Here is a 288,358-nt window from a genome sequence, read left to right on the forward strand (position 1 = left end):
TAGTGTAAGAAATTACTGCAATAATCATGTGACTTGAGGTAAAGGTTTGGGCACAAAGCATGCTGATGGTGACAACTCTTGTCGCAGTTTAAATAACAAACAGAGAGGCTTTTTAAAAGAAAAAGATATTTATATGGGACTAGAGTTGTAATAGTAATACATTATAGTATAACTATAAGACACTGTATTGTGTGAAGCCATGTGTATATTTATGGAGGTAAAGGAAGACAAAAATTTTTAAAGAAAAAAATGAGGATTTGTACAATTGTTTTGAAATAATTATCTTTGGCTATAAAGATAAATAACAAGAGTGACACCATTTGCAGTTGTTGGGCAAGTGTCCATGGAGAAGTATTGTTTTTGTGTGTATAAAATTGTGAGTCTGTGTAAGGTTGTAGTTTTTGTAGTGTTTTGTGATAGTTTCTGTTATTAGGCATGCAAGTATGAGAACTCTCACTTTATCACTTAAGTCTTATGGGTTGTTTTCTTTTTTTTGAGTGTCTTGCTCTGTCACCCAGGTTGGAGTGTGGTGGTATGAACCTAGTTCACTGCAGCCTCAACTTTCTGGGCTCAAGTGATCCTCCCACCTCAGCCTCCCAACTGGTTGGGACTACAGGTGCACACCACCACACCTGGCTACTTTTAAAATTTTTTGTAGAGACAAGGTCTTGCCATTTTGCCCAAGCTGGTCTTGAACTCCTCAGCTCAAGCAACCTGCCCACCTCAGCCTCCCAAAGTGCTGGAATTAAGGCTGGAGCCACCGCACCCAGTCAATTTGTTATCATTTTTAAAATATTCCTGATTTTATTATGATTTTGACAACTTTTATGTATTTTGATTAAAAATTTTTTTAAATAATTAATTTTTTAAAAAAGGACAAAAAGACAGAGGTCTTGACATGTCGCCCAGACTGGTCTCGAACTCCTGGGCTCAAGCGAGCCACCTGCCTTGGTCTCCCAAAGTACTGGGATTACAGACATGAGCCACTGCGCCTGGCCCACATCTTTTTTTGAAAGTATTACTAATCAATTACTTTGTAGTTAGGCTCTGATGTCCTTCGGTGTCAGGATTAACCTGTCTTGGTTGTTGGTCTCATCTCTTGTTGCGGGGAATAATTTGCCATTGAGAGTCAGCGTCAAAACGATTTTAGTCACATTTGAGTAACAATGGAGTTTGAAGAAAATGGCCCTTAGGCTGTTTATTTAGTGTGTATTATTTAGTTTGATTTTGTTTGTTTTTCAGTCTTTTGTTCTTATTTTAAAGTTTTGGGGCAGCATTATTTTGTTTTTTTTGTTTGTTTGTTTTGTTTTTTGTTGTTGTTTTTTTTTTTTTTTTGAGACGGAGTCTCGCTCTGTCGCCCAGGCTGGAGTGCAGTGGCCGGATCTCAGCTCACTGCAAGCTCCGCCTCCCGGGTTCACGCCATTCTCCGGCCTCAGCCTCCCGAGTAGCTGGGACTACAGGCGCCCGCCACCTCGCCCGGCTAGTTTTTTTTTGTATTTCTTAATAGAGACGGGGTTTCACCGTGTTAGCCAGGATGGTCTCGATCTCCTGACCTCGTGATCCGCCCGTCTCGGCCTCCCAAAGTGCTGGGATTACAGGCTTGAGCCACCGCGCCCGGCCCATTATTTTGTTAAGAGCTGTATTTTTGTGAAAATTTAACAAGCAGTAGTTACAAAGTTTTAAAAGCGAAAATTAGAATAAATTATTAGCAATATGACAATTTTAGTTTGTATAATGGTTTTGGGCCATGAACTGAGACTTAAAGACTACCAACTGAATAAATTAAATGACCATAGGGAATTCAGTTACACTTGTTGTAATTATATGACCTGTTTTGTTAATTTTCTATGAGTGGATCTTAACTTTTTTAGAATAATTTATTTAGGTATAGCATGTAATATTAGTAATAGTATAGACTTTTAAAATTTATTTATTTTAAATTTAAATTAAATTAAATTAAATTTTGAAACAGGATCTTTCTCTGTCACTCAGGCTGGGTCATGCTAACTACGGCCTTGATCTCCCAGGTTCAAGCCATCTTCCCACCTCAACCTTGCGAGTAGCTGGGACTACAGGTGCGTGCCACCACACCTACCTTTTTTGTTCGTTTGTTTGTTTGTTTGTTTGTAGAAATGGAGTCTTCCTATGTTGCCCTGGCTGGTCTTGAGCTGTTAGGCTCAAGCAACCCTCCCAGCTCATCCTTCCAAAGTGCTGGGATTACAGGTGTCAGTCACTGCACCTACCACTCTAGCCTTTTACAATTTTAACTAATGGATATTAAAGGATTCTTTAAAGTTCTTCTTTTTTTTCTTTTCCTTTTTTTTGGTCAAGAGACAGGGTCTTGCTCTGTCATCCAGGCTGGGGTCTAGTGGTGCCATCATAGCTCACTGTAGCCTTGAACTCCTGAGCTCCAGGGATCTTCCCGCCTCAGCCTCCTGAGTAGCTGGAACTACAGGCCTGCACCACGAAGCCTGGCTCATTTTTTTTCTTTTTTGTAGAGACAAGGTTTCATTATGTTGACCAGGCTGGTCTCAAACTCCTGGCCTCAAGTGATCCTCTTACTTTGACCTCCCAAAGCACTAGGATTACTGGCATGAGCCACCACGCCTGGCCTATGTTAGCTTTTATGTTGCTAGTAGAAGTTATTGATTGTGAAATTTTAATTATATCTTTTTGTTCAATGAAAAAGGTAGGCATTAAGAGGGATAAAAGTTTTATTATGATATAGACTCTTGCTTTGATATCTTGGAAAAAGTTGTCTATAACATGAAAACATTAACTTTTTTTTTTTTTTTTTTCCAAGACTTTCTTCCACAAGTAAAAACCATTAATTTTTTCTGGGGGTTGCAGTTTTAATGTCATGACATTGGGTGGTTTGGTGAATGTTTTGTGTGGCATGAGACTTGGTTTTTAAAAGTTATTTCGTTTTCGTTTAGAAACAGAGTATTTTTTGTTTTTCATTGGGGAGTTGTAGCCAAATTTTGGAGGAAATTGGAAAAATTTAAGATTTAGTATAGTGTACAGGTAGAGAAAAGGAATTTGAAAATAATGTAAGGGGTTATAGTCTAACAATAGGTGTTTTACAGATTTTTTAGAAACATAATTTTTTAAAAAGTTGATTACATAGAAATCTCAGATTTGTAAACTTTTTTGAGGCTGGGAAACCAAATCAAAGCAGATTTTAGATTTTTTTTATAGTCTTATGGTTTTTGAGCCTGTAAGAAAGTAACCATTTTTAGCCGGGCGCGGTGGCTCAAGCCTGTAATCCCAGCACTTTGGGAGGCCGAGACGGGCGGATCACGAGGTCAGGAGATCGAGACCATCCTGGCTAACACGGTGAAACCCCGTCTCTACTAAAAAAATACAAAAAACCAGCCGGGCGAGGTGGCGGGCGCCTGTAGTCCCAGCTACTCGGGAGGCCGAGGCAGGAGAATGGCGTAAACCCGGGAGGCGGAGCTTGCAGTGAGCTGAGATCTGGCCACTGCACTCCAGCCTGGGCAAGAGAGTGAGACTCTGCCTCAAAAAAAAAAAAAAAAAAAGAAAGTAACCATTTTTATTTATTTATTGTAAGATTGAGAACTCTTGAAGTTAAACATTTTATGTGCATTTAAAAATATGACAGTTTAGTCAAAATCTTAGCAATATAACTAATATTTTAATTGTATTTTTTATAGAGTAGATTTTAATTGAATTTGTGTAAATAATTATGTTGTTATAAAAATAATACAAATAGTTTTTGAATTTTTTTTTTTTTTTTTTGAGATGGAGTCTTGCTCTGTCGCCCAAGCTGGAGTGCAGTGGCGCGATCCTGGCTCACTGCAAGCTCTGCCTCCTGGGTTCACGCCATTCTCCTTCCCCAGCCTCCTGAGTAGCTGGGACTACAGGCGCCCGCCACTGCGCCCGGCTCATTTTTTGTATTTTTAGTAGAGACGGGGTTTCACCGTGGTCTCGATCTCCTGACCTTGTGATCCGCCCGCCTCGGCCTCCCAAAGTGCTGGGATTACAGGCGTGAGCCACTGCGCCCGGCCAGTTTTTGAATTTTTTAAGAAATTAAGTAGGAAGAAAAAGCAAATGTTTTTTATCTTTGTTTATAAAAGTATATTTTATTAAATTATTAACATTATTATTTTCGAGACAGGGTCTCACTCTGTCACCAAGGCTGGAGTACAGTGGCACTATCAAGCTCACTGCAGCCTCAATCTCCCAGGCTCAAGCGATCCATCCACCTTAGCCTCCTGAGTAGCTGGGACCACAGGGCACGTGCCACCATGCCTGGCTAGTTTTTTTTTAATTTTTAGTGGAGACGAGGTCTCGCTATTTTGCTCAGGCTATTACTGTAAACTATAGATAGCATATGAGAGAAAATTTTCTTTATTTTTATTTTTTATTTTATAGAAATGGGGTCTTACTTTGCTGCCCAGGCTGGAGTGCAGTGATGCATTCATAGCTCCATTGCAGCCTCTGAACTCCTAAATTCAAGCAATCCTCCTGCCTCAGCCTCCCAAGTGGGGACTACAGGCATACGCCACCACACTTGACACATTTAAAAAAATTTGTTGTAGACATGGGGGTCTCACTTTGTCACCTAGGCTGGTGGTCTTGAACACCTGGCTTCAAGTGACACTCCTGCCTTGACCTCCCAAAATGTTGGGATTACAGGTGTGAGCCACCATGTCCAGTTGAAAATTGTTTAATGGAAAAGGAAACAGTACTTAAAGCACTACTTAAAGAAGTAACAGTATTTTATTTTATAATTGTTTAAAAAGTGATAGAGACAAGGTCTCATTATGTTGCCCAGGCAGGTCTCCAACTCCCAGGCTCAAGCAGTTCTCCCACCTTGGCTTTCCAAAGTGCTAGAATTATAGGGATGGGCCACCATGCTCAGTCAGAACTAACAGTATCTTAAATAACAGTTATAAAACATTGCTTTTATTTTTTAAATTAGTTAACCTTTTGTTTTGTTTGATCTTGTTTAGTAGTTTTTATGAACCTATTAGTTTTTTGTGTTTTTTTTTGTTTTTTTGGTTTTTTTTTTTTTGAGATGGAGTCTCGCTCTGTCGCCCAGGCTGGAGTGCAGTGGCCGGATCTCAGCTCACTGCAAGCTCCGCCTCCCGGGTTTACGCCATTCTCCTGCCTCAGCCTCCCAAGTAGCTGGGACTACAGGCGCCCGCCACCTCACCCGGCTAGTTTTTTGTATGTTTTAGTAGAGACGGGGTTTCACCATGTTAGCCAGGATGGTCTCGATCTCCTGACCTCGTGATCCGCCCGTCTCGGCCTCCCAAAGTGCTGGGATTACAGGCTTGAGCCACCGCGCCCGGCCATGAACCTATTAGTTTTTTATTAGAGTTTTAATAATTTTCATTTAGTTGATTGATTTTAAAGTTATCAGAAATGTGTGTCTAAGAGTATCTGCTAGAGGCCTTTTTAGTGAAAAGTAATCTTATAGCTGATGGCAAATGTTTTTAGGAAAGAATTTAAAATAATATCTGTGGATTAAAAAAAGTCTTATAATAGCCATGGTTAAAATTTGATGAGAGTTTTTTTTTGCCCGAAACCATACAATTGCAGGAAAATTAAACAACCTGCTCCTGAATGGTTTTTGGGTAAACAATGACATTATCACAGAAATCAAGAAATTCTTTGAAACTAATGAGAACAAGGATACAACAAAGCAGAATTTCTGGGGCACAGCTAAAGCAATGTTAAAAGGAAAGCTTATAGTTCTAAATGCCCAGATCAAAAAGTTATAAAGATCTCAAATTACCAACCTAACATTACACACAGAGGAACTAGAAAAATAGGAGCAAACCAACCCCAAAGTCAGCAGAAGACAAGAAATAACCAAAATCAGAGCTGGACTGAATGAAATTGAGATGCAAAAAATAAAATAAAATAAAAATAAATGAATCCAGAAGTTTGTTATTGGAAAGAATAGTAAGATTAATAGATCATGAGCTAGACTAATAAAGAGAAAAAGAGAGAAGACCCAAATAAACATAATTAGAAATGACAAAGGGGACATTGCTACTGACCTCACAAAAATACAAAAAACTATCAGACACTATTATGGACACCTCTATTCACACAAACTAGAAAACCTACAAGAAATAAAAAAATTCCTGGAAACATACAACCTCCCAGGATTGAACTAGGAAGAAACAGAAACCCTGAACATGCCAGTAATGAGTTCTGAAATTAAGTAATAAAAAGCCTACCAAGTGGAAAAAGTCCAGGACCAGATATATTCATGACTGAATTCTACTGGATGTATAAAGAAGAACTGGTACCATTCCTATCAAAAGTTTCCCAAAAAATTGAGGAGACGGGACTTCTCCCTAACTCATTCTATGAGACCAACATCATTCTTTTTTTTTTTTTTTTTCTTTTTTGAGAAAGAGTTGCTCTTGTAGCCCAGGCTGGAGTATGGTGGCACAATTTTGGCTCATTGCAACCTCCGCCTCCTGGGTTCAAGCAATTCTCCTGCATTAGCCTCCTGAGTAACTGGGATTACAGGTGTGCACCACCACACCTGGTTAATTTTTGTATTTTTACAGAGTTGGGGGGTTTCACAACGTTGGTCAGGCTGGTCTCGAACTCCTGACCTCAGGCGATCCACCTACCTCGCTCTCCCAAAGTACTGGGATTACAGGCATGAGTCACCTCACCTGGCCACTGGTAGTAATTTTATTAAGTGTAAATTAATATTTTAAGAAAATCTTATTGTTTTAACATAGGGGACCAATTTTTTTTTGTTTTGTATTAATGTAGTTTTAGCATTGAAGTTTAATTTTTAGAGAGATAAATAATTTTTTTAATTAGTCAATTTGATTATGCACAAACTTTTAAAATAAAATTTTAAAATGAACCTTATTGTGACTTTCTTAGATCATTGATGACATGTTTGGACTTTTTGTCTTGCTTTATTTATGGTTGATCGTTGAACAACAGAGGTTTGAACTGTGCAAATCTACTTACATATTAATTTTTTTCAACCAAACATGGATCAAAACTGCAGTATTAATGGGATATGAACCCCTTGTATATGGAGAGCCAACTTATTGTATATGCAGGTTCTGCAGGGCAGACTGAGGGACTTGAATATGCATCGATTTTGGTATACGTGGGGGTCCTAGAACCAATCTCCCTGTGTACACCAAGGGATGACTCTGTGTGTGTGTGTATTTTCATTATTATTATTTTTTTTATTTTTTTGAGATGGAGTCTCGCTCTGTCGCCCAGCCCGGAGTGCAATGGCACTATCTCTGCTCACTGCAACCTCTGCCTCCCGGGTTCAAGCAATTCTCCTGCCTCAGCTTCCCGAGTAGCTGGGATTACAGGCGCCTGCCACCATCCCTGGCTAATTTTTGTATTTTTAGTGGAGACGGGGTTTCACCATGCTGACCAGGCTGGTCTAGAGCTCCCAACCTCAGGTGATCTGCCCACCTAGGTCTCCCAAAGTGCTGGGATTACAGGCGTGAGCCACCATGCCCGGTCTTTTTTTTTTTTTTGAGACAGGCTGGAGTGCAGTGGTGTGATGATCTTGGCTCACCACAATCTCTGCCTCCTGGATTCAAGCGATTCTCCTGCCTTAGCCATATAATTTTTTGTATTTTTAGTAGAGATGGGGTTTCACCATGTTGGCCAGGCTGGTCTGGAACACCTGGCCTCAAGTGATTTGCCTACCTTGGCCTCCCAAAGTGCTGGGATTACAGGTGTGAGCCACGGTGCCCGGCCACCTGTATATATATATATATTTTAATAACTAGTTATTTTAGGACAAAAATATAGTGTATACAATTTTTTTTTCCTTTTTATTCAGAGACAGGGTTTCGCTCTATTGCTCAGGCTGGAGTGCAGTGGCATAATCATAGCTCATTGCAGTGTCAATGGCTCAAATAATCCTCCTGCCTCAGCCTCCTGTGTGTCTAGGACTGCAGGTGTGCCCCACCATGCCTGGCTAATTTATTTTTTACTTTTTATTTTTTATGAAGGCAGGGTCTTGCTATGTTGCCTGGGTTGGTCTTGATCTTTTGGCCTCAGGTGATCCTCCTGTCTCAGCCTCCCAAGGTGCTGGGATTGCAAGCATGAGCCACCATGTCAGGCTGAGTTTTTTTAATATAAAATACTTTTTTCACTTTTTTTTTTTTTTTTTTTTTGAGATGGAGTCTTGCTCTGTCGCCCAGGCTGGAGTGCAGTGGTGCGATCTCCGCTCACTGCAAGCTCCGCCTCCTGGGTTCATGCCATTCTCATGCCTCAGCCTCCCAAGTAGCTGGGACTACAGGCACCTGCCACCACACCAGGCTAATTTTTGTATTTTTAGTAGAGACGAGGTTTCACTGTGTCAGCCAAAATGGTCTCGATCTCCTGACCTCGTGATCCACCTGCCTTGGCCTCCCAAAGTGCTGGGATTACAGGTGTGAGCCACCACACCTGGCCAATATAAAATACTTTTAATCTTTTTTAATTAAAAATATATTTTCAAAAATATGTATTTTTTCATATTTACAACTTTTAATATATATTTTCCATTTATTGTTTTTTTAATTTTGCTTCCCATTTTGAAATAACCATTAAGTTAGATTAAAAACATTTTTTAAAATAAAGAGCATATTTTAAAAGTCTTTTTATAATTTTTAAATTAAAAACATTTTATTTGGAAATAAGCTATATATTTAATGAGTACTTATTATTTAATTTAACATAAGGAATTACTTTCTTCCTCTGCTGATGTCAATTTGAATGTTGGCAGTTTCCAAGGACGAAGTTGAGGGTTTTGGTGAAGACTGTCATCCATCTCCAACGCTAAGCCTAAAATAACTATTTAGGATAGCATCGCAAAAGGAATGCAGGTTGGAGAGAGATTCCAGATGTTCTTGTAACTGAGCTTTAGGAAAGTGCACTTTATGCAGAGGTGCAAGGAAACCAAACACATAGGTAACCACAGTAGAACGCGTATCTCCAAGGAAAAGCTGAGATGTTTACCATCTATCTGCCAGAAGATTTAGGCACGTCTTAGCATCTCTATATCCATGATTCCACTTCTCACAGGCGGTAAAGGAGAGGCTCTCCTCTGGTCAGGAGAATCCGATTAGTGCTCTTGCAGACATTTTTCCAGACAGGATCAAACCCAAGGGAAAAGGAATCAATGAAGCAAATCAACACCATGGCTTTGTCACAGCAAAGTAATTGTTGCTTTCCACCCAGAATGCGTGAAGCGCTAGAGGAGGCAGCTTCTATTCAAAGAGAGCAGTGAAAGCCAGTGTGTCTGCCTTTTGTTTGGCTGGAAATTCACAATAAACATTATATTTCTGTTTTCCTTAAAAGTTGAATATTTTTGCCAGCTAAGAAACAATGTTGTCTTCAGTTGTCAAAATTGATATATCTTCCCTTCAACCTCTCCAGTGGCTATCTATGACATTAACTTTCTTTTCTTTTCTTTTCTTTTTCTTTCTTTCTTTCTTTCTTTTTTTTTTTTTTTTTTTTGAGGTAGAGTCTCCCTCTTTCACACAGGCTGAAGTGCAGTGTCACGATCGCTGCTCACTGCAACCTCCGCCTCCTGGGCTCAAGGGATCCTCCCACTTCAGCCTCCAGAATAGCTGGGACCATTGGCACACGCCACCACACCTGGCAATTTTTTTGTATTTTTAGTAGAGATGGGGTTTTGCCATATTGCCCAAGCTAGTTTCAAACTCCTGAGCTCAAGTGATCCACCGTCTGGGCTTCCCAAAGTGCTGGGAGCCACCACGCCTGGCCCAACATTAACTTTCAAGCGTGCACCAGATAATTTGGCATAAGCCATCACCACCACATGCTCGCTGTGTACTGATAGGAGCACCTAGCCGCCTCCCAGCCACTGAGCTCCAAGGAGCCACCATCTTGACAGGGCTGATGGTTGCTGCTCTTAAGTCTCTTTTAATCAACAGAATGGCTTTTTTTTTTTCATTCCTTGTGTCACTTAGTTTGTTTTATGCCATTCATTCATTGAAGAAACTGGGTAATTTGTCACTTGTGATTTCCCACATCCTGGACTTGAATTTGTAACCTTGGGATGTCATTTAATATATTTCTCTATCCTCCGTGTAAACTGATACTATATTTCTCAGAGTTCTCCAAAGAAACAGAAACAATAGAATACATGGAAATATAAGAGGGAATTTATTATGGGAATTGGCTCATGTGATTATGGAGGACAAAAAGTCCCACAATATGTCATCTGCAAGCTGGAGAACCAGGAACGCTGGTGGGTGGTAATTCAGTTTCAGTCTGAATGTCAGAGAACCGGGAGTGGGGAGGTAAGGGGAATGGGGGAGGATGAGTGTCACAGATCACACACATTTCTTTTTCTTATAAATTACCCAGTCTGTGGTATTCTGTTATAGCAACACAAATGGACTAAAATATACTGAAGATCTTGGTTCTTGGTGGCATTTGCTTTATCCCTTTATATAAATATAATACTTTTGAGATACCAATCCCAGTATTATTACCAGCAATAGGTCTACTGAATACTGCTTAAGATTTCTTTTTTTTTTTCTTTTGAGACGGAGTCTCGCTCTGTCACCCAGGCTGGAGTGCAGTGGCGCGATCTCGACTCACTGCAAGCTCCGCCTCCCAGATTCATGTCATTCTCCCGCCTCAGCCTCCTGAGTAACTGGGACTACAGGCGCCCGGCACCGCGCCCGGCTAATTTTTTTGTGTTTTTAGTAGAGACAGGGTTTCACCGTGTTAGCCAGGATAGTCTCGATCTCCAGACCTCGTGATCCACCCGCCTCGGCCTCCCAAAGTGCTGGGATTACAGGCGTGAGCCACCGTGCCTGGCAAGATTTCTTTATATTTGTTTTGTTCAGATATATCTCACTATATATTGTACAGCCTATATACACTGTCCCACTGTATGCTGTACACAATTATACTGTTTCAAAATTAGGTGAAAGAATTCTCTGTGTGGTTATGACACAGCTTGATAGACCAATGGGTTTTCATTCAGTTTTTTGTAAAATTTATTTTTAATTTTGTATATATTTTTATCAAAACTATAAAACAAGGCACGTTAGAAAGTTATAGCTTACATCCCTATCCTTTTTCCAATAGGTAATTATTTCTATTAGTTTTTATTTTAATACCTTTAAATTTTGAAACTGGAAGACAATATATATGCATATGCTTTTATTTTTATTCCATTCATACACCAAAAAATGCAATACTGTTAATACTCTTCTGTATGTTACTTTTTCTCATTTTCATTCTCTAACAATTTATACAGATATTCTTTTTTTTTTTTTTTTTTTGAGATGGAGTCTCGCTCTGTTGCCCAGGCTGGAGTGCAAAGGCACTATCTCTACTCACTGCAACCTCCGCCTCCCAGGCTCAAGCAATTCTCCTGCCTCAGCCTCCCAAATAGCTGGAATTACAGGTGCCCATTGTGATGCCTGGCTAATGTTTGTATTTTTAGTAGAGACAGGGTTTCACCATGTTGGCCAGGCTGGTCTCGAACTCCTGACCTCAAATGATCCGCCCACCTCAGCCTCCCAAAGTGCTGGGATTACAGGCGTGAGCCACCGTGCCTGGCCTTATAAAGATATTCTTAATTTTTTTTTTTTTTAGCAGCTGAATAGTAGTTCAGTGCATGTATGTACCATTCATTGTCTATTCACCCGTTCTCTGCAGATAGAGATGTGGACTGCTTATAGTCTTTCATGATTACAAAATGTGCTGTAATAAATAGCCTTGAGCAGTCATCCTTTTGTGGTTTTGGCATTGTATTCTCAGATGCAGATACTTGGAAGAAGGGTTGCTTGGGCAGAGTAAATACATATGTAATGTTGCTAGATGTTGTCAAATCCCCCGCATAGTTGTACCATTTACATCTCCATCAGCAATACAGGAAAGTACCTATTTCTCCACTGTCCCACCAACTCAGAGTGTCAAGTTTGGGATTTTTGCAAAACTGATAGATGAGCAGTGGTATCTCCGTTTAGTTTTAATGTGCATCTCTTTTGCTATTTCTCTTAATATGAGCAAAGTGAACATCTTTTCATATATTTAAGAGCCATTTTCATTTGTTTTTCTGTAATTTCCCCATTTTTCTAACAGGTTGTCAGAATAGGATTTTACATATTAGGGATGTTGGTATTTTGTGATATAAGTTACAAGTATTTGGTCTCAATTGTTTATTTAACTTTTGACTTTCCATACAGTATTTTGCACATACAATTTTTTTTTTTTTTTTTGTAAAGCGCTGATCCTGTTTATTTGGCAGGAAAACTAGACAATCCAGCAGCCCAGGAGGGAAAGGTGGGCTTAATCCTCCTCCTCGTCGTCTCCAGCCCCGGCCCCACCCTGGCCCTTCTTGGCGTTCTTCCTCTTCACGCGGCCCGGGCGGCCACCCCCATAGGGAGAGCGCAGGGAGAAGTCGATGTGCTTCTGGGAATCCAGGCGGACAATGAAGGATGGGATATTCACCACCTGCTTGCGGACCCTGATATGGCGCTGGCGGATCAGCACGCGAGCATGGTGGATGGACTTGGCCAAGCCCAGCTTGAAGACCTGGGTCTGCAGGCGTCTCTCTAAGAAATCCTCGATCTTCAGGCCCAGGATGTAATCCAGCTTCATCTTGCCCTCATCCGGCACCCCAATGCGGACCAGCCGCCGCAGCAGGGCGTTGCCTTCGAACAGACGCCGTGGGTCCTTCTCATCAAGCGTCAGCAGTTCCCGGGCGGCCTTGCGGATCTTGGCCAGGGTAAATTTGACCCTCCAGACCTCACGTTTGTTCCGGAGCCCATACTCGCCGATCAGCTTCAGCTCTTGGTCGAGACGAGATTTCTCAAAGGGCCTCCGCGGGGTCACGTAAGTTTTGCGACAAACCCAGCTCCGGGCCACCGGCATGTTGGCTCCGCTTACCCGTCTGCCGCACATACAATTTTAAGAATATTTAAGTAGACAAAGTTACCCATTTTTCCTTTATTAAATCTGAATATGGAATCACAGTTAGGAAAGTCCTCGTCATTTCCAGATTGTGAAAAAATTAACCTATAGTTTTCTCTAATTTTTAAATTATATATATTTTTTCACAATGAATACCTAAGAAGTTTTTCTCTAATATTTTATGACTTTACTATTTTTATGTTTAGATATTGACCGATTTGGAATTTATCCTAATATAAAGAACGAAGAATTAATCCAGTTTTACCTTTATCCACATGATTATCGGTCATCCCAACACCATTTGTGTTAGGTCATTCTTGGATTGCTATAAAGCAATATCTGAGACTGCGTAATTTATTCTTATTTTTATTATTTTTGAGATGGGGTCTTGCTCTATCACCCAGGCTGGAGTGCAGTGGCACGATCTTGGCTCACTGCAACCTCTGCCTCCTGTGCTCAAGCAAATCCTCCCACCTCAGCCTCCCAAGTAGCTGGGATTACAGGCGCCCGCCACCGCACCTAGATAATTTTTGTATTTTTTGTAGATAGAGATGGGGTTTCACCATGTTACCCAGGCTGGTCCCGAACTCCTGAGCTTAAGTGATCCACCTGCCTCAGCCTCCCAAAGTGCTGGAATTGCAGGCGTGAGCCACAGCGCCTGGCCGCTCATCTGCTAGTTTCTGATGGTTTTTTCACTTCATCCCACGGAGACCAGGAAATAGTCCTGCCGGTCTCCTCCATCGTAGTGCTAGTCAAACTGTGGTTACAGACTGGTGCCAGTCCATGAACTGTGGCTACCAGATGCAACAAGGTGGATGCTTGCTCCAAAATATAAATCAATGCATTATTTCTTTCACAGAGAAAATCATGCTTTAAAAAAAAAAAAAAAAAAAAAAGGCAGTGGAGTCTAAATATGCACTCAGTGACACAGGAGAATGGCTACTTTGAGTAGCACTGACCTAAGCATCACAGTCAATATGGAAACTTACAAATATATATAAAACTTGGAATTTCAATACTGGAAAATACACTTTTTGAAGTGCACATGGAATGTGCATAAAAGTAGATATTTTAGGCCAAAAGAAAAAACCTCAATCAAATACAAATAACACAAATAGCATTTTCTGACTACAATGCAATAAAGCTAGAAACTGATAATAATAATAAAGTTTCTACCACTGGGAAGTTTTTAAAAATGCACATATTTTAAAATAATTCCCACAATAAATGGAAAATAAAAAGTTTAGAACTACTGAAAATGGTAAGCCGGGCGAGGTGCCTCACGCCTGTAATCCCAGCACTTTGGGAGGCTGAGGCAGGCGGATCACCTGAGGTCAGGATTTTGAGACAGGCCTGGCCAACATGGGAAAACCCCGTCTCTACTGAAAATACAAAAATTAGGGCGGGCGCGGTGGCTCACATCTGTAATCCCAGCACTTTGGAAGGCCAAGGCGGGCGGATCATGAGGTCAGGAAATCAAGACCATCCTGGCTAACACTGTGAAACCCCGTCTCTATTAAAAAATACAAAAAAAGTTAGCCGAGCGTGATGGTGGGCGCCTGTAGTCCCAGCTACGTGGGAGGCTGAGGCCGGAGAATGGCGTGAACCCGGGAAACGGAGCTTGCAGTGAGCCGAGATTGCGCCACTGCACTCCAGCCTGGGTGACAGCGAGACTCAGTCTCAAAAAAAAAAAAAAACAAAACCATAAATAAAAAGATGATTTAATATCAGGAAGATACCAATCTACCAATCCAATTCTAAGTTAAAATTTACAAACTAAATGTGATTTCTATTTACAGTTCCAGGTTTTAAAATTTTCTGGAACCAGAGAAATTGATTATAAAATTCTTTTGGAAAATAAATAGGGCCCAGGTGCAGGGTGGGTCATGCCTGTAATCCCTGCTTTTTGGGAGGCCAAGGAGGGTGGATTGCTTGAGCCCCGGAGTTCAAAATCAGCCTAGGCAAAAGGGCACAACCCCAATGTCACCAAAAATACAAAAAATTAGCTGGGAGTGGTGGCGGACGCCTGTATTCCCAGCTACTAGGGAGGCTGAGGCAAGAAAATTTCTTTTTTTTTTTTTTTTTGAGACGGAGTCTTGGTCTCGATCTCCTGACCTCGTGATCCGCCCGTCTCGGCCTCCCAAAGTGCTGGGATTACAGGCTTGAGCTACCGTGCCCGGCCGAAAATTTCTTGAACCTGGGAGGTGGAGGCTGCAGTGAGCTCAGATGGCGCCACTGCACTCCAGCCTGGGTGACAGAGTGAGACCCTGTCTCGAAAGAGAAAAGAAAAGAAAAGAAAAGAAAAGAGAAAAGGAAGAAAAGGAAGGAAAGGAAGGAAAGGAAGGAAAGGAAGAAAGAAAGGAAAGAAAGGAAACAAGCAGATGAGGACTAAAACGATCCCTAGCTGCCCTCATTTCTCATTAGCATAAGACATTCATACTAGTGCCATGACAGCTTACAAATGCCATGAAAATGACCTGGAAGTTACCTCCCCTTTCCTAGAAAGTTCTAAATAACCTGCCCCATCAATTGGCATGAGTCCACCCCTTAATTTGCATGTAATCAAAAGTGGGTATAAGTGAGTATAAATACAACTGCCAACAACCCATAAGTTGCTGACTTTGGGCACACTGCCTATGAATTAGCTTTGCTCCAAGAGGAGCAGTACCATTCAATAAAAAATTGCTGTCTAAGACTACCTTCTTGTCCTTGAATTTTTTCCCGGGGAAAGCCAAGAACCCTCCTGGGCTAAGCACCAATTTTGGGGCTCGCCTATACGGCATCAAAGAGATGTGATTTTCTAAATTCTTATTCACTTTTTTGTCCACTTGATTTGTCTTGGAATGAGTGTGTATTAAAATTTTCCCTTGCTAATGTGCTTCTACTTTGTCTATAGCTCTTGTAGTTTTTATGAAAGTTAATTGTTGTTATTGAGTATGTATATACATTATATATGTGTACTATATATATATGTAGTATCTCCATTGTTCATTTATCCATTAACATTATGAAAAGGACCTCCTGGCCGGGCGGGGTGGCTCACGCCTATAATCCCAGCACTTTGGGATGCTAAGTGGGGGCAGATTACCTGAGGTCAGGAGTTCAAGACCATGTTTACTAAAAATACCAAAAATTAGCTGGGAGTAGTGGTGGGCGCCTGTTATCCCAGGAGGCTGAGACAGGGGAATCACTTAAACCTTGCACTCCAGCCTGGGCAACAAGAGCGAAACTCTGTCTCAAAAAAAAAAAAAAGGTCCTCCTTTTTCTTTTTAATGCCCTTTGGTCACAATTCTATATTGACAGGTATCAGCATCATAACTTCTGCCTGTATTTTACATTTTGCCTAGTATGTGTTTGTCCTTCCTTTTATTTTTAAATGTTCTTAATTTCTTTGTTTAATTTTTTTGTTTTAGGTGTATCTTATACATAGCATAGAGCTAGACTTTGCTTTGTCTGACAACTTGAAAATACTTTTATATAATATGTGAGTTAGCCTCATTTACAGTATAGATACAAATCAATCCACGTGCTTGTTTTTTCAGTCATGGAGTATTTTACTACATGGTCATCTATCTTCTCTCTCTCATTCTCTACCCCTTTAAAAAATATTGCTCTTGGGATTTAGGGAGTTTAATATTTTGTTCCGTTACATTTAAAATAATACATTTGCAGGCTGGGCACAGTGGCTCATGCCTGTAATCCCAGTACTTTGGGAGGCTGAGGTAGGTGGCTCACCAGAGGTCAGGAGTTCAAGATCAGCCTGGCCAACATGGTGAAACTCTGTCTCTACAAAAATACAAAAATTAGCTGGGCATGATGGTGGGTTCCTGTAATCCCAGCTACTCCAGAGGCTGAGGCAGGAGAATCACTTGAACTTGGGAGGCAGAGTTTGCAGTGAGCCAAGATTGAGCCATTGCACTCCAGTCTGGGTGACAGAGCAATTCTCCATCTCAATAAATAAATAAATAAATAAAATAATACATTTGCAAAATACTATTTTCCATCTTCTTAAAGATAATGGTCTGTTAGTTCCCTGATTTGAGAAATATTAAAATTCTTAACTAGTGACAACTTCCTCATCTTCCCTTCCCTCTCCCTGACATCTATGTCAAGTAATATATTATTACTTCCTCTTTATAACCACAAAGCAATTGACGAGTTTATCCTATTTTTCATATATTCTCCCTTCTTCCCTCCCTCCCTTTTTTTTTTTTTTTTTCCCAGAAACAGAGTCTCACTCTGTTGCCCAAGCTAGAGTATAGTGGCAGAATCAGCTCACTGCAGCCTTGAACCCCTGGGCTCAAACGATCCTCCTGCCTCAGTCTCCCAAGTAGCTGGGACTACAGGTGTGTGCCATCACATTTGACTATTTGTTTTTATACACATTTATTTTTGTAGAGATGGAGTCTTGCTATGTTGCCCAGGCTGTTTTTGAACTCCTAGCCTCCAGTGATCCTCCCACCTCGGCTTCCCAAAGTGCTGGGATTACAGGCGTGAGCCGCTGTGCCCAGCCCTCCCCCATTTGTCACAGATGCACTTTATCTACATTGTCAGCGCATATAACAATTATACACCATTCTGTCACCTTTCTCCTCAATATTTACTTTCAGTGTTACAATTAAATATATTCAATGTTTACCACTAATCCTCATTTTGAAGCGTATCCAGGTTTTCCTGATGTCTGAAGCTTGTTCTCTGGTAGATTCCTCAGAAATAATCTCATGGGAACAATATTTCCTGAGTTCTTACATGTTCGTCACAGTTTATCCATGGCCTTTGTACTGTATGGTCAGCTCAGCTGGATAAAAATGCTTGGCTTACATTTTATTGAATATTTTAAGCATGTCACCTTATTGTCTCCTGACATAAAGTGTTTCCATTGAAAACTCTGATGAAAATCTGTTTTTTTTTTTTTTTTTGAGATGGTGCCTCACTCTGTCGGCCAGGCTGGAGTGCAGTGGTGCGATCTCGGCTCAGTGAAACCTCGGCCTCCTGGGTTCAAGCGATTCTCCTGCCTCAGCCTCCTGAGTAGCTGGGATTACAGGTGCCCACCATGATACCTAGCTAATTTTTTGTATTTTTAGTAGAGACGGGTTTTCACCATGTTGGCCAGGCTGGTCTCAAACTCCTGACATCAAGTGATCCGCCCACTTGGCCTCCCAAAGTGCTGGGATTACAGGTGTGAGCCACCATGCCCGGCCTCTTTTCTTTTTTCTTTTTTTTTAAGTTCCTGCCCAAAGATCAAAAAGTTCAGTAATTTTTTTCTTCCTGTGATTAAGAGCAATGGAGAAAAATTCAATGCTTTTATTAGTATATGTCTCAGTGTTAATCATTCCAGGCTAATTTTATCAGTTATGTGGTATGCCCTTTCAATATATCTTCTTACATGGCAGGAATGTTTTCTTGAATTACAGTTCTTAGCAGTTGCTTTGTTTTATTGCTTTGACTTTCTTTTTCAAGTTCTCCTGTTATAGACATTCTGAATCATGTTTGCCTGCCCTCTATATCACTTTCTCTCAAACCTTTTCTTATTTCTTCATTAATTTTCATTTGATTCTTTTTTCTTTTCTTTACTTTTTTTTTTTTTTTTTTGAGACAGAGTCTTGCTGAGTCACCCAGGCTGGAGTGCAGTGGTGTGATCTTGGCTCACTGCAACCTCTGCCTCCTGGGTGTTTGGGTGAAGGAGAAAGGACAAGATGGAGGAAGGTGAACAAGAAGGCATAATCCATGTTGCTTCCGGGTTCTTCCTCACCAACTTTCCCGTGCGCGGGAAGATGCAGATCAACCGAGTATGCTCCAGGTGATGTCAATCCGAAGAGATCAAAACTTACCCGGCCACGCCTATGGAGACGCCCCTATCACGCCCTTATCCTGCCCACTGCCCTCCCCCTTCCAGTACCAATGCATAAAAGTCTGCCACTGGCAGGAGCCAGCGTGACTTCTTCGGCCCCCGCATTTGTGGACCGGAGAACATCACCCGAGAGCGCCGGCGCGACTTCCCTGGCCCCCCCACACCTGAGGACCAGAGAACCTCGTCCGAGAGTGTATGCATATTTGCAATAAAAGACTGCCACTTTCTTATGTACTTTGGCCTCATGTTTAATTACTTAGCTCTCCTAAATTAAGTTACATTAAATTAAATCAAAACAGTTGGTGCTAAATTAATTTAAATCAAAACACTGGGTTCAAGTGATTCTTCTGCCTCAGACTCCCGAGTAGCTGAGATTACAGGTGTGCGCCACCATGCCCAGCTAATTTTTTTTTTTTTTGTATTTTTAGTAGAGATAGGGTTTCACTATGTTGGTTAGGCTGGTCTCGAATTCCTGGCCTCAAGTGATCTGCCAGCCTTGGCCTCCCAAAGTGCTGGGATTACAGGCACAAGCCACTGGGACAGGCCTTGATTCCTTTCTTTTCTCTCGTTTCCATCCTCTGTTTACTGTGTGTAATTTTTAGTGCTATTTATTATTCTCTCTTTTGTTCCTTCCAGTTTAGTCTTTATTTCTGAAACATTTTTCTGTTATTTCTAATTCTTTTCTTTCTTTTCTAAGCTCTGTTTTCTCTTTATGTCTTCTTACTGCTGACCCACTCTGAGTGAGCTTTAAAATGTTAACTCTGTATCACTCTTTCATAGCTTCTATTATTTTCTTTTTTTTTTTTTTTTTTGAGACGGAGTCTCGCTCTGTCGCCCAGGCTGGAGTGCAGTGGCCGGATCTCAGCTCACTGCAAGCTCCGCCTCCCGGGTTCACGCCATTCTCCTGTCTCAGCCTCCCGAGTAGCTGGGATTACAGGCGCCCGCCACGTCGCCCGGCTAGTTTTTTTGTATTTTGTAGTAGAGACGGGGTTTCACCGTGTTAGCCAGGATGGTCTCGATCTCCTGACCTCATGATCCGCCCGTCTCGGCCTCCCAAAGTGCTGGGATTACAGGCTTGAGCCACTGCGCCCGGCCCTATTATTTTCTTAATTTCCTTTGTTCATTTAAAAATATTACATTACAGGCCAGTGTAGAGGTTCATGTCTGTAATCTCAGCACTTTGGGAGGCTGAGGCGGGCAGATCACCTGAGATCAGGAGTTTGAAACCAGTCTGACCAACATGGTGAAACCCTGTCTCTACTAAAAATACAAAAATTAGCTAGTGTGGTGGCACGCACCTGTAATCCCAGCTACTCAGGAGGCTGAGGCAGGAGAATTGTTTGAACCCAGGAGATGGAGGTTGCAGTGAGCCAAGATCATGCCACTGCACTCCAGTCTGGGGCATGGAGCGAGACTCTGTCTCCAAAAAAAAAAAAAAAAAGAAATATATTTGCCCAGTGTAGCCACCTTGCCAATAGTCTTGGATATGTATCCCTCCTGTTCTGTTGCCAACAGGTATCTACACTTTCTTTCTCCTTCATCTCCAAGCTATCTGTTCAGGTCTATTTGTACACTATTCACTTAGATTTTCCTCAGTGAGTGAGGGCTTCAGGTTTCTCTCTGGAGATTTTCTGGAGCATTGAGGACCCGGGCTGCCCTGCTTCCCTCAAGCCTTCCAGTACTCCCACTGTACTCACCTGAAAACCAGAACATGCATAGCCGCCTCCAGCTGTGACTGTTCCGTTTCACCAGCCAAGGTCTCCAGTCTGAGTGGGCTCCTTCCTTTCACAGGTGAGTACTTGCTGGTGATTTCTAAATTCAGCCTTTGGCTTCTCTGTGCCTCCTCCTTCACTGTTGATGATACTGCACAGGTCCTTCTGCAGTTTGGTTGCACCAGCTCATATTCTAAGGTTTGTGGGGGATATTTTGTCCCCTGGTTTGTTGAAAAAATCACATGCATCTTTTTTTTTTTTTTTCCTTTTCTGTCCTTGTTACTTTGCTTGGTGGGTTCTATGCCACATGGATCTGTCTCCCCAGCAGCTGAAAGCTAAAATTGTTTCACCGAATAGAGTTACCTTACTCAAGAATAGCCTCCTTCTCAGGACTGCTCACAACTGATGGCTGGTTGACATGGGAAGATAAGGGCCTGGGCTCTTCACCCCATCTGGGGACAGACAATTCTGAAGGGTCATTCTACCCATGGGATCAAGGAAGGCCTCATTGGGACTTCAGTCACTGTCACACTTCCCCCTTTGCCCAGTCATGCTTTTCTTTTTCCCTCCACAGGTGCTGATACTGAGAGTACGCCCTAATAAACTTCCACTGCACTGCTCTGTTTCAGAGTCTGCTTCCAAGGAACTCAACTGGCGGCACTCTCCTTTTTTCCTTTTTTAATTTAGAATCTCATCCCCACAACGATTTTCTTTAAAGATCTCAATTGGTTTTATTTGTCATTCTAGAATCAGGTAACACTTCATTTATAAAATAGAAAAAGTGTTTCCGGTACTCGGTTTTCATGAGGGGATATGGAGGGATACAAACAACTCCCCTGTTCTCTCCAGCGTACTCGGGTCTTTCGCTCTGGAGTAAGGTGTGTGTGCTCTTGCCTAGAGACGGGAGGCAAACATGTAACTCCAGGTCACCCCCTGCTAGAAAGACCCCCAGATAACTTTGTTTAGAACCCATCTCAGTGTTTTTTGTTTTGTTTTGTTTTTTTTAAAGAATAAGCTGGCCGGGTGTGGTGGCTCATGTCTAAATCCCAGCACTTTGGGAGGCTGAGGTGGGAGGATCACTTGAGGCCGGGAGTTTAAGACCGGCCTGGGCAGCATAGTGAGACTCTGTTTCTATAAAAAATAATTAAATTAGCTGAGTGTGGTGGTGCACACCTGTAGTCCTAGCTACTCAGGAGGCTGAGGCAGGAGGATTTGGGCTTGAGCCCAAATATTCAAAATTGCAATGAGCTATGATTACCCCACTCCATGCACCCTGGGCAACAGAACTAGACCCTTTCTCAAAAAGAAAAAGAAAAAAGAACAAGCCTAGCTCATAGTATACAGAACAAGGTAAGAGGGACAGGATTTCAAAACATGCCTACACTTTCTGAGCGTGAGAAAGTAATCACAACCTCATCTCCATTTTTTTGGCAGCTGTTTGTGTCCACAGATTCTTTTTTTTTTTTTTTTTTTTTGAGAAGGAGTTTTGCTCTTGTTGCCCAGGCTGGAGTGCAATGGCGTGATCTCGGCTCACCGCAACCTATACCTCCCAGGTTCAAGCAATTCTCGTGCCTCAGCCTCCCAAGTAGCTGGGATTACAGGTGCGTGCCACCACGCCCAGCTAATTTTGTATTTTTAGTAGAGACGGGGTTTCTCCATGTTGGTCAAGCTGGTCTTGAACTCCCGACCTCAGGTGATCCACGCACCTCGGCCTCCCAAAGTGCTGAGATTACAGGCGTGAGCCACCGCACCTGGCCTATGCCCACAGGTTCTTAGCAGCATTTCAGGCACCCATCTCCGGTCTAACCCCACTGCTACAGAAGCAAAAGCAGCTCTGGGTCTTAGGACTTCTTGGACAATTAAACATTCTTTCCTTCAATCAGAGGACAAGAGCAGTGTGAGTGCTCGGCAATGGCTTTGATAGGGAAAAGGAGGAAAGACCTTTTGATCAGCCTGTGTCTCTGGGTGAAATTTCAATTTCCATCCTATGTGGAATATAAAATCAAAGTAGTCTTGTTTATAGAAGACACATGGCAAACCCTGAAAAGGGTCTATTATATGAAGCTTTTATTCCCCCTGTCAAATCCTCTGTTTCATTTTAACACAAAACAGTTTTGAGGGATGGTGATGGTCCCTGCATTGTTTTTGTCTTTAATGGCAATGCCTTTAATATTTAGCCAATTAATACGTTTGCTCTTAGTGTCTGAAAACAAAACCACACACACACAACTCTTTATCATGATTAGGAAATGTTCTTTTTCTCCTGTTTTACTTAGTGTTTTTACTAGAAATGGTTCTTGAATTTTCACCACTGCCGTAAAATATAATTGTGTGGTTTTCAATTTTTTTTTTTTTTTTTTTGGAGACAGGGGCTGGTTCTGTCACCCAGGCTGGAGTATAATGGCAAAATCTCAGCTCACTGCAGCCTCTGCCTCCTGGGCTCAAGTCATCCTCCCATCTCCACCTCCCAATTAGCTGGGACTACAGGTGTATACCACCATGCCTGACTAATCTTTGTGTTTTTTGTAGAGATGGATTTTCATCACGTTGCCCAGGCTGGTCTTGAACTCCTGGGCTCAGGAACTCCTCCCACCTCGGCTTCCCAAAGTGCTGGGATTAGAGGCGTGAGCCACCACACCCGGCCTGTGGTTTTCTATTTTATTTTATTGATGTGATTAATTAGATTGTTGGGTTTTCCTAATGTTGAACTATTCCCAAGGGCTTCAAATAAATTCTATTTTCAGGTTTTTTCTTAGGTGCTTAATAGTTTTTGTTGCTATGGTGAATGGGATCTTACTTTCGATTACATTTTCTAATTGGTTATTGCTGTTATATAGGAAAGCTATTGATTTTGTACATTGATCTTGTATGTGGTCACCTTGCTGAATCCTCTTACTAGTTCTAATGGTTTGTCAATTGATTTTTTTAGGTTTCTCTATATAAGCGATAGTGTCATCTGCAAATAATCACAATTTGTCTCTTTTTTTCTAATGTTTATGATTCTTAGTGCCTTCTTTCTCTTCTTGAATTAGAGAGAACATCTGGTGCCATTCTGAACAGTAGTGGTAAAGGACATTCTCATCTTACTTTCTAACTCCAGTTGGAAAGCTTCTATTGTTTCACCATTACCTAACATTTGCTGTAGGTTTTTATCATTGTTTTATTAAAAACAAAACATGTATCAATTAAGCATTTTTCCCTAGTTTGCTAGGAGAGTTTTTCTTCTTTTATATTATTAATGTGCATTTAATTTATTCAGATAATTGTGTTTTTTATGTTTACATCATTAATAAATACATATATTCTAATGCTGAACCATTTTAGAAAGCTGGGATAAATCCTCCTTACACTTGATGCATTGTTCTTTTTTTTTTTTTTTTTTTTTTTTTTTTGAGACGGAGTCTCGCGCTGTGTCACCCAGGCTGGAGTGCAGTGGCGCGATCTCGGCTCACTGCAAGCTCCGCCTCCCAGGTTCACGCCATTCTCCTGCCTCAGCCTCCGAGTAGCTGGGACTACAGGCGCCTGCCACCACGCCCGGCTAGTTTTTTGTATTTTTAGTAGAGACGGGGTTTCACCATGTTAGCCAGGATGGTCTCGATCTCCTGACCTCGTGATCCACCCGCCTCGGCCTCCCAAAGTGCTGGGATTACAGGCTTGAGCCACCGCGCCCGGCCTGTTCTTTTTTTTTTTTAGACAGAGTCTCGCTTTGTCACCCAGGTTGGAGTGCAGTGGTGCGATCTCAGCTCACTGCAACCTCTGCCTCCCAGGTTTGAGTGATTCTTCTGCCTTAGCCTCCTGAGTAGCTACGATTACAGGCACACACCACCATACCCAGCCAATTTTTGTATTTTTAGTAGAGATGAGTTTTCACCATGTTGGCCAGGCTGGTCTCCAACTCCTGACCTCAACTGATCCACCTGCCTCAGCCTCCCAAAGTGCTGGGATTACAGACATGAGCCATCATGCCTGGCTGAATTGTTCTTTTAATACACTGTTATATTTAATTTGTTGTTGTTGCTTTTTGGGACAGGGTCTTGCTCTGTCACCCAGGCTGAGTGCAGTGGCACAATCACAGTGCACTGCAGCCTCCAATTCCTAGGCTGAAGAGATCCTCCTGCTTCAGTCTCCCAAGCAGCTGGGACTACAGATGCGTGCCACCATACCAGGCTAAGTTTAAAAAAAAAGTTTTGTAGAGATGGGGTCCTGCTTATGCTGCCCAGGCTGGTTTCAAATGCCTGGCCTCAAGCAATCCTCCCTCCTCCCAAAGTGCTGGCCATACAGGTGTGAGCCACTGTGCCCGGCCATGCTACATGTAATTTATTAACATTTTATTCAGGACTTTTGTTTTATTGTTCATAAATGAGATTTTTTTTTTTTTTTTTCCTGTTGTCTGGCTTTGGTTTCATGATATACTAGTCAGGAAATTGTGCTGGGTGGCATTCCATCTTTTCTTACATTCTTTTTTTCTTTCTCTTTTTTTTTTTTTTTTTTTTTTGACAGGGTCTTACTTTGTTGCCCTGGAGTGCAGTGTCCATGTCCTGGGCTCAGGCAATCCTCCTGCCTCAGCCTTTTGAGTAGCTAGGACTACAGGTGCATATCACCATGCCTGGCTAATTTTTACTTTTTTTACTCTTTTTTTTTTTTTGAGACGGAGTCTCGCTCTGTCGCCCAGGCTGGAGTGCAGTGGCCGGATCTCAGCTCACTGCAAGCTCCACCTCCTGGGTTTACGCCATTCTCCTGCCTCAGCCTCCCGAGTAGCTGGGACTACAGGCGCCCGCCACCTCGCCCGGCTAAGTTTTTGTATTTTTTAGTAGAGACGGGGTTTCACCGTGTCAGCCAGGATGGTCTCGATCTCCTGACCTCGTGATCCGCCCGTCTCGGCCTCCCAAAGTGCTGGGATTACAGGCTTGAGCCACCGCGCCTGGCCTACTCTTTTTTTTTTTTGTAGAGACAGGGTCTTGCCATGTTGCCCAGGTTGGTCTTGAACCCCTGGCCTCAAATGATTCTCCTGCCTTGGCCTCCCAAAGTGCTGGCAATCCATGTGTGAGCCACTGTGCCCGGCCCTTACTTTCTTAAATAGTTTACATAAGATGAGAATTACATATTCTTCAAAGGCCCTCTTGATAGGCTCTGGTATTTATATTATGCTATTTTCATAAGCTGAGAAAAACTTTAACTAATATGCTCTAAAGCTGGGGTCCCTAACCCTCAGGCCATGGACTGGTACCGGCAGACGGGCGAGCATTATCGCCTGAGCTCCACCTCCTGTCAGATCAGCAGTGGCATCACATTCTCAAAGGAGCACGAACCCTGTTGTGAACTGCGCATGCGAGGGATCTAGGTTGCGTGTTCCTTAAGATAATCTAATGCCTGATGATGATCTGAGGTGGAACAGTTTCATTCTGAAACCATCCCCACCCCGTCCTTCCATCCATCTGTAGAAAAATTGTCTTCCACGAAACCGGTCCCTGGTGCCAAAAAGGTTGGGGACTGCTGCTCTAAAGTTAACTTTAATAGGCTGGGCACGGTGGCTCACGGCTATAATCCCAGAACTTTGGGAGGCTGAGGTGGGCAGATCACTTGAGGTCAGGAGTTCAAGACCAACCTGGCCAACATGATGAAGCTCCGTCTCTACTAAAAATACAAAAATTAGCTGAGCGTGGTGGCAGGCATCTATAATCCCAGCTACTCGGGAAGCTGAGGCAGGAGAACCTCTTGAACCCGGGAGGCAGAGGTTGCAGTGAACCAAGATTGTACCACTGGGCTCCAGCCTGGGCAATAGAGCGAGACTCCATCGAAAAGAAAAGAAAAGAGAAGAAAAGAAAAGAAAGTTGACTTGAATTAACAATAATCTGTTACTTGAAGGTCAACTAGAACTCACCCATTTATAATTTTCAGTCGGTTACCTTTCAAAATTGTAACTCATTCTTGTTTTTCTGTGGTTGTTGCTCTATCTGGTTCTCCAACTCTTTTTGGAACAATTTTGGCTGCTTGTACTTCCTGGAAAATATAACTAAGAACTATGACTTGTAGCTGACACAGGAATTGGTATCAGAAAGGCATGAATTTGGTATTTAGGTTTGGGCAGTAAAAATCTAGCTAAACTTAAAGATAGCATTTGGCTTGCAGAGAATAGACTACCACCTTCAATGGATTATTACCCTGAATGATAGATTCCTTGAAGGCAAAACTTTGGGGAACCAAGTAATTTTTCTCACAGAATTTGATGGGAGGCGGGGGCAGAGGGAATTTGTGAACTGTGCAGTGAAGAGGGGTTTCTGTTAACTATTCTGGTCAGACTGAAAAAAAAAGACTGATAGGCTCAATACCCTAAAATTTGGCTCAAGATAAGTCTCAAATCATTGATTTGCTATGTGTATGATAAAAATAATTTATCTCTTGCAGTCGTGGAGCTGATTATAGCTGGAACTGAAATTCGAAATGTGATACTGATAATTGCTGGAGCACAATATGAGTGAAATTCACACACTGCCAGGTCTCTCATGTGAATGCTGGGGTTCTGATCAGAAAAGAAGGCATTTAGATAACTCAGGCCATCCCAGATTCTACCCTCTTGAGCCTCTCTCCTGCCAGCAGAAATGGCTCCTCTTCCCCTGATGTGGCTAATGCATGACTTCTTAAAATCACTGTCAGCAGGAGGAAATACAAGTGATAGTTCCGACACCTTCTGGCAAATCAAGAATGCACTAGGGTCAAAGCAACTTAGATTCACTGAAATAAAGTACGGTGGACCCTTGAATACACGGGTTTGAACTGCAGGTGTCTACTTATGCATGGGTTCTTTTGTTTTTTGTTTGTTTGTTTTTTTGAGATGCAGTCTCACTCTACTGCCACGCTAGAGTGCAGTGGCGTGATCTCGGCTCACTGCTACCTCTGCTTCCCGGGTTCAAGCAATTCTCCTGCCTCAGCCTCCCAAGTAGCTGGGACTACAGGTACATGTAACCAAAAAAGTTAAAAATTTTTTGAATTTTTAGTAGAGATGGGGTTTCACCATGTTGGCCAGGATGGTCTCGATCCCTTGACCTCGTGATCCGCCCACCTTGGCCCCCAAAGTGCTGGGATTACAGGCATGAGCCACCGTGCCCGGCCTGCACGGGTTCTGCAGGCCCAACTGCAGGACTTGAGTATGCATGGATTTGTGTATACACAGGGGTCCCGGAGACAATCCCCCAGGTACACTGAAGAACAAACTACAAATCCCATGAAAACACATCTCAGTGATATTTCTGGAGGTCCAGTGTTCTAGGATATGTCACAATGTTCCCTTAGAACAAGTTGCTTCACCTTATACCCTGCAAACATACAAAGAGGAATAATACTATATGTTAGAGTTTCTAAGATGCATATTTTTTCACATTAAAAAATAATTTATTGACATGAAATCTACCTAAAGTAAAATTAAGATGAACAATTCAGTGGCATTTAGTCCAGTTGCAAGGTTGTTGTCATACCCTGTCCCCCATTTTAACATCTCTGAAATGGTAATGCATGCTTATAATTAATGGTAATCATGGCTTAATTGATGGTGGGTTTTTTTTCTCTTTCTTTTCTTTTTCGTTTTTCTTTTTTTTTTTTTTGAGACAGGGTCTCACTCAGTCACCCAGGCTGGAGTGCAGTGACATGAACATGGCTCACTGCAGCCTTGACATCCTGGGCTCAAGAGATCTCCCTGCCTCAGCCTCCCATGTAGCTGGGGCCACAGGTGCACACCACTGAGCCTGGCTAATTTTTTTATTTTTATTTTTTTGTAGAGATGGGGTCTCACCGTGTTGTTGCCCAGCTGGTCTCAAACTCTTGGCCTTAAGTGATCCTCCTGCCTCAGCCTTCTAGGGTGTTGGGATTATAGGCATGAGCCACCATGCCTGACCTGATGGTGTTTTTAAAAACGTTCTTTCATAGTGGAACATAAATGAAGATGCGCCTTACAGCTCATGGCATCTTTTTTTTTTTTTTTAAGACAGAGTCTCGCTCTACCGCCCAGGCTAGAGTGCAGTGGCGCGATCTCCGCTCACTGCAAGCTCCACCTCCCGGGTTCACGCCATTCTCCTGCCTCAGCCTCCCAAGTAGCTGGGACTACAGGCGCCCGCCACTACGCCCAGCTAATTTTTTTGTATTTTTAGTAGAGACGGGGTTTCACTGTGTTAGCCAGGATGGTCTCAATCTCCTGACCTCGTGAACCGCCTGCCTCAGCCTCCCAAAGTGCTGGGATTACAGGCGTGAGCCACCGCGCCCGGCTGATGGCATCTTAGATGAGTTGAAATATGGTACTTGGTGCCTTTCTCGGAATTTGGGGGCAACATACATCATCTTTAAGTGTCGTGCACTCATCCATTTACTCAGTAACCTGAAAGGCTGTCAGCATTCAGAGGAAATCTGAGTAAGGGAAATTCTTGAATTGGTCTAGGCTGCAAGGTAAGTCAATATGCCCCCTGGCCTGCATGACCCACCAGATCCAATCATGCTTAGATCACCATGCTGATAGAGTCTATTGCAAGCCCAGGAGGAACACTGCAGAAGCCTCTGAGATTTGTGAAGAAAGCCATGCCCTCTGGAAAATAACTGATCTTCCTTTGAGAAAGAGCTTTGACTCGCTCCTGGGCCCTGACAGACACTGAATGCTTGTCCATGGGACAACTAGGCTGCCTTGCAAACTGAACTGACCTCACAGCCTGCAAACAATTTTTTTTTTTGAGACAGAGTCTCACTCTGTTGCCCAGGCTGGAGTGCAATGGCACAATCTCGGCTCACTGCAACCTCCGCCTCCCGATTTCAAGCGATTCTCCTGCCTCAGCCTCCTGAGTAGCTGGGATTACAGGTGCTCACCACCACACCCAGATGTTTTTTGTTGTTGTTGTGTTTTTTTGTATTTTTAGTAGAGACAGGGTTTCACCATGTTGGTCAGGCTGGTCTCGAACTTCTGACCTTGTGATCTGCCCGCCTCAGCCTCCCAAAGTGCTGGGATTACAGGCGTGAGCTACCGTGCCCAGATTGCCTGAAAACTATTTTGATCCACTAGGAAATCTGTAAACAGCACTCCATCATCAAGTAGAAAGGATACAAATGAGACCCAGCCCAAGCATTTCCTCCTTTGCCATCCATTCCTCAACCAACACTGTGGGCTCAAGAGGCAGAGATTGTGCAAATTGTTTTTTTGTTTGTTTGTTTGTTTCTTTTTAAAGCAAAACTCAAATATCTGTACTTTAAATGTAACATATAAGTTGAAAGAAAATGGAAGAAGACGACATACCATGCAAACAATAAGCTTACAAAGGCTAGAGTAGTTATTGATAAAGTACACTTCAAGACAAAGCCAGAGATAAAGATGAATATTTCATAAAGAGGTCAGTTCACCAGGAAGATAATAACAATTATAAATGTGCATGTGCCCAATAACAGAGTTTCAAAATATACGGAGCAACAATAGAATTAAAGAAATAGACAAGCCGGGCATGGTGGCTCCTGCCTGTAATCCCAGCACTTTGGGAGGCTGAAGTGAGCGGATCGTTTGAGCCCAGGAGTTCGAGACCAGCCTGGGCAACACAGTGAACCCAATATCTAAAGCTGTGTGTGGTGGTGCATGCCTGCAGTCCCAGCTACTTGAGAGGCTGAGGTGGGAGGATCACCTGAGCCCAGGGAGTTGGAGAATGCAATGAGCCAAGATCACGCCACTGCACTCCAACCTGGGCGACAGAGACCCTGTCTCAGAAAAAAGAGAAGGAAGGAAGAAAGGAAGGAGGGAGGGAGGGAGGGAGGAAGGAAGGAAGGAAGGAAGGAAGGAAGGAAGGAAAGAAGGGAGGGACAATTCCACGATCATAGTTGGAGACTTTAACTCCCCTCAGCAAATGACAGAAAAATAGCCAAAAAAACAAAACAAAACAAAAAAAACTGCCCTCTAGTCTCCTAAACTCTGGCCTGGTCCACCTTCCACAGCGCACAGTCTGCCTGTCTTTCCTTCTTCCTTTCCTCCTTCCCTTCGTTCTTTCCTTTTATTATAGAAGAGGTACACATTCATTATAGAAAGTATAGAAAATATAAATTGCCAGATAAAAATAACTGACGGAATCATTTTGGTTTAGTCCTTTCCAGAATTTTTTCTATGCATATGCACATTTATAAAAAGAGAGAGACCACTAACTTTCCCTGACCAGACTATGGAAAGCAGTTCTCCATCCCATCGCTCTATTTCATTTCCTTCCTAGCTCTTGTTGCCATCAAAACTTATATTATCAATTTTATTGTCTATTTGCTTAGGGTTTCTCCGTCTCCACTAAATATAAGCTCCACCAGTAGCTATTTGTATCTCGTTCACCCACTGCATGCCCAAAGTCTAGAACAGTGCCTGGCACATACATTCATTTATGTACTGTGATCCCTGTCTTCACAGAAATGAGTCTATTAGAGATATATATTAAACAAATAATTACACAATTAATTAACTACAACTAGGGTCAAGTGTTTCAGGCAGCCAATTGCTCTGTCCCCTTCTGGCTCTAAGGACCATTTCCTTACCCTGTGGACAATTTCTGCTGTAAGACTGTGGCCTTCTCTGGAAACTGGAGCTCAGTGGATCCATCCAGGAATGAAGCCCAGGTACAGGTATGTACCTCCAGGCCTGGTTCTCCAAAGTTTTGGGGCCTAGTCAGGCTTGTGGCTACAGTTGTTGCATCCCCTTGTCTTCTCCAGGCCAGAACAGGCTACAACACTTAGAGCTAACTTGTGCAAACTGTCTGCTCCTCTAGTCCCTGCTGGGATCTTTGGCAGGTCTTGACTTGGGGTCTGGCCTTCTTAATGCCTTAACAAGCCCCACCCTATCCCCCAGGCTATGTGTCCTTCAAATTGAGAGGCTGGTTTGCAGACTGCTGAAGCTGGGAGCTGCTTTCCTTGTCCCTTCTGCCCTTCCTCAGGACCTCCTGTCTGTCTCTCTCTTTCCAGGAAGATCCCCAGGTTTATTCCCTTGAAGGATACTTCTAAGCTGCTTCCTGCTTGAAGCTGTGTTTTGGGCTTCTTTGTAACCCAAAGAGTGCAGCTAGCTCCTGTACTAGTGAAGTTCCAAGAAGCTGGCCTCCAGGAAAGCCCCACGAGACCACAACCCACAGATATTTCCATCAGAGGAGGTTCAAATGAGGGCCCACACCTTACTCCATTTTGGCAGCCGCCTTAGGAAGCTCTGCCTTTATTTCTTCACCCTTAAGCTTATCACAGTTTGAAGTTCACCTCCTTCATCTCTTCACCTCCAAGCTTAGCACAGTGCGGAGTACATAGTAGCACTAAATGAAGGGGGTCAATTCAAATCATTAACTCATTTAATAAAAAAATAGTAAATGTCCCAGGCACTGTGCTAATGTTTTACACGAATTCTTGGTTTTTCATTCACACAGGTGCCAATACAATTTCCATTCTGCAAATGAAGAAAAAGGCCCAGAGAAATTAAGTTACTTCCCAAAGTCACAAAGTTCTGGTATCTCTTTTCATTGCCTGAGATGCAACGGAGCATCGTAGACGGAAAATGCCAGAAAGCAGGCAGTGCACCAATGAGAACGGGCTCGCGGGAGAACCAAACGGTGGCAAGCTCAGCACGGCCAGTAGCTTTCGCCCTCGGTTGCCAGTCGGCTCCGTTTCCTACAACACCGACCGGAAGCGTTTCTGTCGACCGCGTTTCGAATGAGCACCGCCGGAAGTTTCTGCCGCGGCTTTGCGGGGACGGGGGAGTGGTAGTGGGGGCTGCAGCCGCTGGACACGGGTGCGGAGGTTCGAGGGCCCAGGTGGCTGAAGGGGCCGTTAGGAACATCCAAGCGGTGGGACACAGGCAGAACCCTGACCTGACCTGGACCACCCTCGTCCTCTTGGCCCCCCTCTTCACCTCGCCTCCGCTTGACTCTGGATTGGCCCCGCCCCCTGACCTGAGCCTGGTCCTCCCTCAGGCAGTGACCCTTGACCTCCGGTGGCTCCCCCCTCTCTCAGGCGCGATGGCTACGGGCGCGGATGTACGGGACATTCTAGAACTCGGGGGTCCAGAAGGGGATGCAGCCTCTGGGACCATCAGCAAGAAGGACATCATCAACCCAGACAAGGTAACAGGGGCACCTGAAAGCATTGGCTAGGGGAGAGTAGGGGAGTGAAGATGGGGAGGAGTGACAACAGAAGAGAGATGGGGCAAGGGATGGGTGCTACACTTATAGTGAGTTGGGCGATAAAAGGGGTGACATAACAGGACACAGAATGTATGTCATCCTTGATGGGAGGGAGGAGGTGGGACATCGTGGGAGACGGTGGGACCAAGAGGGTATGACACCTCTGAGAGACGAGAGGACCAGGCAAGTGTGATTTTTGCTGCAAGATATTGTTGGGGAGAAATCAAGACATTGTAACAGTCTGAGAGTTGGTGGAATGGGCAGGGGACTGCTCTGATTTCGGGGTAGGGTGGTGTCCCTGGGAGTGGGGTTTCTGTGCCTTTACAGTGTGTCAGTTTGCCTGTCATTGACCTTGTAGGTGCTGGTTTTTTCAGGGATTGAGCTGGACTAAATAATTGTCAGGAAAGGGAGTCTAGGCTGTGGTTCCTTTCTGTGGTTTCCTTCCTCAGAAAAAATCCAAGAAGTCCTCAGAGACATTGACTTTCAAGAGGCCGGAGGGCATGCACCGGGAAGTCTATGCCTTGCTCTACTCTGACAAGAAGCAAGTATTGGAATCCCAAGTCCCCCAGGTTTTGGCCCCTGATTCACCTGCCATGCCCCTAACTCCTAGTTTTCTCTTCCAATTCTCTCCTTCCCAGCCAGGGCTCCTGCTTGCTTAGCAGGATGCAGGAGGACCAGAAATCTCTTGCTCCAGGTCATGACTTTCTTGCTATAGGGCAGGGTAGATCAGCTCCCTGGGACAAAAATCTCTTTAACACACCTTCTGATTCTAACCTGCCATCTCCCTAAACCTCACTGCCAGGGATGCACCCCCACTGCTACCCAGTGACACTGGTCAGGGATACCGTACAGTGAAGGCCAAGTTGGGCTCCAAGAAGGTGCGGCCTTGGAAGTGGATGCCATTCACCAATCCAGCCCGCAAGGACGGAGCAATGTTCTTCCACTGGCGACGTGCAGCGGAGGAGGGCAAGGACTATCCTTTTGCTAGGTTCAATAAGGTGAGCTACCTTCATTCGGACACAGGCCAAGATTGCCCTCCCACTTTGAGCCATTTGTGCAAGCTCTCCAGTCTCCTAGGGTTGGCTTCGGGGGCCTGCTCATGCCCAACTGTGATTACCCACCCAGTCCTCATGGCAAATGCATGCAGAGTAGGACTCCATGGGTCTTTTCTGCCCAAGGGATCCTGTTCTTTCCCAGACCTGCTCTGGTTTTTCATGGCTTTTCTTGGTCTTTCAAATGTTGCTGTTCCTCAGAGCTATATCCTAGGTACTCTACTCTTCTTACTCTGTACTTTCTTAGTATGAACCCTGTGGCTTCAGTTACCCTCTCTACACGTCACCAATCCAGAGCAGTGGTTCCTTCGCATCCAGTCATTTACTATCTCTTTCTGAATGCCCCACAGGTACCTTACATCAGGTAGGTACCCTGAACAGAACTCATCATGTTCCCTCTGTCAGTCCCAAATCTGTTCCCCATCTTAGTGAATGGCACCATCTTCCACCCAGTTGCCCAAACCAGAAACTTGGGGGATCGTCCTTGACTTAGTCTTCTCCCTTAGTGCTCACAATATTTAAATCAACAGCAGGACAAAGAAGATCGGGAAAACCAACATGTAAGGAAATGGATTGAAGTCTTTCAAATAAGAGCCATCAATAACATGAACCAGGATTTGAATGGATATGAAGTGAGATAAAGAGTGAAGTTGTAGGTGTGTGGCGGGGGTCCTACCTTAGGATGGTCAGGGAGGGCCTCTCAGAATGCGCACAGTATTTGAGCTAGATGCCAGTGACACATCTATTTATTGAGTCCTGTTGATTCTTTTTCCATAATAAATCACATCTCTGACTATATTCTTCATCCCCTATGCCAGCCCCCTAGTCCAAGCTGAGTTATCTCTGGTCTAGATTACTGTAGCTCAGCAGAGCAGGACCTTCCCAGACTCACCCAGCCAGTGAGAGGCAGAGCTAGATTGGGCTAGGTTTCCTAGTCCATTACTTAAGTCATTGTACAGTGTGGCCTCACAGCTGCTGCAGCCTGGAATAGCCTAGACTTAGAGCCTGAAAGCCTCATTTACGTCTTCTCTAACCAATCTTTGTCCCCAGGCTGGAGTGTCACTTGTTATATCCTATGTATCAAACTTCCCACATGGTACCAAAATTATTTTTTCAGCAGCAGTATGAGCTCTGAGAGGCTAAGACCCCTGCCTGTCATATGCAGCACTGTGTCTCCAGCATAGGTATTGCAGGCCCATGGTAAATATTTGTTGAATGAATGAAAAAATGTCTTCCTCACTTGACTAAGAGCTACTTGAGAGGACTGGCTGCACAGTTCCTGAGGGTTTTTTTTTTTTTTCCCTTCTTCTTCTTTGAGACAAGGTCTCTTTTTGTCGGCCAGGCTGGAGTACAGTGGTGTGATCTCGGCTCATTGCATCCTCCACCTCCAGGGCTCAAGCGATCCTCCCACCTCAGCCTCCCGAGTAGCTGGGACCACTGGCATGTACCAAAATGCCTGGCTAATTTTTGTGGTTTTTTTAGAGACCGGGTTTCACCGTGTTTCCCAGGCTGGTCTCAAACTCTTGGGCTCAAGCGATCTGCCCACCTCAGCCTCCCAAAGTGTGGGGATTACAGGCATGAGCCACCGTAGCTGGTCCTGAGTTGTTGGTTTGTTTTTTAGTTAAATTGAATTAAAATGCATAGGAGAAATACGTAATCAAACCTGGCAAACCAGAGAGACTTCCCAGAGGAGATGATGCCTGAGAGCTCGAAAGGTTGAGAAAGTTATCTAGGTAGAAGGAATGTAGAAGTGGAAGGCATTTCAGGCAAGAGCAAAGATCAAGGGGGAAGTCTGCTATGTTCTAGAAACTGCTAGTCATTTGGCTGCAATTTAGGGTTCATGAGGGACAGTGGCTGCGGGAGGAGGCCAGGTCATTTATTTGCGTGTTCATTAATTGATTTGGTGGACACTGATACCTACAGTGTGCTGAGTCCTAAAGGTGGGAGATGAACTGGACACCCTTGCGCTTGAGGAGTTTGTGAATTATCTAGAAGATGCTTTATCTTAGATGGAGAGCCTCTGAGGATTTTAATAAGGGATAGTTGGTAATGGTAAGATATATATTCTGAAACACTAGGACAGTGTGTCTCAAATCATCTGTGGCGAAGGACATTTTTCTATTTTTACTTCCAATCCATCAGAGACTGATAAAGATAATAAAATTATAAAGGCAAAATACAAGGCCATGTTTCCTCATATTAGATTCAACAGCATACAATTACTGTAAAATTGTTATGTAAGTTTTTTAGTGTCTACTTTCAGTTTCCATTCTCATCATAGACCGGGGTAAGTGTAAACAGCACTTGGTTTGCAGACTATCCTTTAAGTAGCACTGTTCAAAGAGATCACCTTAGCTGCAGATGGAGAATTGATTGGAGGAGGATTGAATGAGGGCAGAGATCAGCAGGGAGGCTATTTCTCTGATCCAGCCAAGTGACAGCGGGTAGGCTGGACTGGGAAGTGGCAACAGAGACAGAAATTTTGGAGGTAAAAGCCACAGATTTGGTCAAGGGGAGTTGGGAGTCAAGGGGAAAGATAGGAATTAAGATGCCTCCCAGGTTTCTGGCTTGAGCAGCTGGGTTGGGTGATGGTGATATTGACTGAAATCTGGACTGGAGAAGATAATGTTTGAGGGAGGGCCAAGAGTTCAGTACTGAGGTAAGTTTGAGGTACATGGGGGACCTCCAGTAGGAGATGTCCAAAAGGCGACCAGTTTTGGAGCTGGTTGTGGTCTTTTTTTTTTTTTTTTTTTGAGACGGAGTCTCGCTCTGTAGCCCAGGCTGGAGTGCAGTGGCCGGATCTCAGCTCACTGCAAGCTCCGCCTCCCGGGTTCATGCCATTCTCCTGCCTCAGCCTCCCGAGTAGCTGGGACTACAGGCGCCCGCCATCTCGCCCGGCTATTTTTTGTATTTCTTAGTAGAGACGGGGTTTCACTGTGTTCGCCAGGATGGTCTCGATCTCCTGACCTCGTGATCCGCCCATCTCGGCCTCCCAAAGTGCTGGGATTACAGGCTTGAGCCACCGCGCCCGGCCGGTTGTGGTCTTTAACTGAGAAGAGAGACTTTCCTGATCTAGTCTAGCATTGACTCCTTCCTTGGGTCTCTGACAGACCCAGCTGGTGGTAGTGCTGTTTGTCTCTGGGGCAGGTCTGTAGGATTGGGGGTATGGGAGAAGGGAGGAAGGGGCATTGGCAGGGCTGCCTATGTTGGGAGTAGGATTCAGGCCCAGCTTCTGTAGAGATGCCTGACCTTGGCAAACTCTGGGGGAGCAGCAAGTCCCATTGTCCCCACTGGGTGGCAGTAGTGCTTCAGACAAGAGTTATATGGACTAGGGGCTGCTGGGCCTTTCTCCAGGTAATTAGCCATCTGTCCTACTCCAGAGTTGACCTTTGGACCCCACAGAAGCACTTACATGTGGGCCCCTCACCTTAACCATGGGGGCAGGAGTGTGTGTCCCATGACTGAGGCTCTGGAACTGGAGACAGTGCAGTTGCTCCTGGAATGAATCAGGGGGAGGCTACAGTCCCAAACCCTGCTAGGACCTCTAGTCAAGCAGACAGGTTCTTTCCTCACTCCATGCTGCAGGGGCACAGGCCCAGGGGCTGGCAACAAACAGGAGGAGCTGTGGTCACTGGGGGCTGGAACCTGCTAGACATGACATGATGTGGGCATGCCCCTACTGTGTCCCTCTGTGCCAGCAGACTGTGCAGGTGCCTGTGTACTCAGAGCAGGAGTACCAGCTTTATCTCCACGATGATGCTTGGACTAAGGCAGAAACTGACCACCTCTTTGACCTCAGCCGCCGCTTTGACCTGCGTTTCGTTGTTATCCATGACCGGTATGACCACCAGCAGTTCAAGGTGAGCCACTGTGCATTTGCATGTGTGCCCAGCTTCTCTAGCAGGCCCTTTTATGCCATCTCTTCCACATGCCCCTGAATGTTCATTCCTCTACCCTGTCTTGCTTCTCAGAAGCGTTCTGTGGAAGACCTGAAGGAGCGGTACTACCACATCTGTGCTAAGCTTGCTAACGTGCGGGCTGTGCCAGGCACAGACCTGAAGATACCAGTATTTGATGCTGGGCACGAACGACGGCGGAAGGAACAGCTTGAGCGTCTCTACAACCGGACCCCAGAGCAGGTTAGCCCAAGGCCACATACCTGTCCTCCATGCCCCAAACCCCTTGCCCATTGCCTCCATCCTCTGTACCCCTCAACTCCCACTCCAGGTCCCCCTGCCTCTCACTGATACCCTATTAACTGCCCCAGGCCCATTCCTACCTCTCATGGGCCATCCCCCCTGCTTTTCATAGCCCTTCACCTCCCTCATGATCCCTTACTTCTCAGATTCCCTCACAGACACCCCAGCACCCCATCACCTCCGTGTCTACCCTCACTCCTAGAAGTGCCCTCACACACTTTGCATCCCTCACTTTTCCAGGTGGCAGAGGAGGAGTACCTGCTACAGGAGCTGCGCAAGATCGAGGCCCGGAAGAAGGAGCGGGAGAAACGCAGCCAGGACCTGCAGAAGCTGATCACAGCGGCAGACACCACTGCAGAGCAGCGGCGCACGGAACGCAAGGCCCCCAAGAAGAAGCTACCCCAGAAAAAGGAGGCTGAGAAGCCGGTGCGGAGGCTCAGCCAGCCCAGCTCAGGGTGGAAGGGTTACCTGGCACAAGGCCCCACCCCAAGTGGAGGGTTCTGAGAGCACCCAGTGCTGATGGGGTGCTGGGACTAACCCTGGGCTCTCTCCCTGTGACACCTTGATCTCCATAATGCCTTCTCCCCTAGGCTGTTCCTGAGACTGCAGGCATCAAGTTTCCAGACTTCAAGTCTGCAGGTGTCACGCTGCGGAGCCAACGGGTACGTGAGTCACCTCCTTTAGCATGTTTGGGCCCTGGGTTCTGCTCTGGGCTCCATGTGGCCCAAACGCTGAAAGCAGGTGGGGATGGAGCGGTAGGAGAGATTGCTGCAGACAGAGGTGGCCTTGCCAGGATCTTAGTGATGTGGCCAGGCTAAGGTCACAGCTTTCACTATATTCAGCTTCCTGGCTATTTCCTTTTCTGGCCCATAGTTAACCTCCATGTGTTACCGTCTCTTCCACACCTCTTTCCCACTGCCTTTTGTCCCCTTCATCCCAAGTCTCTTGTGGCTGGGAGGCTCAGCTTGCCAGCTTTCATTGCAGATGAAGCTGCCCAGCTCTGTGGGACAGAAGAAGATCAAGGCCCTGGAACAGATGCTGCTGGAGCTTGGTGTGGGTGAGTGTGGGGACTGGGCCCCACAGGGTGTACCCACCCGAGGCTGTGGATAAAGGCTGGGCACGGGGAGGGGAGTTCACGTGGCTGGCCCTCTACCACACCTGAGCTCTGGCCCTGTGCTGCCCGCCACCTGCCTGCAGAGCTGAGTCCGACACCTACGGAGGAGCTGGTGCACATGTTCAATGAGCTGCGAAGCGACCTGGTGCTGCTGTACGAGCTCAAGCAGGCCTGTGCCAACTGCGAGTATGAGCTGCAGATGCTGCGGCACCGTCACGAGGCACTGGCCCGGGCAGGTGTGCTGGGGGGCCCTGCCACACCAGCATCAGGCCCAGGCCCGGCCTCTGCTGAGCCAGCAGTGACTGAACCAGGACTTGGCCCTGACCCCAAGGACACCATCATTGATGTGGTGGGCGCACCCCTCACACCCAATTCGGTAAGTCTGGACAGGCTGGGAGGCATGCCTTGGCCCTGCGAGTGAGCACATGCACATGGGTGTAGGGGCTCCTCTCCCTCTAGTACCTGCAGCAGGGATGATCATCACTTCTGTGTGGGTCTGAGACTGAGGGGTAGGAGTGGGTTGACCAGTGGGTGTCCTTGTCCCTGAGCACGTGAAACACATGCACTAAGCCTGACTCAGGCCTTGGGGGTTACTGACCTCAGTGCCTTCTGTGTGTCCTCAGAGAAAGCGACGGGAGTCGGCCTCCAGCTCATCTTCTGTGAAGAAAGCCAAGAAGCCATGAGAGACCCCACAGGGTGTGGGCGACGCTGTTATGTAAATAGAGCTGCTGAATTGGACCAGGCTGCTTCCTTTCCCTTTCCTTCACTTCTGATGCCCCTAGTGGGAAGGGTGGGCCAGGAGGGGATTGTCACAGCCACTCCACAGGGTGGCAGGTAGGTTTGCCTGTGTTCAGGCCCTTCGCAGCTCTCTGACCACTAACCACTATGAGTTTCACCCAAACTCCTGCACCTCAGAGCACCTGTGGTTTACACTCAAGATGGCTTTGCACACAGCCTGTACTGATAGTCCCCGCACTGCCACAGTTGTGTGCATATTGAGTGAGGGTGTCACAGGTGCTGCAGTGACGGCCAGTCACACACGGATGGCCTTGTGCACAGAGGCAGTCTGGAGCATGCTCTACCTACCTTCACATCCTGACAGCTTTGGCGCAGCAGCAGCCTCACATACACAGACGGCTTTGCACACACACCCACTGCCTCGTTTCCCCGACTTTATTCAGTGGCACGTTCACAGCGGGGATGGGGGTAGACACAAGGTGGGGCCTGATCTGTCCTGGAGCCCTGGGGGCACCACACACCATGCACTATGGATGGGAGGGGGCACAGGGGGGGCTTGGTGGCCCCACAGAAGCCTGTGTACCAGGGAGGAGGCGGTGAGTGCCTGGGTTCCCCTAGCCCAGGCCCGCAATGGGAGGGGCTAATACTGGGCTGAGATTGAGGGGTGGGGATGGGGGGCACAAAGTGTCTGCTCCAGAAGGGCCAAGTGGCCAAGCCCTTGCAAGGGCACAAGCCCACAGGGCAGCTGGGGGACACTCTGGATGCAGAGCTATGCCACTCTCCCTCTTCCCCTCTGGTGAGGGAGAGGAGGATTCTGGGCTGGGCCAAACAGCTACCCTGTCCTGCCCCATCCTGTCCTCGGCCAATCAGAACGGCTTCGATGTCTGCTTGAAGATGAAGCCTCGATAGGCGAGTGTCTTCATGATGTTGGCAATGTTCTTGCAGTCGTCTAAAAAGGAGAGAAGACATTTAGATCGGCCCCAGATCCTTCCCCTCCATGCCCACAGGTGCTCTTACAAGGGCGGGGGTGGGAAGCAGGGTCAGATTCAGGAGCCACAGGCTTTAGAGAGGGTGGTCCCATCCCCTGGTGGCAGCATCCCTGGCTTCAGGTTGGGCTGGGTGATGCTGGGCCAGCAGGAAGCCTGGTCTCGATGCTTCTCAGTTCCATAATTCATGCTGGAAATTGGCCGGCATGTCCCGCCCCAGCCCCAGCGGTGATGTATGGGCGCCGTCGCAGTAAGAAAAAGGCAGAGTAAATGTGTAATTTCTCCCTTGACGGCCCCCGGCCGCTGGGCGATCCTTCTTGTTGCCGCCGCGTGGGGACGGCCCGTCCGCCACACTCCGTCTTCCCGCCACCCGCCTTGATGTCTCCATTTCATTACTGGGCAGCCATTCATCACACCCACGGCCAGGGTGACTTTGCCGGCACTTTCGTGTGTGTGGAAGATGTGACCCAGGCCATAATCACTAGTGACAAGGCACAAGGCTCGGCACTGCTGGGCCAGGGCCCTGGGAAACACACCTGCCCTGTGTCCTGGGCTTGTGTACTCAAACAGCAACTTGCCTGGGCACCTGTTCCTGTGCAGCTCCGATAGGACGGGGAGGGTCCAGATTTGTGGTCCTCCTCATAGCCTTGGCCATCAGCCCTCTACCAGACACTCCTGTATACGTCAGCGGAAGCCCTGCCTCTGTCCTAGTAGGCTCAAAGTGGGTGCTAGTCCCTTTTTGGGCCCTGTTTCTGCCCATACCTTGTGGAATGTCTGCCTGTATTAGACTATCACAAACAGTTTCTCCGGTATTGGATGCTTTCAACTGTCCTAGAACCCTGGAGGCTGCAGGATCAGGCCTCTGGGGCCTCGGTATCATGGACATGGGCCAGGATTTGTTTCACCACTGCCACCACCAGCAGGAGGTGCACCTGCCCAGAGCTTATTCAACTAGAGGAAGCCTAGGAGAGAAGCAGCCTGAGTGCCTTGAGTTTTTCTGTTCAGCTGCCCACGCAGCCACCAACTCATTATCCCCTCACCTGCCTCTTCTCCCATCTCCCTTAGATGCTCCTGGGCCATAATCAGGGCCTCAGCCACCACCAGCCTTCATAGGATCCATGCTGTGATTGTAGAAATATTGTACATCAATGTCATAATCAAGTGTGGGGGGTAGTAAGCTCAAGGTGGGGTCAGGAGTTCTCTGCCTGTCAAGGCCCACCTTTGCCAGGACCTTAGCCTAGGAAGGGGACCCTCCAGCACTAGACAAGGGCAGTAGGAGGCACAGTCTCTGGTCGGCCCACACCCTGCATCACTAGCCAGATCCTAGCTCTGCGGAGCCTGCTTTGGGCAGGCAAGTCAGACAGGGTCCTGTCTCGCAGAGCTCAGTGTGGATGTACCTGCAGTGGATGTGGGCATGGAGAGGTGACACCTTCCCCCAGGGACTCAGGAAGCCGTACGGGCTGGTCTGAGGCAGAACAGTGGGAAGACAGATGGGTGGGTAGTGGCGGCCATGGCAACTCCAGACGTGACCCATCCCCGTGGTTTATGGGCCGGACACGCACCCCGCTCAGCTGAGGCCCCATCATTTGTCTCTCTTAGTGTGTGCGCCTGTGCTGTGGGGGTAGAGGGTGAAGGAGGGAGGGGCTGTGCTAGGCAGTTGACAGGAAGGGGAATGGGACAGGAAGGGGCCTAAGAGGGGGAGGGGTTAGGATGGGGCCCATGGGCTGTGGTGGTGCCAATAGAGGGACTATGATAGGGTGATTTTCTTGCCAAACAAGTCTGGCCCTATCAGGGCACCTCCAATCCTTCCTGTCTCCTGTACCCTAGGGACCATGGCCGCTGTGCATATTAAGAATAAGTCCCCTCGTTATCTGCAATTACCCAGCGGCCACACACCTCATTTCTTCCAGCAGAAAAGAAAATTAGTTTTCTATTGACTTCATCTGGCTCCTCCCTCATTGCTGGACAAATCATTCAATTTGCTTCCCCTGGCCCAAGTGAATGTCCCAGCCCCAACCGCCGGGCCACCAGCCATCCAGTGAGCAAGCACTGATCCCCCACCTGTGCCTGGCCCTGTGCTGGGAGAGGGTCCCCATGTCCCAGTCTCTGTCCTTGACCTCTCCCCACTCTACACACTGGATGACTTCATCTAAATCGTGAGTTTCAGCTACCCCCTGAAGATCACTGTCTCCAGCCTGGACAGCTCCTGGGCTCCACACCACATATTCCTGAACATCTCTTTCTAGATAAACCCTAAACGTCCAGTCATGAGCTAATTTTCTCTCCAAGCTGCTTCTTACCCCTCAACCTGCTATGTTCTCTGTCCCAGTGAACGGCACCATAATCCACCCAAAATGCTCAAAGAAGAAATCTGAGAGTCATGTTGCCACTTTGCCCTCTCCCTCACTCTCCAAATCTAATCAAGTATGAACTTCTGCAGATTTTCTCTTCTTAGTCTCTGCCTAATCATCTTGGATTATAACAGCTGTCCTCTTTCTCCCCCGAATTCATTCTCTTACAGCCAAAGTGATTTTTCTGACGTAAATCTGATCATGTTCTTCTTCCTTAAAGCCATTCAATGGCTCTCCTTGCCCTCAGTTTAAAGTCTACACTCCGTAATGTGTCTTAAAGACTCCACAAAAATTGATCCCTGCTATTTCTGGTCTCTGCCATACTCAACCCTCAATCCCCGGACTCCAATCTAAAGGACCCCCACTCACTGTTTTCTGAAAATGACAAAGTGGGTTTTGGAGCCAGAAAGACATGTTTCCAATCTAAACTTCACCCACTGGCTGCATAACACGCAGCAAGGGCTTAGCGTCTCTAATACTTAGGTTCCTCTACTAGGGTGATAATGGCCTTGCTGTTATTGTGAGGACTGAACAAGGTGTTGCACCCGTATCTTTGTACATGCTGTTCTTTATGCTTGGAATACCTCCTCTTTCTGAAGAAAAGGCAAGGAAGCTAGTTTTCTGGAGGAACTAGTGGTGAGAAAGTGTATACAACTGATAGCACAGATGACTGATAGGGGCTGGCAGACTTGGTGAAACCAAATTGGCATTCACTCCAAATTCTGACTTCGGATCCTGTTTACTGGGTATTTCTGGAGTCTAACTTGTTGCAGTTGGCCCACTACAATAAAGAGAGACCAGGGAGAGGAAGAAATTTGCTCCAGTTCACCTAGCAAGTCAGTGGAATGGCAGCCATGGACTTCCAGCTCCAGGCTCTTCTTCCAGTCCTTGAAGCCTTGATTTTTTTTTTTTTTTTTTAAGTCTATGGCCCTACTAAGTGAGGAAGCTTGGCAGAAGCACTAGAGACAGATCTGGGGCTTTTAATAGGCCAAAAATTCAGAGAGAGCGAGCAGCAGGGTGAGTCGGGTGGCAACATAGTCTCTTGGAAAGTTTTCTGCTTGAAGCTCTGGGGGCCACCTGGGTTAGCAGGCTTGCCTTCCAGGACCTCTCATTGAGCTACGGAGGCCAGCATGAAGCTGCTGTAGGGTGAGAGTGGGGTGGCAGGGAGCACAGCCTTGCACCCACAATAGAGGCCTCCAAGAGTAGGTCTACCTCACCTTCAAATTCTAGAAGGCTAACCTTTGGTTTTGTTTCCTTTTGTTTTGTTTTGAGACAGTCTCGCTCTGTCACCCAGGCTGGAGTGCAGTGGCGTGACCTCAGCTCACTGCAACCTCTGCCTCCAATTCTTGTACCTCGGCCTCCCAAAGGGCTGGGATTACAGGCGTGAGCACCTTGCCTGGCCAGGCTAACCTGTTTTTATGTTTCTGCAGGATCGTCAATTTGTGACAAGATGACCCTCTCCTCTTTTTTGGGGCATTAATATTCTCAGTGTTGGAAATATTTTTATATTGCCAGGACCATAATGTGAGGAGTGCAGCTGCATAAATCCCTGAGAGAAGATTAGTGGGGCTAGCACCTAACAAGGAAGGATAAGCTTGTTGGCTGGGCCCAAGGACAGTCAAATGTCTGCCTGACAAAGAATCTGCACACAAAAGAGTTGCTCAGATCACTTAGGACACCCAGAAAGAGCTCACAAAGGGCAAACAACCTGAGGCTGATATTCTCCATTAGTGGTACTTACCTGGGAACTGAGTGGTAGTGGACAGGAAGCAGGGCCTGGACTAGGGAGACCCTCAGGAGGAAGGGGACCCAAGAAGTGAGAAGTCCATTCATTCATGTACTCATTCATTCAGCAAACATGCACTGACACCTTCTGTATGTTCAGTGATCTTGTACCATAATGCTTCTGAGGGATGTGCAAGACTCTGTAGCTCCCTGCCCTCAAGGAACTCAAAGACAGCCCTGTCAGGTGTGCAGTGCTATGAGAAAAGGATGCATGGAAAAGTAATCTAGTTCTGTTTGAGGATTAGGAAAAGACTCCAGAGTTAAGCAGAGGTCTCAGGGGATGGGAGAGGGAGCTAGCCCACCCAGTTAGGGTTGGGGTGAGGAAGGTGTTCTCAGCATAGGCACATTTACGGAGGTGAAATGTGGAGTGTCCAAAAAAAATTTATCAGATGGGTGGGGGTGATGAAGAATCAGAAGGGAGTGTCAAGAGATGAAGCTGGTGGTCAGTGACTGACTAAAGGGAATCCTAAAGAACCCAAATGCTAAACTAAGGAGCTTAAGATGTTAATATTCTGAGAATGATGGACATTAACATGTTTAAGGAGGGGAATGACAGTACCAGATCTGTGTTTCAGAATTACCATCCTAGATGTGAGGACTGGATTAGAAGGATTAACCCTGAAGGCAGGCAGATCAATTAGCAGATTGTACTGTGGTCCAGACCAGAAATAATGGCCCAGAACTAGGCCAGTGGCAGTGGAAATGGAGAAGATCTATTGATGATGTGAGGGAAGTGGATGGAGGTAAGAGAATTTTTAGGAAATAGAACGAGCAAGCCTTAATGGGGGGATTAGGATGGCAGAGGGAAAGCATCTAGGATCTCAGTGCCACTCACTGAGATACGGCATACCAGGGAAGATGCAAATTTGGGGCAGTGATGAACTTAGCTTTGGATAAGTTAAGTCATACTCCTATGGGACATCTAAATTTGTCAGGCATTTCTTTATGGTTTCTAGGCTAATGTCTTCTCTATCTCAGCATTAAACACACACACACACACACACAACTGTCCTATGTTTTCTTCTAATACTTTCAGTTTTTTTATATTAACTTTTTAATCTGTCTGGAATTTATTTTTGTGTGTGGTAAGAAATAAAAACTCTAACTTTTTTCCCCCGATAGCCAATTGTCCTACCACCATTGATTGAACTGTCTACACTTTCCCCATCCTTTTGAAATGACACCTCTATCATATATATAATTCCCATACATGTGTCTGTTGGAGGCAGGAGAGAATGTATGTGAAATGATCAAAGAAGCCGATCAAACTGGGGGAACAGGAGGGACAGTAGGCAAGCTGCTGATCTTATGGGACTAAGAGGCAGTGTGGCCTAAAGGAACATGCAGACACATCCTGAGGTCTGCTGGAGTCTCCACAGGCCTCCTGCCTGCGGAATGCTTAGCTTGGTAACGCACTTTATTAGCGATCTTCAGGACATGGTGAGGAATGAGGCGAGAGTCCATGGAACAGGGACCAGCAGAGATAGGGTAGGGTAGTTGGGAGGTGGTATGGAAAACAGTGCAAGGAGCAGGAACCACGCATGGTAAGGGTGACACAGCAGGATCCCTGGGTGTGTCCACATTCTAGAACCTCAACTATTGCCACATCTGTCTGTCTAGACATCCTGGCAGCAGTAATGCCCTGAGAGCAAAGTGCCAGTGCCTAGGTCTGCTTGACACAGGACTGCCAGATTAAATGCAGCCCCAGCTCCATACAGGACATACTTTTTTTTTTTAGTACTAAAAATTATTTATCTGAAATTCAAATTTAGTGTCCTGTATTATTTGTAACCCTGTATTATCTGGCAACTCTGTGATGGGGACCCAACAGCTGGGTGCAGTTTAAGGTTTAGCATCAAATGTTAGCTTAGAAGGATGATGGAGGCCAAGACAGTGAGTTTAGGACTGACACAGCAGACAGCCCCAGTATATCCTGCTTCTGGGTTTGAATCCAAACTCCACCATTCAGTAACCATGTGAACTTGAGCAAGTTCCTGAATTCTATTTAATTTCTCTTTGTTTTGGTTTCTTCTTCTCTAAAATGGGAATAATAATAATTATAGCAATAACTTCCCTCAAAGTGTTGTTAAAAAGATGAAATGAGTTATTTGTGAAGTGCCTAAAACAGTAGCTCGGTTAGTTATTATTTTTGTAATTCCAATAACATCTAAAAATAATATTATTCCAACAATAATATCCTGATATCCCCACCCCCCTTGTCTCAGACATGGCCTACACAGTCCCGAGCCCTCATTCACGGCCACCTTGGCCCACCTGACACACTTCCTAGACACACACTCCCTTCTCTCCACAGCCATGGCTCCCATAGCTTCCTCCCCCTCCCCCAGACGGGGTCCTTACAGCCTCCACTCCAAAGTGACCCCTTTCAGCCCCTCCCCTCAGCCCCCTCCACCCCACCGAGGTGCCTGGAGGTGCCACAGGCTGATGGTGAAGGATGACGATGGTTCCACAATAAGGGGAAAAGGCAATTTCATCTTGATTAGCAGGCGATTTCTCTCACCGTAATAAGCGCGCTCCAAATAATTAGCGTGTTTTACGTAATAATGAAATTACAGAAATGCAGTCCACTTATTCAAACAACTCACCATTACCATATTTTTAAATATTAGACTTAATTAGAGTTTATCACTTCAGAGAAGTATGCGGACCGAAGATGTTTTTAAAAAAATCCTCATAAAGTGTTTATTAAGCGCTGGTAAAGCTGGGATAATGATGTGTTTGGAAATTAAGGCAATCAAACACTTACCGCCGCTCCTGGAGGCCAGGCATGGAAATGAGGCCATTACACGCCCATTACCCGCCAGCTCACAGCCACTTGGGGGCAGTGGGGTTGGGGGGGATGTGCCTGGCCGGGAGGGCATGGTGCCCGGAAACCCCTTTGCTAGCATCCCAGAACTGCCTGACCAGTAAGCACAGCATCAAACCCCTTATGTCACTTACAGTGCATTTGGCCACCAGGAACTCAACTCAGATTTGGCCAATGGACAGGATTGGTCCCAAATGCCAAAGATGATACCCAAGACCAACCCTTATCCAGACTCCCAGGCTTGGCAGGACATGTCAACTTCATTCAAACCCCAATACAGAATGAGGACAGAAACCACACTGGGTAGCCAGGGAGGTCCACAAGAAGAGGTGGAGGGAGGATCCCACCTGCTGGCTCCAGCCCTGCAGAGGAAGCTACAGGCCCAGACCAGGTGACCACTCCCAAGTCTCGGCCACACAGGAGGAGGTAGCTGGAGTGGTGGGAAGAAACTGAGGAATTGTGCTGTGAGCCAAAGAGACAGAAGAGTCAGGCGCCAGGCTCAAGACAGACATGGGGCCAGAACCTGGATCAGGAAAAGCAGGCAAGAACGGTGGCAGGGACAGTGGCTGGTGGCTCCGGGCCCCATTTATCCCGGTGAATAACTAATTCTAGAATTTATAGTGCTGGGTTTTTGTTCTGTGGCCATTTATATCTGCGAGGGAAGGAAATGAAGAGGCAGCACGGACGCCACATCTTTCTGTGTTATTGCTTGTCTGCCATTTGCAAATCATTATTAATTGTGGGCCCTGGTGGCAGGCTGGGTGGGGGCCGGGCTGGGTACATCCACATAGCTCTTCATCAAGGACCCCAGCCGCTGCCCCAGAGAGCCAATTACCCCGCCCTGATTGGGATCAGATAAAGAGGGAATTTTTACAAATTAGGGAATAAATAGAATTTCCACACAGGGCGCGGGCAGGACCTGAGAGGCTATAATGAAAAACCATCCGTCACCATCAGTGCGGCCTGGGCACGCAGCCCCGGCACTCCCTCCCTTGTGGGCTCGCCCTAATGCTCAGGGGCCTGGGCGTACAGGTCTAAGGACACCCCCAACCCTTAGGCCTGGAAGCGGGAGCGAAGTTCTCAGGGGGTGCATACACCCTTTGGGCTGAAGATGCTTGGGCCCTAGCTCTGGCCTGGCCCTAATGCTGCCTCTTCCTTTCCCTACCGCTTCCTTCCTCAGGCTCTTGGGAAGGAGACTGAGGCAGTCCTGAGAAAGACCAGAGTTGGGGACCATAGGGCAAAGACCACATCCATGTCCCCACAGCCATGGCAACCCTAGGGCAGAGCCCCAGCCCCATGGACCACTCACTCGACTCCCATTAGCGCTCCTCCCCTTGGATCATTAAATATGTATATCTTATTACACGCCTTGTTAGAGTATCGAGCTCTATTGACTGATGATAAATCCTGAGCCTCGTCCTGGCCATAAATTTATCTGGAGATGATGAAGACTCAATAATCTAGTCAGGCAGATAATATCATCGGGCCTTAAAAAAGATCATTACATTATATGTCAGAATTAAAAGTGAAATACGCCGTAGTAACAGGGCGGCTGCTCTGGCCATTACAGAGGATGCCCGCCTCCCCCAACTCAATCCCAGCCAAGGCCCCATCCAGGTAGAGGGGCCAGGAAGCCTCACCTTCCTCCTGGTCTGGGATGCCACAACTAGAAGTGCCAGGTTATAGCCAGATCACCTATGGCCAAGTAAAGGGAACCCAGCCAGGGAGGGGTTGGCTACTGAGAACAGCTGAGCTGATCTGCCATACCTGGCAGCCTCATCAGTCTTCTGGGCCCTGTAGTGGTTCCAATAGGAACATGTCAGGGCCTTACCCTCTTCCAGAATGGCCTGAACTACCAGGACAGATTCCTTGTAAAATGAGGATACTGAGATACAGAGAGGTTATGCCACTTGCCTGTGCTGCCCCAGGTAGCTGGAAAGTACCAGGACCTGTGACCCGGCCCCAGACCCATGTACCAGCAGACTATCTGGAGACTTTCTTGTGAGCACGTGCTATCAATCCAGACCATGGCCACCTCCCTCCTGAGAGACCTGCCTGCCATAACCTCTATATCCTGACCTTTTGAGAAATCTTGTTGCCAGCCTCTTCATTCTTTGACTTTAGCACTAATAGCCTTCTCCATTGTATCTAATTTCCACCCATATTCACAGTAACACACTCAACCTTTTAAACATCCTACTACTCTTCCTTTGAAATATTAAATCCAAATATCCCTGGTTTCTGACAATAACAAGGTGCTTGACAATCCAAGTGCTTGGAGACCAGGAGTGTTTTGAATTTTGGATTTTTTTCAGATTGTGCAATATTTGCATATACATGAGATATCTTGGGGATGGGGACCCAAGTCTAAACACAGAATTCATTTATGTTTCTTCTATACTTTATGCACATACCCCGAAGGTAATTTTATATAATTGTTTATATAATTTTGTGCATAAAACAAAGTTTTGATGGCGACCCATCACATGAGGTCAGGTGTGGAATTTTCCACTTGTGGTGTTATGCTGGCAGTCAAAAAGTTTCGAATTTTGGAGCATTCTGGATTTGGGATTTTCAGATTAGGGATGCCTAACCTATCTGTATACTTTTTTTTTTTTCACTCACTGAAACCTTAAAATTTATACCCTTACTCTCTCCATATGTATCGTCTCTCCTATATTCACATTTTTCCTTGCCCACTTCTTTTTCTTTGAATTAGAATGTTACTCTGTCACCCAGGCAGAAGTGCAGTGGCTTGGTCATAGCTCACCGCAGTCTCGGCCTCCTGGGGTCAAGCAATCCTCCTGCATCAGCCTCCCGAGCAGCTGGAACTACAAGTATGCCACCATGCCTGGCTAATTTTTTTTTTTTTTTTTTGGGTAGATATGGAGTCTTGCTATGTTACCAAGGCTGGTTCCACCTTCCCCAGCCTCCCAAAGTGCTGGGATTATAGACATGAGCCATTGGGCCCGGCCCTTGTTCACTTTTGATGATGTTCCCAAGTGCCACCACCTTCTGCCCTGTTGGCAGAGCCCACTACTCCTTCAAGTAATCAGAATTAATCCTCTGTTGTCTGAGCCATTTTTGGTGACCCGTTCTCCCTTGCCAGTCATTGACATAGGGATAGGCATGTGTTCTGGCTACTGAGACGTGAGGGTAAGTTTGCTGAAAGGCCTTCAAGGAAAATTTCTTCTCTCTTACGAAGACAAGCATGAGGGAAAAATAGTCCTTTATATTCTGCTGGATGTTTTCGTACCTGCACATAATGTCTGGGACTGCAGAAGCCATCTTCCAACCTTGAGGGGAGTTAGCCTATGAAGACCATGCTGAAGATGAAAGAAAACTGGAAACAAATCTGGGTCCCTGATAACATTGCTGAGATGCTGAATTAACCAACCTTAGGATCACCTTACTGCCGAATTTCTTTTGTGAGATAATAAATCCCCTTATTGTTTAAGATATTTAAAATTGGGGTTTCTTTTTCTTGCAGCTGAAAGTATACTAACTGATACAGAACGTAAAGGCAGGAAGGAGAATGACATAAGGAATGGACCTTACAACATAGAACTCACTGAATAAAGGAGGCAGGCCGAAGGACAAAGAGGACGCTGCTATTTCAGGCTGGGAAGTTGGTAACCCTTTTTTTCTTTTGCTCTCTTGAAACATTTGATCAAATTGTTTCTAGCTGTATCTCAGGACACAGGCTATGTTAGGAAAAATGCTAAAAGAATCAAGTTTAAACTAAAACCCCAGTGAAAACAGAGAGGGAAGAAATATAGCTTTACTAAGAAAGGCATTCTACGAGTATGGCTTGCAATATAAGTTGACTAAACGCCCCTCAGTTCCACAAAGTCATCAGACTCTTCAGACTTCTTCTTTCTTTCTGCCCTGCCATTCTCGGCATGTGGTTTCCAATCCTCAGACTATTTCATAGTCCAAAACAGCTGCTGGAGCTCCAACCATCAAATCCACATTCCAGGAAAAAGAAAGAGGGAAGGTGGGAAAAGGCAAGAATAGCGTATTTCCCAGCTGAGTTGTTTCCCTTTAAACATCATCCCTGGAAGTCCCAGACAATACACTTCCTTTTGTTTCACCAGCCAGAGCTCAGAGACATGGCTGTACCTAGCTGTGTGGAAAACTAAAAAAGTAGTCTTTTAACTAGGTACACACTGATTATTACACAGGGGTTCTATAATTATACAGGGGTTCTATTTAGTGAAAAAGAAGGGAAAAGTCATAGTTTCTGTCCTAGCAACATAACTGACATGTCTGCCTTTGGAGCCTGGATTGCACAGTCCATTACTTTTCAGTCTTTTTCTTGCCAATCCTCAACTCTCTTATTCCCTTTTCCTTATCACCCTTGCCTGGAAAAACCCAAAATCTGCCTTCTCTGTGCCTGCCACCTGGAGCGTGTGACTAGAGAAAATCCCAACCATATAGACTAGTGCCACTAGTGCCACTTACAAAATCAGAGTCATCAGCCTCAGTTGGGTATATAAAATTGCCCAGCCAATCTCCAGTGTTCCTGATCAGTGTGCACTCTCTCTCCCTTCAGCCCCAGTGACAATTTCAAGTTTCTCTCCTTTCCACAAATCTCAAATCCCCCGCCCTCAATATCACCACAAACCCCTCACCGATGCAAACAATCTTATCTTCTACTTCACAGGAGCCACATAGAAGCCACTCTTCTGAGTCTGCCCCAGTCCTCTTATCCTGTCACAAGAGAGGGCCAAGCCTGATGTCAATTTTTTTTTTTTTTTGAGATGGAGTCTCGCTCTATCACACAGGCTGGAGTGCAATGGTGTGGTCTCGGCCCACTGCAACCTCTGCCTCCCGGGTTCAAGTGATTCTCCTGCCTCAGCCTCCAGAGTAGCTGGGATTATAGGCTCTTAACACCACGCACCGCTAATTGCCTGATGTCACTTTCTAAGCCCATCCCTCCGCTCCACCTGGGTAGGGTCCAACCCAGAATCCAGGCCTTTTCAGGGTCCTTACATTATTGAGTACTCCTATTTCCACTGATTCAGCTTCACTTTTTTCTTCTGCATTGGCTCCTTCACATAAGCATGTAAATATATTAATTCTCTCCCATCTTGGGAGTAAACAAGTCTCCCTTTAACTCCCTTTTCCATTTGGCTAGTACCCAATCTCTCCTCCCTTTTAGAGGCAAACTTCAGAGTTGTTTATACTCAGTATCTTATTTCTTCATCTCCCGCCTTGCAATCTGATCACTGCTTTACCAACACTGCTTTCTCTAATGATCCCTATGACTCATGAGGACGAAGCTTTTCAGGTTTTGATTGATAGACAATTGGTGAACAGTTCACTCCTTAAAGCTCTCTTCCCTGGGCTTCAGTGGCCCACCCTCACTTTCCATGCAATTCTCCTTGGTTCCTTTGAACACTCCCTTTCTTTTGATCACCTCTTAGATATGGGTGTTGCTCAGAACTGTCATTGGTCCTCTTCCCTTCTCACTCTCCTTCCCTGGGCAAACTTTCCCCTCCTGGAGCTTTAATTACCATATATTTTCCAATAATTTCTAGGAGCTTTAATTACCATATATTTTCCAATAATTTCTAAGTCCATATTCCCATTACCACCATCCTGGTCCAGCCCACCATCATCTCTCAACTAGGTAATGGCAGTGCCCCTGCCAATCTTTCTTCTATGGTGTCCTATTAAACCACCAATCTGGTCATTTCATTCCCTGTCTTAAAACCCAGGCTGGGCGTGGTGGCTCAACGCCTGTAATCCCAGCACTTTGGGAGGCCAAGGTGGGCGAATCACGAGGTTAGGAGTTCGAGACCAGCCTGGCCAACATGGCAAAACCCCGTCCCTACTAAAAATACAAAAAATTAGCTGGGCATAGTGGCACCTGTAATCCCAGCTACTCAGGAGGCTGAGGCAGGAGAATCGCTTGAACCCAGGAGGCGGAGATTGCAGTGAGCCGAGATGGCACTACTGCATTCCATCCCGGGCAACAGAGTGAGACGCTGCCTCAAAAAACAACAGCAGCAACAACAACAACAACAAACCCTTCAATGAACCTGGAGCAGAAAAAGGACATTAATGGAAACACTGGTGAAATTAAAATAAGGCTTTTTTTTTTTTGAGACAGGGTTTCTCTCTGTTGCCCAGGCTGGAGTGTAGTGGCATGATCTCGGCTCACTGCATCTCCGCCTCCCAGGTTCAGGCAAGTCCCGTGCCTCAGCCTCCCAAGTAGCTGGGATTACAGGCGTGTGCCACCACACCCGGCCTAATAAGCCCTTTAATGTAGCATAGCACCAATGTTAATTTTCTGGTACTGATAACTGTATTGTGATTATGTAAGATGTTAACATGAGGGAAAGCTGGGTAAGGGATACATAGAAACTTTCCTACAAATATAAAATTAATTCAAAGTAAAAAGTTTAAGAGTCAAAAATTAAAACCACCACCACCAGCACCACCTCCAGTGGCTCCTCACCCCTCTCAGGACTGCTCAGCTAATCCCTATTAAGTTCAATATTGCCACCTTGCCTGACTCAGCTCCCAATGCATCCAAACCCCTTTATAAAAGTCTGAGTTCTGGACCTGTTTACATCTCTAGTCTCATCATTCCCACTCCCCTGTTGTACAGCCAATTTCAGGCTCATTTGCCCCTTGAGTTTTCAAATCCTCTGCCTTCTGCCTAGAAAACTCCCCACTTCTCACCTGGCTCATTGCCCTCACCTCTCAGGACCCAGGATTGCTAGTGCTTCCTCTAGGTGCCTTCCCTCCATCCTGCCTTCACGTTAGGAACCTCTTCTGTGTGCTCCCACAGCAGCCAATTTGCGTATCGTAACTGCCTCTCCTTCACCTCCTGCTAGACTATGAACTCTCTGAGGGCACAGATGTTATCCACAGAGACACGCAAGAAATACATACTGAAAAGAAGAAAGGAAGGACCAGAGGAAAAGAAAGAGGGGCAAGATTACAGGCAAACCAGCTCCAGCCCTGACATTTGCCACCCAAAGCCTTGACATGCCCAGGACCTGAAACCCTGTCATGGTCTTTGTCTCCAGCTTCCAAAGCCCTGAAGGTTTCAGACCCTTCCCCACCTCCATTCCCTTCTAGCATCTTGGTTTCCCCAGGACTTTGCTGTGCAAGGAGACTGGCTGGGACCTGAGCTCTCATCTGTCTGGCCAGCCTGTCCTGCAAACCCAGGCAGCCAGGGGTGGCAGTGGTGGTGCTGGGGTGCCCCAGTCCTAGCCAATGATGCCCTGGAGAAAGGCCTAGCTATGCCTATGGTCTCCGGGAAGGGGGGATGCCCTCCCTAAGCCCTGTCCCACCTGGTAAATATTTCATCCTCAAGCTGCTCAGCTAATCCCTATTAATTTCAATACCGCCGCCTTGGCTGGCTCAGCTCCCAATGCATTATTTATCCCCTTTGTTTGTTTGTCGCTAACAGGTGGGCCCCAGCGGAGGCGCTGACTGGGGACAAGCCCACTCTATCACAGTGTGGCTGTGAATTAATCATGAGGACTAATGGGAACCACCTCAGCTCCAGGCACTTCCCTAGCTGCCTCCCCTGCCCTGGCACCCAGGGGTGGGCGAGGGCCATCTCAACTCAATTTAACTCAATTCAATACAGCACATTTTATTTACTATCTGCCTACACGTGTCAGACACTGTGCTATGCTTTGGGGATATAAGCCGAATGAAACAGACATTTCTTGCCCTCAGGGAACTTACAGTCTAGTGAGGGAGACAGGCATTAAACAACTTTCAAACAGATAATTTCTTAATTACAACTGTGATTAAATGCTATAAATGGGGAGAGCAGGGTGCTGAGAAAAAGTACATGGGGAGACGGGGACTTGATCAAGTCTAGGAGTCAGGGAAAGCATCCCCGAGGAAGCAAACTTTAAGCTGAGCTCTGAGGGATGAGGAGGAGTTAATTAGGTTGCGGGGTGGGAATATGGGGCTCTGGGGGAAAATAAAGCCACATGGGAAGGCAATGAGGTAAAAGAAGGTATGACAGGTTCCAAGAGATGAGGGAGGGGCGTGGAGTGTGGGGAGCAGGAGGAGACTGGCTTAAGGGGGACAGGAGAGGCCAGCAGAGGACAGAGGCTGAGTCTGTGCCCAAGTAGACAGGGGACTTCCCCTAAGCCAACAAGGCTCAGAGTGGGGACTCTCTTCTGCCAAAATGATCAAGCTGTCCTGATGGATCACCATGGAGCCCTCCTGAACACAGGATTTTCACTCACCACCTCCCAAACACACACTCCCACTACTTCTGCCGACTTGAGCAACTGCTGATTTCTTGACTTTGTGCTTGTGGCCTTCTGAGGCTGTCCCTCGTGCTAGGCCCACCTCCTCCAGGGACTCCTGGAGTCCTACTTGCTCTTCTTGCCCACCCTTGAGGTGGTCAAGAGCATTAACCCTCAACTGTGCTGGTCAGGGGACTCAGGGGAGCGCCTGGCCCGAGGACTTGTGAGGAGACCTGCATGAGCCTCTCAGCACCCTGAAGGCTTAGGTGCTTCCATGGAAAAACAGGGCTGGATCTGGCACCTCAACCCTGTGGTGAAACCAGGAACACAGCTGGGAACATTGACCTGCCTCAGCCAAAAGTGCTCACTTCACCTCCCACGAAGGAGCATCTCTCACCTCTGAAGCCCTGGTACTGGCCTGGGCACCCAGAAGACCTCAGCAAACATTTTCTGAATGAATGACTGAACACAGGGAAGGCTCCATCATCTCCCACAATGATCCCTTTCCCAGACACTTCCCTCAGAAACTTTTCTGGAAATTTAAATAGATGAAGGAGCAAATATGGGCCAAGGATTTTACAGTTCTTGCTTCCAGTGAGCCTGACGGTTAGGGGCCAGCATCAACCCCATTTTAAAGAGGAAGAAATAGAGACCCCGGATGGGGAACGACTTACCTAGTAACACTCAACCTTGAAGGCATGAGCCTTAAACAGAATGAGGTCAGCCCGGCTCCAGGCTCCAGCATATCCAGAGATATGCTCCCTCTGTGGGCATTTCCCCAGGCACCCTAGCTCTCTAGAACAATCCTAAAAGGCACCTGGTTTATGAACTAGGTGTAGCTCTGCCAGGGCAGAGGCCTCACCGTGCACATGCTCAGGGTTTGTAATTCTATTCAAAGTGGCCACTTTGAAAATCCATATGTCTCCAGGCTCCCTGTACATCATGGTGTCAAGTCTTGGAGCAGAGGCATCCATCAGGGACTCCCGAAGGCCACGGTCTGCATGCCCACATGCCTGATCCCACCCACGTGCCTGGCCTTGGCTCCCGGCGGCCGGCAGCACTACCTTGTCCTGTGCACAGGCTCACTGTAGCCCTAGCCCGTCTGCTTGGCCCTGTCTTACACTGGCCTTAGACTCCTCTGGTTGCCCTGCCCCACCCCCGCCCCAGAATACCTCCTTGGCCCTACCCCGCCTCTGCTCTTCTCTCTTGGAGCCAGGCAGCCAGCACGGAGGCAGCCTCGATAACTCGCTAACGTGCTGCCCATGCTGTTCTTAAAAATTTATGACTGTGCAACATGAAAAATCCGGCTGAGGAGCCATCATTAGCGGTGCTGCCTCCCTCCCCCACCAGAGCCACCCTCGTAAATTGAGATTTATGGCTGCGGCAGGCGGGGCGGGGGCGTGTGCAGGCAATGAGGATGTTGGAGGGGAGACAGGGAAAGACCAATGAGGCAGCCGCGGGGCCAGGGGCTCCCCCCTGCGGCAGCTCCGGTTTATCGCAGGCCACAGTGATAATCCCTACAGAGAATAAGGGCCGGCCTGGGTGTCAGCACAGCGCAGCGCTAGATCCCGCCTAGCAGTGGGACTGGACAGGTCCGGAGGGGCCTAAACCAATCACCGGCTCCTTTCGGTGTATAGGGCCAGATTTTGAGGTGCCAGGTTCCAAGCAAAGGCCTCTGGGGAGGAAGCATCATCGCTGGGGAGATCACAAGGCCTGGCCACCAGAGTCAGCTTCTCCCACTGGAGTCAGCTTCTCCCACCAGAAGCATCTGGGTTGGGCTGACTGTTCTATCCCAACCCAAGAGTGATGGGGAGGCAGGAAGGATGCCTGAGAGCCTCCTCTCCCCTTCCTCTGGTAAGATGGGTCCGTGGAAGGGATATTCAGAGCAAGAGTATAGGCCTGAACCCCATCACACAGCCTCCCCTGACAGAGGCCAGGCTGGGGCTGAAAGGAAAAGGAGGTGATCCCACAGCCTGCATCCACCCTGCAGGAGGAGGGGAGGAAGAGTCCCCTCCTCCTCCTCCCCTGCTCACTTAGCCCTGTCAGCCAGGCCATTATGAAATTGGGGTTTCATTTACAGACTAATTAAACATTACAGCTTGTTCACAATTACAACGCGGGGATGAGGGAGTAACTAATTACGGAAGAAATGAGCTAACATTTATCTCTGCTCCCACCCTCCCTCTCCCCACTGCTGCCCCCTCCCCCCGCAATCTAGCTTCTTCCCACTCCCTGGTCACTACCAACTCTCTAAGCTTATTTCCTAGGGTGGGAGACTGGAAGAGGCCTAGTAACCCCCAGCCCTAGACATAAGATCTAACTGCTATTCTTAGCTATTCTGGGAGAGGGGCTGAGAACTCAGGGCCCTGTGGCAGGGGACAGTAGGTGCTTTTGTGCAAGACCCTGTGGGTATGGCCTGTGATGGTATGTGTGGCTATGATATCTGGTGTGGGGGTCTGCTCTGGGGTGTGTGACAGTGCTGTGGGGCTGCGAGGCTCTACATTATCTCCATCTTGTGGCAAAAGGTCTTGATGCGACTGCTGCAGATCACTGTGTGATGGGATATGAGCGTGAATGAATCATGCCCTCAACCCTCAGCTCCAAGCCAGGACAGAAAAGAACTAAGCGGCTGCAGGAGGTGATGGTTAATGCAGGCCTGGGATATGGCCCTGAGAGCCCAGAGCCCAAATTCCCGCTGGGCAGCCCCATTCACTCTCCTGCCCCAGAAGCAAGAGGGGCAGGGTAACCCTGCCCAGGGGCTCAGCTGGCCTGGCCTTGGCCTCTGGCCAGATGCCCACTCTGGGGCCCAAGGAACCTCCTGGGGGCCTGGGGTGCCCCCTGTGGGCAGGAGTCCTGGGGTCTGGCTGGCCTGCTGCAGGGTTTAATAATAGTAACAGTGAGTGTAAGCGTTTCCATCCTTCCTGCCTTTGGGCAGAAGAAGAAAGGAAAGAGGAGGGAGAGGAGGGAGAGGAGGGAGCCGGCTGAAGGGAGGCTTTGAGGCCTCAGAACTCACATCAAACGGCAGGATCTGGGCCTAATTGTCTGACCCCTGCCCCTGCCTTCAATCAGCTCTGCGGCTCCCCGCCCGCCCCTTGCCTAACTAGCAGCCATGTTCTCCTCATTAGGACAAGCTCCCCTTGCACACGTGTCCCCGGACATGTCCCCAGCACTCCCAGCTCCCAGCCCTGCCTGGTGGGAGGGTACAGCAGGGACCCAGTTTTGGAGGGGCCTCTGGGACAGCTATACCCTCAGCCACCACAGCAGGCTGGCTTGGGCAACCCCAGCCCCTCTCCTTGAGATACACGGGCCTGGAGGCCATATGCTGGGACACACTCCTGGGCTGGCTCAGCTGCTGGGTACATTCTGTCCTCTGTGTGTCCTTCTTGCTACAGCCCAACTGTCTCAGACACACAGCTTCTGAAAGCAGGGCCTGTTTGATTCCAGTCCCCTTTGGCCTGGTTCAGCCTGGCTTGGGCTGGTTTAGCCTAGTAGGAGGTCTGAGTCAGGGTCTGTGTTCACAGGCTAGTAGCTGAATGAACTTCTCTGCCTACGGTACAAGGATGGCTCTTTTAAATGGATCCAGGCGTGGTGACATGTTGCGTGTCTACAGCTGGTGGAATGGCAGGAAAGCAGTACTCATGGTGGTGAAGAACTCCAACCCTAGACTAGGAGAGATCTGTGTTCCAATTCCTGCTCTCTCACTTCCTTGCTGAGCAGCTCTCAGTCATGACAACCTTCTGGAGCCTCAGTTTCCTCATATCCAGTAGAGATGACAGCCCTTATCACGGGGTTTGAGAATTCAGTGACAGAACAGATATAAAGCCCTCTGTACTAATACCTGGCACTCAGCAAACATAGAATGACACTGGTGTGATTCAGACCAGGCCAAATTCCCCTCTCCGCAGGCCACAGGCCCCACTTTGCCCAGTGGGGCCTATGCCTGGTCAGTAATGTCCAGGATGGGAGAAACTACGAGGAAGGGTCCAGAACCCTGCAGAAGGAGAGGGGCAGCCCCAGGGGGCACAGCTAATGCCGAGGACACAGCACCTATGCTGGAGCCAAAGCATAGGGAGGGATGTCCCACAGTAGTTGCAGGTGGAGGGGCAGGGCCAAGCTTAAGGAATGTCAGCTGGCATGAGGTCAGATGGGGTGGGCCAGCAGGGCTGGTCCATGAGGTGTGGACTGCTCCATGAGTACTGTGGGCCTGAAAGGAGGGGCTGCTGTGAATGCCACTGGAGTGAAGGCTGGCTGTGCTGCTCTAGGGACTGATTCTCAGGGTACCAGGGACTGGGGGAGGGGCTGGCCTGGTCTGGGCCCTGACATTGTCTCTCACCTTAAACCAGTGGTAATGACTTGCAAATATTGATGAAAACACAAACTACAGAGATTGTGTTTTTCGGGGAGTGAAGGTGGGGAGAGGGGATAAGGAGGAAAATAAACTGAAATGAAGTCCGGTTATCTCCCATCTGTGGCTGCTCCTAATCCCCCAACCCAAAGGAATCCAATGCAGTCCCTTATCTGCCCTGTCAATCACTCAATCACCGCCCAGTGCTTGGTGGGCACCGCACGCCCTCACACACACTCAAACACATGCTCACACATGCACACACACGCACACACTCCAGTGACTCTTGCTCTAACACTCCCGCCCACCCCCAGCCCATTACTCCTCTGAGTAGGAGCAGCCAGCACGCGGGTCCTGCCAGATGGATGCAATTTGCATAATATCAGCAGCGGAGGCTGCAAGATCACCAGGGGTCAGGGCGCTGACATCCCCACACAGTCTATCTGCAAGTGCTAATTTGGCCGGCATTGATCTGTCTTTCTGATTTCTTTGTCATTTAAGTCTGCGATGGTTTGACAGGAGATACAGAGAGAGACAAGGGAAGATGAGGCCGGGGCCTGGGGCTAGGAAGGTGGGGAAACAAAGATTGTACTTCCTGAAGAATCAAACACACAGAACACATACATACATACATACATACATACATACAGGAGAACCTTCCTCCATCCATCTGTCCATCAACTCACCCATCCATCTAGTCATTCTTCCATCTATGGTTGCTAGTGAAGAGTAGTCTGGTGTCTGTTAAGAACCAATTCCTCAGATGTCTCTGGGGCTCCAAGGGGGTCAGCTCAGGGAGGAAGGAGCCAGCACCCTCTCCCAAGGCACTATCCAGGCAGGCCAGTGTAGACCCTGTCAATGACGGGGGAGTTAACCCTTCTCATGACCATCCACCTCCCTGGCTTCTCACATTCTTAGGTCCACACCAGAAAGAACTGGATGGGAGGGGGCAGTAGTGTTGGGGAAGCAAACACTCCACTGTGCTCTGCCCTTCCCCATAAGGCAGCTGGGCTGACTCCTCCCCTCCCAGCCCTGAAGGTGGCCAAAGCTAGGGGAAGTGGGCAAGGTACCTCTCTGGGACAAATGGGGAGAAGGACATCAAGGTCTGTAGAGGTCTCACATCGACGCATCACCACTCAGATCATCTGAAGCCCAGAAGACTCCACGAATCTCGCTGATTCTGAGGCTCTCTAGCTGAGCCAGAAAGTCCCACATCCTATCAGATCTAAATGCTACCTCCTGAACCCTCAGCCAAGGTCCTCACATTCTTCCTTGCCTTGGGTGGGGGGTCCCCCACAGGAATGGGGACACTGCCAGGCTAGATGTCATGGAGAAAGGGGATGGGAGGAGAAGACTGCAGCTCTGGGAAGCAAGAACCCTTTGCAGAGAGGTGGACATGGTCATTCTGTCAAGGGATGCAGAGGGGCTTGAGGCTTCCCAGAGGTGCAAGGCCCCCTCCCCCAGGCCACAGTGGCTCTATCTTGGTACCACCCCCTTTCCTTGCCTATGGCAGCAGGAATAGGGTGATCAGAAGGAACTCCCTGCTGGGCAAGAGGGGGGCTGGCGTTTGGTGTGTGCTAATCCCGGGCCCGAGGTCTTCAGAGGGACCCGGGAAACTTCAAGGAGGCAAGGCAAAGCTGTACTGCAGACGAGCTCATTAGCCAGCACCCCCCCGCCCCCCCCAACGAGGAGGAGGGCGGGCAGCCCAGTGAGCGTGGCGGCAGAGGCGGCAGAGAAAAGGCTGTCACTGTCCTTTCTTCCTTTTGGTACAAGCGTCTCCCTGAGCCGACGATTCTCCCGCAGTGACACCTCTCACGGGCACTAATGAGATCCATGTCACAGAGCTAATGCGTTCTGACTGGACTCTTGATAGACACCCCACTCCTTCAGGGGAGACCACAGGCCAGCCCACTGCCCCCCTGGGGGCCAGGCCCCCACCCTGCCACCTTCCAGCCCAGCTCTCTTGCCAAACAGTTCTGGGTAGCAAGCTCTTGAGAGTCCACTTGGTTTCTGGCCATGCCACCTGTACCACAAGCCTCACTGGGATCCTTCTCCATCCCAGAGCAGAGGGGCCAAGCTCCTAGGCAGGACCACCCAGCCAGGCATCAGGGAAGGTTCCAGTTACTCTCCTAGCCAGCTGAAACCAGCAGTAGTCTGTGGGGCCTCCAAGTTACAACAGCAGGTGAGATTTTACTGACATTTCCTGTGCAGATTTCCAAAAAAGAAGGGAAGGAGGCCCAGGCCCTGCCCTTAGAGAACCCAAGTACGTAGGGCCAGATCATTACCTCTGACAAATTATAATAGGGCCCAAGTGTGTGTTTTGAACACTCATACTGGGAGGGCCAGGGATTCCCAGAGGAGGTGGCCCCTGGAAGATTAGCAGAATTTTCCTGGGCCGTGAGGTAGAGAGAGAACTGAAATCACAAAGAACCGTCAGGGCCAGAAGGAGGTCAGATGCCAACAGTTGCAGGTCCCTGGCTCAGGGTGACTGTAGCAGCAGAGAGGGAGTGGTGATGCTGCCTTTGCTTTCTTCCTCAGCTGCTGCTACTAAAGCTCTGCTCAGGCCTGCATGTTTCACTTGACACTGAGGGAAATGAGGGAAGCGAGCTTGTTTTCTTCCACATCGTCTCCATTGGTAGCGCATAGCCCAATACCAAAAGGGTGCTTCATAGTTCCGCAGTGATAACACAGGCTCTGCACTCAGATGGGCTTGGGTTTGAATCCTGGCTCCTCCATCAACTGGCTGTGTGACCTTAGGCAGTTCACTTCACTGAGCCTCAGTTTCTTCATCTATAAAATGGGAATGATGATGCCTGCCTTCATAAGACTGTTGTGAAAACTGAATTAGTTAATAGAAAGTGCTTCCAACTAATGTGAGTGCTTACTGCCCCTTTGCTGAAATGAATGAAGGACCACTCAGCAGTCCCCTGTGGAGGCTGCCCTCCCTCAGAGCCTGTGGTCCAAACCAAGGATGCTGACAGAGACCATCGGCAGCCCTGGAGTCGGCAGTTCTAGATGCATGCAGGCCCTACTCACCACAACCTGCTCTGGCACCAGGCTGTTCACCAGGCTCCCAAGGCAAAATCTGCTACCGCAGAAGGAAGTGCCCTCCCCTGACTATGACGTCACGCTGACAAGCCTCCAGCAGCCTTTCTGCCCAGTGCTGCACCACCTCCGGACCCTCCTTGGCCATCCCTAAACCCAACTTCACCTTCAGTCCCCAGGGCCAAGCCCACAACTCCACTTGTGAGCTCTGTGGGGGCAGAGCACTGTGTCTGCCATTGTTACCAATATATTTCTAGCACCTACCATGGTTCCTGATGTATGGTAGGTCCAAGATAGTGTGTACGGAATGAAAGAAAGTTTTACCTGGTGTCCTACCTCTATTTCCAGGGCCGATGCACTCTTGCTTACCTTGCTGCCCCTCCCCTTCAGCCTCCCTATCTGCAGTCTCTCCTCACTAGTCCTTCCCCTACAAACTATGAGCATCCTCTGACTGAAGCCAACACTGACCATGTAACTCCCCTGGCCAAAACACTCCTACAGCATGCACAACCATCCTAGTAGCCCTCTCCCCTATGGCCTGAGCCCCTTCCCCACACCCATCACCCCAAGCCTGCCTCTGTGCTCTCTCAGCACCTTCACACCACCCATGCCACACTCCTGTGGCACTGCAGGAGGACTGAGCAGACCCTGGACATGGCTCAGCTGTGGGATCCACAGCACCCTTGCCTGGCAGCCACCCAATGCTGCCTCACCCCCCACCAGCCAATACACATACCACTCCCCATTCCAAGCTGGCAGCTCCTCACACAGTTAATTAGCACCATGTCACTAAGGACCAGCCTGAGTGGCCAGTGACAGGAGCTGACCTCTGACCCCCAGGGCTGGGAAGCAGTCCACATCAAACTCTTACAGCGCGACCCTTTTAGCACGCACAGTAACTAGGGGCATCGCCAGCTGAAGCTCATTAAAGCTGTCTCTTTGGTGCGAGGGCCATTAACCTCACTGCTCAAAACCCACGCCTCCCCTTCCCCGCCTCTCCCAGCCCAATTAATGCCCTATATCCTCCCTCCCTTCCAAGCACCCTCACCCACACCTCAGAGCCAGCCTGGAGGTGGCAGGGCAGCCCTCTTCATTCAAAGACTACAAAGACCAAGTGTCAAGAAGCCCAGTATCCTAGGGAGCCCCTGGTGCTGGCAACAGAGGAGGGAGCCCCTTTAGCCCCACAGTGTGCCCAGCACTGCATGAACACTTTCCCAGGGGACTCACTGAGCCTTCCCAACAACCCAGAGAGGCAGGTGGCACTGTCCTTCATCTACGGTCACAGGGTTCTGGGTGGAAGAACCAGAACTACTTCTGGCTCCAAAGCCCTTACCTCCATTGTCACTCAGAGCCTTGGGCTGCCCCATGGGGCCCACCCAGATAAAGAAACCACCTTCTCTGAAAAAGCAGGGGATACCTCAGAGGTCCTAACCTAGGGTCAACAGGTGAACAGACAACAGGGGCATTGCTGAGTCTCAAGAAGCACAGAGCGGGAACAAGGAACCCCTTCTTCTCAAACACACACCCTGGGACAGATGATAGAAGGGGCACCCAGATAAAGTGTATGTGGGGTGCATTAACCCTGGCTGTCCCTAGCCCCCAGCCAGTTCTTCCTTCCGTGGACCAATGCAAGTCTTCTCACTGGTCCTCTTTGGTTCCTCCCTTTCCCATCACTCTTTCATTGATTCATTTACTCACCTACTCATTCATTCAACCACCCACAAGCATTTATTGAGCACCTACTAAGAACTAGTTTTGTGCAACACAAACTGCCTCATTGATTCTGAACCAGAGCTTTGATCACATCATTCTCTCACTCACAAACTTCCTATGTCTCCTCAAAACTGCAGGAAAAGTCCACACCCTTTAACCAGGCATTCAAGGCCCTGCTTATGTCTCTGATTATTTTCTAGCTGTTTCCTAACCCAAATTTGCCACTTCAGTCATGGGAAGCTTCTTGTAGGTGTCTGAACTTGTCCTCAGCACACTGGGTTTCTCATGCCCACAGGCCTTTCTACTGAGTCCTCCTATCTAAAATACCCTCCCCCCATTTTTCTGACTACCAAACTCCTATTCATCCTTCAAAGATTCCAATTCAAGTGTCCTCTTCTATAGGAAACTTCCTGCTGACCTCCCAGGCATATTACCCTGCTGGGTTTGGCATCTTCTCTAGATTGTTTGGAAAATATCTATGAGAGGGAACATCAGTTATGGTGGAGTACCCCCAGTTCCCCAGGCCTGTTGGTCACTTCCTCTTAGCCTGGACCCTGGGAAACCCTTGAGATGTCCCAACAAGAACATGGGGGCATCCCTCCTGGGGTGAGATGCCCCCAATATCACTACCTCTTAGTGAGAGGTAACTGAAGAAGTAGAAGCTACTTGGCAACTAAGGAGAGGGAAAACCACCTTTGGGGCAACCCATGTATTTTCCATCACGGCCCTTAGTACCCTGGGTGGCAAGCACCTACTTCAGGCAAGTCCCTGTCTCTTCCCAGGATGTGAGCTCACTGAGAACAGAAACTTGTACTCAGTGTGCCCAGGATCCACAAGGCACCAGTGAATGTCTGGAATGGATAAATGGTCTACTTTGAAGGAGGTGACTGGGTCCTTCGGACCTGGTATTCTCTCTCCAGTTCCCCCAACAATGATGCGACCCCAAAGGCTCACAGGTTGTGGTAATGTCAGAGCACTGCCCAGAGACACTCTGGCTCTTCCCCACTTGGAATAAGGCCTATGCCTGGTCAGGTGCCCCACCTGAGAGCATGTGCATGCACACATGTGCATATGCAAACAAAATAAGATACACAGAACTGAACAGACACACTTGACAGATACACACAGAGACTGGTAGCTGCTTCCACACAGACTCATGCCCTCAGAAAAATACAGATATACTGTTAACATGCCCCCCAACAGACATGTATAATCATGGACACATTATACTCTCAGTCTGACACAGAGACATACAGCTAAAGGTGTCACACATATGCAGACACACAGATACAGACAGATATGTATTCATACTGATAGATCAGAAACTAAAAGAGCCTCCAACTGCCTGGAATCGTAGCCACTCCAGTTCCCTTCCAAACAAGAATCCCCCTGAGGGTATACCCCCATTTGGTACCCCAAGTGGCCCGCCTCAACCCAGGCACCGCTCAATGGAGGCTGCTGCTCCTGCGGGGGAGTCAATACCCTGTGGACGGAGTCATCGGTCAGAAGGACCCCGACTAATTAAAAGCTGGTGAGGTTTAAATAATTCATCTCCTTAACTCCCATTGATCGTCCAGTTTAGTGGCCACAGACTTGAAACAATATTAAACAGCCTCCTCCAGCTCCACGGGGGGTGGGTAAGCTGACATGTCCCCACCCGCTGAGGACATTGCCCACTAGAGATGCAGCCAGTGAGGGGGGACCTTGGCCTGAGTCCAAGGCCACCTGTGACTCACCAAAAGCCCAGACCCAGCCTCCTCCAAAATACCACTTTGAGTGGTGCCTTCCAGTGGTCCCATTCAGTAATTTTCTCATTCCACTCGCCTTCCGCCGTTCCCCCAGCTATGTAGAGAGCCCTGTTGGGGCACTGAATGAGCCATGGAAACTCTCTGTGTGCCTGGGGACTGGGGCATGCGGGCAAGGGACGATGGATGGAGCTGCCAGGGGAATATGCGAAGGGACTGACCAATGCCGCTGTGGGGCCGGCCTATGTGTTGCAGGCTGAGACCCTTGTTCATGTCTAGAAGTCCATTCTTGGGCCAGCAGCCCATGGCGAAGCTGTAAGCCTGGAAGACAGGAGGCAAGTGGTTAACGGAGGCCCTGACCCTCTGAACCAACCCCACTCACAAGGTCTTCCCCCCGACCCCCCAAATCTTTCCAACAAGGAATCCCTCTCACAATGCCATCTCGTGAGAATCCCTTCTCCACCCAGGTCCTCCCGCAACCCAGCAGAAAGTCCCTTCCTTCTCCAGAGTGCCCTTTCTCCTGGGCTTCTCCCCATCTGAGTCCCTGGCCCTCACCGGGTGCCCCTCACCAGAACTCCTCTCTAAGGAGTTCCCATTCACTAGGCTCCTCCTTCTCAGGAGCCCTCCTCTCACAAGGGCACACCTGTACCATGCACACCTCCTTAGGATCTCCCCTTTCCAGATCCCCCAGCACTTTGCTGGGCCCCCTCCTCACAGTACTACTGTTCACAAAGACTGGCCTCAGGCAGGACCTTGGAAACCAGCACATCCAAGCTGCACTCCACAGACAGAAATGTTGAAGTGACAGCTGGCTAGCAAGGTGCCACGGTCAAGGTGCTTTTGCCCACAAGCAGGCCAGGCTATGGAAGGCTCTGGGAGTTTTGTGGGGGCTCAACTGAGGAGAGGAGTAAGGTCACTTGGTCAATTCAAGCAGCTGGGAGGGGAGTACATGGGGCGTGTGTGTGTGTGTGTCTGTGTGTGTGTGTGAGTGTGTATGTGTGTGTGTGTGGTGGGGGGAGCAGATGCTCTGCTGAAGGTCAAGTGCTCACTTATGCATATTCAAAGCGGCCACCCATCGATCTGTACTTAATTGTTTTCCTGGGGTTGGGGAAGGAAGTGCTGGGGGCATCGATCTGCTCAGGCCCCAGCACTCCACTGCCTCCCCCTCCATCCCCTGCCCTCACCACCTGGCTGCCAGCAACCTCCACCTGGGGGGGCGGCACATGGCAGGGCAGGGGCAGCGCCTTCCCTTACAGTCCCTTTTAGCCATGACTGACCTGACGCCACAGATGAGGAAACTGAGGCCCAGAAAGAAGAGACTTAACATAGGTTAGATCACTATGAAGTAGCCGAATAGGATTTAATTCCTGCTCAGCCTGTTAACCAAATCCTGGGCTTCTCCTGGTGGGCCTGGTAGCTAGTCAGGCTTTCAAACATTACCCACACCTCACTTTAGAAGTCCGCAAACACCAGGCCGCCCTTCTACCAGTGGCAGGACAGCATGCAGGGCGGTGGTCAGAATAAAGCTTGGGTGAGTTTCCAGAAGTTGGATGGGGGTCCAGTGATGGAACCAAAGTGACTGCCAGCTGTGAGCAGATGAGCACTGCAGTGGTCCAGCCCTTTGCTAGTCCCAGGAGGTCTCCATCCCACTAACACACAGGGGAGAGCACCCAGCACAGGGTCAGAAACACAAAATGGGAGGCTGCAAACAGTGCCTGTGCCAGGGCCCAGGGCCCAGATTCTGTGTCCACCCTTCCTTTCCAGCTGCAGGAACCAACACTCCAGCCCCATGGGTACTAGGAGAGAGTGTACTTAAACCTTAGCACCCTCTAAAGCCATTCTCCTTGACCACAGAGGTACCAGCCACAGCCCAACTTCCCAGCCAGCCTTCCCCCACCCTTTCCCAGGCCACAGCTGAACCCACAAATCAGGGGCTGAGTGTGAGGCTCAAGGACAGGGAAGAAGATGCTGGCCCAGAGCCAGGGCAGAGCTGGGATGGAGGCAGTGAGGGAAGCAGCCAGTGGGCGGTGCACAGTTAGAGAAGCCACTGAGCCTGGTCAGGGCTGAGGCTGGAGCGCAGTGGGCCAGAGAGCAGTGGCGGCCGCTTTTCAAGTACTTTAAAATCACTTACAAAGGCCGGATTAAACGATCAGAAATTCCATTTAATAGGACAAATAAAGAAATAACAATCTACTCTATCAGCCTGGAGAAGGCGAGCTGGATGGGTTTTTTTTCCCCCTCTAAAAAGGAAAACGGGAAGGAAGGGGGAAAAAAGAAGGATAATGTGTGTTTACTCAAGCAAAGAAAAAAATATTTAAGTGATGTCGGGGAGAAGATTGCAGTAACTAGTGAAGAATAACATCGTCTACTTTGCTGTCAAATCACACCCGAATTTCAGTAATAGATTCTCGGCTGACACTCAATTCAATTCGAAGGTGATCCTGCTTTATCCCAGCCCATCAAATATTAAACACTTGCATTAGCAGGTGCTGCCGCTTCCCGGCTTAAAGCGACGGGCGGGCGGCAGGGCTGCCGGGGCCCCTCCGCTCTGCTTATGGCTCGGGGACAGGGCAGCTCAACGTTATCTGCACGTCATCCTGAGTCTTATCGCAGTTAAGTGGGAAGACCACTTCAGATAACATCAGATGCTTGCCCCGCCGCGTCACCGTGATTAGATTATTATTGTAATTATGACTCCCCAAGATCTTCCACAGACTGGGATGCGTGGAAGGGGGACGGAGAACAGCAGAGCCCAGGAGGGCCAGGCTGGACCAGGGAAAGCTGGGCCCCTGGCAGGAAAGCAGAGGTGCCAGGCAAGGCGGCAACCCGGTCCTGCCTGACGGATGCCTTTCAGGAAGGGCAGTCTGGCTTGTCAGAGCGAGGGCGAGATGAATTGGTGTCTCCACTGTGGCCACGGGTGTCATGCCGCACAGTTTCATATTCCCAGATAAGGCGTGATAACCAATTGCTGCTGTGACATGGCCTCATCCAGCACTTCCTCAGGGGGGCGTGGGGCGGGGGAGGGGGCGGCGCATGCACATGGGTCTGCCAAGCTCCTAATAAGAGGGATTTAATTTTTACAAATGCTGCTTCCAGCGGGGCCTTCACATACCAGCCAAAGTCCAAAAACGATATTAAAAACGGTTAATTAAAACTGCTCTCCCTCAGCCTGGCCTCTCCCGCTGTTGGCCCTGCTGAGAACCCTGGCACGTCTTCCCCAGGTACTGACACGTGCACCTGCAGAGCCTAACCTTCTGATGTGACCGCCAGCCTCATGGGGCTGCCCTAGGCATAATACCAGGGCCCAGCACCTCATGCTCCCCCCAGCTCCTGCCATCTTGGGTACTGCTCAGGCACAGCCAACAGATGCAGATAGCTGCCCACAAAACATCGGTGGTCCCACAGCAACCTGTGCTCCTGCCAACATATGGTCTGGATCCTTACACCTGCTGCTCCTCTGTACCTAGACTCATTCGTGCCCACCACTCACTTTTAAAGCCCACGCCTCTCCCCACCAGATATTCAGGCCATGGAGTGGCCCAAGCGCATATATGCTGGCACGCCACACATGCATCGGACTTGCCCTCGAGTGACTCTGCCACCCTTCCATGACTTGCTCCCTCCATTCGCCCTCCTTAAGAGATTGTATCTGTCTACAAATCTCAGCAGAGACCTTTCTGGGAGCCCTGATCAGGGTGAGGTGTCATGGGCTATGTGTCAGAGATTCCGGCTGAGGAGCCAAGGCCAGCCAAGGCTGGCCCCACCACAGCAGGAGGATCAGCAAGACTGAGCCCTGTGGATTGCCCACAGGGGACAATGAAGACAAGCACACCCCGGTGAGATTGGAGGAGGCTAGGAAAGCTTCCTGGAGGGAGTGGTGCTGGCAGGCTGGGAGGGTTTGACAGGTGGCAGGGGACTATAACATTCCAGACAGAAGGCACAGCAAAGACAAAGGAAAATGGCATGAGCAAGCACAATAAAGGCTTGGGTGTGGCTGGGACAGCCAAGTTAGAGAGGGGAGCGACATCTTAAGGCACTGCCTCTCAACTCTGTGTACCTGGCAGCAACATGGCATCAAGGGGCCTTGTGTCCATCCCTTTACTCCTGCCTGCTCCCTCTCACTGCTCCCTTCCCTCTCCTGCCAGCTTGGGGGAGTGGGGGTATGGGGCCCAGAAGCTTTCTGACCTTCATCAGTGTGGGGCAGGAATCTGATTTAAGAGCTCTCTCAAAGAACTTGTGCCCAAGCCTGTTTCCCAAAGCTGCTTCCAAATCCTCTGGGTGCCACTTCTTTGGCTGCAACTCTCTCAGCCATCAGGGTCCACCTGCCCAGCTATGCACAGTCAGCACCTAGCCCCTGGGGTTCCCAGCCAGAGGGTGGGGCAGGTAGGAGGATGACTGAGGAGCTCCTGAGTCCTGTCCAGGCCACGTACTGATACGAGCCACAGGGACAGGTGGAACTGGCTGGGGTGAAAGATGCTAGGCCTACCAAGTCAACCCACCCCAGCCCTGTGCCAGGCAGGCACGCACGCTTCCCTTCCCCTGGGCTGCTGCAATTTCCATGCGCAGGGAAGCAGGTGCCGAGCTGTTCCCGGCTGGCTCTCCTCTCTCGTGGCTCTGCCCGCCTTGGCTGCTGCCCCATTAGCTTAGTGGCCAGCCATCTGCGACGGGCCTGCCGCATAGCCCTGCTGTAGGCGCGGCGGGTGGCCCCCTGTGTAACAGGGAGCTTTGCCATTAGCGCCTTTAATATTCTGACACCTCAGCACAGCCTGCTATTACATGCAAACGCTGATCGCCCTGTGAAATTACATTGCTAGGCCCGCGCGAAATGGAATCGTGTATAATCAGCCTCCTCCATGCACTGTCAGTCCCATCACAAACACGGCGCCCGGCGGCTTACGGGGGCTTAGCAGCTGCGACAAGTGTATTGGGTTTAATAGATGAAGTAGCCCTCATCGGCTGCAGCATCAGCTCCTTCAAAGAGGAAAGAAGAGGCCTCAGCAGCTGCTATGGTGTCTCTGCCCACCCATATACTACCTACCAGGACCATGAGAGCAGGGTGGACACAGTGGGAAGGGCTGTGGTTGGGCTAAAGGGCTAGAACCCAGTTCAGGCGCAGATAGAATAGGCTGCTCTGCAACTTCCAGAAAACCCAGAGTTTCGAAGCCTGTGCTAGCACATTCAGCCTATCCAGCCCACCTAGAGGTGAGGAGGAGCAGGCTTTTAACCATACCTCTGGATGACTTGTCACCCTGCAGGCGATTGCTCAAGACTAGGAACCAAATCAAACCAACTGCCATTCCCCTAACCTCCAAGAGAGATGAAGCTGTGATGGTGATACTCCAGAGGATAGGGGAGAGAAAGTCTGGCAGACACAAATACTACCTAACTTTCTATCCTGACCAACATTTCCACAGCTGGCGAGCCAAATACCTAAGGCCACAGGTAAACAGTAGGGTGGAGTACACCACATATACTTACGGCACACCCAGCAGCCCATGCCTCATAGAAAGGCTCAGTTCTGCCAGCTATTAGCACTATAACTTTGGATGAATTATTAAACCTCTCTGAGTCTGTTTCTTGTACTGCAAAATGAGATGACAGTACTTTCCTCCAGTTATATCTGAGATCACCCAGGACTACTCACTCCCACTGCTACCTCCAGATATTTTTGGTGCCATTGCTCAAAATGCACCTTGCCTTTGAGAATACAGTTCCCTCTCCCTTTCCCAGGGAACCCTTTTCCACGTTCAGCCTAACACCAGTTGTGGCAGAGTGTATTTTCCTGTGATGGGCTGCAACACTATCTACCATATCTCACTTTCACTGTGACTTTGACATACCTACCGTCAAGACTAAGTCTATGTCACCACCATCCCTGCCCTTCAAGACTACTGCAAAAATGCTTAGGCAGCTTCCACCTCAATCACTGGAAAGTTTCCCTGCAGTCTGGGGCTGCTGTGTTAAGTAATGAGACTGCCCCAAGGTAGCCATGCTGTGAGGAAGCCCAAACTAACCCATGCAGAGAGAACAGAGATAGAGGCCATGAGACTCAGTGAAGAAAGAGAGAGGTCCAGCCAGCCACCAACTGCTCTGACCACATTGTGCCAGCTCCAGCCACTGCCTGACTATATAACCACACAAGAGATCCTGAGTCAGAACCACATTACCTATCCCCTCCTGAATTCTTCAGTCACAGAAGCCATGAGGGATAATACAGTATTTGTTGTTATTTTAAGTCACTAAGTGTCAGGGTGATCAGTTATGCAGCAACACTAACCGGCAAGCCAATACCTACTCAATCCTGGATATACTCTGCAGATGTCTTCAAATTCTTTCCTACTGCTTCTAGACTATTCTTCCTCTCCCTCTGGGACTTCATTCCAAATCATCATCACTCTGGGTAACTTCAGTATCTACAGAATAACCCAGCCATGGACCTTGCCTCTCAATTTCTTGACTCCCTGTGCTCTAATGACCTTCTCCTCTACCTATTTCAGTCATCTTTCCCCACAGCCACCCCCTGAGCCTTGTTATCACCCAGAACTGCCCTCCCTCTGAAACCTCACAAGGACAGATTCCACTCTGGCCCCAGCCTCCTATCCTTCTAGCTTTTGTATGCTTTCTCCTTCTGTTCTTGCTTCCTCCCAGCCCCTGCCTGCCCCTAGTCTGTCTATACCCTTTTCGGGCTTCAGTACTTTTCTACTAAGCCTGAACCCTTGAATCTATAACTTCAACCACCCATCCCCCAATTTTCAACACCCTGCCCACTTGTCCTAGAGCATGCACACTGTTTCTGGAAAACCCCAACCATGACTCCATTTCTCCACACTTGCTCCTGAGCTCAGCAATGCCAGAAAAAGTCATTCTTATATACAGAAAGTGGTTGCTACAGATCCAAGACCATAACCGTAGCAACCCTCAGTGGTACTCACCAACCCTACTCCCTTCCTGCTTTCACAAAGATAATAAAGCCACTAGGCAGAGCTCTTTCTGCATTCCCCTTATCTACAAATGCATCTGCATCCTTCCCCACCTGTTCCTTTACCTCCCCTGTTCTAACAGGGGAGACACTAGGCTTCTTGTCTGAGGCCAACCTCATACTTGTGCTTTACATGCCGTCCTGTTCCCACCTCCTCAGGCCCTTGCTCCATCTAGTATCTTTTGTCTTTCTAAATCCTTAACCTCCTCTTCTCTGCTGGCTTCTTCATTAACATTAAAGCATATACTTAGATCTCTATCACTTTCACATAACTTCTCTGTGTCTTGGTTTCCTCTTTGTAAAATAGGGGTTATAACAGTTCCTACCCCATACAGTTGATGTGAGGATTAAATGAGTTACTGTCTGTAAAGTGCTTAAAACACTGCCTGGCTCTTTGAAAGCTATGTTAAGTTTTAGATTACTTTTAAAGTTCTATATGCATTCCACATCCTATCCAGTTACTGCTGTTCTGTTAATGACTAACTTCTCAAGACTGCCACCACTCCCTTCCTCCCTCACTCCTTCACTCCCTGCAGTCAGGTCACAGCTGCCACCATGCTGCCCCACATCTGTGGACAGTTTCAGATTCTTACCTGCCTTCACCATTTTGCAGCCTGCTCCATCTCTGAAACCCTTCTCCCTTCTTGACACTTTACTCAGTTTTCCTAGCTCTCTGCCATTTTCCTCACAGTCTCCTGTATAGTCTCCTCTGCATTGGGTCATTGTATCTGTGTATTCACCCACTCTGCACTCTCTTCCTATTTTTTTCTACATGCTACCACTCTTCTTGGGTGATTTCCTCAAGTCCATTGTCTTCAACCTTTCTAATTTCCAAATCTGTATTTCTTACCCCTACTTGCATGTCAAACATATATACTCTATTGCCTACCTCGAATCTCCCCCTGGATTTCATACAGACGCTTGATTCTCAATATGTTTAAAGCTCATTTCAACATCTCCTCTTCAAACTGCTTCTTCTCCTGGGCTCCCAAATTCCAGTGAAAGCTATTACCATCTACCTGGTCTACCAGGCCAGAAATGTGGGAATCAATCTTGATTCCTTCCTCTTCCTTACTACCCACCAAGTCCTGGATTGCTGTTTCATGCCTTCAAGCCTTTGATGAAGCAGTTCCTTCAGTCTGCCTAGAACACCCTCTGCCTTCTCCCACATTTTGTCCTAATTTGAACACACACTCCTCTTTCAACATTCAATTCAAAAAGTGCCTTCCTTTATAGTCTTTCCTGGCTCGTCCCTCCTTTAAATCCCCCATACTGTTAATGGCACCTGTAACATAGATTTTGTCTTCCATTATGCTGAGAGATTCTTGAGGGGGGTGGGGGGTTGTATTTGCTGTCTCTGAGTGGTCTCCACTGAGAAAAGGGGAAGCGAGAGAAAAAGGGGAGAGGAAGAAAAGACATCTCTTCGGGTATAAGCCTACCACGCATGGAGCTGCTACTCCTGCCAATCCTACCCAGTCTCCTTCAGGAACCACAGCTGTTCCTGCCCAGCAGAACATCAACGGCCCGCCCCATAGCCATTCTTGGAACTAGGGGCTCAGTTGCCTGTTTTAAGGAAGAGGGAACTGTTGCTGTCTCCTCCTTTTCTGAACTCTCAGCCTACGGATATCCCCCAGCCCATTCCTCAGGCCCAGCAGAGGCTTGACCAGCACAGCTGAAGCAGTAAAGGGGTGGTCACTTGCATCGGGTGACACAAGCCCATCCTCCCTAACCCCAGATGGCAGTTCTGTTATGTGTACAGTGTTCTCTGGCTACCAACATACTTCAGGGGCCCCAGAGCTGCTGCTGCCTCTCTTCATCAACGGAACTTGAGTGGGATAATTATCGTCTCTGTGTACTTAACCTTACCGCTCACTGCCTCCAACACGATGGCTGCCTCTAGTGTGCTGGGCCACCACTACAGCAAAGGCAGGGGCTATGCCACAGGTCCAGGTCCCACAGCATTTGGCACTGGGGGTCCCAGGAGTGGAAGACAGCTACCAGCTCAGTTTGATCCCAAGTATTAGGGTCCCGAGTATTTTCAGGTGGAGTTATCTCCTTCTTGCTCCCAGATTTCTTGACTTCACTGCTGAGTCAGAGGGGCCTTGGGGACAGTGAAGTTTCTGGGTTGAGAATAAGATAAGTAGCTCCTGAGCCATGCTGCCTCAGTCCCTGCAGAAGAGGGTCACCTGTCTGGGGCTCCACGTGCACTGTCACAGAGTCTAAGGCAGCAGGTCAGTCTGAGCCAGCTGCCCAGGGTGAGAGCTACATTGTGAGTTTTCTTTGTTTTCATTACAATTTCCTCTACTACCGCTTCTTTTTAGCCAGCCCTTTCCTCCCCGGGGTGCTGGGGATTGAATGAAACACCACCCCCGGCTCCAATAAGTGTATTTCAATTACATCTGTCACTGCATAACGATATAATGATATATCATGTGATATTAAATCCATGGTAATCATATCAGGGATTTTTTTTAATCGTGCACTAATCGCATTATTACATCTCTATAATTAACAACAGGAGGTATGGAAATTCAGTTAAGGCAGTTGGCTTGATGTACTCCCCCCAATCCACCCCCATCCTAGCTCCCCCAGATCAGGACCCGATTAGGAAACAGGGACTGCAGGGCACTTGCCAGCTGGGCCAAAGCCCCACTCCCAGTGCCTCAATCATGGGCAGAGCTTTCCACATCCAGGGCTGGCAGGGACAGTCCAGGGTTCTTGTCCATCTTGTGGCTCCTCAGGAAAGAAGCCTGGGGCAGAAGCCAAACAGAGAGGCCCAACTACAGGGCTTAGCTGGGGCCTTCCAGACCTCCCACCACTGCTGCACCAAATCATCTCCATGGGGAGGGATGTCACCTTTTCTTTCAGCAAGGCCCTCGAAGGCGCTTGTAAGGCACAGGGGTGAGTTTCTCCCTCATGTCCTCCTGCGCCAGAATTCCCTCTGCTCCTGCTACATACATACTCCCTTCCTCTAACCCAGCCCTCTGGCGGCTCCTAACAGCACCAGGCCCAGCAGCTGTGATGTCTCTGCCTCTTGGTCCTATCATCCCTGGTGACAGCTGACCAAACCCAACTCCCTGGGGCCATTCCTCCTCAATCCTCTCTCAGAAGTTGGCCCTTCACATCATGTAACAGGTGAGTTCTGATAACCACTGGGATGTTCCTCCATTTCCCCAAAACAGTCTAAGTTCTATGTTCTCCCACCCAGGTCTAGATGGAGAGAGGAGGGGCTAGGGACTGCAGCTTGAACTATGTCAAATGACCCTGTCTCTCCCACCCCCCTTCCTGCTACTGAGCTGTTAGGGCTAATCCCCTCAGGGGTGTCAGAACCAGTCTGCAAAGCAGAATTCTGTGTTTCAAGTCCAAAGCTTTGAACCTGGCATGTAACTAGTCCTCAGTAAGGGGCAGGCATTTTGCTAAGTTTGACTCTCAGAAGTTGGACAGGCCTGAAGATAAAAGAGAAAAATCATGTCCTTTTTCCTAATAAAAAAGAGACACTAATAGCAGTCAGCACTTAGGTAAAGCACTTTAAGTTTCTAAAGTGCTTTCCAAATTAAAACATAATCCTTTATTGAGCATGTGGCACTACCGCCACCACCACCCACCCAGCCACCCCTCACATACAAAGGTATATGCATGCTTGCACACAGCATACACGCCTTCACTTTCTTTCCCCCTGGGAAAAAGGAGAAGGGTGTTCAAAACATTCATCCCAGATCCCCCTCCCTCTTCATTCGATTGTTCATGTAACACCCATTTATTGAGGAACTACCATGTGCCAGGCCCTGTGCTGGGTGCTGGAGATACACAGATCAAGCACACCAAGCTACTGCCCTCAAGGAGCTCCCAGGTGAGAAGGAGAGATACGTAAACATACTTGCAAAACGACACTGAAGGAAATCAGCAAGAAGGACCCACATGGCCTTCAGTGGGCCATACATAGGTGGGGCACCTGGGGAAGGTAGACATGTAGGCTAGGAATCTTAAGAAGCAGATGAGTGGTACAAGAAACTAAGAATAGATAAGATCACCCAGGAAGAAAGTAAAAACCTTTAGAATCAGATGAAGCCCTTCTCTTCTCTGATGTTTGGAGGGAAAAAAAGGATGAGAAGGTTGAAATTCCAGCCTCCAGAGCTAAGGCCCAAAGAACCTTCTCTTTGGGGTGCACCCAACATCCTGGCTCCTGTACCTTCCTTTGTCAAATCAGTCTTCACTCTACTGTAATATGATGGAAGAGTACAGGCTTTGGAATCACACTGACTCGTTCACAACATTTACTGAGAGCCTATTACATGCCAGGCTATATGCATATATATAGCAACAGAGCACAATACTGTCCTCAGAGAGCTTCCATGGCTTTCTCCAAGAGACTTAAGCTCAAAGAAGGAACTGTAATAAAGGTTCCAACAAGACACATAAGCTTTTATAATAGGACAGAAAAGGGGAGTTTGACTTAGGTGCGGAATACTTCCCTGAGGACAGGTAAGTAGAAGCTGGCTGACTGGCTGGCTGACTGGCTGACTGGAGGTGGGGTGGGGGAAGGGCAGAGGTGGGGTGACTGGGGGCATGCTAAGGCCTGGAAGGAATCAAATCAAGGCCAGAGTCCCTGAGCACAGAAAATCAAGCATGAAATGTGGCTGGTGAGGAAGGCAGGAGATGCAGTCCATGCAGGACCTCAAAGGACACGGTAAGTGATTTGTACTGTTTCCTAAGGCCATTCAGGGGCCCTCCACTATCACGCTATGTGATCTTGGGGTGCTCTACCCATATGATAAGGTAGTTCCAGCCAGGCACAGTGGCTCATGCCTGTAATCCCAGCACTGTGGGAGGCTGAATGGGGAGGATTAATTGAGCCCAGGAGTTCAAGACCAGCCTAGGCAACGTAGCAAAATCCTATCTCCACAAAACACACACACACACACACAAATTAGCCAGGTATGGTGGCGTGCATGTGCACCTGTGATCCTAGTTACTAGGGAGGCTAAGGTGAGTGGGAGAATCCCTTAAGCCCAGGGGGTTGAGGCTGCAGTGAGTTGTGTTTGTGCCACTGTACTCCAGCCTGAGTGACAGAGCAAAACCCTCTAAATAAATAAATAAATAAATAGATAGATAGTAGTTCCTTTGCACATCTACCCCTCCTTATTCCTAAGGGCAGCAAGGCCTGGGAAAAACTAATAGGGAACCAAGATAACAGATCCTTCTAGATTTTCCATCTAGAAGGAGAGGAAGAAACAACACAAGCATTCATTCACTGAATATTCACACATTCACTGAAGGCCTGCCAGAACCCAGCAACTCAAACAGAATCACATGTAGACCCTGCCCTCACAGAACTCATAGTCCTTTGACGGGAAACAGACACAGAAACCAGTAACTCCCTCTAACTGCGATACAGCGAGTGGAGAGAGCCACAGTAGGGACTGAGAGGAGGAAAGTTCTCAGGCCCAGTGGCCTCTGGAGTCCAGAATGGTGTGTGTTGCTTCTGATCCTGCCCCACTGCACAGGCAACAATTGGTTGGCTGTGACAACATGACCCACACAGACTGCGGATTGAGCAGGGGCAGGAGTGTGAGGAGGACCCTAAGCCAAGGCTCCTGGGAAGGGGCTGGAGACCAAGCAGCGGTGAACCTAAGCCTGGATCTTCTGGTTACAAAGATGAAGGTTGAAAGGATGTGGTCAGAGCCACAGAGGAAAGGAGACAGGCCCACTGTATAGTCTCTGGATGGCTAGAAGGGGGTACCTTTAGAACTAACAACAGGGCTTGGATAAAAAATAATTTCAGAAATGGAAATTCTAGCCCCTGGGTTTCAGCTTCTTCACTGAAAAATGAGGGACTTCACTACTGGATTTCTTAGGTCTCTTCTTGATCTGAAATTCATCAGATCTGAGGTACTTCATTCAACTCCCCCGCCTCCACCCCCAGAGTCGGGCTTATTTCTGTCCCATATGTTTGCTTATACTGTATTTCCCCACCTGGAACACTCAACTTCCTTTCTCCAAATCCTGTCTGCTAGGACACTACCTTCAGGAAGCCCTTCATGATTTCTCTTTCCCACTCCTCCATGCCCCACCCTGACCTCCACACCCAGTTCTCCCAACAGCACTTTGCTTAATCAGATATTACATAGGTCCGGTACTCTTACCTCATTGGTCTAGGGATTTTTTTTTTTTTTTTTTAATCACTCCCTGACCCCTGACATCCATTTCTTACAGGTCCTAGAAGCAGGGAGGTGCTGTTCCAGCCTGAAGTCTAGGTCCCCATTCCCTCTGCCCACAGTCCTTTGAGAACTCGACAGGCCTCAACTTGAAAAGGGTGCTAAAAGCAATGATGTCTCCAAGTGCGATGGGAGATATTTGTGTCTGCTTTACCCTTGGCTTTTTGCTCCGGTTCAGGTAGGAGCGGGGTGGGCCGGCTGGCAGATCTGAGAGCGCGGCACGCCCCAGCGGGCAGGGCGCACAGCGCGGAGGAAGGCGCGAGTCAGTCTGGAGTGCTCCCCATTTATCAAGCTCACGCAGGCCGCCAGCCGAGCGAGTCTTTCTATCATTACACCTCTCAAAATCCGATTCATACCACTAATCCTGCCTTCATTCTCCCAGATTAATAACATCTCTTTCAACCTTCACAGTGTGATAAATAGACAAAGAGAGAACAAAAGGAGAGACAGAAGAGAGAGAAAGAGCTGGAGCAAGTCCCCATAATAGAGAGAGCCGAGAAAGAGGAGAGGGAAAAAAGGAGAGCGAACGAGAGCAGGCAGCGGCCAGAGACTGCAGCTACCTTAGAGAGCCGCTCTGAGGAGAGCTGGCGGCTGCGCCCCGCTATGCGCTCTGCTCCGTCCCCAAAGAGAAAGAAAGGCTCGTTAACAGCTCCTTCCTGCCTGCACTTTTGTTCAAATTCTTTTCTTCCCTTCCAATCCTGCTTTAGGTCAAATTCCAGTGAAAATGAGTCTCCTGGCTTTCCCATCTACTCCCAGCTTCCCAAACAGGCCCAGGAACCCACCTGGCCCTTGGCAGCAGGGCTGGGTCTGGGTACAAGACAGGGCTGGGAACGGGTGTGGCAAAAGCATGCCTAAAGCTTCCCCAGAGCTGTTCCCCTAACCTGAAACCTCACCCTTTCCCTGTTGTTTCAGCAGAACAGGAAGGGAACAGAGTAGACGGATGATCTGTTGGGGTCGTTCCCGAAGGCTCCATCCTCACATCTTTCCAACCTGAGGCTCCAGACGGTAAAATCCAAGGCCCTCCACGCTCGGCAGCCCAGTCAGATGGTGAAAGTAGGTGCCCCTCAGGCTCCCTAAAGCAGAAGGTGATCCATGTCTCCATATTATGAGGGAGAAGTGAGACAAGGACAATAAACCCCACTGGGCCCAGCCCCACCCTAACCAACTGATCTCTGACACTTGTCCTCCCTGCCCCACAGCTAGCCTATACTTGTCCCCACAGCACACTCCCATCCTCCACAGAGGCCCAGTTCAAGGCCCCCTTCTGGATGCCCATCTGAGCTCTCCCAAGAGAATTCAGTTACTCCCTCTCTGGAAATCCAGCAGTTCCATTAACCTTCCCTCTCCGGCTCTGCAACACCATTTATATTACCCTGTAGAGACGGTGTGCTTCTCTCACTCCCCTGGGAGTCTGTCTTCTGAGTTCTCTATCTCCAAGTCCAAGCTGCCCATGGCACAGCACTTCCATCTGGGCACCCACACCTTCACAATCCAGCAGAGTGGGGGAGGCGGGGCTACACCAGGCTCCCAAGACTACCCTATCCCTTAGCACATTTGTGACGGGTGCGGGGTCAGTGGAAGTGGCACAGGCAGAGGGAAGGTCTGCCCTGCCCAATCCAGCTTAGTGGGAGGAGCCTTCTAGGAGTGTCAAGGCTTCTCTGAGGACAATGCCTTGTGATGTACAGGAAAGACCTAAGCGGACCCTCAGCAGAAAGCTGGTGGCCTGGTGGTCTATTTAGAGCAGGTCCCATCTAGGGAACATCTTACAGACACTCTTCAGATTCTTTCCTCCCAAAAGCTTCCCCACTTCCCTCCCTCTATCCCCTGCCTCAAAACTCAGCCTTTTTCTGGGCCAGAATGGCTGCTATCTACTCCAACTGCTCAGTCCCAGGAACCCCATCACTTCCAGCCACAGCTCTCAAGTTTGCCCAGTCGCAATTCCACTTGGGGAGATAACTTGAAAGCAGAAAAAAAGAGGCTTCACAGGGCCAAGTAAAAGAGCAAACCACAAGGGGAAAGAGATGTTGAAATGGGCAGTCCTTGGGATCTCTTTCATAAAAAAATCCAGAAGTTCCATTAACCTTCCCTCAGCTCCTACATCAGAAAGATTCTCACACTTTTTTCTATCCCACTAGGCCTCCAGGATCAGACACTTGCAATAGGGAGGGTGAAAATGACAGTAACTGATGTTCATCCATGGGCCCAAGCAACCCAAGGAGGTGGGGGGGGGCTGAAAAGGAAAAGCAAGAAGGAGAGAGACTGTACAGCCTCAGTGAAGGGGAACTGTCCTCCCTACAGTAAGCCCAGCCTGCTGGTGCCCTGGCTTTCAGGGCAGGCTGGGTCCAACTGGCCACACCAGGCCCATACTGTCTCTCGGCCCAAGGTCACAGTAGGGTTCCAGAAACATGGAATGGAGCCCCAGTCCTTCTTCCACTAAGCCTGTGTTGTTGGCAGATCAGATGGCCTCAGCCAGAGTCAACTTTGTAGTACCTTAGATACACACAGGCAGCAGGCCCAGACACCCTCAGCTTTGTTCTAAACAGGTTCCACACTCTCTAAGCAGCCAGGTGGCTTCCTGGACAACTTCCCCAGGGGCTCAGAAAGATGCTCTGGTCCTTGTAGCCCCACTCCTGAAAGGAGTATAGGCTTGCGCTCTGAGAAGAGAAGTCATGGTGTCCTCTCTATTCTCTGCTGCTATTGCCAGTCCTGATCCAACACACACTCTTGCCCCTCGCCTGGCCTTGCTTCCTCCAACTCTTCTAGCCCTCTCTGAGCCCTTCCTCCCAAGATAAACCACCACCCGGGCATCCAAGGCTGACGAATAAATCTCATCTCCTCAGGAGAGGGACAACCCTAGACCCCAGTAGGGGACAGGTCTGGGGATCAGGTAGGAGGAAGTCAGTCAGATACCAAAAGTCAGCAGATCAAGAAGCCAGATCCAAGTGATGCTTTTCCCTCGCTCCCTGAGTATTCAGTTCTAGAGCTCACTCCCTCCTCCAGGCAGCCAGTAGCACAGAGCAGGAAAGGAGAAGTTGAGTCCTAATGTGTAAAAAGCTCCGGCAAAGCAAAATCATTTACTCTTCGGTGCGACTGCTCAGCAGAGCTAATAAATCTTGCATGAGCAGGGCCAATTCTAATTTCCTAATATGAAAAGGCATTTGGATTGAGAGAGAGGGGGAGATAAAAGTGATTGAATCTCCAATAGTCCAGGTTACTGACAAGAAACATCCTGCTCAGCCCTGAGAGAAGGATGGCAGCATCCGCCCGCCTGCACACACCCATCCGTTCTGCCCCCCTCTTGGCGCGATACATCTCAGTCTCTTCTATTGACAGGACGTGGCTTTAAACACAGTTACACAAGTTATCATTTCTGCCTTCTGATCAATCTGAATTTTCAGGACAATTACCCTCTTAATCAATGATTGCTATCAGCAGCCCTGCGCCTGGACGGATTTCTCAGCAAGGTAATCATGCCGCCAGGCTGGACGGCGCGTGCATAGGCAATGAAGCTCCGGGTGGGGTCTCCTCCCTCCTTCCTGAGCCCCCATATCCCAGCGCTGCTGCCAGCAACGAGGACAAGGACGGCAAAGTGTGAAGGCCACTTCAAGGAGTGGTGGGAGTACAAGAAAGGGGGGGCAGCCACCCAGTCAGCCTTCCAAACCATCTGATTACAGAACAAACCTATTAAAAGCCTAGATTTACTGCCCACCACACTGATGCATCTCCACATGCCCTCCTGCCATCATTCCTTCCTCCTAATTAGCCTAATAAAGCCCAATTCTAATTATGGGCTCAAACTATTAGGGTGAGTAAGTACAAAGAAAAGAGAACTATTGGCCGGGCGCGGTGGCTCAAGCCTGTAATCCCAGCACTTTGGGAGGCCGAGACGGGCGGATCACAAGGTCAGGAGATTGAGACCATCCTGGCTAACATGGTGAAACCCCGTCTCTACTAAAAATACAAAAAAAAAAAAACTAGCCGGGCGAGGTGGCGGGCGCCTGTAGTCCCAGCTACTCGGGAGGCTGAGGCAGGAGAATGGCGTAAACCCGGGAGGCGGAGCTTGCAGTGAGCTGAGATCCGGCCACTGCACTCCAGCCTGGGCAACAGAGCGAGACTCCGTCTCAAAAAAAAAAAAAAAAAAAAAAAAAAGAGAACTATTGGTTTTACTAATCTCTCAGAAGCTATTGGTTCTAGAAATTCCTTTTCTTCTATGGACCTGGTTCATATGGGCTACTGACTGGAATGGCAGGGGCAGCCTCTTCTCCTCAGATGCCAGGTATCCAGAGCTATCATAAAGCCGGCCTGGCTTTGAGCCAGGAGGCCACCCAGCCCAACACTCCCTCCCGCAAGCATCCTCCCACAGATCCAGCCCTCCATGCATAAAACAATTCAGAGGCCCCCAGAAGAGGGAAGGACAGAGAACAGTGGAGTCAGTGTTGAGTCTGCTCAAGGCCACATCTGCTACCCCGGGGACAACTCAAGAAAGTTTCTCAGATCACCTGTTGTTGGTGAAGGATTTAACTAGAGAGGCTTGGTCCAGGGCACTGATGAATGAACTTACGCTCCTGCACAGGTGGCAGATACGCCTATACAGCTATACTCACAGCAGAGTGGGCTAGGGGGTAAAACAGGTCCCACCAATTTGCTATTACATCACAAGGGGGGAACGAGAATGAGAAAGCTTGCATGCTTTTATTCACTGACATTTACTGAGTATCATCCACAGGCTAAGTGGTGGGGGTACAGCAGTCAACAATATAGCAGTGACCCCTATTCTCACAGAGCTCACAATGTACTAGGAAAGACAGACAAGCGTTTTTTTAAAAAGGCAAAAACGACGAAGTGAACTCGCACATGAAAGTTCTTAACAGCCAAAAAGTAGAAACAACCCAAATATTGATCACCTGATGGGAGAATTAAAAAAAAGTGGTACTATCTATACAATGTAATATTATTTGGCAGTAAAGAGAAACAAAGTACTAAATTATAATACAACATGGATGAACCTTGAAAATATACTAAGTGAAAGAGGCTTGTCACCAAAAAACCACACATAAGAAGTTCCCAGAATTGCCAGAATAGGCAAATGAATAGAGATGGAAAGTAGATGTGTAGTTGCTTCAGGCTGGGGCATTTGCGGGGAAATGAGAAGTAGCTGTTAATGGAGTTTCTTTTAGTGGGGACAAAAATGTAAATTTAGATGGTGATGATGGTTGCACAATCCTGTAAATACACTAAAAAACAACAAATTATACACCTTAAATGGGTGAATTGTATGGTATATGAATTATATCTCAATAAAACTCTTCTTTAAAATAAGTTAATTCTGATCAAAGAAGTGCAAGGAACCCACAGCAGGCTCACCAACTGTGAACAAAGTCAGAGGAGGCTCTAGCACCATGCCTAGCCCTCTGAAGGCACTCGATATAGGTGTGTGAAGAGGGAGGAAGTTCCACTGGGAAACTGGACAAGTCTTCACAGAGGACATAAGAGGAGTTAGGTCTTGAAGGATAAGCAAGGCAAGATGTTGCCTAGATGTTCACTAGGCAAGAATGCAGCAAAGGACTTCCTAGCCAAATGGAATAACTGTGAATAAGGCTTGGAAGTTGACCATACAGGCTATCTTGACATAGCTCAAAGGGACTTCGAGTGTCTCAAAGGTCAGGCTAGAGAGCTTTATACTTCATTCAGTAGACACTAAGATTTTTCAAGTAGAGAAGATCAGTACATTGATAGTCTAGGGTTTGATGGTTAAGGCACAGGAAAGAACTTATCACAGTTGAAAGGGCAGGGTTTTTTGGAATCACAATATCCAGAGTTTAAATCCTTAAGTCCTTTTCCCAATAAACTCTAATGACCAGTGACGGCTAGGATTTTGTCTATTTTGCTCACTATTTTATCCTCAGTGCTTGGCAGAGTGCCTGACCCAGTAGGTGCTCAAAAGCCATTTACTGAATGAAAATGAATGAATGAATGGCTATGTTGAATTCAATCCCATTTGACACACATTTATTGAATACCTACCATAAACCTTGGCACTCTGGTTACATAGTGTGAGCTCTTCAAGGGGAGGGTCCCTGGGAGTCTGATCTCTGATCTCTGTCCTCAGTGCCTTACACAGGTTCTGTTTGGCACAGGGTAGGTCTTCAATATGTATTAATTCCCTTCCCTCTCATAGTCTACGTAGTTTCCTTAAGACCCAGTGAATTCTTGGATAGGCTCGTCCTGAACATACCACTGTAGTTAGTAAGAGAAGGGAAGCTGAAGGGGTGGAAGGCTTCAATAGAGCAATAGGAGCAGGTGGCAGTGCTGACGATATGTGCCCCAAAGCAAGCAATGGCGCTCTAGGAGGCCAGTACACAATCTGAGTTATCCAAGCTGGTAAAGAACTGGGTGGGAATGAGAGACCATTCTCACAACCCTGTCCTGCATCCAAGGCAGGGGGCCTAAAGCAGGGAGAAGCTAGCATACTTAGGTAAGGTGGAAACATAAGCTGCAAGACTTGTAGGTGGATGAGGAGGGGAAGATCTGGGGCTTATTTCCTAAGCAGTTTGTCCTGACCCTGGAGATCTGCCATTTCCATATCATCCTTCTGGTTAGGAGAGCCCTTCTGACCACAGTAGAAAGGGGCTTGTTCTCCCAACCCCCAATTCCTATGGGCCTCTCCTCCCCTCTCTCTTCTTCCCTCCCTTTCTTTCCTGCAGAGCTTCCCTCAAGCCATAAAAATAAAATAAAACACAAACACCCACAGTCCAGGAGGAGGGTGTCAGACAGATAATGGGCATTTTATATCTTTTTATGACACTCCCCATAGGCAGCTCAGCAATCACAGCGCAATAAAGACAGGCATGCAGCTTGCATAGTTAAACAACTGCCGGGTAATTAGGCACAGCAAACACACCACTGGGGAGGCCTCAGGCTTGCCCTGGGATCTGCCTGCAGCCCGCCCGCCTGCTTGCAGCCAAGTAGGTGCCAAGCCCAGGCCTAGCAACATAAGACCTGGTGGTGGTGCTGGGGACAGGCCACTGACAGCTGCCATAAGCACACTTGGGTTCATGCCTGTGCACACTCAAGCCCACCTGCCCACATCCACACAAAAACACTTCCTAAGCAGCCAGCCTGGACCTTATCTCCCCAGGGGGGCCACCCTCTTTTCCAACGAGGGCAATCTAGGGTCTCCTGAGGGCCCTGCTTTAGGGCCTTTAAAGAAGTCACAGCAGGCACTAGCAGGGACCAGCTCATCAGGGTAGCTCAGAGCTTACCGAGTGGCACAGGCAGGAGGCACATGAACACACAGACGTGTTTACATGGTTCCTCTGTCTCTTGTAAATTTTGACTCAGTACAGAGCTGAATTCAAAATAATTTTTTAACACAGATGATTCATACACACCCCATACACATATTTCTATCACTGTACTTACCACTTCTACTGTGTTTTCCCCCCATCTGCCTATTGACTCATCCATCTTCCCCACCAGACCAGGAGCTCTGTACAGGTGGAGACCAGGTCTGAGTCACCTCTGAGTCCAGAGGTCCCAACCCATAGGACTTCACAGGGTGACTGGTGGCTGGAGATGAATACAGACGTCCCAGCCCAGGCAGAGCACAGGACTCTTGCTACCTGAGACCTAGGTCCAGGGGATCTAAGCCCAACCAAGAGAGAAATGTCTTCATTAGTGCGGAGGGCACTGTACTGTACATTGTCCACCTCTTCTCTAGCGCCCCAGCCGGTCAAATTCAGAAATTATAGGGAACTGAAAACCAATTCATGGGAAAAATAAATAAAAACCTACTACAATCCCACTTGAGACAGCCAAAGGTCCCATCTATAGCTGCCACCCAGATCAGCCCTGAGGAGTCAGCCAGGGAAAGGTAAGGCACCCAAGCTCAAACCACTCTTCCCCAAGGGAGGTGGCAGCAGGCCAAGTCAACTCACAGAAAGACCATGGGTTGAGCCAGCATGGTCACATATGAATGTGAATACACATCCAGCTACTTTATCCTAGTCTCTACCTGGCCATCACTTGGTGTCTGCCAAGAGAACAAATAGAGGATAAGAGATCAGAGGAGGGGCCTAGGTTGTTCCCTGGCTTTAGGGTACTGAGAGGCTCCTCTCCTTTCCACCCACAAAGAAGCAGGGAGACAATGAGCTTCTTCTCATCCTGTATTCTCATGGTGAAGCCCAAAGCCTAAAGGCATTTGGCTTCAGTCCAAGCCAGCCCAAAATGTGACAAGTGACAGCTATCCAAACTCCTCCACAACGCCTGAGTCCCTAGCTCTCCTATCCTGATGCTGAGCAATGCCCTGCCTTCCCTGGACCCTCAACTTCTTCCAGGGGGACAATGGAGCCATCCCAAGGCCAGAGATTGAAGGTGGTAAGGGTAAAAGAGGAACTTCTGCTGTCTTCCTTGCATCTGTCTCATTTTTAGATGGGAGCAAAAAGGGAAAACCTAAGTTTCCATGAATGATCTCATAATGGCAGAGATAGAAGAGGCCAAGAGACCACAAGAAGAAACTCCCTCATCCAACTCCCTTATTTGTTAAATGAGGAAACTGAGGACTCAGAAAGGGCAAGTAACCCAACACCAGAGCCCATGTCTTTCACTTCTAGAGTCAAGTTCAGTCCAGATCTCTCTGTGTTGCACCATATTGCCCTCCAAGGACAAGGGCCTCATCTGCCCACCTCCAGTACCTAGAGTCAGACCACAAATCCCATACCGACACATTCACCCACATTCCCATTTGTGGGCCCATGCACACATAAGAATATACACAGGACACACTCAAGCCTGCACAGACCTCCCCAACTGGGTGAATGCACTTCTTTAAACACACACAGACACACATACACAAATGGATGCACCCTCTTACAGACACAGTGGTGTCACTCTCAAGAGACCTGGAGTACAAGGCCAATTCCTATCCTTGCCCATTCACTGACTGTCATTGACCACACAACTGATAATGGCGGCTGTGTGTTTGCCTGGGTTCAAACCAGGCCAGACTGCCTTCAGGTGGTATCTGCTATGGGCCAAGTGACAAGAGGGAAGCTATGGAAGAAGAGAAACTGAATTTGCATCCTCCTGGTCATGTGGCAGGCAGGCTTCTGAGTTTCTATTTCAGCACCCACAAAATAGAGACAATAGCTCTCGCAGCCCCTTAGTAGCTATGAGGATTAAATGCAATAATGTGTGTAAAGTATCCAACACAGATGGCATCAACTGGGGCTCAATGCATTGGTACTCTGTTATTACTGATACTGATAAACATGGTGAAACCTGCCTTTGTAGACTGACCTACAGGCAGTGTGGGAGATGGAAGGCAGGATTGTGCCTCCTGGCTTGAGGGAAGTTACCCTATCTTTCTTTTCCTCTTCTTTTCTGCAACTACGCCCAGTTTCAGGGTCTAGAATAGCAACAGCAAAATCAAAAGAAGGGGACACACACACACACACACACACACACACACACACACACACACACACACCCTGGGGACAAGGCAGACTAACTTTAACCCTCTCAGACTCAATAGATACGTTCATCTTTCCCCTGCCACCACACCCCATCTTTCTCCCAAACTTTTCTATAGTATTTATGTCTCTTAGTTTGCTGAAGTCCCCTCTGCTTGCCTAGCTCTGTGGACTAAGAGAAGCAGTATATCTAGTCCCTTTCCTCAAGTAGCTTGCGGTTCCTCACCCAGACAGACCAGTCCATACACAATAACAAAGAGGCATGGCCTCTGAGCTGCACTGGGCCCTAGTAACTGGCCCAAATGGTTGGAGTACACACTCAACAGAATACCTAGGTTTAAATCCAGGTCCCAAACACACCCAGCAGAGCTCCCAACTTTCCCGTGCTCCAGAGTGAGCCCAGAATTCACTTCCTCAAGGATGCAAGAGAAAGGCAGGTGGGGCTCATTATGGGACTAGGACTAAGAGGCTGCCTCATTTGACAGAATACAGAGCAGCAGCCAGCAAGAGAAGGCAGGCCCTAGGGTGGGCCTGCCATAGAGGGCACTATAAGAACTCCAGTGGGGAGGCTGCTTTGCAGCAGCTGCAGGGAACCTCAAGAGAAAGAAAGAATCCCGGCCGGGCGTGGTGGCTCAAGCCTGTAATCCCAGCACTTTGGGAGGCCGAGACGGGCGGATCACGAGGTCAGGAGATCGAGACCATCCTGGCTGACACGGTGAAACCCCGTCTCTACTAAAAAATACAAAAAATTAGCCGGGCGGGGTGGTGGGCGCCTGTAGTCCCAGCTACTCGGGAGGCTGAGGCAGGAGAATGGCGTAAACCCAGGAGGCAGAGCTTGCAGTGAGCGGAGACTCGCGCCACTGCACTCCAGCCTGGGCGGCAGAGCCAGACTCCGTCTCAAAAAAAAAAAAAAAAGAAAGAAAGAATCCCAGCTGCCTTGAGCTGATTCCCTCACCTGCTTCTTTCCTGCTCCCCCTCCCTCCCGCCGTACCCCGTGTGGCCACACCCACCAGGGATGCAGAGCAAGGCAGGCTAGCTCTCCAGCTGAGGGTGTGCCAAGCTGCTCACCTAACACTGAGTGCCAGCATTCCTCTAAGAGCTTTACAAGCATGATCTAATTGATTCCTCACACTGTGATTTCCCACATTTACCATAAGGATATAGAGGTCTTCTGCCTACGGTCTCAGACTGTCCATAGCTAATATGCTAAAAGGTAGGGTGGCCGCTTCCCTCCCTGCTATCGCTGGCCCACGGGCTCTCTCTTCCCTTCATGCACGTAAACGTGGCAGTTTTCTGGAGCTACTATACCACTCTTAGAAGGCAGTTTAGGCTGGCAGCACTCTAGACATCGGCCAATGATTCCTTACAGTACACTCTCACTCCTCTTTTCCTCCAGTAAAAGCATACACATGGCTGGTCCACACAAGTAGCTTAAAACACCTGAACACTGCTGTGTGTAGTTCCCCAATCCTGCAAAGTGCTTCACCACTTCAGGCCTTTCTTCACACGCTTCCCTTTGCCTGGATGCACTTGCACCGTCACCTGAGAACGTACTCATCTTCAAGACTCAAGTATCTCCACCAAAACCTTTCTTGATTTTCTCTCACACCCCCCAAATAAAAATGACTCCTCCCTCTTTTGCACTGGCAGCAACAAAGTAAAGCTGTTAAGAGCATGGACTCTGGAGTCTACTGCCTAGATTCAAATACTTACTCTATCACTCACCAGCTGATGAACCTCTCTGCCCTTCAGTTTCCTCAGCTGTACAATGGCTAATAATGGAACTTCTCCCTTAGAATTGTTTGAGGATTAAGCGAGTTAATTTGTAAAAAGCATTTAGAACAGCACCTGGTTTTATTATTAATTATTTCTACCTTACAAATGAAAAAACCAAGGTTCAGGGAAGGTAAGTAACTTGTCCAAGATCGTAACACAGGTAGATGATAAGGCCAGGAATTGACCTAAGGTGAAAGTGCCTCTGTACTCCACTGGACAGCCAAGCATGCTGATGGCAGCCAGAATCAAGGGCGTGAGATGATCGACTCTGTTCCTCAGTGTGAGTTGAGGGTAAGCTGGTCCAATGACAGCATTAAGCTCATCCTTGCCAATGCTCACATGAACTCTGCTGTGAGAGTCTCTTTTTCCTAGCTCCTGCCCACAATGTCCTGTATGTCTACCTTGATCTCCTGTCCCCCCGACTCCTCTTCTCCCTGTAGCCTAGTCGTCTCATCTCCAGTGGCCAGTACCAGGGCAAGGGAAGGGCAGGGGCATAGAGCTATCATTTCATCCTCAGGTCAATTCTAGAAAGTGGATATGATTTTTCTTGTTTTATAGAGGGAGCTACCAAGGCTCAAAGAAGTTAAGTGACTTTTCTAAAACCCCACAGTTAGTAAATGTAGAGCCAAGATTCCATATCAGGTCTACTTGACTCCAGAGCCTAAATTCTGTGTGACAGATATTAGTCATCATTTACAGGTTGAGAAAGGGACTTGCTCCAGATCACTCAGCTAGTGAGTAGCAATATTAGAAATCCAAGCCAGACTCCTCTGGCTCCAAAGCTCTTCCTTTGCACAGCAGTTTCCAGCTGTGAGCCACATCCCACCTCCCCAGGACTCAGTGTATACACCATGTATCACCTGAAGACTAAATGAGGGGTAAATCTCACATACAGCCGTACTATTTTTCCAGGTTTCTGCAGATAATATTGTAATTAATAAAACACAGGGCAAGCACAGTGGCTCATGCCTGTAATCCCAACACTTTGGGAGGTTGAAGTGGGTGGATCATTCAAGGCCAGGAGCTCGAGACCAGCCTGGCCAACATGACGAGACCCCATCTCTACCAAAAATACAAAAATTAGCTGGGCATAGTGGCACACCCCTATAATCCCAGCTACTCTGGCAGCTGAGGCATGAGAATCGCTTGAACCTGGGAGGCGGAGATTGCAGTAAGCTGAGATCATGCCACTGCATTCTAGCCTGGGTGACAGAGCAAGAGACTGTCTCAAAAAATAAAATACAAATCCACATTAAAAAAAAAAAAACGAATTTACTACAGTTTTTTTCCCCATTATGTACTTTATCACTATATACCCAAAATACAAGTTCCACAAGTCCTGAAGGAGGAAGGGAATGTCTGTGGCGTTTTCCGACATTGCTAAGAGCTCCTTGTACTCTGCCTGCTTACTTCTCTAAGAGCTCTCCAAAACCACACTTAAGTACCTTTCCGAAGGTACTGTCCTGATTCTCGGTTACAAACTCACAATCAAGAAACGTCTTCTGTATGGAATAACTGTCCAAAGGTCAACAGCAGCAACAGGAGGCACAATCCCTTCTGGGACCTGAGTCCCATAAATGCTAAGAACTAATGCAGTTTCCAGCAAAGTGGACCCAAGTCCTGGGCTATGGAAGGAAGGAGTCAGGGCAATGAATTTCTGTCTTTCGTCCCTTAACCTCTAATTCCTTCCCTGTCCACTTCCCTAAGATACATGGTCTGGAGAAAAGAGCACACTGACCTGGGTTCAAATCCTAGCTTCACCTCTTCCTGGCTATGTGCCTTTAGGCAAGTTTCTTAATTTCTCTAAGTTTATTTGTCTGGGAATTCCAGCAGAGGAATAGGCATCTGGAAGCTGGAGCTCTTTAGTCTAGCCCAAGATTCAGTGTGGATTCAATTAATGCTTGTTGATGCCTACTGTGTGCCAGGTCCAGTGCCATGCACTGGAAATTCAGAGATGGGTGGTATATAGACTTCAGTGAGCTCACAGTATAGTGGGAAACAAAAACATGTAAGCAGATAATTACAAAAGCATGTAATACACTCAATACAAAGTTCTGAAGCCATACAAAGGAGGAAGTGACTTACTATTTCTACCAGAGGTGGGGGAACATCAGAGAAAGCATCACCCACAAGGGTTTTGAAGGATGAACAGGAGTTTCCCAACACACTAAAAGGGGAAGGCAACGTAAGAAAAGGGAACAGTATATGTAAGGGGAGGTGAAACAGTCATGTATATTTGAAAAACAGTAAGAAGTTTGATATGGCTGGAATGTTATGGAGAGACAGGAGTTGTAGAGCTAGAAATGGTGCAATCAACTAGATCATCCAGGGCCTTGGTATCTTGCTCAAGAGAAAAGATGGGGCAGAGCCTTTAATACCTACCCTTGGCTCTGGTGCTCTTCCTGTCAAAACAAGCACCCTGCAATCACACCCTTTCCTGTGCCTTTGATTTAAGAGTTCCCCTCCTGGCCCTGACAGTAAGGCATTTCTGTCCCACAGATTATAACTCACTCTGGGCTATTATTCAGCTCCCCAGCCCTGGCCCTGCTGCAGTTAGTCCAAACATAATATCCTTCATGCATATATTATCTGTCTCCCTATTATCTGGAATCATTTCGGAATTAAATTTCAGTCCTGCAATATTGGCTTCAGGAGCGGCGCGCTTTATGGGCTAGTCAAAGGTTAGAATACCAATCAAAATAACAGTGCCGATGCAGCGAGACATTTTAATATTCCAAAACCCGGTAATTGTAAAAGGACATAATATTTTTTCCCTGATTACCCCAAAGGCAACACATGTTAACAAGGCGAGGGAAGGAGTGAAAGAAATTTCAGAGTTCAGACAGCTGTAAGACATATTTAAAGGAAAAGCCCAGGCTGGGCACTACACCATGGGGGCAGGGAGATGGGAAGAAAGGAGACATTCCCTCTAGCTCTGGCAGCCCCTGACTCCAAAGACAGCACTTTCCCTCCTCTATCTCTGGACTACACTCCAAGAGCTTATTCCCAACAGCAGATGTTGCAGACAGTGGGATGAAAGGGGAAAGAGCTCAGGATCTGGAGTCTCAAGGCTCAGGTTCTTGTTTCAGCTTACAATTCAGTAGACTCCAGCCTCCAAGACTCATCCCTCCCAGGGTTCCGGCATCAAACCCAGCAGCAAGCACTCTGGGCTGCTCTCCCACTCACTCTCTTCTTATCTTATGCCTGTGCTCACACCTCCGCCTCATCTATACCTAGTGCTCTGTGCACGTGTTTTTTCCCAAAGAGAGATGAAGGCCCTGATCTACTTGGCCTGCAGAGCAGATTCCCATCAGGACACTAGCCCACAACTGCCCACTGCCCCACAGACAATGCTCTGCACTTTGGATGATGCCCAAGACCGAGACCACAGCCCCAGTCTGGTTCTGACCTCAGAGTGACCCAGAAGTAACTGCCTTCAGCGCAAACTCTCCCCCTCTCCAAAATAAAACCAAACACCTTGCGGAGCCCCCTAGCTATTCACACCTCTCTTGGTTTTCATTTTTGTTTGTTCTTTTTTCCAAGTTAGCTTCTGAAAAGCCCCAGCAGAGGAGCTCTGTGGCCAGCACCTTGCAGCCACCCTTCTACAGCATCCTAGCTTCTGTAGCAGCTTAATCCTCACAGCTCCCCAAAAGTGAACTGACTAGCAGGGTTTTCGATCCCCTCACTCCTGATGACTTCCCAGCCAGCTCAGCCCACTTGCTGAAGCCTCCAATCTGCATCATCCCGACCTGCTGACCTGCCTATGGCCCCCAGCAAAGAACTTCATTAAGGCCGAGAATTTATTCCTCCATAAGCCCTTAATTTATTACTGCACTGATTGGGACTCTGAATGCTCCAAGGTCAGGAAAAGTCGCTCTCAATTGTAGACACCAACCCTCCCTTCGGCAGTTTCTCCCGCTGCACCCTCCCAGGGGAGGGGGAGAGACAGAATGCTTCTTGGAGGGACCCAAGATTTTCTTTTAAGAGTTGGTCCCAATCCTATCCTCTTTAGAGCACCCAGAAATTGCAGCAAGGCATAGTGTACAGATGGCAGAGGAAAAGTGGAGCAGCAATCTTCATACCCTGATATATCAGGGTCTGTTAAATTCTGGGTGGCCCTTGTCCCTACAGCTGCTGGATTTGACTGGCTGAGCCCTGCCTGCCAGGACTGACTCAGAATCCTCCTAAGGCTGCCTGCCTGCTTCTCCAGAAGCCCACCTCCCTCAGTCTATTTTGTGTTGCTATAAAGGAATACCTGAGGCTGGGTAATTTATTTTTAAAAAATGGTTTATTTGGCTCATGATTCTGATGCCTGGAAAAGTTAAAGATTGGGCATGGGGTGAGGGCCTCAGACTGCTTCCACTCAAGGCAGAAAGTAAAGGGAAGCCAGCTTGTTCAGAGATCACATGGCAAAAGGAAGCAAGTTGAGATAGGGGGAAGTGCCAGGCTGTTAACAACCAGCTCTCTTGGGAGTGAATACGGTGAGAACTCACTGACATCCACCACTCCTGCCCCAGGGAGGACATTAATCCATTCATTCACAATGCAGACACCTCCCATTTGGTCCCATCTCTAACATTAGGGATCAAATTTCAACATGAGATCTGGAGAGGACAAACATCCAAACCATAGCACCACCCTATCAGGCCCAGGCGTCAGAGGGAATTCCACACAATTTGCAAATATGTGTGATGTGCATATGCTTGTGTGGCTATGTGTGTAGGTATGCATTTGTATTACATTTATACATATGTGTCCATGCACATGCAAGAGGGAAACATTTTATGCGTGCATGCATACATACACATACTCACATCCTTATGGAGGTCTCATCCATCCTTTCTGTTTCTTGATTCCTTATTCATAATAACATTCTTTTCCATTCAACATCAGCTACCCATTTCCATGGCCATACCTTGAGACTCAGAACCTGCCAACACCTAGAACTGCCCCATCTCTGAAATCACTAATTCAGACACCTATTCTCTAACCATAATCTCTAATCCTTCCATCTGGCATGTTAAACTATACCCAGCATACCAGTTCCTCATTTTATTGGTACCTATTTACTTTTTCCACATCCATCAGACTCCCTGCTATCTTCTTTTCCTCCAACATCCAGCTTAGATCCCATAATCCATCTTGTCAACTGCTGTCTTACCAATATTTTCAATTCCCTATCCCTTTCATCAAACCTCCTTGAGGAAAATCTCCACCCTGGATGAATCTAAATGTCTACTTTCTCCATGCCCACAACCAGGCAGCTGAGGTTCAATAAAGAAAAGTCATACAACTGAACAGAGTGGTTCCACAATGAATTAATACAATCAACCTCAACTGGATCCTCAACACTGCCTAGAAATCCTACTATACTTCTCAAGTCAGTTCATACATCTATTCTTTACTAGAACTACAGCAATCCTGTAAACCCTCCCAGCCCTTCCCTATTAGTGATCAGCAAATGACTCATCTTGTTTCACACAGAAAAATAAAAGCCATCAGATGGTAACTACCTCAACTTGCTGCCACCAAATCTATAAGCCCACCTACCTCCATTTGTGCGCATCTTCCTCTCCTTCCCTCTTGTCCCAGTAGAAGCAGGGACCTTCCTCCTAAAGAGAGCCAATTTCAAGAGTCTAGGTTCTCCAATCCTTCTCCTCTCACCTCCTCAGATGCCTCCCTTACTGGCTGCTTCTCCCTCCTGCACCTTCAACAGGATTTCCTTTTCTAATAGATCCTACAGAAAAATGCATCTTCTACCTTAAAAACAAAACCCGCTTTAACCCCCACTTGCCCCGCCACAGCTCTTGTCCTTTCTCTCTCTTCAAAGCAACATTTCTGAAAAGGCTGAAATTTCTCTATCTCCTCATTTCTCATTTACTCTTTAGTTCACTCCAATCTGGCTCCTGTCCCTATCATGCCACTCAGGACCAAGATCACTGAGGCCCCTGTTATTAAGTTCAGGGCTCATATTTTAGTCTTCCCCTTGTGCAGCCCTCTCTGAACTGACCACTCCTCTTCTTCTGAAACACTTTTTCTTGGTTTCTGCAGTACCACACTCTTATGACCTTTCTTCTTCTATCACTTTTTTACTCTCTCTGTCTCTTCAGCATTTAGCAAAATTAAATTTAAGTTCAAGCTCTGCCACGTACTAATATGAAACCATTCAGCAAGTTTCATTATTGCTCCACACCCTGGTTTTCTCAACCTTAAAATGTGAAAAATAATAGCAACCACTGAACTGGGTCCTGTGAGGACTAGACAATGTAGGTACATAACCATAGTGTCTAGCACAGCACTGTCCAATAGAAATATAATGTGAGCCACATATGAATCTTAGAATTTTCTAGTAGCCACACTAAAAAGTAAAATGAAACAGATAAAATTATTTTAATAATTTATTTTATTTTAGTATAGCCAAATATTATTTCACATGTAATCAATACAAAAAATTATGAGACATTTTTCATTTTTTCATACCAAGTCTTCGAAATCTGATGTATAACTTACACTTACTGTACATCTCAATTGGGATGCTAAAACTTCACCAGAAATACTTAATCTGCCAAGCGCAGTGGCTCATGCCTGTAATCCCAGCCCTTTGGGAGACCAAGGCAGGTTGATTGCTAAGGCAAGGAGTTGGAAACCAGCCTGGCCAACATGGCAAAACTCTGTTTCTACTAAAAATACAAAAATTAGCTTGGCATGGTAGCACACACCTGTAGTCCCAGCTACTTGGTAGGCTGAGGCACAAGAATTACTTAAACCCAGGAGGCAGAGGCTGCAGTGAGCCAAGATCATGCCACTGCACTTTTGCCTGGGCAACAGAGCAAGACTCTGTCTCAGGAAGAAAAAAAAAAAAAGGAAATACTTAATCTGTATTTAGATTTTATACAATTAACAGTTTAAAATGTAGATTCACCAACTCATGTTGTACTAAACATAAAATTTTTCAAGAAAGTTTTTAATTAATTAATTTTTTTGAGATGGAGTCTCACTCTGTTGCCCAGCCTGGAGTGCTGTGGCATGATCTTGGCTCACTGCAACCTACACTGCCTCCTGGGTTCAAATGATTCTCAAGCTTCAGCTTCCCGAGTAGCTGGGATTACAGGTGCCTGCCACCACATCCGGCTAATTTTTTTGTATTTTTTTTAATAGAGAGGAAGTTTTGCCATGTTGGCCAGGCTGGTCTCAAACTCCTGACCTCAGATGATCTGCCCACCTCAGCCTCCCAAAGTGCTGAGATTACAGGCATGAGCCACTGCACCTGGCCAAGAAAGTTTTTCATTTAAATTGATTAAAATTAAATAAAATTTAAAATGTGTTCTTCAGTCATACTAGCTATGTTTCAAGTGATATACTGCCACATGTGGCTAGTGGAAACTATGTTGGAAAACACAGGTCTAGCACACAAAATGCAATCTGTAATTCAGGACTATTTATTATATTTTCTTTCTATTTTTGACTATTCCTTCTCTATCTCGCAAATGTTGATACTTCTCAGTCCTAGGCTTTCTTCTCACCCTATACCCTCTTCTTTGGCAATCTCATCCACTTTCATGCTTTAATTATCAATCACAGACCAATAACACTGCCAATTTTTTTTATTTCTTTGAGACAAGGTCTTGCACTCCAGGCTAGAGTACAGTGGCACAATCATAGCTCACTGCAGCCTCAACCTCCTGGGCTCAAGGGATCCTTCTGCCTCAGCCTCCCAAGTAGCTAGGACTGCGAGCACGCATCACCAAGTCTGGCTAATTTTTTAATTTTTTTGTTGAGATGAGGTCTCACTATGTTGCTCAGGCTGGTCTTGAGTTCCTGGCCTCAAGTTATCCTCCCACCTCAGCCTCCCCAAGCACTGGGATTATAGGTATAAGCCACCATGCCTGGTCTTCAAATCTGCATCTCTTATCTAGGCTTCACCCCTGAGCCCCAGACCTATGTACTTAACTGCCTCCTCAATGTCTCAAAATCATCTTAACTCATATGCCCCACATTGACTTCACCTTCTTTTCCAGTCCTGAAACTTCTCCTTCTCCCATTATCTCAGTCAACTCATTCCAGTTCAGTTGCTCAAATCATAAATCCCGGGGTCATCATGGTCTCCTCCTTCATCCTCAACCCTCACAACCAATCACCATTTCCTGTTTATTATACAATCAGTGCTACTATAATACTCGTTGAAAGAGCAAAGTTGTCCAATGCAACTGATGTATTGGGAACAATTTATAGTAACACAAATTTTACATTTGCTTATGTGCAATTTTGTTCACAAGAAACACTAGATAAACACAGGAAACTATACCTCACTGAACAGGACTGGGTAGGAATATATAAAACACATACATGCACACGTCTTAAACATCTACCCGTCACCTAGATCACTGCATGTTATGGACCACATTCATCTGGTTACAATTTTCCATCTGATTTCAGATGATCTTCTTCCACTACTTCACAATAACTCACAAGCTGCAACCCTTCTCATGCCCATTTCTATAAGCAAACTTTGGGGTTTTACAGAGTAAAGTACCGTATTTATTGTGGTATTTATGTATTTCTTAAGCATTAATGTATAAAACTATGCTACCATTTTTATTAGATTCCTATCTTTTCTTTTATGTGTCACTAACTGAATTTTTATTGTATGACTTTCTCTAGCACAGTGATTTTCAGAAATCTATATATGTTGCATTATAGCAGAACCGACTATACCATTTAATACTCAGGAATTGGCCCATTTCTCTACATTTCCACTGCTATCAGTTCAATCCAAGTAATTACCATCTTTCACCTGGACCACAGAAACAGCCTAATTCTGTGGTTCTCAACCAAGGACAGTATTCCTCCACTCCCACCCTGGCCAGGCCACTAGAAATGTATACGGGGTGATATTTTTTATTATCACAATGACTCAGAGAGGGGCACTATTGGTATTCAATCAACAGGGGCTGGGGATGCTACAAGTTCAGCAATGTCACCCACACAATGATTTGTCCCACCCAAAAATGCCATAGCCCTATAAAGAAAAACCAGCAACTGGTCTCCTGTATCTGCTCTTAACTCCTTCTACACTACGGCCAGAGAGAACTTTCTTAGAATGCAAATCAGATGATACCCCTCTTATATTTAATACCCTTTAATAGCTTCCTCTTACCCTAAACATCAAGGTCAAAATCAAAGTGTGGTCTATAGGCTCCTGACTTCCTTCTAGCCTCATCTCATGCCACTCTCCTTTTGCCACCTTCACTACGTTTTAGGCCTTCATTCACTCAACAGATAAGGATTAAACATCTGTGTGCTAGGAACTATTCAGAGTGATGGCGGTAGAGCAGTGAACAAGAGACACAAATTCTTTCTCCTCCTAGAACTTACATTCTAGTTTCATAAAGTTGCCAGGCTTCTCCTCACCTCAGTCTCTCGTCACACGCTACTTTGTGCTTAGTCAATTCCAACTCACTCTTCAGGTCTCAGCTTAGACATCCTTCCTCAGGGAACAATCCTCTGACCCCACCCTACTAAGTTAGCTCCTTCTTATATGATCCATGACTCTGAACTGTTTAGTGTTACTCAATGCAACTAAAATTATTTATTCAACATCTACCTTCTTATATCCCCAGGCCCTCACACAGTACCTGGCACACAGAAGGCATTCAAAATATTTATTGGCCAGGCACAGTGACTAATGCCTGCAATCCTAACACTTGGGGAGGCTGAAGAGGGCGGACTGCTTGAGCCCAGGAGTTTGAGACCAGCCTGGGCAACATGGCAAAACCCCATGTCTACAAAAAATACAAAAACTAGCCGGGCATAGTGATGGGCACCTGTAGTCCCAGTTACTTGGGAGGCTGAAGTGACAGGATCATCTGAGCCCGGGAGGTCAAGGCTGCAGTGAGCCGTGTTTGTACTACTGCACTCTAGCCTGCATGACAGAGTGAGACCCATCCCCCGTCTCACAAAAAAAAGAATATTCATTTACTGATGAAGATATATATATTTTATACATGTCTGTTTACCTGTGTGCACATATCTTTATACCTTATGAATACATATGTATAAACACCTTCATGTCTGGGTATGTCTCCAAATACTTCTGCAGGTGACTGCTTGTATGAATATGTGCATATACATGAATGCATGTATGGATACAGACATGCAATCTGGAGTATACTCACTTGGGGTGTATGTATTTACATGCATATACATGTGTATATTTATGCATGTGCGTGTGTGTGTGTGTGTGTGTGTGTGTGTGTGTGTTTATTCTTGTGGCCCCTCAGTGACAGCTCTGATCTCCTGGAGGGAGCTGGGAGCAGGGCCCCAAGTCCTCTCTATGCTGACAGCTCAATAAGAATATAAGATCATTCAATGACGTTCCAAATGTCAGCAAACACAGGCCTGCTCCACTCTGCTACAGGGGAAGTAGGTGGCAGCGAGAGATGTGGAAACTTGGCCATTGAAAAGTGCCTATTTCCTGATGCAACCCACACCACTTCTGGAGAAGTAAGGGCAGCTGAAAGACATTTTGCCTCTTCTCAGATTAGAGGTCTTAGGAAATAGGCATGGTGAATTCATCCCCAGTTGCTCACTCACTAGGCAAGTCTCAGGTGACCAAGCAGACCAGGACCTTCCCCACCTTTCTCAAGGAGTAATGCTCTGCTGGGGGAGTGGAGGACGAGGAGAGAAGAAAGGGAAGGGAGAAACACAAAGTAAGATCAAGGACAGGAGAGGACCCTGTAGAGAACCAGAGCCTGGGTCACACAGGGGACACAAGGCATGGAGTAAGGCTTTTACATAATATTCATACAACCTTGACAATGACCTCTCTGGCTTTGCTTTTATCATTAATCTTTTTAAGCAGGAATCTTAGTGCAGCCTGCACCAAGTCACACAGCATAAAGGTCAGAAAGAGTACCATGCCCCTGGGCCTCCAGGACTCAGCAGCCTCTATGTCCTGAATGGCTGTTGGTAAGGACTGAGCTAAAGTCCAGAGTTAAGCCATCTCTCCTGTCAGGCCTTTAAGCATCCTTGCAATACAAAGTGGCTAGAGTACAGAGAGGAAGGGGTTAGACCCCTTGTTCTCCCAGACTTGCTCAGCTTACCTCACACAAGGAAATCACGAGGCCAACTAGGAACAGAGTCCTCAGTTTCCCCTTGTATCTATTCCCTTCCTCTTCAGGTCAGCACAGTCTGCAGGGAAACCAAGCTGAACAGACTCTGGGCAGCCTGCCTCTACCCCCACCCTTTGGGCCAGCAGCACCAAGGTGACCCTGCGTGGCAATGTTACAACATGGGTTGGCTGCTTTCCTGCCTTTCTGCCAAGGAACCTGGAGGCAGGGAGCTATCCATACACCAAAAAGTCTAGTGAACTTCACAGGGTAATTGTTCATGGTCAGCGCCTGCCTCGCCTGGCCGGGCCTTCACATTGCATTTGCTGAGGCCAGCAAGCAGCTCAGATGTGCTCTGACAGCCGGTATGCTATATTCCAGGGTCCATGCCTCGCCACACCCACACGCCTAGCCCCACCCACATGCCTAGCTCTGCCTTGGGGGACCTCTATGGAACTAGTCCTCAAAGATGAATCTGTCAGCCAGCAATTACTCACTGAGCACATACTCTATACCCAGCCCTGGCCTAGTCACCGGAGACACAGAGAGGAACCAGACTTCATCTCTGTGATCCAGATGGCCATGTGTGGAAGGAAGTACACATGGATTCAATTTCAACTGAGATAAGTGATTTCCCAAGTGCCAAGGAACCTCAAGGCAAGAGGCTGACTGCTGGGCTTCTCAGAAGTGATAACTGAGTTGAATCTTCCAGGGCAGGGAATATGTCGATGAAGATGACTGAGGGACATTTCAGACAGAAGGCAGGCCACAGGGCAAGGCCCAAAGCTAGGGCAGTGCCTAGCTTCTTCAGCATAAGAGGAGTAGTAAGCAGCAGTTGCCCAGTTTCGTGGGAGATCACCAGGAAAGGGGGGTAGGAGTCAAACTGCAAACAAGCCAAGTGCAAAGCACCTGTCCACCAGTGGAAAGCAGAGGACTTCACAAATGATGCCACAAAGTATGGAACTAAGTCCAAGGTCATTGTCAGTGTGGGACAAATACTTATAAAGCTTTCTCTTCCACTGCTACTCCACATGTTTGCTTAGCTCCAGCCCCCACACACACCAAAAGCATGCTGCCCTCCCTGCCGAGAAAGCATTCTCTTCTCCTCCTATCCATATCCCACCTTCCTTGAATGCCCAGGTCAAGACTCAAATCCTCGCCATACCTAGCCTCACCCCCCTTGACCTCTCTCTTCTCTAAGTGCCCTGGGAGCCACTACCTTGACCCCTGGTGTGTTCTCTTTTCTCTGAGCTTCCTCTGACTGGTAGCATGAAGCTCCTGAGGCTGCTCCAGGACTGCTGCCCTTAGATCAGAATGATTTATGGAGGTGAGTCTCCCTAGTGCACTGGGCCTCCCAGAGCAAGGATCCCTCTAGAGCAGGGATACTCTGCTAGGAAAGTACAGTTTTCTAAGTGATTCGTTCTCTTCCAGGGCTCACTATCCTAGCCACACAGGGTCCTTGTCGGTCCATAGCCTCAGCATCAGCTCCCCAGATGTTTGATGCTACATGAGTTCCAGTCTCTGCCCTCATGTCCAAAGGGAACTGGACTCTAGATTCCATGGCTCTTCCTCACATGAACCAGGCTCTCCTGGAGCAAGGCAGGAACAAAGCCAACTTAAATGAACTCTGCCTCCCAACCAGAGTGATATATCAGGACCAGTCAGGAGGGTCAGAGGCCACATTCATGATAACAACAAAGGAGAATACTTTCCCAGAGGCTCAGCTAGTGCCACGTCTCTCCTATAGACAAGGCACTCTGCCCACAGACTCAGCTCTGAGCAAGAGCCCCCAAAAATCTCCTCAATTGGGACTTCTCTGCATGTCTGGGGGACACCAACTAGGGCAGTGTCATAATCTGCCCAGCTGCCTGGTCCCCAAGCAGCTCTCCACTGTCAGAAATAACCACATTTCAGTGCATATTAGCTAAGGAAAAGGAAGAGGTTAAGAAAAGAGAAGAACAAAAAGAAAAGGAAGGAGAACAGATATAAGAAAAGAAAGCAAAGGACAGGAGCTCTGAGGCACAAGAGCACCAGGGGAAGCACCCAATTGGGGCTCAGACACAGTACCTTTTTCAGATTAATCCACTGCTTGAAGTAATCCGCCACTGGCAAGCCCAAGTACTGGCACTGGCCTGGGAGCCTACAAAAAAAGGGAAGAGAGAACAAGTTGGGCGCATCCATGTCCCAGGTATGAAGTCTTAAGATAGGTAGTCCAACAGAGCCTATGAGACAAACAGACCTCAAAAGATCAATCCATTAGCCATGAGTCCCACCCCACCAAAGAAAGGGACCCCACCTCCAGCACCATGGACACCGGACTCCAGCTCTAGCCCTCAGATCCAAGTGTGAGAGCCCAAAAACTCTTTTCGAAATAACAGCAGCAGGCCACTATTTCCTAATGGCTTACAGTATGCCAAGCACCTTATATTTTCACATTTCATCTTCAATGCAATGCTGAGACATAGGTACTGTTGTCTACATTTTACAGACTAGAAAACGAGATTTAGAGAGGTTATCCAAGGTCCCACAGCTAAAACATGATAGTGCCAAGAACTGAACCCAGTTCTGTCTGACTCCAAAGCCTATGTTCTTTCTATGCACTGGTTTGTTGTTTTGCTACAGCAGAGAGGCAGACAGACAAGATAGGAGGAGAGAAAGGCAGAGCATATGATTTAGAGATAGATGAGCAGGGGTTTCAGCTCACATTTAAGCCTCTGGCTAGAGGTTTGTTTCAGATAGAGAAGAGGCCAGGCAGAAGGATAAGAAGAGGTCAGAATTTAAGGGTCTGTTCTTGTTTTTTTTCTTTAAATTAGAATTTATCAACGATCTCCCCCTCTAGTTGGTGATGCTGTTTTACTCAGACAAATCCACTCAATCAAACATGCATTGATGCTTAACGAGGGTCAGGAACTTACGAGTCAAAAAGTAAGATGTAACTCTTGCCCATAAAGGGCTCAGTTTGTTCAGAGGTACAGGCAATGAAAGAAAGACAAAAACAGCCTTAAGTTGGAGCGCGGGGGCATATGCAAGGATGGAGGAAGACAATACTGGAAATAGCAGCCAGGAAAGATCATAGTCTTATTCCTAAGAGAAGAGCTTTGTCACAGGCAATGGAGAGCCTCTGATGAGTTGTGATTTACCAAGACTGTTCTAGAGGCAGCAAAAATAATAGACTAAAAGAGCAGGGTAGGAGCCAGGAGAGAGAAACAGTAGTGGTAAAGGTGGTGATCAAGGAACAGACATTAAGATGTAAAGGAGGCCCCGGTGACTAAATAAAATGTGGGACCCAGTGAGAAAACAGTAGAGCTCTGCTTGCTAGCTTCATGCTGCTCACTAAGATGGATCCAAAGAAGGACGCAGTGGCATGGAGAGCCTATGTGACATCTGGAGCAAGCCAGTATTTGATCAGTTTTATTACGGTTTTTAAATGCTCTACCTGTAGCATACCCACTTTCTGCCCAAACTCGGGGGGAACTGCTCCCCTGCCCCATCTTTAGTATGCCACTAGAAGGAAGCATGAGGTTGGGAATGCAGTTGTAGATATATGCCTGACACACAATAAGCACTCGATGTCTGCTGAGTTTGAGGTGCCTAGGAGATACTTGGCAGTGAAATGGTGTCTCAGAGGCAACTGGATATCCAGTTTTGAAGAGAGGTCTGGAATAAGAATACAGATTGCCAAATCATTAATATCATTATTAATGTAATCATTCACATAACCTAAGTAAAATTAAAGCCAGGAGAGTAAATCAGATCACCTGGGAACAGTATAGAGTGAGGTGAGCAGAGGGCCCAGGCTAATGCCTTGCAAGTTTTATTGAGCTAAAATGAAACCAGGTTACCTCCATCAGACCATCATCACACACAAGGACCTCACTTCATGAAGCGGCCAGATCTAATTTTGGACTCGATTCTTAGAACATCCTTCCTTAAATACTAAAGTCTGTCTCCCTGTAACATCTACCCGTGGGTCCAAAGTATGTCTTTAGAAAATACAGAGAAAAAGACTTCCATCTTTTCCTCACAGAACCCTTCCAAGATCTGAGAGTCTAGAAAGCTTCCATGAGAGTACCCTTCTCCAACCCACATACCCTTATCAACTTTAAGAGTTCCTCAGGAGACAATATGCCATGAGTCAGGACTTACCCAACCTATCCCCATTCCCAAAGGGCAAGGCCCCAGACCTTTCTCAGAGTATTAGACACCTAAAGTCAGACATGCTCTTTTGACCTCACTTCATATTACCTGTGGTCAATCTAAACTGTGATAAAAGCGTGCTTCCCCTTTCTGGAATATATAGAACTGATTTTTGAGTTTGAAATGTAAGTCATTAGTGTCAACTGCCATAGAGTGGTCAAGCAAGATGACAGTTGGGAAAAACCCAATGGATTTAGTAACGAGAAGGTCACAAATAATCTTCGTGAAAGGGGGATCAGTGGGCTGAGTGTGGGAGGCGGAAGGCAACCTGCAAAGTGTGGAAAGAGTGAGAGATAAGACAGTGCAGATTACAAGTGCAAAATCCTTTTCTAGAAAGTTTGGCTACAAGAATCCAGTTAAGATGACTGATTCCACTCCAGAAAGTTCAAGGCCATCCAGCCTTCCCTCCATTACCCTTCAAATATTTGACAGATACTAATAGAAAATTGATCCCCTTGTTTCAGGCAGTGTATAGTAAGGATTTACTTTTATAAGACCCAAGATATCTCACCTGAAGAACAGGTTACTCTCAAACATCCAAGTGGCACAGTGACATTAACTACAACTGGTCAGTTTCCCGGAAGGGAAATTCTGGCTGAGGCCAAGATGATGAAGGGGTATCCAGACAGATGTGCCCATGTGGGATGAAGGACCAAGAACATGAGGAAATAAGGCAAGGTTTTTAAGGATGAAAGGTAGCCTTAGGAGCTAGAATGTGGTTGCCTAAAAAGCAGAACTGCAATCTGACAATAATTCTATTTCCTTCAATCTTTCTTTCATGTTCTTTATCCTTGGTATTTGTGAAAATCCTTGCTGAACTCAGCTATTTTAGAAAAATCACATTAAGGTCTATGAGTGAAGGGGGCCACCAGAAGCAGCAGAATCTACAAAGGGAATAAGTCAGGGGGACTGGCCAGCAAAAGGCAGGGAGCCTCAATCTTATTCTCCCCTAGCCAACTGCAGCACTCTCTTTTAGTTGACACAGGCCAGCAGTCCTTTTGGCTCTGGCTAGCCCTGGGAGAAGAAGGGGCTCTCTCCTTAGCAGAATTTTAAGGGAAGACACAGCTGTAGACATTTCCACTGTCTAGGAAGGGTCTAGGTCAGTGGGATCATACCTATCCTTCTCAGAGGAAGACCTATCCCAGAGGGGCCACACTGAGGACAGACCAGACTGTCAGGTTGGATACTCAGCCTGAGATATGGCTCAGCAGCAGTCCTGAGTGTCATTCTGAATTCCATGTCTGACAGATGCACATGGGGGTTAGGCACTATAACTCTCACTCAGGGGCTCTAGCGACTTGCAGGTACACACGCAGTTTGCAGATTCACTCACAGGGATTCAGGTTGCTGAGTAGTCCTCTGGGTGGTCCTAGCCCTATGACTCCAAGACACAAGCCATACAAATGTGGCAGGGCCCAGCCCCATCTTCAAGAGAGACATAGGACCAAATGCCAGAATTTGAGCTCGCAGGTGCCTCATGGGAAGACAGCTACATATCTCTATCACACACCCTACCCCAGCTTAGAGAGGATCAAGACAGAAAATCTGTGAGGAAGGTGGGTTACAGTGGTCATCATCCCTTACACAAAAGAGGAAACTGAGGCTCAGAGAAGAAAAGGATTTTCTCAAACAACAAGCCAAGGGTCGTACTAGAAATGGAACCCAAAGCTTCTGACTGCACAGGCATAAGCTGTATAGATACACTCAGGGTTCTCTACAGTCCCTGGGAAGGCAAAGCCTGGGGCCTTAGAGAAGCAAGTAGCATAGTGGTCACTGCTCAAGGCCACGCCTGGGTTCAAGGTTCTTAAGTGCCTAAGGTCAGTGGGTATCAGTGGGTACATGGTTCCATCAAACTGTCAAAAAAAAAAAAAAAAAGTGCCCCAGGGACAAAGGGTCTGAATGCTGTACATTCCTACCAGATCTTGATTCCAAGAAAAGAGCCACTGGCAGTGGGCCCTGGACTAGCCTGCGGGCATGAATGTGCAGGCAGGTTTATGGTGCCCAGGTCTCCATGCAGCTGGATTCACTGGGCACAAAGCAACCCAACTGCCCAAACATCATCTGGTCATGCTTATTACTGCTGCCCAATGAAATTTTATGCACCGAGTCCACAGGTGTGATTTCCCCTTCTTTATGAGGGCCAGAATGACATCACTGATGGCCAATAGAAAAGAGCCAATTATGTCCAGGCCATAAAAAGGAATGAGATTTTTTTCAACCAAATCAAAAGTTCCTTCAGTTTCATGAATGCAAGAGGCCCCTTTAAGGAAGGGTCCCCCAATCCTGCCTGTGGGCTCAAGGGACATGATTGCTTTCCAAAGACTAGGGGTCTAAGGCCAGAAAGGTGGTCCACCCTTGGCATTTATCACGTGACCTGCTATCACCACATTAGCCCCTCAGGGTCACCAGAACAGATGAACAAACCCTACCCTCAGACCCTAGCCAGATCCTCTCTACTCCATCCAGGGGAAAATTAAAAGAGACAAGATACTCAAGTTCCTTTATTACTCCTTTTGAATAACAGAAAAGAAAGCAAAGAGCATTCCCCCCGCTTAGAAAGAAGAGAACAATATAGAGGAAACGGGGGTGTAAGAAACTGCCCCTCACCCCCATAAGCACACAGCACAAAGCAAAAGGAGCCAGCCTTCCCCACCCCACCCCTCATTCAGCTCTACCACCTGCAACTGAGCCACACTGGCTCGGCCCGAGACAGCCCTGATGGCAAACAGGTGTGGCTAGCCCGGCGCCAGCCAAGGCAGGGGAGTAGCTCATTAGGGGAACACCCCTGTCGCTAATGGGTATGGCCACGGTGAAGCTATTGTGAGCAGGAGCTCAGCTTTGAAGATTAGGTGAGGCAGACGTGGGGGGAGAGCTGCTAGGCTGAGGCAAGGAAAGCTGCACATCCATGGAGGTCTGCCAGACAGACTGGCAGACAGGCCAACAGCTAGGACCAGCAAAAGAGCAGGCACCATGCTGGAAAAGGTGATGGACACTCTGCCTTCCATGCTTTCATCTCTTCAAGACTTAGGGGCAAACCCAACTCAGGGAGATGCATGTCATTCTCACTTTTAGCAGACTCAAAAATTTGAAGAGGAAGGGGACCAGCAGACTCTGGAGGCCTCCTTGGCTCCTTTCTCCCTCTCAAGAAAGGCTGTGGTACCTGGATCTTGGAGTGATGTGGGCTGGCAGTCCTGGTGCCTGCCAGCTCCAGGACAGGCACATACTATTTGCCTGCAGGAGCAAACTACTGTATTCCATGTGATATGCAGAAATGACGGAGTGTGGAGAGGCTCTGTCTTCTTCAAAGTCATCATTGGACCATGGAGGCACAGAAGGCCCAGGTTTGGGGAGCAGTGGGCCAGTAGAAGCCAACCAACCAGCCAGCTGGAAGATCCTACCACAGGGATACCTGTGAGGGGTGGGTAGGCTTGCTTCTATGCAGAGTTGCCACACTTGCTCATTCCAATACACTCTCAAAGAATGCTGTCGTGAGCAACCCTGTAGCTCATAACTGCCACGATTTCCTATGCTTCTCTCCAAGTCTTGAGCCTTAGGAAAGGGCCCATTCCCACTGGATCCCAGTCAGGGAGTCCTATCTAGTCAGAGCCTCCACAGGCAGCACGATGTGAGTCTGTGTCCAGCACGTTCAGGCTACTCCAGCCGAAGCAGCACTTAGCTGGGGACACAGCTCTTTGTCTCTCCTGTTTCCGTTCCCCCACCCAGAGGAGATAAACAGACCCTGGGTGATAAACGGCCCGCCTTTCACGATCACTTTTCCTCAAGTTGAGGAGAGTAGCTAGTGATGGATGGGCTGGAATTTGGTTATCAGGAAGGGCTGTCAGCCAGAGGTGCCTATCTCCTCCCCCACTACGCAGGGCATCATTACACTGTGGCATTGAGGTAAAATATGACCAAGGGGAGGGAAAGAAGAAAGAGGGGAAGGCTGAGCTTACACACGGAGCAAATTGAGCAACAATGAGAGCAGGCACGAGGCTGGGACGTTAGTTATCTGCCCGTGACACCTTTTATCTCTGCACAAATTGGTCCTTCCTCCCCCACCGCATCCTCTTATACAAACAGAGGCAGACACAATGTGTCACCACTGCAACAGCATAGCAATTTAACCCGAATTAGTGAGGGGGTCAAGCTAGGAAATAGGGGTTTCTCATTTCAACAGGTTCCTTAGTCTCAGCTCTGAACTACCACATTGAGCGAAGGAGGGTAGAGAGAAGGCAGACTCATAATTGAATTCACTCACTTGGCCACTGCTGATGTATAAAAAATTAATGCATGAGCCTCCTACTTATCAAAGCTGGTTAGTATCTATCTCACCTGCGAGATGCACCATGTCAGAAGACACAGCATGGGCCCGCCCCAGGCAGGCCTAGCACTCAGTGCCTTTAGCCAGGATAGGAATCAGCAAGAACAGGAAGAGAAAAGCACTGCCCAAGGACATCAGCCCCAAGACATAAACCCCTGCTAGAAGCCTACAGGACAAAGTGCTGGGGAGGGCTGGGGATACTATAGGAGCAGATCGCATCAAAGGTGGTCCTTGACAGTTCAAGAATACACTTCAGCCTACACAGAAAAAAGGCATCCTGGCTCCACCTCCAACAGAAGAGGTGCAGGTTGTTCTGTGAATAACCCCTCAGACAGACAGTCCCACACTGCTGCGCCTGAAACTGAGGATGCCAATGGCAGCACTGATGGCACTGACAAGGCAAAAGAACAGGGAGGAGAGGAGCCTAGCCTTTTCCCCAGTGACCTCGCCTACTGCAGGACCTGGAGTGACAGATGGAGAAGGCACCTTGGGACTCATTCTCCCCATCAAAGTCCCCTGATGGTGCGGCATGCGGCTCAACCCCTGCCCACTACCACGGCTCCACTACACTAAGATAACTTGGTCAAATGACCACGTGTCCTGGGGTAAGTGACTTCACCTCCATGCCCTGCTCTGTGAGGGTTAAAGGAGCCAACCAAGGGAAACATGCTTTACAAATAAAGCCTCATAGAAGGGATTCCAGGTATAAGGAGATCGATTAAGATCAAACCTGCAGCCGGGCGCGGTGGCTCAAGCCTGTAATCCCAGCACTTTAGGAGGCCGAGACGGGCGGATCACGAGGTCAGGAGATCGAGACCATCCTGGCTAACACGGTGAAACCCCGTCTCTACTAAAAATACAAAAAATTAGCCGGGCGTGTTGGCGGGCGCCTGTTGTCCCAACTACTCAGGAGGCTGAGACAGGAGAATGGCAGGAACCCGGGAGGCGAAGCTTGCAGTGAGCTGAGATCGCGCCACTGCACTCCAGCCTGGGTGACAGAGCGAGACTCCGTCTCAAAAAAAAAAAAAAAAAAAAAAAGATCAAACCTGCAATGGCCTTTGGAGATGCTTCCAGGCCACCTGCATTGACAAGACAGTGCCTTGGTCAGGAAAAGGATACTGGAGAAGGCTTGCTGGGGGTGACAGGAAAAGGGAAAGTTCCAGAACCACTCTACAGCTGCAAAACGAATTCCAAGAAGCTTGGGCTGAGGGGAGGAGTTATGAGTAGAGGAAGCACCTTGGGACTCATTCTCCAAATCCAAAGATTCAGCACACAAATATCAAGGAACAAAAGCCAAGACCCCAGGCCAGACACAAAACGAGAGAGCTTTCTACCTCAACCAATCACTTCATATTCAGGAGTATCACTGAGACCCAAGACCCTCAGACAGAGGCTAATGGAACTTGATTTCTCTCTTGAGAGAGCTTCCAGGCCCACCTAGAAGATAACCATAGCAGACACAGAACGGTCACTGTAGGAGTGACTACTGAGAAGTGGCCATCTCACTTCTGCTGGTGGGAGGGGAATGTCGAGGGTACTCACAGACTCAGCTGCAATTCCCCAGGCTCAAGCAAGTGCGCGTGCGTGCACACATGCGATCCCTCCATTCTCCGCTGCCGGCCCACAGCCCTGGGGGGAATGCACTGCTGACTTATCAGCCCACTTTGCCCCCACACTTGCCCCCATCCTCTGGGACGGCTGCAGGTTACAATTCCAACCACAGGCTTCAGAAAGATGATACACTTGCTGGAGCCTGCGAAGGGTCAGGAGAGAGTACTGTTTGAAATACCAGCATGACAGCTGGCTCCTTGTCTGTCTCTTCCTCCCCAACTCCCTCCCCAAACTTGTCATGGTACAAGAAGTCTATAAGCAGCCCATCAGCTTTAAATATCAGTGTGCGTGAAGCAGGAGCACGAGAGCGAGGGAGCGGGAAGCCGACAGCGAGCGCCTCTGTCGCCACTGCCTGTCAGGGAACACTAATGAATTTCACCACCAGCAGCCAGGCTTCAGATGGGGGTGAGCTAGGGGCTGGGGGGTTTTCTAGGGAGAACTCTGGCAATATTAAAACATATTTTCCCAAAGCGCTGTTAATAAATGTCATTGTGGAGCTGAGAACTACGGCCTACCACCAGGACTTCAAGGGCAGAAAGGCATGGAGCAAGCCCCACTGTCCTCTCAAACACGGACGAGAGTGCAAGTATGAGGCTGGAGGCAGCCGGCTGAGCCCCACAGTGAGGCTGGGTGACCTTGGCAAGCCTCTCACTTCATCTTGCCACTGTTACCCTCACTCATCTCATCAAGGCCTTGGGATGCCTTGTTGAGAGGACTAGGATAAGAAGGAAAGGCCTGAGGCAGGGAGAGATGACCAGCTGTGCCTTCCTGGCCAGACTTACCACCCACCCCACCTCAACCAACTTCAGCTCACTCACTTCACAGTGAGGCCCCACAGCAAGGGGTTACAGGCCACGCTTCCAGACTCAGGTGAGGTGGGGTGAGAAACTCTGGCACCAGTCCTAACAGGAAGCTACATTTCCCCTACAGATGTCAGGAGCCAGAGCTCCTTATTATTTTACAGATAAAGAAATGGAGTGAGAGTGGGAATGTGACTTTCCCAAGACCCTACAACTAGAAAGCAGTAAAGCCAGGAATGGAAACCAGGTCTCGTCATTCTAAAAGCCCTGTTCTTTCCACAATGCCACACAGCTTCTTTGAGGCAGGGCTGATCACCTCACTGTCTCCTGTGTGTCCTCTATCCCCAGGCTCTGCCCTTCCCCTCCATTACCCCCTACTGGTACACATTCACCTCTGGCCTGGCATGGGCCACAGCTGCCATGTAGCACTGGGCTGGGCTCCAGGCCAGGGTGAACCCAGCTGGGCAGAGAAAGCCCTGGGAATGAGCCAGGCCATCACCTGGGAGTCTCTACAGCTCACAGGACATGGCTGCAGGCATAAGCCCTCCCTCGGGTGCCCTCTGCACAGCTCTGAGCAGGAGTGTCTAATCTGGCAGCGACCTGCTGTGCAGGGGGCAAATGACATTTAATTTCCTCTTGGTTTCCCTATAGTACAGACGAAAGGCCGTCACCTGCGTCTGGGTCTGGCAGCACAGCTGGAAGTGTTCCCAGACATGCTGCTCTGGAGAGTTCCCAACAGAAACCAGAACACAGGCGGTGCAGAGGGATGCCCCATGGTCCAGGTTGCTGGTGTTCCCAAGGAAAGCCAGCTTCAAATCCCTAGTGCCAAAGTTGCTCAAAGTCTCCAAAAGGCACTGTATATGCACATAGCGCCTCCCTGCTCCATGGCTCTTTAGCCTATCTGCCAACTATCTCTCATTTCTTCCCTATGGAGACCACATGAAGCATACAAGTGCCACAAACACCCTGTGGAACCATATGACAAGCACCTCCCCAGTGCCACAAATAGTCCTTAAAATTCTATAACTTGTATCTCCCCAGCCCCTCTCTAGGGAAACAATAAGACAAGTGCCTCTCCAGTGTCCTTTCCATGGCAACTCATCAGGGAAAGGCACAGTGCCCCACCTGTCATGACTGTAGAAGTGCTGGAACTGCCACCAGGGCCTGGCCTGAGCTCTCTTTCCCAGATGGAATGGCAGAAGCCCCAGTAGGGAGTGGGTATGGAGAGGAGGCTGAGCAAGTGGTGGGAGGTTTCCAGGACACTTTGGTCAGTGCCTCAGCTAATGAGCTATTCTCTTTTTGGTCAGGGAAACCAGGAGCTCCTTAGCAGATTGAGCTGTCTCTAAGACACCTTGCTCATCCCACTACAGTCTTCCCCTGGCCTGTGGCCATCTTGACCCTATGCCTGAGCTGCCATTGTGTGGCCTACGATGCCCTCTGGAGGCTCCGCAGAGAGGCATCCTCCTAGTGTTCAGGATCTGGGATGCAGTCTAACCTCCACTCTCAAATAGGTACTCAAGACACAGCTGTGCCCTTAACCCTCTATCTGGTCTCCTCTGCCCTGATTCCAGCTCCCCTGACTCCTTCAAGAGGTATAGGCACTTGTCCTATACAGAGTAAGACTTCTAGATGGGCATTAGAATAAGCTAGTGATTTTTAAAGTGTGTTCCATGGAGTCCTAGGGTTCCAAGGAGGAACATCAGGCTACTTCACGGACCTGGGGAAGAGGAGGAAGAATGGGAGAGGAAGAATGGGCTGGGCTTTTCCCCATCTTCAACCAGATCACGCTGGGCTTTAAAATTCTGTTCAAAAGAAAACAAAGTTTAGTGCTAAAAAAAATACTACCATTCCATCTCTCTACAGTGCTCCTCTGGGTTCTCACAGCATTTCTTTTGTGCCTTTATTGTAGTGTCTTCATACTCTACCTTACTTACCCTATTATTAGGTATATGTGTACTGGTCTTTCTGTCCTGATCACTTGGCAGTCCTCATAGTCCCCAGCACAGTACTTACAGGGTCCAGAGCAGCTCTCAACAGGTGCTGACTTTAGGCTACTACAGGAATGCCAGCACTTCCGGGATATGCTGGGGTCAGCACCTTAAATGGCAATTTCCAACAGGATTCCTTGGGAGGGAAGAGCTGCAGTGGAGGGTAACTGGTATTTACTGAAAGGTCCTTGTGAAGATATATAGCACATGCCACTCTTAAATCAATGAATGGGACACATCTGCTACCATGAGCAATCATCTAAATCAACTTCCAGGGGACCAAACAGACTTTTGCATTTGGCCAATCTTTGGGAAAAATGCAACAAACTTCAACAGGAAATACCACTCATTAGAAGCTTCCAAACCCTGTGTGTGGGACCATGGGAACACAGGATGACGTTCATCAGATGAGCATTCACGGGTGTGCCCCCTGGCTTCCTATAGCCTGTAGAGGAGTCACTAGTCCCGTGTTTCTGGTTATAGGACTGAGAATGGGCAAAGCCCCTTGGCCCCATCAACCAAGCCTACTGCCTGGGCCTCCTTCTCCAGCTAGGTTTAGGGAGGGGGCCAGGAAAGCAGGGGACTGTGCTCCTCCTAGCTAAAGCCACTTGTTAATAGGCCTTAGATTCCTTTATCCCTGGGGAAAGGAAGGTAGCAATGAGCTCTCTTCTCCATCCCCCTCCACCGTGCCTCCCAGCAGGGCCAGGGAGGACAGCCATTAGTGTGTGCCTCAGCAGACAATGGGGAGGAGAAGTCTCCAGAGCAAAGGACAACTGCAGCAATTAGAATGCAGGGAGGTTCAGAAGCTATTTAACTGGGTGACCCCTGAGGTCGCTGCATCTGACTCCCATCCCTGGATAAATATTGTATGAGAGGGGAGGGGGTGAGCGAGGGAGCCGGAATGCTGCTCCTCCTTCCACTCCTTTCCCCACCCCATGCGCTGCCTCCAGCCACATACACCAGGAACATTATTTACAGTCCTGACAGTCAGAACAATCACTCTGCTAACCAAGAGGGAATGGACAAAGTCGACTTACCAAAAATTGACTATGGCAATTGAAGAAGAAACCAGAGCTGAGCCAACACAGATGCAAGGCTCCCTCCACAATCTGGGTCCAGCCGAAGCAAATATTCTGTCACCCCAAAACCCCAAACTACTGGCAGGTGAGGCTGGTCTCAATGGCAGATAGTAAATCAGAAAAATAGAGCATCCTTCCACCTTTCGGGGGCCCCATAGTGAAAAATTCCTGGCTCTCATCACTACCTAGGTGCTCCTTGGCAAAAATGGGAGTCCTAGCTACCTGCCCAGAGGAAGCCAAACCAGCTACATGCCACTTGTCCAGCTTGCCCCTTAGCTGACCTAGTCGAGTGAGGCCAAGAGCAAGAAAGTCAGATATCGCAGGAAGGGGTCAGGGTGGGGGAAGAAGAGAGTGTTTGAGAGCAGGCTGTGCCTCAGCCCCCACATGCACCGCTCCTCCAGTCCTGCTCTAATGCACCCTGACATGCCTCTGAAGACAGAGAGCTGTTTGCAGTCAGCACCGTGATTTGTTAGTAATTATTTCCATGGTGTCACATTGCTGTCACTCTGTTAACAAAGAGACAGGCTGCCTCGGGCTGCCTGCGAGAAAGAATCGCAGAGAAAAAGGCCTGTCAGGTTCCCGGGATTCTCTGGGCTGGCTGGCTTTCTTCCCCAAACCAACGTCCTCGCAAGCTTTGGAAGAAACAGTTTTACAGAACTATCAAGTCTGAGTTGTGTCACCCTTTAGCCAGGGACACTGAGAATTTATCCCACCCACTCACAGTTGCCCTTCCCAAAGCCCCACAAAGCTAAGCCCCCAGAGTCCACAAATCATTCAGGCATGGGCCACTATGCCAGTTGAAGCCTTGAGTTCCCTGGCCTTCAAATCCTAAGACCTCTGCTCCCTGACTCATCTTCTTCACTGGGGTGTTCACAGCCTCTCATGTGCTCTTAGAAACCTGACCAAAGAAACCTAATTCAGACCAAACAGAAGCAGCCACCCTAATGGCATGGCTGGGGAATAAGAAGAATATGATGACAGGGTATCTTTGCCTCTTGCATCTGCCAGCCCCAGTTCAGGAGCATAGTGGCTCAGGTGCCAACACCCCTGTAGCCTTCATGTGCCTCTGCATCTGTGAAGAGACACTTGCAGAGCTGTCTCCGCATGTGACCTGTCTTTCCCAGTGCCTGGATCTGCACAGCATCTGCACTAGGAGAACTGGTGGTTTGCTTTAGCACAAAGTAATGTCTCCATTACCCTGGCTGGGAATTAGAGGACAGATTGGCAAGCGCTGACAAAACAGAGGTCACTCACCTTACAGGCAAGGAAAGTTGGAGATTAATTCTCTCCTCTCACAGAGGGAATCAGACTCCAGGATAGTGGAAGGGAAGCACCAATACTGAGAAACCCTTTCACTGCCAAGCAGCAGCAGCTAATGTCACCTGTACCAATATCAGCAGAAAAGGCAGATAAAAGGCCACAAGCCCTAGAGAAGTCCTGCCAAGGTGGCAAGGCCCTCACCAGCTAGCTCCTGCAGAATCCCAAAGGACAGAAGAGCCTGGACAAGACTAAGATTCTTCAAGCATTAGATCTAAAAGGCAGACAGCTGCAAGCACTGGAATGTAAACTCCATGAAGGCAGGATGTTTGGGAAGTTTTCTTTCTTTATTCACTGCTGTATCCTTAATACCTAGAGCAGTACAGGGCACATAGCAGGTAGTCAACACATCTGCTCAAAGAATAAATAAATGAGTCAATACAGCTCAAAGGCCACTTCCACAGGGGCCCGTCTCTCCCTATCACAAGGCCTCAGAGAAGAAGGAGGCCAGTGTGGGTTCCAGAATAGACAGGGAAGACCACATGGCCAAAGGACTGGAATTAGGTTTGAAAGGGTGAGGGGGATTGGGACAAGCTGATGGACATAGGGAGATTCTCATATTAAATTGAAGATTCACATATTCATTCAGCAAACACACACTAAATAACTCAATAAAGTATAAGAGATGTTCCAACAAAAAAATAAAATGTAGTATAATACGAAGGAATACTACATAGAAATATAATAAAAAGCCTAAATTCTTGATACACACAATGCACATGAATCTCCTATACATTATGTTATGCAAAAGAAGTCAGACACAGGTCGGGTGCGGTGTGTCTCATGCCTGTAATCTCAGCACTTTGGGAGGCCAAAGCAGGCAGATTGCTTGAGCTCAGGAGTTCGAGACCAGCCTGGGCAATGTGGCAAAACCCTGTCTCCACAAAAAAAATACAAAACCTAGCTGGGTGCAGTGCACGTGCCTATAGTCCCAGCTACTCAGAAGGTTGAGGTGAGAGGATGACTTGAGCCCAGGAGGTAGAGGTTGCAGTGAGCCAAAATCACACCACTGAACTCTAGCCTGGGTGAAAGAAGTCAGACACAAAAGAGGATGCCTTGCGTGACTCTGTTTATACGAAAGCCAAGATTAGGTAAAAACTAACCAAAACTAAAAGAAGTCAAAACGGTGGTTAGTTGGCAAGGGGAAGGCATCACTGACTGGGAAGAGCCACAAGGGAACTTTCTGGGATGATGAAAAAGGTTCTTGATCTTGAGCTAGGTGGTAGTTACCCAGGTGTATACTTGTATAAAAATATATTGAGCTATACACTTCACATTTGTGTATTTATGCATCTGCACCTATTTTATACCTCAATTTTTTTTTTTAAGAGACAGGGGCTTACTCTGCTGTCCAGGCTGGAGTACAGTGGCACAATCATAGCTCAATGCAGCCTCAAACTCCTGGGATCAAGCAATCCTCCAGCCTCAGCCTCCTGAGTAGCTAGGATTATAGGCATGTGCCACCACACCAGGTTATATATATATTCTAATAGAGACGGGGCCATGCTACCCCAGGCTGGCCTCAAACTCCTGGCCTCAAACAATCCCGCTTCAGCCTCCCAAAGCACTGGGATTCCAGGTGTAGGCCACTGTGCCAGGCCTTGATTTTCTTTAAAGACCCCAAAACAAGCTGATGCTCAAAAAGTGCTTTTAAAAAAACATAGATCTAAACAATATCTCATACTAAGGAAAATATTTTCCATGAGTACCAGTGGTTCCTTCTTGGAGCTTGAGAAAAAAGGTCCTCCAGCCTTCACTCTCTATCTGACAGAGATCAGAAAGGCCCAAGCAAATGGCCAAGGCCTAGGAAGGTGAAAAACGTTCAGAATACAAAAGAGTAGAGCCCAGGTCCCCCACCTAGGAGGTTGTGACCTGGTGGAAGGCTGCATGGAACCTCTATTCCATGCCAGATAAGCTATAGGAAAGCAAAGACAGGTCATACAGTGCAGCCAGGTGTCCAGCTGGTTCTGAGGCCCTCTGAAGCAGCCTGGATTCTGCCACAGAGCACAGAACCAGAATTCCAAAGACTGCCCTGAAGAGCCACCAACATAGGATCCAATTTGTCTTCCTGACAAACCAGGCAGAGACTGGCTGAGTTAGCCCAACTCTGGGCTAAGGTGAAAGTCTCAGAACATACAGCCCCTCCAGCCAGCAAGGAGGAGGTGACAAGACTCTCATCTATGGTCAAGGGGAGAGCCTCATATCAAATCCAGGGCCAGAACCAAGGCAGCAACACTCACTTCTGGACCAGTTAAGCAGTAAAGAACCACTCAGTTATCAACTCAGGCCAAAGCATGAGGCTCCTACTGCCTTGAACATCTTGAAGCCTGATCAGTCATTAAGCAAGTATCTTTATCTTTTATCAGCGTTTTCACTGAGCAGAATTTCCATTCCAGGGGTTCCTATAATCACTACAATGATTTAGATCCTCTGACACCTTCCTAGGGGGTGAGGAAATGAGGCTGCCACTGGGGTTCCACCCTACAGCCTAGAAGTACCCAGAAAGTAAAACGCCAGAGGCCCTGTCTGCCACAGAGGGGCTGTGCTTGTTGACCAGACAGCAGAGCTTCTCTTCCAGCCCCCACTGAGGCACAAAGTCCTTCCAGAGCACAGCAACTATCCCAAACTCAGGCTCCGAAGGAAGGACACGGGGTGAAATGCCTGTTGACTTGCAGCTCCAGGATCACATGGGTAAGTGTGAAGGGAGCTAAGGTTGGGAACCAGAAGAGATGCTTTGGCTCCAAAGAAACCTGCTCCTACCCTCAGGCCTGCATCTAGGAAATGGTTAATCCCCAGCCAAGCCCACCATCAGGAGCCCCTTTAGTGCCAGTTCTGGGCCCGGGGACATGCGCAGGAGGGGGCTTTCATGTTTGTGAGTAGGCTAGCCCCAGGGGCATCAGGCAGAGGCGGAGCACCTCTCGTTCCTACAAGCCCAAGAACTCTCAGCCCAAGGAGCTGTCAGGCTAACGAGGCTACCCCACCACCACTCCATCTGAGCGTGGCAGGCTGCACCGCACGACTGGCTTCAGGTGGCTCTTCTTTAATTAATGGCATCCCGGGCTCTGCAGGGAGCTTCACCCCACAATGAATGGCCCTCTCTCATTAGAGGCAAGCCTGCCATGATGTATTCAGGGTGAGGGCCAGGATTCATTTCCCTGTCTGTGGGTTGGGGATGTGAGGGAGGGGAGAGGCAGCAGGGAGAGATTTATATCGAGTGACTTGGATTAGCTGCAGCTGAAACATGACCCCATCAACTCACGCTGCCTTCTTGGGGCTAACCTGGTGCACCTCTGCTGACGAGAGGGCTCCAGGGAAACTGAAGGGAGGGCAGAAGGTCTGGTTCCCATTCTCTCTGAGCTCAGACTATAACTCTAAGTCCCAGAATTCCTATACAATCTTCAGAACCTCCACCCCTGCCCCCACTGTGCACTGGGAGCCTGGGCTGATTCTGAGCCGACCTTACCCATCAAGAGACTTTTTATGGCCAGGAAGCTGACCCACTGCCCTCATGCCCACAGGACTGAGACCCTGACTACGGCCTCAGTTGACTCTTCTGCTTTGGCAGAAGGCAATACCCTCATTCCTTACCTCACAGAAGGAGGCCATGACATAGTTTGCCCCCATAACTGCCACCTGGATAGGACCCAAATATGTTCCGCCACAGGGCATCTCAGACCTCAGGCCACCCTGCACTAGGGAAAAGGCTCCAGTCTGACACAAAAACATGCCATCAGTCATTACCTCACTATGATGATCCATCACGATGAACCCAACCTCCAGGGTGGGGAGGCTCTGGGCACACTAGTCTCCTTCCCTCCACTGCCCTGACCTACCCACTCCAATGGCTGAGCAGGGGAATTGGTGCCCTTCTAGGCAAAAAAAAAAAAAACTGGGGCCTTTGGCTATCCAAGTTTCAAATGCACTTCTCACAGACTTGGAAAGAAAGTCACCCTGCACTGTGCTAGCCACATAGGTGGTTGTAGGCCTAGGAGCTAGGTTGATTCAGACTGGTAGCAAACAGCACACAGTCCTACAAATTCCTCATGCAAATATCACTAAACTTGACTTTCAACTTTGCTTGTGCTTGGAAGAAAAATACTTCAGAACCTGCCCTCTTTCCATTCTCAGCCCCCTTAGAATGTCCAATTCACTAAGAGAGCTGGAGGGTGGGCTTTCACCTGTCCCTGTCAGCCAATCAGAAGGCTGCCTGGCAGGCCTGCTGTGTCCCTAGGAAGGCCAGGCAATGCCTATCATCTGCACGCATTCACTTCATGTAATCCATGCTTCTTCCTGGCCCTTGTGGAGGAGCATTTATATCTCTTTCCTTCCCTACTCAGAAAGAGATGTAGCTCAGTTCCGCTTTGCTAAGCCCTATTTGGCAATATGTCTAAACACATGCAAACTTAATTAGCTCAGGAGGGGAGCCCAAGCGCTTGCAAGGACAGATAAAAGTAATGGGAAATGAGACAAGTCAAGGCTGGCAGGGAGTTCTTACTCAAGCCCCTTCCCCCAGCAGGCTGCTAATCAAAGGTGATGCAGTTCAGTGCTGATACCAACTGGCACACCTGTGGGCAAGGGGCAAGGCTCTTGTGAGCCTGGTGACACGGTGCGATGCCCCATGTGCTTCCAAACATAAATACAGAATAGAGGTGTCCAAAGTGATGCTGGCTGAGGTTTCCTTAAAACAGATTTGAAGATTCATTAACTTGTAACCCTTCGAGGAGACTCTCAGGCAGCCCCAAATCATACCCACCACATCTCCTGGCCAACTAGGCTCCCATATCAAATGAACTTAACAGTCCAACCCCTACCAATACCAAATGAGGAACCAACAGCCTAGGGTGTCAGAAAACATCCCGAGGCTCTGCCACTCGGTGCGAACAAAGGAGAGGAGGAGGGTATTCCCACCGTGTATCACCAAACCACAGCCATGGAGGAGGATGGTCAGACAGGACGTTCATTAAACACATGGTTCTAGAGTCAGAATGCCCAGGTTCAAAGCCCTGCCCTGCCACAAACAGGTTATGTGCCCTTGACAAATTACTTACCTCTCTAGGTGTCAGTTTCCTCATCTGTTAAAAAAGGGTTATAAAATGAACTTATTCCACAGAACTGTGGTAAGGACTAAATGACATCATATGAGTAAACAGCACAACAGGTCTCCTGGTAAGTAATAAGTGCTCAATAAACAGTGTCTCTCTTTATTCTCTGATGTTCACTTTTCCAGGAGTCCCAACCCTCTGTTTCGGAGGCACAAATCTCTCAGAGAAAGCATTTTGCACTGCTCCTGGGACCAAGTTCCTCCTCCCTGGCCTAAGCCTGTGGGCTATCTCACCCAGTACCCACCATGGAGGGCCCAACACACAGTGGCAGTGAGGAAATCCAGGGCTTCCTGACATTAGCAGCATAATTCTCTAACCCTTAACATTCAGGCTGGTGTAGCAAGGCCTAAGAATTGCTCCTCTAGTCCATTTGTCCTGTACACTGGCAATGAACGCTTCCTGAATCTACCTACTAACAGTCCTCTGTCGTTCTTCCTGAGCGGAGATTCCACAGGAACATTCCATTACTTAGTTGTCACTTATTCAACAATTATTTATTGAACAACTACTACATGTCAAGTCTTGTCCTTGTCCTAGGGTTACAACAGTGCTCACAATGTAGTGCAAGAGACAGACAAGTAGAGGCAGCCACAGCACCATTTTAGGTATTAATGTGTACATGTGCTCCAGGAAAACAAAGGAAGGCACCTAGAGAAAGAAGAGTGATCACCAGGAACCGGCCAGCTTGTGCATGTGGCTGGTGGGGAGGGGTGCAGGGGTGGCACACAGAATATTGAGAAGTGACGCTAAAGATGCAAGCAAGAACCTTGAAAGTCCCAATAAATGGTGTGGACTTTACCCTTGAGGGCAAGGGCAAACCTTGAAGGGTATTAAGCCAAGGGGTGACATAATCTGCTGCAATTAAGAGAATGGAATAGAAGCAGCAAAACTGGAGTCAAAAGGGACTAGTTAGAAGACTTTTGTAGCAATCCAAGAAGAATATGATCATCTTGACTGGGCAGGGCAGTAGGGATGGGAAGAAAGGAATAAATCTGAGAACCTCTGGGAGGCAGAATCAACAGAATTTGGCAATTAACTGGTGTGGATAGAGAAGGGATAATTTTCAGATTTCCAACAGAACAACTCAGTAGATGGTGCCAGTCATTATTTGAGGGAATGATGGAGGACAGGGTGTGAGGAGAAAGATAAACATCTGAGCTTGAAGGGGCCTGTGGACAACTAGGTGGACATGTAGAGTAGGTAGCTGGATATGCAGGTGTGGCGTTTAGGTGGCAGATTAAGCCGATTTCTTTTCTCCAGTTGGAGAAAAAGATTAGAAGACATCAGCATACAGAGGATAGTTGAAGCTATGGCAAAAGATGAGATCACTGATAAGTGTGAATGTGTAGAATAAACAGAAAAGACAATCAGGATAGAAATCAAAGAAACACCACTATTTAAGAAACACCAACATGAAAAAAAGGAAGAAAAGAAGTATTAATATCTACCCAAGTGACTGAGGAGGAGAAGCCAGAGAAACAGAAAACATAACAAAAGTACAGATAAAGATGATTTCAAGAAGATTGCAGTAGTCAGCTGTTGAGCAATGCCAAGAGGACCCAGCCCAACCCGCAGCAAGCATGTCACTAGGCCCCCTTCTAGCCATCTTCTACATCCCCACAGGACAGTCACGACCCCACAGTGCTCACCCAGGTGTGTGGTTCCATCATGGCACCTTTCACTCCAGGTAACAGCAGTCTCTTCAGTGGTCTTGACCGCTTGACAGCAGCCTCGAGGAAACCTCAGTAGCCCCTGCTGAGTGCATGCTCCCCATCTCCAACAGTGACAGTGTAATCTGGGCAAGTATCTTTCCATCTCCAGACCTCCTAAAACCTGAAGTGAACTCCAGGTCCACACCAGTAGAGCACAGCCAGAATGTAGTATGCACACCCCAGCAAGAAGGCAGGGGGAAAAAAGGAAGTCAAATGCCTGCATTTATGTGTTCAACCTCCCTTCTCCCTCCAGGGGGAGGAAAACTTCCTGCTCCAAAACTGAGGCTGAGCCTAAGTGAGGGTCTTCTCACCAGACTCTGAGCAGGCCCCTGGCCCCTATTCCACCAGAGAACAGCATCTGATTCTCCTACCCTCTCTAAAGGGGACTCTTCCTAGACTGCACTAAGGGCCAGGGCCTCCCTCAGGTCAGCTCTTTCCCTCCAGTCTTTTCCTCTTCTCAATCTTCCTTCTTCTCAGACTCAGGGCCCACTGGGAAAGCCTCTAGTCTAGCTTCTCAGCCATGCTGTGCTGTTTGGCTGGTGAACCTGGATCTTCAAGCTACAGGCTAAAATCTACGTTCCTCAAGTGGGTGCCTGTGCATGTGTCCCTCCTCAGTCTACACCAGCGCTAACCCCACCACAAAACCAAAGATGGAGCCCTCTGAAAGAGGCACTTTCTACCTGGGTAAGCAGAGAAACACCACCAAACCCAATGGGAAGCTTCAAGAAACACCAAGCAAGGTGAAGAAAAAGTAGGGCAGGCAGGGAAGGCAAGCTGACCAAGAGCCAGACCCGCAACAAGTGGTGTTTCTTCAAAAACATTGAGAGGAAAATTAAACCCACACCACTAAATAACAACTCACCTTAGCAGGGTCTGTGACTACACACCAAAGCCCACGTACACCTGGAGAATCAACTCATCTGGCTTTGACAAAAGATGGACATAAAATGATTTGTCAGGATGGGAGCAGATATCTTTTCTCCAGTGGGATTTATGCTGCCACTTCAGTTCCCATTTCTCAGTGCCCCACTTATCAGCCCCTTTCCAACAAAAGTGATGTGAAGCTGCTAGGGAGAGAAGGGGAGGAGGAGGTAAGGACAGCAATGAGAAGGAACTATGGCTTCCGGAAACTAGAGTGTGAAATGAAAATGTTTGCTGAATTCCTAAGACTTAGTTAAATCTGAAAACGGATGTCAAAATAAGAAGTAAGCCACAGACTAACAAGTTGTGAGTGTCAATTTACCACCACCCTTGTCAGGCTCATCTGCAGCCTTTACCGGGCGCATAAAAAGGTGATGGCTCTGACGAGAGCCATATGACGAGCCTCTGCCAAGAGGTTCCAGGAACACCGATTAGCTGTGCGCTGTCACGCAGCACTACTTAGGTTTCCTCTCCGGCTGTTTTTATTTTGTTACACATTTAATTAAGCGCCTTCCCAGCAGTTATGCAGAGACCTGTTTATAAGAGGCAGCCACAGAGCTCCCTCCCCCAAGCCCTGCCACCTGCTTCCTTTCTGAAAACCCTTTTCTGAAGCTTCACCAGCCTTCCCAGTCCAAACCCAAACCAGACAACCAAGTCTGCCCTACCCATCTCTTTTGGAAACTACACGGTCTTAGAATTCAATTCTGTCTAGCTACATGTCTTTAGCTCTCCGAGCCACAGGGGTTTTTGGTTTGTTTCATCTATAAAAGAAAGACAATACCACCACCCACCAGAGATGGTAGTCAGGAGATGTGGATGCGGCAAGGTATGCGCTCATTAAAACTTGGCTTCCTGGCCGGGCGCGGTGGCTCAAGCCTGTAATCCCAGCACTTTGGGAGGCCGAGGCGGGCGGATCACGAGGTCAGGAGATCGAGACCATGCTGGCTAACATGGTGAAACCCCGTCTCTACTAAAAAAATACAAAAAATTAGCCGGGCGAGGTGGCGGGCGCCTGTGGTCCCAGCTACTCGGGAGGCTGAGGCGGGAGAATGGCGTGAACCCGGGAGGCGGAGCTTGCCGTGAGCTGAGATCCGGCCACTGCACTCCAGCCTGGGCGACAGAGCGAGACTCCGTCTCAAAAAAAAAAAAAAAAAAAAAACTTGGCTTCCTTTCATACACGGTTGGGTTCCACAACCCAGTCTCTCTTCTTGATGATATCATTTTTCAGGAAGAGGCAGGGCAATCTCCTGAGTCACTAACACCTGTCCAGGGTCCACTGTGCTACAGAACAGGCCAGACCAAAAGAAGACAGCACCCTCTGAAATTCCCTCTCCATCTCATGGGGAGATCAACTCCAAGTTTATAGTCTCCAACCTCATGCACGGGAAAGTTTTCATATACACACATATGTACACATCATGCACAGTTAAAGTAGAAGATTCTGAAATGCATGTGTTTGGAAGGTGAAGATGCCAAAGAGAGAACAACACTGGATGAAGGCAGTCCTGGGGAGGCTACCTGGAGGAAGTAGAACTCTGGACTGGACCAAAGGGCCTTCCTCCTGGGCCATATGAATCCCAGAATTCTGGGTATCAGCCTGAAACTGGTCCCACCTTGAGTAGCTTCTCTTGGGCTACAGAGATCCACGTCAAGTCCCTTCCTCGCTTTAAGGACTCAAAGCTGCCCAGGACGCCATTAACAAGAACAAGAGCCTTCTTCCTCCACTCCTTCTCCATGGACTCGTTCTGAGTCATATTTGCTTCTAATTCCAGCCTGTATAATTTCCCTGACAAAGAGGTGTCACATGGGAATATGGAGACCTTCTGGAGTAAACCAAGAGGGGTGCAGTCAGTGTGTGTACACACCTAAAGGGTATGAGAGATGAGGTCTGTGTGTGCTCATGTGATTTGGGGCTTTTTCTTCCTCCTGTCTCACCTAGAAAGTTGGGGTCCAATAGCAGGCTTGACACCCACCTGGGTACATAACTTCACCTCAATGTCCAGCAACCAAAAGGCTTACAAAGGGCCTTGGTGAGGAGATGACACCTGATGTGGTAGAAAATACCACATCAGAGCTACTACACCACACACCTCACAAACATCCCACTTTATGCTCAAAAGTTCAAACACACACACACACACACACACACACACACACACACACACGGAATACCTGTTGCTACCTTCAGTCACAATGAACACAGAGGTAATAGATTCTATGACTCCTTAGCAAACAATGCCACCACCACCTCCATCCCACTTCAGTTCCCTGGGGGCCATCTGAAGCCATGTATTCATGAGGGCAGACAAGATGCACAAGTGTCAGCCCAGCAAAGAAACTGATTCTGTCTTCCATAACCGGGACAGGATCAGGAGACAAAGGTAAAATAAGCAGTGGGGACAAAGGAGGAAAGAGGAGGCTGGTGACATGGGCAGCTCCCAGAGCAGCCCTCTCTCATCCCACCACTGGGCTCCTAGTTGGATCACCAGGGTCCTGCAGGCCAGATAAAGGGGCAGCATAGTATAATAGTTAAGAGCAAGGACCTGAGTTTGAATCCTGGCTCTGTGTGTCCTTCAGTAAATTACTTAACCTTTCTGTACCTTTACTTCCTCAGCTATAAAATAGGAAGAATAATAATGCCTACTTTATGTAGTTGATAAATAAGTTACTATATTTCATTACATAATAAACATGGTATTTGGCTTAATTTTTTTTTTTTCTAAGACACTCTTTTAACTCCTCCCTTCCAGGGCAGTAACACACAGCCCCAGCAATTGGAAGGGCTGTCATGAGCAGTGAGACCTGGCAAAGGCAGGAAGGCCCCAACTGTCCAGGCAGGCCCTTGACTTCCCCACACCCTGCTCCAGAGAGGCAGAAGGCAGGGCTCCCAACCCTCTTCTATCCCTGGCAGCCCCAGAGACCTGAAGAATCGCTGACCCAGCTGCCTTGTAGACATTTAAGCCTCCAAAAGGCAAGACCTGGTCCCACAGATTCCAAGCTCTGCCAGCAAAGTAGCCCTTCTCATACTCACATGACTTTTAAGTCCCAGTCTCCACAGGTGACAAAAATTGACTTGACGTTTGGATCTAAGAGGCCTTCCTTCGCCATCCACTCATCGACCCTCTGAAAAGTACACAAGAACAAATGAGATTTTCCTTTTTTTTTCCCTGAGCCTGTGAAGAGCCACAACAGCGAAACACAGATAAGCTGCTTGTAATCAGAGCAGGAGAAAATTGTAATCTTATCCAACTATGGCCCCCGCTGTGGGCTCTCAGGCTTGGCTGAGAACCACGGAGGTATTTGGAAGACAACCCCTTAGGAAGATTCCGCAGCCCGAGTGTGTAGCCGGAGGGAGACCCTACACTCGCCTATTGCCTAGCAGCCTGCTCCAGATCCCAGCAGGTCAGTTCAAATACCTTGCTCTGACTTGGCTGTTCCTCTCATTGGTCCCCTGGCCCAGCATAGACAGGTTGTTGTCCTGGGGCATGAGAACACAGTAGAAGGAGGCCCCAAACAGGGGCTCCAACCCACAGCTTCACTCATTCATTTATTTGTTTTACTCTTCTACCAAATGTTTATCAACCAAACTTACAAATTTGGTTATTTACCAAATGAAGGTGACGAAAATTTTCACCTTAAGAGTCCCCTTTACTGGACTGGAGCCCCATCCTGACACCTGGGATAGTGTTGCCTGCTCCAGCTGCTAAAAGTTCAAAACTGGCCCCCAACTTCGTATTTCTCTTCTTCATGGTTGAGGATTCAAATTCAGCAGAATATTTTGAAGGCTGAGCTCAATTTCTACACAGGGAGAAAAACTGCTCCTAAACACTCTAAATCCTTCTTTCCCTTCAACCCTTTGATCCATTTATTTGTGCTCACACTGGAAATTCAAATACTAAAATCAGTATACAACAAGAGAAATATCATAAACAATTCAAGACTGGGTGTGGTGGCTCAGGCCTGTAATCCCAGCACTTTGGGAGGCTGAGGCAGGCAGATCACTTGAGGCCAGGAATTTGAGATCTGCCTGGCTAACATGGCAAAACCCCATCTGTACTAAAAATAAAAAAATTAGTTGGGTGTGGTGCTGCACTCCTGTAATCCCAGCTACTTGGGAGGCTGAGGCAGAAGAATTGCTTGAGCCTGGGAGGTGGAGGTTGCAGTGAGCTGAGATCACACCACTGCACTCCAGCCTAGGTGACAGAGCAAGACTCTGTAAAAAATAAATAATAAATAAATAAAAAGAATTCATGAAGCATTGCCTATTTTTCAGAAGACCCCAGGCATGGAGAGGGAGTCACACCACTGCTTCTACCCACGCAAGAGATTATTTTTTAAGGTTATCTCACATAGTCGTTAAAAATGCAGGATTGTAAGTCAGACACATCTGGATTCCAACCCTTGGCTATTCTATATCCTGGCTGTGTCACTGATGGAGAGTCATTTAAAAGTCATGTAACCCCTCTGAACCTCAGTTTCCTTCATCTATAAAACCTTACACAGAGTTGTTCTGAGAATTAAATGTGATAATGTTTTAAGTACCTACCACAAAACAGGCAGTAGGCTGAGAAGGGGAGAAAGGCAGATCATCATAATACAACAGATCCAGCACTGGAGACGTGACCACAGTGCTACAGGACCAAGAAGAGGAAGTGGCTAGCCCTACCTTTCACAGGGAAAGGAGTCAGAAAAGGCTTCTCAAAGAAGATAACTGAAGTAGGAACCTGACATGGTGGAACATAGTAGAGGATACTACAGGTAGAGGCAAAGGTACATATGCAATAATTTTGTATTTGAAGCAATTATCTGTTAAATGTCTGCCTTCCCTGCGAATATAAGCACCACGAAGGCAGGAACTCTGCCTTACTCACTACCTTAATCTCTCACCCAGCACAGGATCTACTCAAGAGATATTTGCTGGTTGACTGAAAACATGAGTAGGTAGAAGTTTAGGGTGACTGAAGTCCACAGTATATAGAAAGAAAGGACAGAGGCTGGAGGACTAAGTTAGGCCAGACTGTAAAGGGCCTCGTGTGCTCAGCAGGAAATTGAGAGTCCATGGATATCTTTAAGTATCTTAAGTAGGATTACTTCTAGCAGGTATAGGCTGGCTCCCTGGATACCTCTGTGATGCCAGAGGCCTGGCCCACGCTAAAGTCATCCTTGACTAAGGCCAAGGATCCTACCTAGTTCCGCGGCTATAGCAGCCCTATCAACCAGAATGTCAGAGTTGCTCCCTGGTGCCAGACTATGCAGACCATGTGGTCTCTATAAACGCTCTTTACAGTCTGTACACCACAGAATCCTCCTCAGCCAAAGAATCTTCCCAAAAGATAAATTCTGGATCCTCTACTGCTGAATGATCTGTCTCCTCAGTTACTCTGGCCCAACTCCTTGCATGTACAGGCATGTGCGTGTGCACACACACATGCGCACACACACACGCGTGCACGAACACACGCGTGCACACACACATGTGCATGAATCCTTTCCCCAGGGTCACCTAAGAAAAGAGGTAAGGTGAAACTAGGGCTCCCTAAATCAGCATAACCTCCCCCAAGCTGTTTTATATCCCCAAGTTAAGTGCCCCACATATTAGAGGGGCTCCCCTCCCCGACGCCCCAACTCCTGCACAGTGAAAGAGAGAGCAAGACACAACAGGAGGCCACACTCAGCAAAACTGGGCCCTTATCACAGGAAGCACTCAACACTCACTGGGGTCCCTGGAAGCTTAGGACCCAGGTCATTCGCTTGCACAGCAGCTATTTAGTGAGCACCTTTTACCACGAGTCAGGTAAACATCTAGCTGGCTGCCTGCTAAGGGCCTTGGTTCGGACAAGAAATGAACTCTTTATCTCCATAAACATCTCAGGACTAATGAGATGAAGCAGAGTCCAGTCTGGTCTCCTAGTCCAGCCAGAAACTCTCTTCAAGCTGATACCAGGAATTTTCCCCCCTTACTCACAAAGCATGTAGTAGCAGAAAGTAGCTTCCTGGGTGAGACTCAGAATTCTTTGAGCACCCTGCTCCAGGGCTGGCCTAGAGTTAGCAGGGGTTGCCTCCTCAAGATCACATCTCCTCCTTGACAGGGGCCACTGAGAAAAAAAACCCATAACCTCAACAGTCCTGGTTTGGGGCTGGCCCAGAGCAAGTATCTTCCTCCAGGATCCCAGCTACAGATGTTCCAGGAAAAAGGTACCTGTCTTCTGGCATCCCTCAGGAGCCAGGCCCTGGCAGGGGATGGTGGCCGGGACAGAGGAAAGAATGAGTTCCCTCTGTCTCCTTGAGTCTGTTTTAATGGGGAGCAGTCCATGCTAAGGAGCTCCCTTGGTCATAGGAATGAATCTCTTCAAAAAAAGATGGTCAATGTGGGAAGCATCTCAGAGCTCATCTTCTCCCAATCTACTGCAGGTGCCCAAACTCTGACCCCCAACCAGACTGGTCACAGCCTGGGTTCCCACACTCCCAGGGACAGGAAATACCCTCTGCCACTGAGGTGAGCCTAAACTTGCCTCTCTGACCCTGGTTCCATCCTTGGGGGGGCCCCACGAAATTCAGTCTGCATCTCTCTCCTGCATGGGACAGGATCTCCTGGCTAAAGAAAAGATATCTTGCCCTGCTCCCTGCCACTACGCTACTTCCTCTAGGCTGCACACCTCCAGTGTAGATGTGCCGTGCTATTCTTGCAGATATTCTGCTTTCTCCTACGCTTTGATTAAGGTCTGAGCTTTGGCTTTATTGGTCTTAAAAAAATAAATAAAGCACCTAATGAGATCCACAGGCTTTTTCTCTTCTCCCCTCACCCCGCCCATAGAGAAAGACATGGAAGGGGGACCTTCTCCCCCTGTGAAAACCTCCAGGCCAGAGGAGGGTGGGAGACAAGCTAAGACCAAGCACTGCCCTTCCTTATTCCCTCGGGCTACAGTGCAAGAAACAGCATCTTAACCTTTTCTAGCTCCCCGAGGAGAACATCCTGGAAGTGTGGTCTCTGCCAAGGGTTTTAAAGTCTTTAATTTGATTTCCCTCACATAGGCAATTGTTGTAATTATTCTGATTAGGAATCATTACCCAGTGCAGCCTCTGCACCCGACAGGCACAAAGCATCCAGCGGCAAGCTGCAGTGGGGCAGGCGGGCCCAGCCACAGCTCCTGGAGGAGCTCTCAGCAAACAAAAGCCATCGATGGGGAGTTCTGGGTGAGTTAATGAAGTGCTCACATGCCACAAGAAGCCAACACTAAAGCTAAACAAAAACACCTCCAGTCCCCGGGGCTAGTCCCACAGTACCAAGCTCAGCTCCCCTACCCCCCAGCACACCCAGCACAGGCTACCCCGGAGCCAGCCAGCACAGGGCCATAGGCCAGGAAGGGGTGGGGGCCCCTCTGCCCAACTCCTGGCAGCACTGGGACATCTTGTCAGAAACCCTGACGGGAACAGCTGGAGATGACAGATCAATGGTTCAATACTCTCAACAGCATGTCACTGATGTGACAGCAAATGTTATTCTAATCAAGCCATAATCATAGTCAAATTACACAGCTACATTCTCAGGAGGGGGAGAGAAAGGCAGCAGGAAGGGGTCAGAGGTCAGGAATTAAAGGTCACTCAACCTACCTCCAGCACTTGCTGCAGGCTTGGCTGACCATCCACCATGGCTTGAATAATCCCGGTGAGCTGAAAGGAAAGAGAAATAACTGATGGGTAGAAAACCAGGGTGAAGGGACTCAAGGCTGAACAGAACCCTTTCCTTTCTGTTTTTCTCCTTCTGCTGTAAAGGGCTCTGATCTGGCACTGCTTTAGGTTTAAAGCCCAACTAGAAGACTTGAGAATAAAGACCTAGGACGCAGGACACAATGTGAGCTTCTCCCATAAAATCCTGCCCTGAGATGGGTGTACACATACACACACTGACCACAAGGCATGTTCTCACACCTGTTTCAGCTTTCAGCTTGCAAACAAATTGATGTTACATGTCTTTTGTATTCAATAGGCTCAATAACTTCCCACAATTACAGTTTCAAGTAAATTCAGCTCCTAGCTTCACAGAAGTTCCCGGAAAACTTGGGGAGTTCTCATACAGGACAGGCACACTTGGCTTCAAGTCCACCCCTTCTCTGAGCCTTGGTATCCAGCACTGCCCCCTGCCACACTCTCCCTAACACCTTCCCTAACATCTATGAAGTCCCACAGGCTCCTATCCTTCACCCTGCATACGTGGGTCATCGATATGAACTAGCCAAGCAAGAGACAGAGTCACCTTTAACTGATGGGGAAACTAAGACAAAAAGGCCTAATGTTCAGACTATGACCTAGAGAATTTCTGACTCAGGCCTATGCGCCACCTAGGTCATGCCTGGGTTCAAACAAGTTTGTTGTTTTCCTTTGTTTTGGTTTGGTTTAAAGTAAAAATATCCCTCAGGCACAGACTGGGGGACAGACTACTTAACAAGGATCTGAGGGCATAAGGCCCCCATGTCCTGGACACCAACTGGAAATCACCACCCCCGGCATGTCCCTGGCTACTTTCAGAAAGAGCAGTATCTCAGACTTGCTTGGAAACTTCTTTTTTTTAAAGTGTGTTGGGGGGGGGAGATTAAACTCCAATTAAACTATAATTATACTTAATGAATACCAAATACCCAATGCACAGAAATCTCTGGCTCTAAGTGGGAAGGTTATTTTCTCATGGTGACTTACATGGAATGGTAATATACACCTTTTAGGGAGAAATTTTCATTTTAAAAACGCTGAGCTCCTCTAGGTGGGTTTCTGTAGTTCATCAAGTCATTATTAGGTGGTATTTTAAGGAAGTGTAAGGACACAGCCACTCTATTTTATATTCCAGAAACTGTTTTTATATTAATCTGTATTTTAATTGGGTAACAGCTGCTGCCTACAGACTTCCCATGGTCTAAAAGGAAAATAAATTAGAAAGATTAACTACACTGTTGCTTCGCAAAGCTTTAACCCACAGCATGCCCACCCGGCTGGCACCTCCACACCCTTTCCTTGCTTGGAAGACCAAAGAACTGCCCAGCAGAGGGAGGGCCTGAGTCAAAGAGAAGAAAAGATGGTCCACTAAGGGCTGGGGGGCTGGGGGTGGGGGAGTGCCCTCAGTCAGCAGCTTCAATAATCTTGGAGTACAAAGGACTCCTCCTTTTATTTAGTCAATAACTATTCATAGAAAGTCTGCTGCGGGCTGGGCCACATTACAGGAACTAGGGATCTGGCAGTGAAGAAAAATGTAAAAACTCTGCCCTCATGGAATACGCATTCTCGGCAGCCCCTCCTACGCCCAGCCCCAACTAGTACCCAGAGCCTGTACACCTTCCAGAGCCACAAACTGAGTAAGCAGATACCCTGTTTTGCCTCAGTCATGAAGGGGCCAAAGAGAGTCAGGAGGAGGCTTATTACCAACCCCAGATTAGTGACAGACACCCACAGGCCCACCGCTGTCCGTTCTGGTCCAGCTTCTCTCCTGTTAAGCCTAGGGCTTAGACACACCTTCAAGCCTGGAGCTGAGGCTCAAGATCAGGACCATCCTGGAAAAGGCGGACCACAGCCACTCTCACTTCTTAGGAAGCTCCAGGGTCCAAATGTTAGTCTTGTGTCTGGTCTGAGTTTCAGGGGGCAAGGTAAGGTCCACTTCTTCTCTTGGCTCACACCAACAGTCTCTCAAATGAGCTGAATGCCAAGGGCTTCAAGAAAGTCTCACTCACACAGGAAAGCAATGCACCCTTGCCAAGAGCCCTCCCTCCCTGGAGATAAGGTTTAGGTCAGCACCTGTGTACCCCATAAGCCCCTGCCCTGGGCCCCAGGAAAATCACTGATGTGGGGCAAGAAAATCACTACATCAAAATGGAAAACCAGAGTGCTGCTCCGGGGTTCTGCTGCAGGATGCCTCACTGCAGACTAAGCCCAACTCTCCCACCAGGAGCTGGGGAAATGGAGCTCCAGCATCCTGAGGCTTTCACAAACTCCACTCCAGTGCTCAGTGATCCTAGAATCATCAGCCTGGGAAGAGCCTAGTGAGGTAAGCTCCTTCTCTCGCTATGCTTCCCAGACAACAGCCATTTTCATTTGTGGCCCAGTAAAGCACGGCTCACAGCTGAGTTCCTCAAGGATTTGCATTTAGCCCCCAGAGACACAGGGGCTTGAGCAGTTGGCTCAGCTAGACAAAGCCTTCTCAGGGAAGGCCTCAGGCCCCTGTATTAATCCCTCCAAGGATGGACCACCCCGTATCAGCTCTGCCAAGGCACTGGACAAAGAAGGGATGAAATTAAAGTTAGTTCTGGGCTGGGCGTGGTGGCTCGGCGGGCAATCCCAGCCCTTTGGGAGGCTAAGGCAGGAGGACTGCTTGAGCCCATGAATTTGAAACCAGCCTAGGCAACATAGAGAGACCCCATCTTTTTTTTTTTTTAGTAAAAATTAGTTCGTCTACCTGATAAGAACACCTGTAAGGCTTATACAGGATGCTATGAGGGAACGAGACAATTCTGTTAAATTAATACTGGGAAGTTCTATCTTAGGCCTAACTTAAATCCTTCATGTCACAGTTTAAGCCCAGTCCCACTTGGGTTAATACATGTTTGTAAAAAGCTTTCACTCCTCACAACGAAAGGTACTAGAGCAAAGCCAAGTATTATTAAGCTGAGAACCAGGATTCACAGGCTAAACAGAGCTCAGAGACCTTAGCCACTTAAAGCAGGAGAGGTGAGAGGAAGAATTAATGTGTGCTCTGTGGCTCCTTTCACTGAGGGATTACAGATTAACTCCCACTTCTCCAGACTCAGAAACCACAAGGCAAGGGGCTTTTGACCCTGACTGATAACATGGCTGGTTACTGAGATCCCCTACCCTCACAAGGCCTTTGTCCAGGAATGAGCTGGCTTCATCATAAACACTAGCAACTACAGGAAGCAGCCCAGGAAACTCAGTGCCAATAGCACGTCAGCATCCAGCACTTTCTCCTTTCACAGTTTATCTCCAACACAATCGTATTCTGACACCAAGACAGTTTGTTGATTACATAAGCACTTGTCTCTGGTGTGCAATCTGATAATCAGACCCACTCTTTCTCCTCAGACAAAGAGACCAATAAATCTCACCCTTTATAAGTACAGGTGCAAGACAAAGCCCTTTACTGCATTTAGCAAAATGAGTATTTCTCTAGTTTTCTTCATGATAACAACAACAAAAAGAAGACATGGTTAGGGGCTGTGCAGCAGCCCAGCTGCTAGAGACAGAGACTTGATGAGCTGGAGCAGATTCCAGAGGTCACAGGGAAAGGGCTTGGGAAGGAATGAAACACATCCCATCCTATCTCTGTCAGAACCATGTCTCCAGGCCAACTCTCAACTGAAACTAAAAAAGGACCTCAAGAAGGGTACTAACACTTTCGTAATATGAAGCAATAAAAGTAAGAGTCTCTCTGTGTGTGCTAGAGACTTGTTCAAAGTGGAATCCTTTTTCCTACTGTCCAGTACTGAGCCTGCTTCTCTCCCCACACAAGCATGTGCCCATGTATGTGCACGTCATATGCATGTGCGTGTGCGCGCGCGCGCACACACACACACACACACACACACACACACACACACACACACACACATATATATGCTGGGGTTAAGAACTTCTTGTGCACAAGAGAGAAAATCCTGCCAGAGGAACTACTTAAGTATAATCTGGAGGTTTGGGGTTGTTCCTCACACTTACTAATGAGAGATTTCCTCTGGTTGGAATGACCTCCATCCCTACCCGCAAAAGGCACCAACTGCCAGATTGGATGAGGTCTCAGAATGACAGTCCCCATCCTGTGTCTATGCCTCTTGGAGATACAATTCCATCTGGTATGGAGACAGGGCAAAATTTATATGATCTGCAGTTTTCCAAATAAGACTTCACTTACTCAAAATAACAAGTTAGCAGTATAGTTGTTTTTGGGAGAGACAGAAAATAACTTCTTGACAATATTCATTCATTTAAGGGACACCTATCAAGTGTCTACTTGGTAGCAGACCCTAATGATGGGATGGAGATGGATCAGGTCTAGTTTCTTCCCTCAAAGAACTTATAGTCTAGTGAAGAGAGAGATAAATAATTATAGTATAAATTATCTGATCAGTTCTATGTTGGAATAAGCACAACTCAATCTGAGGATCAGGGAAGGTGACCCTAAGCAGAGTCCTGGAGGTCAAGCAGGAGTTGGCAGGGAGAGTGGGAACTCTGTGCAGGCAGAAGGACCATCATGTGAAAAGACAGACTATAAGAGGGCAACCTCTGGGTGAGGGGAGCTAGGTGGGAGACGAAGCAGAGAGAGATGAGGCTGGTCAAAAAGGGATGGACAAGATCATGGCGAGTTTTGAGCTCTGGAAACCTGAGACAAAATGGCAGACCCAGTGCCTACAGAACAACCACATTTTCACTTTTAGAACAGGCTTCATAATAAGGATCCCAACCACCACTCCTACTCCCCTCCAAATTATGTACGTGCGTCCTTGGGTGAAGCTTTCTAGAAAGAAGAAACTGTTCATCATAGCCTCACAATCCCTCCTCCCATCCCCACAAAAAGTAGCAGCAGCAGCCTCACTCTAAAAGAAGTCCCTCTTCTTCCTATACTCTCAAGCATCCACTCCTGCCCAGGGTCCAGCTCCAGCAGAATTCTGTTCCATTCCTAAACAGGTAGCAAACTTACCAAAATTTGGGCCTGCTTATCTATGTAAGGACAAGAGAACATTAGCCTTTCAGGCCAGTGGAGGGATCAGGGAACTGGCTGGCTTAAAGAAGTCTTTCCTTCCCTTCCCATAAGCAAGGGGATTTTCATCATCATTAAAATGGTGATTTTTCAAATGGGGCAGAAAAGTCAGATTAGCGCCCCCTGGTGGTATAGGTAAATCCCAGGGGAAAGGGGAAAACCCAGTAGAGGAAGGAGCGAACCAGAACGCAACATCATTAGTTGGAGTAACAAAAGGCTTAAGAGGCTAGGCACCTTGGCAGATAGATGCCTACAGCAAAAGCCCCACCTGGGTCAGTTGGCAAACACTGGCATCGAATTCAGAGCAATTTCGAGGCCTCATATCTGGGCTAAGTCAGCCTCAGGGCCTACCAGGGTCAGACACGCTCATTCCCAGCCTTCTCACCAAGGAGATTTTTTGGGATAACTCAAGAACCCCTTTCCACCTATTTCATTCACATGTAGCAGACAGGTGTCTAAATGAAGGCACAAAGTCTCTAATGTACCTCAGCCCCAGACTCTTAAAAGATTCTCATCATCCCTGCTACCACACATTCTTAACCCGATTGCACCACAGCCTGTTGGCCACCACTGAGTGCATTACATGACATGTCACAGGGAAAAGTAGCCACAGAAGGCTTCACACAGTTCTGGGAGTTAGAACTTGCAGGGGCTCCTCCCCTCTGCCAATGGCTCTTTTGAGCCTCCAGCAAGCATCAAAATCTCAGTTAGGCCCAGTTTCACAACCTGTAAAATGGGATCAATACCTCCCTGCTGACAAGGAGGCCAAGTACAGTACCCGCCTAGGATAAGGAGATTTCAGCCTTGGCCAGTCAGGCCTCATGCTTCACTCAGACCACTCTTCTCTTCCCTCGGTGACAGAATGTACCTCCAACAAACAACTTACGCTTCATGCAGGGCCACTTTACAGGAGGACAGAGTAACAATGCCAGAAAGCTAAGAAGGCCTGAACATAACCCTGCCTCGCAAGTGGCTGAAATCTTTACCTCTTGCCCAGGGGCTCTAAGGGAAATTGAACTGGAAAGAACTTGAACCCCAGAAGTGCCATTCTGCTCCTGGTCTCCAAGTGCCAGTCACCAGGAAGGGATGCTGGGGAAGCAGGGGTAGACTAAGCCACTGCTCTCCCTGGGTCCCCAGTAACAACAGTGACCTGAGTGGAGCGTCAGACTTTATAAAACCTAACTGCTAGGTCCAGTGCGCACTTGCCTTAAGCACTGATAATCCCTATGCTTTCTCTAAGTGGCCTATATAGAGCACCAAGGATTCCAAAATTCCCCTCCCAGCAGCCCTTGCTGCCCACTTCTAGGGCTCTTACCTCTGTACAGAATGGGGTAAGCTGTGGATGGACTACAGGCTGGACATACATGTGAAAGGTAGACTCAATCTCCATGGTCCGGCCATTTAGCTTCAAGATGGGGAACTCGATGATTTCCTGGAGTGCCAAAGATACAGAAAAGGAAAAATAAGTTATTGTAATCGACCGTTTCCAACGGTAGCTCCAAGTCAACAAAAAATGAGTGTTTTGGGTTCATTAGCTCCTGCCAGGCCAAACCCAAGACTGAGTGAAACGGCACCAGCAGTTACAATCCTAACCCTCCCACTGCTAATATCCTCATAGGTTCCAGGGACTGGACACAGCCCTCAACCCCACTGTTTCTGGAAACGGGAAGGAAGACAGTGGTGCCATCTGCCCCAGTTTCTCCAACTGGTTCTCTAGCAGAGGCTTGCTAACTCAAGCCCCTAAGAATACCCCCTTCTTTCTCTTGCCCAGGTCCCTGTCCTGAAATGGGTCTGATCTCCTGCCATATAGACAACCAGCCATCAGACCAATGCGTAGATTTCCTTGTATGAAGTTTGAACCAAGCTGGTAAGTTTCTTCATTATTTCTTAATTTTTTAAAAAGATAAAAAAGCCAAAGGGGATCCCAAAGAGAAGGAGAAAAGTGAGTAACAGTAACAGGAGCTAGCACCTCCCACCTTTCAGGCAGTACACACTCCCCCTACACCGCCAGCCCAATTGCTTAGCCAGCCCTTCCCAGTCCACTGAAACATAATGGAAGAGAAGGAGGAGGAGTGACAATTTGTTTGGAGTCTCTAAGATTAATTTGTCTCTGCTATTTAATAGAGATGCACAGCACCAAGGTCCTGGTGTGCAAACAGGCTTGCAGAACGCTGGCTGTGCAGCACGCCTCATACATCGCTCCTGGGAAGGGAGGAACACACCAGAGGGGGGAGAGGGCAGGAGAGAGCACATGCGTACCAGAGAGAAGAGGGAAAGCAAGGAGAGAGAATAAAAAAAATTATTGCTTTTTAATATTCAAAAACAGTTTGCAAAATTTAATCAAAGCAGAGGAAAAGCTAACATTTTTACCACTTTGACATTTTTATTAGCGCTTTCATAAATTTTTAAAACATGAATGGAATTAGTTTACAACACACACACACAAAAACTGCCCTGAAAACATCTGGAAGAGACAAATAGGAAATAATAAAAAAAATAAATAAAAGCAAAATTCTCTGAGAAAAATTAGCATGTGGAAAGGGCCTCCACTGCAGAGAGAAAGAAAGGGGGCTCTGCCCATTCAGTGGCCCCAATAGCTCCGGCAGCACCCCTTCCCCAGGTCCTTCATTCTGGAGAAGACCTTTCCAGTATCATTAAAATCGAAGTAAACTGGTTCTCTCCAGAGACAGCCTGGAGAAGCAACACGAAACAGATGACACCTGACTGCACTTAGGAAATGAATGGCTGGGAAAACACAAGGAGAAATGGTCAATCTCCTTGATGTCCCAGGAAAGTCAGGCATCCTCCCCGCAAAACATACCCACTAATATTGGGCTTGTTTTTAAAGCATCTATTTCAATCCAACACATAACAGCAGGACCGAAAACCAAATCAAGTCCGTCAGATTTCATGCTAGAGAGATTCAAAGATTCTGGTTGCCTTGTCTCTGTGGGCTGATCTCCAAAGATGAGGAAGCTGACAGGATCTTACTCCCAGAGATAGAAAGGGCAAAATGGCTGCAAGGCTGAGGCAGAGGGGAGAGAAGGGAGGCCCAGGCTGCTGCTTAGACCAGGTGATACCTCTCCTCTCAAGGTGAAGAGAGGGGAACACTCATTTCCCAATTCCCTGGACCTTCTGTTCCCCATGAAGCATTACATACAGAGTAAACGGGGGTTTGGAACTGAATAACAAAATTGAACACACACCAAAAAAACACACATTGGTCCCCCTGCAAAAAATCAGGTATCCAGGATTTCCAAGAGCCAACTCTGAGGTGTGGCCCATGAGTCAGGCTCATCTGACTCCTGAGTTTTCTGATGTGTCCTTCCTCTCCCCCTAAGTAGAAGAAACACTTCCTCAACAGAAAGAGCTCTATAGCCTGGTGAGTTTGGCTGCCCTGGTGTCTAAGGAAACAAATACAGCCAGCTCCTCACTAACAATGTTAGCTGGACCCACAATGAAATTTAACCTGTGACACAACTGTACTTTTCATTTAAACTTTCATTTGGAGAGCAGCAGTGTTTGGAGACCTACAGTTTGTCCTGCTAATAAAGACAAGTGTTGGGACCTTTAAGGATGTCATTCATCTTTGGCTTCTTATTAAATTCAATTTTCTTAAGCCCATGATACATTATGAAATTAGGAGTTGACATTCCTCTGGAAATAAAAATATCTATCAAACATAAATAGAAAAAAACCCTCTATTACCAAGAATTTATGGCTTAAAGTTGATCTCTTTCCACTTTTTTACAAGCACATGGTTTGTTTTAGATATCCGAAATGCTATTATAGATCTAGGATTTCATTAGTATTTATTATAAAATACTATGTGCTTCAGCTTCCACTCTGACCAGCACCAAGTCAGCATCCCCAGCACACTCTCTAGAAACCTGGCCTTTGGGTTTCCCCATTGCAGCAAATAACAGCAAATACTGCAGCTCAATATTCAGACTTTCCTGATGTTCGCTTCCTCACCCAGAGGGAAATGGGGCCAACTAAGTGCTGAGACTCAGAGCCATGCTCCCAGAGAGGAAGAACAAGCCAGACTCGCATCCATGCACAAAAAAAAAAGGAAGGGGGTAGGTCCCTGAAATTCTCAGGGGGCCTAGACCCAAGGCCCAGGACACGTCAAATTTGGCCTATTATAAACATATCTCTGATAATGCTAGCTTATCAGCCAAGCCTTCTTCCCAAGACCAAGAAGAGGCAGTTTCAAGGGCCAGTCTCAAAACATGACTTTTCAGGGGCCCTTTCTCCACAACATGAGGAGCTGTTGTAACAATGAGCCTGCACACTGGCATATTCACTTGAGCCACTGAGGATGCAAAAGAGAAGCTTCTGAGAAAAGACCCTCTGAGAAGTTACAGAAGCAAGGACCTCACTGAGGCACTTCTTACCTTCCCATGTTGCCCAGTCAGTACTTCCATACTTCCCAGAACCTTAAAATACTGGCCCAAACAGCCCAGTAGTGGGAGAGGTGCCCCAATCTGCATCAAGTTGGCACAACTCTGCAGCCAGGGCACCTGGAGCATGACAAACATTTTGACGATTTTTAGCTGATAATGATCAGAGATGGAACCCCATTGCTACAGGTTAGTGGCATTAATCCCAACACAAAGATTTGTGACAATGTGCCCAAGTGCCAGCCACTATGTCCAGTGGCTCAGATAATGAAACTGTTATTCCTGACCCTCACCTTTTCTCTCAGCCAATTTCATCACTCCCCTAGGAAGGTTTATTTCAGAAACAGTTTTGTGTAAAAGTAGCACCAGGAAGGAAGGAAGGACCAGTCATATTTACCAGCCCTCTTTCCCTATCCTAATAAGAGCTTCACAGTTCTTTGCCTTTGTATGCCATTTGCATTTAATTAAACTACCTGAGTGCCTACTTTGTGTAGGCTATCAGACAGGGGCTGGAGCAGGACTAGAGATAAGATGTAGTCTCCACTTTGGAGAAGTGCATGGACTATGAGTAGAAAAGACAGGCAAACAAATAAAGAACAGTACACCGTGATAAATACCTTAGTGGAGGGACGTACACTGTGTTATGTTTTTCCATTTACAAAAGCGTAGTTTCACATACATTTTCTTATTTTACCTTCCTTAATACTAGGAGATAGGTTACATCATCACCACCATCACCATCTTCAGGTCATAAATCAATACTATTAAGCATCCACTATTCACCAGGCAGGGGCTGGCTGTAGACACAGAGATGAATATAATGAAAGGTGGCTTCTTTCTCTGAGATGCTCAAGTCTGGGCAATGGGTGGAGAGGAGCTGGCCTCCAGTGCTCTCCAAGACACGTGGAAAATGCAATCATTTTATTCCATTTATTGTATACTACATGGCAGATACTGTGCTAAGAGGAATGATCTCATTTAATCCTCCTAACTCATGAGGTGGGAATCATAGTCATCCCTATTTCACAAATAAACTAAGGCCCAAAGATGTTAATTCACTTGCTCACACTTACGCTGCTTGTGAGGGACAGAGCTGGAACTCCTAAAGGGGAAAATGAGAATGAGACTTAAAAACTGAGTAGGATTAGCAGCTTTCAAAATCTGAAGGGTCAAGAAAGATCTGGTTCTCTTAGTCTAAAAGGTTATCCTGTAGAGAACTCAAGTCTACTATCTCCTAGAAACAGAGTCTGCTCTCAAATTTTAAGAGCAATGAATGTGGACTATCCAGGCAGAAAAGTTCTAGAGGTTTGCTACTGAAAAGATTCCACCATGGCTGCAGTAACACAGATGGCAAGGCAGGAACCATGTGCCTTCAGTGTGATCTCTAGCACCTAATTCCTATGCTGGCACACCAGCTTCACTCTCTCAACTTTTGTTGGGTAAACATATGAAAGAGCTGCTAAGTGGAGGATACAAGCCAAGGGCCTGGCTGTACCAGAAGACACAAAACTCTCCGCAGAATCAGAGAGGGGAAATGATCTGCCTAAGATGTCAAAGATGGTCAGTGATACAGCCAGGATTCAAACCCAGACATTTAACAGTTCAAAGCACTTTCTATCAGATCTACTCTCATCTCTAAGTGGTTTCCTCCCTCAACTACTACAAACCACCAAATCCCAGTCTTACCTAGGGTAATCAACCATCTTGTTGATCAGGACCAAGGGTTTCCTGCAACATGGACTCTTCTTTTTTTTGAGATGGAGTCTCGCTCTGTCGCCCAGGCTGGAGTGCAGTTGCGCGACCTTGGCTCACTGCAAGCTCCGCCTCCTGGGTTCATGCCATTCTCCTGCCTCATCCTCCCGAGCAGCTGGGACTACAGGCGCTCGCCACCACACCCGGCTAATTTTTTGTATATTTAGTAGAGACGGGGTTTCACCACGTTAGCCAGGATAGTCTCGATTTCCTGACCTCGTGATCCACCCGCCTCGGCCTCCCAAAGTGCTGGGATTACAAGCGTGAGCCACCGCGCCTGGCCAACATGGACTTTCAATGCTAACACTGAAACACCGTTCACAAACTACCTATAGCACTGGGCTGTCTGCCAATGGTGCATGAAAACTGGCCATAACTTAACAGCTAAGAACAAAAGCCTCAGAATTGGGATTTTTCAAATATCCAAGGTTCCAAACCTATTGTACCTACTGTCTCCCTCAATATTGTTGAGGGGAGAGAAGACAGAAATAAAAAAAAAAGCACCAAACAAGCATTCATCTACCTTGTAAAATGGGTTGGAGCAGGTATTTCAAACCTAGTTTTTTTTTTTTTTTTTTTTTTTGAGTCGGAGTCTCACTCTGTCACTCAGGCTGGAGTGCAATGGCACAATCTCCGGCTCAATGCAACCTACACTTCCCAGGTTCAAGCAATTCTCCTGCCTCAGCCTCCCGAGTAGCTGGGATTACAGGCACCCGCCACCACGCCCGGCTATTTTTGTATTTTTAGTAGAGACAGAGTTTCACCATATTGGCCAGGCTGGTCTCAAACTCCTGACCTCATGATCCGCCTGCCTTGGCCTCCCAAAGTCCTGGGGTTACAGGCTTCGGCCACCGCGCCCGGCCCCTAACTGCTCTCTAATTGCTCAGCTAGGAACCCCCAATGATTTCCTTCATAAACGGAGGACACAATGGCAACAGCATTTCAAATGAAATTTCACACCCACAATCAGTAGATTACAAGAAATAAATCTGTAAGTTGCTTTTGGGGTATTCAAACTCCCTTCAACTACAGTGTCTGCAGCAATACAAACACATTTGAAGACAGAACAACAAGAAGAGGATTTAAGTAGAAGGGACTTAGGTTAGACTGTTGGAATTCATAAAAATGGGACAGAGGGTTTATAAATTCTGGTTTTTGTTTGTTTGTTTTTGAGACAGGGTTTCGCTCTGTTACTCAGGCTAGACTACAGTGGCACGATCTCAGCTCACTGCAACCTCCGCCTCCCAGGTTCAAGTGATTCTCATGCCTCAGCCTCCCAAGTAGCTGGGATTACCACACCCAGATAATTTTTGTGTTTTTACTAAAGACAGGGCTTCGCCATGTTGGCCAGGCAGGTCTCGAACTCCTGGCCTCAAGAGATCTGTCCACCTTGGCCTCCCAAAGTGCTGGGATTACAGGCCAGAGCCACTGCGCCCAGCCCAGAGGGTTTAATAGAGTAGCATTCTAGCCCTTTTTCCCTAGGCGTAGATTCTCCTCTGCCTGAGCTGATGTTTCTATGTCCTATCTGAAATAAGAGAATGATCAGATAATTTTTCATGGCTTCCCCCTCTTAACCTAGGAAGAAGGAACTGGTTTTCCTTCATAACAACTAATCTATTCCTTCAACCCTTGGAAGAAAATTCCAAAAAGTGTGTGTCCCTGCACTGAAAGGTTTGATAAAATCTAAAAGCAACACATAACACAAGGTAGAAAATGCAGTCCCTGACAAATATGTCGGTTCTACCCAAATATTTAGTTTTGGATAAAAGTCTCATGCAAAGATGGGCCCTTTCTCCAAGGATCAAGGAGCCTCCCGGCCACAGGGAAGAGGGGAAGTTGGATGGGAAAAGTGAGGGCTACACTGGGCAATGGGGTACGGTTTGCAATAACAGTTTCTCCCTTGGAAAAAAAAAAAAAAAGACATTTTATGCACAAGGAGCTTATTTCTTAAACAAACACTCATGGTTTTGATTTACACCACAGTCTGCTCCTAAATAATTTATGGCGGGTTAAATTTATTGCCAAGCCCTGGCTGGCTGCAAATTCGAATTGCCAAATAATTAGATTTTAGGGCAAAGCTTATAAATTACCCGTCGATTTGTCCGGACTTGTTTGTCAGTTGCTTTGTGCTTCGGGTCATCTTTGGCATTTGGCTGTTTGGGTTTTAATTGCTGATTTACACTTTGACAGATGAGAGCTGATGCTCGAAGTTTCAGGACAAGGAAGGGTAAAAAATCGGAGCTTTAAAAGCCTGATTTTTCACCTACATGTCCCCCCTCCCCATCTCCATAGACCCCAAAGCAATTAAAATATAGAAAAGAGGCTGAAAATAGACACTGCTATTCTTTATTCGAGGAAGGTATGGGCGCAGAGTGAATTATAATTTACCTTTATGGAAATCTGAATTTTTCAAACAACACAATACCAATAAATGAAGCAGACAAAGTCTTAGAAACCACATCCTCACCCGAGGTGTGCACACCTGCGTCTACCTCTGTATGCACATGACTCAGAAACAGCCACAGTTCAAACATTTTTACATACTCAATTGTAAATAACTTCAGATATTAGTGGCCTCTGGGAAGCCGACCCTTCAGGGCACCAACAACCAAATGATTTCTTTGTAGCTACCTGTATACACACATTTGTCATGAAATTAATTTAAACAAATCTCAGGTTATGTGCTAGAGAGGTCCCCTGGAGGCATCACTAAGGAAGGGGCTAGAAGTGCAAGGGTGCCAAGCCCAAAAAATCTCTCTGGATAGTACCCTGGCTCTATCACTATGTTGGTAAGAGGGCCTGATCTCTCTGTTTCCCAGAGAAGCAGGGCCTGCCTCCCAGTCACCTGCTGTATCCCAACAGCTTACAATGAGGTTGTGGATCAGAATAATACTAGTACTAATTCTACGAATAAGAGCTAATACCTATAAGCCATTACATATCGAACACTGTTTTGAGCATTTAATATGTTTAACTCAGTTTATCCTCCCATCAGTCCTGTAAGAATGGTGCTATTATTAACCCCACTTTGCCAATAAGGCAACTGAGGCATAAAAGAGTACAAGGAACTTGCCCAAGGTCATACTACCAGTAGGTAGTCACGACTCAAATCCAGACAGTCCAGTTTTGGAGTCCATGCTTTTAAACACTATGCTTTACTGATTCTCATCAGAACAGCGTCTACCTCAGCTCCCCTCACTTTGAAGGTCCCAAGTCCACATTCTGGGACTTGGGCACATGTAGCCAAAGCCTGTTCCATCAGTCACCCAACGAAATGAAGGAAAGGCATGAGTCTTGCTCAAGATCACAAGACGAATTAGAGACTTAGTTAGACAAAGACCATTTTTCAAACCAATCCAAATATTGCCTTAAGATACACTAGCTGGGGGTGAAGAAATGGCGGTGAGTAACAAGTGATCAAGACAGGACCAGGCCCACTCAGGCAGACTGAGAGTTCTGGTCAGACCACTTGACCAGGAGCCCAGGGAAGCTGGCTGGGCTACAGAAGGCCTTACTCAGTAATCCCCATCCATAGCCCCAGGGACTGCTGATCTCTTCACAGAATACTGCATGCCCGTGGGGTGGTTCATAGATTCCCTGTTCTCTGCCCACAAGTGACAGCCAGCAGCCAGGAAGGTAAACAGTTGTGCTGGCATGACAATAGATTTTTTAAAATTCACTGACTAGTAAGCAAGCAATACACAGACTGATACCCCCCCACAATGCACTGAACACATTTCTCATACATTGTCCCATATGATCCCACATCTCTGTGAGCAGTTTTACAGATGAGAAAGCTAAGAGGGTCAACTGTTGTCAAACCACAGTCCCATCACTTGAGAACCTGTTAGAAATGCAAATTTCTGGCCTCCACCCTAGCCTTTCAGAATCAGAAGCCCTGGGGATGGGGCCAGCAGCCTTGGTTTTAACTGCCCTCCAGGTGACTCTGATGCTTGCTGAAGTTTGAAGTTTGAGAACCGCTGGTCCAGACTACAGCAGTGTTTCTCAGACTTCAAATGACCTGAGGAATGTGTCAGATTGCAGATTCTATCTCAGCTCTGGAGTAGGGCCTGCCTGACATTCTGCATTTCTAACAAGCTCCCAGGTGATAAGGATGCTGCTGGTTCTCAGACCACAATTTAAAGAGCAAAGGTGTAGTCTAGAACATCTATGTGACTAACTCCTTATCGCTGAGGTACTGACCAAGTGAGAATCAGAGCCCAAGGCTCTCAGCTCCCCTCGCAGAGTGAACCCTTACTTGGCCCACTTTAAGCACCCGAGTCAAGCCCTCTAAGTCTGCTAACCATCCCTAGCTCTTACTGCCAACATTTCATCCACCTTGCTGCCAAGAGCTAGGGCAGAAAAACAGGCCTGTCACATCCAAGAACTTCATAGAGTAGACTGGCACATCTCTGTCAGGAAGCGAGCAAAAAGTCTTCTTGTCATGGCAGTGCCTGCCTCCTTTCGGAATACTGTCAAGACCAGGGCATCAGCTACCCTCAGAGTGCTCAGCACACTACTGTCTCAGCCCTGCAGAAAAAAACCTTCCTCTGTCCAGATGGAAGCAGGACTGGATACCTCTCCTATGAGAAGACCACTCATTACATACACAAGCCAGGAGCTTATCTGGTCTATCTAACTGCCTCTGGTCCTGAGAAAGGCCTCTCCAACCCTGGCCACAAATTTGGAGCTGCATTACAGAATTCCTGTATATCCTAAGGCACCTGCTTGGGGACTCCTTGCTATCCTCACCAGCCACCACATTCAACACCATACACCATGAATTTCCTTTCAGGTCTGCCCCCGACATTGTTTCTCCAGTCACATTACCTTTCCAGTGAAAGTAGACCTGATCAAAATGCCATGTTTCATCTCATTCATCAGCCCTGCCCACCATCTGCAACTACCAATCCCGTTCAGTTGATCAGTTGGCCTTTAAAATGCTACTAGTGCTGTGAACAATGCAGACACGGTTCCTGCATTTCCAGACAATGCAATCTCAAATCTTGGCTCTGTTTTGTCACACTTTTAGAGAGCAAGATTCCAAGCTTTCTAGCCAGTTACTATCCTATCTACCTAACCATCACTACCTACCTCCTGTAGGCCAATGGCCAAACAATGCATCAAATAGGTCCTAGAGGAATAACTACCCACATTACCGCTAAGGAACTCAACTACAACAGCGCTGCCTGTTATGTTCTCCCTGATACGGATCTTCTACTCAGAGTACCCCATTTACAACAACTATAGATTCCATGCGCCACTCCTTAAGAAACCTCAGTACCACTGACTCCTCAGTAGCCCACTAGTATCCAAAAGAGTTATGAGCTACATAAGAACATGGTTCTCAAGCTTGTTTCCTTCCCAGCACACCTAAAGGTTACAACATGTAACTTCTCCCCATTTTCACCATCGCCAACCAACTAACAACCTAGTCCAACCCACTAGCATCTCTCTCAAGTACTGCATCTGTACCAGTCTCCCAACATACATTTTTAACCTCTTGGAACAACTTCCTTTCAATTCCCATAAACTTTGGTTTACAACATCTATTTCTGTTTCTTCTTTTCCACTCAGTAACACATTCAAATTTCCTTTTCAGGCTCCCCAACTGTACCCCCATTGTAGAGTATGAACGCTCCTTTACTTTCAGCAACATCGGCATCTCCAAATAAGTGCCTCTGCCAGCACCGAACCCTCAGATTAGCCCTTGGCTGGAATGGCCTTCCAGGACTAGATACTGACCACAGCACAACAACAGAAGTAGAGCCACTTGTGTATCAGATCTGTTTTGCCGCCCACTGACCTTCCAGATCTCCTTACTGGCCAACTACATGCAGGGACAGGACTAAAACAGCAGCCTATCCCAAGGCACCTCTACATCCAAATAAAAGCTGCCCTGATGTTTGTCTCTCCCTCCAGATTTCTCCTTTCTGATTTACCTCCTTTCTGACTCTCCCAACACCTGACAGGGTTTTGTCCATGGCAGCAGCATCAATACATATAAACGCCTTTCTGCCTGTGCCAGCCTGTTCACCCTTCTGCTGCAGACCTGCCAGCCTTTGATGGGGGGGGAGCTGGTGTCAACGTGGGTACACTCTTGTTTCAGGCTTTCAGGTTATGGCCCGATTTTCACAGCTAGAGCTCAAAATTCATCACATAAATGTAAGGCTGTGGGGGTTTTTTAAGTATTGTGAACACCCAGGATAAGAGGATAAAAAATAATCATCCCAATGGCATCTTAATCAAAATGATGCAAGATCCTTTTTCCCAGTGAGACACAGAGATGGAGAAAGGGTCTCCTGATATCAGTTTCCTCATGTCAAACAATGGAGATCAGTCTACAAAAGAAACGTAATCAAGAGGGGAGAGGAAAAGCAGGGCAGGAAGGAGGTAGGGAGAAGTGAAGCCTATGGACTTAACCTAAACACTCTTAGATTTCACTTCCCCCACTGCCCCCACTTTCCGACCTGCTGGCTTGCTTTTTATGGCTATACCTGTTGCCAGTGCTCAGAGGAAGCTCAGCCTCCACCCCCATGCCCTCCAGTCCCTTCTGCTCCCACTAATCTCCACATTACCCAGACCTTTCTGCCTCTTCATCAGTCACTCCTTCCACACTAATCTCAATGTTAGTCAGTCAGATGTTTATCTTTTTGAAGGGTCTAAACCTCCCTGGTCTATTGAAGGTGGGTCCTAGCAGATCCAGATCCAAATTCCCAGTTTTTTTTTTTTCTTTAAGTAGGTGGAAGGTGAAGGGGAGGCGTCATGTCATGTCATTCCCTAGCCTCTGACTCTTCCTGGAGACCTAGCAGCCCACCCAAATGCTATGCTGAGGTATCAGCCTCCTGAAAATGCCTCAGAGCCTTAGTCTCCCTGAAAATACCTCAGAGCCTTAACTCACACCATATCCACTTTCACCCACACCCTTTTACCCACATTTTATTGGGTAAGATGCTCTTAAGCCTCTTCTAGCTTTTGTACTTTCACTTATAGCATCCCAATAAGACCTTCTAGCTCAAATGTGAGAAACAGCATAAAACTGACATATATAATCCAACTAACTGAACAGTGAAATACTTGCCAGGTTCCAAGTCTTTATTCTCCTTCTACCTCATTTGCAACGTTTCCACAAACAAGCCTGCAATCAAGGTCAGTTTTTCCAGACTTAGGCCATTGCATTCTGGCTTACTATGTGAACCCCTTCTTCTTTTCCTGCTATAATAGTTCTGAACAGCCTCAGGCCCACTTGGCCCTCTCTGGTCTCCTGAATTTCTTACAACATGAAAACTCTGCAGCCCTCCCGCACACTGTGAGCAGGGCTGATCATTCCCATCCTTTGTGCCCCACTGTACCCAGCACTTACCCATGTCATGGTAGTTCTCATACGGCCTAATGGTTGTCACACAAATGTCTGCCCTCCTTGACTATGAGCTCCTTGAGGGGAGGGACCATTTCCTGTCTTTATACCCCCAGCATCTAACACAGAGCTTGAAGTTACTATCCAAAGAGTAAAAAGAAGCCTTTTCATTGCCTCTAAGGTGGTTATAATGAGGTCTTACCCATTCCTTTGCTGACTTAGCTGGTTTTGTCATGTCCAACAAAAACTTTAAAAGGCAGCTCAGTGTCACTGTTATTTTACAGTCCCTGATTTCATTCACCATTTATCAATGGCCCTATTCTTTAGAGCTCTTCCCCACCACCAACCTTAGCCCAGTGTCTAAAAAATCTGCATTCCAACAGCTGTCTCAGCCCTGGGGAGGCCACCAGGATAATAAGAGGCTGGGGGGATGTTTCCTGATTTGCACTAAATTATGTGGTGATTTTGTTACCAGTGACTCAGTGTTCCCCAAGGAAAGTTCCTGGTCCCACCCCCAGGCAACTCCACAGCCTACTACACACCATGGCAGCTTAAAGGTATAAGCCCTGGGGAAGGTGGAGAAGCAGTCTGAATAGAGCAAATAAACCGCTTCGATCCTGCCTCTGCTATGCCAAACACACAAGGCAGCGCCACCATGCATCAGTGCTCCATTCCCTGAGATGTATATTTTACTTCTACGTTGCTATGTCTGCTCCAAATACAGACAGGCCCTTCGTGAAGTCGCAATATGGCCAAGACTCGGACACAGCAAACGCTTGTTCCCATTCCGGGAGTACTAGTGAGGAGCCACAGTGGGAGCCAGGGGGAGGCCCAACCTTATGAGGGACCACCAGGAAACAGCAGCCTGTGGAGGAAGACGGCTTTGGAAGGAGGAGGGGCAAGTACCACATTTATGGAGGCAGTGACAAAAAAGACAAAGGGGCCTAGTGGGCTGTCCCATTCCCACCATCACTGGCCATCAATAGAGGAATTCATTTATAGTGACCCTGAAAGAAGAGATGTGTTAAAGTAGAGATATAACTAAAAAGAAAGGCAATAATTGCACTGATGGGCAGGGGAAAAATTATTCCAGGAGTCAGGAGCCTGTGCAAGAACACTTAAGGCTCACACAGTCGTCATAACTCAGCCCCCTCAAGCATTTTGTGCTCTGCTTATGGTGTTAACTTTAATGTCTTAACATATAACACCATCCACACTAACACAAAATACTACACACGCCAGATGAGGCTGAGTTATAGTTGCTGTGGGAAGCATAACTTTGAATTTCCTGATTTTGGTGCATTTAATCTCAACCATAATGTTACATTAATGTCGGTATTGCATTTCATTTCCCAGTTTAGAAGAATAGCGTCAGTGCCTTCGCCTGTCTGTACAGAAAAAAGTGCGTGCTAACTGGGGCCACAGACAGAGGGACCGCAATCCAAGGATTAGGCTCTCCAGGAAAAAGACCTGGGCCCCATCCCTCCTGACTGGAGGAGTTACAACAAGGACAAGCAAATGGGAAGGGAAGGGTGGGTTCTTTCTCCAGGGAATTGCTTTTCTGTTCACTTAGTCACGGCGGGAACCAAGAACAGAGAGAAGGAAAGAAGCTAAGCATGGAGCAAAGAGCAATGTGTGGGGCAGGGCGGGGAGGCAGTACGTGGGGTTAAGAGGATTTCTGCCTTTCAGCCTCGAACGAAGGAGAAAGAAATCAATATAGTTCGCTTTGTAGGGATCTTAACCAATTTCCTGTAAAGTTTTCCAAAATGTCTCTTTCACAAAAGACTAGTAACGATGTGGCAACTCTAGGTCACACTGAAACCCTCCGCATCTCTTCTATATCAGCCCTCTCTGTCACCATCAACCCTCCCCACCTACCCTTCAAAAATAACAGCATCTGGACAATTTTCTGGAAACGAGAAACTCCTTTACTCATAGTTCTAACTCAAAATGCAGATGGACTCTCTTCAAGGTTTCCGTAAAAGGGAAAAAAATGCCCCTGTGGACAAAGACCAAACACTAGAAACCTCAACCCCAAAGGTCATTTTTCTCCAAAGGTATGGGCACTTGAATACAGATGAGAAGGCAAACAGTCAGTGGGGCTGCTGCAGAGCAGAGACAAAAAGACTACCCAGGAGCCTGACGGATGGCCAGAGCACTCGGGGAGGAAAGCAGGTAGCCGCCAGGATGGCAGCCTCTCGGATGGGGAGAGCTGGGCTGCACCCTCCCTCCCTGGTCATCCAGACAGCTAAGGTTACCTCCTCCTCCCAACGTGCTGTGGCCTATACCTCATTTTCCTCACTTACATTTGCTTTGGTCTCTTCTGAACACTGAGGTGGTGAGCGAACTTGCCCCAAGGTTAAAGATACACAATTAAAGATCCCACCAAAGCTTTCAGGCTGCTCTCTGGGCCTCAGGGTCACAACAACCATCATTCAGTGCACATCCACACCAAAATGAGCAACATGAACTCCTGCTAGCGAGGACAAAGGAGGCACAATTCTCCTAAACCAGATACAAATCTGCCTCTATGTCAGGAAACAATTCCTAAAACAAGAAAGGAGCCGCATTCCTGAAATGTAGACCCTCTAAAACATTTTAAGCCATCTCAATTAACATTTAAGTGAAAAAAAAGTTTTCAAATGAAAACCAGTCTCCTATTCAACCAATACCTATCATGTTAATCTGAATCAAAACATGTAACACAAATAAAATGGGTGCAAAAACCAGAACACCAAAGCCTATGACTGGCAAGCCAAACACTCCAGTTTCACCTAGCTGAACAAAGTACAAAAGTAAACAGCAAAACTGATGACAAATGGAAAATACCATGTTTTACCATGTTTATAACCAATACTGTTACTCACCCAACTACAACAGGGCTTACACCTGTTAGTTTTTCACGATGGCATTCCTTTAGGATAGTCCCAATAAGCTGACTCAGCTAACTTAGGGACTTCTGGAAATCAAAGATAGATAAAAGAGTCCCACATTAAGCCTCCAAATAGGCCATGGCCTAAAACTGTTTTTGCCTCCTATATACTCAAGGGGTGTGACACACTCTCATAAAAACAGAAGTGTAAATGCAGAGTCTTGAGTACTGAAAGTTCCTACTGGCTGTGGTGGCTCACACCTGTAATCACAGCACTTTAGAAGGCCGAGGTGGAAGTATCACTTGAATTCAGGAGTTTGAAACCAGCCTGGGCAACATAGTGAGACCCCATCATTATAAAAAAATAAATAAACAGAAAATTAGCCAGGCATGATGGGGTATACCCATAGTCCCAGCTACTTGGTAGGCTAAGATGGGAGGATTGCTTGAGCCCAGGAGGTTGAGGCTGAAGGTTGAGGCTGCACTGAGCTGTGATCACACCACTGCACTCCAGCCTGAGCAACGGAGCAAGACTCTGTCTCAAAAAAAAAAAAAAAAAAATAGAAAAGGGAGCTGGTCAGGAGAGGAGCCTGGATGGTTCTCATTCATGAGCCCAGCCCTACTCCCAGGAGGCATGCAGACCTTACTCATACAGAATCAGGCCGGGGGCGGTGGCTCACGCCTGTAATCCCAGCACTTTGGGAGGCCGAGGTGGGTGGATCACCCGAGGTGGGGAGTTCGAGACCAGCCTGACCAACATGGAGAAACCCCGTCTCCACTAAAAATACAAAATTAGCTGGGCATGGTGGCGTATGCCTATAATCCCGGCTACTCGGGAAGCTGAGGCAGGAGAATTGCTTGAGGCAGAGGTTGTGGTGAGCCGAGATGGCGCCATGGCACTCTAGCAGTGGACAACAAGAGCGAAACTCCATCTCAAAAAAAAAAAAGAATCAAAGAATCTCTGTCAAATGGACAGCCATCAGCCATTTTGAGAGAGCACTAAGGAAGGCTGATCTAAGGTGTATACCTTATTCTGGTCCTTTTGCTGTCTCTTCTGGCAGTTCATTCTCATCCCAAATCTCAACCTTTCCTGCTTCCATTTAAACTTCTTTCTTTTGTGTCCCTATTAAAATCAAGAGCAAGTTGTTATCATACTCCTTGGAATAACTACTCCTCAAATGATGAATTTATTCAGTCTGGACAAGAAATCAGTCACCAAAACTATATTCAATTTATTTTCTAAGTTCTATTTTTGTGCCTCTAATGATTTTTGGTCTAATTCCTGAGCTTTTCCAATTTCTCCACTTCCCTTGTTGACCAGAAGACCTAAACAGCACAGAGACTCTAATAAGAACCTGACCTATGTTGACCTCAATGGAAGGATGCTATTCTATCTAGGACTGACAACTTCTCCAATCCATCTTCCTGGCTTTCGCTGAATCCCATCAGGATCCTGCTACCTGCAAACCTTAAAAAAGCTCTCCCATAAAAAGGGAGATTTTAAATTGCTATAACAGGTTTCAACCTGCCGTCCCTTTCCTGAAGGTGGTCTTTCCTGAAGGTGGTCTGATGGGTAGTCCAACACAGATGTCTGGCCCCAAACTCACCTTCCCAACTGTTGATCACAGCATTGTAGAGGTTTAATGAAGTCAAGACGCATTACATTTATCACTTGCCCTAGACCCACTCAAATCCATCACTATGTCACAGCAAGAAGTTAGATTGATCTGACAGGATTTGCTCTTCTTCACAAACCCATGTAAGTTATTACTCAGTGCCCCACGCTCTTCTAGCTGTTTGCTGATTGATTATCTGACGATCAGGTCAAGTATCTTCTCTGGAATCACAGTAAACTAACGGGTCTATAATTTCCAAGATCATTCGTATTCTCCTTTTAAAGATAAGCAAGACAGAAAATGCTTCTTCCCGAGTTCTCTAAAGCAACAGCTAATGCTTTGCTAATAATGAACCAGGGCAGCCAATTCCTTAAGTGCCCTTGGAATCACATCATCAGGGTTCATTGATTCTGGAGATAATCTTTAATCAGGCCCAGATCCTGGTAAACAATGTGAAGCCCTAACTCAGCCTGGGTCTGGAAGGTCTTGGTGCCTAAGTCTGGGAAGGAAGTTGGTGACACAAGCTGTTTAAATCTGTACTGCATGATGTCTTCAGCATTGTGATAAATAAATAAATAAGTAAAAATAAAGCCCTTGAAAGAGAGATGAAAGGAGACATTGACAGACCAAACTGAGACATGATTCAGGCTTCACCTTCAGGAATATTGGCAGGACCCTCTGCAGGACAAGAAAACAGAGCTACATAATTATCTGAGCTTATAATCTAACCGATAAGGTAAGAAAATACACATATATAAGCATATGCCAGAAAGCAGTAAATGCCATAACAGAGGTGCCAAGCGATTATGAGGGATCAGAAGAGGGATGAATCCTATGTGACAGAGATGTGTTAGATTTTAGTCTCATGTCCCACTAGGGCTTACCCAGTGACTGAAGTAGAAGAAATAATATGACATATTAAGATTTGGATCCCTGATTCCCAATGTGGGAGAATCTACAAAACCAAAATTCCCAACGTACCACCCAGCTGTCCCCCCACCACACCAGAGAAACTCCAGTAGCTTGGGGAGGCAGGGAAGAAGACTCTACAGTACAGGCAGGAGCAAGAGGCAGAGAAAGTAAGCGTGGCTTGAGTAGCTCCCAAGCTGCACTCCCTTTCACCCAAAGGACCTTCCTTTAGGATATTCTCCTTATCCAGCTCCTGTGTTCCCAGCCCTCAACAGAACTCACTCCAATGCCCCAAAGGCAGACCAATGCATTAAGGGAGTATAGAAAAGAGGAGAGGAGAAAGGGAAAACTAAAGAGGTTGTCATATCTGCTTTATGTAAAATAATCTACCATTCTATCCCTTCCTGAAAAAACCAACCATGACAAATGAACCCAGTTTATCTTTGAATGGACCACAACTCCTCCCTACCTTCCAAGTGCCCAATGCTGAGGTCCCCTTCTCTCCCTCCTCCTTACGACTGAAAGTTGTTCCCAGAGCAATATGTCTATGCATCCCCAAATCACAGTCTATAACCTAACCCTGTAGAGAAGAGTTACAGTCCTAGAGCCAGGCATATTCAATGCACCAACACTACAATGAACTGCTACATCAGCCCCCAATCATTCCCTCAAAGCAAACACCACATACTTCAATATCACCTGCAGCTAATCCAAGCCTCCTAGTAGCATTAACTTAAAAGCTAAAAGGTCTTTGAACACAGCTGGTGGCTAATGAAAAAAAGCAAGGAAAGAAATTGTCCTTTCCAACAGAACAACAATGGTACTTACTCAGGTTATCTAATGCTGCATAACAAATCATCCCAAAACTTGGGGCTTAAAACGTCAATAATCATTTGTTATCCCTCACAGTTCCTGTGAGTCAGGAATTTGACAATGGCTCAGCTGGCTGGTCTGGCTCAAAGTCTCTCCTAAGGTTGAAGTCACATGTCCACTGGGGCTGCAGTCATCTGAAGGCCTGACCGGGGCTGGTAGATTCACTTCTAAGAGAGCTCATTCTCATGACTGGCAAGTTGGGCACTGGATTTTGGCTAAGAGCCTCAGTTCCTACATACATGTGCCTCTCCACAGGGCTGCTTGAGTGTCCTGGCAGCATGACAGCTGGCTTCCCCCAGAGCAAGTGGTCCAAAAGAGCAAAGTGGACTGCAATACTGTTATAACTTACCCTCAGAAGTCATACATTATCTCTTCCACTATATTCTATTAGCTCTACAGGGATATCTTTGATTCAGTGCAGGAGGGGAACTACCAAGGGTGTGAATAGCAGGAGTTAAGGATCACTGAGGTCATCTTGGAGGCTAGCTACTATAGTATTCCTTAAAGGAACAAGTGGCAGTAGCAGGAGAATGGAGGAAAGAAGAGAACAGAGAAAGGAAGGACGGGAGAGAAGGAAGTATGTTGATTCCCAAAAGCTGAGACCAGAGAAAAACAATGTACCCAGTTCTCTCCAGAGACTTCTCAGGTCTACCTTACACTAGCATACCTGAAACAAGTCCTGCTTCCTAGACAGGAACTCTAAATGAGTAGCTAAAAGACAGGAAGGCATGAGAAAGCTCCTTTCGGTCCCAGAAAGCAAAACTATCCTCCCTCCCTCCTTGCCCACCCCACCTTTTCTAAAGCAATGATGGAACAGTTACCTGAGGATGAATCTGTGGCTTGTCGCACGTGGCCTCAAAGTCCAGCACTAAAAAGTAGTGATACCTCTGGGGAGGGAAGGACACCATTGCCGCCATGGATGCGCCAAAGCCGTGGGCCGCCAGCTTTCTGGTGGATATGGAGCAGAACTCCGGAACACCACAGGGAGAAAACAAGTGGGAGCCCAGCACTTTTCTTGCTCTTGAAAGTAAATACGAAGAAAATCGAGCTGCTCCAGTCTGTAAAGGTGCTAGCATTGAACATCCAGAAGCATCTAAAACTTAGGGGAGGAAAGTTTAAAAAAAAAAGAAAGAAAAAAAAGAAAAAAAAAAAAGAACAGAGAGCCTGGGTTACTCCCTCCCACTGTGGCCCTGTTCCATCTAGTCTTCAGGAATATCCACGCAACATGGGCCACTCCCCAGTGTTTCTGGGCCCCTTTTCTAAATCATAGTATTCGTTACCAAAGTTCAAGACCCTAATAGCAGCACCTGCAGCATTATTACAGCTGAGTCTCCCAGATCATTCTCAAAACAACATGCAACACGGGCCTTCATCTTTAAATGGAGCTCTAAAGTTCAAAAGAGAGAAAAGAGAAAAATTGTGCAGTCACTTCTCAGGTGGCAACAGTTAACATTAAAGCTATGGGCCCAAAGTAACATGAGGTGACCCTGTTGTACAATCAGTCCTGGAAGCTAAGTAGACTCAGACAAGCAGCAGAAAATGTCCAAGGCTCTTTTCTCAGCTCCACTAGGAGCCATTTGCCCCTGGCTTTCCAGTCTGTATCTTGATGTCTCCACATACCCTCCTCCCCTCTCCCAAGGTGAAGGCAAACAAAGCAAATCACAGGGGAGTTTGCTCCCAGCATTCTGGTGATCCCCCAGCCCCCACACTTGTAAGTGGCACCCGGGGGGAATGAACAGTGCCTGGAGAGCACAGCTGGCAACAGCCTTAGGCCTTCTCATTTGCTGCCTTAGACTCAGTCTCTACTAGAGGCCCTGAATGACTGCGGGACTTTTTAAATAGGGAAGAAAAAGAAAACCCAGATGTGGCAGTAATAGGAGCACGGCTAAAAGTCTAGTAAAGTTTTCTGAGTTACATGTGCAAAAAAAAAAAAGAATCACTTTTCCTTTAAGTTTTCCCCTTAAATTTGCAGAATGCCTGCTCCTCAGAGGCCTAACCAAATATAAAAATCAAAGCCTAAGTTTTACTCATGAATAACTCAAACTTCCTTAAAAAGAAAGAAGGAACAAAGCAGAAATGTTGTCTTTCTCCCTTTAATACCCAACATTCAAACTTCTCTCAACTTTAATCCTCAAATAAGAAATCTCACTGTACAATACAGTAATGGCCATAGTTTGTGCTTTCTGAAGCCCCATTCCAACACAGCCAAAGGCTTGCCTCTGATGGCTGCAAGTGGGCACCTGGCTCCCTTCACACAGGGTAGAGGGGATAGCACCCTGTGAAGTCCAGCACATACTCAAAGGCAATTTGGTCACTACCTGAACAGAAGCAGATAATGCCAAGTATGGCTGTCTTCCCATCTCTCTCCTGACTCACTGAATGAGCTACAGTAACTTGCCTATATATTTACTAGGATATACGCTAGCATAGCTCCTCGATTTCCCTATCCCTATAATGAGATTTCAGGGGGATTCAGTGGAGCTAAGACCAAAAAATATTTTAAGTTCTTTGTGGATCCTGCACAAGCACAGCACTTGTTTTCACCATTGCTTTATAGCCTCACCAAAAATACAGCCAAAACTCAGCCCCAGTAGACAAATGCCAGCTTGAGTTTCACTATGGAGTTTCCTGGAAAGGCAAGAGGGCCAATATCCTTTTGAAAGCCAGAATCTTCTCATCACCTATTCCTGAACCGTACTGGAAGCCTTGATGAGATAGGAGATACCGGTCTGCTCAAATTACCCATTCTAGTTTGGATTCAAAGTGCCTCAAGGACTTAGACTCTTCTCTAACCCGATAAAAAAGTGTAAAGACTTCCAAAAGTCTTAATGTTCCACAATGTGCATAGAATATGCATTGTATGTACAGTCAGTCAGATCCTATCTACCAAATACTATAAGCAATTAAGCATGATGAGCAAGGAGGGCTTCCAAGTTTGAATCCTGGCTTTACCACTTACTACCCATGGCACCTTGGGCATGCTGTGTTCTTCAATTCCTCATCTGTAAAATGACAATAACTATAGCACCTACTCCTTAAGTGAGAATACCATGAGACAACACATGCAAAGCACTAAGAGCAGTGTCTGGCATATAAGGGCTTAATATATATTAGCCTAATGTTATTACTACTATCCTATTGGGCTATGCCTAACTGGCCAAGCCTGGATCCCCCAGATTCTGGGCCTACAAATCCAATTAATTCATAAGCCAGCCTCAGAGAGTAGTATCGATGTCTTCTGCAACCCTAAAATGCTCTAGACCTCTGACAGAGCATACTATACATATTCTGATGGCCAGTGGTTCTCTTGCCTGCAGGCCTTGCTTTTTCACCTGATTTCATCTACATCATCTCATCTCATCTACATCAAAAAGCTTCTTTTGGTCAAGCACAGTGACTGACACCTGTAATCCCAGCACTGTGGGAGGCTGAGGCAGGGTATCGCTTGAGCCCAGGAGTTTGAAATCAGCCTGGGAAACACAGTGAGACCCCATCTCTACAAAAAAGAAATTAAAAATTAGCCAGGTGGGGTGGTGAATGCCTGTAGTCCCAGCTACTTGGCAGGCTGAAGTAGGAGGATTGCTTGAGCCCAGGAGGTTGAGGCTGCAGTGAGCTGTGATGACGCCACTGCACTCCAGTCTGGGTGACAGAGCAAGACCACACCTCAAAAACAAAACAAAACAAAAAAGCTTCTCTTGTAGGAAGTCTTGAGAGTAGACATTAGGAGGTCAGGCCTCCACATATCAGCAGTTACTGGATTTCACACTTCCCTTACTTCTAACAACCAAGTTCAGTTCAAGTCAAGAAACAGAGGGTAGCTCTTCCTCTTCCCTTCCTGAAAAACTCAATCCTAAAGCCATTAGGTGCAGCAGAAGAGGGCAGATATCTGTAACAGGTGGAGTAGGGTGAGCCAGAGAGGTCTGGGGGACACTGTCAGAGCCCAGGCAGGGTGAGGAAGACATCCTTGCAGAGGTGGGAAGGTGTGGTACAGCATGTCAGAACCAAGGGGGTGTGGAGAGCATCCATGTGGGCTGGCAGTCTGATGTCGGGTGACATAGGCAGGGTAAAAGAGGCACTCATGAGGGGTAAAGGGCAGTGGCAGTAACAGGAGATTAGCTACCTACAGAGGAACTGATCAAGGAAGTGCATATATTAAGGATAATGGGACCCGAGTTTCTCACTGTTACAGAAAGGACTTAAAATATGGAAAGGGAGAAAATCTGTGGTGTTGGATTGGAATTGGCAGGAAGAATGTGAACTCATGGTTTTTGATTAGATGTATATCAGATAGACAGATGGATACACACACACAAATATACATACATATGCATATATATTTCTGTTTAAGGAAGAGCCAGGCAGCAGTAACAATGGCAATGAGCACACCTAGCACTCCATTGCCTTCTAGTTTTTTTTTTAAGATAGGGTCTTGCTCTGTTGTCCAGGCTGCAGTGCAGTTGCACAATCACAGCTCACTGCAGCCTCGAACTCCCAGGCTCAGGCAATCTTCCCACCTCAGCCTCCCAAGTAGCTTGGACCACAGGCACATGCCACCACATCCAGCTAATACTTTTATTTTTTTGTAGAGATGAGAGTCTCACTATGTTGCCCAGGCTGGTCTCAAACTCCTGGGCTCAAGTGTTCTTCCCACCTTGGCATCCCAAAGTGCTGGGATTACAGGCATGAGCCACAGCACCCAGCCCCAGTTGCCTTCTAAATACCATTCTCCACTAAAAGAAACAGAGGTCCTTGAAGAAATGGCTGATTCCAGGGATGCAGCAAGAGAAATACAAGATAAGCCCATAACATCTTATACCACAAAGCAAGGAAACACCCAAAGAATGATGGGAACATACCAAAAGGATACAGAAGCCACCTACTGGCCAAGAAACAATGATAGTAATGGATTATAATGCACTGAATAGAAAACCATGAGTCCATAAAGATATAAATCAATAAATTAAACTTTGATGTGAGATATTTACATAGTTTCAAAGTATCTCCCCAAGAAATACTTATTAATTACAACGAGGAGTAATTTTATGATGGAGAAGCCTGGCAGACATCACCTTAATCAAGTGATCAAAGCGAACATTATCAATAATGGGATAAATCAAAATCATGTAACGAAAAGAACAAAGCATCATTTCTGATACATTCCTGAAGATACACAACCTAAATCTAATCATGAGAAAATGTCATACAAACCCTAATTGAGAGACAATCTAAACAATAACCAACCTATAATCTTCAAAAGTATCAAGGTCATGAATGCCAAGGAACGTTTACTGAGGAAAGTCTAAAGGAGACTAAAGAGACTTGATAACCAAATGCAACCCACAATTCTGAACTGGATCATTTTGCTGCAAAGAACATTCCTAGGACAACTGGCAAAACTTTAATGGGGTCTGAGGATTATATAGAGGTTTTGTATCAATGTTAATTTCCTGATTTTGATGGTTGTATTGTGACTAGGTAGGAAAATGTCCTTGTTTATAGGAAATGCACACCAAGTATTCAGGGTGATGGGGTATTAGGTCGGCAATTTAACCCTCAAATGGTTCAGGGAAAAAAATCCTTCTACTGTACTTACAACTTTTAAGTAAATTTGGGCTGTTTCAAATTGTTTTTCAAAATTGCTTTTTAAAATCAGCTGGGTGGGGTGGGGTGGCTCACACCTGTAATCCCAGCAGCCTGGGAGGTCAAGGCAGGCAGATCGCTTGAGGTCAGGAGTTCAAGACCAGCCTGGGCAACATGGCAAAACCCCATCTCTCCTAAAATTACAAAAATTAGCCAGGCATGGTAGCACACGCCTGTAATCCAGCTACTCAGGAGGCTGAGGCAGGAGAATCGCTTGAACTCAGGAGGCAGAGTTTGCAGTGAGCTGAGATCACATCACTACACTCCAGTCTGGGTGACAGAGACTCTGTCTCAATAAATAAATAAATTAAATTGTTTTTTTTTAATCCATGTGCAATGTAGTTAAAATTTTTAAATTAAAAATATCACACAGACAGTATTTGAAGGGAGAGATCTCCCTGTAATGCCCACAGAAGGTAGGCTGCATGTTCCCTCTGGCAGAGAGGCTCAAAGCATCTCTCAGCCCAAACAGTATCTCTATCCAGCCGACTTTCCATTAGAAGAGCACCCACTCAATGCCCACCTCACTGGCACTCCTGCTACCATAGAGCCTTCTCAGGAAACACCCCTGCTCCCTGCAGCAGCATCCCACCTGCCCTCGCACCCTCTGGTGTCTTAGGGATTTCTCCTTCCTATTGATGTCTTTATGTTTTAGTCACAAATTTGCAGGCTATAAGTCTATAGCTTATAAAATCAACTGGGACTTTTAGTATCTAACTGAGGACCAAAACTCAAAAGAAAGTTTATGATTCTGCCTATTTCTGCAAACTATCTTTCATCAGAGACTAAGATTTATACACATTTATTCTCAGACATCCTTTTCCCTCTCCTAGCAAATTAAAGGTATTAAGTAGCCCATGGCAAGGAGGAAAATGAATGATTCTCTCCTCAATATGAAGGGCCCAGGTCCCCAGTGGGGACAGGGGAGGGGTAAATGGGACTGCCACGGGGCCAGCACAATTTGGAGAAACAGGCCTGCGCCAGAGCCCCTGGAGGATGGTCTCTGTGCAGAGTATTTACACAACAGACACCAATGGCTCCTCTGCAGCCATTACGGTCTATCAGGTAAATAACACATGTGCCAAAACACACATTTAATGAGGGAAATAATATGCCTTTATAAAAAGACTCAATCTGTATTTACCTGAGAGACCAAAGAAGCACCAAATCACCAGATTAGAGGAACCACAGAGGAGTCGTTCTGGTGTCTTGGGTAAATAGACATTTTATAGCCTCCATTACTGGAGGGGTGAGTGGAGGGGGTCGACCTTTAACATCCACACACACAGGCCAAGGGAGTCCTCAGGATGGGAAAACAAGAGGAGCCCATTGTGAAACACGTGGTCTACTCCCACTCCCACCTCCCCAGCCATGTGTACTTGGGATTTCTGGGAGGGTGTATGTTTATACCATCCCTGGATTTAATTCATTCCATTAGAAGCCAGACTAAGAGGCAGGGATACATTTGAGTAACTCCAAGTTACCAGCAACAGGTTCTGAGTCCAGCTGACTGGAAGCACCTAGGAATACAACAATCACAGCTTCCTCAGTTCTCAGTCCTGGTGTAAGCCCCCGACCCAATCTGACCTGCAGTATCACAAGTGCTCAGGCACCTGAGTCACAGAAACAACAATAAAAAACACAGTAATACCTGTCTGGAACTCACTTAGTCACAGGCTTTGTCTCAAGCAGCTAAAAATAGCCTGGGAAAAATACAAATAAACTGCATGCCTTCAAAAGTCATAATCTTCCATCTAATGAATATATCCTTACTGCCAGAGCACTCTCTGTGTAAAAAACAAACCGTCAGAGGTGAAAGAAAACCTAAGAGGCAACACAGTCCAACCAGCCAGGATAAATGAGATTAGAAAGAGAAAAGGACTGCCCAAGCTTCACATTGCAAGAAATAGTAAGAATAGAACCTAGGCTCTAAACTCCAAGGCCAGGATCTCAGGCTGGGATCCAACACAAGGAAAAGGCCTCACTAGTCATTTCCCAAGCTGTGCAGTCTCATAGAAGACGCCAGGAGCCTGAGGACTCTGTCTAGTTTGCTGAAGGCTAGAGGTTGAAGACAAAACAAAGCTTGACACGCCCTGGAACCTCCACGTGGTCCCAAAGCAGAAAGGAAGCAGGAACTCTAAAACTGGGTCCTCACCTCAACAAAACAGTCTCCTCTTCTCTACATCCAGTCCCTGCCTTGGCCTGTAGCTACAGCTGCTTCTGCTCCAAGGCATGGCTAGGGAGAGCTCCCCCAACTCAGAAGCAGCTGCTAATAATCCCAAACTACCAGCAGAGCTAAAATCACTAAAGGCCTTCAAGAACACCAAATTCTGATGGCAACATCACAGGTCACAGCAGGCTTGCTCTCCCCTTCAACTGGTCTGTTTCAGAGGCTCCAAGAAACACATAAAAAGAGGCAATTGTTTGTGATTTGCCTGTTGTTTGCTAAACCATCAGCCATGCCCAGTAGCTTGGGCAAACTCCTTTCAGCCGCCAAAGCTGGAAGACATCTTTTTGCAAAGTCCTGCAAGTCTGTTGCAACCCCATCACACATGAGAAGGGGCAAAGCCTTGCTTCCTAACACACCATAAATGGACTAGAGATGGATGGAGGGCAGGTATAGTAGCATCAACCTTTTAATCACCTCTCACACTTGTAGACAGCATCTGATCCCAGAAGAGAGGTACCTAGAACTGTTAAATACTTCCTGTACTCTCGGTCCCAAGATGGGGAACTGGTGTAAAAGCAAGGAGTTATATAATCTAGTGTTAAAACACTGGTAATAGACAAACCTAGGTTCAAATCCTGACTCTACTATAAATTATTTGTGATAATAGCTATAATAATAATACCTGTGTCTTTGGGTTTCAGTTTAACCATACAATGTACAAAAAGTGCTTTGCACAGTAGCAAGCGCTCAGTAAAAGGGAGCTGTTACTACCTGAGAAAGAGAAAAGGGAAACACCCTTTTCTGAAAATCTACTCAAGCCAGGCACTGTATTGATGATTTACATATTTTATCTCATTTAATCCTCCCAGTATCAAGCAGAATGGGTAACAGTATTCTCATATTACACATGAGGAAACTAAGGGATCGGAGTGCTCAGCTCTTTGGGGTCCTGTTCTCTACCACAACCCACATTTCCCCACATGATTGATTTCCCCCATCCAACAGAAAGCCAATGATGCATATCAACTGCAGTTTTTCTTTTGAGGCAAAGTGTAACTTTAACTAAAAGTAACTCAACCTTAAGCAATAATTAAGTCTATCTAAATCATCCTAACTTGTTTTCTTTTTTTTTTTTTATATTTTAAAAAGAAAAATTACAGGCCTGAGCACAAAAGCAGAATTAAAACAACGGCAGCACAAGGAACTCGAAGCCTCTTCTCAAACAAAATTCCAGAGGAACAAATCTTTCCATCTTACAGAGTGGAAAACTGGCAGGAGGCAGGGTTATAATCAATTCTTACTCAAGTACCCAAATGTAACGTTTCCTTTTACAAATCTGTGCTTTGGCAAACGCTGCTCCCTATTTTGGAATGCACTTCCATTTTTTGCCAGACAAATTATGACTGCTTCTACAAAATCCAGCTCAAATCTCCCCCCTTTTGGTGGCTTTCTCTGACATTCCATCATAAAGCTAATTGCTTAAGTATGATCCAGTGGCACAGTTTATTCCTACTTCATAACTTTTATCTCACTATGTTGTAAGGTATTAGGTATGTTTCTTCTACTACCAGTAATTTTTAAGGAGTTAAGGGAGAAGGATAGAAGACAGCAGTACAGGTATATGTGTGCATGTGCATGTAAAAAAAAAAAAAAAAAAAAAGCATATTTGACATAATTCTTTGACTTATCAGACTAATGCATTTTAAAATTTCAAATAGCATTAAAGAAGAGCATAAGATTGTTTTGTTTTTTGTGTGTGTGTGTGTTTTAATCTAAACTGTGTTACGTCTAAACACAGTTTTTAAAGCCTGAGAAACACTGAGCTAGATCCCTAAGCGTAAGGACCACATTTTATTCATTTCTGTATTCCCAGCACCCAGCACAGGACCAGGCACAAAGTAAGCAAGAGTAAATGTTTGCTAAATGAATTAATATGCCCACAGTCAAGATGCCAACTGCTCTGGAATTAGAACATGCTAATTAGAACAGAGCAGGGTCTAAGCACCAAACAAAGCTTCTTCTCTTCCTTTCTTTATCCTTCCTCCTAGCCCACCCCATTCTGTCCTCCCTAGTTAAAAAGAGCGAAAGAAAGAGCGAGAGAGAGAAAGAGCCAGAGAGACAGAGAGAGAGAGAGAGAGAGAGAGAGAGTGAGAGAATTGCCTTGGTGCCAGAATACCATTAAAAGGATTAATTTAGGGACCGGTGTTTGGACTGTCACATCCAATCACTACCCAGAGATCTACAGCTTCCCAAATCAGGCTCATGCAAAGAGGAATCAATTGCAAGGACACAGAGGGTCTGAACAGGCATACTAATGGCCTCCTGAGGTGCCAGCGGCCAGCTCTGACACTCCCATAAATTATCCGCCTTTTGATTTTACCTGTAGCTGTGGGGCACAAGGCACAATTTTGAACACATCAAAGCAATCCCTAGTAACCCAAAGCTCCTCAAGGAATGCCCCCAAAGAGGAAAGGCTAAAAACAATGACCCAAAGGGAATCTGCTTCCCAACAGTTCTGGTTCTAGCAATCACTAATTAAAACCCAACAGAACCAAATGGATAACGTAGGACCCAAATCAAGCCTAGTAGATCTGGACAAGGCATGCATCAGATTGCAGTTCTGGAATGACTATACACCTCTCACTCAAGGAAAGCAAAATCATAGCAATAAACTAACACACTTTCATCTGGATGGCAAATCTGCCCTAGCTTTGACAGTACCTCACAGCAGGACCTCAGGCAACTCATTTAACCTTTCTGGGCCTCAGTTTCTTCATACGGTATCAAGGACAAGAATGCTGACCACCTGACCCACTTCCCAGAGTGCTGGTGAAAAGTAATTTTAAAAAATTTGAGAGGCACTTTACAAAGATGTAAGGCCACAGGGTGGCAACACTAATAAATGACCCCAGACAGACAGGGAGGAATGCTGGTCACACTTTGGTGAATTTCTATCGGGAAGCTGTTCACTCAATTTGCTTTACTGATGGTGCTGGAACTAAGGTCCACACTGAAAAAAGTTCTGGGATTGCTTGGTGTTTTTTTTTTGTCTTGAGTCTCACTCTGTCACCCAGACTGGAGTGCAGTAGCTCGATCTCGGCTCACTGCAACCTCCACCTCCCAGGTTCAAGCAATTCTCCTGCCTCAGCCTCCTGAATAGCTGGGTCTACAGATGTGTGTCACCATGCCTGGCTAATTTTTTGTATTTTTGTAGAGATGGGGTTTCATCATGTTGGCCAGGCTGGTCTCAAACTCCTGACCTCCTGACCTCAGGTGCAGGTGATCCACCCACCTCAACCTCCCAAAGTGTTGGGATTACAGGTGTGAGCCACCGCACCTGGCCAGTTCTGGGATTCTGAATGGAACACCCATTGTCTGAAAATTTTCCATTATGAAGAGCAGTGCCTTGCTTTAGTTGTCAATTCCTCCTGTCTGCTGGCTGCCACCATGAGCGGCTATGTTTTTATCGTATGTTCACAATGACAACTGTGAGGACACAAAAAATATGAAGTCAAAAGCCAAGTCTCCCAAATACTGGCTGCTTTATAAAAACTTATTAATTATATAAAATTTTATTAGTGATAAAAGTTATCAAGACACTGTGCAAAGAGTTTTACAAACATTATTAAATCCTTCAGCCAACTCGATTGTATCATTATCTCCATTTTACAGATAGCAAAGTGAAGCTCAGAGAGGTAAGTCACTTGCCCAAGGTCAAGTAAACACTGCTACCAGAAACCTACACTGGGGTTGTAGGATGAAGACCTCCTACAAAGGGAATGTAGGAAGTAAGGGAAAGCACAGACAAGGGACTCTCAGCTCTAACCTATTCATCAGACGCTCACCAAATACAATACTTTATTTGGTCCCTTTCCTTGACATATACCTGAACTAGGAGACATCTCCAAAATATCTGGAAGAGGTCATCAGTCTTCTACAAGCCAGGAAAGGAGAGACCAAGTAGGACATATATAGAATGAGGGCAATTTCCTGGAAAGCTTAGGAAAATGGGTCATCCTCTCTGTGTACAGTTCAAGAAGTTCAAATTAATTGACATTAAGTTATGAACCCTAAGACCGAGACCCTTTCAATGGCTCTGCTTATTCCATACTTCCTTAAAATATAGTTTCCAAAGCATTTTTCCTTTTTTTTTTTTTTTAGACAGAGTCTCGCTCTGTTGCCCAGGCTGGAGTATGGTGGCGCAATCTCAGCTCACTGCAACCTCCACCTCCCAGGTTCAAGTGATTCTCATGCCTCAGCCTCCCAAGTAGCTGGGATTACCAGCACATGCCACTACGGCCAGCTAATTTTTGTATTTTTGGTAGAAATAGGGTTTTGCCATGTTGGCCAGGCTGGTCTCAAACTCCTGGCCTCCAGTGATCCACCTACCTTGGCCTCCCAAAGTGCTGGGATTATGGGCATGAGCCACCGTGCTCAGCTCTTTCAATTCATTTTATACCAACTTTCCCTTTCTACATCTTTTCCAGTGTGTAAAATAGGAGCCAGTATCTCCAACAAATTCTTTGGTAGACATTCTATACATTCTAGTAGATGGGTAGGAAGTTAGTAAAGAGAACCGTTACACTCATATATGCAGATTCATTTATACTCATTTTTTTTATTTATAAGAAAAGCATATTTATAGATCAGTTTTTGTTGTTGTTTTGGTTTTTTTGTAGAGTTGCGTCTCAGTATGTTGACCAGGTTGGTCCTGATTTCCAGCCTCAAGCCTAGGTCTCCCAAAGTGCTGAGATTATAGGCATGAGCCATTGTGCCCAGCCATATACTCAATTTTTAAGGACCAAAATAATGCCACAAAAGGGAAACATAAAATGCTATCCACGTAATTTTCCACAGCCTCCTGACTAGTCTCTCTGCCTCCAGTATTGTCTGTCCCCTTCAATCCATTTTTCACAATGAAATCAGAGCAAATTTTTTTTTGGAGACAGAGTCTTGCTCTGTCACCCAGGCTGGAGTGCAGTGGTGCCATCTCAGCTCACTGCAACCTCTGCCTTCTGGGTTCAAGCGATTCTCCCACCTCAGCCTCCCAAGTAGCTAGGATTATAGACATGCACCACCACACCCAGCTAATTTTTGTATTTTTAGTAGAGACAGGGTTTCAACATGTTGGCCAGGCTGGTCTCGAACTCCTGACCTCAAGCGATCTGCCCACCTCAGCTTCCCAAAGTGCTGGGATTACAGGCGTGAGCCACCACGCTGGCCTGCCAACTTTCTAAAACACAAATCTAACATCAGTCTACTGCTTAAAACCCTTTAGTGGCTTCTTACTGTTCTTAAATCTGACCCAGAGGTCAGCAAACTATGTTCCATGGGCCAAATCTAGCTGCCACCTTTATTTATTTTATAAATAAAGTTTTACAGGAATACATCCATGCTCTTCCTTTTCATACTGTCTGTGGCTACTTTCTTTTTTTTTTTTTTTTTTTGAGACGGAGTCTCGCTCTGTAGCCCAGGCTGGAGTGCAGTGGCCGGATCTCAGCTCACTGCAAGCTCTGCCTCCCGGGTTCACGCCATTCTCCGGCCTCAGCCTCCCGAGTAGCTGGGACTATAGGCGCCCGCCACCTCGCCCGGCTAGTTTTTTTTGTATTTCTTAGTAGAGACGGGGTTTCACCGTGTTAGCCAGGATGGTCTCGATCTCCTGACCTCGTGATCCGCCCATCTCGGCCTCCCAAAGTGCTGGGATTACAGGCTTGAGCCACCGCGCCCGGCTGTCTGTGGCTACTTTCATGCATAACTGCAGAGTTTAGTAGAGTTGAGAAGTTGTGACAGAGACCCAAAGCCTAAATATTTACTATCTTATCCTTTACAGAAAAAGTTTGCAGAGCCCTAATCTTTTTTCTACTCCCTGATCTAATCCTAAGAGTTTATAAGCTAAGGCTCTGGCCTCTGCTTACCTCCTGCTTCATCTCTCCCCATATTCTCCTGTCCCCTGCCAACTAAGTACTCTGTTTCAGCCACATTGAACTTTCTCATATTCAACAAAGCTCTGACAATTGGTCCCTGATGTCTTCATCTTATTTTTTTCTTTTTCTTTTTTTAAATTTTCAGCGTTCTTTGAGGGTTTGTTTAATTCTATGTGAGGAGGTTTACTTCCTCTGAGAGGCCTTCCCTGAGTCTACAACTCTGGGTCAGAGACCCCTCTGAGTATTTCCAAAGCCTCTACACTTCCCTTACTATAGCACTCTCAGATCATATCATAACTGCCTTTTTACTATCAGTCTCTCCCATGAATTTGTAAGCTCTATGGTGTCAGGGAAGGTGGCTTTCTTGTTCACCACTATAATCCCAGGAACTAGCACAGTGCCTGGCCCTTAGCTATTGAACAAACAAGCACAAGTCCGTGGATATCAATCATCCAGAGTATGCCTCTTTAGCTGGTCCCTGATCCTTGTAAAACAGACAGGTTGGAACTAACCATCCACCAAAAGGCGACATGCAACCTAAATTAAACCAAGATCCCAAAGGCCTTGGTCAAATACATTAGCAAAAGCCAAATGAGAGCCAGGCGTAGTGGCACATGCCTGTAGCTCCAGCTACTTGTGGGGAGGAGGATCACTTGAACCCAGGAGTTCGAGCCCAGCATGGGCAACCTAGCAAGAGTCTGTCTCTTAAATAAATAAATAAATGTTTAAAGTCAAATGAAGATGTTTCTTCCTATTTTCTTAAGATGTGTATTTCTGGCCGGGCGCGGTGGCTCAAGCCTGTAATCCCAGCACTTTGGGAGGCCGAGGTGGGTGGATCACGAGGTCAGGAGGTCGAGACCATCCTGGCTAACATGGTGAAACCCCATCTCTACTAAAAATACAAAAAAATTAGCCGGGCATGGTGGCAAGCACCTGTAGTCCCAGCTACTTGGGAGGCTGAGGCAGGAGAATGGCGTGGACCCGGGAGGCGGAGCTTGTAGTGAGCCGAGAGCGTGCCACTGTACTCCAGCCTGGGCGACAGAGTGAGACTCCGCCTCAAAAAAAAAAAAAAAAAAGATGTGTATTTCTCAGGATAATGGGCTATTCTGGTTCTATTCAGAATAGAACCTAAAGTAGGTGCTCATGAGATGCCCATAAAGCAATTGTGACAGAATTTGAGAGTCTGGATCTCCCACCTCCAACTCTTACCACTTTAGAAACTTTAAGTAAGTTTCTACAGACTTTGAACATATGTTACCTTATCAGAAGAAGCTACAAAAAAATACAATTTGTTTAGACTTTGGGGATACATGGGGAAAAAAAATACAATCTGCATCAATCCCCACCCCCTACCCTCCAAGCCCAAATACTCAGAAGGAAATAAAGCCAAACTTGACCATGCAACAGGATTCTCACCTCTCCTTACTTCGAAGATGCCAAGACCGGCAGCTGGGGATGCTGAAGGTTCTGTGAGAGCTGGAAAGCCCCAATGCTGTGGATAAACACACATCTCTGCAACAAGTCTATTTCAATACCAAGGATCAAATCCCCATGAAGGATACTACACCTCAAACTCTAAACTCAAACTTTGGGATAACTGCCATCTATGTGGAAAGACAGTGCCCCCACGGAGCTTTCAGAAACTATTAGTACTATATTTGTAATGATTTTCATGTTCTCTAGTCATATACTTTTCCTCCTATGGAGGCTCACCTCCTAGAAACACTGAACGTTTACCGAGAAAGATAGCCATGAAGTGGTGCCTCTTTGGGTAATTTCAGAATCCTAGTCTAGTCAAGGAGGAAGACACTGGTAAGGCTGACAATATTCAGAACTAAGGAACTAAGGCTGGGCCAGGATTGGGGGAGGGGCTGGTTGCCACAAATCCACAAGTCATACTGCAAATGGCCACATAGACTAGGAAACACTTTCGGGATACTTCCAAGCCTGCTTCAAACTCTAAGAAAGTCAAGGTAACTAAATCCCAAGTCAAAACATCAATAGATACCTATCATCCTTTTCAACTAATTCATATCCTCCAAAGGACCAGAAGTTGCAGAGATGCCCGTTAGTGATGTCTTTTGCATAAACACCTAGGGTTGGAACTAATATATTCCTGTCTACCATTCCACACATTTAAGACTTTCTTCTACTCAGATCTGCTGGGAAAAGGCCACTCACGGATTTACCCCACCACAAAGAAAACACTTTTCAAAATGAAAGGGAATAAAAGCACTTTTATTTGGAAATTTCAAGTTGGAAGAAGAGCTCTTAGCCAAGCTCTATGACCTAGCTAGCTGATTATTTACAGGATCTTTGGGCAGGAATTGTTAATGAGCTTTTAATTTGGAGTGCTTAAGTTGCCAAAGTGCTCTGAGCTCCAGTGAAGCACCACAGAATCCATAAAGGAAACCTTATCAATCACTTCCCGGCAGCTCCCTCCCCGCAACCCCCCACTCCTGAGGAAAAGGCAGCCAAGTGGGTTTCTAACCAGGATCACAGACACACATTAGTGGAGTCACACTTCAAGTCCCTGTTTATAAATTGGCTTTTAAATAGTAGGAGATCCAGGTATAATAAACTTAAGTTCCAAGCAAGAACCCACTAAAACAGGGCAGGCTGTATATGATAAAGTCAGAATAAAGCAGAATTTGATGAAGCCAATTTCTGGAAGAAACTCTACAATCAAAACTCATTTAGCCACTCACAACCTACTATAGTTTGAATAGCGTATAGTCTTTTAGCCAATAGGATTCATGTTTTGCTGCCCTTCCCCTGGGAAACTGATGAAATGTCTGACAAGAGTAAATGCCATTGAAGTGGCCAGAGACCTCAAGCAGACGCAACGCTGGGCACTATTCGTTGCAAAATCCAGCTCTAAGGACAAAATCCAAACCCCCACTGGGGGCCCCACATCCAGCATCTTCCAAGTCAACAATGAGCAGTTAAATTTTACAAGAACTCACAGTCAAGCCTCAATCCAAATTCATGCTTTTTTTTTAAGAAAACACCTGTTGCCGGACCATTTGCAAGACAGGCACACAGAAAGATAGCCAGGTTAGGCCCCTTATTCACTCCTTCCACCATCACCACTACCACCGCTTCAGATTTACAAAGAGGTAAACTGCTAACCTGGTGTGTGTGCATGTGTTGGGGAGGGGGTCAAGGGAATGTTCTAACTACAATCTCCTTGCTCCACTTCTAGCCACTCTGGTCAAACCTCTTTTTCTTTTCTAGTAATCCCAGTAAGTCAACCCCCTTAATAAACTCACCCATCCTGTCTTGCAAAGCTCTGCCCCTCTCCCCCTCCGCCAGAACGTTACTCAGTAGATTAAGCATCCAGGGTTAGCACATGGGCCAGCACCCCAGGTTGCACAAATTCTGCGCACCGCGACCCTCGGCCCGCATGCATTAACCAGGGCCCAATCTTGGAGGGGGGCATTCAGCATCACCCACCCCGGGGTGTTGCCCCCAACTTGGGCCCATCCAAGTCCAGGGGAGAGTAAGGGGAGGGGCGGGGGGCCAGGAGACCAGCCCTCCTTCCCAGGGCCGCCCCCGTCCCCCGTCAGCAGCGGGAGAGGCTGTCGCCATGGCAACGCCCCCTCCTCGGGGCCAGCGCGGCAGGCTCCCTCCAGGTGCAGGCCCCGACGTCTCCCTCGGCCTCAGCAGGCGCTCAGGGCAGTTGGCGGCGGCGGGCGCAGCCCGCGCCGACTGCGGCGCCGGCCAGGCAGAGGCAAGGCCAGCTCCGCCCGCTCCCCACCGCCCGTTCCCGGCCGCCTGAACAGCGGCAGCCAGCACCACGAGTCCACAACACACCGACTCACCTCCGCGCACTCTGACCCCGACCGACGCGACGGACGGGCGGGCGCTGTGGCCAACCGCTGAGCCCGCTGCCGGTCCCTTTGACCAATGGGCTGCAGTCGGGCGGGGCTTCTTCTCCCCAAATGCTCACTCTCCCGCCGACATGCGCGCTAAGGTATGTCAAGATGGTAACTCCCGGCGGCCGGGCTTATGGGACTTGTAGTTTTGACGTTGCACGAACGCAGAAGAGAAGGCGGGGGCGGGGACATCACTTCTGATCTGTGAAAGCAATTTTTTTAAAACGAAACTTTCTAAGGCCTACAGCGACCCAGGTCCCCCATCTCCGTTTTCCCGCCCTCCAGTATACCCGCAAGGTAAATGTGGGCTCACAACGTGACAAATTATATTTACATGACTCTTCATGATTCGTTCATTCAACAAGTAATTATTGTCATCTACTCTGTGATGTGGGCCTGGGTGAGACCTGAGACAAAGAGGGGTTAAGCTAAGAGGAAAATGCTTAGATTTGTGAAGGGCCGTCCTAAGGAAGAGGGAATTGGCTTGTTCAGGTCCACTCAGAGGAAACTTCTGTTTAAAAGGTTTCTGGCCTCAGCTGTGAGGAACTTCCGGAGAGACCTGTGTTTCATCATCCTGGTTATGCCTTTCTGGGTAGTCATGAGTCCCAGGATATGAGCTGGGAAACCTCACCCTTAGCCAAGCCAATGATGGCTTTGACAGCTTCACAATCGGTCAGGACCCCATCTTCTGGGCCCAGCTTCAGTTACCAAGCCCCTCTGTGTGTTGTCTGCATATTTACACTTAGGATGATGTCATTTCTGGGCCCTACCACCTCTGAGATCGGACTTTAACATAACGGTTTCCACCTGAGTTGGGAGTGCCTGGTAATCCCCATATCAGGGAATGCCATCATCTATCCCACCCACATAACAGGTTAGGTGACTCTACTGTGCACCTACAGCATTTATCATATTGTTTTATAATTGTCTGTTTCCTTGTTGTCGCTCCCACAGGGTTTTAAGTCCTTCAGGAAAAGCATTTTTTTCCGTATTGTTCATGTATGTTCCATTTTTTCCATTATTGTTCAGTAATACACAGCATAGTGCAGGCCTAAAGAAGGCCTGCAGTAAATGTCTGTGAACAAATGAGGGAATATACAGCATCGGGGACAGGCTTATCCCGAAGTCAGTAAGTGGAGGTACTATCCTCCAATTCTTGGAGCTGGAACAGATTCTCCTATTATTACCTAGACATTAACCCCAGTTGGTCAGTCAGTCCACCTGTATTTACAGTGCCTCTCTTAAGTGTCAGGCACTGTTTCTGTTGCTGAGGATTCATTGATTAATAATGACACACCTGTATTCTCAAGGAGCTTTTAAACTGGAGAGGGAAGCTGGGTGCCGTGGCTCATGTCTGTAATTCTTTTTTTTTTTTTTTTTTTTTTTTTTTTGAGACGGAGTCTCGCTCTGCCGCCCAGGCTGGAGTGCAGTGGCCGGATCTCAGCTCACTGCAAGCTCCGCCTCCCGGGTTCACGCCATTCTCCTGCCTCAGCCTCCCGAGTAGCTAGGACTACAGGCGCCCGCCACTGCGCCCGGCTAGTTTTTTGTATTTTTTAGTAGAGACGGGGTTTCACCGTATTAGCCAGGATGGTCTCGATCTCCTGACCTTGTGATCCGCCCGTCTCGGCCTCCCAAAGTGCTGGGATTACAGGCTTGAGCCACCGCGCCCAGCCTCGTGTCTGTAATTCTAAACACTTTGGGAGGCTGAGACAGGAGGATCCTTTGAGACCAGGAGTTCAAGACCAGCTTGGGCAACATAATGAGATTTTCATCTCTACAAAAAATTTAAAAATTAGCCAGGCATGGTGGCACGTGCTTGTAGTCCCAGATACTCAGGAGGCTGAGGTGGGAGGATCACTGGAGCCTGGGAGGACAAGGCTGCAGAAAGCCATAATAAATAAATTGGAGAGGGGCTGTAGGAGGAAGGATAGATAATAAAACAAGCAAATACAAAAATAAGACAAGAGGCAGTGAGATAGCTTTGTTATATACTGAGTTATGGCCTAAGAGTAGGCATAGCCAATCTTCTTGGCTGTAAGAATGAAGTAAATCTATACTATCTGGATTCAAGGCTTTATTTAATGCCCAGCCCCAACATCCTCTGTGGAGCCTTCAATGGTCCCCTTGACTTCCCCAGAATGTGTCCTTTCCTCCTTGGTGCACCAGGGCTCAACTGTACAGCTTCCAGGACTTCACCACACTGTAAGCTCTTTTTGTACAAAGACCAGGCAAATTGATTCAAATAATAGAACAGTTTGACAGCTCAGTATACACTTGGTACCTTACACTGCCGCCTAGCACAGCACTTGGATTTCTCAAGCCGTGGCTCTGTTGTGTGCTGTCTGGTTCCCTAGAAAACAGAGCCTGAGCCAGGTACAGTGGCTCATGCTTGAAATCCCAACACTTTAGCAGGACAAGGTGGAAGGATTGCTTGAGCCCAGGGGTTCATGACCAGACTGGTCAACATAGCAAGATCCCATCTCTATAAAAGGAAAAAGAAAAAAAAAGGAAACGGAGCCTGAGGCAAAACTTATGTGTTCAAATTTAATTGGGGAGTACAATCCCAAGGCATCAAGAGTGAGGGGAGCCGGGTAAGGTGACACATGTAGTAGTCCCAGCTACTCAGGAGGCAGGAGACTGAGGCAGGAGGATCGTTTGAAGTCAGGAGTTCAAGGCTAGCCTGGGCAACATGGCAAGACTCTGTGTCTTAAATAAACAAATAAATAAAAGAGTAGGGGAAAGGGGGAAGTGAAGCAGGGAAGGAGGGAAAGAAAGTAGCAGATAGTGTCTTACTGAGAAGTTGGCCAGTTCCTCAAAGAAAATACAACTCGTTGCTCTGTCGTACAAGGTGTGTAGAACCATCCTGTGTGACAGGGAGAAGGAAGGGTTGTGTTACCCCACCAATGCAGTAGCCCCAGGGGGTGCCAGATTCCACACCCTGAAGTATAGTCATTCATTTGAGACTAGAAATGGTGAGAGGAATCAAAGCCTCTGGTTGGGTCAGATCAGGTCCAACTGCAGTCCCGCCACAGTGGGCACACTGGAGGCTGTGTCGAAACCTAACCCTCATCCCAAGGGAAACGAAGATAACCAGAGGTGTTAGTAAATGAGGTGGGAGTGGCAGGTGGGTTGTCCAATGAACAAGTGGCCAATGGCCAGAGTCAAGGGTGCACACAAGGCAAGGGCAAGTGAATTTGGGGAGGCAGATGAACTGAGTCCAGTACACAGACACACAGACATCCTGGCTGCTGGATTAAGCGACTGAGCTAAAGTGAACACTGAGAGCAAGAACACAAGACAGGACCAAGTTAAGTCTTCTTTTTTTTTTTTTTTTTGAGATGGAGTTTCACTCTTGTTGCCCAGGCTGGTGTGCAATGGCGTGATTTCAACTCACTGCAACCTCCACCTCCCGGGTTCAAGCGATTCTTCTCCATCAGCCTCCCGAGTAGCTGGGATTACAGGCATGCACCACCAGGCCTATCTAATTTTTGTATTTTTAGTAGAGACAGGACTTCTGCATGTTGGTCCAGTTGGTCTCGAACTCCCTACCTCAGGTGATTCGCCCGCCTCGGCCTCCCAAAGTGTTGGGATTACAGGCATGAGCCACCACGCCCGGTCAGTTAGGTCTTCTTATAGCCTGTCAAACCACCAGGAAAAGCAGCAAGGTGGCCATCAAAGCTAGGACCTTAACCAGCGGTCAAAGCACAGAGAATGCAGGACCCAAGGATAATGCATGGCAGCCCCCAAACCTTGGCACAGCTGAGAGAACCCAGACTGGGTCTGAAACCATTTTATGCGGCAACTGGAAGAACTACTGCTGCCATCGTAGTCCCTGTAAGCTATATAAGACAGCATAGAAGGGTGAACTCAGAGAGAACCTGTTCAGGTTTGAGTCCTGGCTCCATCTGTGACCTTCGGCAAGTCACATACCTCTCTGAAGTTCAGTTTCTTCATCTCGAGAATGTAGATAATACTCCTGTTATTGGAATTAAATATGCAACTGCTTAGCACTACCTAGAATAAAGAGTTCAGTAAACAGTGGCTATTACTACTATTCTCACCCTTCCCTACCCCTTTCTCCTACCCATCTTCCCATCGTGACCACCACCACCCCACCTCCTCTTCTCCCCAACCCAACCCCCCAGCAGTCTTCTGCCGCTCTGGGAGGAGTCAGGGCTGGATCTGGCCATGCCGCTTTCTTCCTGCTTTTCCCCAGAGCTGTTCCCCAAGAGCCTGAGCCATTCATCTCCCTGGTGACCTGAATCTGAACTAAGAGATGGATGTGGGGTGGCTGAGGCCAGGGTGGTAATGTGCTCCCTTATCTCCGTGCCCCTCACTAGGGCCTAGTTAATTTTCCCTTTGATTTTAATATAGATTTATTGAAAGTTTCAGTTATCAAAACAAACTGCAGCAGCAAATTGGTGTTCTTTGCAGGCCTACAAGTGCCTATAAAGCTGCCATGCTCGGGAACGAATGGCGCTCTCCGGGAGGTCAGTCATGGCAACAGGAAGTCCCTGGGGACACACACACTGCAGTTTAATATTTTTCTTATTAGCCTTTTTCTTCTTGGCTATCTAAGCCTCCCCTTTAAATCGGAAATCAAATGGAGCCACCTGCCCAGGGAGGTTCTCTTCCTTAGGCTGCGCCACTCTCTGCCTACTCTCTGTCCCCTCTCTAGTCCCAGTGTCCTTACCTCAAATCCTGTGACTCCACCCTGACTTGCCCCCGGGCCCAGAGAGAGTCATGATTCACATACTCCAGAGGTGTGGCTCACAAATGTCATGAATCCCACAGCTTTGTCCCAACTGTACAAAATCTGCTTGGGCTATCCAGCCACTAGTCAGAGGCAAAGCAGCCCTAGAAAAGATTAGGGCCCCAGATTTCTTCCCTATCTGGTGCTCAGAAGGGGGGAAAAAGCAGTTTGAAAGCAAAGGAGTTGCTTTCAAAGAGGCAGATGATCCTGTCAGGATGTGTTGAACACAACGGAAGTAAAAAGGAGACCGTGATCCTAGACAGCGGGCAAGCTCTCCTTCCAGCCCAAGAATTTTCCGATTTCATTCTCGTAGCCCCGGTGCTACTCCCAATATGGGTCCCCCTCCTCTCAATCACAGCTTGATTTTTGAAGCTCCTCTTTCTGGCCCCAATTTGCCTAAGGACCAGCCAGCACTCTCTGGTGCCCCAGGGGTCCCATAGCTAGAACCATTCACTGCCACTTCTAGGCTCTGAATCAGTCCTGTCCCAGCAGAGGGTCTCCATGCCTGGTAATCTTTTTTTGAGACAGGGTCTCACTCTGTCACTTAGGCTGGAGTGCAGTGGCACAATCACGGCCCACTCCCAGGCTCAAGCGATCTTTCAACCTCAGCCTCTCGAGTAGCTGGGACTATAGGTTTGTGCAACTTCGCCTGGCTACTCTTTGTTTGTTTTTTTGTGTTTTTTTGTAGAGACAGGGTTTTACTGTGTTGCCCAGGCTGGTCTCGAACTCCTAGGCTCAAGTGACCTTCCTGCCTCAGCCTCCCAAAATGCTAGGATTTTAGGCATGAGCCACCCCACCCGACCCACACCTGGTAATCCTGAGGGCACCATCATCCTTTCTGGGTCTGATGTGCAGCTGCATCACGTTTGTGAGCCGCATCCCAATTCCCAATGTCCTCTCCTTGTTCTTAAACATTCCCTGCTAGGCCGAGCACGGTGGCTCATGCCTTCCTAATCCCAGCACTTTGGGAGCCTGAGGTGGGTGGGTCTCGAGGTCAGGAGTTCAAGACCAGCCTGGCCAACATGGTGAACCCCCCCCCTCCCGTCTCTACTAAAATACAAAAAATTAGCCGGGCGTGGTGGCGTGTACCTGTAGTCCCAGCTACTCGGGAGGCTGAGGCAGGGGACTCACTTGAACCCAGGAGGCAGAGGTTGCAGTGAGCTGAGATTGTGCCATTGTACTCCAGCCTGGTGACAGAGCAAGACTCTGTCTCAAAAAAAAAAAAAAAAAAAAAAAAAATCCCTGCTAGTAGCAAAGGCTACTACTGCCCTTCCTCAGAACTCAGACTATGACTTAAGGGTCTGGATGACTATAGCTGTGCAGCCAGAATGGTGGAAGATGCTGAGGTTTGGACCCAGACGGTCCAGGATTTGAATCCTGGCTCTGACACCTACTGACTCTGTGACTTGGGAAATCTCTTTGTGGTTTTATTGCACCTTCTCCTTACATCTACTCTTGTCTGGGGAGCACAGTAATAAAGTGGTTTGCCTCTGTGTCTCTCTCCTACAATATTCTGAGATCCTCAAGGAACAGGACTGTGTCTCATCTTCATATTCCATGTGCATATAGTTGATGAATAACTGAAGACAGCTTCTCTGAGCCTGTTTCCTCAATTGTAAAATGGAGATAATGCCTATATCACCAATATAGTGAAGAGAGTGCCCACCCAGCATAAGGTAGGTACTTAGTGAGTAAAGTTTCCTTCATCAATTTTCCTTCGAGTTTGGTCGTCAACCACGAACACTCCTACTTTTCGCCTGTTCCCACCTCAGCTTCAAGTTCAGCTCTCTCTTCTTGTCTACTAGGGCTTTTGCATCACTGATCAGAGGCCAGCATTCACCCGGGTCCCTTTGGAGTGGTGCTGACTTCTCTCCTCCAGGCCAGGCTCCCTTTATCTTTCCAAACCCACTCAGAAATTGCTGCCTCCTGGTGGCTCTGTTTCTAGTCAAAAGTCCGATTCCCTAGACTGCCGTGTTAGTTCATCTGTAGCAATGCAGATATTCTCAGGCCAATAGTCTATACTGGCTTGTAGTACAAATGTGTTTACATTTATATTCATATACCAGTCTTGCTAATTCTAGGCACCCACCTGTTCCTATAAAAATACCAATCCAGGACCGGGCACAGTGGCTCACGCCTGTAACCCCAGCACTTTGGGAGGCTGAGGTGGGCAGATCACCTGAGGCCAGGAGCTCAAGACCAGCCTGACCAACATGGAGAAACCCTATCTCTACTAAAAATACAAAATTAGCTGGATATGGTGGCACATGCCTGTAATCCCAGCTACTCAGGAGGCTGAGGCAGGAGAATCGCTTGAACCCAGGAGGTGGAGATTGCAGTGAGCCGAGATTGTGCCATTGCACTCCAGCCTGGGCAACAGGAGCAAAACTCCATCTCAAAAACAAAAACAAAAAACAATCCCCAGCAATGCTCCCCGCAAATTCTCAATTGTACCCATTGACTCAAGGTACTATGCTCTACTGGCTTCTACCACTAGGTGCATTGTGGATGCTGTACTTGAAGTTTCTGCTTAATGGGCTCAATTCTTCTGGTACCATGACAGCATGAGAACATGGCACTCTCCTGCAAAGAAGACAACTCCCTCCACATTACAGGTGGAAGATGTGGAGCCCCACAGCAGGGTTGTTCGAGCTCTTCATTCTTTCAGAGATAGCTGTTTCCACATATTCTAACAGCCCTTTTTCTTCTCACGGTGCACCTCTACTAGCACCAAAGTGGCCAAGGTAGGATGCGTTTATTTAGAGCCGTAATGCTGAACCAGAGGCAGCGAAAAACGCTTTTCAACCTTTAATCCTGTGGAAACTGGCTCACTCTGCCAGTCTCTACCCTCCTCTATCATTAAGTCACTTGCTGGAGCTCTGCCGTCCTTCCAGCAATTTGGTGTCCATTGGTTTAACCATGTACCCTTACTCTAATTGTGCTGGTATATACCTGGTCAGGTTATGGGCTTGGTTCAAATTTACTTGCTTTGCTCTGAGAGGCTTTTCAGCCCCCATATAAATTAGTGCATTCAAATAGATATTTGGGTCAGACAACGTTGCCTCCCTCCCCACACTAGATGTAGCCAAGTATCAGCTGCAAACCTACTAGGACTCCATTATACTACATATTTCCCCTAGGATTTAGTGAATAAGCTGCTTTTACTGCCAGTCACCTTTCCCTGGCTTCCCAGATTAGCGGGGCCTCTTCATTATACTGGACTCCTTGTGGTTTCACAGGTCCTCCTTCCTGGTCCTGATTTGACAGTCAGATCCTCTATCCTCAGGTTCCAGCCTCTGCTTCTAGCCTTATTTTCTAGTCATTCTTTTGACTCCTCTTGTCTTTCAGGCCCAAGGGACAAATTACTACTCATCAGGGTACTTTGCACTTTTCAGCCTTCAAGCCTTTGCTGGCATTGTTCTCTCAATGGGAGTGCCTACCGCAGTCCTATCTCCACCTGTTGATTTCCTGGAGAATGATGCCCTGCTCCAAGAAGCATTTCCTTAGTGGCTGTTCCTTCCTGTCTTCTGAGTGCCCCAAGCCCTTCCTGCATCTTCTGCCCTGAACAGCACTCTCTAATTCACAGGGAAGGGACTTGCTGAGCAATCTTAATGTCTAACCAGTGTCTAACCACAGCCCCAAGACCTGAAGAGTTCTAGACAGCTTTTAGGAAGGCATCTGAAGCCTTCAGAGCATCTCTTCTAGCAACCCCAGCAGAGTCCTAATACCTTGAACCCATTGTTTGCCAAGTATATACTTTTTCAATGTTCAACAAACATTCTTTGAATACTTATGTTGTGCCATGTTCCATGAAAAAGCACAGAACAGGAACATGAACAAGAGACACGGTCCCCGCCCTCATAGAGCTTACATTCTAATGAAGGAGACATACTGGTAAAGAAATAATTGTCATTCAGAGTGACAACTGTGATTATAAAGAGCAGTTGCAATAAGGATTTAAAGATGAGGCATCCCTTACAGCCTGGAAAGCCCTCCTAGAACAAGTGACATTTAAGTCAAGTCTTAAATGTTGAGTAGGAATTTCTTAGACCAAGAAGGGGAGAAGGGATTGAAGAAGGGAGAGCATTCCAGTAGAAGAGAGTAACATGAGCAAAGGCACTAAGCAAAGAAATGGCCCACGTGAAGATGGAAAGAAACTTAGTAGGACTGGAACAGAACGTGTGCAAAGGGAGTGACGAAAGAGGAGTTTGAAGACATAGACAAGAGTTAGATCCTGCATAGTCTTCTGAGAGTTCTTAAGGTGTTTGGACTTGGTCTTGAGGGTAACGAGAACCGCTACTGGAGCTTCTGTGTTAGGGCAGTGCTTCTCAAACTTTAATGTGCATTCCAGTCACCTGGGCATCTTGTTATAATGTAAATTGTGATTATGTGGGTCTGGAAAAGGCCTTGACTCTGCATTTCTACCAAGTTTCCTGGGGAGGCTTGTGCTGCTGCTCTTCAGACCACACCTTGAGTAGCAAGGTTTTGAGGGCACCATCATCCTATTTTAGTAGCGCTATCTCTCTGGTCTACTTTCCCCACCTTCCCACCTTCCCACCTTCCCCAAACATGTCCACTCACATCAGCAGGCACAGAGCATTTTTCTTTCTGCTCAGTCTGGTTTAAGACTACTGTGACTCTTACTTTTTTTTTAGCATCTATATTTTAGAAGCCGTTTATTGAATATTTGTTCCATATCCAGCAAGGTATCAGGTAAAGGGTGGGGGTGGGAGGCTGGGGGAAGATAAAAAGCAAGACATTTTCCTGCCCAAAAGTGTTTGGTGTCATCTCGATCTCTGAAGGGGCAGCTTTTCCTGAGCTGCCCTCTGCCAGACCTGTCATAAACATGCTAAATGAGGCCTGTCTCAGCGGTGCTCCCTGGGGTCCCACCACTTCTGCAGCCCCGTCCAGAGATGAGCCTGTTTATCCCTAACTATTGTCTCTGACCTCTAAATCAATTCCCTATCTGATACAAAACCTCAGTCCTCCTCTACCCTCCTCCCGATTCCAAGCTAGGTCAATTTGTAAAACCAGAGGCCGCGAACGATGACAGTGGTTACGCGTATGGGCTCTGAAATCAGACTGCTTGGGTTCATAGCCCAACTCCACTACTTATTAGCTGAGTGAACTTGGGCAAGTGGCTTAACTTCTCTAAGCTTCAGTCTTCTCATCTGTAAATTGGGGACAGTACTTTGGCCTGTACCATGGGGCTGTGGTGATGATCAGATACAACAGTGCAGATAAAGCACAGCCTTTGAAATGCACAGGAAACACCCAGTCACTGTTAGCTGTTGTTTTCATGAAAAGCTATGTGCATGGAAGCTTATAAAGCTCTTTGAAAAGCTGTATATGTAAAAGTCACTGTTGTCCCTTATATACCTATGGCTTTTCCTACTTGTATCATCCCCTCCCTGATGCTGGGGAGGCAGAACACAGCCGGAGATGTTCAACCCAGAAAGAAGCCCTGCTGGATAAGGCAGCCTTCAGAAAGCTCTCATGGAACAAGAGGTTTCAGCTCCCAAAGCTGAGGCTCAGTGTTGGAGGGGGGATGCTTTGCAGATCCCTTCCCACCTCAACCCCATCCCCATAGTGTCCCCTCAGTCCAGGGTCACCCAGGCTACCCTCCTTCCAGCTGCAGTGAGAGGCAGCTTCAATCATTCATCTTAATGTCTCTATTAAGCAGGGTTATGACCAGGACGAGACAAGAAACAAGGTCTTTTAGTGTAAAAACACAGCTTCAGGGCTTGGTCCCAGGGGACTCCTTCTTGGCACTGCTGCTGCTCCTTGGCTACTGCTGCTGGGGGGCCACTGAGGTTCCAGATTGGGCAGGAAGATTCTGCTCTGAGTTCTCTCTCTTCTGTCTTCCCTTGAGCCTCCTAAGGACCTGCCCAAAGCTTCCATTTCCAACAAGAAGAGCAATGACTTGGCATTTGGAGGCAGCCATGAGGCCTCCAGGCTGTCTTTGTGTTAGGCCTGTACCCTGACTAGGGATCACTGTCCTCCTCATCGTCTCACCACTCACCAGCAATGTGGAGGTAGCTGCAGCCTTAGCCACCCGGCCCTGGGCGAAATAGCCCTCACCTGGAGTCTGGACTCAGTGCCTAGGGATAATAAGAGTATTTCTGATTATAGAAAGAGCCAAGGAGGAATCCTAACAAGGCTACACCACAAGTCCTTGTCACTCATATTAGCGAAGGTTTAGGAACCATCAGTGGAGTAAGCAGGTGCTCAGACCCAGACCTGGGCTCTATGGCAATAGCTGTCAGCTCAAAGAGTCCAGTGTTTACCGACTCTCACCTACACCCATGCACGGACAGCAGCAGGTGAATCCACTCACCTGGAGAAATGGGCTGAGGCTGCTGGAGAACCAGAATTAAAAGGCAACTACCGAGAACCCATTTGGAAGGACTCAGTGGGAGCTGTGTGTACAGGCTTATCCTTCAGAGGATGCAGAGGGTTTGCAAGTAACTGCTCCCGAGTGTTAGTAACATCACTGTTAAAACACGAGTCCCTTAACTGTGGAACCCACAGTGGTGAAGATACAAAAGGGAGAGACAGGTCACCCAACACAGTTTGCTGACTGCAGTCCTGCTAATCCTCAGGTCACCAACTGCTATTTCCCCCAGTGCTGCTGCTGTCTTACTGGTCCTTGTTTCTCTTTCTGTACCAAGACTTATCCTAACCATAACCTCTTCCCTGAGGTGGGCCGGCATAGAGGTAAACTTCAAACCAGGGAGCCAGGCTAATCCTAGGCTTACATCGTGATTCCTCCTCTTCTGAGCAAAGTGATTCTGGGCAAATCATTGCTGCTCCCTGAGCTTCTGTTTCCCCTTTTGTTCCTTAAGGTCTTGAGTGAATGAGACTGTACATGTTCACCTTAGTGTAGGACCTGGAACACAGTGGAAGGAGATAAGGGGTGGAGGAGAGAACTGGGAGTCTCGTTCCACTCTGTGCAGAGGAAGGAAGCCTCTGTGCCTAGAATGCAGGGGGCGTTCTAGACTCTCCTCGTTGCAAACTGTGGGTGGTGGGACTGTGAGCGCAGTGGGGTGGTGGAGGGAATGCCAGAGCAGCTGAGGGCAGCACAAAGTCAGAGTGAGTTAGCACTGGTCCCAGGGGTTGTATGAGCAAGGCAGGCTTTTACAGAGATATCCAGGGAATAAGAAATACCAGCAAGGAAGTTGCCCCATTAATAAATAAGAAGGTGGGAAATTAATGATGGTCTGAAAATGGCTGAGCTACTGAACTCGTTCTTTAAATCTGTCTTTAACAAGAAAAATAAAGAAAAGAGATTTGGCCAATTAGGAGGTAATGAAGACATTGTAGAAATAGCACCTGACAAAAGTGCATATGCAGGGAGGGGCTGAATGAGCTTCCAGTGGCCTGGGCGCCCCTGCCCCTCACTGGACAGAAGAAGGGTGCCAGTGGAGGGGCCTCCTGCTTACAAGCAGGGAGGGTGGAGGATCATCCAGGGCCCGGGAAGGGACAGGGAAGAAACAAAGGTGGGGAAGCTCCAATCTGGGCTTAATTAATGTTTTTCAAGAGCCTGTTGTGAGCCCAGGCAGGATGCTCCACCTTCTCCAACATTGTCTCCTGTGAAGGCCGAGAATGAAGGTGAGGAATTGGGGGATAAAAGGAGAGCAAGAGTGGGGGCAGATGTAGAAATAAAGGGGACCCAGGAAAGGAGGGATCTCTGGGGGAAGGGAAAGAGCAGAAGGGCCCTGCTCAGAACTACAAAAAGGTTAGGCCCCTGACATCTAGGATGGTTCCTTCTAGGGAGTTTATACCTAGAAAAAAATTAAGAGAAGGGAATAGGAGACGAGGCATGGAAAGGAAAGAGAAAGAAGTCAAGAGAAGAGACCTGGAGCCTAGAAGAGCAGAGGGTAAGGTAACACATGGAAGAAGGAAAATTGGAGTCAGGCTCTAGGCAGAATTTAGGAAAGGAGCCGGGTTGGAGGGGTGGAGGGAAAAGAGCCATTCTGCTAAGTCCCTGACAAACCACACTGCTTGCCACACTGACCTAACTTCAGTACTCCACAGAGGGAAGTCCAGGTGGCCCTCCCGGTCAGCAGAATAGCAGATTCGGTGAGGTCTTGAGTAAGGGAGTGAGAATACAGGTTCAATCTAACCCCGGCCCCACCCCTTAAACACAATTGAACCTGGTCCCATGGCTAGAAAGGGGATCCAGTGCTCCCTTAGCCCTCCCCATCCTTTCCCAGCCAGGGCCTATGACCTCCTGCCGCCCCTGGGTGCAGCTCCAGCGTCTGTCTCCAAATGTGGTTCCAGGATTCAATCCAAAGTGGCTGGGCTGTAACCCTGACATGGTCTGTGGTGGAGGGGAATGAGGGGTGCCATGAAACTGCAAGAGAAAGAGAGGGCAGCTAGTGATGAATAGGGGCAGCCAGAGACTTGTTAGAGAGGGGTGTGGAGAAGAGGGCCACTACAGGGATGAGCCCTGGGCCTGATTTATCATCTTCACAGCTGATCTGAGCAAGAGGGGTTAAGTAGCGAGTTAATGAAATCTGCAGATGCTGCTAAATCGGGGAGAGCTGGGAGCACCAAGGCTGGAGGGGATACCAGGCAGGACACAGGCGGCAAGTTGGCCACCAAAGAAAGAGATTCATCTGGGGGGAGAGACAGTCAACATATTCCAGCTGAGGGGGAGATCCTGTCTTAGTCTCTGAAATCCAGTTTTGGCAAGCCACGGAGAGAGAAGTTAGAGATCAGGGATGCAGGAAGAACCAAGGTCCCATCCCAGAGATGGCCGCAGCCAAACTTCACAGCCCCCGCTCCAATCCCAATGGGCTTCATCAAACACAGGGCAGCCCCCGAGCCCTAGAGACAAGGAAGTGAATCAGACCAGTCTCTGCCATCTCTTCTCCCAGACTGAGTGGTGAAACAAGTAACTACAGTTCTCTGTGATAAGTGCTGTTCAGCAACACAAAGGAGGGCGCAATTAATCCTGACAGGGGAGGGCAGGGAGGTCAGGATGACATTAAAGCAAGGCTTGGTAAGTATGGATTTCGCCAGGCAGACAAGGGGAAAGGGGGATTCTGGGCAGAAGGAACGGCATGAGCCAAGGCCAGGAAAAGAACAAGGGAAGCTGAGGGAAAGGAGCTGACATGGTGGAGATGCCTGTTCAGGCAAGGAAGCAGGCAAGGGAAACCAGCCCAAAGCTGCAGGCAGGCCAGAGCAGCAGGTCCTGCAATGGTCTGGCTGTGCAGGACAAGTGAGGCTGGGGGAGCCAAGGGGCAGCAGAATCCTTCCCGAAAGAGCTGCTGCTGCATGCCAACTGCATTCTCCACCTCCAGCGCTAGCGCAGGGCCTCCATTAGAGGGTTGCCCCAAGGATGAAAGAAAATTGTTTACCCTGTATAGGGTTTGACACAAGGCCTGGCATACAGTAAGTGCCGACTAAATGTAAGTAGTTTTTTTGTTTTGTTTTGTTTTGACAAAGTCTGGCTCTATTGTCCAGGCTGGAGTGCAGTGGTGTGATCTTGGCTCACTGCAACCTTTGTCTCCCAGGTTCAAGCAATTCTCCTGCCTCAACCTCCTGAGTAGCTGGGACTACAGGAGCACGCCACCACGCCCGGTTAATTTTTTAAATTTTTTTAAATTTTTTAGTAGAGATGGGGTTTCACCATGTTGGCCAGGCTGGTCTTGAACTCCTGACCTCAGGTGATCCGCCTGCCTCAGCCTCCCAAAGTGCTGGGATTACAGGCATGAGCCACCACGCCCAGCCTAAATGTAAGTGATTATTATTGTGGTGGTCAATATTCCCAGGCTGAATTTAAAAACCTGGGCCAGAGGTCTGACTGCAGCTCCAAATGCACCCAGGGAGTGGCAGAAGATTGAGTGGACAGGTGGCTGTTTAATAAGTAGAAGCTCAGGTGCATGAGGCAGAAAGTCATCAATAGCTCTAATGATGAGGTAGAACAGGGTACTGCTGAGACATCAGGGACCGGAGACCTCTGAGAAGGGGAAGACTGACACACAGGCTTATGTCAAAAAGAACTCTGAGGACCAGACTGTCAACACCTCTGCCCAGGACCTGCAGGGGCTGCTCTTGGAAGCAGGGAAGGAGAGCAGTTTGCGTCTTAGGGCCAGATGGCTAAGCCTTCTTATCCTTCCTCCAGCCCTTAGAGCTATCCTGAGCAAGTGAATACCTCCTTTTCTACAGAGGCCTTCCTTTCTCTACTCAAAATGTGAGTAGCAACCCTCCCCTTGTAGGAAAGCCCTCCCTAAGGGAAGTCGCAAGGGTATAGTAGCAAAACATCTGTCTCAGTCCTTTTTATTCTGTATCAGAGAGGTATTCAGTGAACGTTTGCTGGATGTAGTACTGAAGGAACTAGTAAGAATCTGGAAGCTCTTCAGCATAGCACAGCACAGCCACAGCTAGAAAAGTTTTCTCTACTCCCCATTGCATACACACATACATACACACACACCTCTTTCCTCGTTTTATCTCATGGCAGCTGGTGTTAAGCGAATGGATAGTAGTATATCTATTTAAAGAAACTTTGGAGTCAGACAGTCCTGGGATTCAGACTTTGTTCTACTACTCACCAAATTATACTCCTAAGGAAGTTACTTAACCTGCCTAAGTCAGTTTCCTTCTCTGTAAAATGGGTATAATGATACCTACTTCATAGGTTGTGTAGATTACATCAATAATACATGTAAAGAGCCTAGAAGAATACCTACCACACAGAAAGTAACTGTTCTACATAAAGCAGGATCAGTAAAATGAAAACAGGAGATATTTGAATTCTCCACTTGTCTCCACTGTCTTTTCAAACCTTCTCTGTGGGCCTGTGTTCTCTCTGCCCCTGCATGATTTTTTAATGCGCGTCCTTTAACTCTATTCTTTAATAAAAACTGGGTTCTGGGCTGGGCACAGTGGCTCACACCTGTGATCCCAAAACTTTGGGAGGCTGAGGCAGGAGGATTACTTAAGGTCAGGAGTTCAAGACCAGCCTGAGCAACATAGCCAGACCCTGTCTCTACAAAAATAACAATAACAAACTGGGTTCTGAGACCTACCAAGTCATAAGATTAGGCAGGCCAAGTAACAATTCATTCTAAGATGGAAGAGACACATGGTGAGATTGAGCATGAACAGGACTAGAAGACACAAGCAAGCTGCAGAGCAGGTATCCCAGCCCCCATGTCGTCTACCACATGGCATCAGTGCCTCTCCTCTGCTCACACACAGGTTGTGTGAAGAAGTGCCTTATGATCAGGGAAGAGGAGGGTAAAGCCCTACTTTGATGGATGGGTTTACCCAGTATGTGGGTACAAGCTGAAAATGGACAGTGGCTGCACTGAAAGAGGTGAGGGAAAATCCTCCCAGTGAATAAAGCACTGGTTATCTACTTTGTGTGGAAAGAGAAGTAATTCAAGGTTAGAATGTATGGACTCATGGGGAGTGGACAATGATTGGGATGACTGGCCAGGGCCTGGACGCAAGATTGGAGGACCACAGACAAGACAATCTGGGGTAGTAGCAGGTGAATGGACATATGAGGATGAGTACAAAGTGTGAAGATCTTTATACCACCTGTTAATACCCACCAGAGAGCATCCACTGTGGAAGAGGCACTAAACCATCAAGTAAACAAAATGACTCAGCCAGTTGATATCAGCCAGCCTCTGTCATTGGCTGCCCTGATGTTGGCGAAATGAATGCATAGATGAAGTAGCCATGATGGCAGGGATGGAAGGAAGTTATGCATGGGCCCACTAACACAGGTTCCCAGTTACCAAAGTTGATCTAGCTACTGCCACTGCAGAATGTCCAACCTACCAATGCTAAGGCCCCAAGATGGCAATGTCCATTGAGGAGGTCAATTGGCCACTTGTTGGCAAGTTGATTATTTTGGACCCTTTACATCCTGGAAGGAGCAGAAATTCATTTTGACAGGAATAGACCATATTCTGAGTTTGCCTTTTCTGCCTTGCAGGGCTTTAGCCAACACCACTTACTGAAGGCTTATACAGAGTGTTTAATCCACCAGCATAGGATCTCATATAGTATCCACCACATCAGAAAAAAGGACCTACTTTACAGCAAAGAAGGTGCAAAAGTGAGCCCATAATGGGATCCATTGATTGTATGTATCACATACTACAGAACCCAGAAACTGCCAGCCCAACAGAGAAATGAAATGTTCTGTTGACACAGCTGAAACACCAGCTAAGATGTGATATTTTATGAAAATGGGGCACCATTTCTTGGATACTGTCTCTCAAATGGAGGCAATTGTGCCTTCCATTTTTCCAATTCCAATTGTATAGACTTGGCAATGTCTGGCGATGTCTGGAGACAATTTTTTTTCTCTCTGAGCTTTGTCACTGAGAAAACGGAGACACAGCCAGGTGTGGTGGCTCATGTCTGTAATCCCAGCACTTTGGGAGGCCAAGACAGGCAGATCACAAGGTCAGGAGTTCGAGACCAGCCTGGCCAATATGGTGAAATCCTGTCTCTACTAAAAATATAAAAACAGTGGCCAGGTGTGGTGATGCACGCCTGTAATCCCAGCTACTCAGGAGGCTGAGGCAGGAGAATGGCGTGAACCTGGGAGGTGGAGGTTGCAGTGAGCCAAGATTGTGCCACTGCAATCCAGCCTAGGTGACAGTGAGACTCCATCTCAAAAAAAAAAAAAAAAAAAGGGCCAGATGTGGTGGCTCATCCCTATAATCCCAGCACTTTGGAAGGCTGAGGCAGGTGGATCACCTGAGGTCAGGAGTTCAAGACCAGCCTGGCTGACATGGTGAAACTCCATCTCTACTGAAAATACAAAAAATTAGCCAGATGTGGTAGTGCACACCTGTAATCCCAGCTACTCAGGAGGCTGAGGAAGGAGAATCTCCTGAACCCAGGAGGCAGAGGTTGTAGTGAACTGAGATTGCACCATTGCACTCCATCCTGGGTGACAAAAGCGAAACTCCATCTCAAAAAAACAAAGAAAGAAAATGGAGACACCTGTTTTATTGTCACAACTGGGGGGTGGGGACAGAGAGGAAAGGTAATACTACTAGCATCTAGTAGGTAGAGCCCATGGATATGCATCCTACACGTAAAACAGCACCTCCCAACAAGGAATTATCCAGTCCAAAATGTCAATAGTGCAAAAGTTGAGAAACTCTGTTCTAGGACACAGTATATACTTTAAATCAAAGACCTTTATATGGCGATGTGTCTGCAATTGGGTCTGGAAATCAAGGGATAGAAGCAGGAATATCCCCATTTACCATTACTCCTAACAATCCACTTGTGGAAATTATGGTCTTTGCAAATTTAGAGGAGCTGGTTGTCCAAGGGGAAACACTTCTGTTGGGAGACACAGTCAAATTCACATTGATCTATATAATATGGTTGCTGCCTGGATTCTTCAATCACGTTCTTCATGCTAGGGGACCAAGAGGCAAGAAGAAAAGTCACCCTATCTTGGCGGAGGTAATTGATTCTAATCATTGGAAGGCAGTAGGGTTGTCATTACACAATGGAGGGAACCAAGAGTGATCCACTTGGTACTTGAGCATTTATTGACACTGCCTTCCTATTTTGATGATATATGGACAAGTGCAACAACCGCAGTTTGAGAAGGGCATGGTGACCAGCCTGAGATCCCTCAGTGATGAGAGTCTGGGTCATGCCACAACTTAAGCTACCAAGATCAACAAATGCATTACCTGAGGGTAAGGGGAGCCTAGAATTGTTAGTAGAAAGGGAATAGAATAAGTTGCAGCCCTAAGACTAGCTGTAACAGTGGGATCTATAGTCTATTCTGAAAACCTTTCTCTTCTAAATTTTTCTTAGGAAGAGAGGCCTACCAAAATCCTTGAGGAGATGTTCTAGGAACTTATGTAAAGAAGTGAATCTGGCCAGCCGTGGTGGCTCACGCCTGTAATCCCAGCACTTTGGGAGGCCGAGGCAGGTGGATCACTTGAGGTCAGGAGTTCGAGCTCAGCCTGGCCAACATGGTGAAACCCCATCTCTACTAAAAATACAAAATTAGCTAGGTGTGGTGGCACACTCCTGTAATCCCAGCTACTCAGGAGGCTGAGGCAGGAGAATTACTTGAATCCGGGGAGGTGGAGGTTGCAGTGAGCCGAGATCATGCCACTGCACTCCAGCCTGGGCGACTCCATCTCAGAAAAAAAAAAAAAGAAGTAAATCCAAGTGGCACCGGGGTAAATTGCAGTAGTCGCTGTGGTCTATTGACTAGATCCACCTTCAGGAAAAAAGGAATTATTTCACCAGCCGCTGGGAGCGCTGCTTACAGCTAGGCCTCAGCTGTGTTAGCCTTGTGGAGGGACTGCTGTAGTTGCAGAAAAACTTCTTTGGCTAACATCCTTTCTCCTTCTAGGGGCCAAGAACACTAGGATAGAAAGATCCCAGCTCCCTCACCCCAATTCAAATAATTTTGAAAGACCACCCCAGCTCCAGAGCTTCCTGTAGGATTGGTTGAGGCCTTTGTTGGGACTGCATCACAGCTCAACTTCTCCCTCTGCACCAGTACTGCCTCCCTCACTTCCGTTGGTGTTGATCCCAAGAACACTCTTTAAAAACCACTTGCACGCTAAACTTTGTCTCAGAATCTGCTTCCTGGGTAACACAACCTATGACAGTCAATAAACAAAATAAAATCATTGCTATGGTCTGAATGTCTGTGGCCCACCCCCCAAAATGTATACGTGGAAATCTAGTCTCCAGTGTGAGAATACTTGGAGGTGGGGCCTTTGGGGAGTGATTAGATCATGAAGGCTCAAGGAATGTGATTAGTGCCCTATAAAAGAAACCCCATCCACACCATAAGACAGGGTGGGAAAAAAAAGATAAAAATAAAAAACAAAAAGCCGGAGAGATCCCTTGCCTCTTCTACCATCTGAGGACACGGTGAAAGATAGCTGTCCCTCTATAAACCAGGAAATGGGTCCTCACCAGAACCTGAACCCTCCAGCACCTTGATCTTGGCCTTCTCAGTCTCCACGATTATGAGAAATACATTTCTATTGTTTATAAGCTGTCTGGTCTATGGTATTTTGTTATAGCAGCCCAAATAGACTAAGACAGTTTCTGTCCATGTTTAGCTTACTTTCTAAACATGGAGAGCCAGACAAAAACCACAAGTATAATAAATAAGTAAATCATTAGATATGTTAGAAGATAAGTTCTAAGAAAAAGAGAAAAAAGTAGAGTAGGGTAAGGAGATCAAGAGTGTCTGGGCATAGGAGTAGGCAGTGGTAGACAGGATGCAGTATTAAATCAGAGGTCAAGCTATACCTCACTGAGAAAATAATATTTGAGCAAAATTTAAAAGAGGTGAGAGAATTGAACAAGTGGGTATCTGGAGACATTACAGGTAAAGAGAGTAGCGAGAGCACAGACCCTAAGGCAGGAGTCAGTGTGTTTCAGGGGCACCCAGCAGGCCAATGAGGCTGGAGTAGAGTGAGCAAGAAGGGGAATACAGTGATAGGAATAGAAATTAGAGAGGGAATGTGGGAATTGGGAGTGTCAGATTGTGTAGGCAATTTTATTTTTTTTGAGACAGAGTTCCACTCTTGTTGCCCAGGCTGGAGTGCAATGGCACAATCCCTGCTCACGGCAACCTCTGCCTCTCGGGTTCAAGCGATTCTCCTGCCTCAGCCTCTTGAGTAGCTGGAACTACAGGCATGTGCCACCACGCCTGGCTAATTTTGTATTTTTAGTAGAGATGGGGTTTCTCCATGTTGGTCAGGCTGGTCTCGAACTCCCAACCTCAGGTGATCTGCCCGCCTTGGCCTCCCAAAGCGCTGGGATTACAGGCCTCAGCCACCGCACCCAGCCTTTGTAGGCTATTTTAAAGACTATGAGCCATTTTAAAGATGATGGATTTTGCTTTGAATAAAATGACAACTGTATACTATTCATCCTCCTCCAGGAAGCCCTCCCTGACTGTCTCTGGTTAGATTGTGCCTCCTCTGTACTCTCAGAGCCTCTTGGGCTTCCCCTGTAGTAGCACTTATCTATGGTAAATAATTGCTTCATTATCATCTGTGTTGCCTGCTCAATTGTGAGCTCCATGAGGACACACTGAAATTATGTTGATTATAGGGGATCTTTGTGAGGATATAGACAGAAATAAGAAAGTCAAGTCAAGATAGATAGCCACACAGTTAGACTTCACAGAGATGGGAAAAAAAAAAAAAACTTAGAGTACTAGAACTGGTTCAGGATACAGCATAGTTCTAGAAATTAAGTGGTTTCATTGCTGCCTCCGAATTGGGCATCTCTACTCTTATGTTTCACTGTTATGGTCACGTAGTAGTCTGTCCTTGCTTCTATGCCAACACTTCCAGTCAATATGAGTTTATCTTTCCAAGGAAAAAGATCTTATTGGTTTGACCACACCCTAGTCACTAACTCTATAGGTCAGAGATTTCTTGTTGAGCCACACCGGGGATTCTTGGTCAGCCAATAGATTGGCTGTCATTGGGTCTGATCTTCATCTTTTTTTGTTTTTGTTTTTGTTTTTGTTTGAGACAAAGTTTTGCTCTTGTCACCCAGGCTGGAGTGCAATGGCGCGATCTTGGCTCACTAAAGTCTTCGCCTCCCAGGTTCAAATGATTCTCCTGCTTCAGCCTCCCAAGCATCTGGGACTACAGGTGTGCACCAGCACGCCCAGCTAATTTTTTGTATTTTTAGTAGAGACACACCAATTCTGGTTTCAACATGTTGGCCAGGCTGGTCTTGACCTCCTGACCTGAGGTGATGCGCCCACCTTGGCCTCCCAAAGTGCTGGGATTACAGATGCAACCTACCGCACCCAGCCAGGTCTTCATCCTTCATCCAGTTTGCTGTGGCCAGGGCGGTAAAGTTGCTTAACACCACATATGGTCACCTATACATGTGGAAGCACCCAGGGCCCCTCCTCTTGGCCAAGAGCTGTAGATGTAACAGCTACTCATCGGATAATAGATTCCTCTCCAGTACAGCTTAGCACAGTGATTGGCAAATAGGAAATATCAGTAAATCCATCAATCTTGTATAGAGTCCTCATCTCTCAAGGGCCCAGCACAGTCCCTGGCACACAGTAGACTAAAATAATTATTTTGGAATAGTAGGCCAGTGTGTCCAGACAGCATAGCACAGAAAGAAGCAACATAGAGTAGTGGCTATGCATGTGGATTCTTGTCATAGACTGCTTAAGTTCAAATTCCAGCTCTGCCACCTAGCAACCATATGACCTTAAGCTACTTAACTTACCTAACACTTAGTTCTTATGCCTGTAAATGAGGCCACGAATGGCCCCAACATCATAGGAGTGTTGGGTGCATTACATGAGACAATACACAAAGTACTTTTCTGCATTCCTGGCACATGGTGGCATCTCAATGGATAGTAGTGCCAGTGCTATTATTTTTGTGAGACTCGTGCTGATGAACATGGACCTCTAGGCCAAATACTAGTCTGGATGACACTAGTCATCATACTATGCAGAGAGCTTCCTAAGGACACAACAATTCTGAGATGTGCAGGGCCATTGTCACTAGCAGACCCACTGTCTTCCCTGTGCCCTCATCCACCAGGTTATAAGTAACCTGGAGTTTATGGGTCATCCAGACAACCGTTGCTGAGTTTAACCAAGAAAGATATTAGGACCCAAACCTTTCTGGGTCCATAATAAATATCTTAGTTACTGGTCAACCCGCTGCTATACCCTTAATCTGAAGTGAGGTGGTATCCAGGCAGAGTATGGAGAGAGAGGGAGGCAGGGGCAATGACCATAGTCAAGGATTCTGTAAGTCATAACTCAGTTTCTATGCAAGTCAACCTTAATATATCCAGCATGGAGAAACCGACTGGTCACCACTTCTAGGCACAAAAGGATCAATGAGAAGGTTGAGACAGAGACAGATGTTTGTGCATTTACATGAATATAGACACGTGTGAGGCTAGGGGCTCACTCAGTGCCGGGGCAAGCCCTAGCCCTACACCTTCTTGAGCCCCTCTTCAGGCTGGCATACAAACTGGGACTGAGACCAGATGGAAGGTGAGGCTCTTCTTTGGGACCTACTTAGTCAGGAAGGGCTCACAATGGAGGAGATGACAGGAAGGTTTGGGGAAAGGAATAGGAGTACCTGCCTTGGTTTGGGGTGTATTGAGGGGTTGGAGGGGTGATAGGCACTGGGAAGGAATAGAGAGAACCAAGGGAAGATGGAGTCCCTGCTGCAAACTGAGCCCTCAGTAGACTGGGCAAGGAACAAGGAGACATCCCTTTTCCACCAGAGCACTGTAGTGGCCTGCGCTGTGGGCAGGAGCCTGAACAGCTTCCCTTCAGGGCTTTCTGGGGCAATATGGCCAGGCCTCCTAGTTCCCTCCAGGTGCTCCAACTGTGACAAAGCCTTCTATTCAGCCTGCCCACACAAGGAGCACCACACAGCTGTGCCAACTCCACCTTTACTGTGCACAGCACCTGTGACTTTGAGGCACATTTGTCAAGGGAGAAGTTTTTATCCAGGCAACCAATTGTCTCTTCCCCGACTAACTCAGTTTTGAATTTCCTTTGAGGAAATGGTGCCTCAGGCACCACCAGGGGGCACTAGGGCCTCTAGGCACCAGGGGCCAAGGAAAATGAAATCCCCTTTCGTGGAGGCCCCAAGTCCAGGTTCTGAGCCCCCTGCCGCAGTTCCCTCCAGCAGCACCTTGGCGCCGCAGACCAGGGAGGCCGTGTTGTTGGCTTATCTAATGAGAAATGAGAGGACTGGGCCAAAGAGCCCTATTTCTGTCCAGCCCTACACTACCTGCCATAAAATTAAATGATCACAATGAGTACATTAATTACCTGACACGAATGCTTTAACATAACAAAATTATTAGCCATTCTAGATTTAGTGTTTGTACAGCACTTTATATTTGCAAGGGCGTTGCAATAACTTACGCTGCTGAGGGTGCGTTTCAGGCCCTGAACGACATCCTAAAGGGTTTCTTCTGGCCAGCCAGCTGTCTGGCCTCTCCACAGCTGGTCCCCTGCCCTTCTTGTCTTCACTGACTGCTTTTCTTCTCCAGCTGCTGCTTGGCGTCTCCTCCTTGCAGCTCCTTCATCTGTTCACTGAATCCCTTTCAGCTCAGAGAGCCATGAGACAGTGCCTTCACTTGTGCCATGTTACCTACCTGATCCTGCGTCAGAATGAAAGGGCTCAAGGGCAGCAGCCGTGGGTGGGGTGGGTCTTGGTGCCCAGCAAGCCTCTCTCCTGTTCTGCTAGTTGTGGCTGCAAGTGTGGACGTGTGATGGACTCTACACACAGTAGGGGCTCTACTATGTAGGGGCTCCGAGTTTTGGACCTGCTGTTGCTCGAACTCCACAGGAACTGACTGCACATCCTGCCTCAGTTCATTTGTTGAGTACTCACTTTACCCACATGAGAGCGAGCCCTGGGTCCTTGGGGAGCATGGCATTGAGGAGACTCACTACTGTGCAGATTCGGTTCCAGACTGGATGGGATTTCGTAGGAGACCACACTAGTAAAACTTGTTGCAGTTGGCTTGAGTGTGAAATCTGCTTCCCAGGCAGAGAGATCAAAGCCCAGTTGATGGATGTGTGTGTACCCAGCTCTCCTTGCTTGCTTTCATCTTCCTTCCAGAAAGAGGAGTAAACAGTCAGCTAGTGAGCACTGCAGGTGTTCCCTTGAGTGGAAAGGAGTATCACTGACAGCACATAAGACCACCAATGAAGGTATCCATGAGGATACCAAGGGCCTCAAGGAGGATTAAAACGAAGGGCATTTGCAGCAGTAGTTCTAGAAGTTTAATGTAGGGGCATCTTTGGGGCAGCAGCCATTTGGCTGGAAGGCAGCTGGAGAGATGTACCCTGAAGCTGCATTTGTATAGCTCATATGATACAGATCAAATGTTTCCTAACATGTTTTTAGTCATACTTTATGGAAGCTGAGAAAACATCCATTTTTAACATGAAGTATATCATAGTGCATAGTATAGTGGTTAAGAGCAGAATCAAGAGGTGGATTGCTTGGTTTCAAATGCCACCTTCATCATTAACCAGCTAGGTGACTTCAGGCAAGGGCTTTAGCTTCTTTGTGCCTCAATCTCCTCATCTATAAAATGTGGATAACTGTAGTGTCTGCATCAGACTTGCCGTTAGGATTAAGTGAGTTAATCCACATAAGCCATTTAGCGTGTCATAAGTGCTCATTAAGAGTTAGCTGTTATTATTTATTGGGAGAGACTTGGAAGGGCCTGGTATTTGGGAGTAAATCTCCAAGTCATTCCAAGTGAAGGAGATAGGGAGATGGATTCAAGATTTAGGCTAACAGGGGGGTGTGCTGTGGGGTATTGAGGAGCCTCCTAGTAAGGTCCAGAGAATTCCACCTCTAAAGGGGTCTTGGAGGGGAAAGGGCTGTGTTCCAGGTGATCAAAGACCCTCAGTCTTTCTGTGTGCCTCAAGTTTGGGGATTGGGGGCTCCCCAACAACCCCTTTGGCTGGACTAGATGTTGCACCGAACGGTAGTGAGGAAAATGAAGCATCCTCTTGCTTTTCCAGGCATAGTCTGGGGGACTCTCTCTAGTCCAGGACACAGCCCCCCTCAGGTCAGCTGGACTGGAAGGCCCTACTCCTCCTGCCCACCCTCACTGCCCTCCAGGCTCTCTGTCTCCTAGAGACTTTGAAACAGTGGCTTCACCAAGGGACGGGACATCTAGGTTCCTGGCCCTGACCCAGTGGGGAAATGGAGTAGAAATGAGCCAGCCATGCAAGGAAACCTGGTCCCTGGTGAGGTCCTGGTAAGTCCCAGGCCCATAGGCTGAGCGTCCTGGGGCATGTAGTGCCACATCTCCCTCTTCAGTGAAACAAGAGGCTCTCACAGAGTTCCTCTGAAAGCCTCTTTCATCAACAAGTTCTTTTGTGATTCTGTGTCTTCTTGTGGTGACCACCAGGAAAATGAGAGAGCAGAGCTGCATTCTAGGGTTTTGCTATGACTCTTCTAGGCCCAATCTTAAAACTGAGATGATCACTCCAAGCCCCAGCGCCCCCTCCTACACTCCAGACTCAGAGTAAGCTCATTCACCAGGCAAGTGCAAAAAGACCCAGAGGATCTGCCCAGCCAAGAAGGTATGTATTTCCTCCTTGGAACAGCATTTTCAGGAAGACTCTAGATTAAGAATCAGAAAGCCAATGGGAAAACTTCTCACCTTATTATTTGAGGCAATCCTTTTGCCTAGAGGTCTTCAAAGGTGATTCCTTAGGTCAGGAAGAAAATAGTAGAACTACAATTTATGTGTAGTTTTAATGTTAAAATAATGAGCTTTGCTGATATTTTACATGAACATTGAGATGGGCATCTTCACTTGTTAAGTCATTTGGTCACCTGTCATGTAGGGGACATGACGCACACTGAAGGCAGTTGGAGACCTCAACAATATAAGGGTTGACAGTGGTGACTATGATATGTTGCAGTTAACATGTGCCTAGTTAAGCGATTTGCTGATTGTGTTAACCAGTTTTAGCTAAACATGTTCATAGAATGAACCGATGGTTTAAAAAGATTCCTGCAGATCGGGCATGGTGGCCCACACCTATAATCCTACCACTTTGGGAGGCTGAGGCGGGTGGATCACCTGAGGTCAGGAGTTCAAGACCAGCCTGGCCAACATGGTGAAACCTCGTCTCTAATAAAAATACAAAAATTAACCTGGCGTGGTGGAAGGCGCCTGTAATCTCAGCTACTCAGGAGGCTGAGGCAAGAGAATTGCTTGAACCTGGGAGGCAGAGGTTGCAGTGAGCCGAGATTGCACCATTGCACCCCAGCCTGAGCAACAAGAGGGAAACTCCGTCTTTAAAAAAAAAAAGAAAAGAAAAGATTTCTGCAAAGAAAACATGACTTGAAAATAATACAAAATTCAAACACAAGCCATCACTTCTACTCTTAGTAGAAGCTGTTAGCCAGATGATCAGATATAGTCAATTGTAAGCTAATCAGATCTGACAAGAAGTCAGCAAAAACTTTTTGAAATGATTAAGAAGAGTATTTGAAACATTGATATACATACATTATAATGAATTCCGCCCTAAGCATATATTGTACCATAAGACATTAGCTGATATTGGGTCTGTGCTGTCATTTTTTAACTACGAAAACTTACACAAGTTTCTTAAAATTATCTGAACTCTGCTGCGCTATAACTATAGATCATTATAGGGTTGTTATAAGAATTACACTAAAAATTTTAAATGTCTGCCACATTGTGGGCCCTTAATAAGTGGCTATATTATTACACATAAAGATATTGCTGAGCAGAAATAATAGGATTAAAAAATTAATAAGATAAACAACATTTTGGCACAAAATTTAAGTGCCTTGAAAGTACCAACTCACTTGAAAATTGCTATGCTGATTAAAATTGACCACTTGGCCATTCGTTGAAAATCACCACCCTGGGCTTTAGGCTAAGTGCTGAGGATAGAGAGATGAATTTGTCATAGACTCTGGAGACTAGAATTTGGAGCTGGCTTAGTTTAGATGACTATAACAGCTTCCTGCCTAGTCTCCCTGCCTGCATTGTCCCTCACTATTCCCTGGCTCCAGCTTCCACCATCATGTGACTGACAAACCAGTCTTCTTCATCATTTTCATCATTCATTTCCATGCCTGAAAACCTTCAATACCTCTCTTATGCTATCACCTCTTCATTTGCTATATACCATCTTATATTATTCAGTAATTTTTATTCCAGTTAGTCTTCTTGTCTCAGCTGAAACTGTTATAGTTAGTACTTAGAACTTATAGATAAGGTTGCCTTTGAGAGACTTTAACTTAATCAACAGGTGATGAAAGGAGTCCAACCTCTCTGAGGCTCTTGGGAACAGCTTCTTGACTACTAATGAGTAGTATTAACATATCTAAGGAAAGAAAGATGTGGTCTCCAATGCAACTTGGAATAGAGGAAAGCCAGAGAGGTAAACTTTAGCTGGATGCACCCAACATTATCTTGGGACAAAGACATTGGAAATAGGGGAACCTATTCCTTCAGGGCTATTTGTCTCTTCTGGCTGGTGAGAGGTCCTGCTTTATATCTGTTCTATTTATCTGGTTAAGATACTTAGCATTCTTCTCATCTTTGATCCCCTGGATGAAATACTCTCTTTTTATTATGAGTTGTGAGAACGCCATGAGGGTACTTACTAGTTTACTAATTCTACCTTCCAGGTACTCACAGACTGAGGTGAGGTGGCTCTGCTAAGATGTTATACATTCTGGTCAATGGAAAATTATATCGCCATTGTGACTTAATCAGCTGGTACTCTGGTTTACACTTTTGAATTTATTCTTTGTGAGTCTGATTATCTAAGTCTCATAACCTCAGTTTATGTGAATCTGATAGTTAAGTAAAGGTTTTAGTGAAAAAGATGTAATTATAGACCAAGAGAAAATATAGAACATTTTTTTTTTTTTTTTTTTTGAGACGGAGTCTTGCCCTGTCGCCCAGGCTGGAGTGCAGTGGCCGGATCTCAGCTCACTGCAAGCTCCGCCTCCCGAGTTCACGCCATTCTCCTGCCTCAGCCTCCCGAGTAGCTGGGACCACAGGCGCCCGCCACCTCGCCCGGCTTGTTTTTTGTAGTTTTAGTAGAGACGGGGTTTCACTGTGTTCACCAGGATGGTCTCGATCTCCTGACCTCGTGATCCGCCCGTCTCGGCCTCCCAAAGTGCTGGGATTACAGGCTTGAGCCACCGCGCCCGGCCATATAGAACATTTTTTAAATCTTGTGGTTGAAATGCTTCTTTTAAGTAGGACATAAAATCTAGAAGCTGTAGAGGAAAAAAATTAAAATTTAAAACTATGTAATAAAAAATACTATAAACAAATTTGAAAGACATGATAGACTGGGATCACATATTTGCAACATACATAATAAATAAAGGATTAGTAACTATAATATATGAAAAGAACCTAATAATGAATAAGGAAAGGCCAACCTGAAAGAAAAACAGGCAAAGGGTATGAATTAGAAAAGTCACAGAAAATATGTTTGATATTAATATGTCTAATAAACATTTGAAAAATAGTTCAAGTTCACTTTTAACTAAAGAAATGAAATTAAATTAGCAGTGATATGCCCCTTCCACAAGATTGATGTAATTTTAAAAAGATATATGACAGAGTATCTTAGTTTGGGCTGCTGTAACAAAGTACCATAGACTGGGTGGCTTATAAACAACAGGAATTTATTTCTCAAAGATCTGGAGGCTGGAAGCCTGAGATCGCGGTTCTGGTGAGGGCTTGCAGACAACACAGTTGCACACAGCCAGCTCTTCTGGGTTGCAGACAGTGGACTTCTTGTATCCTCACTTGGTTGAAAGAGGACAAGAGAGCTCTCTAGGGTCTCTTTTGCAAATGACCTAATTAACTCCTGAAGGCCCTACCTCCTGATACCCTCACGTTGGCGGTTTGAATTTCGGCATATGAATCTGGAGGGGACATAAACATTCACTCCATAATGGAGAGGTGTGTCACTGCTATTCACCTGAAAAATTGATCATGTTTTTAATACAATTGATGAGGGTGTGGGGAAACAGATATTTTCAAATACTGCTAATGGGATATACCTTGGTACAGCTTCTTTTGGAGCATTTATCAGACTGTGCCTCTTGCTATTGTATTTGAAGGGCAATTTGGCTAAGAACAAAATTCATAGACTTTATTTTCTTCCTCTCAGAACTTCCAAGTCATTGTCCTGTTGTTTTTCGGACGTTGCTTTCGTTCTTTTACCCCAGTGGCTTCATTCATCTCAGTTGGTTCAACTTAAGTATTTTTTCCCCCAGAAAAGGATCTTATGCCCTTTATTCCCTATATTCTCACTTGTTTGAGAATGTCTGTCTTTGGCTTGTATACATAAATGACAACTTGACCAGATATAGTATTCTTGGGCTCACTTCATGTCTCCTGAAACTGCAGTCATTGAATGTTGCTGTGAAGTCTGAGGGCCAACCTGATTCTTCCTTCTTTTAGGTGACTTGCTTTTTCTGCTTGGATGACTGAGGAGTTCCTTTTTCATTCTTAAAGCTGAATAACTTAATCAGGATACATCTTGGTTTCAATTATGCATCATCTGTTTTTCTTGGAGCACAGTATATTCTTTTAATGTAGAGATTCAGTTCTCCATGGTTCTTCACATCAGAAAAGTTTCTTCTGTTATATATTAAAACATTCTCCTACCTCAGCCTCCCAAGAAGCTGGGACTACAGGCACCCACCACCACACCCGGCTAATTTTTTGTATTTTTTAGTAGAGACAGGGTTTCGCTGTGTTAGCCAGGATGTCCTCGATCTCCTGACCTCGTGATCTGCCCACCTCGGCCTCCCAAAGTGCTGGGATTACAGGCGTGAGCCACCATACCCGGCCTTAAATGATCTCTTTAGAGTACATTGCTGGAAGTAGGATTACTATGTCAAGAGGTACACACATTTTATATTATGTTACCCATAGCCAAACTATTTCTAGAAAGGTGGTTCACACTTATACTCTCAACAAAAGGGCAGGTGAGTCCTCATTTTCCTCACCTACAGTGGATTTGGTCAATCTTCCTAGTCTTCTCCAACCTATAAGTAAAATATGATAGTTCATTGTTTTATTTATATTTTTTCTTTAGGCTATTAGCCATTTGTAGTTCTTAATTTGGGAATTGTCCGTCATGCAATTTCACCATTTTCTATTGGGTTGTTAGTTTTTTCTTGTTCATTTATGATCAAATTGGATATATGTTATTAGCTCTTTTAAATTAAATATTATAAACATTTTCTCTATTTGTTATTTGTCTTTCAGTCTTATTTATGGTGTTTCTTGCTAGGCAGAATATGCATATTTGTATGTAGTTAATATTTTCCCTTTATGGCTTCTGGGTTTTGGAATATGTTTTGAGAGACCTTCTTCACCTCCAAGACTATGCAAATATTTGCCCATGTTTTCTTCAAGTATTTTTATGGTTTTATGTTTTTCTCTAGGTCTAAAGAGTGAGGTAGGGATGCAGCTTTATTTTTTTCCAAATGACTGGCCAGTTATTCCAAAATCATCTGCTGAATTATTCAATGTATCTCCACTGATAACATTTAGTGATTATTTATCATGCGCCAGACACTTACTAAATCCTCTGCATACCTAATCTAGTTTAATCTTTACATCAAGTAGTGACAAAACAAGATTTTCATTTATAGCACACATGTGCAGATTTTGTCTTTAATGGAGAAAATAGATTGGCAGGGTATAGATAGATAGATAACAGGGGATTTATTATGGGAATCAGCTGACGCAATTATGGAAGCCAGGAAGTCCCACAACATGCCCCCCACAAGCTGTAGATCCTAGGAAGCTGGTGGTGTAATATATCTGAGTTCAAGGCCCGAGAACTGAGAGAGCCAATGGTGTAAGTCCTGGAGTCAGAAGGCCCAAGAACCTAGAACTCTGTTGTCTGAGGGCAGGAGAAGGTAGGTGTTCCAGTCAAGAAGAAAGAGAGTGAATCCACCCTTCCTCCACCTTTTCGTTCCATCTGAGCCCTCAATGATTGGATGATGCCAGCCTACATTGGTGAGGGTAGATAATCTTTACTCAGTCTACTGATTCAAATGCTAATCTCTTCCAGAAACAGTCTCATACCCAGAAATAATGTTTTACCAGCTATCTGAGCATCCCTTAGCCCAGTCAAGTTGACATATAAAATTAACCGTTGCAATTGGGGAAAGAATGATTGCAGAAGACGCATTATTTATGTCATCCAGGCAAGAGGCTCCTTTGAAGCTCTGTATTCTAACACCTTACTGTGTATGGCACATAGTAGGTAACAAGTGGAATGAAACTTGTCCATGAAAAATGATGGTGACTTGAACGGAGGTTGGGAGCGGTGGCAGTAGAGATGGAAAAAAGTGAAAAAATTTGAGAAATAACTTGAAGACAGAATTAACAGGTCTTCATGATTATTTAAATATGGTGAGATATGAGAGCAGGAAATGTCAAAGATGGCTCAGATTTCTGGCAGAGATAGATTTAATGGAATATTGATGAGTTTACTTTTGAACAGGCTGAGTTGAAGGTACCTTGGAGATATCCATTTGAAGAAGTCAGGTAAGCACTTAGATGTATCAGTCCAGAACTCCAACAACAAGGTATAAGTTTGAGGAGCATATGCATGTTGATAGTAACTGAAGCCATAGGAAAAGTTAAAATTACTTCAGGAAGGGATATTGAATGAAAAGAGAAGCACTCCTAGGACAGATCCCTGAAAAACTCTCCTACTTAAAGGTTTAATAGAACATGAAGGAGGAGTCAGTAAAATGTTTGCAAAAGGGCAGCCAGAGAAATAAGAGGAATTGGGAGAGTGTGGTGTTTTAGAAGACCGGAAAAAGAATAATTAAGGAGAGAGTTCAGGGTAATTCTAACAGAGCAAATGAAATGATGGGCCATGAACTGTAAGCTTGACAAATGGGGAAGTGAAGACAAACAGGGAGTAATAGAAAGAAAGGGCCAATAAACTGCTATTCAAATGAAAGTGAAGAATAGTTGCAGTTGGACTAGCTTAATAATGAGCTGGGACCAGGCGCAGTGGCTCACACCTGTAATCCCAACACTTTGGGAGGCTGAGGTGGGTGGATCACGAGGTCAGGAGATCGAGACCATTCTGGCTAACATGGTGAAACCCCATCTCTACTAAAAAAATACAAAAAATTAGCCAGGCGTGGTGGTGGGCACCTGTAGTCCCAGCTACTTGGGAGGCTGAGGCAGGAGAATGGCGTGAACCAGGGAGGCGGAGCTTGCAGTGAGCCGAGATCGTGCCACTGCACTCCAGCCTGGGTGACAGAGTGAGACTCCATCTCAAAAAAATAAAATAAAATAAAATAAAATAAAAAACATAATTAACTGGAAGCATAGGTGTTTGTGGTCAGAAAGTAGACTATCTGAATTAGTGATTTTAGAAGTAGAGAGAGTTTTAGGTCATGATGACAAGATCGAGGGAGTGACTGTGAGGGTGGGTGGTTGAATAGCATTGTAGGAGGACATGGGAGATACTGTGGATCTCTCTCGAGGACTCTGAAGTCACTTAGGATGACGGCAGTACTCATGGCACAAGAGAAGACAGTAAGCCAAGTGCCACTGTCTTCCGTGAGGTAGGAAGATTACAGTTACCAATCACAGAGAGAGTAGCAGGGGTTTTCACAAAAGGGTGGAAAAGCCATGGACTCTGAGTAGCCCTGGGAAGCATCCTCATCTCCTGACAGTACATAGGTGTGAGAATATGAGCGGATCTCTCTTGAGGGAGCTGCAGGGTAAGTGGTGTAGAGAGAGCCAGGTTTAGATAAAGCATCAGGTGGAAGGAACATTCAGAGGAAAGTGTTTGAGGGCGTAGGAGAGTTGAAATTCCAAAGGGCAAATGGAAGGTTTTGGCAGGGAGAGAAGAGAGGGATTGGATACTTCCACACTTAGGGAAGTATGTAGCATTTTAGGAATGATAGTTCATATAGGACAAATATGGGAAGAGACAAGGTATCTATATTTGGAGTTTTGACCTATGAAAATAGGAATGAAACTTGATAGATTTAGTCTCACTTAGCCCTCAGAGAAGAGTGGACACAAGGGCTTGACAAAAGTCAGCTGTGGTCTGGAAAGTCCTGCAAACATTTATTTTCACACAGAGATATGATTAGTCATAGGAGATGCAGCAGAGGTTAATAGTAGAGAACAAAAAACTTGAAGTTCAAGGTTCTTTGAGGAGAGGGATGAACAGTGGCTCTAAGAAGATTGGATTAGACCCAGGATTCACTGGTACCCTGTTTAATCAAGGCTTGGAGGTCTTGATGTTTGTAGCTTGGGACAGGGTAGGTGTGAAAGGGACTGAAGAGTGGCCCAGGAGTGCTTCAGCAGCACATACACTAAAATTGGAATGATACAGAGATTAGCATGGCCCCCTGCACAAGAATGACACAAACATTTGTGAAACCTTTCATATTTTTTAAAAAAAAAAAAAAAGGGCTTTTCTTTCTTTCTTTTTTTTTTTTTTTTTTTGAGACGAAGTCTTGCTCTGTAGCCCAGGCTGGAATGCAGTGGCACAATCTTGACTCACTGCAACCTCTGCCTCCCAGGTCAAGCAATTCTCCTGCCTCAGCCTCACGAGTAGCTGGGATTACAGGCATGCTCCACAATGCCCAGCTAATTTTTTTTTGTATTTTTTAGTAGAGATAGGGTTTCACCATATTGGCCAGGCTGGTCTTGAACTCCTGCCTCAGCCTCCCAAAGTGCTGGGATTACAGGCGTGAGCCACCACGCCTGGCCAAAGAATGGCCTTTTCTTGCTCCTAGATCTATAGGTGCAGATATAGTTTAGAACTTCATGTATCTGTTATATTACAAGTTTTATTTTTACTCCTCAAGTATAGAAATAACATCTAAACTATTATTTTTAAATATTTGCACTTGTTCTTACAGGTTAAATATTTAATTATTTGGGCCGTTTCCCCCAAATTTCACTCTTATTTTAGCATATTCTATATTTGCTTAATTTTTAATTTAAGTAATTATTTTTATTAAGTTAATGTCAACACTAAAAATTGGTTTTGAGTTGGTATAGTGATAGAATTCAGAAGTCTTAACAAAACTGAAAGTTGTCACATTTCAGGAGGTAAAGTATAAAGCTTAGTTTTTAATTTGTCCTTTCCTTGCCAACACCTTATAGAATCAATAGAAAATACATTAGCAGAACGAGGCCAGTATCATACACAGTGCACTTTCCTCACCACCCTTAGCTCCTTGTAACTTCTTGCTTCACTGAATTTCTGAGAACCTTTTTGTCTCTAATACTCACTTGGTAATTTTTGTGGATATATTCCATTCTTTTCTCTCTGTGGAAGCTCTTTGTTTTTTACCTACATATAATCAGTTTAAGATGCCTATTTTTCCCCATTTTAACAGCTCTGAAATGGGGATGCATCTTATAATCTAAACTATCTTTGATTTGATAACATATAGTACTTTGTATCACTCCCCCAAACAGCCTAGTATAATTCCCAACACACAGTAAGCACTGAACAAATGTTTGTTTATTGGTTGATTATATGTACATTAAGAAGAGGTCATATAATTCAAATTATTACTTAAATACAAATGTTAACCTGACTTCTAGCACATCCTCGAACTCTTAAGGTTCATAAGTTTTTAATTCAATAAAATGTGAGATTATTTCAAAAAAGAGGAAACAGGCCAGGCGTGGTGGCTCATGCCTGTAATCCTAGCACTTTGGTAGGCTGAGGTGGGTGGATCACCTGAAGTCAGGAGTTCAAGACCAGCCTGGCCAACATGGCAAAACCTCTACTAAAAATACAAAATTAGCCGGACGTGGTGGCAAATTCCTGTAATCCCAGCTACTTGGGAGGCTGAGGCAGGAGAATTGCTTGAACCTGGGTGGCAGAGGTTGCCGTGAGCCAAGATCATGCCACTGTACTCCAGCCTGGGCAACAGAGCGAGACTCCATTAAAAAAAAAAAAAAAGGAAACAAATAAGGAAAATGTAATTATTTACCTTCTTTTATAATATTTAAAAATGGATTTAATATTTAAAAGGCATTCCGTAATGATACCTACCTTACTTTTATGTAAAATTTGTCACACACAAAAAAATTCCTATAACATAGGAAGAAAAATCTGTTAGAAGAGAGAAAGTGTATGATTTACCTGAGTTCTACAACTAGTCAATGTCTTGGCTTCTTGCTTGTAGTACTTGTTCTTTTTACTAGACTCTGTTGTTCCATGGAAAGGCAGATATACAAAATGCCTTCTTAAATGCAACCCATTTTTGCAGAGTGTTTTTAAAAAGTGATTGCCATCAAGTGAAATTCTAACTGCATATGTGCTGCTGCATTCATTTCTTTCTAGTCTTCAAAAGAAAGGCATGGAAAAGATACGACAGAGCTGAAGTATAATGCTTATTAGGTGTCGTTCAATAAGGAGGGCAGTAAAAAGTGAAACTAGTATTATTGCATAATAAAGAGCACCTTATTTAGCTCTTGGGAAAGATTGAAGGATATTTACTGCAAAAATGCAATTTTCACGAACTTTGAAGGAATCATCACAAGAGTCAACCCATTTTCCAACTTAGAACCTTTAAGTCATTCCCATCATGTGTTTCTATTCCTTTATTTCACGTGGTTCCTCTGCAATTTCTCTTTCGTGCCACTCCGTTGCTTAGCTTCTATTCGACTTTTGGAGGAATTTTCACTTCTACATTTCTACATATTGATTTCTGGGCTCTCCTTAGGTTAGGTTACCCCTTTCCTGCTTTTATTTTTGTTGCAATGATACCTTTTTTTTTTTTTTTTTTGAGACGGAGTCTTGCTCCATCGCCAGGCTGGAGTGCAGTGGCCCAATCTCAGTTCACTGCAACTTCCGCCTCCCGAGTTCAAGCGATTCTCCTCCCTCAGCCTCCCGAGTAGCTGGGATTACAGGCATGTGCCACTATGCCCAGCTAATTTTTTTAGTTGTTTTTTTTTTTTTTTTTTTAATTAGAGACAAGGTTTCACTATGTTGGCCAGGATGGTCTCGATCTCTCGTCCTCAGGTGATCCGCCCATCTCGGCCTCCCAAAGTACTGGGATTACAGGCGTGAGCCACTGCGCCCGGCCAGATCTTCCTTTTTCAATTATTTCTTTACATTTAGTTAGTTTTGCTTTTTTAGCCATGTTAACTTTTTGAGAAGGTTCCTTGATCTGAGTTTCAACTATTTTATCTGTGAAATATGGATGAAAATGCCTACCTATCAGGGTTTTTTTTTGTGAAAATTAAGTGACACCACTTACTTAAAAGTGGCTAGTGGAATACCTGCTTCATTTTATAGTTGGCTCTGCATAAAATATTATTCAGTTCAGGCCGGGCACTGTGGCTCACGCCTGTAATCTCAACACTCTGGGAGGCCGAGGCGGGTGGATCACCTGAGGTTGGGAGTTCAAGACCAGCCTGACCAACATGGAAAAACCCCATCTCTACTAAAAATACAAAATTAGCCAGGCAAGGTGGCGTATGCCTGTAATCCCAGGTACTCAGGAGGCTGAGGCAGGAGAATTGCTTGAACCTGGGAGGTGGAGGTTGCCATGAGACGAGATCGCACCATTGCGCTCCAGCCTGGGCAACAAGAGCGAGACTCTATCTCAAAAAAAAAGAAAAAAAATTCAGTTCAGTACATCCCTTCAACGTGAACTCACTTTAATTCCTTGCCATGCGCTTGTATTAAATGTTATTGCCCATAATTTACTTAAATTTTCCAAATTCATGTAATCTTCTTGTAGGCCAGCCATGTAACTTATCTGGACACTTTGAGAGTGTAAAGGGGCAGGCACCATCAATTATTATGTTAAGACAACAGGTGTAAATTGGGACTGTCTTAGGCAAATTAGAATGTAGCCTATCAGCCCTCTCCTGACTACAGTAGACTCTGCTTTCTACCTTGGAATTACTTTCACGGCGCCCTATTCAGGACCCCATTTCTTTTCTAACCTCCTCGTTGAGTATACATTTTCCCCTTTGTCATTACCACCACCAGTACCTATGCTTGGAACTGCATATGTTTACTTTCTAAACCACCCAGTCTCCTTCACCAACTTCTCCATTTCCATCAAAGACTAGACCACACTTCAGAGTTTATCTGATTTTCCATATTCCTTCAAGTCTCATATCCAGTCAATTGGCAGTTTGTTTATTTAATTCTATAAGTCTTTATTGAACATTTACTTTGTGCCAGATACCAAGTGAAGTGCTAGGGATAAAACTACAAATAAGATATAATCCAACTTTGGGAGGCTGAGGTGGGAGGATCACTTGAACCCTGTAGGTGGAGGTTGCAGTGAACCAAGATCGAGCCACTGCATTCCAGCCTGGGCAACAAAGTGAGACCTTATTTCAAAGAAAAGAAAGAAAGAAAGAAAGAGAGATAGAGAGAAAGAGAGAAAGAGAGAGAGAGAGAAAGAGAGAGAGAGAGATGAGAGAGAGAAAGAGAGAAAGAAGGAAGGAAGGAAGGAAAAGGAAAGGAAAGGAGGAAGGAGAAAGGAAGGAAGGAAGGAAAGAAGGAAGAGAAAAAAGAGAAAGAGAGTTAAACGTGTAAAGAAATAATTACAATACAGGGTAAGTGCAAAAAGAGAGTCTTTGGTATATTGGTGATGCTAACATGGAAGTTATCAACTCTGCTTGGAGTGGTTCCAGGAAGGTTTTGCAGAAATAAAGACAAACTCTACCTGTAGCTGATTGTATGAATTAATAAACATGTTATTACCTACTATATGCTAGATACTATGTTATGTACCAGGAATGCACTGATAAGCAAGATAGGCATGGGTCCTGTCTCTCTGGAGTTTATAGACTATTAGGGAAGACAGACAGTATAAAAGCAAAGGGTGTTAAAAAGGAGAAGAAAGGATGAGGCATCCTGTGAACATACAAAGAGGGAACTAGCCAGCTCCGCTTCCAGTTCCAGAACAGTTAAGCTGAAACCTGAAAAGATGACTAGGATTAGCTAGGTAGCTATTAAAATAGGTGGAGGTAGGGATTGATAGAAGAGGGAGAGAGCAAAGTCTTAAGGTGAGAGCATGCAAAGCACTGAAGCATTGAGAGAAGACCAATATGGCTGGAGAGCAGAGAGAAGTGGAAATGCAGGTAGATGTCAGAAAATACAAGACCTTGTGGATCACATTAAAGATTTTAGGAATTTATCCAAAGGTCAGTGGGAAGCCTTTTTATTTATTTATTTATTTTTTTAGGACGGAGTCTAGCTCGGTCGCCCAGGCTGGAGTGCAGTGGCGCCATCTCCGCTCACTGCAAGCTCCGCATCCCGGGTTCCGCCATTCTCCTGCCTCAGCCTCCCAAGTAGCTGGGACTACAGGTGCCCGCCCCCGCGCCCAGCTAATTTTTTGTATTTTTAGTAGAGATGGGGTTTCACTGTGTTAGCTAGGATGGTCTCCATCTCCTGACCTCATGATCCACCTGCCTCGGCCTCCCAAAGTGCTGGGATTACAGGCATGAGGGAAGCCATAATTTAAGCATTAAAAGTGATATACAGATTTGCTCTTTTAAAAAGGAGGCTGTTGCAATAGCTTGGACAACAGGTGATATTGGTTAAAAAAAAATGGAGGAATTGATGGTTTTTAGAAATATCTAGGAGATCTAATGGCAAATTAGTGGCCGGGTGTGGTGGCTCACGCCTGTAATCCCAGCACTTTGGGAGGCTGAGGCAGGCAGATAACCTGAGGTCGGGAGTTTGAGACCAGCCTGACCAACATGGAGAAACCCCATCTCTACTAAAAATACAAAATTAGCCGGGCGTGGTGGTGCATCCCTATAATCCCAGCTACTCGGCAGGCTGAGGCAGAATTGCTTGAACCTGGGAGGTGGAGGTTGCAGTGAGCTGAGATTGCACCATTGCACTCCAGCCTGGACAACAAGATCAAAACTCTGTCTCAAAAAAAGAAAAAAAAAAAAAGGCAAAATTAGTAATTGATTTGGTATGGATGGTGGAGAAGGAGTAGTCAAGGATGACTCTCAGATTTCTGCCTTGAACCACTGGTTATCTGGTACTGTTATTTACTGAGTTGAGGAACACCAAAGGAGGAGAGACGGTTTGGGAATGAAGATGATGAGTCCAGATTTGGATATGCAGAGTTTGAGGTGCCAGTGAAATATTCAGGTTAGGTAGGCTATTGGGTATGAGGGTCTGAAGCTACAGATTGAAGAGCTTTAGGTATATCCATGGTAAGAAAGCCATAGGAGTAAATGCATTTACCTCAGGAAAAACTCAAAGTGGGAAAAGAAGCATACATTCAACAGAACCCTAAAAACATTGAATGGTCCCATAAAGAGGTGTCAAAAATGGGCAAGAATGAGCTACTAGTGAGATAAAAAGAAAATCAGAAAGGTGTGATGTCCCCAAAGTCAAGGGAAGAAAGCATTTCAAGGAAGGAATGTCAGGTAAAATGGGAAATAAAAATTGATGACCTTACTGAGAGTCATATTTTTGAGGAATGGCAGACACAAAATCCAGATTGATGAGCTTGAAGAGTAGGTGGGAGGTGAAAAAGTAAAGATGGGGTCTGGAAGCAACACGTTCACAAGCTTGACTGGGAAGAGGGAGGAGATAGCATTAGAGCTGGAGAAGGATGTGGATGAAGGACTAAGGAGGATTTTTATTTCTTTTTTAAAAAATCTCTCTCTCTCTCTCTCTCTTTTGAATGAGAAATGCTTGAGTGTGTTTAAGTGCTGAATAGAAAGAATTATTAAACAGGACGAGATTGGAAACATGAAAAAGGTGCTACAGGTGCAAAGGCCCCCAAAGAAGACCAGGGCTCCAAAGCACAGGTGGAGTTGTCCAGCCTTTCATTGGAGGAGGGCTTCTTCCCTCTCTATAACAGGAGAGAACAAGGAAAGAGGGGACAGGAGCAAGTAAGGGGTGTGAAGTTGAAGTCTTCCACTTGACAGCTTTTAATCTTTCAAAAATAGTTGCTCAATAAATATTTATTGAATCGATGAATGAATACGAGCAAATAACATGAATCTGAAATCTGCACACTTCCCTCTTTTCCTTCAGAAGCATTCTATTGTCTAGAAAAGCTTGGGGATGACAGTGAAGGTGAGCAAGATTCAGAGTACTTTTAGGAAGAGGAAGAAGGATGTTTCCAAATCAAACAATAAGGATGCTAAAATCTTGCTCCAAATGGAAATCAGCAGGGAATAGCTGCTCTATTGGATAAGGTGAAAGTAAAATGGCTGGCTATCCGTTCTATACAGGTTTGTTCTGATCTATGCTTAAAAACAAAATCCTTTTCAATTTCTACAAGTTTCAAGTCACAAACTTTCACTTTGAGGGGAGAGCATGGAGCTCTCACCTATTGAACCCTTACTATTTGCCAATAACTGTGGTGAGTACCTTTTATTTAATCTTCATATCAAGTTCATAAAGTTAACATGTCTCCATTTTAAGCTTGTGGAAACAGAGCTTCAGAGAAGGTAAATGTGACAAGGTCGTTCAACCAATAAGCGGTAGAAATAGGATTCAAACCCAGATCTGCCTTCAGTTGCTCTTAACTATGATGCTATATTTCCATGAAATTTTAATAACTCTTATCACTGCAAATACTCTTTATGACACAACTCTTGAGTAAATTGTTCCCTGACATACCATGGGCATTATTCTTGTAATATTTTCCATTCTTCAATATTCAACTTTATATCTTTTAATGTCCTACTTAAATCTTATCTTTGTCCAAAACACTTAAGGACATCTCAAACCATGATGGTTTCTCTGGCTTTTGAAAACCTATAGCAGTTTGCCTGTATTATCCATTTGATATATTTTATCTACATTATAAAATTGAGTTTGGGTTTATTTAACCTTTCTTTTGATTATGAGTTAATGCTACAATTCTACAAGCTTCTTAGGGGATAGGAGGTGCATTTTCTGCCTTTTTGGGGGGATGGGGCAGGCATCTTTTACAGTTTCTTCCTACTGCCTTGATTCATACATAGTAAGTGGTCAGTAAATATTTGTTGCTAGATTGCCAGATGGTCAATCTTGGCATTGATATTGGTCTAATGTCTTTGGGAGCTGCCTGCAACTACTTCAGAAAGTTTCTGGTTGGAGTCAATATGAAAAATGGAGGATTTATTATTTCTGCTGTGAATTTATTTTTTCTTTTTGGGTGATAAAACTGGAAATCTCAAAAAGACTCCTGGTTTGTGTGTTGGGCATTGGTGGGGGAGATTCCTTTTGAAAGTGAGTGTGGAAAAGCAGACTTTTTATTTTGTAGAGGTTTTTTGAAGCTTACAAGTCCTTATATATATATTTTAAAAGTCCAAATTGCTCGAACTTGAAGTTCCCCTCCTCCTTTCTCCTCCTTCAGGGCCTTTTTCTAAACCTACTTCCCTTAAAATGACTTTTATTGATTTTCACTCAATGAGAGTTATTCTTCAGAATGAGGATGGAGGGGTCAGAGAGAGAAATTTACCCTGTGTTACCTGTGGAATAGGTGTGCATTTGTATCCAGTCTTGCTTTATTTGTTCTGTTTCCTGTATCCAGAAACCCACACACTGGGGATTATTAGGTCCTCTGTGTCTTGGTCGGAGCTTGAGTACAGTATACTAATAGATCAATTTATGTGTTCATTCATTCAGCAAACATTTATTGAGCAGGCATGTCCTAGGCATTGGAGATACTAAGATGAATAAGACATAGTCACTGCCCTCAATGACCTCCAGATGTACAAGAAGACACCAGCCTGAAGGGGCTGGGGTCAGGGAACAAGGCAACTGAATATCCTCCGTCAGGAAATCCTAAGAGAATAAAAAGACCAGTCTTGTAAGATAAATATAAACATCTAATCAACTTAGCCAATTAGAAAACCATTTTTAAGAAAAGGCAATCTTTTACCAATATGTCCGGTGTTTCTTTTGCATTTTTTCCTCACTAATTTCTTTGTCTCCAGTCTTACTCCTCTCCAGGCTACATTTAAAATTGCATCCAATTTTATTTTTCTAAACCCCGATCTGATCATGCCATTCCTGTTTTGAGAATTCTCATTCATTCATTGTACACATTTTATCAATCACCTACTGGGATGTTTCCCGTGAGTGTGAAGTGTTTGGGATGCAGTGGTACGCAAGCAGGCCCTACATTCAAGAAGCTTTAGAATCTAGACCAGGTAGTACTTGCTGAATCTTGTCCTTTTATCTAAATCAGTTCAGTCCAATAGACACCAGTATCTGTTGTGGTAAGTACCATGCAAAACAACTAAGACAGAATTCTGCTTTAAGCAGATCAGAGTCTAGTAAGGAACCTGAAAACAATAGATAATTCCAGTACAATGTGATGAGTGAATAGCTGCATGCATAGACTGCTATGATAATCAGGTTTGAGGAGAAGAGAGGCTGGTGGGCAGGGTGGCTTCCTGGAAGAGACCATCCCAAGCAAAGTCTTGAAGTATAAATAGGAGTTGGTTAGACACTGGGAGTGTCCAGTTAGTTCCTTAATGTGACAAACAAGATCTTTCATAGTCCATTAATCTATTTTTCCAGTCTCTCCTTGTATCTTCTACACCTTTTTTTTTCCCCTCCCAGCCCAATTTCTGAATGTTTTTCAAGTTAGGAACGAATGCCCCTGGATTATTTAGTGTTGTGCTTTGGATTTGAGAAAGTACCAAATAAATATGGTGCATCTTTCTGGAGCATCAGTTCTATCAAATGATAAGTAATTTAAAACATGGTTTTATATTAAAGCTTAATATATTTGTGGAGTTGAAGGCAAAATTTCCATTCATTTTTCTTTTTTTTTTTTTTTTTCTTTTTTTTTTGAGACGGAGTCTTGCTCTGTCGCCTGGGCTGGAGTGCAGTGGCCGGATCTCAGCTCACTGCAAGCTCCGCCTCCCGGGTTTACGCCATTCTCCTGCCTCAGCCTCCCAAGTAACTGGGACTACAGGCGCCCGCCATCTCGCCCGGCTAGTTTTTTGTATTTTTTAGTAGAGACGGGGTTTCACCGTGTTCGCCAGGATGGTCTCGATCTTCTGACCTCGTGATCCACCCGTCTCGGCCTCCCAAAGTGCTGGGATTACAGGCTTGAGCCACCGCGCCCGGCCTCCATTCATTTTTCAAGATAAAACAGGATACATACATTTCAAGCTAGTGGCAAGCCATTTTAGGCTTGCCCTTAGACACCACCATCTGTACCACCTCTTTCTTGTGGAAAAATTTGAGATGTACTATTGGAATATGGCAGGAAATTTTATGTGCCTTTGCATATGCTATTTTGCTATTTGCTCATCCTGGAGTGCTCTTCCCATTTTTCTCCCTTGATAAACTCTACTTATCCTTCAAAGCCCAACTTAAGTGTCATTCCATATAACAGTCATTTTTAACGAAGCTTAAATGTCATCCCATATGACAGTTATTTTTTAAAAACCCACTTGTGTCCCTGCCTCCTTTCCTAATAGCTCCATAACTCAGTACCTCCTTCTTTTGTATTTCTACCACCCTATACTCAGAATTTCCATTATAGCACTGCTCACATTGTACCATATATATTTGCTTTCCTATCCATCTCTGCTACTGGACTATAAACCTCTGTAGGGCAGGCACTATTATTTATCTTTCTATTCTTAGTGACTGGCACTTGGTAGACACTCAATAAATGTCTATTGAATTTGTGGACCATTCCTTACTCTGCATCACCTCTGCTCTTATATAAAGTGATATCTCCTTTACTTCTCATCTTCAGGGAATGATGTGTTCCACAAAAGTATATTTTCCAGACAACTGAAATTTACTTCTTAAAGTATCAAAATCTGCTGTTTAAATCATGTTGGTAGGAATTTATTTTTCTGTATTTTCACACGTGTGCTAGCTCTCGTAAGTAAAATATACTAAGCATAATGTGTTCCTTGATGACCTATCCCCAAAAGTATCAGGGTATGTTTGGTTGGAATTCATGACATCCACTGGGACCACTGATGGGATAGGGCTTTTTGCCTTCACACCAAATAACCCCATTTTCTTGTAGTTTTTGAGTTATGGTGCTTGCTTCTTATAGTTCGGTCACCATTTCTCATTGTCAGTGTTCTTGCTCTAACAACACTACCCTTTGCTCTTTTTATATACGTTTCAATGGATATTAAAATTACAAAACTAATATATGTTCACTGAAAACAAACAGAAGTCTATGGAGTAAAAAGTCAAAGTCCTCCCTTCATTTCTGTCTAACCCCCAACCGTGTCACATCCACACTCACACTCCCTAGCCATAACCATTGTTAACAGTTTAATGTATCCCTACAGGCCTTTTTCTGTCAATGTATGTGTACATGTATACGGACAAATATCAAATCATATTATACATACTGTTATATGACTTGCTTTTCTCACTCGACAATATATAATAGGTATCCTTCTATGTCAGTACATCTTAGTCTATATCATTCTTTTTAATGGCTGCCCCCTTTTAATTTGACAATCTTAATCAGCTGTGAATGGGAAAGCCAAATAATCAAGCTTATTAGAATTGTACCTAAGAAAGAATAAATCGGCTCTGAATGAAGGCTTGTGTAATTCTCCTAGGAGGGAAATGTGTTAACTTTAGTGCATGGACTTTGTAATGTTTATTTTGGCTATTCTGGGACCCTTTTTGCTTATTTCCTGCTTCATTGTGTTTTGGATAGCTGAGGTTGCTGGACGTATGACCTGTGAATTAGTGAGGTATTACATATTCAATTTTGCATTATATAATTTTGCTCTGGTTTTATGAGGGATTTGCAGTTAATTTTTTCATTTAGATTGCTGTTATAGACAGTGATTAGTTCTTCGAGTTTCTAAGTACTTGCATCGTAGTGAGGACCACTGCGTGTGGTAGCAGCTAAAAATATTTGGCTTGATGATTGAACAGGCCTTCTTATCTGTATCATCTATCTGTGAGAATGTGCACTGGACCTATGGGAGCTCTCTAAGTTGATTTGAGGGAGCCTTTTACTACTGATGAACATTAAAGTACTGACATCATCTTGTGCTATAAATAATAAAATCTTATTTAGGATTTATATAGACTCTTCCTTCTGCTTTCATCTACCATACTAAAATGGCTAAATCTTGTTGATGCTACCTTTTAGATCTCACTGTAATGTGTCCCCTCCTCTCCACTCACTCTGCCCCAGTACCTTGGTTCAGGCTCTACTGTATCTCAACTGAATTACCTGAGATAGACCTTTTAATTGGCCTCACTGCCTCTTGTCTAACCTCCACCTTGCCCACTCAGCAACTAGTGCTTGTTTTAAAACAGAAATCCTACCATGCCACACCCCTAAAACCCTTTAGGGGTTTCTCATCATCTATAGGATAACGTCCACTTTCCTTAGCTTAGTATACAAAGCCTTTTGTGATTTGACCCACTTCTCCTGCCTATCTCTTGCTGCCCAATGTTTCATACTTCAATTTCTAGGGAAATCAGTGGCTTATAATTCCTTTAACACACCACACAAGAGAATTCTCAATAAATGCTTGTTAAATGAATGAATGAAATACCTTATGTAGCTAGGGTGACCATTCAACCTGCTTGGCCCAGGATGGCCCTTATTCACATTTGTCATCCCAGTGTAATTATTAAAAGTGTCCCTTTTTTAATCATCAAACTTATCTCAGTTAGATCAATAAATTCTAAGGTCATCCTTATTATAGTAATTATCAGATTGATTTCTAACTCTTTCTTTTTTTCCTCTACTAGATGGTGAGCTCTTTGAGGACAGGAGTTCATTTTTACATCCTCGTTTATTCATTCAACTAAGAGACTGATGCTGTTAGGTGCTTAGGGTATGATGTAGAATGCAACAAACAAACATGGTTCTTGACATCATGAAGTTTACAATCCAGCAGGAAATAATAATTTAGTGGAAAGAATAGAGCCTAACATAATAAATGTTGGTGTATGAGTGAACAATTAAACATGGATTAGAAGTTCCTCAACAGGCCAGGCGTGGTGGCTCACCCCTGTAATCCCAGCACTTTGGGAGGCCGAGGCAAGTGGATCACTTGAAGTCAGGAGTTTGAGACCAGCCTGGCCAACATGGTGAAACCCTATTTCTACTAAAAATTATTTGGGCGTGGAGGGGCATGCCTGTAATCCTAGCTATTCAGGAGGCTGAGGTAAGAGAATCGCTTGAACTCGGGAGGCAGAGGTTGCAGTAAGCCGAGATCACACCACTGCACTCCAGCCTGGGTGAGAGAGTGAGACTCCATCTCAAAAATAAATAAATAAATAAATAAATAAATAAATAAATAAATAAATAAATAAAAATAAAGTTCCTCAACAATCCTGATACCATGAATTACAGAAATAGTCATAAGTGTAGAACTCTAAGTGATCAAATTAACAATTTATTTAGAGTTGCCAATTAAAATTTTAAAATACAAACAGCACACATATATGTAAACATGCTTAATATTTAGATGCTACCTTAATGTTAAACATGAGTAAAAAGGACAACGAAATAATAGCAAGAATGAGATTCTGAGTCTCATTCTTTTTAGACAATTTATAATCCTATGTGGTTCTCTGCAAAGTGGATTATCAGTGTGTACTCCATTCCTCCCCACCCTCCCTTTTTTTTCCAGACGAGAAATCTGAGGTTTTAGACACTGAACCACGAAACAAAGGAATGACCTTTTTTTATTTTTTTGGCTCCCAGACATGATCTCGGCTCACTGCAACCTCCACCTCCCAGGTTCAAGCGATTCTCCTGCCTTGGCCTCCTGAGTAGCTAGGATTACAGGCATGTGCCACTATGCCCGGCTACTTTTTGTATTTTTAGTAGAGATGGGGTTTCACCATGTTGGTCAGGCTGGTCTCGAACTCCTGACCTCTTGTTCCACCCGCCTCGGCCTCCCGAAGTGTTGGCATTACAGTCGTGAGCCACCGCGCCCGGCCAGGAATGACTTCTTAAACCAGGATTTGATTTTGGTTGAACTTTGCTTTCAGAACTAGAACTACCTGCTATCCAAGACTTGTTAACCACGTTCTCATGGGCAAATTACAAAACCCTTTCAACCTCAGTTTCCTCTCATAAACTAGTGGTAATATTATCTCCAGAATTAATCTTAGGAGTAAATGAGATTATGTAAAGGCATTTAGTCCCATAACCGGGCTCCTAGAAAGCACTCAGGAATGTTAGTTCTCTATCCGTTTCCCCTATTTATCTTTCTGTGTTTGATGAATTATAGGATGATATGAAGTGATTTGAAAAGAACTGTAATATAAACATCAATAAAACACCAATAAAAAGTTTATTCTCACATCTGGATGCTAAACTAGGCCTTCACCTCCTCCAAAAGGTACAGTTTTATTAATATTCATTTATTATTTTATTATTATAGTCAAAGACCCAGAGAAGCATTCCAGGAACAAAGCAGCAGGTAAGATTTTTCTGGAAAAAGGTAGAGATTTTGAGGGAGCCAGGATTTGGGGGTCATTTAAGCAGCAGTGGATGTCAGTCTTCAAGCTTTGCCCATTTGCTCTTGGTCCCTTTTGGTTCAGGAAAGGAAGAAGAACAAGCACCAAACCATTCACTGAGACCTTTGCGGGTTGGGGAGGAGGGATGTAAACAAAAGTCAACGCTCTCTTTAGTTTACAATGGCTGGCGACCCCAAGACTTCCAAGCTCTTTGGTGAGGGCCAGTAGGTCTGTTCTCCAGGAGTGCCCTGGGTCTGGACTTCATTTCCCAGAGTCCCTTAGTGCCCTAATGTATTCAGTGCTCAGAGTGCCTGTATGTGTGTGAGTGTGAGAGAATGTGTGCGTGCGTGTGTGTGTGCGCGCGTGTGTGTCTCTCCGAGTCCCTGGGAGAGTGGAGGCTCATTCACTGATTAGAGCCAGCGCTGAGAGGCAGCACTGCTCCTTCTCTCACGCCAACCGAGTCTTTTGATCTGTACATGCAATCCCAGGCAGCTCGCGAACACAAACCCGGGGCCAGCCGCCTACTGCTGCTGCTGCCGCTGCCGCTGCCGCCGCCGCCGCCGCCGCTGCCTCCGCCGGCTCTGCGCACCCGGGACTTTTCATGCACCACACTCTCCGCCTGCTTCCCTCCGTGTCCTGAAAAGTGCGACCGTTCTCCCAAGGAATTTCCACGGCAAGTATGGAGAGCAGAAAGGGGTGTGGACGTGTGTGCGTACCCAAGAGGGGTGGGTGCGAGGGCAGCCGGCTTGTTCAGGAACCTGGCTAACTTTCCGGGTCCGTTTCCTAGGGATTCGGGCGGTTCCCCCCGGACGGAGGCAGGGGCTGGGACTGGGACTGGCGCGTCTTGGATCATCGCAACGGAGCCTCTCGGCATCGGCGCCCTGCGCGCTCCGTGCGCTGCCTCGCTCAAACTTTCCGTCTTGAGTTTTCCTTAATGTGTTTTATTTGGGGAGGGGGGGAGGTGCAAGGGGGAGGGACCAGACGCGGGAATTGGACAAGTAGGGAGGGTTAGGGCACTGCAAGGGAAGGGAGCAGGAGTTCTTTTCTCCATCTTTCAATAAGCCCCATTCCCACTTTGTTCGGGTCGATCGCGAGAGTGCCTTCTCGCCGGGCTCCCTGGTGCACCCCCCGGTGATTTCCGGGCTCCCCTGTGTACCCCGCGTTGATTTCCGGCGAGGCCAGGGCTGGGTGGTACTCAGTGGGGAGCACGAGGCGGCGGGCGGATGGAGAAGGGGCGATCCGAATGAGAAACGACCCCTACAGCCTCCACCCCACACACAGCCGGCTCCGCGGGGTACCCGGGGAGTGACTGTTTAGCCCGGAACCCCGGGTGCTCGGCTGACTTTTTCCTAGCCCGGGCGGGTGTGAAGGGTGTGGAGGGAGGGAGGTGGGGTGGGATAGGGGGATCCTCTGCCGGCAGGAAGGAGGCAGGTGCTAGCATAGAGGCGGATCATTCTAAATGCCACCGGTAAACTCCCCACTCCGGTGGGTTGGACCGGCCTGGCAGTAGAGCAGCCCGACACGTGGGATCTCCCGGGATTTTCGGGGTCGGGACCCCCTCTCCCATCGGTTCTACTGAGCAAGGCGGGAGGACGATCGTGGAGACAAGGGCGCCTTACTCTGTTTGTAGTTTTATTTTTATCTTAGACCTGCCTTAAACTGAGTAACAATTTCTCTTCTGACTTGAGAACAAAACTTTTTAGTGAGCACGCCGGTCGCTGCTGTCCTGCGGCCACTGCCGCCGCGCTTATCAGCCCGGGCCGAGCGACCTTCTCTGCCCGGAGCCCAGCCCCGCCACCGCGCTCCGGAGACTCCGGCCTCCCCCACCCCACCCCCGCCCCCCAACCCGGGGCTTTTCAGGGCTCGGCCTGGGCGTTTCGCCTTTGTGCTTTGTAAGAGAAAGCCTTTTCTTCCAGGGCACAACAAACTTGGGCGGAGAGCTTCCGTGTGGCCCCCCGGGCGAGGCCGCCCACGGTGGTGAGGCCATCCGAGGGGATGCCCGGTTCGTCCCCCGCTCCAGGAGCCTCTCCGAGAGCTCGCGGCCCAGGTCGACCCAAGCTGGCGAGGGCGCGCAGGAGTCCCGAAGTAGCGGGAACTAGGGCAGCCAGGAGGCAGGGGAAGAGCTCTCGCTTCCCGTTAACACTCTGCATTCTCGGGTCTTGGATGCAGCTCCAGCGGAGAGCCCATGTTCCGGCCCTGAGCCGGGTGCGCGTCGCACTGGGTGGGTGCATGGGGCCCGGGCCATAGGTGTGGGGGCACAGCCCTGCCTGGCTGGCCCGGGTCGTCTGGGGTCTCCTGCCTGCGCCGGCCCCCTGCCCCGGGAGCCGCTGAGGGGGAGAGCACGGCGCTCGCTGCCCACGACGCCCAGCAGCCACGTCTTGCCTCTCGCCTCCGCTCCGGACTCGGCTTGAGGGGCAAAGGGGAGAGAAAGGAAAAATAAAGAGAAAAAAGGGCGTCAGTGAGGAAGCAGCGAGGAGACTAGGGGGAGCAGAGTGGGCAGGGGGCCTTTGCCTTGCCTGGCCTCCTCCTCTGTCCGTCTCGCGGGCTCTTCCTGCAAAGGGGAATGAGCAGAGGGGGGAAAGGCAGAAAGAGCGTCGAGGAAAAGCGGTGCTGGCGTCTTCTGTGCCGATCCCTCCTGGCCCTCAGAGACCCGGCAAAAGTGGCGTGAGTTCGCTCTCTGCGCTTCGGGGCGAGGTTGGGGAAGGCCGAAGAAGGGGCGGCGACGCGTCGCGCCGCTGGTGGCCGACGGGGCCGGGGCCGGGGCCGGGCGCGGAGCGAGCGGGGACACACACCTGTTCTGCGAGCCGCGCCGTGTGCCGCGGCCGGACGGCCGCCGTGCGGGCCGCAGAACCCTCCCTTCCGCACCGCGCATCCGCAGTCCAGGAGCTGGAAGGGCCCGGCAGCCCCGCGCCGGTCCGCATTTGCAGGAGAGATGGAGTGGAGGAGCCCGCGGCTGCCCGCTGAAGCGGTGGCGCGCGGCGGCGGGACCCGGGTGACCCCCAGGGCGGGGCTGCTCGGGGGCTGGAGGTCCTTGGACTTTGGTCGAAGGCTGGCAGCTCTGAGCCCCTGCCCCGCGGGCCCCGCGCGGCTGCGGACCAGGGGCCCTTGCACGTGTCGGTTCTTCCCGGACTGGCGCCTTGGTTGCCCAAAGTTAGGCGCAGATCGTTTCGTGCAGAGGTTGTTGGGACCTAGAGTATTCTATATACAAAGGCAACCGAGAGCCGGAGGGAGAGGTCAGGCCAAAGAGTAGTGGGCTTGGCTCCGCGTTGGCCCCAAGTTTATGTAGGTTTCGCCTTCACCTCTCTTCCCCCGTTTCTCCTGAAAGAGTTGATTTTTTCCCAGTCGAGACTCTTCCGACCTGAATAATGCACCCTCTCGCTAAGCCCGTATCCCAGCGATCCCGCACTCTCGGACTGGCCCGGGCTGTCTCGGATTCGCACCCGTTGGCCAAGCTGGGCCTGAATCCGGGTCCAAATCTAGGACCGATACCCGGCCGTGCCTGAAGCACAGGCGTCGGCCCTAGCCCGGGAACTGTGTTGGCCTTATATTCCCTGAGCTGTCGCATATGGTGGTAAAATTTCTGTTAGAGCGGTGTTTCCAAATACCCTCTGGGCATTTGGTGTGCGGGAATTCTCTTCAAGCGAAGTCTGTGAACTTAAAAAAAAAAAAAATTCTTTCCTGCGTTCTTAACAACCCCCCACTACTCTGCCTCATTTCCCATTGTTCTTTGCTTTTTAAGTTCCCTGTTAATTTTTTAAAAGTTTATTTATGCAAAGGAAAAATATCGTTTAATTTGTTCTATTATTTTAATTCCTGGCTTTTGGAAACGGTTCAGAGACCACAAAAATGTCACCTGTTGTAATAAGCAGAGGAGTGTTGTGTGTGCATTTTAATTGCCAGCAGAGCCATAGTTTGGTGGGCGCCCTGAGCTCGGCTCCGGGAAAGAGCCCTTTGCAGCTTTCTTTGTGGCAGTCATTTGCAAATGGGTTTGGCTCTCAGCTACGGCAGAGGCAGCGGCAGCAGCCACCGCTTCCTTCTACGCCGATCCCGGGCGCAGGTCAGGAAGCCCAGACCCTGGACCGGGATGGGCAGAGGATGGGATGGGAGATTACCTACTCTCTGAGACTTTGTCTTGGGCTTTCGGTTTTTCTGTGCGAAAGTGGCTAGTTCGCTCCGCAGAGCGCGGAGCGCTGCGCATCAGCCCAGCCTCAGACATTTTCACGTTCCAAACGCGGGCGTCTTCGTTTCATTTGTCTTGGTTCTGGCATGTTTAACCACGCAATTAGTAATCTCACTAATTATTCAGATAGCTGGCGTTTTGTAATCACTTTAAAGCAGGATCGGGAGTGTGATTTAAGAAACAAACAAACTCCCACAGATACGGAACTGAACCAAACCCATCACGTCAAGGATTTGAAATTTTTTTTAACTCAATATTTGTTGGTCCCTCCGTCCAGCCTTACTGCCTGCCAGACAATTTATTTAGCTTCGTGGATTGATCCCTCCTCCTTGTTTAGTTAATTCAACAAAGACTTTTTGCAATCTGTTTGGAGTTTGTCTGATGCCGTGGAAAAGTAGCTGATGATTTATTTGGTTGCTTTTCGATTTCTGTCTTCAGCCCTTCTTTCTCCTCCTTTCAGCGGGGATGTCAGCTGTTATTACTTCCTATTGATCCCTTTGCAAAGTGAGAAGTGAACTAAAATTAATGTCAATTCCACTGCTCGGATCAATAGCTGGAGTTATTTTAATCTGGATTTGCACGAAGTGCTAAATTAAAAAAAATCAGCATAGAGTCAGAAAAGTAACAGTTACTTACTTTCCCTTTGCCCAGTTCTTCACAGTCACCCAAATGCTCCATCAAGCTGATTATCTTACAATCCATATTTTTTTAATTAAGAGGGTCAGTTAGTTTTCTTATTTTGGGTTCTGTGTTTAAACCCATGACATTTTGACATTGGGAGTGTATTAACTATAGATTTTCATAATGACTGTGGTCGGCTGAAGCCTCATCTATACAAGTTGTTAATGTGAGGAGAGGGTAAGAAAGAAAAGGGAAAAGAAAAAAGCACTCCCCCTCCCCCATGGAGAGCAACACGCCCACGCAGTGGAGTAAGAGAGATGTGGCCTGGAAAAATATTGTTGATTTATTTTCAGTGTAATGAAGTTTTCAAATGAATAACCAGGGTTGAGTGATTCACCGGGTTCTGTTGGAGTGTCCGGTGCTGTCACCAGATTCCTAATTTATGAAACTCATTTAAGATAATGAGGTGATCTAGGAAGTAAAAATAGCAAGTGAATCCTGGGGCGGGGGGAGGTCGTATTGTGAGGGGGAAACATTCCTCCCTTCACACTCAGTGTGTTATGTTTGTCCTTTTCTCCAGTTTGCCTCATATAATATTGCTTGTTGATAGACAAGTAGCTATTTCTGTTGTGAAGAGCTGCTTGGAACCCTTGGAACAGCCCTAGACCCACTTTCAGAGCGTCCATGTTGTGTGACCATTAATCTGACTAGAAAACAGCCAAGAACAGGATTCCCAGACATGTCAGGCTAACTGGCTGTCCTTGGCAGATCATTCCCTGCACTGCTATAACTTGACAGGAAAGTTATTTAAAATTTGGAAGAGAGAAAAATCCGTTAATGTGAGATACATAATCTGGTAATTTAGCAATGATGTCTATAAGGAAAGATGCCAAATGAGGAAGCAGTCTGATGGTGTCCACTCATCTTCCCAATTAATAACAGTCATTGACACGTCTGCTACAGGATGGGAGAAGGAAATACTCTCTTTGCACTGCATTAAGCCAGGAGGATTCATCTACCGTTTAACTGAGGTTTCTCTATTTGAGGGAATACCAAAGATACTCCAGGTGGGCTGTTTAAAAGGAAGGAGGTAGATTTTATTTCTGATATGACTCTCCATTTAAAGGCTGTAATTTGTAGCAGACGGTGATTTTTGGTTATGCTTTGAGTTTCATTAAGTTTCTATTTCATGTATATTTTTGATGCTAATAAGTCCTGGTATTCGTCTTTATGTTGTCCTGGCTTTTGATATATAGCCCTTCTCCCAGCCCCCACTCAAAATACACTTTGGAATGGAACCAGCGACTATGAAAATGTACAACCTAAATTTACAAGGGAAACTGAAAGAAGTCTCTCCGAACTCCAATTTGTTCCGAGGGCCTTTATTGGACATCAGCTCTGACTGGGCCAATAAGCAGAGCAAAATAAGTCAGAAATTTTGTTAACATTTTGTTCTAAATGTTAATGGCAAATCCAAGGCAGTTTACAAATCTACTTAAGAGTGAGTGCATTAGTAACTAAAATTACCGATCCGTTCTTTGCTGCCCTTAGAAGACAGACGCTTCTAGAGAGCGTATGCCAAAGGCACCCATTATGGTTTTAAATATTGTCAGAGACGCCAGGCATTTTATTGATGAAGGTTTTGTTCCTTCTCAGAAAAGAGAAATAGAAAGCCCATGTGATTAGAGAGGGGTGTGCATCAAAATAAATGTTAATGCTGTTTGTTCACATAGCACTTTTTTCTGGAAACGGTCTTAGATGATACATGAAGATATGTGTGTGTGTGTATGTATGTGCCAATGTGTATCATTTATCCATGTGTATACTTTGTACTAACTAATATGTACAAGTGCTCCTGGTCTGGATGAACTTGAATTAGGGATATTTCAGTATCAGGGAGTTGTTAGGGGAGATGAAGAGAGGATGCATATGTGGGGAATCGTATATGTAGAATGTGGTCTCTGAACATCAGGCCTGCCATGAGTGGCCTGTGGATGCAGGTGGAAGCACTTTAAAACATAGACCCCCACTTAATCTACTGGATGGCTTGGCCTTCCAAAGCTCATTTGTTCAGGGAATATCGTATTTGGAGGTTTTATGATATTTTTTTCTTTGCTGGGCTCAGGCGCATTTCACCCGGAACGTGTAGGGACCAAAGTCAGCTACGCGTACATCACAGTAAGTTGTCTATTGATTTTCCTGAATGAAAATGGTCTGATGCTGCTGCCCACTGGCTCCTAAAGCCTGTGGTGTCTCTTGCCCGAGCATCTGTAAGCCAGAAGGATGGTGTTTCGATCACTTGGGGGTTTCCCTTTATTTCCTCCCCCTGACTTTCCTCCCCCTTCTTTTTTTCTCTTTGCTGTTTCTACAGGTCTTAGAAGGGAATGATTCCCCAGTAATATTCCCTGCCCTGACCCAAGGTGCCGCTTGGCCTCCCTCCCAGGGAAGACTGCTTCTTGTGTAACGCCGGCCACAGAAAGAGACTCCGATGGACTTACACCGGGCAGCCTTCAAGATGGAGAACTCATCCTACCTTCCCAACCCTCTGGCATCCCCAGCACTGATGGTCCTGGCATCCACGGCTGAGGCCAGCCGTGATGCTTCCATCCCTTGTCAGCAGCCACGACCCTTTGGTGTACCTGTCTCAGTTGACAAGGACGTGCATATTCCTTTCACCAACGGTTCCTATACCTTTGCCTCTATGTACCATCGGCAAGGTGGGGTGCCAGGCACTTTTGCCAATCGTGATTTCCCCCCTTCTCTACTACACCTCCATCCTCAATTTGCTCCCCCAAATCTAGATTGCACCCCAATCAGTATGCTGAATCATAGTGGTGTGGGGGCTTTCCGGCCCTTTGCCTCCACCGAGGACCGGGAGAGCTATCAGTCAGCCTTTACGCCGGCCAAGCGACTTAAGAACTGCCATGACACAGAATCTCCCCACTTACGCTTCTCAGATGCAGATGGCAAGGAATATGACTTTGGGACACAGCTGCCATCTAGCTCCCCCGGTTCACTAAAGGTTGATGACACTGGGAAGAAGATTTTTGCTGTCTCTGGCCTCATTTCTGATCGGGAAGCATCATCTAGCCCAGAGGATCGGAATGACAGATGTAAGTACTTTGGTTCGAGCCCTCCCGTACCCCCAGTAAGCCCTGCCTCACTGTGATGTTCAACAGGTCGGTGGCGTTTTGCATGCTCCTAGTAGCAGGAAGGGCCAACTACTTCCCTTTCGCTAGCTGTGGAGTGCTAACCTTTGCTTGTCTCTTATCAGTGAGCACTGATAGTTCTTGAAATGTTTTTCTGAAAGTAGCCAGAGGCAAGTTGGCCCCAGCACAGCCTTTCTCTCCGGGTCATGGTGGGCTTATTCTCTGAGGACTGGAGTGAAGAGGGGTACCACTGATGTAGTGAAGTGAATGTCATTTCATTAAGAAGTGTCGGCTCCTAGGGAATTTGGGGGGCCTAAAGAAACATGTCCACCCCTCCTCTCTTTGCTGTCCTCATTATGTTTGTCTGATCTTAGTGTTATTTTTTAGCTTTTCCATTGTATCACATCCAGCAGACTCCACGTGATTCTATTTTCACAACTCTCAGCCCTTGTCCACATCAGGCTATTTTTCAGAGAAGGACAAAGGTGTCGTCAATCACCATAAAGCATTTCAAACAGCTGTGTTTTCCTTGCGATCGCAAGGCTAGAAAGCCGACTTCTCTTGGGATTTCACAGGTTTGCTGGATGCTTATCCTGGGGCTCACTTTTAGGACTAGACACGGTTGACCTGTGGGACTGCTCCATATTTGATGTTCACAACTATTATTAATTTCTGCTTATGAAACAGTTTTTTCTCATGTTCTCCAAGTGCCTTGTTGGGCTCTGGCTACACTTACTCATAGCTGGAACTAAACCTTTATTTGGAACTTGTAGACTAGGAGTGCTGAACCCTGCAATCTTTTGCTCTAATATAATCAGAAAGTAATTGTGTTTTGAAGCTTTTGGGCTGTGGGTAGACAGAGCAGTTTTCTTCAAGCCTGGTGAGAATTTATGAACTGAGGGTGTTTTTTCCACCCAACCCTTTGTTCTCAGATTTGCTTCATTTTATTTTCTTAAGAAAACTACATCTGAGGTTTGCCTTCCCCTTTTCTCTATTTTTTCATGCTCCCGTCCTCTCTATAACCACCAACACGAATACCATTTTTTCCCTCCTCTTTATGATGCCGAGGAGAGTAATAGAGACATTGCAGCTCTCTCCCCTGTCGCCACTGCTTCCTCAGGCTGTCTCCTTGAATTAGGCACTGTGTTAACTTTCCTGCGCTAAAAGGCATCTGCCTAAACCCAGCGTACCTTTTCAATAAAAGTCATCATAAAATCAACCTGCCTTGTAAATCCATCGCTCTTTGGTTTTGAAATATGTTGCAAGTGTGTCTTTTATGTCAGCGTCTGTAAGCCGGAGACCTCCCCACTTAAGGGAGAAGGCTGCTGGCTGACAGCACCACTGCTAGTGTTGTCCTCTCCCTTTGGCTTTGGCTCTCTTTCACCTTTTCACTTTCTGTTGACTTGTGTGTCCTGTGATCCTGCTTCTTGGATATACCTGCTGAACAGGTATCGGCATTGTGTTGGTCAATTTTATTTTATTTTAGTTTAGTTTTTGCTTGTCCGGTGATGTGCAAGTGATCAAGGCTAGTTGTAATGTGACCTCCAGCTAAAACTGCCTTGTGTTAGGGTATGACAGGTTCTACCCCTTTTTTTTCCCTCCAAATACAAGTTGAAAATTAAATCCTCTTGGCCGGGCGCGGTGGCTCAAGCCTGTAATCCCAGCACTTTGGGAGGCCGAGACGGGCAGATCACGAGGTCAGGAGATCGAGACCATTCTGGCTAACACGGTGAAACCCCGTCTCTACTAAAAATACAAAAAAAAAACTAGCCGGGTGAGGTGGCGGGCGCCTGTAGTCCCAGCTACTCGGGAGGCTGAGGCAGGAGAATGGCATAAACCTGGGAGACAGAGCTTGCAGTGAGCTGAGATCTGGCCACTGTACTCCAGCCTGGGTGACAGAGCGAGACTCCGTCTCAAAAAAAAAAAAAAAGAAAAAAGAAAATTAAATCCTCTCATAACTAATATGCCACAAAGTAACATCTGGAGATTGAGATCCCTCTCTTCTTACCTAACAGATCCAGCTTGTCTCCATTTTTCTATCTTTTTAGCCCAAACCTGTATCAGACTCCAGAGCAGGAGGAAGCTTGTTAGTCAAGTCAGAACTCATAGACGTGGATATCCATTCCTCTCTGAGTGTCAAAGCCATAACTCTTCTGTTTGCCTGGTTTGCATTGTGTGGTGGTGGCATCCCCCATGGAGATGGATCCCTCACACAGGAATACGCCTGGGTGGAGAAAAATTAAATGAGTCTGTCTCCCAAAGTGAAATGGAATTCTGACCTTGAAATTAATGAGATTCTGATCAGAAGGGTGGGGAAACTTCTTTATTTCCAATGTAGTGTTATAGAAATTGGAGTCCTTTTCTTCTTTTATTCATTTAAAATATTCTTCCCTTATAGAGTACCTTGTGTTCTCCTTTTTTTCTTGTACACAAGCATAAAACCTATAGGAGTGTCTGTGAGGGGAGGGTGTTTGTATACCCACGTTATTATCCAGAGTTGCATTTGTGACTAATCTTTAATAAGAAACAGAGGTGCAAAGTGAAAAGGAGGCTGTGCTACCCTGTGGTCGCCCTGGATTTGTGCTCTTTCCTCCCTTCCTTACCTTAGGTGGTTAGCACATCCCTCACTGGGTCACACTGGATAGCATTTGTGCTTTTGATTGCGAATTTTTGGAAGGCAGGAGAAGTATTTTTCTGTAAGGAAGGGTTGAAGAGGCACTAAGACAAAGTCTGCAGCAGCTTTCTTGGCTCCTGTCATATGCCGACGTGTGTCGGAATATTTATGGTCTGCTTTATGTAAATACATATTTAAGGGCCGTTAGAAGGCCTGATTATTCCCACTAGATGCCTTTCAGGTCCTCCCTACAGAACCGTTTTGAAATAAGTAATATTTCTCAGATAATCGAGTGACAGTATACAAGACTGCTTCCAAAGGGAGAGAGAGCTTCAGGGGCAGATGGGGGCAGTGACGGGGGATGGGGATATGAAAAGACAGAGGATAAAAAGTGTTCAGATGAGCAGAGTGATAGGACACAGTGCTTTTGCCAGATTGCCCAAATTAACCATATATGGTTAATATATACACACACATATATGTGTATGTATGTATATATATTTATTTTTAAAATTTAGAGTTAATTGCTGATTTGGTTGACTCGTTTTTCAGTTCTCATCATGTAAATACCTTTTCATAAAATATTTTTTAAACATTTTAATTAAATGCAGCAGTCAAACTCCAAAGTAAGCATTTAGCTTTAGAGTTTTGTTGGTGGGTGGGGGCGGGGGGTGAGAATGCGGATGTGTGTCCTTTACTTGGAGCAGAAGTTTTTATGACTGAGTTTTAGGTCATTAAGAAATCAGTTGTATAATGGAAACACTGATAGTTTTTACTGTTGCAGCCACCCCCTGCTCACACACTGCATCAATATGCAGATATGTCCACTTGCGAGCCCAGTGGAAAGAGAGGCCTGCAGACATGGTGTAATGCACACATGTTCTTTCTTAAATCTGGGTAGTGGTAGGCAGGATTTCTTTTGTGATTAAACATGCATTTTTGTAGACAGAAATATAGCTTTTTGGGTCAAACATCATCTTTCCTGGTCGGTGATTCTGGTTTGCTCGCCTGTCCATCCACCTGGCTTCACAGGTGATTCCTGAGGGAGGTGTTGGGCTCTATGGGAAACAAGCAGTCTTTACTCTACAGGACTGACTGACTTGCCCTGGAAAATGGGAGAAGCGTTTTGTGAGAAGCCATTCATGGAGGATGCGTAATTCCCCAGGAAGGGGACTGAGGTAACTCCTGTTTATTGTCACTCCCCGAACCAGTCCCCAAGGCTCGTTGTCCAGGTAAATAATGCTAAAATTTATGGACCAATTACAAATAGTTCACGTGTGCCTTACATATGAAGTGTCTACAGCGATGTTTCCCAGGGCCTTTAAAATAAACATTTCCTCATTAAGGAAACTTTACAACAAAAGGGAAGATAAGTATTGTCTGCTGTCTTGTGTTAGAATCTGTACATTTATTACCCCCTTAGTATTCTGACTCCTGTCGTGTGCATTTCCTGATGGTTCTCTTCAGGCTGCCCCTGTGCCCAGATTCCTGCCTGTGTGACACAGCCTTTGGCCAGCCTGCCAGCCTATCCACTCAGCCCAGATTGGAGTTGGCGAAGTATACATGCTCACCAAAGGGCCGAGAGGGCCCAGAACTGCCCACGTGGAGCGGTGACTGGCCCTGCCTTCTGGCTTTACCCCAGGGATAGACACTGGGCACTGACCATAAGTGGCTTGACTTTGCCCTCTTTCCTTGCCCTTCACTGTGGTCAGGCAGAGTCACAGGGAGGCAGGAAACCTGATGGCTCACAGCAGCTCCTGGATGTTCCACTTTGCTCTCATCTTTGATGTACTTGGGCAGCCATTCTTGGGTCCCAAAAGCCCTGAGTAGGAGATGGTATTTTGTACTCTGTGTCTTTATAAAGGCGTGTGTCATTGAAGACCCTGTGTTCTAACAGTCAAATCAGCTGAGCCCATCTAGGCCAAAGGCAGCCTGGAATGGGGAGGGCTGGGGTGAGGGGGATACTTTCTAAGGGCTCTGGGAGTGGAGTGGGCAGGGACTCCACTCTGGGCTTTTAGGAGAGTTGCTCTTGCTAGGGAGAATGTTTGGGGCATGCCAGGTGGCCAGGCTGCACCTCTGGGTTGCAGCTGGGACAGATGACCACTGGGAAAGGGCCAGCAAATCGCCAGAAGAGCTGGGTCAGATGCTTCCCTCTGTCCTGACTGCCCAGACCTAGCCTGACTCTCCCTCAGCTGCTCCCGGGTTCTCCCCCACTCCCCGGGGGCAAGAACTCCTGTGATGTGTGTGGTTGTTTCTGGTTGTTCACTCCCCACACAGTCATGGAGACTCTTTTTCATGCTGCTGGGTTTAATTGTCTTGTTGGGATAAAGAAATGTTTGCACAGCTAAAGTGGAGCCGGGCTGGACGGGAGCGGTCCCTGATGGCTGCAGAGCCATCTGGCCTGGCTTGGCTTGGCTCGGCGCGCCGCTCGCTCGGCGGCTGGGCTCGCTCGAGCTGTGCTCCCGCTCTTCCCCTGCCCTCGCTCCACGCCGCGCCGCTCTGTGCGGCGGCTGCCTCCTCTTACGGCCGGAATGCCTAATCACCATGGTGAGAAAACGGACACCGCAGCCGTCCTCCCTCCTCGCCCCGCGCCCTCCCTCCCATCAATTGTCATGCAGAAGTGATCCGGGCTGCCGTTTCCTCGCGGCCGCCCGCCAGCCCCTCGCCGCTCCCGGCAGAAGGGTGGCTGGTAATTGATCGTCTGGGGGAGGGGGCGCGGAGAGGCTCGAGAACGGGCCCCGGGGAGACCAGGCCACGAAGTGGGCCCCGTTCGCTCACTTGCAAGGGACCCCCCAGCCTCCGCCACCGAGGCAGCTTGCAAGTGGTTTCAGAAATGTTGGTGATCTCGCCGTCGCTCTGCCGCACTTGGAGGCCGCGGGAGGACTCCGCGCGCCGCCTGGAGAGCCGGGAGCGCCCAGCCCGCGGCCGCACACACGAGAGCCCGTCGCGCCCCCCGCCCTGCCCCGCCTCGCCCTCCACGTCCCCGCGCCCCCAAGTCGCACTAAGAACCCAGTCCCCGATCGGCTTCCTCTACGCCGTCTGAGCAGAAGAGAGTGGGGACCGGGGTGAGGGATAAGGGGGGGCGCCCACGCGACGTCGGGGTGCATGGGAGCGCGCAGGAGGCGCTAGTGGGTGCACGGGGCGTGAAGGGGACACAGCGCGGGCGTGGGGATGGCCACTGCGTGGGGAGGGTTCTGCCTGGGGGAGGAGGGATGGGAAGAGGGTGGGGGAGCAGGGCGCGTGGAGGAGGGAGGTTGGACGTGTGTACAGCGCCTGGGGACCTCGCTGGCCCCTCGGTGCCCCCAGGACTCTGAGATTTCTCCTTTCGGCTCGAAATGTTTTTCCCTTCCTGCTTTTCAAATCTGTAAAAATGTACCGGGGAATGTTTCCTAAGTCCAGGGCTCCGTGCTTCGGCGGGATTGCTGGCATTCGGGCAAGGCGAGTCGCGGTGGCCTCTGACGGTCTGAGGCTCGCAGCCAGCACAGCGGGACTTGTTAAAGTCCGGGCAATTTCTGGAACTCTTCCCACGGGAAGTTTTCCGGGGCTGCCTTCCGGTCAGCGGCCCCAGGTTGATTATTTTGTGGCCCTTTTTTGTTTGAAAACAAAAAAAAAACACACATTGTATCCAAATAACAAAAGTTGCTGTCCCTCCCCATCCCCTTTCCTCATTAGGCAGGGAAGAGGAAACTGGAAAATAGAATTATACTTTTATATTGGTTTTCTTATTTTTAACCCTTATTAACTATATCCATCTGGTTAATAAGTGTTAGCACACATTGAAATGTATTCTTTGTAAATAATTGAGATTTGGAGTGACAACATATTTAATAGAGTTATATTTTTATAATAGTTTTTCTTATTTTTAACTCTTATTAACCACTTATTAACCACATCCATGTGGTTAATAAATATCAAAGCACACGTTGGGACGTGCTCTTTATAAATACTTGAGATTTGGAGTGATGGTACATTTCATTGTAAAATCCACAGTAATTTTAAACACCAAAATAGCAATATTGTTTGGACTTGCATATTTGCTCCTAAGAGTTTAACAGCATTTCCCAGCACCGTTTTATCCCGTCTTAAAGAGAGATGAACTGCAGACTGAAGGATAATTTATTGCTATATATCAGCTAAAATGCCTTTAAAAAAATTTTTTAAGTATCATTTAAATTGTGGCATCTATGGTTGAACAGAATGTGTTGCTATCCACATGTAACTTCACATGTGTGCTACACGGTAGGAATTTGTAAGTGTCTCTTTCTTTGCAGCAAGAAGGAGAATCTTCTGCGAAAGAACTTTCTTACTCCTTTTCCAGGAAAAGATCCTGGACTGGGACTACATGTTGGGCCTGGAGAAATCATAGGCTGTGGTATGAATCAGAACACCTGGTAGATGCTAAGTAAGCAGAAGGAATTTATCATCTTCCAGCCTTACCCAATGGATTGGACCTTTCTGTTATCTTAATCACACTACTTTAGTTTTAGTGTTTAAAAAAATTACTATTTTTTGCCAGGTACCAATCATATAAAGGGGTTTAGTGTTCATTACATATTGAATACCTTAATGGTGGTGATTATAATCTAGTTTTTACTTTTAAGTTTTCATTATCTTACCACTCTTCAGCATTGCACAGAACAGTATGTGTAGGACTGTGCTATCCCAAAGGCATAGAGGTTTGAGGAAATAAAGGAAGGACTTATTTATGCCTTGAGGTGTCATGATTACAAAGGTAGGGAGGGTGTTTTCCAAGAGTTTGCGAAATAACCTCTCTCAAATATAGACTTATTTTATTACTTGGGGTACTGTTAATACAAAATTGTTTATAACTTAACAAAAATTTAAATCTGCTTATTTCTCTCAACCCTTAGAAACGTAAGATTGGAGTCTATCCCCTCTCCAAATGTTTTCCCACAACATTACATCCCCTATCGTGGAGTTCACACATACGGATCTGCTTTTGGTGTGTATTTTAGAAAAAAGTTTCTACCTAGATCCTGGCCGAAGTTGGAAACAGTCAATGATGTGGAGGTTTTGTAGACACATGTAACCATCTGGCAATTCGGATATGTGGCTGTCAGTTTTCTCTGTGGAATGCGTTCTGGTTGAAGATGACCTAGAAGAAATCAAAGTTGTGCTTTTGGTGGGGAGACATGGTGCTGTGTCCAGTACATTCTGTTAACAGATCTGAAGCTTTAGGAAAATCTGGAGCTATGTGAGTGAAGAAGGAACCTTTTGTACAGTCTTAAGAGAAATCAAGCCCAGTAAGTTTGAGTGTGACTTACCAGGCAAGAGTCATCTTTTTCCACCGAAATTCATTTGCAGACTAGACTTATGGCTTTACATCCATCTTAGTGCTGCAGAGACAGAAAGCTGTAGGGAAGCGGCAAGGGCCAGCCCTGGAGACGCCTTCGCTTTATTTTCAGGTATATGATTCCCATTGAGGTGCCAGCTAATCCTATATTGCTCTCATTTGACCTTGCTTCTGGGGGTTTGATTTAAAGCAAGTCAGAGTGGCCTAGCATAATAAATACCTGTTAGAGGAATAAAAGCTATATTTGCCCCTTTGAGCCTCAACTTGAAGGTGTTTCAGATCAAAGTTGGGGAGGCAATATAACATAGTCATTATGAGTTTGGCCTCTGGAGTTAAGTCCTGACCTGTTAGCTTACTTGCTTTCTGATACCAGGCAGGTTACCTAATCTCTCTGGGCCTCAGTATTCTCACCTGCAAAATGGGAATTACACAAACCTAAAGGGTTGTTGGGAAGGACTAATGAGATTAAATACACAGATAATGCTTAGAACAGTTTCTCACACATACTAAGTGTTCGATACTTAGTTACTATTATTATTTCAAGGACAATCTGGTGGTATAACCTTGCTTGTTACAAGCACTGATATAGCCAAACACAGGGTCATTAACAACTAGCAATGTATGTAGGGTCCTTTCACATACTCATGCCTCATGGCAATGTGGAAAGAGGGAGGGAGAAAGGCTCGAAAGCCCATTTCTGTGATGGCCAGCTACTTCTCCTCCCTTCATTATTATCCATCCACCAGGATTAGCCCTGGTGTCCTCCTGACCTCTTTCTCCCTTGTTTTATTTAGAAGCAAGGTAGTAGTCGAGTTAGAGAAACTGAGTCTGGGAGTCGGGAGAGGACTTGACTAGGGTTGGATATCTAGGCAGTGGCCTGGGTTAAAAAAGCCAAATATCACGGTATTTTCTTATTCTGAGATTTTATATTACTGGATATTGTTTGAAATCAATGGGTTATTAGAATTTGTGTGTGATAGAGATTCGGACTACATGTAATGAGATTTGCTGTAATAGTATTTGACTAGTATTTGAATTCACAATCCCTGGGTTTCTCGTGTGTCCTTAGATTTTAAGTTATACAGACACTTTTACCCTCTTGCCTATGTGAGACAGATCTGTGAACCTTCCCCCATCTGTGTGTGTCACAGTCCCACAGCATGATGGATTGTTTCTGCTTGGGGGAGGCTTAGGACAGGGCTTGAAGGGGCCTTGTAGGTCAGAAGAGAAATACAGCAGCAGGACTGAGATGGGGGTGCTGCCTGGGGAGGGATTAGCAGGGGGAAGGGGAGGGCAGAGTTGGGCGGGGCATAGTGTCTGTGTGCATTCTCCTAGGAGTAAAAGAGGGCTGTCCATTACCCTGAAGGCACAGATAAACTCAGTGTTTTTCTCTTTGTAGAAAAAAAGCCCCATGGGACTTGGGAATACCAGAGAATGACTCTGCATGTCAGTGGGAGAGGTGGGGAGTAGAAGGATGGGAGTGGGGAAGACTGACCCTGTGCCTGAGGACTTCGGATTTGAGTCTGTTATTTAAATAGAGTAGCTCATGTTTGAAGAGCCTCATGCCCACACATGTTTGTAGCAGAAATAGCTGTTGGAGGCCAGTCATCTGATACCTCAGTCTCTATCAACTCCTTCATGGCTCCATTTAAAGGAAGGGTTCAACTCGCCTTTCGAAGTAAAGTGTCTCTGAAGGTCATGGAGCACCCAATTCTGCTCCCTGTCTGTCCTCAGCCTTTCCCACATATGGTCACAAAGGTGTGTGCTAGGTAGGAAGGGAAATGCTGAATGTTCTTAATTTTTGGTTCTTAAAAAAGGGGAAAGTCTGGGATTTAGGTCCAAATGCCAAAATCATGGTTCAGAAGGAATTCTAGAAAAGGAGCGGAGCCTGAGAGGTAGCTGGAGCGGTAAGGGCAGTGGTGCATGCTCGGCTGAGGAATCAGCAGGACTGCAGTTAGGGCCTAGGCTTCAGCTTCCTTCCTGAGCAGTAAAATTTAAAAAAAAAATCCTTAGAACAACAAAAGTCTGGACGCATGGGCTTCCTTCCTGACAGGCCAACCTGGTGGGGCTTCATTCAGACAGAGCAGCAGTCAAGGCTGATTTACGGGGAAAAGAACCCAGACATGGGTTTAACCCTTTCCTAACCACAGCGAGGCTTCACTGCAAATGCTGCCTCCTTCTTCCAACTTACCATCATGGTGTGGGGAGATCTTTATTGTCATTTCTTCTTTATTTAAAGAGAGTACCCGCTGCTAAAGTGCCTACTGTCCTCTTCATGGGAAAGCTGACCCTGTGGGAAGTTGAGTGACTTGTGAGAAACCAAGTTTGTGGCTCATGGCCAGAATAGCTCTCAGGCTCTTGATGACACTATATTGACTGTGTAGTATTGAATCCATCTTTGATCCCATAAGAAGTGCCTACTGGAGTTTGTATTGGGGTGTCGCTGTGAGCCCCAGTTTTACCTCCATAAGATACTGGTCCCACAGAAGGAATAGTACTGCTTCATCTTAGCTATTTGTTGGTGGCAGTGGATAAAACTGTGGCAGAGTATGTGAGACATGACTCAGTTGCCATCTCATTGGTCAAATATGATGCAGTCATTAGTTCGTTGAATCATTCAGCTGTATTTACTGCATGCCTACATTGTTCCAGGCACCATGCTGGGTACTGGGAATAGACTGATGCGCAAGACAGATTATAGTCCCTGCCTTACTGGACTTCAAAGTTTAGTTAGCAATTGCAGGATGCTGCGAAAACTGCATCATAGGGTAAATATAACATGCCATGAGACTTAGACGTTGGAGCATCTAATCTTGTGTAAGAGTCAGGGATAGCTTTCTGGAGCAAGTGACCTTTAAGCTGATATCTGAAAATCAAGAAGGAGTTGTTTATTCAAAGGAGCTAAGAGTAGCAGTTTGCTTTTTTTGGACAAGCTATAGTATCTGAGAGTGGAAGAAAGAACTCCAGAACTGCCAAGGATTGGTCACAGTGAAGTGAGAATAGAATTGTTCCCTGCCAGGACCTGAGACCTGACCTTGGATGTCTATAGCGCTTCATCCTATAACCAGGAATTCTTGAGAATGTCCATTCGGTCCTTATGTGGCTCTGAGGCTCATCATCATCTAGGGTCCCGCTTTTAAAGTAACTTTCTAAAGATATGTCACTAGAAAAATGCTTTCTGATGACATATGCTATCTTAACCACCAGAGGACCCGTGAGCACCCAGAGCCATGCTTGGCACAGAGTAGATACTCAGGAAATACTTGCTGAGTGAAGGAGGGCCATTGCCCTGCTGATGTTTAGTGAGGTAGATTAAGGGCCCTCATCCTTTTACTAAAGTTCAGGCTTAGCTGTATCCTTTGCCCTACCCGGAAACGTGACAGGTCTCAGGGCCTAGAGTACTCGCTTGGCCGTTAAACTGAGCCACATAGCACCCGGGATTCTTGGCAGAGTTTCTTGGCAAAGTTTCCTCTGGGAGGTGCATTGCTCAGGCTTGACTTTCACAAGGGAGGTTAGGCGTGTAGTGCCAAGAGTATTGAGGAAGGGAAAAAAGAAGGCGAAGCAAACCGTTGTTCCAGCCTGGCACACGTCCGCATGCTAAAAACAGTTCCTTCTAGCCGGGGCCTCTGGACTCCACCATCCCCACTGTGGTTTTCCTTCCCTGGCCTCTTATCTTCATCATCGCTGTACATCCACGAACATTTCCTGAGCTCCTGTGTGTAGAGCGTTGTGCTCGGTGCTGTTTGCAGGGGAATCAAAGAAGTAGGAGATAATACTTCTTCTTCTTGACGGCCTTATGGTTAAGGTGAGTAGCTAAACTGTATATATGAAAAAGAAATGATAGTGTAAAATGACAGGAAGGGCACTAGGATTTCAAGAGAGAGTCATCCCTGAGGCTGGCTTTCCTAAAATGTGATCTAAGGACTGTCTGCTTCAGATCACTTGTGGTGGTGGTAGTAGAGGATGGGGACAGGGATGGGGGTGGGGTGAAGAATGTTATTTATAATGCACATTCCCAGGGCCCACACTACACTTCGTATTCACAATCATAAGGAATGCAGCTTACAAACTGTATATTTAGCAAGCAGCCATCCCAGGTGAATCTTGTGCTCCTTAAGGTTTAGGAATCACTCTTCTAGGGTGAAAGTCTCAGGGGAAGGTTTCGCCGAGGTGTTTGGCCTTGCAGAAAGGGGAGTGAGGACTTGGGGGGTGAAGAAAGGAAGAGGATGGAAGCCCACTGAAGAGTCTGGGCAGGCAGGGGAAGGGTGAAGACCCAGGGATCTGCTCACAAACAGTACCTTTCTCATCCAGTCTCCTGTCTCGGGGAGGATCTGTCCACCTGTCCCAGCTCCCCCTCTGCCACTGCTCCTCCTTGGATTGCCTCCCTCTGCCTCTCTTATTGCTGATCAACTGACTGTATATACCCAGGCCTCCCCTTCTTGGTGCAATATTATAATGATGAGGTAGCCCAGCGGAGGGGCTGGAGGTGCTTAGCCAGATGCGAAGGAGGCCACTGTGCGCTGCGATGCTCCTTGGGCTCCAGCCAGCTTATCTTCTCACTGCTGCTGTTCTGCCGAGAAGGGGCTGGAGAGGGTTTGGTGTGTGTGTTTTGCCAGCCTCCTCTCTCCTCTTCCGCAGCCCTTGAGCTTTCAAATGCTCATTTGTAAAGAAATAAAAGTTGGAGCGTTAGAGGAATCTCTCAGTGGCAGAATTAGTCACCAACACCTGCAGATTGGCTTTCTGCTTTAAGCTTTAACCCTTCCAGGGGCAGCTGCCACCAGGTAGAAGGTTCAGTGAGCCGTGACTAGGGGCTTGCTCTGAGAGGTTCAGGGGGCTTTGGGTACCTGCGCAGGAGGGGATGCTCTCGTCAACCTTGCTTCTGGAGTTGGGGATGGCATTTTCCCCCCCAACATAATTCCCCCTTTAAAAACACTCATCACGTTAAATTGTAACTATTTGCTTACTTATGCCTCTCCCATGGGTGCATGTCTGTCTCCTTATGTGACTCCATCTAGCGTGTCCCCTCATGTAGTGCCCGACTTGATAAATATTTGTTGTTAAAGTGAATGAACCCAGGATCACTGTTCTTCTGTTGAGTTTGCAGAGTTGCCAGCTGGCTGTACGCACTTGGACATAGTCTGAAGGGCCACACAGGATCCACCATAACACTGGGCACCTCCTGGCACGTTTACAAGTGGGAGGTGATGACTAGAAATAGAGGAACGGTTCAGTGATAGGGCAAGAGCACAGTCAGAAGCTCCGGGCCTGTCATTTACTAGCCGTGTGACACTGGGTAAGTCTCTGTTTCTCTGAGCTCCAGCTCCTCATATGTAAAATGGGAGATGGCAGATAATCCCTCCCCTACCCTACAGGGTTGCTGAGTAAGTAAATAATCCAGATGTGTTTTGTAATCTAAAAGTAACCGTATAGATGCCATACTCTCACATACACATAGGTACTTGCAATATGTCTGTCTACGTCTGTCTGAAGAGCAAAATGGTCTTCCGGGGGCTAAAATAGTTTATGAAATGCCTGAGTGTTCAACCTAGAGGGAGCCCTCTGACATGCCATTCCCTCCTTGAAGTTGAGCTACAGAGGACAGTCTGCATTCCCTGAGACCGGCTGCAGCACTATTTTTCTAGGTGTTTGGGGGCAGAAGTTACCCAATTCTTGTAGACTTTTTATGAATGTAAGTTGGCAGGCCATTTTCTATACAGATCTGTGACATCTCAGCTGAAATTTTGTCTGCTAAATTCCCACTGAAAGAAGTTTACCCTTTGCCTTCTTCTCAGCAAAGCTCAGAGCATCTTTATTTTTCCGTTTCCAGGGCCAGTGACTCTATTCCTATTTTGTGGAGGGAGATGTTTTGGCTCAGAGGCACAGTGCTTTGGCCTGAGGAATGATAGGCAGAATCAAGACGAAGAGGGCTTTCTGCCCTAGAGACCTTTCCTAGGCTGCAAGAATAGCCATGCTCTGTCGGCCAGTATGACAAGATGAAGAGGTCCCTGTCAGATTTGGAAGGGCTTGCCCCTTGGGCGAGATCTTTAGAAGTTAAAGCTGGGCCAGGAGGATTGGAAAGAGCAAGAATTTGAAAAAGGCTTTACTAGGCCGGGTGTAGTGGCTCACTCCTGTAATCCCAGCACTTTGAGAGGCCAACGCAGGCAGATCACCTGAGGTCAGAAGTTCAAGACCAGCCTGGGCAACGTGGCAAAACCCCATCACTACTAAAAAATACAAAAATTAGTTGGGCATGGTGGCACATGCCTGTAATCCCAGCTACCTGGGAGGCTAAGGCTGGAGAATTGCTTGAACTGGAGAGACAGAGGTTGCAGTGAGCCAAGATTGTGCCACTGCACTCGAGCCTGGGTAACACAGCAAGACTCTGTCTCAAAAAAAAAAAAAGGAAAAGAAAGAAAGAAAGAAAAAGACTTTACTTGTGCGGTAAACTTCATTGTGTGATTATTTAATAGACCATTAACAAGCAGATTCATTAACAAGATCTTAATTAACAAGTTCCAGGGTTATTCCTCCAAGTTCCCAGGGGTCCTGTTCTCCTCTCATTTAGTCCCAGAGACTTCCTATCCTCCTTAAACTAACCAAGCCAGATGCATTTAAATTCAGTCTTTTTATTGCAAGTGAAATGACTGCAGGCAAAGAGAAGAACATAGTATCACTCTTAATAATAATAGCTGACACTTCGAGCACTTTCTATGTGTCAGGCACTATTCTGAATGCTTTACAGGTAATAATTTATTTAATCCTCATAAAATCCCCATGAGATAGGTGTTGTTTGTCTCCATTTTACAGATGAGGAAACTGATGCACAGTGTTTAAGCAATATGCCCATTGTCACACAAGCAAGTGTGAGAGAAGAGGTTCAGATCCCAGGCAGTCTAACTCCAGAGTCAAGGAGAAGGAAGGACACTCCAGGAGAGGGAGACCTATGGGTCAGATTCACGAGGTAACAAGAATAATACTTGTATTTGTTCACTGTGTGCCAGACACTGTTCTGAGCACTTCATATATGTATGTCAGGCTGTATCCATACTTGAAAAATTGATAGGAGCCTTTTGCAGTGTGGCAGCCCTTAGGCACAATTTATTTTGGCCCATTCACAAGCCCTTTTCACCCTCCCTGCACTGTGAGTTCCTTGAGGTAGGAGCTGTGTCCTATTCTAAGATCTCTGTTCCCAGTCCCCAGTTCATTGCCTGGAACTTACTAGTTATGATCTAAGAAAAAAAATTTGTCAAACGTACCCTTTGGTGGGATGGAGGAAGATGATTTAGTATCTGCTAACGCCCAATGCGCTTTACAGACATAGTAGTTTAAGAAGAGCTAAATCTGTGAGACGAGACAGATGCACCTACTCTTTCTGTGCCTCCATTTCCTCAGGGTAAAGTGGGATGAACACTAGTATCAATCTCTTAGGGGTGTTATAAGGATTAAATGAGTTAATAGAAAATACAAATAAAGTCCTAGGAACAGTGCCTGGCACAAAGTACGCCTTCAATAAATGTTAGGTATAATTAATATAAGGGTTTGGGCACAGATTTGAGGTCTCTCCAACTGGGTTCCTCCACCTCTTACCTCTACTCCTAACTGCATTATGGGGACAGTGACTTCAGCAAGCCCTGAACTCTCACAAGTTTGTGCAGTTTATGACAAGTCTTCCTACGGCTGAAAAATCTTCCAGTTGATATTCAGGAGTTGATATCTATAATGTTGTCTTTCCTTCTTGGTTTCAGTTATATGGGGGCTGGAGCAAGGATGAGTTTAGCACTCACCCAATGACCCCCTTTTTAAAATACCCGAAAAGGCACAGAGTGGAAATAACTAGAATTCTACACTAAACTCCCATCCGAGGAAGGACAGTAAGCCAAAAGGACTTTTTCTGAGTTTAGTAAAGGGCTTGATGAATCCTGTTCTATGCCTCTGCCTGGTCAGCCAACTCAGATAGCAAGTCTGTGGACCATTTACTCTTTACCAGCTATTTTGAGGAGAGGATGAGGAAGTGATAGAATGCCTCGAATCACTGGGAAATTTGAGCTGGGAAGGAACCATTGCAGGCTGCTTTATTTTTCCAGTTTTCTAATTACTTACATAATGCTTAAGACTGTGTTTTCCCCTTTAAGGGGAAAAAATGGCTTTGGCTCTATTTAGAGCTCATCACATTTGTACATTCTACAAATACTCTTCTCCTAAATCTCAACTTGAAGACTTCCAAGCACTGTTCTCACAGCTGGCTGCTTTCGCTCCCACTCCACTATCCCGCCCCGCCCCATCATCTTTAGTTAACGATGGATGCTCATAAACCCCCAAACTGGCCTCCCTCTTTTCCGACTTCGCATCCTTGTGTTCTTTCTAAGGAGCTCGGCCATAATATCACTTTTCTTTAGCTGCATTCTAACTTCTAAGAGGCTTAATAGGCAAGGAGATTGTGGGGTCTTTGACTTCCTCTGAGCCTTAGCCCTAAGTGGTTTATTCTATTAAGCTGATTCCTGGTGGTGGATAGAGCTTTGCTGGATAAGAAGTTGGGGTGGGGGAAAGTTGCAGTTGGAGGAATTGGATACTTTCACTCCCCCTTCCACTGTGCCCCACCCTCCAACCCACTCCTGCCCCGATTGTGTTTTTAGAGCTTTAGAATGAAGGAAGTGGTGATGAAATTAAGTAAAGAACTCTTAGAGGACTTAAGAGGTTGACATTTTCCCCAAAACTGTCTTTTGCCTCCTCACCTCTCCCTCTCTGCACTTTCATTCCTACTCTTCAGTCTGCCACTTGTGGATTTTTTTTTCTTTCCTTCCACCTCTACTTTTGCCTCCACTCCAATACTCGCTTAAATAAAAAAACTGGGGGGAATAAGGAATACCAATTTTGAGCTATCGTTTTAAAGAAAGGAATCCTATCCAGGTGTGGAATGTAGAAAAAAAATAACAGATAAGATTTTAACAAAGGAAACAATGCAAATTCTTCCAGATGTTTTCTCCTAGCATTACACCAAGTTGAATATATTGACCCAGATTAAGGATTTTCAGGTGTCCCTATTAACATTGTCTCTTGGTTCAGGAGGGCCAGCAGGCTGGGAGAGCAGAGGAAGTGTCTGTTCTTTATTCAGTCATGCTGAGCAGCAGAGAAACTGTAAGGGACATTCGTGAGCAGGAAGAATGATGTTAGAGAAGTGAGGAGGGGAGTCAAGAGTTTAAGTGTAGAAAAAAGTACAGGACAACCTTCACAGGGAAGGTGGGAAGAAAACCAAAAGTAGCCAGAGAGCTAAAAAGAAGGAGGGAAAACGTGAGATGGAGGTCGGAGGATGGAAAATGCGAAGCATTTCAAGGAATTGTGAGTAATTTGTTTGATGGCATACAATTGTTGATGAAGGAGTGGGGAAACAGGGCCTGGATGTGTGGTTGGTAGGCTTATAAGGCAGCAGAGGCTCTTTGGAGGGCCTTTCAGCAATGTCTGTCTACAAAAAATTTAAATACAAATATCCTTTGATGGGATTCGACTTAAGAATTTATCCTGCCGGGCGCGGTGGCTCAAGCCTGTAATCTCAGCACTTTGGGAGGCCGAGACGGGCGGATCACGAGGTCAGGAGATCGAGACCATCCTGGCTAACCCGGTGAAACCCCGTCTCTACTAAAAAAAATACAGAAAAAACTAGCCGGGCGAGGTGGCGGGCGCCTGTAGTCCCAGCTACTCGGGAGGCTGAGGCCGGAGAATGGCGTGAACCCGGGAGGCGGAGCTTGCAGTGCGCTGAGATCCGGCCACTGCACTCCAGCCTGGGCTACAGAGCGAGACTCCGTCTCAGAAAAAAAAAAAAAAAGATGTATGTTCTTTATAATATTGTTTGTAATGTGGAAAAAAACCAAACAATCTAAATGTACACTGATAGGGAATTGGTAAAATAAATAATGATATATCTATTATAGAATACTACATAGTGGTTAAAAAAATGAGTTAGAGCCGTAAGTGCTTATTTGTAAAACAAGGTACAGAGAAAAAACAACCTCTTTGTATCGAAAAAAACATACATTCATGTCTATCTTTGTATATGTATATAAAACATCGGAGGGATACATACGGAACTGTTCATGCTAGTTTCCCCTGGGAAGTATGACTAGGTAGGAAGAAGCGAGTAATACTTTTTCTTGTATGCTCTTCTGCAGTATTTGAATAGTTAACATGTGATGTATTATTTATATAATTAAAAAATTTAGTTTATGATTTTAAAAAGTTAATTTGGAGACACTGAAACAAAAAAGGATATTAGGAAAAAAACTAAGGAAATCTAAATATAGTTAATAATGTATCAATATTGGTTCATTAGTTGTGATAAATCTACCATATTACTAATATATTAGTAATAGGGACAACTGGATGAAGAGTATATGGAAACCCTCTTCTACTATCTTTGCAATTTTTCCATAAATCTAGAAACTATTCCAAAATAAAAGTTTATTTTTATTTATGTTTTTATTTTTTGAGACTGAGTCTCGCTTTGTCACCCAGGCTGGAGTGCAATGGCACCATCTCGGCTCTCTGCAACCTCTGCCTCCGGGTTCAAGCAATTATCTGCCTCAGCCTCCCGAGTAGCTGGGATTGTAGGCACCTGCCACCACGCCCAGCTAATTTTTTTGTATTTTTAGTAGAGATGGGGTTTCACCATCTTGGCCAGGCTGGTCTTGAACTCCTGACCTCGTGATCCGCCCACCTCGGCCTCCCAAAGTGCTAGAATTACAGGCGTGAGCCACCGTGCCCGGCTGCCAAACGTTTATTTTTAAAAGATGATTCGGAAGACTATATTATGGGACAGACTCATAACCTAGCATTTATGACTGAATCTTGGCGAGGTGAATTGATAAAATTGAATAATTCCTCTCGTTCTATAATTACTACTTGGTTCTGTTTCTTCTAAGTGGTCAAGTGGATAGGATTATAGTCACAATTGCTGGAAAAGTGTCTGATTTGTGTATGTGTTTACAAAATCAGTTTTCTTTTCTGAATTTGTTTTTTCTTCTGAGTTAGTTTGTAAAAAGGTTAACTGATGATTATTTTAGTTTTACCGTCCAAAAAGCACAGACTGGTCTAGGAGCTATATAGTGAAGGTAGTTTAAAAATGAAATAAGACAGCTGTGTTTCCCCATGTTAAATAATACCCTGTGTTTTCCCATGTTAAAGCACTTTGAATTTTTTTTATTGTGATAAAGTATGTGTTGGGGTGGGGAACAGGATCCTACTACTCTGTAGAGGCATTTTAAAACAACAATCAACTAAAAGTTCATCTGCTTTTGTTTGTTTGTTTTATTTATTTTTTGAGATGGATTCTCGCTCTGTTGCCCAGGCTGGAGTGCAATGGCGTGATCTCGGCTCACTGCAAGCTCCATCCCCCAGGTTCAAGTGATTCTTGTGTCCCAGCCTCCTGAGTATCAGGGATTACAGGTGCCCACCACCATGCCCGGCTAATTTTTGTATTTTTAGTAGAGACAGGGTTTCACCATGTTGGTCAGGCTCTTTCGAATTCCTGACCTCAAATGATCCACCTGCTTGGCCTCCCAAAGTGCTGGGATTACAGACGTGAACCACCATGCCCAGCCTGTTTGTTTGTTTAGAAGCAGGGTCTTGCTATGTTGCCCAGGCTGGAGTGCAGTGGCTCTTACAGGTGTGATTATAGTGCACTACAACCTCAAACCCCTGGGCTCAAGTGATCTTCCTGCATTAGCCTCAGCAGTAGCTGGGACTACAGGTGTGCACCACCACAAAAGGCTCTGGGTCTGCTTTTTAATATCATCATGTGCTGGCAATTTTAAACAATGTCAGCTGGAAAATATTTCTCCCCACAAAAATACTTTGTTGGTATAAGTTTGAAAAAAATGCTGTGGTTACTCTTGAGTTTTGATATGTATGTAAGTTTCAAATTCGCTTTTTTTTTGAGTCTTGCTCTGTTGCTCAGTCTTAATTTTGAGTCTCGCTCTGTTGCCCAGGCATTGTACTGAGGAGTGCAATGATGCGATCTCAGCTCACTACAACCTCCGCCTCTGGGGTTCAAGTGATTCTCCTGCCTCAGCCTCCCAAGTAGCTGGGACTACAGGTGTGCATCACTACACCTGGCTAATTTTTGTATTTTTTGTGGAGATGGGGTTTCACCATGCTGGTCTTGAACTCTTGACCTCAAGTAATCCACCTGCCTCAGCCTCCCAAAGTGCTGGGATTACAGGTGTGAGCCACCATGCCCAGCCAAATTAGCACTTTTTAATTATTTGTCCTTTAATGAACATTGTCATCTATAACGCAGAATTTGGAGAACTTCCAGTTGTACTGTGGGCCCCTGACATCTGCAAATTCAGCTTGATTTGGGAATAAGTATGTAACAGTTCAGAATCAGTTGAACTTCCATAGGACACAGTTTGTGTCTCCAACTCCCATGACACAGCATATTCCTTCCTGCATTTATGCAGTATATTCAAAATAGACAATGACAGCACATGAACTGTAAAAGATAAAGACACGACAATTGGAGGTTTTTCAATCTGCAGTTCTTTGTGACCACTTGGAGTTCTTACATGTTTTTAAGTTTTAAAACAGTGAAATAAACTATGAACTGCAGGGTGTAATATTTTTGTTTGGTGTGTGCAAATTTTAGTTTGCCTAGTAAATAGTTTACTAAATTTGAACATCTTTAAAAATAAAACATAATGGCCAGGTGTGGTGGCTCATGCCTGTAATCCCAGCACTTTGGGAGGCTGAGGCCGCCGGAGGCCAGGAGTTCAAGAGCAGCCTGGCCAGCATGGTGAAACCTCATCTCTACTAAAAATACAAAAATTAGCTGGTGCAGTGGTGCCTGTCTGTAGTCCCAGCTACTCCAGAAGCTGAGGCACAAGAATTGTTTGAGCCCGGGAGGCAGAGATTGCAGCGAGCTGAGATTGTGCCACTATACTCCAGCCTGGGTGACAGAGCAAGACTCTGTCTCAAAAAATAAAATAAAATAAAATGTATTTTTTAAATCATTAACTGCTTATGTTAAAATGAAATAATCAAGAAAATTATTATGGCTGATTATTACATGATTAGTTATTTGTCATTTAAAAAATGACCTGCTGTGTCAAATATGTTCCATATGCCCTTGGAATAATGTTTGAATTGAAATACGAAATGATGAGCCGGGCACAACTATGTAAGGGTTTGGGAATAGGGGGTCTTGGAATGTTTGAGGAGCAGAGAGAAGGCCTGAGGGCTGGACAGAATGAATTTGGGAGAATATGGTAGGAGATGAGATGGAGAGGAGCCAGACCTCTGTAAATCTTTTAGGCCATGGAGAGTTGGATTTTATTTTGGGTTCATCAGGAAGCCACAGAGTGTTTTAAATATAAATCACCATGTTGTGATTTATCACTTTAAAAGATTACTTTGGGCTGGGCGTGGTGGCTTATGCCTGTAATCCCAGCACTTTGGGAGGCTGAGGTGGGCGGATCATGAAGTCAGGAGATCAAGACCATCCTCGCTAACTCGGTGAAACTCCGTCTCTACTAAAAAAAAAAAAAAAAAATTAGCCAGGCGTGGTGGCGGGCGCCTGTAGTCCCAGCTACTGGGGAGGCTGAGGCAGAATGGCATGGACCCAGGAAGTGGAGCTTGCAGTGAGCAGAGATCATGCCACTGTACTCCAGTCTGGGTGACAGAGCGAGACTCCGTCTTAAAAAAAAAAAAAAAAAAAAAAAAAAGTTACTTTGGCTACTGCATGACTAACAGATTGATGTAGGAAAAGTGTAACAGAAGACTTGTGAAAAGGCCATCACACAGGAGTTTGAAACCACCTGGGCAACACAGCAAGACTCCATTTCTAAAAAAAAAAAAAATTAAAAATTAGCTGGATGTGGTAGCACACACCTATAGTCCCAGCTACTCAGGAGGCTGAGTGGGAGGATCACTTGAGCCTAGTAGTTCAAGGCTGCAGTGAGCTATGATTGCACCATTGCACTCTAGCTTGGGCAACACAGCAAGATCCTGTCTCTTAAAAAAAAAAAAAAGACAAGGAAGCAATAATGTCTTATAGTTTTTGAAATATCTACAGTACTTTTCCCATAGTAGGTACTCAATAAATGCCAAATAAATAAATTTATAAAACGTGAAGTGACTAAAAAAACACCAAAAAATCTGCGACGGAGTGTGACATGCTGAGCAATATGGTGCTAGTCCAAGAATGTTGACTTTGGAGTGCAACAAATTGGGCTTTAATTGCATTTCTGGTACTTCTTAGCTATGTTGCTTTGGGGCAAGTAATTTAAACTCTCAGAGCCTTGGGGCTTCCATGGCTGCACAATGGGAATAAGATGACTCACTGTTTTGTTTTAATGAACAAATTAAATGAGATAATGTATTTATAACATGGTGCCTGATTTATGGTAGCCAGTCAGTAAATAGTGACTATTACAGTTAGCAGGACATGAGGATACCTTGAGATTGTGGTCAGTGCAACTTCAGTGTGATTACAGTCATGGGGAACATGGCACCAGAGTTCCTTAGAATAAAGAGGAACACTTGGGACCTTTGCATGATGGAGACTCTGTCTTCTGAATCTGAACTTGTGCTGGCCTCTGAATAACTGGATTTTCAAGTCTAAAGAGAAAAAAAGGCTGGGCACTGTGGCTCACACCTGTAATCCCAACACTTTGGGAGCCTGAGGTGGACGGATCACTTGAGGTCAGGAGTTTGAGACCAGCCTGGCCAACATGGTGAAACCCCATCTCTACTAAAAATACAAAAATTAGCCGGGCGTGGTGGCAGGCGCCTGAAATCCCAGCTACTCAGGAGGCTGAGGCAGGAGAACCAGAGGTTGCAGTGAGCCAAGATCGTGCCATTGCACTCTATCCTGGGTGACAGAGTGAGACTCCATCTCAAAAAAAAGAAAAAAAGAAAAAAGAAAAGAAAAGAGAGGAAAAAAAAAAGAAGAAACCTTTGGATAGGTTAGGGTTAGAATCTTCTCTGTCTGCTCAGTTCTTCCCTCTGATTTTAGGAGGAGTCAAATCTCTCCTTCCATTTCCAAGTTTAACAGAACCATCCTTAGGTATATGCCTCCTTGACACACAAAGTCCCTGAAGCAAGTTTCCACTTTTTTCTGCAAAAGCTCCCTGGAGCACAGGGAGCTCTTGTCTTGTACCTAGTTAAATGCCTCGATTAAGGATGTAATCATAGTTGTTTGGCTCTGTAAATCATTTGACCCTCACCTAAAGCAGCCCGGGCCTCTGGGGGGCCCAGCAATGACCATTCTGAATCTGTGAGGACAGAGTGGAGCTGGAGACTGCTTTTACCCTTAGTGGAAAGACAGCCACTTTTTGGGGGGTAATATATTTTTCTTTTTCCCTAGGTTTTCTTGTCGAGATCGTGTGTGTGCGCGCATACACACATGTGTGAGCAAAAGAGACAGAAGAAAAAGAAAGAGGAAAAGGCCCAACAGTGTACAGAAACTGCTAGCACAGAGGCCGGGGAGGGACTTGCAGGGAAAGGCAAGGAAGTGATTTTGCCCGGTTTAAATCCCACTTGAACCGTGTGGTTTCTGAGTCCTGAACCTTTTGAGGTTCAAGTTGAGTGCACTCTTGACAAAACGTGATTTTCTGGTTCACATCAAAAAGGCTTTAAAAGACTTCGAAGTCTTTTCCTTAGGACATCAAACAGTCCTCAACAAAGCAGGGTGCTGATGAGATGCGTGCAAATGAACAGATTAAATTCTCCCCTGAGGATTAGATTCTCCTTAAGAAGCATGTGAAGTTGGAAACTTGGGAGATGGGGCTATGCCAAAACACTCACACTCTTGGGACCCCAGAGCGACTCTCGCCTGTTTACCCCCGACACCTCCCTGGGCCTGGAGGCTGACCTTATTTGCTATGAGGTTCACATAGAAGTGCCCAGGGAATTAGAAACTGAAAACAAACTCTTCAGGATTCTCTATCTTGCATAAGGCAACACTTACGTCCCCCAGTAAAAGGTGTAAATTAACTTAGAAAAGATAGGTCATTCCTTTGAAAAACTGACAGTTATTTGGGTGGCTTAGAGCACAATTTTGCTTATTGAACCAGCCTCAATCTTCAGAGAAGTCAGGATTTAGAAGACTACTACTGCCTTATGGCAAATGGAATAGCACACTTTGGGAGTGGTACAGCAAACCAACCAATGCGGTAGACTTTCTGTTTCCAAGTGAGCGGCTAAAGCTAAATTTGAATGCATAGACACAGCTGTGGGTGGGCCAACTGCATATAAGCACAGTTTCTGAGCCAAGCCGCTAAAATATTAATGATTAGCTTTAAGGAGGAGCAACTCTGATTGAGCCCACTCTCCTGTTAGAAACCATAATTAGCAATTAAAATATATTCTAAAAACTGTTCCAACCAGCAGCTTTTAAATAAATAATTGTCACTGCTGATTGAACCTGTTTTATTTCCCTGTGTTTTTTCTTATCTTCCCCCACCCCCCGACCCCCGCATAACTTACAACCCTGTAAATGCTCAGTAGCTGTTAATATGATTCTGTCAATACGTTTACCATGGTGACTTGGGCTGTATTTGGCGAGCATTTGAAGAAATCAGTCACTGGTTGGAGGGAGGAAAGACAAGCTGTCGATATCCAGGGAGAAATGCTAATAACCCTGGTGACAAATCGTCCTCTGGATTCTCCAAGGGTTAAGGAAAAGCACCTCTTAGACCTGGGAGCTCAGGGGTAAGGGATGGTGACTTGTTAGGAAGTGCAGACAGTAGCTGTCATGATCTGCAATGTCCTTTTCATTGTCTTACTTTCAACCTCTCAAAACCACAGATGAGTTCTGGAGGCAGACAGGCCTAGATTTGAATCCTGATTCAATCTGCTGTGTAACTGTGTGACCTTGCAACCACTGAACCTTCATTTTCTCATCTGTAGATTAAAGATTGTAATACCTGGCCTCATGAGGGGTTGGGAAAGGCCTTACAAAGACACTAGTTAGTGTTTCTCAGACTCTGCTGGGAAAATACACATATGGAAGAAAACTTACTTCTGCCCTCCTGCATCGCAATAGTGTATAGAAAGGATCAACTATTTGGAAGTCTTGTTTTTAGCTTCAATTTTGGTAAATTTTGTACTTTAGTTTGTTTTTTTGTTTTTGAGACAGCATTTTGCTCAGTCACCCAGGCTGGAGGGCAATGTTGTGATTGTGGCTCACTGTGGCCTCAGTCTCTTGGGCTCAAGTGATCCTCACACCTCAGCCTCCCAAGTAGCTGGGACTACAGGCACATACCCCTACACCCGGCTAGTTAAAAAAATTTTTTTTTGTAGAGATGGAGTCTCACAACGTTGCCCATGCTAGTCTCAAAACTCCTGGGCTCAAGCGATCCTCCCACCTTGACCTCCCAAAGTGCTGGGATTACAGGAATAAGCCTCTGCGTCCAGTCTGTATTTCAGTTTTACTTTGTCAAAGTAATGTTTTAATATGCCTGTCATTATGTAAAATTGGTATGCTGATATCATTCATTAATTCAAGTACTTATTGAATACCTACTATGTGCCAGGCAATTTTAGGCCCTCCGGATACAGTAATGAATAATACAGGTAAAGTCTAGGCTCCCATTGAGCTTACAGCTACATCACCCAGGGAACCTAGTACTGGATGTTTCTTAGGTGGCCTGTGACCCATTTAAGGAGACAAAAACCTTATACCAGAGAATCCTATGGAGAACCTCCCGCTGGCTATCTGCCATGATTTTTAGTGGAGAAAGAGAATAAAACACACAGACAAAAATCATTAGTATTTTGGTATATATCATTCCAGCTTCCTTTTAATGAGTAGATAGACACGTAGATCAGTGTGTTTTGGTATAAGTAGGGGCATACCAAATGCTGGTTTGTTACTTTCTTTTTCACTTACTCATTTACTACAGTTACTACTCTAGGTCAACATAAATCTCCATCACCATCACTACTCTTAAAAGCTTAGTATTCCATTGCACGGATGCATTACATTTTATTTAACCAATCTCTGGTTATCTAATTAGGATGTTTCCAGCTTTTCAATATTAGAAACAACACTGCAGAGAACATCTTTGTGAATTTACCTTTGTCAAGTGTCTGATCATTTTATTAGGATATATTCCCGAAAGTAGAAATGTTGGATAAAAAGATAGGCATATTTAAATCTTTATGCCAACTGCAGATTACCTTTTTCTTTATGCTGTTATCAACACATTATGGTAAATATTTTTAATCTTTGCCAATTTAATAGACAAAATGATTTCTTATTTAATCTGTATTTCTTTATTACTAGTGAAGCTAAACATTTTTAAAAACGTTTATTGGGATTAGTTTATCTTCTTTTTTGAATTGCTTATCCATGTCCTTTATGGGGTTTCCATCTTTTTCTAATTGATTTTAAGAGCTCTTTTTTATAGGAAGGATATTAATCTTTTTTAATCTATAATATTTGTTGCATTTTTTTCAGTTTATCATTTGTCTGGGTACTTTAGGGTGGTGGAACTTTTTGTTGTTGTTGTTGTTTGTTTTTATTTATTTTTATTTTATTTTATTTAGTTTTATGCCTTGTGGAGCAGGGCTACCCCATAGGCAGTGTGCCCAGAATAGCCTTAAGTTTTTGGTTTTTAACAAGGCATTTTATCATTTTTTTCCCCTTTTGGCTTATCCTTAGACAGCTGTAAGACCACTTCTAATTAATCCCTAAAGCTATTCAAATGAGCAGTAGTTATCTCAAAGATAGTCCCCAGTTTGAGAAAAAAAAATCTAGATCCTAAGTTCCTGTGGATGTCCACTCAAAGGGAGGATGAGAGGTACCCAGACCTGAGAGAGGAGAGCCATAGGGTTTACAACTAGTGGAAAATACAGACAGACCAATCATTGAAATAAAATGTGATACGTGAGATAGGAGAAGTGTAGATGCTATAGACGGGAGCAAAAGGGAAACCTAACTGATCCAGGGACACAGGATATGCATCCTGGAGGAACAGATGCTCAGGTTAAGGTTTTATGACTGAGTAGAAGTTAGCTAGGTGAAGAGTGGGGAAATACATTTCATGCAGGGAAGTAGCAAATGCAAAGACTTAAAGTCTAGAACTATAAGTCATGGTAGCCACTGGCCGTGTGGGTATGTTTACATCTAAATTAATTAAAATTAAATAAAATTAAATTTTTATTTCATCAGTGCCATCAACTGCAGCTCAAAGGCTGACTACCCACATATGACTAGTGGCTGTTATATTGGACAGAGCAGGTACTGAACTTTTTCATCATTGCGGAGAGTTCTGTTGGACAGCTCTGTCCAGAAAGAGCTTGATGCATTCAGGGAACTGAAAAGGGTTCACTCTAGCAGGTATGCAGTATGCAAGGGTGGAGAGTGGCAAAAGATGAAGAGGACATAGCAAAGAATGGAGGGACTTAGTCAAAGCTGACCCTGGCACTGGGGCTAATGTTCCTAGCCAGTTGCTGTTACAGAGAAAGTAGAGAGGAAATAAATTTAAAATTTACTGTCTAACAACCCTGCAGGTAGACATTGTCTCCATTTTATATAATGCAGCTGAGACTCAGAGAATTTAAGACATTTGACCAATATACAGCTAGTTAGTGGCAGAGCTGGGATTCAAAGACAGACCTGTCTGATGCCAAAAATCTGTGCTCTTCCCCTTTTGTCACTCCAGCAGACTTCAGAAAGCTCTACCCAGTGATCTCTTAGATCAGGATGGAAAGAATTCTGACTAAGAACAGACACCTTCTCAACTTGATGCTTTTTCTGTTGAGGCAGTATTAATCATGGGTGAGCTTGGGACCCAGCATGGAAGTAAAAGAGCTTAGAGCAGAGCTTTCTTTGGAGCTGTGCCTCCTATTCCCTGAGTCTCAAAGAAAAACTCCTCCAGGTGCTCCAGAGGCCTTGACATTAGCCAGATTCAAGGATGAGCTCTTCCCAGGTGCTAACCCTCAGATCAGGACTGCATTGCCAAGGAGAGCCGCTGCCCTGCGGAGTCCCGTCAAGGGAGACCCCTGGATGTCAGAATATATGACTTGGCTCATCCCCTCACCTAGAACCTGTTGTGATGGCCACATCCAAGATACTATCATTGGAAAGAAAGAATGCTGATCCCCAGTTAAAGGGGGAAATCCTTGCCCTAGTGCAATCCCATCTTGTCCAGCAGTTGAGAGAAGAGTGTGTCAGGCCTTGCCTCCCCACCCCTAAGCAGCCATAGGGACTGAGGCTTTTAATTTGCTGTCACAGCTCCAGGCATTTTTCTGAGCTAGGAAAGTCATGCCTGGCAGGATGTTAAAGAGAACATTACCATCTGAATATGAACTCTGCATTAGTCAGTCTCCCTAAATTCAAGATCTAGTATTTTCTAGGGTAAATATGGTATCTTCACATTCTCTAAGCTGGCGTGAACGAATGGCTACGTGGGAAGATAAAATGCATGATCATACAGAACAGGAATAATAAAGGGCGTAAATCTAAGGAAGAAGTAAAAGACGCAGTCAACGTGATAGGGAGGAGGATTAGCCTTGGAGCTGAGCAATATTCTGAAAGAAGAGAACATTTTAAATGGATGAGGAGGGAGATGCTAGTGGCCTCTGCCTTGAAAGTAGGAAACATTTGTGGAGAACTGGGGAGGAAAGAATTGAGGAGCAGTTGGAAACTTTGTGGATGAAGAAGGTTTGTGATCTCTGTTAAATGTAGTGCAGAGAATACCCAAGACATGATAAGGGGAGTCAGCAGCATTTCATCATTCATTCATTCATTCCACAAATTTATTGACTACCTACTATGTGCTAGGAGCCATTAGATCATAAGAATCCAATGTAAAGAAGACCCAACTTCTATCTTCAAGCAGCTTACAGTTCTTACGGGGAACACAGATATGGAAACAGCCAAATACGTGACATTGAGGTTTCCATTTTAAGAGGAATAAGTATATGGTATAGTTCACAGGAGTAGCACCCAGCCTAGAATTATTAGGTCAGGAAACCCTTAAATACTATCTTTATACTAATGAAACCCAAAATTATAACTCTTAACCTTTACCTTGTCCTCTAAGCTCCACACTGGTGCACACAGTTGCCTACCTGATGTCCCCAGTTGGATGTCGAAAAGACATTTCTTTTTTTGTTTTTTTTTTTTTTTGACACAGCATCTTGCTTTGTCACCTAGGCTGGAGTTCATGGCATGCTCATGGCTCACTGCAGCCTTGGCCTCCGTTCCTCAAACTCCCTAGGCTTGGGTGATCCTCCCACCTCAGCTTCATGAGTAGCTGGGACTTCAGATGTGCGCCACCATGCCTGGTTAATTTTTGTATTTTTAGTAGAGATGGGATTTTGCCGTGTTTCCCAGGCTGGTCTCCAACTCTTGGGCTCAAGCAGTCGACTCTCCTCAGCCTCCTAAAGTGCTAGGATTACAGATGTGAGCCACCATGCCCAGCCTGAAAAGATGTTTCAAGCATACTATCTAAAAAAGAGTCCAAAGGAGAGCTCTTGATTCCTTGCCCCACTGCTGCACCACCCACACTCTTTTTTCTTTCTTTTTTTTTTTATTTTGAGACGGGGTCTCCCTCCTGTTGCCGAGGCTGGAGTGCAATGATGCGGTCTTGGCTCACTGCAGCTTTGACTTCCCAGGTTCAAGCAATTCTCCCACCTCAGCCTCCTGAGTAGCTGGAGCTACAGGCATGTGTGCTCAGCTAATTTTTTTGTGTTTTTAGTAGAGACAGGATTTTACCATGTTGCCCAGGTTGGTCTTGAACTCCTGGGCTCGAGTGATCTGTCCATCTAGGCCTCCCCAAGTGCTGGGATTACAAGCATGAGCCGCCGTACCTGGCCTGTCCCTCTTTAAAAATCAACAAAGCCAGAAATAATCTTGCTTCTTTATGAGGCCTCCCCATCTCAGATGACAGCACTGTTGTTTACCCAATTGCTTTGGCTGAAAAGTTAGGAACCCTCCCTGTTTGCTCTCCACTCTCATACCCAAGGGCCCTCTTACTCCACCCTCATGCCCAGTGGAAATAAGACTTCTCAAACAACTGGTCGTGGCCCAAACCACATTGAACCATTTCACAATTTCAAGACCTAGATATTGAATCATCAGAATCCAGAACAAATACCTCTGCTGCTGAGCTTCACTCATGAGTATCTGACTGCCTTCTAGACTTTTATTCTTGGATGTCATGCGGGCACTGAATACTCAGCAGGACCACAACCAGATTTACCGTCTTCTCCCACTAAACCTGTATCTCCCCTTGTATTGCCTATTTTGATTTATCATGCTAATGTTATTCAAATTAGAAACAGGATCCCTCCATTACCTCACCCCTTATAACTAATCAATTTTCATGGCCTAACAATTCTGCTTAATAAATACCTCCATCTGTCCCCACTTCTTTTCCCATAGTTCATGCTCTCCTGCTGTGTTAGCACACTGTTGCAGTAGGCTCCTACCATGCTCTGGCGTTAGTGTCTGCTCTCTTCCAGTTCATTCCATATACCCTACTGATAAAGGTCTTGCTAACATGCAGACTTATTCGTGTCACCTGCCTACCTAACACTCCTCATTCCTATCGCAAAAAAGTCCGCAATTCTTCAGCCTCCCGTTCCAGGCTCTTTTCTTACCATTCTCCTCTTAGCTTTTCATTTACAAGCATATCTTGTAGTATGTAGCTGTTAATGAGTGTTTTGGTTTTTTCCCCAAGTACATTAATTTTTTTCTTTCATATTTTGAAATGTTACATACATACAGAAAGGTGCACAAGACATATGTGTACAGTTAAAAAATTATATGATGAACACTCATGAAACCACATCCAGCTCAAGAAATAGAACATTAGCCGGGCGTGGTGGCTCATGCCTGTAATCCCAGCACTTTGGGAGGCCGAGATGGGCGAATTGCCTGAAGTCAGAAGTTCGAGACCAGCCTGGCCAACATGGTGAAACCCTGTCCCTACTAAAAATACAAAAATTAGCTGGACATGTTGGCGCATGCCTGTAATCGCAGCTACTGAGGAAGCTGAGGCAGGAGAATTGCTTGAACCCGGGAGGCAGAGGTTGCAGTGAGCCGAGATGGTGCCACTGCACTCCAACCTGGGCAACAGAGCAAGACTCCGTCTCAAAAAAAAAAAAAAGAAAAGAAGAAAAGAAAGAAATAGAACATTTCCAGCATGTGAGAAGCCTCTCGTATGTTTCTCCTTGATTATAACCCATCCTCTCTTACTTAGGTAATCACTAGCTTGACTTTTATGATGATTACTTTTTTGCTTTTTAAAATAATTTTATCACACATGTAAACATCCCCAAACAATATAGTTTTGTGTTTTGGGATATTCAAATGAGAGAAATCATGCTTTTTTTGTACTGTTTGTGTTTTGTTCTTTCTGTTCATCACTAGGTTTGTGAGATTCATCCATATAGAGTTATTTCATTTTTATTGCTGTGTAATACCCTAATTTCTTTTCTTTTCTTTTCTTTCTTTCTTTTTTGTTTTTTTGAAATGGGGGTCTCACTCTGTTGCTCAACTGGAGTGCGGTGGTGCAGTCTCAGCTCACTGCAACCTCCACCTCCCAGGCTTAAGCGATCCTCTGTCCTCAGCCTCCTGAGTAGCTGGGACTACAGGCACGCACTACCACACCAAGCTAATTTTTATATTTTTTGTAGAGACAGGATTTCACCATGTTGGTCAGGCTGGTCTCAAACTCCTGGACTCAAGCAATTTGCCTGCCTCAGCCTCCCAAAGTGCTGGGATTACAGGAGTGAGCCACCATGCTATGCCTACCCTGATTTCTATATCCATTCTGATAGTGATATACATTTGGGTTATTTCTAATTCTTTGGTTCTTATGAAAAATGCTGCTATAAACATTTGTATATGTATCCTGGTGTATGGGGCCTGAGTTTTCGGAGGGTAGAGACCCAAGAGTAGAATTGCTGCCGCCTGGGGAAAGTGCTTCTTCAACTTTACTAGCTAATGTCAAACTGTATTCTGAAGACGTTCTACCAATTTGTTGTATTTGTAGCAGAGTATATAAGAATTTCTGTTGTTTCATGTTCCCACTAGTACTTGATGTTGTCAGACCTTTTAATTTTTAATCATCTTTCTGGATATCGAATGATTTCTCAATTTAGTTTTTGTCTACATTTCCGTGGTTACTGATAAGGTGGAACACGTTTTCATATGTTTATTGGCCATTTGAATGTTCTCTTTGGTGAAGTGCCTGTTCAATATTTTGTTCATTTTTCTGTTGGGTTGTGTCTTTCCTAATTTCTTCATGTAGGCTTTGTATTTCTCCTATTCAACTATTACAACTTATTAATATCTCCTATAAATATATATTCTAACTGATCTCTGTATCTCCAGTCTCAAACACTTTTATTCCATCGTCTTCATAGCTCTCAGAGTTCTAAGAGAAACCCTGTTGTTGTAATTCCCATCCCTAAAACTCTTCAATGACTCTCCATTGCCTTTGAAGTTAAGCGAAGGACAACATGGGCTGTGAGATCCTTCATCATATGCTCTCTCATTTCTTACTCCGTCTCTCGCTGGATCCTCTCAACTCTCTCCTGTTTCTTTACTGTAACACCCATCTCTACCAAACTGCTTGCTGTTCCTTAAACACATAAAATTGTTTTACACTTGCATTTGCCATGGTTACCCTTTTTCTTCCCTTTGCTCTTAATTGGGAGAATACCTACTCACCTTTTGAAACTCAACTCAAAGCTCAGCTCCTCTATAAAACCTTTACCAGCTCTCCTTCTTATCCCTCCATCTTGTATTCTACCAAACACACTGTCTTTATTTCTAGCAAGGCACCTGTTTATTGCATTTATTGGTTAATATGCCTGCCTCTTCCGTCATATTATATATAAGTCCTTTCAAGCCATGGGAAGCTCCTTGAAGGTAGAGGAATTGCTTCATCGTCTTTTTGTTCTCGTGGCCTAGCACAGTGTCTGGCACAGAGCAGGATATGATAAATAGGAGTAATTGTTATTAATGTTATTACTGGTATTGGGTACGATTGGGTGCCAATCTGTTTTCCTTATTAGACTGTAAATTCCTTGAGGGGCCTGGTACTTGGTTGGCATGTGGTAACATTTGTCTAGTGAATTAATAACTTATGAAAAACTTCTGTAAAGAACAATTGCTTTAAGCAATATTTGGAGTAGGAACATGGAAACATGAGTATTAACTTTGCAGAGAAAAAAAAGCTGGTTTACATCCGTCTCATGAGGATGAAATCTTAGGCTCAAACTAATTCAGAGTAAAATTTTATAAGAACAAACATAATGTTTTATGCTTCGGTTAAAAAGTAAGGGGTAAAAGTGGGAAAAGCCTAACTTGTCAGTTCGTGTAGAAAAGAAGCTCAACTCTGTTATATGGTATTGTCTTTCATCTAAAAAATTAAGTTTTTGTGGTGAACTGTAATTTGTGTGTGAGGGAAAATGAGAATCTAAAGAACACAGTGCTAGAAAGATTATGATTTGCTTAGCACCTATGTCTGCAGTCTGAAGAGCTTGTCACTGTTACAGTCAAATCTTGTAGATGTTTCAGCTAAGACTATCTTTGCTCAAAAAGAGGGCCCAGGCCGTTCCATGGAGTAACCATTCTGGTTTGTTTTTTTTTCTTTTTGAGACGGAGTCTCGCTCTGTTGCCAGGCTGGAGTGCAGTGGCCGAATCTCAGCTCACTGCAAGCTCCGCCTCCCAGGTTTACGCCATTCTCCTGCCTCAGCCTCCCGAGTAGCTGGGACTACAGACACCCACCACCTCGCCTGGCTAGTTTTTTTGTATTTTTTAGTAGAGACGGGGTTTCACCGTGTTAGCCAAGATGGTCTCAATCTCCTGACCTCGTGATCCACCCGTCTTGGCCTCCCAAAGTGCTGGGATTACAGGCTTGAGCCACCGCGCCTGGCCTTTTTTTTTTTTTTTTTTGAGACGAGTCTCGCTCTGTCGCCCAAGCTGGAGTGCAGTGGCGTGATCTCAGCTCACTGCAAGCTCCGCCTCCCGGGTTCAAGCAATTCTCCTGCCTCACCCTCCCGAGTAGCTGGGATTACAGGCACACGCCACCACACCCAGCTAATTTTTGTATTTTTAGTAGAGATGGGGTTTCACCATGCTGGCCAGGCTGGTCTCGAACTCCTGACCTTGTGATCCGCCCACCTTGGCCTCCCAAAGTGCTGGGATTACAGGCATGAGCCACCGTGCCCAGCTGGAGTAACCATTCTTAAACTGTTTTCAATAAGGCATAATGGGCAAAGTTACGCAGGTAACACTGTCTCATAGACAAACCTGCAGTGATGCATAATTTCTGGTCCATGAGCTCTACCTCCACTTATTTTTGTCTCTCCCTTAAGAAAATGTATTGTAATAGAAGTAAGCAATAGTGAAATTAATTATTGTAGTGATAACCTTGATCTGCTCCACATTTTATTTCCTAAAAAGCAAATCATTTTTCTAAAGTTTCAATACTTTAATTATTAGTGTTAAGAAATTACTGTATTCCTGACAATTGACATCTTGGTTGAGAACAGTATGTACAGCGGTGTATTTTGTTTGTAGAAAGAAGAAAGGCTTTGGAGTCACTCCAGCTGTGATTCATATAGCAGTTCAGTCATTGCCCTGTGATCCTGAGCTAGTTGCTTAATATCTCTGACTTTCATCTAAAAAATAGGCTACCTACTTTACAAATTGCTGTCAGGACAATAAATAATTATGTAAAATAGCCAAGATAATACCTACCCCCTAAATATCTTTCAAATCTATATACATATCTCTGTTCCCCCCGCTACAGCCCTATTTTAAGTCACTAGCATCTATGTTCTGGATTATTTAGCAGCCTTCTAAATGGTCTTCTGCTTCCAGTCTTGCCTGCCCTAGTTTTGTTCAGAGCAAAGGATATTGTGAAAGCTGACTTGAACCACTAACAGGTGTCTCCCTGGTATGGAGATGAATACGTAGCCGCTGTGGATGAATGTGTGGTAAGGAGATGAATATGTATCACATGACAGGGACTGGTTTAGCATTTTATGCATTATCTCATTTAATCTTCACCATAAGCCAGTGAAGTATCATTCACCCTTTAAAAACTGGAGTTTAGAGATGGTGAGTGACTTGCCTACTGCCACTCTGCTGGGACGTGAATAATTCTATGTGTGACCAGCCCTCTTTGGTTCCAAAGCGGATGCTCTGCCCCTGCTTCATGCTGCCTGTGCTGTTCAGCATTCTAATCCTATTACTAAGTCCCTGCCTTCTGGGCTTACTGTGTGGTCTCCTGGTAACAGCTTTGCACATCACTTAGCTACAGGGAGATGATGGTGGATGCAAATATCTGATTTTCCTGACAGTCACATTCCTTTTAGTATATTAATAAACTGACATTGGCCAGGCAGTGTCACGCCTGTAATCCCAGCACTTTGGGAGGCCAAGGGGGGCGGATCACTTGAGGTCAGGAGTTCAAGACCAGCCTGGCCAACATGGCAAAACTCTGTCTTACTAAAAATACAAAAATTAGCTGGGTATGGTGGTGCGCACTTGTGATCCCAGCTACTTGGGAGGCTGAGGCACGAGAATCGCTTGAACCTGCGAGGCAGAGGTTGCAGTGTGCCTGCACTGCAGCCTGAGTGACAGAGCAAGACTCTGTCTCAATAAATAAATAAATAAATAAATAAATAAATAAATAAATAAAATAAACTGACATTCTAGTTTTATACTTAGGTTTTTTTGGAACCTAGCATGCATGCGCCTGCCTGGGTTCTCTGGACTCTGACAGGATTGAGTCTCTGGACTAGCAAGGCTGAGGGCCAGACTCTGGTCTTTGATAAATTTGACAAGGGCAATATCATGTGGCACAAGCCTTCTTGCAGCCAACCTGCTGCTCCAAGCTGCAACTTTCTGATGCCTACAATTAACCTTGATGACACTGATGAAAAATCTTACTTGATTTGAAACCTGGATGCTTTTATAGACTTTTAGATAGTAACAGAAACGAAAACTGTCTACACTTGGTTTCCTTGAGATTTAGGAAACTTCTCAAGCATTTAATCGACAAACATGTTTTGAGACCTATAACAAGGGGAATACAAAGACATTTAGTGTCTTGCCCTTGCCCTCGAGATGCTTCAAATGTCATTGAGAACATTAGAGGTTTTTTAAGACCCACAATTGAAAATACCGGATTACAGTACTTTCACATAGTAAACATTCTGTGTATCCAAATGGGTTTCAAGTGAATGCTTGATATACCTGAGCCTGACTTTTATGTGGAAGCTTGACAAATATTTGTTGAATGGTTATTGAGTATTGGCCTCCCAGACACTGCTCTCTCATTGGCTTGACTCTAGCTCTGTCCTCTCTAAGAAGCTGCAGACTTAGGATATTTAGCTACTCACTGAACAGTCACACCTCAAGGAATCTTCCACCAGCACTTCAAACTCAGCATGTCAAAACTGAGTGTATTAACTTTCCATGTTTGAAGAGGCAGCATAACCTCAAAGTTAGGAGCGTGGAGTCTGGAATATTGGTTTCAGTCACAGCTCTAGCTAGCTGAATGATCTGGGGAAAGGCTCTGAACTGTTCTTTCTTTGTGTGAGGAAATACAGGTTTACTCTTGGGATTTGATGAGATAGCAGACACAGCACATTCAACACAATACCTGCACACAGGCAGTAATCATTAAATGTTAGCTATTATCATCCAAAATTGCCCCCAAACTTCCAATTTTTCCTATCTGGTAATGATACCATTATCCACTCGAACCCTCTTCTTCACTCCATCTCAGCTAAAGAGTTAGCAAAAACTGTATATTCTACCTTTTTTATTCACCCTGTCACCCAGGCTGGAGTGTGATGGTGCTATTATGGCTTACCACAGCTTCAAACTCCTGGGGTCTGGTGATCCTCCTACCTCAGCCTTCTAAGTAGCTGGGACTACAGGCATGTGCCACCACGCCCAGCTAATTGTTTTATTTTTTGTAGAGACAGGGTTTTGTCATGTTGTCCAGGCTGGCCTCTGACTCCTAGACTCATATGATCCACCCCCCCAGGCCTCCCAAAGTGCTGGGATTAGGACATGGGCCATGGTGCCCCTCCTATTCTACCTTTTTATTTTGTCTCAGATTATGAGTCATTCAACATACACTTATGTGCAGTCTACCAAATGCCTAACACATTGCTAGGCACTGAAGACACAGAGATGAATGCTTACTAGTCTCTGTGTCTGTAGAAGCAAATACATATGTACCTGCAGACTTCAGATGATCCACATAATGGAGATACACAAAGTATGTTAAAAAATAAATAAATAAATAAATAAATAAATAAATAAATAAATAAAGTCTGAACCAGGCGCAGTGTCTCATGCCTGTAATCCCAGCACTTTGGGAGGCTGAGGCGTCACCTGAGGTTGGGAGTTCGAGACCAGCCTGACCAACATAGAGAGACCCTGTTTCTACTAAAAATACAAAATTAGCCAGGCATGGTGACGCATGCCTGTAATCCCAGCTACTCGGGAGGCTGAGGCAGGAGAATCATTTGAACCTGGGAGGTAGAGGATGCAGTAAGCCGAGATTGCGCCATTGCACTCCAGCCTGGGCAACAAGAGAGAAACTCCGTGTCAAAAAAAAAAAAAAAAGTCTGAAAGAGATTTCCCGTCCTCTTTTCGAAACCAGTGCCCTTGCTGAAGCCTGCATTGCCTCTTACTGTAGATATAGCAGGAAGTTGGGTTTTTTTATTGGTGTTGAAATGTATAGGTAAAACATAAATTCATGCCCATTGCAAAAAAAAAATAAATTACAGAAATAATTAAAAAGTAAAAGCCTCTTACTCCACCTCTTTAATCCTACTCCTTTCCATAAACATAAATAACTGGACTGTTTACTGTTTAATAGGTACCCTTGAAGACCTTTTCTATTTATACATGTATACATTTATGTATATTTATGTAGATAGAAATAGTTTTTATACAAATGGGATTATACCATAAACGTGCTTCTTGCTTTTCTCACTTAATCATGTGTGTTTTCAATTTTTCCATGTCAATACATAATAGAATTACCTTATTCTTTTTAACTCCTAAATGGTATTCCATGTTTTGGAACTACCATAATTTATTTAGTTATTTTCCTGTTGAACATGTTATAATTTACTTCCAGTTTTTTGTAATTGCAATCAATGCTGCAGTGAACTTTTGGCACATAGGTTTTAGTTATTTCTGCAAGTAAGTTTCTAGAAGTGGAAGTACTGAGTTAAGACGTGTTTTTGTGAGACTATGCTAACTTACCCTTAAAAAAGACTGTACTTGGCTGGGTGCGGTGGCTCACGCCTGTAATCCCAGCACTTTGGGAGGCCGAGGCGGGAAGATCACAAGATCAGGAGATCGAGACCATCCTGGCTAACATGGTGAAACCCCGTCTCTACTAAAAATACAAAAAATTAGCCGGGCGTGGTGGCGGGCGCCTGTAGTCCCAGCTACTCAGGAGGCTGAGGCAGGAGAATGGTGTGAACCTGGGAGGCAGAGGTTGCAGTGAGCCAAGATTGCGCCACTGCACTCCAGCCTGGGTGACAAAGTGAGACTCCGTCTCAACAACAACAACAACAAAAAAGATTGTACTTGTTTACATTCCCATCTAATAGAGAATGAGAATATTCATTTACATAATGAGAATATTCATTACACATCTCACCAACACTGGATATTATCAGTTCCTTTAATTTTTGCAAATCAATAAAAAATGTATATTTTTTTTTATAGATTTTCTGTGACTACTAGTGAAATTGAGCATGCTTTCATATATTTATAGATTATTTGTTCTGTGAATTGCCTGTTTATATTATTTGTCTGTGTCTCTGTTAGGTTGTCTTATTCTTTTTAGTTTGAAGATTCTCTCCATTACATTATGATATAAATTTTTTCTCTGTGATATGTGTTGCAAATATTTTTTCCTGGTCTATTGCTGATCTTTACATTGTCTTACATCATACATAAGGTTTTAATTTTTGTTTCTTTTTTATTTATTTATTTGTTTATTTTTAGACCGAGTCTGGCTCTTGTCGCTGAGGCTGGATTGCAATGGCGTGATCGGCTCACTGCAACCTCAGCCTCCTTGGCTCAAGTGATTCTCCTGTCTCAGCCTCCCGAGTAGCTGGGATTACAGGCATGGGCCACCATGCCCAGCTAATTTTTGTATTTTTAGTACAGGTGGGGTTTCACTATGTTGGCCAGGGTGGTCTCAAACTCCTGATCTCGTTATCCGCCCACCTGCGCCTCCCAAAGTGCTGGGATTACAGGCGTGAGCCACTGCGCCCAGCCTTAATTCTTCTGTCAGTCTTTTCTGTTATGGCTTCCGGAGTTTGTGTTTTGCTTAGGAAGGGTATTCCTACCCCCAGAAGATGTTATATGTTTTAAATTTTCCTTTCAATAATTTGATAGTACATAGTGTGAATTAGGTTTATAACTTTAAGAGAATTTCCAGTAGTCCCAACACAATTAAATAGTCCATCGTCCTTTTCCTACTGATTTAAAATGCCAGGTTGTACATGGGTTTGTTTCTAAACTCTATTCTACTCCTTTGGGGTTTTTTTTTGTTTGTTTGTTTGTTTGTTTTTTTGAGACAGAGTCTCGCTCTGTTGCCCAGGCTAGAGTGCAGTGGCGCATCTTGGCTCACTGCAAGCTCCTCCTCCCAGGTTCACTCCATTCTCCTGCCTCAGCCTCCCGAGTAGCTGGGACTACAGGTGCCCGCCACCACGCCTGGCTAATTTGTTTGTATTTTTTTAGTAGAGATGGGGTTTCACTTTGTTAGCCAGGATGGTCTCGATCTCCTGACCTCGTGATCCGCCTGCCTTGGCCTTCCAAAGTGCTGCGATTACAGGCATGAGCTACTGCGTCCAGCCTCTACCTTCTTATTACCTTTCCTTTTTCTTTGTCTCAGTAATTTTTGTCCTCATAATTTTCTTGACTGCTTTTATACATTTCTTCTCCCAGGTTAACTTTAGAATAAATTTGTCAGTTCCATAAAATATAAGTATTTTGATCAGAAACTCATTAAATTTATAGTTTAATTTGAGTATCATCCAGGAACGTGATGTGTTCCTCATTTATATTTGTCTTCTTTTAATGTCTTTCAATAAAGTTTACAATTTCTTCCTATAAATCTTGAACATATTGGTGAGTTTAGTCACATGTATTTTACAGTTTGCTTGCTATTGTACATCTTCCACCACATCTTTCTATTTGGTTATAGTTAGTGTATAGGAAAAGGATTAATTTTTGTGGCTGATCTTTTATCAAGCCTTTACAAAAATATAGTATTAGTTTTAAATTTTACAGTTCTTAGATTTTCTAAGTTGAAAATTAAATCACTTGTAAATACTGATGGTTTTATGTATTTCTTTGTGATGGTCTTCTTTCTTTTTCTTGTCTTATTGCTCTAGTTAGGACTTCCAGTGCCATATTTAGTAGTTGCAACTATATCAATGAAAGCAGCCATCTTTATCTTGTTCCTGACTTTGATAGGTATGGTGAATATTCTTAACAAATTAAATAAATTTTCTTCTATTACTGGTTTTGTGAGAGTTTTACATTTTTTTATTTTGTTTTTCATTTGTTTGCCTACTTGCCTCTTAAAATCAGGAATGAATATTAAAATATGTAACTTTTTGAAGGATCTTTTCATGGTGATCATGAGGCTTTACCTCCTGTAAACTGTTAGTGTAATGTATTATATTAATAGATATCTAAATACAGAACCATCCCCTGCATTACTAGATAAATTTTATCTAGTCATGAAAATTGTTTTTTAAGAACAGTTAAGTCTAAGATATTTGCATTTATGTTCTTAAGTAAGCTAATAGTCTTCTTTATTTATGCTATCTTTGTCTGTTTTTTATATTGGAGCAACATTAGTTTAGTGCTGTGGTTCTCAAACTTTTGGTCTCAGGACCCATTTGTCATCTTAAAAACTATTGAGGATCCACAGAGAACTTTGTTTATGTCGGTTACCTATCAATGTTAGAAATTAAAACGGAGAAAATTTTAAAACAAGAATATACAAGCATGCATTTTGTTATTAATAGTTGCCAGAGCAATGCATCATCACATGGTATTCCATTAGCCTCTGGAAAACACTGTACACTTGTATGAGAGAATGAGGGAAAGAGTCAAAACATCTTAGTATCATTATCAAAATAGTTTTGGGTGTGTAGACTCCCAGATAAGTCTCAGAGATCTTCACATATCCCTAGCCTACAATCTGAGATCTGCTGATATGGCAAAATGAGTTTAGCATTCTTCCTATGTACTAAAATAAGTAGCATAGAAATTATGTATGTGTTGAAGGTAGACCTCATCTGTAAATTATTTGAAACTGATGGTTTTTGGAATGGTATATCCATTTCCGCTACAGTTAATGGTCTACTCAGGTTTTGTATCTCTTCTTGGGTCAATTTGTAAATTTATGTATACCTGGAAAATCACGGAATTTCATGTAGATTTTCATTTTTTTAAAAATAAAGTCATGCTTACATTACAGTTTTTAGATTTTCTATTGAAAATTAAATCTCCCTTTTTTTTTTCCTTCTAATACTGTTTACCTGTGTATTTTCTCTTTTATTCTCATTTGGATTTGCCTTAGGTTTAACTATTTTATTGCTATGTTAACGTGTTAATGTGTTTTAAAGAACAGTTTTTGGTATGATTACTCAAGTTTATTGTTTTTTGTTTGTTTTTCAGTCTATACTAATTCATTTATTTTGGTGGGTTTTTTTTTTAAGTCAGATTTATTGAGGTATAATTTTTATATAGTAAAACTTACCCTTTACAGTGTATACTTCTGTGAGTTTTGACAAACGCATATAATCATTTAACTATCACCACAGTCAGGGCATAGAAGAGTTCTACCACCCTCAAAAATTCCTTCATTCCCCTTTGTAGTCAGCCTCTTCTCTGATCCCAGCTCCTCCTGGCATCTTGTTTCCTGTTTTGGTAGTCTCTTCCTTTTTATTTCTGAGTAGTATTCCATTATGTGGATATACCACCATTTGTTTATGCATTCACCAGTCAAAGACATTTAGATTGTTTCCAGTTTGAGGCAGTTATGAATAAGGCTACTATAAATCTTTGCCAACAAGTTTTTGTGCAAACATAAGTTTTCTTTATCCTTGAGTAAAGAACAATGAGCAGAATTCCTGGGTTAAATGGTAAGTATAAGTTTAAATTTATAAGAAATTGCCAAGCCATTTTCCTGTCATTCTCTGTTAACTGGATTTGCTTACTATTTGTTTTGCTCTTTCCTTTGCTTCTGTCAAATCTCTGTTTTTGGGATGTGAGTTTAGACTCCTTACTATGATTCCCTTTAGCGAAGGTGTAGTATACACCAAAATGCCTCAAGCACAAAATGCCAGGAAGGACACCTCAGTGACAGGATGGGAAAATGGAGTCATAGGAGGGAGAGGAGAAAAATAAGAAAGAGGAAAATGGAGAACAAAAGAGGGGGAAGAAAAGAAATGAAAGTAAAATTATGCGTAGGAAGGGAGTGGTGAGTGCATAGAGCTAGCCGTGAGACTTTCTAATAGTCTTGTTGCCAGTCTCCTGGGGACTCATGGGGCTCTCAAAGAAAAACTTATGGGATGGAAAAAATGTGGTAGGGATTTAATAACTATTCGATTAACTGATTGATTAATTCATTAAGGAGCTTGGTATTTTAAGTAGGTTATAAGAAACAAGTTTGTTAGAACTGCAAAGGCATGAACTGGAGACAGTAAAAACATTGAAAACCACATGGAAAGATGAATAAGTTGAGCAAGAAGAACCCTAAAAACTAATTTAATGGTCTGGAATAAGAAGAGGGGTTGGCACTGGAGATAATCAACTAGTCATAAAACTATATAAATATAACACAGATTGTTTTGGAATAAACATGGGAACTTCATGAAGATCAAGGGTGACCATCTGAGTTCTCTAGCTCTAGCACATGCCATCTGTCCCTCATTGACACCTGAGCCATCTCAGAACACCCTGGGGCCAGACAGCCAAGTGATGAGGAAGGTACTGAGGGAGTGGAAGCTTTGGGGTGGGAGTAAGGGTTAGATTAAATGCCCCCAAAGAGCCCTCTAGCTTTCAGATCTTGTAATTCTTGTGAAAATATTGCTAGAGTGTCATATTCCTAGAATAAGGATTCTCTTAATTTGGAGAAAGGCCCTAAGACCTGCAAGGGGAAAGAATATACAAAAGCTATCAGGTAATCCAAGCCAAGACAATTACCATTAGTCTCTGGAGGTGTTTAATTTAGGAAAGAAAGAAGTTCCTTTCCACTGAAGAATTCATGGAATTATTTGGTTACCAAGGGTCCAATGTTCCTATTATGAAGTAAGGTAACTGCATGTTGTCAGAGAAGGAAAAAGTGGTGGCAGGACAGATGTCTTTTCCCTTCAGATTATATGAATTTTGTGCACAGCTTTAACATTACATTAACTATGACTTTAGTCCTTCCATTACAAGAAAGGTCATTCACTTCTCAGAGTGCTGGAAAGCCCATGGAGTTGAGATACTATATAAGTGTCATGTGAGAAATGACACTAAAAAGTTGCACTATTTAAGAAACGTTTATTAAGGACCTACTAAGCACTGGGAACTGTTTTAGGCACTGGAAATACAGCAGTGAACAAAACATACCAAGTCCCTGTCCTTGAGGAGCTTCCTAAGTTTTGGTGGGAGCACATGGGGTCAAGGAAGGCTTAAGAAAGGAGTGACATTTGCTGCACTTCCGATCTGTGGTCTACGTGGCAGCCAGAAGATTTCTAAAATCACAAACCTGAAAACGTTGTTCCCTTGCTTAGGTCTCACCAATGGCTCCCTTTTGCTTTTCTGATGAAGATCGAAGTTGTATTGCCTTGGCCTGCAGAGTCCTGCAGGGTCTGACCCTCTCCTTCTCTGGCCTCATACCCCTCTGTCTCTTCCATCTGGGGTGGTACACTCTGCAATCCCACTACACTGGACTTCTTTCAGTTTCTCCATCATGTCGCCCCTCCTTCTGCCCCAGTGTCTTAGCATCTGCTGTTCCCTGGATCTGGAACACATGTGCCCCCAACCCCTCCTGCTCCTACCTATCCCCAACTGCCACCAGTCTTGCCCAGTTACACCCACTTATCCTTCAGCTGTAGCTCCAATGTTAATTCCTCAGACTTTTCCCAACTGTTTCCCCTTCCCTGCAAACTGTATATACTCTCCCAACACCCTCCCAACACCCTACCTTCCTCTCTCCTCTTCCTCCTCTTCTAAACAAATGAACACAAAAATAAATATAAAATAGTAAATTGAGATAAATGCTTAAATGCGGTGGCTCACGCCTGTAATCCCAGCACTTTGGGAGGCCGAGGCGGGCGAATCACAAGGTCAGGAGATCGAGACCACGGTGAAACCCTGTCTCTACTAAAAATACAAAAAATGAGCCGGGCGAGGTGGCGGGCGCCTGTAGTCCCAGCTACTCGGGAGGCTGGGGCAGGAGAATGGCGTGAACCCAGGAGGCGGAGCTTGCAGTGAGCCAGGATCGCGCCACTGCACTCCAGCTTGGGCAACAGAGCAAGACTCCGTCTCAAAAAAAAAAAAAAAAAAGAAAGAGGGAATATCCACATGCAAGGAAGCCTGAATCCAAGGAAGGAGAGCTTCAAGAAGGAGTGGTTATGGATGTCAAGTGTATTAAAGAGGTGAGGTCAGATTGGACAATGCCTAGCACCTAGTAGGTTCTCAGTGCATACTTGCTAACTGATGGATTCACCAAGACCACAACAGTCAGGACGTCATTGATGATCTTGGTGCTTACTTTGAGTTTTCCTAAAAGTGGGCCCTGAGAGAATTAGTCTGTTTGAAAGATGAAGAACACTGGTGTGTGTGGGAGAGGGGGATGAACAGGGAGGGGACGGCCAGTAAAGGGTGAATCAAGCCAGCAGCCACCGTGGGCAGTTACAGCCGAATCCATGGGGAAAGCCCTGGAAGTCATGCAGAACACCCACCTCATCGTTCCCCTCTCATGGGGTGAGGGAGCTCTTTCAGGTCATTGGTTGAGGGCTGTTCTTAGAGGGCACTAATTCACTGACATTTCCAGCCTGCTGCTTGGGCAGGAGGACAGACCCCGGCTGTGAGAGAAATCCCTCAGGCGAATGAATGCAGGTACCAGCAGCTGGAAGCCTGGGCTTCACTGAAGTAGTAAGGGCAGGGGATGCTGGTAGAGCAGTGACATCCCCTAACACCTGGTACCTGCAGTTTCACTGGCAGAAGCTAGACTGCTGTGGAGCAGTAGGAAATTGGAAGTGAGAAGTGGAGGAAATGGGTGTAGGTAACTATTTCAAGATGTTTGGCTGAAAAAATAAGATAAAAGATATGTCAGTAGGCTGACTCTGCGAAGGGTAGGAAAGAACAGGGTAAAACAGGAGATCGGAGCCTCCCGGTGCTGTTCATTGAGGGTTCTCACAACACTTCCCTGTTTTTAGTTAGGGGAGAGGAGGTCAGCTGCACTAACCACTTCTAACTTCAGGATCCTCTTTTAGCTTCCCCAGACTAGTGCCCAGTGTTTCCTCTGCTAGACTTTGGGTCCTGGGTTCCCCAGCTAAAGAGGCCCTGCTGGTACAGCCTCACATGCTAGCAATTCTAAGCCTGAAGTGCCAGAGGAATAGCTTGAATGTAGCTGCAGAGTAGATGGGAACACATGTGGAAGACGGTGGCTAGATTCTGAACCCTAGGAGAACCACAAGGTCAGAGGAGACCTTCTGAGGGGTCTGACGCTGCTGAGGGACTCCTTGCATTCCTGGCCTTCCCCCTCCCCTGTCAGCACATCGGAATAATAGGTTTGGTTTGGGTTTAACAGACCTGCCCCCTAGAAGGAACCTTCCTGGGACATTCATCTAAATATAACTCTTTGATGTCTCTCTCTCAGCTAAAGCTTAAGCTCACGGGGGCAGGGATGGTGTTCATTTCAGCACAATTGTATCCCTAGTGTCTGGTGCCTAGTCAGTACTCAATAAATATTGCATATTTAATGCAAAAATACCCAGCAACAGGTAATGCTGTCTATTGATGGTGCCTACACCAAGAAAAAGATAAAACCAGGATTTTTATCCTTCTAGAAGTGGATTTTTTATGCAGTTAATGAATTTAAACTTCCAGGTCCCTTACTTGCATGAACTCCTTTCAAGACCCTGGAGGAGGCCTTAGCAATATTTTTACATGGTTATATTTTTTCACTTTGCAAAAATAAAATACTTTGATCAAAATTGAGACTACTGTTTTCCCTTCAAGTTCATACTTCCCCTCCTGGAGTGGCGTTGGAGTGGCCATGGATGTTTTGGTGATCTGTTTCAGGAGAAGCTGAGTTGGGAGTATATTTTATATTTAGTTGGAGTATATTTTATATTTAGTTTATGCATCTGTTTATGTGGTTTGCAGTCTCTTCTGTGCAGTTAACTTACTGTTGGCTGTCCTGGTGTATAAATGACTTCAGGAGTACTGCTGCTGCCCACTCTGCTAATTAACTGGGTCAGGTCATGAAGGTGCATGATCAGAGCTTGTCAGGGGACATGAATGTGTCCTATGATGCTCTGCAATGGAAGAGAAACAAGGCTTAAAATGTATGGATCCAGAAACTAGTCCTCACATATGTAAAATTGTAAGTGGAAATTTTGGTTCTTATTAATGGCTGGTCAAAACAAAACGTCGCACCTGTCAGGAGTACATCTTAATGCAGTGTATACAATTGTAAATGTATCATTTTTTTTTCTTTTTCCTTTTTCTTTCCTTTTTTTTTTTTTTTTTTTTGAGCCAGAGTCTTGCTCTGTTGCCCAGGGTGGAGTGCAGTGGTGCAATCTTGGCTCACTGTGACCTTCGTCTCCCAGGTTCAAGCTATTCTCCTGCCTCAGCCTCCCAAGTAGCTGGGATTACAGGTGTGCACCACCATGCCCAGCTAATTTTTTTTTTCTTGTATTTTTAGTAGAGAGAGGGTATCACCATGTTGGCCAGGCTCATCTCAAACTCCTGCTCAAGTGATCTGCTTGCCTTGGCCTCCCAAAGTGCTGGGATTACAGGTGTGAGCCACCATACCTGGTGTGTGTGTGTGTGTGTATATATATATATATATATATATAAAAATGGGAATCACGTGAAATGGAATTTATTAAAATTCCTGTGTTTATGGTGCATAAGCCTGTAGCAATACTACTAACAATGAGTGCATTCTTATGTGAAGTTATATACACATCTCCAAGATATTGACATCACCAAAGGTAACAGAAAACTCATAATTATGTCACTGTAACCAGGACACCACTAATAAACTGTGAAAGAGTATCAATAAAGTCCGAGAATATTAAGGAAAATTCCAAAGGCTATGAAATCTTACAACTCCTATATGAAAGAAACTTGATAGAGGTTTCCCCAAATTTCACATTAATCCTTGACATTTATATAACAGTACTAGTAAGGAGTTTTGAGGTGGAAAGAAATTCTCTAAGCTATCAGTTATAAACAAATTTTGGTCAACAATGGTAGAAGAAAGACAGGATTTTCTATTTTCTTTATAGAAAAATGAAGTATAGATACTTCAGAATTGTTCATATGAAGAGTCAGAGTCCATAGCTTAGAAAATACAAGAAAGGCCGGATGCAGTGGCTCACGCCTGCAATCCCAGAGCTTTGGGAGGCCAAGGCCGGCGGATCACAAGGTCAGGAGATCGAGACCATCCTGGCTAACACAGTGAAACCCCGTCTCTACTGCAAATACAAAAAATTAGCCGGGCGTGGTGGTGGTGGGCACCTGTAGTCCCAGCTACTCAGGAGGCTGAGACAGGAGAATGGCGTGAACCCAGGAGGCGGAAGTTGCAGTGAGCCAAGATTGCACCACTACACTCCAGCCTAGACGACAGAGCAAGACTCCATCTCAAAAAACAAAAAGAGAAAATACAAGAAAGCTGTGGCGGGCAGATCACCTGAGGTCGGGAGTTTGAGACTAGCCTGACCAACGTGGAGAAACCACGTCTCTACTAAAAATAAAAAATTAGCCAGGCATGGTGGCACATGCCTGCAATCCCAGCTCTTGGGAGGCTGAGGCAGGAGAATCGTTTGATCCCGGGAGGCAGAAGTTGCGGTGAGCTGAGATTGTGCCATTGTACTCCAGCCTGGGCAACAAGAGCAAAACTCTGTCTCAAAAAAAAAAAAAAAAAAAGGAAAAAGGAAAGAAAGAAAAAAAAAGAAAATATAGGAAATAAGCACTTAGAAGTATATCAATTAATTTAAAATTATGTTATTGGAATATTTTTGTGATGGTTCTCATTTTCCTCAACCTTTAAAACTTTGTAATTGTTGTGAAATGATTTGTCATTCTAATAAATACTCACTTTTGAACCTAATTTTATATTTGTAATTTTGTTTCTTTTTTTTTAAAAGGGTCCTCAAAGTGGTATATGCTAAGCTTCGGATGCCACAGAATGGGAATCTGCCCTATATCCCCCTTATCTGCCTGGCTTTAGGTGGTTTGGGATGTGAAGCAGTATCATCTTTTGAGTCCAAACTGTAGACAATTGGTGTGTAATTGGCTTCCATGTAGACATTTTAGATGTCTCTTGACCTCTGTCTTTGTTTGTAGAATAACTTGAGTTTCCAGAATTAACCAGGAGCTGAGAACCACTCCCTTCTAATTCACTCGTGGAGTTTGATCTTTAATCTTCCCAAGACTCCTCATTCTAGACTCACCCTGAGCCCAGGCTCCAGGGACAGATTCCTTCTTTTTCCATAGGGTGACCTCTAGAATGGAGACAGTTGAAGAGGAGAGGAAGAGGGTCACATGTGTGCAGAATTCTAATTTGGTGATTCTTTGGAGGGGTGCCTCCTAATTGGTTCAGTTGGTATATCTTGCAGAGAAATCTGACAGAAATAAGAAAGGAGGGGGCATACTATGAACAGTTGCAGAAAATAGGGATATTTAACCTAGAGAAAAGATACCACTTTTAGAGGCCTATATCAGCAGCTCTTGCCACAACAACATTGTATAACAAACTTACTCAGAATTCAGTGTCATAGATGATGGATATATATTTCTTGAGTGTACAGTTGTATAGATCACCTGAGATTCAGCTAGTCTAGGCTGAGCTCAGATGGGCCTGACTCTAAGCTGTGGGTTAGGCCCAGGTCTGTTCCATGTGTCCTTTAATGTTCTTGAACCAGCAGCTACCAGAGGCATGTTCTTCTCATGGTGGGAGGCAGGAGCCCAAGAGACCAAGGCCGACTTTGCATGCGCGTCTTTTTCTTTTTCTTTTTTTTTGTGCATATCTAAAATCTCTACTTGCATTATATCTGCTAACATTCCACTGGTTAAAGGAAATCGATGGCCAAGCGCAAAGTCAGAGGGTAGGAATGTCACTTCATCCTGCTTTGAAGACTAAGCAAGTCATATGAGCAAAGCACATCTGTGTGGCAGAGAAGATGGGAGGTGGAGGAATGAAGAGAATGGATATTTGATGAACTAATATGCCACAATAGCTATCATATCAAAGAAACAGCAACTTCCCTCATTTCCCTGTCAGTCCTCAACCGACGGAAACCTATCCTCACTCCCCACTCTTACCAAAATCATTCTCTTACTGACTGCCTCATTCCATCTAGAATCTGATTTCTCTTCTTCATTCTTACTACATTGCTTGCCTAGATTGCCGCTACAGCCTGCTAACTGCTCTCTTTGTCTCTGGTGTCGTCCTTTCCTGATTCATCATCCACAGAGCTGCCAGCTATTATCGGTATCTCATCAGCATCCACATCATCATTATTGTTACCTATTTTGCATTATACTTACTGGTTTATGTGCCTGGCTCCTTCATTATACTGAGAGTTTCTGGATGGCAAGAACTGTGTTTTATTTACCTTTGAATCTCCAGCACCTGACACAGGGTCTGACACGTAGTACAACTTCAATAAATTAATATGAAAAGAAAGAATCAAAGAAAGGAGATGGGGTTTCAGTTCAAGTCTGCTTGACCTGAAAACCCATACTGTTTCTACACTATCATAATATATCTTTAGTCACAGATGTGTTGCTGATAAAAATAAGGATACAGCTCAAACCCTACCACTGCGACACCAGTGGAAAAGCAGGTTACTAAATCTAGATTAACTAAAGATTCCTTCTCCTATAATCACAATAATCCTTCCCAATCCTAATTCCTCTAAAATGGAAAGGCCTAGAAGCCATAAACAATTTTAATGGCCATAAATGTATTAAATATATAAAAAGATGCTCAACTTTACTCTTAGATAAATCCATGTGCCATTTTTTTTTAAATGGACCCTCACTATATTTCAGAAGCTGGCCTCAGACTCCTGGGTTGAGGGTGATCCTTCTGCCTCAGCTTCCTGCATAGCTGAGATTATAGGCATGCACCACCACACCTGGCTGCGATATGCCATTTTTTACCTATCAGATTGGCAGAGATCAAAAAGATTTTAATAGTGCACAAGTGTACCTTAGAGATGTTGAAGATCCAGTTCCAGACCACCACAATAAGGCAAATATCACATCAAAGCGAGTCACATGAACTTTTGGTTTTCCAGTGCATATAAAAGTTACATTTATGCTATATTGTAGTCTATTAAATGTGCAATAGCATTATGTCTAAAAAACAATGTACACACCTTAATTTTAAAATATTTCATTGCTAACAAATGCTAATGATCATCTGAGCCTTCAGCAAATCATATTTTTGCTAGTGGAGAGTTTTGCCTTAGTGTTGATGACTGCTGACTGATCACGGTGTTTGCTTAAGGTTGGCATAGCTGTAGCAATTTCTTAAAATGAGACAACAATGATGTCTGCCACATTGACTCTGTTTTTATGAAAGATTTCTCTGTCGCATGTGATGCTATTTGATAGCATTTTACTAGAACTTCTTTCAAAATTGTAGTCAATCCTCTCAAACCCTGCAGCTACTTTATCAACTAAGTTTTATGTAAGGTTCTAAGTTCTTTGTTGTCATTTCAGCAATGTTCACAACATCTTCACCAGGAAGTGGATTCTATTTTAAGAAACTACTTTCTTTGCTCATCCATAAGAAGCAACTCCTCATCCAGTCAGGTTTTCTTATGAGATTGTAGCAATTCAATTACATCTTCAGGCTCCACTTATTGTAATTCTCACTATTTTGACCACATTCACAGTTACTTTCTCTACTAAGGTCTTGAAACCCTCAAAGTCACCCATGAGGGCTGGAATTAACTTCTTCCAAATTCTTGTTAATATTGATATTTTGGCCCCCTCCCATGAATCATGACTCTTCTTAATGGAATCTAAAATGATGAATCCTTTCCAGAAGATTTTCAATTTACTTTGCCCAGATCCATCAGAGGAATTACTATCTATAGCAGATATAGCTTTACAAAATGTATTTGTTAAGTAATAAGACTTGAAAGTTGAAATTACTCCATGATCCATGGGCTGTAGAATGGATGTTGTGTTAGCAGGCATGAAAACAACATTCATATTCTTGTACATCTCCATCAGAGCGCATGGGTGACCAGGTGCATTGTCAATGAGCAGAAATATTTTGATAGGAATATTTTTATTTTAGCAGTAGATCTCAACAATGGGCCTAAAATATTATGTAAACCATGCTCTAAACAGATGTGCTGTCATCATGGCTTTGTTGTTCCATTTATAGAGCACAGGCAGAATAGATTTAATTCTTAAGGGCCCTAGGATTTTTGGAATGGCAAATGAGCACTGGCTTCAACTTTAAGTCACCAAGTGCATTATGCACCTAACACAGTCAACCTGTCCTTTGAAGCTTTGAGGCATTGACTTCTTCTCTCAAGCTTTGAAAGCTCTGGATGGCACCTTCCAATATAAGGCAGTTTCATCTACATTGAAAATCCATTGTTTAGTGCAGCCACCTTCTTCAATTATCTTAGTTAGATCTTCTGGATAACTTGCAGCTTCTCCATCAGCACTTGCTACTCCACCTTGTAATTTTCTGTTATAGAGATACTTTCTTTCCTTAAACGTCATGAGGCAACCTCTGCTAGCTTCAAACTTTTTCTTTTTCTTTTCTCTTTTCTTTTGAGATGGAATTTCGCTCTTGTTGCCCAGGCTGGAGTGCAGTGGCACAATCTCAGCTTACTGCACCCTCCGCCTCCCAGGTTCAAGCGATTCTCCTGCCTCAGCCTTCCGAGTAGCTGGGATTACAGGCATGCGCCACCATGCCTAGCTAATTTTGTATTTTTAGTAGAGACAGGGTTTCTCCACGTTGGTCAGGCTGGTCTCAAACTCCCGACCTCAGGTGATCCGCCCACCTTGGCCTCCCAAAGTGCTGGGATTACAGGCGTGAGCCACCGCGCCTGGCTGCTTCAAACCTTTCTTCTGCAGCTTCCTCACATCTCTCAGCCTTCGTAGAATTGAAGAGAGTTAGGGCCTTGGTCTGGATTAGGCTTTGGCTTCAGGGAATGTTGTGGCTGATCTTCTATCCAGACCACTAAAACTTTCTGTCAGCAATAAGACTGTTTCATTTCTTATCATTCATGTGTTCACTAGCATAGCATTTTTTATTTCTTTTAAGAACTTTTCCTTTGCATTCACAACTTGGCTAACTGTTCAGCACAAGAGGCCTGGCTCTCAGCCTGTCTCAGCTTTTGACATGCCGTCTGTACTAAGCGTAGTCATTTCCAGCTTTTGATTAAAGTGAGAGATGTGTGGCTCTTCCTTTCACTTGAACATTGAGAGCTCTTTGTAGGGTTATTAATTGGCCTAATTTCAATATGGTTGTGTCTCAGAGAGTAGGGAGGCCCAAGGAAAGAGATAGGGAAATAGCCGGTTGGTGGAGCAGTCAGAACACACACAACATTTATTAAGTGTGCCATCTGATACGAGTGTGGTTCATGGCACCCCAGATCAATTACAATAGTAACATCAAAGATCAAGAATTACCAAAATGTGACACAGACACAAAGTGAGCACAGGCTGTTGAAAAAAATGGCACTGATAAGTTTGCTGAACACAGGGTTGCCACAAACCTTCAATTTGTAAAAAACATAATGTCTACAAAGTGCAATAAAACAAGGTATGCCTGTACCAGTGAAAGATGTGGAAAGAGACATTCGCATATATTGCTAATGAGAGTGCAAATTGGTTCAACCTCTATGGAGGGCAATTTGGCAGTATCAATCAGCTCTTCCTGTACTGATATGGAAAGGTCTCTGATATATCTTGTGTCGTAAGTGAAAATGCAAGATGTGAAAGCGGAGTGCGTTATTACCTTTTGTGTGTGTTGTAGGAAGATAAACAGCTATACATATAAGTTGTTATTGCTTAGGCAAGCCCTGGGAAGATATACAAGAAACTTTAATAGTACTTACGTTTGGGGAGGGGAATTGAGCTGGAAAACAAGAGTGAAGGAAGATTTATTTGTCCTTATATAATCTTTTGTATCTTTTAAATTTTGTTCCATGTAGAATAGAATTGTTTAGGCCAGGTGCAGTGGCTCATGCCTATAATTTCAGCACTGTGGGAGGCTGAGGCAGGTGGATTGCTTGAAGTCAGGAGTTTGAGACCAGCCTGGCCATCATAGTGAAACTCGGTCTCTACAAAAAAATACAAAAAATTAGCCGGGCATGGTGGCACACACCTGTGATCCCAGCTACTTGGGAGGCTGAGGCACAAGACTTGCTTGAGCCTGGGAGGCAGAGGTTGCAGTGAGCCAAGATCACACCACTGCACTCCAGCCTGGGCAACAGAGCGAGACTCCGTCTCAAAAAAAAAAAAAAAAAAAAAGAAGAGAATTGTTTAGATGCCAAAAACAATATCAGAAGATCAACAACAAACTGGAAAACACATTTACAACATAATATGACAAAGGGCTAATTTCTTTAATCTACAGAGAGTTTATAAATCAGTCTAAAAAATTAACAGAAGAGGGTAAAGGATATGAGAACTCGTTTTAGAAAGAAATACAAATGGCCAATCATCATATGAAAAAGATGCCTAACTTATGTATTATTAAAGGAAAGAAAACCCACAGGGAATCCTTTGGAGAAGAATTGAACTCTATTATTAGATGTGTTTAAGTAGAGAATAAATGACCTATTATTAAGGTTGTTGTTAAGGAGTTTCTTTCAATCATCTGATAAAGGAAAGGTTTCCAACATCTGAGGGAACTAATTCCTTCCAATCCTTAGGTCTTTAATTCTTTATGGTACCCAATGGTGGTGTATAGATAAGGCCAGGCAAGCCAGCCTAAGAAAAGGAAGGGAAGGAGAATAATAGAAGTTCACCTAGAAAGCACAAATCTCAGAAATGGAAGGGATCTTGGAGTTCATTTTTCAAACCTCCCTGCTAATACATTTCCTCTTGGGACACAGTCCCAGATCTGCCACTTAACACCACTGAATTTATTGGTATATTATTATTGGTATATTATTCACTCATTCACTAAATATTTACTGAGTTCCTTCTATGTGTGAGGCACAGTCCCTGTCCTCATGGAAACAGGCATTAATCAAATGCAAAATTGCAACTGTAGCAGGCACTATGAAGAAGAATTATGCAGTGCTATGACAGCCCGAGTATGATATGACCCAGACAAAAATTTTAGGAAAGTTGTACTGATTAGGATGAATAGGCATTTAGGCAACAGAGAGGAAGAACACTAGGCAGAGGCAATCGCAGGTGCAAAGGCCCTACCAGGAGGGATCACGACAAGCACTAGGTTGGAAAAGACGGAAAACAGTATGAAAGTGTGGTACGAGGTGAGGTTGCAGAGTCTGACATTAAGGGGTTCTTACTCTAAGAACAATGGGAATCCCTTAAAGGGTTTAAACGGGATGAAGGGGTAAAGGACACATCCTGATCAGATTCAGATTCTGAAACTATGACTCTGGCTGCAGAGTAGAGAATGGATTGCAGGGAGACAAGAGCAGATGTGCAGAGGTGAGTAAGGAGGCAGATAAAGTAGACAGGAGATGATGGGTGCTTAGACGAGCATGTAGAGCAATGCGGACATATGTGAGAGATGTTTAGGAAGTAAAATTGGTAAGACTTGATGATGGATTCCATCTCGAGAGTGGCAAAGAGGAAGGAAATATGTCAATAATACTTCCTAAGATTTTGGCATATGCAATGGAATAGATGAGACAGATAACAATGGAAGAGAACTAAATTTGGAAGGGAATCACAGTTCAGTTGAGAACATGCCAGCTATGAGATGCTTTTGAGAGCACACATCAGTCAGTTGGCAACATTTATTTATGGAGTGTCTACTAAGTAGCTAGTAGTGGAATATGCAGGTTTACTTATTTGTATAAAAGAAAAATAAAAAGGATACACACAATTCCCCCTTCTTTGAGACCCTTGCTGTTCCACTATTCTATTGTCTTCTCACTTCTGTCATTGTCTGTTCTCTGACAGTCTCCACTCCTCATTTGTTGGATGGAATGATCTGATCCCTCACATGTATAGTTTCTTGGCCTGTTAATTTCTACAGACCTTTACCACCACTCCATTTCACTGTCCAGTCCCATGGCCACACTGTGAGCCTCATCACTAAGAACTCATCAACCTTAAACTTCTTGTTTTCTAACTGGACCCTCCTGTCCTTTTGGCTCTCTCATTTCCCTTCCGTCCTCTTCCTGCATCCTCCTCATTTACTTTCCTATTTCTTCCCTTCCTATTATTTCCAAAGCTTTCTGGAAGGATTTCCTCTCTACTGTGGCCTGACACATAGGAGACATTCAATGAATACTTGAGAGGTGACCTTCTCCTCTTCTTTGTCTCCCATTCATTCCCAACCCACTGGACTTCAGCATTGACCTCCACCTCCACCAAGGCTGAGGCAGGGGATCACTTGAGCTCAGGCATTCGAGGCTGCAGTGAGCAGTGACCGTGCTGCTGCACTCCATCCTGTGTGACAGAGTGAGACCCTATCTCAAAAATAAAAAAGATAAAATTCACCATTTTAATCATTTTGAAGTGTACAAGTCATTGGCTGAGTGCAGTGGCTCACGCCTATAATCCTAGCACTTTGGGAGTCCAAGGCTGGTGGATCACCTGAGGTCAGGAGTTCGAGACCAGCCCAGCCAACATGGTGAAACCCTGTCTCTACTAAAAATACAAAAATTAGCCAGGCGAAGTGTTGGGTGCCTATAATCCCAGCTACTCAGGAGGCTGAGGCAGGAGAATCGCTTGAACCTGGGAGGCGGAGGTTGCAGTGAGCCAAGATCGTGCCACTGCACTCCCAGCCTGGGCAACAGAGCGATACTCCATCTCAAAATAAAATAAAATAAAGTGTACAAGTCAGTGGTTTTTCGTATAATCACAATGTCATTCAACTATCACCATCCCCTAACTCTGGAACATTTTCATCATGCTCTAAAGAATCCCTGTACTGGCCAGGCACCGTGGCTCATGCCTGTAATCCCAGCACTTTGGGAGGCCAAGGTGGGAGGATCACCTGAGGTCAGGAATTCGAGACCAGCCTGGCTAACGTGGTGAAACCCTGTTTCTACTAAAATATAAAAAAGTAGCCGGGCTTGGTGGCACACGCCTGTAATCCCAGCTTCTTGGCAGCCTGAGGCAGGAGAATCACTTGAACCCGGGAGGCGGAGGCTGAGCCGAGATTGCACCATTGCACTCCAGCTTGGGCAACGAGAACGAAACTCTGTCTCAAAAAACAAAAACAAAAACAAGAAGCCCTGTACTTCTGAATTCCCCCTCTTCTCCATCTCCTGGCAACCACTAATCTGCTTACCATCTCTGGGATTTTACCTATTCTAGACATTGCACATAAATAAAATCGTAAAATATGTGGCCTTTTGTGTCTAGCTTGTTTCCTTTAATATAATGTTTTCAAGTTTTACCACTATTGTAGCATGTTTCAGTACTTCATTCCTTTTTATGGCTTAATAGTATCCCATTGTATGGATATACCATATTTTGTTTAGCCATTCATTACTTGATGGAATTGATCTCATTTTGGCTATTATAATAATGTTGCTATGCACATTGCTATACAAGTTTTTGTGTCGACATATGTTTTCAATTCTCTTGGGTATATATCTAGGAGTGGAATTGCTGGGTCGTGTGATAACTGTATGTTTAACGTTTTGAGGAACTGCCAAACTCCTTTCCATAGCCACTGCACCATTTATACCATTCCCATCAGCCCTGCATGAGGGGTCCAGTTTTCCCACATCCTGGGTGCCACTTATTTTCTGGTTTGTTTTTTTTGTTATATTTTGTTTG

The 288,358-nt window shown here is 45.9% G+C and overlaps 4 protein-coding genes and 2 pseudogenes across 21 annotated transcripts in view; 3 read left to right on the plus strand and 3 right to left on the minus strand.

Annotated features, from left to right (window-relative positions):
• Nucleotides 1-8,695: 8,695 nt before the first annotated feature.
• Nucleotides 8,696-10,428, minus strand: LOC112626483 (annotated as a pseudogene).
• A 1,785-nt stretch (nucleotides 10,429-12,213) lies between these two features.
• On the minus strand, nucleotides 12,214-12,914 carry LOC112627021 (40S ribosomal protein S9-like). 4 transcript variants are annotated; one of them, XM_025389402.1, is made up of 2 exons: nucleotides 12,789-12,913; nucleotides 12,214-12,665 (listed from the first exon to the last, which is right to left on the minus strand). In XM_025389402.1, exons 1-2 carry the CDS (start codon nucleotides 12,883-12,885, stop codon nucleotides 12,301-12,303), a joined length of 462 nt encoding a protein of 153 aa, XP_025245187.1. In that variant the 5' UTR covers nucleotides 12,886-12,913; the 3' UTR covers nucleotides 12,214-12,300. The 4 variants fall into 4 exon arrangements, with proteins under 4 accessions (XP_025245187.1, XP_025245186.1, XP_025245184.1 ...); XM_025389401.1 differs by having other exon boundaries at nucleotides 12,214-12,612; nucleotides 12,661-12,913; XM_025389406.1 differs by having other exon boundaries at nucleotides 12,232-12,478; nucleotides 12,666-12,913.
• A 19,238-nt stretch (nucleotides 12,915-32,152) lies between these two features.
• DMAP1 (DNA methyltransferase 1 associated protein 1) lies at nucleotides 32,153-49,264 on the plus strand. Of its 6 annotated transcripts, XM_025378082.1 has the most exons (13): nucleotides 32,161-32,248; nucleotides 32,430-32,579; nucleotides 33,089-33,180; nucleotides 33,278-33,355; nucleotides 33,442-33,637; nucleotides 37,393-37,551; nucleotides 37,663-37,830; nucleotides 38,131-38,316; nucleotides 38,481-38,552; nucleotides 38,875-38,947; nucleotides 39,088-39,380; nucleotides 39,628-39,719; nucleotides 48,872-49,264. In XM_025378082.1, the coding sequence occupies exons 2-12, from the start codon at nucleotides 32,475-32,477 to the stop codon at nucleotides 39,685-39,687; spliced, it is 1,482 nt and encodes a 493-aa protein (XP_025233867.1). In that variant the 5' UTR covers nucleotides 32,161-32,248; nucleotides 32,430-32,474; the 3' UTR covers nucleotides 39,688-39,719; nucleotides 48,872-49,264. The 6 variants fall into 6 exon arrangements, with proteins under 6 accessions (XP_025233883.1, XP_025233867.1, XP_025233910.1 ...); XM_025378098.1 differs by lacking the exons at nucleotides 33,278-33,355; nucleotides 48,872-49,264 and having other exon boundaries at nucleotides 32,153-32,248; nucleotides 39,628-39,747; XM_025378125.1 differs by lacking the exons at nucleotides 33,278-33,355; nucleotides 48,872-49,264 and having other exon boundaries at nucleotides 37,423-37,551; nucleotides 39,628-39,747.
• ERI3 (ERI1 exoribonuclease family member 3) lies at nucleotides 40,160-175,814 on the minus strand. 8 transcript variants are annotated; one of them, XM_025378139.1, is made up of 10 exons: nucleotides 175,090-175,461; nucleotides 173,050-173,125; nucleotides 158,721-158,992; nucleotides 139,433-139,549; nucleotides 132,978-133,037; nucleotides 128,398-128,489; nucleotides 104,386-104,458; nucleotides 103,538-103,621; nucleotides 66,992-67,091; nucleotides 40,160-40,691 (listed from the first exon to the last, which is right to left on the minus strand). In XM_025378139.1, the coding sequence occupies exons 1-10, from the start codon at nucleotides 175,222-175,224 to the stop codon at nucleotides 40,609-40,611; spliced, it is 1,092 nt and encodes a 363-aa protein (XP_025233924.1). In that variant the 5' UTR covers nucleotides 175,225-175,461; the 3' UTR covers nucleotides 40,160-40,608. The 8 variants fall into 8 exon arrangements, with proteins under 8 accessions (XP_025233924.1, XP_025233934.1, XP_025233952.1 ...); XM_025378149.1 differs by lacking the exon at nucleotides 103,538-103,621 and having other exon boundaries at nucleotides 158,721-158,998; nucleotides 175,090-175,471; XM_025378167.1 differs by lacking the exons at nucleotides 103,538-103,621; nucleotides 173,050-173,125 and having other exon boundaries at nucleotides 158,721-158,998; nucleotides 175,458-175,814.
• A 33,343-nt stretch (nucleotides 175,815-209,157) lies between these two features.
• On the plus strand, nucleotides 209,158-209,258 carry LOC112615367 (annotated as a pseudogene).
• Nucleotides 209,259-223,558: 14,300 nt separating this feature from the next.
• RNF220 (ring finger protein 220) overlaps nucleotides 223,559-288,358 on the plus strand; it is a 252,675-nt gene continuing 187,875 nt past the window's right edge. Inside the window, exons 1-2 of one of the 3 annotated variants that reach the window (XM_025380650.1) lie at nucleotides 223,559-223,929; nucleotides 230,425-231,166. In XM_025380650.1, the coding sequence (XP_025236435.1) occupies nucleotides 230,542-231,166 (625 nt within the window). In that variant the 5' untranslated portion in view covers nucleotides 223,559-223,929; nucleotides 230,425-230,541. Of the gene's footprint in view, nucleotides 223,930-230,424; nucleotides 231,167-242,619; nucleotides 242,936-288,358 lie in introns of those variants that run through there. The other 2 variants (XM_025380644.1, XM_025380660.1) reach the window with 2 other exon arrangements.

The sequence above is a fragment of the Theropithecus gelada genome, chromosome 1, assembly GCF_003255815.1.
Source record: "Theropithecus gelada isolate Dixy chromosome 1, Tgel_1.0, whole genome shotgun sequence".
Lineage (NCBI taxonomy): Eukaryota > Metazoa > Chordata > Mammalia > Primates > Cercopithecidae > Theropithecus > Theropithecus gelada.

Bases quoted from the DNA above. Each gene is read 5' to 3' on its own strand.
- ERI3 (XM_025378139.1), bottom strand. From the start codon at position 175,224: ATGGCGACAGCCTCTCCCGCTGCTGACGGGGGACGGGGGCGGCCCTGG. The intron at 173,126-175,089 runs GTGGGTGATGCT...GTTTATCCACAG, and splicing joins GTTGGGGGCAACACCCCGGG to CATTGGGGCTTTCCAGCTCT. The intron at 133,038-139,432 runs GTAAGAGCCCTA...CTTTCCTTTCAG, and splicing joins TTACCCCATTCTGTACAGAG to CTCACCGGGATTATTCAAGC.
- DMAP1 (XM_025378082.1), top strand. From the start codon at position 32,475: ATGGCTACGGGCGCGGATGTACGGGACATTCTAGAACTCGGGGGTCCA. The intron at 32,580-33,088 runs GTAACAGGGGCA...TTCCTTCCTCAG, and splicing joins ACATCATCAACCCAGACAAG to AAAAAATCCAAGAAGTCCTC. The intron at 38,553-38,874 runs GTACGTGAGTCA...CTTTCATTGCAG, and splicing joins TCACGCTGCGGAGCCAACGG to ATGAAGCTGCCCAGCTCTGT.
- LOC112627021 (XM_025389399.1), bottom strand. From the start codon at position 12,885: ATGCCGGTGGCCCGGAGCTGGGTTTGTCGCAAAACTTACGTGACCCCG.